Source organism: Hypanus sabinus, chromosome 2 (assembly GCF_030144855.1).
Source record: "Hypanus sabinus isolate sHypSab1 chromosome 2, sHypSab1.hap1, whole genome shotgun sequence".
Classification (NCBI taxonomy): domain Eukaryota; kingdom Metazoa; phylum Chordata; class Chondrichthyes; order Myliobatiformes; family Dasyatidae; genus Hypanus; species Hypanus sabinus.
Window position 1 is genome coordinate 148,765,749 of NC_082707.1, and position 224,614 is coordinate 148,990,362.

General features: G+C 40.1%; 6 protein-coding genes across 13 annotated transcripts; 2 read left to right on the top strand and 4 right to left on the bottom strand.

Moving 5' to 3' along the window:
- Positions 1 to 6,763: 6,763 nt before the first annotated feature.
- On the bottom strand, positions 6,764 to 72,436 carry prorp (protein only RNase P catalytic subunit). 5 transcript variants are annotated; one of them, XM_059956782.1, is made up of 8 exons: positions 72,154 to 72,434; positions 70,137 to 70,184; positions 65,412 to 65,544; positions 50,803 to 50,910; positions 15,226 to 15,374; positions 8,878 to 9,073; positions 7,023 to 7,167; positions 6,764 to 6,915 (listed from the first exon to the last, which is right to left on the bottom strand). In XM_059956782.1, the coding sequence occupies exons 3-7, from the start codon at positions 65,460 to 65,462 to the stop codon at positions 7,036 to 7,038; spliced, it is 636 nt and encodes a 211-aa protein (XP_059812765.1). In that variant the 5' UTR covers positions 65,463 to 65,544; positions 70,137 to 70,184; positions 72,154 to 72,434; the 3' UTR covers positions 6,764 to 6,915; positions 7,023 to 7,035. The 5 variants fall into 5 exon arrangements, with proteins under 5 accessions (XP_059812765.1, XP_059812746.1, XP_059812783.1 ...); XM_059956763.1 differs by having other exon boundaries at positions 71,223 to 72,320; XM_059956800.1 differs by lacking the exon at positions 65,412 to 65,544 and having other exon boundaries at positions 72,154 to 72,436.
- Positions 72,437 to 72,499: 63 nt separating this feature from the next.
- Positions 72,500 to 103,029, top strand: ppp2r3c (protein phosphatase 2, regulatory subunit B'', gamma). The gene is made up of 13 exons (XM_059956823.1): positions 72,500 to 72,678; positions 80,593 to 80,720; positions 80,993 to 81,097; positions 85,118 to 85,230; positions 85,587 to 85,684; positions 85,775 to 85,845; positions 85,953 to 86,085; positions 88,781 to 88,836; positions 88,929 to 89,004; positions 89,101 to 89,237; positions 91,361 to 91,498; positions 102,358 to 102,417; positions 102,830 to 103,029. Exons 1-13 carry the CDS (start codon positions 72,528 to 72,530, stop codon positions 103,016 to 103,018), a joined length of 1,455 nt encoding a protein of 484 aa, XP_059812806.1. The 5' UTR covers positions 72,500 to 72,527; the 3' UTR covers positions 103,019 to 103,029.
- Positions 103,030 to 103,106: 77 nt separating this feature from the next.
- fam177a1 (family with sequence similarity 177 member A1) lies at positions 103,107 to 113,990 on the bottom strand. Its single transcript, XM_059956835.1, has 5 exons — positions 113,613 to 113,990; positions 106,319 to 106,495; positions 106,166 to 106,232; positions 105,860 to 105,957; positions 103,107 to 103,604 (listed from the first exon to the last, which is right to left on the bottom strand). The coding sequence occupies exons 1-5, from the start codon at positions 113,694 to 113,696 to the stop codon at positions 103,404 to 103,406; spliced, it is 627 nt and encodes a 208-aa protein (XP_059812818.1). The 5' UTR covers positions 113,697 to 113,990; the 3' UTR covers positions 103,107 to 103,403.
- Positions 113,991 to 115,648: 1,658 nt separating this feature from the next.
- On the top strand, positions 115,649 to 125,479 carry LOC132385083 (F-box only protein 33). The gene is made up of 3 exons (XM_059956811.1): positions 115,649 to 116,479; positions 120,983 to 121,674; positions 122,403 to 125,479. Exons 1-3 carry the CDS (start codon positions 116,070 to 116,072, stop codon positions 122,672 to 122,674), a joined length of 1,374 nt encoding a protein of 457 aa, XP_059812794.1. The 5' UTR covers positions 115,649 to 116,069; the 3' UTR covers positions 122,675 to 125,479.
- Positions 125,480 to 125,621: 142 nt separating this feature from the next.
- mia2 (MIA SH3 domain ER export factor 2) lies at positions 125,622 to 193,874 on the bottom strand. Of its 4 annotated transcripts, none has more exons than XM_059956747.1 (28): positions 193,530 to 193,870; positions 189,602 to 189,735; positions 183,300 to 183,386; positions 179,010 to 182,865; positions 175,949 to 176,191; positions 175,766 to 175,869; positions 165,687 to 165,830; positions 165,511 to 165,532; positions 165,329 to 165,417; positions 158,707 to 158,784; positions 154,127 to 154,237; positions 153,934 to 154,005; positions 153,753 to 153,857; positions 152,854 to 152,976; positions 152,703 to 152,769; positions 151,374 to 151,429; positions 145,308 to 145,398; positions 141,598 to 141,736; positions 139,331 to 139,432; positions 139,193 to 139,253; positions 138,306 to 138,341; positions 136,922 to 136,989; positions 135,177 to 135,286; positions 134,805 to 134,936; positions 133,869 to 134,021; positions 128,731 to 128,816; positions 128,335 to 128,563; positions 125,622 to 126,106 (listed from the first exon to the last, which is right to left on the bottom strand). In XM_059956747.1, exons 1-28 carry the CDS (start codon positions 193,639 to 193,641, stop codon positions 125,946 to 125,948), a joined length of 6,771 nt encoding a protein of 2,256 aa, XP_059812730.1. In that variant the 5' UTR covers positions 193,642 to 193,870; the 3' UTR covers positions 125,622 to 125,945. The 4 variants fall into 4 exon arrangements, 2 of the variants coding, with proteins under 2 accessions (XP_059812730.1, XP_059812740.1); XM_059956757.1 differs by having other exon boundaries at positions 182,700 to 182,865; positions 193,530 to 193,864; XR_009509058.1 differs by lacking the exons at positions 125,622 to 126,106; positions 128,335 to 128,563 and having other exon boundaries at positions 134,843 to 134,936; positions 193,530 to 193,873.
- A 12,121-nt stretch (positions 193,875 to 205,995) lies between these two features.
- pnn (pinin, desmosome associated protein) lies at positions 205,996 to 222,314 on the bottom strand. The gene is made up of 9 exons (XM_059956845.1): positions 222,156 to 222,314; positions 219,954 to 220,025; positions 219,598 to 219,666; positions 215,357 to 215,429; positions 214,910 to 215,004; positions 211,197 to 211,272; positions 209,723 to 209,878; positions 209,501 to 209,639; positions 205,996 to 207,608 (listed from the first exon to the last, which is right to left on the bottom strand). The coding sequence occupies exons 1-9, from the start codon at positions 222,266 to 222,268 to the stop codon at positions 206,452 to 206,454; spliced, it is 1,950 nt and encodes a 649-aa protein (XP_059812828.1). The 5' UTR covers positions 222,269 to 222,314; the 3' UTR covers positions 205,996 to 206,451.
- Positions 222,315 to 224,614: the final 2,300 nt, after the last annotated feature.

The following is a 224,614-nucleotide window of genomic DNA, read 5'->3' on the forward strand; positions in this document are numbered from 1 at the left end:
AAAAGATTCGTAGGTTATGGGCTCCGAGCATGACAAGTGTGAATTCTTTAAACCAAGCATGACTTACTATGGTCACAATAAATACGCAAGTGTGTTGAGACAATTCAAGCAGCGCTGGAATCCCCAAGGCCACAGTACATGTCACAATCGCAGTCCTTTTTAGTACCTGTCAATTACTATAACAGGTTATAGTAAATCTGGCTATTGTGCTCCACCCCTCGAACTCATTACTGCAGATTGGAAAGAAACGGCAATGTGCAAAGCAGTGTGAGGAGGCAAAGGAAATGGCGATGTCAGACACACATTACGATCCAAACTGTCCAGTGAAGCTTGCCTGTGGCACCTTGCCTTGTGGCATAACTGCAGCCATGTCATGTCATGAGCGATGGAAGTGAATGCTCCCTAGACTTTAGATCACATTCCCTTACCGCTGCAGGGAAAAGTAATGCACAGATTGACTGAGAGTCCTTTAATCTGGTTTGTGGTATAAAACATTTCACCCAGTACCTGTATGGGAAAGAGTTTACTTTCATTTCTGATCATCAACCATCAGTGTCCATTTTCAATCTACAGATAGGCCATTTGACTAACAGCAGTACAAATGTGGGGATGTGCTCTGTTTCTTGGAGGACACAATTACAAGATTGAATTAAAGAGGATGACTAAATAAATCGTGGAAATACTGATGGATTCTCCCTTTTACCCTTGGAAAAGGAAATACCTGACAACTTCACAAAAGAAGACACTCCCGTTGACATTTTCTTCCGAATGCAAATCGAAAGTCTCTCTATTACAGCAGAGATGATCCAAAGGGAAATCAGAAAAGACCCCACACTGTCTCAAGTTTACATGATCACTCAAAATGGCTGGAATGTGCAGCAGAAATTCAATTTCTTCCATTTTTACCACCACCAGGATGAACTTGCCCTTGGTGGAGACTGCCTTACGTGGGGGTTGAGAGTTGTACTATACAAACTGAAAGTGAAGTGTTGGAGAAGCTACATGCCGGTCAAAATGAAAGGATTGGCTTGAAGCTTTGTCTGGTGGCTGGGGATGGATCAGCAGATTGAGCAGCTTCCTGTGCACTGTTTGGGATGGCAACATGTCCAGAAAATGCCAAGAACAACACTTCTCCATCCCTGGGAATGGCCTACATTGCCCTGGCAGAGGATTCATGTGGACTTTGCCAAACCATTTATGGGCACAAATTTCTAGGTAGCAGTGGATGCAGCTACAAAGTGGCCATATGTGTGTCCAATAGCCTCCACTACAACTTCTCAGCACAGTGGAGAGTACTGTTCTAACCCCTCTCCCCACCCTGGAGGCAACGATTGGAAGCCAAGATGAAACTACAGGGGAGGTCAACAGACTCACTGAGCTGCAGAAAGGTGGTAAGACCAAAGACTCATCTCAGCTACTAAGGAAACAAAGAGGTACATCCATAGCCAAAACTCTGGAAACTGCCAGGCAACAATTAACAGCTCTGGTTACTGGACTACAGAAGTACACTAAGGACGCAGAGGCCAAGCGAATAAATGCACTCTTCTCCAAAGAACCAGGAAAAATATTTGCACAGTTCCAGAGCAACAATTTGCCAGTACCTGAACCAACCAAAGCAGCAACTGAGCAAACATCTGCAATCTCCCACAGGAAGAAACTGTCACCATCACAGCAGTAGATGTCCAGCAATGGGTAGCAAGTATGGACACCACCTGGGCCTGACAAGATCCACACCTATTGGCTGAAGAAACTAACAGCGTTACATACACTGCTGGCAGCTCCAATGATCCAGCTGCTTGAAGCAGGCTCCCATCTTGGCAGGGAGCACAGTACTCACAAGGAGCAACACCATCCAGACGTTCACCTGCCTGTCAACAATAGGCATCATAGCCACCAAACTGAAGGAATATGTGTGCAAATTCCTGAGCCCTACACAGAGGGGGAGCGGTAATGGAACCAGAGGCTCCAGTACCAACTGCTGGTAGACAAAGCAGTCATGTAAAACCCCAAGACCAGGCAACCCAACCTCAGCTCAGCCTGGATCAACTACCAGAGAGCATACAGCTCAATGCTCCACACATGGATCCTGGAATGCCCGTTTCTGTACAAAGTCAACAAGACACTAAGGACCTTCATCAAGAACTCAATGGGCCATTGGAGAACAAAGCTAGTAGTTAACTCAAAGCCAGTAACACAATTGACCATCAGATGTGGAATATACTAAGTGATGCACTATCCCCACTGCTGTTCTGCACAGCCTTGAACCCCCTCAGCCAGATCATCTCACAGTGGATATGGGTACAAGAGTGGAGTGACCATCAGCCAACTCCTGTACATGGATGACATCCAGCTGTATGCCAGAGATGAAAGAGACATTGACTCTCTAATTCATCTGACAAGGGTATACAGCAGAGACATTGGGATGTAATTTGGACTGGAAAAGTGCAGCCGGGTGGTAGTGAAAAGACGCAAACTCATCAAGACTGAAGGAGTTGAGTTACCTGATGGCTACGTACCAGATGTACAGGATACCTACAAATACCTGGGGATCCTGCAGATGCATGGAGGCCACGATGAGGACACAAAGAAGGCTGTAACATCCTAGCACCTCTAAAGAGTGAGACAGGTCCTAAAAAGCCAGTTGAATGGGAAGAACAAGATCAGAGGCATCAGCACATTTGCCCTACCAGTCATCAGAAACCCAGCTGCAGCAGTGCATTGGCCAAGAAATGAACTGAAAGCTGCTGACACCAATACCCAGAAACCACTAAAAATACAGGGAGGATTCCATCCAAAGTCCAACGTTGATCAACTGTACCCCACCAGAATAAAGAAGGACAGGGACTTGGAAATGTGAAACACCCATGTGTATGTCAGGAAGATGGCCCCTAAGGGCAACCTGCTAGGGGAATACCTCAGACAGCAGGCACGGGACATGGAAATGGAAATGGGCGAAGCAGAGCCAGAGGACCAGAGGTCATTGCCAGATATCGGAGGTGCCCGACATAAGAAAGTCCTACCAATGGCTGCAAATGGCAGGGCTGAGGGACAGCACAGAACCCAGTGGGCTTTTGGGCATATTGGGCACAGTGGACACAGGGACTCATGGCTGCACAAGAACAAGGGCTGAGCACGTTAGCAATAGAAGCAGGGGTCTATCACACCAGACAAGAACCAAGATGCAGATTGTACAAGGAATACACTGAAACTATCCAGCACATAGTAGCAGGGTGCATGATGCAGGCAGGGACAGCATGCCAAGTTGCAGGAATTGTGTATGATTGGGCACAATTGAGTATGGAGTATGGACACTCCCATGTCCAAATGGGAACCACCCGAGAAGGTAGTGGAAAATGATAGGGCCGAATAAATAGTGATAAGCAGGTACTGGCCAACCAACCTGACGTACTAATACTGGACAAGGAACAGAAGAAAGCCATAGTAACAGACGTGGCAATCCAGGATGGAAGTAACACCAGGAAGAAAGAATATGAGAAGCTGGAGAAATACCAGGGCTTGAAAGAGCAGATAGAAAGGATGTGGAAGGTTAAAGCCAGAGTAATCCCGGGGGAGATGGGAGTAGTTGGAGCTGTGATACCTGGACTGGGAGCGTGGCTCCAACAAATCCCAGGAACAACATCTGACATCTCGGTGCAGAGAGCGCACTACTAGGAACAGCAAGGATACTGTGTAAAAGTCTCAAGTTCCCAGGCCTCTAGCAAGGGACCTTGGGTTGAGGGAAAATACACATAAGAGGTGAGAAAAAAATATGACTGGAGAGCAATATGTTACATATTTCAGTTCAGGGAAGAGTGCTGTTTGTTTAATACTTCAGTAACATTAAAGTAATATTGTAAACATATTGTTTCATTAAGCATTCTTTGTTGTTTACATAATTCATTACATATTATATGTAAAAGTATGTGATTCCATACTTTATTACGCCAAAACATCATACATTATGTGTGTGCCTTACTAAGGTAAAACAAAGTAGAGACGCTTATCCCTGGGCTTCTGTTTTTCTTTCAAATCGTTTTATATTTTGGAGTTACAAAACATAACAGTAAAGTTACTGGAGGGGATTCTGAGAGAGATCTATCTGCATTCAGAAAGGCAAGGACTGATAATGGCTTTTTGTATGGAAATCCAAGTCTCTTACGTTTAATTGAATTATTTTAATGTTTGAAGACACAGTTTTGACCAAATATGTCAGTAATTCCCCTCTCCCCATAGATGCTGCTCGAGCTGCTGAGTTTCTCTAGCAGATTGTTCTATGTTCCAGATTCCAGCATCAGCAACCACTTGTGTCTCCTGAATAAAGACAGAGACTATTTCAATAGGATGCCATCTGTATCAGAAAGTATCTGGAAATCTTTTAAGATTTCATACTCTAGATCGGTGGTTTCCAACTTGTGGTCCACAGACCCTTTGCTTAATGGTATTGGTCCATGGCATAAAAAAGATTCGGAACTCCTGCACTAGATAATCATCCAAAGTCAACATTAACTGTGATGATGGCCTATTTTAAAAAAGGTCTTAATTGCAGGACTGTGGGACAATTGATATTGATTGTTAGTCTATCACTACCTTCTGGATGAATGCAGTAACTACCTGTTTTAAGAAAGACTGAACCACAAATTTTCATTTTGTCCCTGGCCAAAGTCAATAAACACAAAGCTGTGGGGCCCCGATAATATACCTAGTCAGGTTTTGAAAGTCTGCCCTGCTAACTAAGGTGTTGACAGATTCCACACCTCTCTGGAAAAGCCTATTGTCTGCTCAGTCTTCAAGATGGTAACTATCATTCCAGTGCCAAAGAAGGTGACAGCAACCTGCCTAAATTAATTTTGTCCTGTGCCATTAACATCAAACATTATGAAATGCTTTGAACAGCTGGTTGTGTAGCACATTAAAAACCTACTTCCGGCATTGGATCGTTTTCAGTTCGCTTATCTCTCGAATCGGTCTACTAATAATGCAATAGCCTCTGCCCTGTCGCACCTGGAAAATGGGGTCTACTATGCCAAGCTGCTGTTTATTGACTTCAATTCAGCATTCAACCCCAGAAACTGCTGGAAAAACAGTCCTTGCTGGGTCCCAATATGTCCATCTGCAACTGGATCCTGAACTTCATAATAGAAAAGCCACAGTCAGTCCATGTGGGCAGCAATGTCTCTAGCCCCATTACGCTGAGCACTGGCATTCCCCAGAGCTGTGTGCTCAGCCCACTGCTGATGCATGTCTGTGTCGCAGGATCCAGCTCAAACAATGTCACCAAGTTTGCTGATGACACAACAGTGGTTGGCCTTATCAACAATGCTGATGAGTTGGACTACAGAGAGTAAGTGGAGTGTCTGGTTGGTTGGTGCGAGAAGAAAAACACAAGTCTGAACGTGAAGAAGACCAAAGAAATCATTGTGGTCTTCAGGAAGGTGCAGATGAACTATTCCCCAATGTGAATACATGGCTTCTCCATAGAGGGTTAAGTGCATCAAGTTCCTGCAAGTCTACATCACAGATGACCTCACTTGGTCCCTTAACTTTACCCCCAAACCTCCTGAACAAGAAGGCGCAGCGGCGTCTCCACTCCCCAAGGAAATTGAAGCAAGTGAGCACCCCCACCTCCCATTTTAACTGCATTTTACAAGAACACCATTAAGAGTGTCTTGACAAGTTGTACCTCCATTTGGTATGGAAGCATGCAAGCATCGGACCAGAAGTCCCTACAAAGAACTGTAAGAACAGGTGAGAGAATCAAAGGGGTGTCCTTTCCATCCACTGGGGACATTTATCAGGAGTGCTGCATATGTGGGGCCCTTAGTATTATTAAGGATCCCACCCATCCAACCAGCATCCTCTTTGACTTTCTACCATCAGGCAGGAGACTCCAAAGCATAAAAATGAGAACGATCAGGATGGGGGAACAGTTTCTTTCCTCAGGCCAGTAGGCTTTTGAACTCCCTGCCACATTGCATTCAAAGTGTCACTGGTTAATCTGTTCTGTACCTTCCAATATATAATTTATGCACTTTAGTTGCTTATTTTTATGTAATCCATCTGGTTTGGAGAAACATTGTCTCATTTGACGGTATACATGTATATAGTTAAGTGACAATAAACTTGACTTGACATGGTAATCTAACCAGTTCTCCTGATAAAAACTGTTAGGGCCTCTCCAGTTATAAACATATAAGATTATTATGGGGTTGGACACACTAGAGGCAGGAAACATGTTCCCGATGTTGGGGGAGTCCAGAACCAGAGGCCACAGTTTAAGAATAAGGAGTAGGCCATTTAGAATAGAGTTGAGGAAAAACTTTTTCACCCAGAGAGTTGTGGATCTATGGAATACTCTGCCTCAGAAGGCAGTGGAGGCCAATTCTCTGGATGCTTTCAAGAAAGAGTTAGGTAGAGCTCTTAAAGATAACGGAGTCAAGGAATATGGGGAGAAGGCAGGAACGGGGTACTGATTGTGGATGATCAGCCATGATCACATTGAATGGCGGTGCTGGCTCAAAGGGCCGAATAGCCTACTTCTGCACCTATTGTCTATAAGCACATCTTTACCCTGAAAATGTCTGCTAACCGAATGTTAAAGCTGATAAAAATTGAAAATTGTCGATATAAAATCTAACATTGAGTGTGAAAGGAAATTAGACAACTGTTTGAAAAAGAAGTGCTGAAGAAGATTAAACAGAAGTGAATTACTACAAAAATGACTACTCTGTGTGTGTGCGTAAAAACATCCAATTCATTGTTTGCAGAGATATTGTTTTATTTGATTTGATTAATGAGTGTATACAACAGTAAATAATAAACTCTAAATCAACTATTTATGTTCCAGAATGAACTCATCCAGAGTGATTTGCTAAGGATAACTGTAAGCCACTATGTTGACATGGTGCTGTTATATTTCTAGAAGAAAAAAATGGATAAGAAAAATCATTTCAATGTGGCCAAAGAAAATGTTCTAAATATAAACCAATTCTTTAAAAACTAAATCTACAAAATTCATGCAATACCTCCACCACTGTCTCAATTACACTTTTGAAGACACAACCATTTACGTGGAACTTCATAGGAGCTTCTCTCCACTCCTTTTTCTTCATATGGTATGTGCCAAGTATTTCTTGTTGACTGCACTATTGTGTCATAATTTGGTATGACCTATAGAGAAAAAACAAATGTTAAAAATTGTCAAGTAATGTTGAAACAAACTCAATATTATAAATTATAATAAGTATTTTTGGTAGGAAAATGTAAAGTTCATTCTTTTTATATGACAACATTTAATCAATATGCAAATACTTTATACAAGCAATCTGCACTTTATAAACTATTACCAGAAGTTTAGCAAACGTTCTTTAAAGATATTATTAGGCCAAATAACACAGAGATTTTGTATTTTTATCCTGTCAGTAGAATACAAACACAATAGTTTTTTAGTATTTTGAGCAAAGGGAAACTCTATGAAGTACATAATAAAATAGAAAAATTATTCAAAATGTAGAAAGTAATTATGACACACTTCTGTTCTTTCAGACAAAGCTCTACATGGGATGACATGGTCTGCAGTTTATGCAAGAGTATTAATCCAAAGCAGATTCAGAAGCGGATAGGCTGGGGAACTGCTGCATTTTCAATTTCCACAAGCGGTCGAATGTTGAAATACAGTTGGCAAAACTCAGAGCAGCCTGCAGATTTGGGACTTAAACAATTGTGGGAATCTCAAACTTGATAGCAGTTAAGTAATGTTGGCCACTTGGCCAGCAAATTCCAGCTGAGGATAACAATTTGAGGACTTTTTACATGTTTGGACTTAGGTTGATTACAGATTAAAATTTCAGGTTAATGATCTTCCATCATAAATGTAAAACATTAAATTTGAAGGCGTTATCAAAATACTTGAGTTACCAAACCTGCAACTCAGGACTGGGTTGTGCACTTATCCTTTCATCAGCTTCCATCAAATAAGGACAAGAGATACAGGTGTCAGGTTTCAGATTTAAGAGTATTCTGATCCATTTACTAACTTTTTTCATTAACTCTTTTCTCTCTGCATAGGCGATGCTCGATCTACTGAGTATTTTCCAAGACTTTATAGAACACAGAACAGGAACAGGCCCTTCAGCCCACAGTGTTCTGCCCAACTAAATTAATAATCAAATGCCCAGATAAACTAATGCATTCTCCTTGCACATTCATGTACTTATCTAACAGCCTCGTGAATGTCCCAATCTTATTTGCCTCTGCCATCATTCTAGACAGTGCGTTCTAGGCACCAAACATTCTGTGTGTAAAAAACTTGCCTTGCCAATCTTCTTTGAATTTACACCTTCTCATCTTTTGCCCTTTGATATTAGACATTTCAACCCTGGAAAAAAGATACTGGCTCTATGCCTCTCACAATCTTTTAAATCTGTGTTGATTCCCCATAAACTCTGCCACGCCGGAGACAACGATCCAAGTTTGTCCAATATCTCTTTATAGCACATGCCTTCTAATCCTGGCAACATCCTGGTAAGCCTCTCCAAAGCCTCAATATCCTTCCTCTAATGAGGACACAATACTCCAAATGTGGCCTAACTAGCTTTTAGCATTGTATTTCAAATTTTGTTTCTGTTCTATTTAGCTATGATCTTCAATTCAAATATCAATGAAAAACAAATTTTATGCATTCTCAAGATTAATATGAATCTCGGTTATTTTTCAAATTAATGTTGAAAATGCAAAACTTATTTTCAGAATATTGCCTTTTCGCATCAGAGCTCAATATACTGTATTACGTATTTTCCCTTGAAAGAATCATTTGCAGCCTACTATTGCCCAGTCTATGCAAGAAGATTTCTTCTAAATTATGTCAGTGTGTGCTCCCACCTCAAATTTCATCTTGTGCCCTGGATTATAACCCGACAGCACAAGCTGGTGTCCACGTTGCCACTTGAAGAACAGGCGCCGGGTGTTTTTGTCAGGCATACAAGCTTTATGATCCCTCATGAGGTCTCTACTAAGGAACTTACAATGATTGCCTGAAAGTATTGTTGCATATAAGAGAAAAGGGTCATCTTCTGATCTGGATGAAGAGAGAGCAGAACAAAACAAACCCTTATTAGGTCACATAGTATCCACATACACAAATACCTTTGCTGCAGCATATTCCACATTCCAAATAGGGGGAAAAAATGGAAATTTAGCTTCTGTTCAGTAATGGTCAATTTGAAAGTCAATTAGCTAGCCTTGTGGTCTTGCGTAATTTTTTTCTCCTCTCCCTGTGGTGTCTTAGAAGCAATTAATTAGATCAAAGCCATCAATTAAATCTCTCACATGCAATCTAGCTTTGTGGAATTGTTTTCAAAAGGTGATGGTTGTAGATTAGTGCTACATATAGTTCAGGATTTTGTGGATATTAGATCCACTTGTACAAAGCTAAGACACACGACTTTCATGTGTTAATCTAGAAAGCTGCACTGCTAGGTTGCTCAACGACAGGCAAATATGAGATGATTTAGAAAGGAAAGTTACTTTGTTACACATTTTAAATGTTGGTCTTTAATGAGCAACGTCAAGAAATTCAGGAAACATGCAGCCCCTTGATTCACACCTCTATTTGATTTCTGCAATTCTCTGAAGGGAAACGGTTTTGGATTCAATGAAAACAGAAATCAGCCCAATACGTACAGGATGTCTGCAAAGTATGTAAACCAGCAAAAAGATAGTAAGAGAGATACTATTTCAGCAGTATCAGCATGTTTTCACATTAAATAGGAGTTCTTCAGGTGGACAAGTATACTCTTTATCGATGTTTTACATACAGAACAAAAACAGGCCATTTAGCCTCACCAGTATTTATGCTCCATGTGAATCTACTCCCATTTTTCCTCATCTCCATCTATCAGCCTGGCCCTCTACATGCTTTCTGAGTCTTTTAGGCATCTATAGCGTTCACTTCAACAATTCCACCTGAGACGATGTCTGCCATTTATACCACTCATTGGGCAAAAAAGATCATTTAAATTCCCTATTAGATTTCATGGGGACTACAGTGCATTAATGGAACCTAGTTATGCCCTTCCACAAATAGAAACTCTCGATATACACTATCGAACTCTTTTATCATTTTAAAGATGTCTATTGGGTCACCCCACACCCTGCTTTTTTTGAAAGACCCAATAAAGCACAAAATTTGAACTGTTTGTACCAAATAATTATTTAAAACTCAGTGCTCACTTTTCCCCCAATAGAATACATAGATACAACATACAGTAGATTGCTGAATATTTTCAATCTCTATTATACCAGACAATGGGAAATAACTTCTGTAAAGCAGTGAGTAACTGGGAGGCTTCAGCGAGCGACCTTATTTCTAAAGCTAAATTCAGACAACCAAGGCATACTTAAATTTGCTAAAACAGCAGATACTTACCATTATGATTGAGACTACAGGATGGACATGTGAAAATAAATTCACTTTTCAATTTCTTTCTTTTGTTATTTTTTAAGTGGATGAGGGCAAGTAACATTACTGAATCAAAAGATACAGTCGGCTCTCCTTATCCGCAGGGGGATTGGTTCTGGGACCCCCCCCGCAGATACCAAAGAACACGGATGCTCATGTCCTTTATTTAACCTGTCCAAGTGCGGTGGTCTTTAGGACCCAGCGGAACCCCGGACTTTATTTATCATGTGTCGGTGCGGTGGACATTAGGACATGGCGGTGCAGCTCTGGATCCGCAGTGTTTCTGTTCACGAAAATAATCACGATTGAAAATAAGGTAGAAGTAAGAAGGTAGAAGTAAAGAAATAAGGTAGCGATCGGAAAGAAGTGAAACGCCATTGGTCATTGGAAAAGCATTAGGATACACTTGGTCAACAACTGAAACAATTTTAATGGAGCATGTGAAAGGTCCTGCCCCGATGAAAGCTACAATTATTACTAAGCAACGCAGTGGTTTAATTATTGAAATACATATGTTTCTTAAGTGTTTTATATGCATAGAAAGGTAAAATATGTACCATATACTAAGAAAAATGTTTGACTAACTGACGCTAAATAATACCAGATGTATTGACTTCCTGTTCTGACTTCAAATCCGACTTAAAGACGGACTCAGGTATGGAACTCATTCATAACCCGTGGACTGCCTGTACTTTTAAGTCATTTCTGTATTACTTATAATACCTAATACAATGTAAATGCTATGTAAATAGTTGTTATACTGTATTGTTTAGGGAATAATGACAAGAAAAAAATAGTCTGTACATGCTCAAACAACGAGTGCTGGAGAGAGAACTTCTGGGTTTTCCCGATCCGCAGTTGGTTGAATCCGCGCATATGGAATCCGCGGATAAGGAGACCCGACTGTATTTCTTAATGATACTATTAGAATATATTAATGGTTTAAAATTATTCAGTATATTAACTTAACGAAATGAACTAGTAATTATAAGAATTGATGTTGATAATAGGAACTTGAGGCAGGATTCCCAGAAGTTGGCAATTCAGAAGTCATGGAAAGGACTCAATTTTGAAAAACATAAAGATACGACAATTGATTGGAAAAGAACACTGGCAGGGATGACAGCAGAACAGCAATGGCTGGAATTTCTGGAAGCAATTCAGAAGGCACATGATATATACATCTCAAAGAGGAAATACCATAAATTCCGGTTTATAAACCGACCCGGAATATAAGACGACCTCATATTTTCAAGGTTTAAAAAATGACTTTTTCATGTTACCTTTGTATAAGCCGACCCCTTTTGTAGAGGTTTTTGATTTAACCAGAAAAGATCACAAGATCTCACATGCTGGTACTCAGCTTCACTGGATCCGGAACCTGGAAATTTTATGAACCAATACCTGCTAAGAAAACAGGCCTACACATTGTAGAGCGTCATAAGCGAATTCTTAATAAATAAATCAGGGAGCGAAGTTTTGGATTAGGCTCCCAATGGTAAAGAATCCTCTGAAATGTAACCTCTGTGAAACCATTTAGCGCCCATCGCAATCTTGTTAAAACATAACATGGAGTGGGGGGATCAGTACGTGTACTCAGTATTGGGTTTGCGACCACCACGTACAAAAGATTAAAATTAATGTGATACGATGCTGGATTCAAGCTGAAGGTTGTTGATTTTGCTAAAGGAACAAATAATTCTGCAGCTGCTAAGAAGTTTAGTGTAAATGAGAAACAAGTGAAAGAGTGGAGAAAGGCAGACGACATGCTGAGGGAAATGCCAAAGACGAAATGTGCAAACCGCAGGAAAACATGCCAGTGGCCAGAACTGGAAGAAAAAGTTTTAGAGTGGGTGAATCACCAGTGATCATCTGGGTACACTGTTATCAGAGAAATGATTCAAGTTCAAGCAATGAAATGGGCTGAAAAACACAGTGAGGTGTTACGTATCCCATAACAGGATAACTTACCAGCAAAGATAGAGAGGTCTGTTGAAGTCTGTTGTCACTATTTTCAAACGTTTTATTCGTAAAGGGACACAAAAGTAGGGGTAATACATATATTCAGATAGGGCACATTGTCAACACTCAATCTAAAGCGCGGGTATATTAATAATCATCATTATTAAGTGAGCTCTGCTGATGTCTAGGGGTTAATAGATTGTCCGTTGGAAATATAAAAGTCACTCAGAAGGCTGTTGGCCTCAGCCCTTTGAAAATCACTGGGTTTCACGTGGGGCGACCGAGAGAGAGAGATTGGGGGGAGAAGAGAAAGAACTTGCCAAGTCTCGATGAATCTTCCGTGAAATCGGGGGAGCGTTGGTTTCCTTATTCAAAGAAACAAATCATTCAAAGAATTCATGCATCCACAGTGGAATGAATTTGACTCAAAAACAGCTAATAAATATGACCTGTCTTCCGTGTATTCGTTTTTCCAACATTGGCATCCTCTGTATAAGCTGACCCCCTACTTTTAGGACCAAAATGTAGGGCCAAATTCTCAGCTTATACACCGGAATTTACGGTATTCTAAAGGAAAGATGACACAACCATGGTTAACAAGAGAAGTCAAAGCCAACATAAAAGCCAAAGATAAGGCACAAAACAGAGCAAAAATTAGTAGGAAGTTAGAGGATTGGGAAGCTTTTAAAAACCAACAGGATTCAACTAAAAAGAAGGTAAAGGAGGAACACTAACATAAGCTAGTCAATAATATTAAAGAGGACATCAAAAGTTTCTTCAGATACATAAAGTGTAAAAGAGAAATGAAAATGGATATTGGGCTTCTGGAAAACGATGCTGGAGAGGTAGTAATGGGGGACAACGAAATAGCAGTCGTACTGAATAAGTATCTTGCATCAGTCTTCACTGTGGAAGACACTAACAGTATGGTGGAAGCTCCAGGTGTCGGTGGGCATGAAGTGTGTGAAGTTACATTAATTAGACAGAAGGTTCTTGGGAAGCTGAAAGGTCTGAAGGTAGATAAGTCACCTGGACCAGATGGTGTACACTCCAGAGTTCTGAAAGAGGTGGCTGAAGAGATCATGGAGGCATTAGTAATGATCTTTCAAGAATAACTTGGTTCTGGAAGACTGGAAAATTGCAAATGTCACTCCACTCTTCAAGAAGGGAGAGAGGCAGAAGAAAGGAAACTATAGGCCAATTAGTCTGACCTTAATGGCTGGGAAGATGTTGGAGTCGATTATTAAGGATGCGGTCTCGGGATCCTTGGAGGCACATGATAAAACAGGTTGTAATTCCATGGTTTCCTCAACGGAAAATCTTCCCTGGAATTCTTTGAAGAAATACCAAGCAGGATAGACAAAGGAGAATTGGTTGATGTTGTGAATTTGGATTTTCAGAAGGCCTTTGACAAGGTGCCACACATGAGGCTTCTTAACAAGCTATGAGCCCTGGTATCATAGGAAAGATTCTGGCATGGATAAAGCAATGGCTGATTGGCAGGAGGTAAAGAGTGGGAATAAAGGGAGCCTTTTCTGGCTGGCTGCTGGTGACTGGAGGTGTTGCACAGGGGTCGGTGTTGGGACTGATTCTGTTTACATTTTATGTCAATGATTTGGACGATGGAATTGATTACTTTGTTGCAAAGTTTGCAGATGATATGCAGATAGGTGGAGGGGCAGGTAGTTTTGAGGAAGTAGAGAGGCTACAGATGGACTTAGACAGATTAGGAGAATGGGCAAAGAATGGCAGATGGTATACAGTGTCAGGAAGTGTAGGGCCATGCACTTTGGCAGAAGAAAGGGCTGCTACTTTCTAAATGGAGTGAAAATACAAAAATGCGAGGAACAAAGGGACTTGGGAGTCCTTGTGCAGGATCCTCTAAAGGTTAATTTGCAGGTTAATCTGTGATGAGGAAGGTAAATACAATGTTAACATTTATTTCAAGAGGACTAGAATATAAAAGCAAGGATGTAATGTTGAAACTTTATAAAGCACTGGTGAGGCCTTTCTCAGAGTATTGTGAGCAGGTTTGGGCCCGATTGTAGAAAGGATGTGCTGAAACTGGAGAGTTCATAGGAAGTTCATGAAAATGATTCCAGATTAAAGGGCTTGTCACATGAAGTGCGTTTGATGGCTCTGGGCCTGTATTCACAGGAATTCAGAAGAATAAGGGGTGACCGCATTGAAACCTATCAAATGGTGAAAGGCCTTGATAGAGTGGATGTGGAGAGCATGTTTCCTATGGTGAGAGAGTAAAAGACCAGAGGACACGGCCTCAGAATAGAGGGGTGTCCTTTTAGAATGGAGATGAGGGGGATTCTCTTCAGCCAGAGAGTGAAGATTCTGTGGAATACAGTGGATGGTAGCAGCAGAGGCCAAGTCTTTATGTATACTTCAGGCAGAGATTGATAGTTTCTTAATTGGTCAGGGCTATGGGGAGAGGGCAGAAGGTAGGGGCTAAGAGGAAAATTGGATCAGCCATAATGAAATGGTAGAGCAGACTCAATGGGCCAAATTGCCTAATTCTGCTCCTATATCTTATGGTCTTACAATTACTTCCAAACTATACTTACAAGAACAAAATCATTTGGCTCATTGCCCTGTACCAGCTGTCTGAAAGAGCTGAAAACATAGCCCCACTCCACAATGTTTTCTTGATAAGATAAGCATGATTAATCCAATAACCCTTCTTTACCTTTCTTTTAACTCTGGTATTGGAAATTATCCAATTCTTTATGCTAAGATGGGGTGATAGCTTTTTCTGGAATTTTCCTTTTTACTTATTACTTTAAAATTTAACTTACATATTTGAGGTAAAGAAGCAGTCAGCATATTTCTGTATGGCAGCCATATGGCCTTTGTCCCAGCTCCGCGTTCCTTTTAACATGTGCCTACGCCCAAGGACAAGGATACGCAAGTTTTGTCGGGCAAGATGAGAAACTACGTCAAAGAGCTGTTTGAAAAACATAGCAAATTAATCAAGTTATAGCTTCATATTTAATGTAAACATTCTACATTTGCATACAAATGTATATTTATGTTGTCTTTTGCTAAACAATGAATTATGATAGGGATCCTGTCGAAACATGACAATGGGCATTACAAAACTAACAAAGGCTGTAGTGTAATAAAAGTCAAGCTCCTTTACTGCTAACAGCATCAGTTCACACTCTTTTTCCTATTAAACCTTTACAGAAATCCTTCGTATATTTTTGGGAAAATCCCTGCTTGTGAAAAAAGGAAATAATCCAAATAAATGTAAGATATATTATTTTGTAACTGTCTCTTGTAGAAGACAACTACATTTCCAGATTTTTCAATGACTCCAAGTATAGGTAGTTAATCGGCAGTGAAACACTTCGAGGAATCTTGAAAGACACAATATGTCCCGATAGGAGGCAAGTGGGGAAATGGAGACCCATCTCCCGTTTTTCAGGAGAAAATTCAGATTTCTTTTTTAACTACTTGGGGTAAAAGAGGCACAACTGTGCAGGCGCGTGACCTCAGGGCACGGAAGCTTTAAAAAGGGAAGCAATCTTTGATTCACAGCAAGCAGGCTGCAGAATAAGTCGCCGTTTTTCGGGAGAAAATTCAGATTTTTTTTAACTACATGGGATAAAAGAGGCATGACTGCACAGGCATGTGACCTCAGAGAGCCGAAGGCTTGAAAAGAACACCGCCATATCCAGCAGGCAGCAGAGTGAGACAGCGCAGTGATACGGTGTTGGCTCAATGGGCTTAGGTGGAAACAGAAAGAGGCTTCCTGCGACCGTTGAGTCTTATAGTAAAGGGGGAAGTTACAGGTTTATTTATTTAGTAATAACAGTAGCATTAGAGGTATGGATCTAGGATTAGTGTTGTGCTTAGAGTGCCAGATGTAGGGACCTTGGAAATCTCCCAGCCTCCTCAAGGATTACATCTGCACCAGGTGCATTGAGATGAGGCTCCTTAAGGACCGTGTTAAGGATCTGGAGCTGCAACTTAGACAATAGACAAGAGGTGCAGGAGTAGGCCATTTGGCCCTTTGAGCCAGCACCGCCATTCATTGTGATCATGGCTGATCATCCACAATCAGTACCCTGTTCCTGCCTTCTCCCCATATCCCTTGACTCCATTATCTTTAAGAGCTCTATCTAACTCTTTCTTGAAAGCATCCAGAGAATTGGCCTCCACTGTCTTCTGAGGCAGAGCATTCCATAGATCCACAACTCTCTGGGTGAAAGAGTTTTTCCTGAACTCCGTTCTAAATGGCCTACCCCTTATTCTTTAACTGTGGCCTCTGGTTCTGGATTCCCCCAACATCGGGAACACATTTCCTGCCTCTAGCATGTCCAATCCCTTAATAATATATGTTTTAATCAGATTCCCTCTCATCCTTCTAAATTCCAGTGTATACAAACCCCGTCGCTCCAATCTTTCAACATATAACAGTTCCACTATCCTGGGAATCAACCTTATGAACCTGATGACCTTCAACTCATTAGGGAAAGTGAGGAGGTGATTGATAATACCTATTGAGAGATAGTGGACAGCACCTCCGTGACAGTCACCCTCAGAAATCGATATATTGTTTTAGATACTGTTGGAGAGGTTGACCTGACAGAGGAAGACCACAGCGAACGGCCCTCTGCCTAGTGCTGTGATCAAGAGAGCAAGGAGAAACGCAGTAGTTATAGGGGATTCCATAGTGAGGGGAACAGACAAGAGATTCTGTGAGCCGGACAAAGATACCTGGATGGTGTGTTGCCACCCTGGTGCCAGGGTACGGGCTGTCTCAGATCGAGTCCAGAGTATTCTGAGGAGAGAGGGCAAGCAACCAGAAGTCTTGGAACATGTTGATACCAATGACATAAACAGAAAAAGAGAGGAGGTCCTGAAGGAAGATTACTGGGAGCTAGGAAGAAAATTGGAAAGCCAGACCTCCAGAATAATAATCTCAGGATTACTGCCTGAGCAATGCGCTAATGAAGGTAAGAATAGCAGAATTAAGCAGATGAATGTGTGGCTAAGTAACTGGTGCAGGGGGCAGGGCTTCAAATTCTTGGATCATTAAGATCTATTTTGGGGGAGGTATTACTTATACGAGAATGATGGGTTACACCTGAACTCAAAGGGTACTAATATCCTGGTGGGATTGTTTAATATAGCTGTTAGGGAGGGTTTAAACTAAGTTGGCAGGGGGAAGGAAACCAGGGTGTTAAGGTTGAGGAAAAGGAAAATATAAATAAGTCAAAGATACTATGCAGCAAAAATGGCAAGAAGGACAGGCAGGTGAATAGACAGGATAACTTGCGGTGCGACAGAAATATAGCAAAATAGGTAACAGATACTGACCTAAATGTACTGTACTTAAATGCATGCAGCATTAGAAATAAAGTGGATGACCTTGTTGTACAGCTATAAAAGATATAACATTGTGGCTATCACCGAGTCATGGTTAAATGATGGATGTGATTGGGAGCTGAATGTCCAAGGATACACAGTGTATAGGAAAGATAGGAAGGTAGGTAAAGGGGTGGAGTGGCCCTGATGGTAACCAACGATATCAAATCACTAGAAAGAAGGGACATAGGATCAGAAGAGGTAGAACCCTTATGGGTCAGGTTAAGAAATAGCAAGGGTAAAAAGACACTAATAGCAGTGATATACAGGCCTCCAAACAGCAGCCGGGATGTGGACTGCAAGTTACAGCTGGAAATAGAAAAAGCGTTTCAGAAGGAAAATGTCAAGATAATTATGGGGGCTTTTAATATGAACGTGGATTGGGAAAGTCAGGAAGGTACTGGTTCTCAGGAGAGGGAGTTTGTAGAATGCCTACGGGATAGCTTTTTGGAGCAGCTTGTCCATAAGCCCACCAGGGGATCAGCTGTTTTGGACTGGGTGCTGTGTAATGAACCTGAGGCGATTAGGGAGCTAGAGGTAATGGAACCCCTTGGAAGTAGTGATCATAATATGATTCAGTTTCAAATTTGAAAAGGAGAAGCTGGTATCAGGTGTATTGATATTTTAGTGGAACAAAGGAAATTACAGTGGTCTGAGAGAGGAACTGGCCGAAGTTGATTGGAAAGGTGAGCTAGATGGAGGGATGGTAGAGCAGAATTGGATGAAATTCTTACAAGAAAAAAGGAAAGTGCAGGAAAAATATATTCCAAGAAAAAAGGAAGCAATGAATGGAAAAATGGCACAAATGTGGGTAATGAGAGAGGTTAGTTCTAAACTGGAAAAAGGCCAAATTTGAAGAAATGAGAAAGGATCTAAAAAGTGTAGATTGGGACAGGTTGTTCTCTGGCAAGGATGTGATTGGTAAATGGGAGGCCTTCAAAGGAAAAATTTTGAGAGTGCAGTTTGTATGTTCCTGTCAGGGTTAAAGACAAAATGTATAAGAATAAGGAACCTTGGTTCTCGAGGGATATTGGAACTCTGATAAAGAAGAGAGAGATGTATAACAAGTATAGGCAACAGGGAGGAAATAAGATGCTTGAGGAGTATAAAAAGAGTAAGAAAATACTTAAGAAAGAAATCAGGAGGGCTAAAAGAAGACATGAGGTTGCTTTGGCAGTCAGGGTGAAGGATAATCCTAAGAGCTTCTACAGTATGTCAAGAGCAAAAGGATAGTAAGGGATAAAATTGGTCCTCTTGAAGATCAAAGTGGTCGGCTATGTATGGAACCAAAAGAAATGGGGAGAGATATTAAATGGGTTTTTTGCTTCTGTATTTACTAAGGAAACTGGAATGGAGTCTATGGAAACAAGGCAAACAAGTAGGGAGGCCATGGAACTTATACAGATTAAAGAGGAGGAGGTGCTTGCTGTCTTGAGGCAAATCAGAATAGATAAATCCCCAGGACCTGACTGGATATTCCCTCAGACCTTGAAGGAGACTAGTGTTGAAATTGCAGGGGCCCTGGCAGAAATATTTAAAATGTCGATACCCACAGGTCAGGTGCCGGAGGATTAGAGGATAGCTCATGTAGTTCCATTGTTTAAAAAAGGCTCAAAAAGTAAGCCAGGAAATTATAGGTCGGTAAGTTTGACATCGGTAGTAGGTAAATTATTGGAAAGAATACTAAGAGATAGGATCTGCAAGTATTTGGATAGACAGGGACTTATTAGAAAAAGTCAGCATGGCTTTGTGCGTGGTAGGTCATGTTTAACCAATCTATTAGAGTTTTTCGAGGAAGTTACCTCGAAGGAAGGAAGGCAGTGGATGTTGTCTACATGAACTTCAGTAAGGCCTTTGACAAGGTCCCGCATGGGAGGTAAGTTAGGAAGATTCAGTCGCTAGGTATACATGGAGAGGTAGTAAATTGGATTAGACATTGGCTCAATGGAAGAAGCCACAGAGTGGTAGTGGAGGCCTGTAACTAGCGGTGTGCCACAGGGATCAGTGCTGGGTCCATTGTTATTTGTCATCTATATCAATGATCTGCATGATAATGTGGCAAATTGGATCAGCAAATTTGCTGATGGTACAAAGATTGGAGGCATAGTGGACAGTGAGGAAGGTTTTCAAAGCTTGCAGAGGGATTTGGACCAGTTGAAGGAATGGGCTGAAAAATGGCAGATGGAGTTTAATGCAGACAAGTGTGAGGTATTGCACTTTGGAAGATCAAACCAAGGTAGAACATACAAGGTAAATGGTAGGACACTGAGGAGTGCAGTAGAACAGAGGGATCTGGGAGTACAGATACATAATTCCCTAAAAGTGGCATCACAAGTAGATAGGGTAGTAAAGAGAGCTTTTGGTACATTGGCCTTTATAAATCAAAATATTGAGTATAAGAGTTGGAACGTAATGGTGAGATTGTATAAGACATTGTTGAGACCGAATTTGAAGTATCGTGTGCAGTTTTGGTCACCTAATTACAGGAAGGATATTAATAAGGTTGAAAGAGTGCAGAGAAGGTTTACAAGGATGTTGCCAGGACTTGAGAAACTGAGATACAGAGAAAGGTTGAATAGGTTAGGACTTTATTCACTGGAGAAGGATGAGAGGAGATTTGATAAAGGTATATAAAATTATGATGGGTATAGATCAGAGGTCGGCGACCTGCGGCTCTTTCATCTCTGTGATGCGGCTCCCCGTGGTTTGTTAGCTTTTGAAATGTAATTCGAAATTTGAAGATTATGGTGATCTTGTACAATCTGAAAACTTTGTGGAGACACCATTTCCTGGCACATCCAAACCGGCTCACAATTAGCCACCGTTCCGGCTAAGGGAGATAGCCTACGGGGGTTTGTGAGTACGTGTCTTTTGGAGCATCCGCGCCCACGGGGACGGGTTGAGGGAGGCTTTAAAGCAAGGCTGTTTAGTTCGAATAAAGTTACCTTTGACTGCAGTCTTTATTTTAGCGCTGCGTGTAGCACACCGCTACAACGTGTTTTTTTATCGCTATTAATATACATCACAACTGCCAATGCCTGACACCCGCCAGTGCGCGCTTTCTTTTAATTCTTCGATCCAAGGTAGGCTAACTATGGAGTAACCTTCAACCCAATGTCTTTTTTTCGGAGTTCAAAATGTTTTTGTTTTCTTTTCTGTGGGAAATGGGTCCATATTGGCTCTTTCAGTGGTAAACGTTGCCGACCCCTGGTATAGATAGAGTGAATGCAAGCAGGCTTTTTCCACTGAGGCTAGGGGAGGAAAAAAAACAGAGGTCATGGGTTAGGGGTGAAGGGGGAAAAGTTTAAGGGAACATTGGAGGGGGCTTCTTCATGCAGAGAGTGGTGGGAGTGTGGAATGAGCTGCCAGATAAAGTGGTGAATGAGGGTTCATTTTCGACATTTAAGAAAAACTTGGACAGGTATATGGATGAGAGGGGTTTGGAGGGATATGGCCCAGGTGCAGGTCAGGGTGACTAGGCAGAAAAATGGATTGGCACAGCCAAGAAGGGCCAAAAGGCCTGTTTCTGTGCTGTAATGTTCTATGGTTAAAGCTAAAATAAAAGCAAAAGAGACGGTGTACAAGGAAGCAAAAATTAGTGGGAAAACTGAGGACTGGATAATTTTTAAAAACTTACAGAAGGAAACTAAGAAAGTCATTAGGAAAGAAAAAATGAATTATGAAAGGAAGTTCGCAATTAACATAAAGGATACTAAGAGTTTTTTTAAATATATGAAGAGTAAAAGAGTGACACGGGTAAATATAGGACCGATTGAAAATGATGCAGGAGAAATTATAATGGGTAATAAAGAGATGGCAGAGGAACTAAATGAGTATTTTACATCAGTCCTCAGTGGAAGACATTAGCAATATACCTGATAGCCAGAGGTCTCAGGGAATAGAATTAGGTACTGTCAAGATTACTAGAGAGAAAGTGCTTAGGAAGCTAAATGGAGTAAGGATAGATAAGTCTCCCAGACCGGATGAGATGCACCCATGGGTTCTGAAGGAGGTGGCTTTGAAGATTGTGGAGCCATTGGAAATGATCTTCCAGGAATCAATACACTCTGGCATGGTTTCGGAGGGCTGGAAGGTTGCAAATGTAGTTCCGCTGTTTAAGAAAGGAGGGGGGCAGCAAAAAGAAAATCATAGGCCTATTACTCTGACATTGGTAGATGGAAAGTTATTGGAGTCAATCCTCAAGGATGAGGTTATGAAATACCTCGAGGTGCATGACAAGATAGGCCCAAGCCAGCATGGTTTCATGAAGGGAAGATCCTGCCTCACCAACCTATTGGAATTTTTTGAGGTAATCTCAAATAAGATTGACAAGGGAGAGGCTGTGGATATTGTGTATTTGGATTTTCAAAAGGCCTTTGATAAGGTGCTGCATAAGAGGCTGCTTAATAAGATGACAGCCCATGGAACTACAGGAAGGATATTGGAATGGGTGGAGCATTGGCTGATAGGCAGAAAGCAAAGGATGGGAATAAAGAGATCCTATTCTGGTTAGTTGCCGGTTACTAGTGATGTTCCGCAGGGGTCAGTGTTGGGGCCACTTCTTTTTACACTGTATATCGATGGTTTAGATTATGGATTAAATGGTTTTGTGGCTAAGTTTGCAGATGACACCAAGATAGGTGGAGGAGCAGGAAGTGTTGAAGAAACGTAAAGGTTGCAGAGAGACTTGGTCAGTCTAGGAGAGTGCATAAAGAAATGGCAGATGAGATACAATGTTGAGAAATGTACGGTTGTACATTTTGGAAGAAGAAATAATCGGGCTGATTACTATTTAGATGGGGAGAAAATTCAAAAATCAGAAGTGCAAAGGGACTTGGATGTCCTTGTACAGGATACCCTAAAGTTTAACCACCAGGTTGGATAGGCAGTAAGGAAAGCAAATGCTATATTGGCATTCATTTCAAGAGAAATAGTGTATAAGAGTAAGGAGGTGTTGATGAGGCTCTATGGGGCACTGGTGAGACCTCAATTGGAATACTGTGCACAGTTTTGTGCCCCCTATCTTAGAAGGGACGTACTGATGTTGGAGGGAGTTCAGAGAAGATTTACGAGGATGATTCCTGGAATGCAGGGGCTAACATATGAGGAGCATTTGTTGGCTCTTGGACTGCATTCATTAGAGTATAGAAGAATGAGAAAGGATCTCATAGAAACATTTTGAATGTTGAAAGGGTTGGGCAGAGGAGATGTGGAAAGGCTGTTTCCCTTGGTGGGTGAGTCCAGGACAAGAGGCCACAGTCTTAGAATTAGAGGGTACCCATTTAAAACAGAGATGAGGAGAAATTTTTTTAGCCAGAGGGTTGTGGATTTATGGAATTAGTTGCCACATACAGATGTGGAGGCCCGATCATTGAAGGTGTTTAAGGAGGAGATTGATAGGTATCTAATTAGTCAGGGTATCAAGGGATATGGGGAAAAAGCCAGAAATTGGAACTAGATGGGAGAATAGTTTAGCTCATGGTGGAGTGGCAGAGCAGACTTGATGGGCCGAATGGCCTACTTCTGCTCCTTTGTCTTGTGATCAAAATCTGCTAAGGAATTGGAAGAGTTTTTACATACAAGATTGATTTAAATAAATAGAAACTAAGTGAAATTAAAACACATTTAGACTCTGATAAATTAAAATATTACAATAAAGACTTCCCCTAGGTTACGAACACCTGACAGAAGTACTGCCTGCACGTTTGTTTGGGAGAACAGTGGAATAGATCTGTTGGCTGCTGTGGAGCTACAAGCGTCTCCGGTTGTGGTGGGGGGGGGGGGGGGGGGGAGGGGTGTGTGAACTTAATCTGGAGCTGCATTTCTAACCTGTGAACTGTCTGGGTTATGAACAATATATATGACTGGAACCCTGCAGTAACCTGAGGAGAATTTATAAAATATGAAAAAAGTCAGCTTAATTTACTTTTTCTACTCTAATCTACAGGGTAAATCAATGGGGTTGTTACTATTGCAACAGGGTAAATGTTGGCAAATAATCAAATATGATTAAAAAGAATGAGAACTCTTATGCTTCATTGTTATTTTGAAATCTAGAATTACTTGGTCCTTGGCTGAAGTTAAGAGGAGTATGTAACCAAATGCTCCAACTTCAGAATGATATGCTTTGATCATACTAACACCGAATGCTGGATTGTAGCATGACTGTGCTTTTGACATGATAATTTCTCCTCTTTCCATCATTAACTTGATTTTAAAAATACACCATAGTGTATTTTTATAATGGCAGGATGTATATGGGCACACGGGTAAGTCATGATGCTAATGCCAGGAACATTCTTGGAGTCCAAGTTTCTAGTACTGGATTCAGTCTAAATTGGCAGTGATAGCTTCGGCCTGCTCTGTGGTTCTCTGATGAACTCTTCAAGGAATACAACAGGGTTGCACAATCTTGAGCTGAAAAGCTCCCTGAATCTGTGCCAAGTTAAATTTGGTACAAGTATGACAGTCCCTGACACTAGTGTTTGGAGTAATGTTTTCACTACCTACTTTGTTTTCGTGTTTTTTCAAAATTAGTATATTGATATAGTTTTAAATTTAAAGGTCCCACTTAGTGGCGCAAAAATATCAGCACCTAACTCCTCAGCGAAGGTTCCAGAGTCTGAATCCAAGTCGGGTTGAGCGTTGAGCTAGCAACTCGGCCTCATAAAAACAAGAACACCTTCAAAAGATAACTCCACTGTCGAGTTAAGGGCTATTCTTCTTTAAATTTAAAGATACCATTATATTTACCTATATAATATTTTAAACTTTTATATAGCTGATTTTTGCAGAATGCCTGTCAAAGGCAGTCACAAAGATTCAATGGTCTTGATCACAATGACAGTGCGGAAAGTCTATGGAACTGGGCAGATGGGCCTCTGGTGCTCAAAAGGGTTCTGTGAATACAAATGGCTACCTGTGTTAAAACAACCCAGCGCTGCATTCAGTGCTGGGTTTCTAATGGAAATGGGCCTTTGACAAACAGCATGGTGTGGTGCAAGTAGGTAGCAATTTCTGGAGCAAAATAAGATCTGTTCCAATGACTCTTGAGACACACAATCACAAATACAACAGAGACTGAGAGAGGAGACATTTCTGCCTCTTCAATCTCTCTCTTGCATATTCCCATTTTGAAGTTTGCAGCTTGGCAACTTTCACTTCATATCCTCTTCACTTTGAATAAGCATACAGTCGGCCCTCCTTATTCACGGATTCAACCAACCGTGGATCAGGAAAACCCGCAAGTTCTGTCTCCAGCACTCGTTGCTTGAGCATGTACAGACTATTTTTTTCTTGTCATTATTCCCTAAACAATACAGTATAACAACTATTTACATAGCATTTACATTGTCTCAGGTATTATTAGTAATCTAGAAATGACTTAAAAGTATAGGCAGTCCCCGGGTTATGAATGAGTTCTATTCTTGAGTCTGTCTTTAAGTCAGAACAGGTACATCTGGTATTATTTAGTGTCAGTCAGTCAAACGTTCTTCCTTAGTATATAGTACGTATTTTACATTTCTTTGCATATAAAACACTTAAGAAACATATGTATTTCAATAAGTTAACCACTGCATTGCTTAGTAATAATTGTAGCTTTCATCGGGGCAGGGCCTTTCACATGCTCCATAAAAATTGTTCCGATCATTGTCTGACTGTAGCCTAATGCTTTTTCCAATGATTGATGGCGTTTCACCTCTTTCCGATCGCTTTATTACTTCTACCTTATTTTCAATCGCAATTGTGATTATTTTCAGAAACAGAAACAGTGCGGATTCAGAGCTGCACCACCAGGTCCTAATGTCCACCACACTGAGCATGTTAAATAAAGTCCGGGGTTCCACTGGGTCACTGATACATATTAAATAACGGACTTGAGCATCCACGAATTTTGGTATCCGCGGAGGGTCTCGGAACCAATCCCCCTCGGATAAGGAGGGCTGACCGTATTCTCTTTCTCCATGCTCTGCACTTTCCAAAGAACCAAAGTACAAGCTTGGAAATTGCTCTTCCCCAAGAAGTTAGAGACAGGAACTCATGTGTCACTACATAGTAGAGCTGCACAATCCCACCCTGCTTTGAGATGTGTAGATGCACATAAAATAATTACGGGGGGGGGGGGGGGGTGGTGCTAAAGGCTTTTACAGATACCAAGGAAGCCCTGGTCTCTGCACTTGCACTAAGATACCAGATGTGGCTCACCCCTTTCACCTGTACAGCAGCAGTGAGGGAGGGTATTATAACACAGTAGTGGTGCAGGACCATGAGGACACAAGAAGGCCAGTGGCATGATTCAATGAAACAGACACCCATTGCAGCAGGACTTCCCCACTGTGTGGGCAATGTGAGTCGTAGAGATGGGACAACTCATAATACACACAGAACTTCTGAATACAGGGAGGATGACAGCAGCCACCAACAGCAGAGGGCAGCTTTGGGAGCTGGTTCTCACCCCCAAAGACAAGTCAGTAATGATAGTTAGGGACACTGGAATGAATCCTGCAAGCACCATCCTAACAGGGGAGGTACACGACTGCCAAATGGAAATAGAGCAGGAAGATGATATTGGTGTGACGGGAACACCTCTGGAAGGGGAAGCAGAGGAAATTTTAAAAGATGGTTCTTGAAGGTACATAGACGGGAAGCCACAGACGGTGAGCTGTAGTAAAGGAAACAGGTGAAGAATTATCTTCAGGAGCACTGCCAGGGTGTTGCTCAGCACAGGTAGTAGAACTGGTGGCCCTGATAGAAGCACTGAGCTTCAGTAAAGGCAGACAAGTACTGTAAATATATATACACAGACAGCCAGTATGAATGATTAACTGATGGCATAGGCATGACAGGAATTTGTAACCTCAACAGGTATTCAACACAGGCACCTAATACAACAACTACTGGAAGGACTGAGTCTGTCAGCAGAGGCGGCAGTAGTTAAAGTAAAAGCTCACCAGGGAGGGGAGAGTGAGGAGCACAGAGGAAATGAGTGGGCAGACATCAGTGTGAAGACGGGATCACTGTAAGTCATCCCTACAATCGCCAAGGTCATTTTCCATAGTGAATACTGAAGCAAAGTATTCAGTAAGTACCTCTGCTATCTCCTCTGGTTCCATACACACTTTTCCACTGGCACACTTGACTGGTCCTATTCTCTCATGCCTTATCCTCTTCCTCCTTAAAAATGTCCTGGGCACTTTGTAGGCTGGTACCCAAGATGGAGCTGACTAAATTTATAACTCTCTGCAGTTTCTTTCAGTCCTGTGCAGTAGCACCCCACCCCCCTCAATACCAGACAGTGATGCAGCCTGTCAGAATGCTCTCCATGGTACATCTATGGAAGTTTTTGAGTGTATTTGTTGACATACCAAATCTCTTCAAACTCTGAGTGAAGTATAGTCATTGTTCTGCCTTCTGTATAACTGCATTGATATGTTGGGACCAGGTTAGGTCCTCAGAGATCTTGACACCCAGGAACTTGAAATGGCTCACTCTCTCCACTTCTGATCCCTCGATGAGGATTGGAATGTGTCTTACACTTGCTGAAGTCCACAATCAGCTCTTTCATCTTACTGATGTTGATTGCCAGGTTGTTGCCGTGACACCACTCCACTAGTTGGCATATCTCACTCCTGTACGCCCTCCTGTCACCATCTGAGATTCTACCAACAATGGTTGCATCATCAGCAAATTTATAGATGGTATATGAGCTATGCCTAGCCACACAGTCATGGGTATAGAGACAGCAGAACAGTGGACTAAGCACACACCCAAGGTGCACCAGTGTTGATTGTCAGTGAGGAGGAGATGTTATCACCAATCTGCATAGATTGTGGTCTTCGAGTTAGTAAGTTGAAGATCCAATTGCAGAGGGAGGTATATAGGCCCAGGTTCTGCAACTTCTCAATCAGGATTGTGGGAATAACGGTATTAAATGCTGAGCTATAGTCGATGAACAGCATTCTGACATAGGTGTTTGTATTGTCCAGGTGGTCTAAAGCCATGTGGAGAGCCATTGAGATTGCATCTGCCATTGACCTATTGTGGCAATAGGCAAATTGCAATGGGTCCAGGTCCTTGTTGAGGCAGGAGTTCAATCTAGTCATGACCAACCTCTCAAAGCATTTCATCACTGCAGATATGAGTGCTACTGGATGATAATCATTAAGGCAGCTCACATTATTCTTCTTAGGCACTGGTGTAAGTGTTGCCTTTTTGAAGCAAGTGGGAATTTCCACCCGTAGCAGTGAGAGGTAGCAGCGAGGTGGAGGCAGAAGGGAAGGAGTACTGGAGGAGAAAGAGAGCAAAGGGGGACCAGATAGGAGATGGACCCATGGGGAGAAAGGAGTCGCAGTGGCCCCACCATGTATTAGGCAGATAGTACTGAAATTATACCATAGGGTGATGTATCAAGGAAGGCAGAGCATTATAATGACCCTCCAGCAGGACTGGTGGTGGCCAGGGATGGGCAGGGATGTTGAAAATTTCTGCCGCCATTGTATCATTTGTGCCCAGCATAATGCTGCTAAGGGCATAAAGCTACAGCAAACCAGCCATGGCTGAAGCGACTCTGGGAAAAGGTGGGAGCAATGCTACTGTCTAGTAATTATGGATTACCACCCAGTGGGTAAAGGCTTTCCCAACAAGGGAGTGCATCGCCAGCACCGCTGCACGGATTCTAGAGCAGGAAATCCTTCCGAGGTGGCGAACTCCAGTCCAGGTGGACTTGGATCAGGAGCACATGTCACAGGGAAAGTGATGAAGGAAATATGCCGACTGTTAGGGATTCAACCATGGTTCCAAGTACCCTACCCCCTCACAGTTCAGGAATGGTAGAAAGGATGAACTGAACAATCAAGAATGCCTTAGCCAAAGCTATAGCCGAGACAGGAAAGGCATGGTTTGATGTATTACCAGGAATCCTAATAAGATAGTGAGCAATCCCCAAACTGCACACTGGGTCGCAGCCCCTACTGATGGGGTGAACAATGTGATTCCCTTATGGGGTAATTACAGGCTGTGGGGAGCCTGGGGCTTACAGGGATTGAATGACACAGTATGTGAAAGACCTTTGTAACCATCTTAAAGTGTTGACGGAGCGAACAAAACAACAGCAGTGAATCACTGATCAGGGAAAGCCAGAAGGAAATGAGATAGTCCTCCCACAGCCTGGTGACCAAGTCACGGTGAGGGTGCTGGCAGAAAAGGTAGGGTTTACTCCCAGGTGGATAGGATCACAGATGGTACTTCTAACAAGTGACAGCTGTGTCTGTGTGCAGACTCAGCGAGGCAGCCAGTGGAAACACTTGTCTCAGGGGTAAACTGTGTGACTCACCTTCCTGTTGGCCCCATAGACAGAGTGGGAGATCAAATGCACCCGGTAGCCATGTAATTTCAGAGAACCTAGGAGATGAACACCAGTCGGCCACACCAGACCTGACCACAGAAACGCACCCACAGCAAAATGCAAAGGCAGAAGACACCAAGAGCATGACAGAAACCCATGTAATGACGGCTGGTTGCTGAAGGTAGATGGTTAGTTGATTAACACAGAATAGAAAAGATATTGGAGTAAATAGATGGGGTAGGATTTAGGTTACATCAGAGACATCAGGTTCCACAACTTTGATGGCAAGGCAGGCAGAGGAAGATTGCACACGGCGTCTGAAGGCAGTCACCCCCAGCCTGAATGAGGACTGAATACAAATGAGCTGGGTCCTTTCAGCAGATGGGCCAGTGATCAACTGGACAGTTTGGAAGGGGGTGAAGTCCTTACAGTTATTCAAATAGAGACCACCCCAACCCCTTCCGTCAATGAGAGAGCCTGTGAGCCTGATGCACTTACCGTGCTGGTGTCCCAGGAAGAGTGAATTTTAGCTACCAAAGAATAAAGGGGTAAAGACAAGGAATGTGATTAAGCTGCAATCGGCCAGCAGCAGAGAAGGCAACAGACTTACGAACAAAGCTGTATTTCTAAAGACCATTGTTCAAATTTCTGGAACAATCTCTCTGTTTAGTACTTTGCAGGTAGCAATTAAGGATGATAGGGTAGATGTAGATACAGATGCATATAAAATAATGGGGGGTGGGGAGAATTCCAAGGCAGGGCATTTCTGCTGGCCTATTTAAATAGATCCTCCTTAAGGTCAACATTTCCTGGTACAAATTTATTTTTGTCCAGGAGGTTCATAAAGAGGGACTGTTAGAGCGATTTTTGGGTTTAGCACATTTAGTGGATTACTTCAGCCTTTAGATCAGAATATGGATTGTGGATTTGATTTTAGTGCAGCTCTGAACAATAGGTTACTAAAAGCCTTGAATCACAGACCAGACAGAACAGGACAGATGCGCTTAGCTGAATGTCTGCATATGCATGGCTCTAATTAACAGTCCACTGTACAGATGCGACAGTAATTAGCACTTGTTTTGGGTGTGATGGTGGGAAGATCCAGGCATTTTAAATGGTTACACATGTATAGTTCGAGGGGGCATTGTAAAAATGGAGTTGTTTGAATTGTCCTGAATTTTTTTTGATCTTTAGCATATAAAATGTGTGTAGTGCTGGGCAAAGGTAGACCTTCCCACCAAAAGCATCTCTGATGCTGCATCGTATTTTGTTGAATAAAGAGGCTGCTTCATACCTACCAGTACTTTTCTCCAATTACTTCCTTCATGCAACAGCAATTCAATTACCTGGAAATTCAATTGCATAAACTGTTCCCCTACCCATCTTCTCTTCCTGAACACCACAGAATGAAATGTGATAGCTAGCTCTGGGTTGCTTTACATTACTCCAGAAATTTGACTATACTTTTCAGTACACGCAGAGGAATGCAACATGATGCCTGTGCTTTAACAAGCCCTATACTCCAATACAACATTCCCTTTCAACCAGCACAGTTGGATTTTGACCATGTTGGCCCTAGGTCCTCTGCAATGCAGCTGACCTGTCCACCACTCACCAACCACAACCATAGATCCTACTAGCACTGATTCTGCCACTTTCTGATCTCCCTTGAACAGCAAATGATTTTGTAAGTCCCAAACCTTCCATTGAATGAAAAAAATCGATCAGTTTTGGAAAGAATAAGGAAATTCAACATTATAGATAAAGGGAAAGGGAATAGCGCTTGCAGTCAGCAGTCTCCAAGGACCCAAAAACCACTACTTATGATTCTATAGCAAATGGAATTGAACACTCACCATGAATGTAGTGGCCGGACTAAACTTGAATCAATAAAGGATGCTCGACAGTTGTAGCAAGGTTTAAATGCCATCATGTCTTATGAAGTCAATCAGGTGACATAGGCAACAACAGGGCTTCGCTTCCAGTTAAAGCTTTCCATGCTCACTTTGACTGTCAAAACATGGTGGAACCATCATGAGCTCCCACAGCTCCTAACGATCCTGTGATCTCAGTCTCTCTGGCCGATGTGTGAGCAGCCTTCAGGAGGGTGAACCCACGAAGAGCAGAGGGCCCAGACAGGATGTGTGGCCAAGTATTAAAGATTTGTGCCGATCAACTGGCTAGAGGGTTCACTGAGATCTTTAATTTCTCACTTCGGCAGTCTGAGGTACCCACCTGCTTCAAACAGACTTTGCTTGTGCCTAAGAGGAATGTGGTAACCTGCCTCAATGACTATTGTCCAGTAGCACTTACATACATAGTGATGAAGTGCTTTGGGAGGCTGGGGATGAAATCTGTCAACTCCTGCCTAAGGAGTCACTTAGATCCGCTCCAGTTTTGTCTACTGTCACAACAGGTCAACATCAGGCTGCTCTTTGTTAATGACAGCTCCACATTCAATACTATCATCCCCTCAAAACTGATCAATAAGCTCCTAGACAGAGGCCTCAATACCTCCTTGAGCAACCGGAACCTTGATTTCCTCAGTTGTAGACCCCAATCAATTTGAATTGGCAACAATATCTCCTCCACAATCTCCATCATCACAGGTGCATCACAAGGCTTAGCCCCCTGCTCTACTAATTTATACTAAGTGCAGCTCCAATGCCATATTTAAGTTTGCTGACATCATCATTGTCATTGGCCAAATCAGCATATAGGAGGGAGATTGAAAATCTGATTAGAGTGGTGCCACAACAAAAACCTCTCACTCAATGCCATCAAGATTAAGGAGCTGATTATTGTCTTCAGGAAGGAAATCAGATCCATGAGCCAATTCTCATCAGAGGATGAAAAGTGGAGAGGGTCAGAATCATTGAGCACCTCTACATGTGTTCTCTTCTCACTGTTGCCATCAGGAAAGTATAGGTGTCTCTGTATTCACACCATCAGGTTCAGGAACAGTTACTACCCCTGAACCATCAGGCTCTTGAACCAAAGGGGATAACTTCACTTGCCTCATCATTGAAATGTTGCCACAACCTATAGACTCACTTTGAAGGACTCTTCATCACATTTTCTCAATATTTATTGCTTATTCATTTATTATTATTTCTTTCTTTTTGTATTTGCCCAGTTTGTTGTCTTTTGCACACTGGTTGAACAACAAAGTTGGTGCAGTCTTTCACTGATTCTATTATGGTTATCATTCTATTACGGAATTGAGTATGCCTGCAAGAAAATGAATCTCAGGGTTGTATAGAGTGATAAGTATTTGATAATAAATTTACCGTAAACTCTGAACTTCTGAATACTATGGCGTGTTGACTTTTCTTTTTGATTGATATTATTTTATACGTGCCTACACAATTTTGAAGAAAAAATGTTGCCTGCTGCAACTTAAATACAACAGCTAATAAACAGTTGAATATCAGAAACTCTAAGGACTAAGCTTTTTACGTTACAAAACTCTAAACCATGAACCATAACATTTCCAGTATCAGATTTTTAGAATGTGGACACAGGTCATTTCTATTGCTTTTCACAAACATCAATTCTACTTAGCTAAAGCTGACTTTTGGGAAAAATCTTAACAAGTGCTCAAAATTTGCTGTTGGAAGTGTGTAGTCATTCTGATGAAACATTAGATTGTAATCCCATATATTGTGTCAGGTGGATGCAAAAGATTGTATGAAACAATTTTGAAGACAATAAGGGGAATTGTCCTTCGTCAATATTTCAATTAATTTCCTTACTTTAATATTCTCCAACCAACATTTCAAATAATGAGATTATTTGATCACCATCACATGGTTTATGATAGGGGTTTGTTCTAAGCAATTTATAAGAAGGACCACACATCAGAAGTATTCATTGACATTACTACACATTGGCATGGGCTGAATATAAACTTAATGCAAGTTTTCTTTATCTATTTTAATCCATAATCAAATTAAGCAAGCTTATGGGTCAGCTCACTAACATTTGTAGCTAGGCAAAGTGAAAAGTAGATATGTTTGCTTTCTCATTCATTCTAAGCACCACCCTCTTCCTCCATAGCACTCTCCACCACTCCACCATATTATTGTCCACATGTGACCATTTCCTTGACTAGAATGGTAGCATTTTACCACAATATATAAAATGCAATGGAACCCACTTATGGGTTATAATCTCATGATTTGTTTATAATAATCTCAAAATGTTAGAAAGTGCACATGATGAAACATTATATACAACCAAGATGATGCAAGACAAAAAATTCTTCCTGCAGTCATCATAAAATTGGAGCATGTATGTAAAAAGACAAAAGCAGAAAATGGTGGAATTTTAAAAAAAACACATCATGCAGCATCTATGGAAAGAGAATTAAGTTTTCAAGTTTATAATCTACTAGGAGCTACCAACACATTTTGTTTTTCTTTCAGATTTCCATCATCTGCAGTTTTAAAATTTTCATTTATATGGCAAATTAAAACAGCTACAACTTAAGTGGCTGATTAAACATCTCTTTTTAAAATGAACACCAAAATTGAAACATATAGCATTAAAAAAATCTACATTTTGCTCTTAACACCATCCCACACATGTAAAGTTGTTTGTCCTTCTCATAAACTTGGACTTTTTATCTTTGTCATTCTAGATAGTGAAAGCCCCCGATTAAAGGTGTGGGAAGCTATCAATATTTCAGTCAGCACAAGGTAACAATGAAACTGGTGCAATTTAAAATGAAAACTAAAGAAATTCAACCTAGTTTTATACAACAAATGTTATCAGTTTAAGGACTGTGCCATTTCTCTGTACAAAAGCACATGCTGTAAGAAAGGCCAGTGCTATTATTGCTAACCTCTTTTTTTAAAAAAAGAACATAAACGAGCACTTGATATGCTCTAACCTACAAGGCTATGAGACAAACTGGAAAGTGGGATTAGGTGAGACAGATGAATAGACCTGTTGAGCAGAACTGCCGCTTTCTGTGGAGTAAATCTCTACGATACACAGCACAGTTCGTTTCACTCATCTCCAGTAAACCTAAAAGAGCAACCTTTCTTCCCAAACATGTAATATCTTTCCTTCAGAGACATTAAATATACAATTAACAAAATCCATATTTGATTTAATAAAATTTTTTAAACATGGTAAAATAATTCAATGGAAAAAAGTACATCAGCAAAAAAATTCCCCCAAACTTTGAAAGATCCTGTGTGGGTGATAAATAAAACCTCCTGTGCTAATCTTTAGTTCCTGTGTTGGACTACTTTTATTGCATGTTAATACTTGCTTTAAAAACTGGTCAAAGCTGGAGATGGTGATATTTTGCATTCTGGAGACTCAAATATTTTACAAAAATTGATGTGACTTAATGTCATCAACACTTTCCAAAAATTCCAATGACGCAAAATTTGACAAGACAGCCAGTAACTCAAATATTGATGTATAATATATAATGAAACAAAGAAATGAAAAACATTTCAAAGCTTTAACTGATTACTGCAGTTTTTGAGACCTCAAATTAAACTGGAGCACTATGATTTTGTCCCTTGCCTAGTTGAGACATATCTGTGAGGTATGCAGATCCTTTAAAACTACAGAGTTGGTCAAATGGGGGTCCAATTAATTCAATCAAAAATTCTTAAAAGGGGGCTGCACCTGTAGAGTAACCCAATGCTGAGTTTTTAGTATATGGAGGATATGTTTTAAAAAAAGGTTAATCATCATTGCTATTCTCTTATTTTCCAGTTACAGTGTTAATTCCTGGTTACATTTTGGACTGTGTTGGAGATGTGGTCAATTTTTGTTATCATCTGCAAACTGTAGTTTATTATTTGCTGTACGTATAAGTAATTATCTTAAATATAACAGGGATCACGTGCTGTGTTGCAGTTCTCAGGACAAGGAAAAGCCTTCCAGTCACAAATACACTAAACCACCATTATCCTTTGTTTCTTGCCACTGAACTAATTTTGGATCCAATTTAAAATTCTCCCTTGCATCCCATGTGCTAGCACTAAAGTGATCACCAGCCATGTAAATTGATTCATTACTGTGATAAGGTACAGTGAAAAACTTGGCCTGCATACCGCCCATTCAGGTCAATTAATTTTAAAATGCTTTGTGGTAGTACACCCTATCCTCATTATATGCGTCTTCAGACTATGCAGATTCACAGTTATGCGAGGAGCACTGCTTTCCCGCCAATACAAGTCATGTGCGCACGCCTCACAGTCTCACTCACGCCAGTATCGCATTGGTTTTGGCAAGGTGTGGATTTGCAATCTTGTACTCTTAAACTTTTGTTGGTTTTACCTACAGTACAGTGATTTTGTGCTTGAAATATTTAACTGTGCCTCATAAGCATCTGATGTCATGTCCTGGGCCATCAGCCGAGCGGCAGAGAACTGCTTTAACACTTGAAAAAAAGTTGGAAATTATAAACAGCACAGCATCAGGTGAAGGTAACACAGCTCTGGGACACTACTGCCGGGAACAGAATCTTGCCTTTAAAGTTCTTTTGTTGCTTGACAATGCGCCAGCTCATCCTAAACATTTGGACAGCATTCATCCTAACATAACAGAGCGTTTCCTGCCGCCTAACACAACATCGCTGATTCAACCACTTGACCAAGGTGTGATCCACATTCAAGGTGTTTTTTTTTCCGGCGAACTATCTCTCAGATGCTGCAAGGAACAGACAATTTTGAAAATCCCGGGAGTTTACCAAGTGAGAGAATGGTGGAAGTCTGAACACTTGGCACAAATGGCGATGGACAGGGACCCAAGTTTAGAACGGAGTCAGCATTTCAGTTGTTCCCTGCCATCAACCCTTCTTCCCTACATGTAAATTTATGCTGAAAAACAAAATGCTGCCAAGCAAACAACTCTCACCACTTTCTTCAAACTGGTGTCATCTCCTGCTGCCGGGAGTTCTAAGAGTTCTGTAACTCTTAACCCCAGAAAGTCCCCCCTCACAGTCCTCGGCAGCCCTGTGTCCACCGTGGAGAACTTCAGGTTCCTGGGAACCACCATCTCTCAGGATCTGAAGTGGGAGCAGAACATCAGCTCCATCCTGAAGAAGGCCCAGCAGTGGATGTACTTCCTGTGGCTCTTGAGGAAATATGGTCTGCCTCAGGAATTGCTGCTGCAGTTCTATACTGCAGTCATTGAGTCTGTCCTGTGCACCTCCATCACTGTGTGGTTTGGAGCCGCCACCAAGCAGGATAGAACCAGACTACAGCGCACAGTGAGGACTGCCGAGCGCATCATTGGAGCCTCCCTGCCCTCTATTGTGGACCTGTACTCTTCCAGGTTGAAGAAGAGGGCGGGGAACATCATAAAGGACTCCTCCCATCCTGCGCACGGACTGTTTGAAATGCTTCTGTCTGGTAGGCGCTTCAGATCCTTCCAGACTAAGACTAATAGGCACTGGAGAAGTTTTTTCCCTACTGCGGTCACTTTGCTGAACAGTTAACTGCCGGTTAACTGTCGGCTAACTATTACTTGGATTGCACTACTTGTATGTATAATCTATATTTTCATTTATATTTATCATTATTATTGTTATGAACAGAGAGACAACATCTGCCGGAAGTAAATTCCTTGTATGTGCACAGGTACTTGGCGATTAAAGTCTGATTCTGATTCTGATTCTTCCTTCACCCCTTGCTGTGCTTGATATGATCCCGACACCACAACACCCACTCAACCCCCGGAGTGAAAACACCTACCACTGTTGGTGAGTACTGTACACCCTAGTATGTTAACTTTCTAAGATTTATTATGTTGAATATTACCTTAAATTGATTAAATATAATACAAATATTGCCTTGTGGTATTGCTTTTGTGTTGTATTGGTATGAAAATGTGAATAAATTACAGATAAAACATATTTAGGAAGCCCTCTGGAACACATCCCTATTTTCTCCATTGAAATAATTATTCACATTATGCGCCGACTGCAAGTATCCCCCGCATATAATGAGGATAGGGTGGACAAGGCAAAACATAAGAGTGCAGAATAAAGTATTACTCAGAAAGTCCAATACAAGTACAAAGACATAGCAAAGTAGATTATAAAGTCAAGTGTTCCTTTTGGTGCGAGCAGAATCATCTGCAGCTTAATGTGAAAAAGGCTAAGGAGCTGGTGGTGGACCTGAGGAGGGCTAAGGCACTGGTGACCCATTTCCATCCAAGGGGTCAGTGTGGACATGGTGGAGGATTACAAATACCTGGGGATACGAATGGACAATAAACTGGACTGGTCAAAGAACACTGAGGCTGTCTACAAGAAGGGTCAGAGCCATCTCTATTTCCTGAGGAGACTGAGGTCCTTTAACATCTGCCAGACGATGCTGAGGATGTTCTGCAAGGCTGTGGTGGCCAGTGCTGTCACGTTTGCTGTTGTGTGCTGGGGCAGCAGGCTGAGGGTAGCAGACACCAACAGAATCAACAAACTCATTCGTAAGGCCAGTGATGTTGTGGGGGTGGAACTGGACTCTCTGACGGTGGTGTCTGAAAAGAGGATGCTGTCCAAGTTGCATGCCATCTTGGACAATGACTCCCATCCACTCCATAATGTATTGGTTAGGCACAGGAGTACATTCAGCCAGAGACTCATTCCACCGAGATGTAACACTGAGTGTCATAGGAAGTCATTCCTACCTGTGGCCATCAAACTTTACAACTCCTCCCTCGGAGTGTCAGACATCCTGTGCCAATAGGCTGGTCCTGGACTTATTTCCACTAGACATTATTAACTTATTATTATTTAATTATTTATGGTTTTATATTGATATATTCCTTCACTATTCTTGGTTGGTGCAGCTGTAACGAAACCCAATTTCCCTCGGGATCAATAAAGTATGTCTGTCTGTCTGTCTGTATCAGTCTAGGGAACTGATCAATACAATAGAAAGCTGACATTGAGTCTGCTGGTATGTGCTCTGAAGTTTTTGTATCCTGCCCAGTGGGATGGGGAGAAGAGAGAACATCCGGATTGGTTAAAACCTTTGATTATGTTGACTGCTTTACTGAAACAGCAAAAAGTATAGACAGAGTCCACGGAGGTGAAGCTGGTTTCTGCAATGCATTCAGCTGTATCCGCAAGTCTGAAGTTCCTTGTGGTGATTAGCAGAGCTATCTATGGTGCACTGATAAAAGGTGGTGAGGGTCAATAAGGAAGGGACCAATTTCTTTAGCTTCCTGAGGAAGTAGAGGTGCTGGTGAGCTTTCTCTGCCATAGTGGCAATGTTGGACAAGCTATTGCTGATATTCACACTTAAGAACTTAAAGCTCTCAATCCTCTCAACTTTTGCACCATTGACGTAAACACGAGTACATCCACTGCCCTCCTTCCTGAAGTTGGTAACTGTTGCTTTTGTTTTGCTGACATTGTTGCCATGACACCAAGTCACAAGGTTCTTTAACTCATTCCACATGAATGCCTTACAAGAGCCTTGTTAAAATGCATCCAAATTACATTAAATGATAGACTCTTTTTGCCCAATGTTAACCTCTTAGAGGGATTCATATATTAGTCAGACATGCCATTCTTTTAATAAATTATTGCCAACTATATGATTAAACTGCAACTTTTTAAATGAAAGATCGATCCTGTCTTTAGAATGAATTCCAATTGTTTGTCACTACTGAAGTTAAAGTTCCTTCTTTTAATAGCCCAAGATATATTTTATCTAGGTATGTCAATTTATTCTTTAAAAGAAATCAAGAAACTGGTTAATATTTCTCTTTATGTACCATGGATTACATTTACACAGAATTGCTACAAGAAAGCAGCATCCATCATCAAAGACCCTCATGACCGCTCTTCTAGGAGGTGCAGAAGCCTAAGGTACCATACAACCAGGTTCAGGAAGAGTTATTACCCTACAGCCATCAAGCACCTTAAGTGGTGTGGACAACTTCATTCACCACTACTCAGAACCGATTCTAGGATCTTTAGACTCACTTACAAAGACCCTTTACAACCCATGATCTCAGCAATCGTTTTCTTTACAGTTTGTCTTTTTTGCAGATTGCACATTAGTGCTTGTCAATTTTCTTATCAGTAATGAGAATATCATCTCCAAAATTATGTTTTAGCTTCAAACTTAAAAGACAAGGTAATCCTAATGTCTTTGTCAAGACTAAGGATGAAGCATTAAATTTCACTAAATTTCACTGCCTGATATTACAGTTATGAAATATTAGTGCAGTGTGTGTGAATGTTACAAAGGGAAGGAACAACGATCTCTTGAGAATAATGTAAAATATATTAACAATAGAGATTATTTAATTGGCACAATTGCCATTACACCAACTGCTTTTGGTTCACTCTTAATTTCTATAATGCAATCTTTACAACGTATTTTTACACACCCACTGCTGGAATTCATAAGTGGGGAAACCAACACCTAATTCAATATTCTTTAATCATTAAAAGAATGGAAATACCACTCAAGCAATATAAAACCTTTGCACGAATGGTGATGGAATCAAATAAACAGAGTTAAGTACATTCTAAATATCCATACAGGAAAATTTGAAAAACAAGTCTTTCAAGGAGTTCAACCATCATTGCCATTGATTCTTGGTGAATTAAAAAAAAAATCAAGTTTATAAATTCTTTAGATAATTACAACTGAAAGCAGGTCTGTCAATCTCATTATTTCGCTAACTTAAAAGATTGGCCTTGCTGTTTTCTATAAAATAGTGTGAATTACTGACTAGTTACTATTACCCAACAGTAAAGCACCAAGCACTAAGTAACTAACCTGTGTATGAAAACCAGATAATCAGACTGAAGTCTTGAATTCAGGGTCTCAGAAAAAGAAAAGATGAAAATGACATGGCTTCCAGCCTGGGAAAGAATATGCGGAGTATAGAGGGGCCAGGAATGATATGTTCTCCAGATATCAGGAATTATTTACAGATTTCTTGATGAAAAACATATACATGTGTTTTGGATGCCCCCCATGGAGAAGTTTCAATTCTTCCATATCTCTAGTAAGCAATACAAGAAGCCAAAGGGTTGGAAAAGTGCTGAGTTCCTGGGTGTGGGTAAGGATGGAGAGCTATGTAGAGGGGAAAGTTTAGGATCACAAAATCATTTAAGCATGATGGAATCTTAAACTGGAGATGGGGGAACAATGTAACAGTAACCTTATTATTGACATGTGAATTTGACTAGACGTAGGTTAAGATCGGGCAGCAAAGGCTAGATGACACCAAATGTCGTTGGGTTTAAGAATGTTGACATCCCATTGTAACATATCTCTAACCAGATCAGGCTCCTTATCAGCTTCAATTTAAAATTCTCATCATGCTCAAATACCTTATGATCTTGACATTTCTTTCTGCATTCTGAATGCACAATCTGATTCAAAACAGATCTGGCAGCTCAAAAGTGAGAATCCATGAAATGTTATGGACCAGCAAATTTATATCCTATATTGAACTGTAACCTCTTGGCCTGGCATTGCCCTCACTATCATTGCAATCAGGCCAAGAAGTTAATCCTGGTTAATGTGAGGTGTAGAAGAGCATGGACTGTATCAGGCTGTGGTTACAAAAGGCCTCAAATTGTCCAAGTTCCAATCTGGGATTACATGATTTGTAAAGAACAAAAGACTGAAATATAATAAACTAAGCTCTCCCATGAACAGCAGATAGATTACAGCTCCTGTCTACAACATCCAGACTGGGTAATTAATCAGCTGATTGGAGACAGCTTCAAGGGCACACGTTAGGCCACAATGTGAGTGCATAAAGCAAGATGGAAGCATTTACAAACGTGTGCAGCTAGATGTGCTCTGTGGATGCTGCAATATGGGTTCTTCCCAAGACCCTCACCTAGCCAGCCTTCAGCAAATTCAATTGCTTCACATGCGATTAAAACTGAAAGAACATTTGATGCAGCAAAGCTTATGGGACCAGACAACATTCTGGCTGCAGTTCTTAAGAGCTATGCTCCAAAACTAGCTGTGCCTTTAGTCAAGCTGTTCCACTCTTTAAACTGTGGAAAAATACCAATGTATGTCCTGTTCACAGTATTCAGGACAATTCCAATCCAGTTGGTTAGTACACATTAGCTCACTTATTAATAAAATGATAACAATTATTGGCAACAATGCTACAAAATAGCATTTACTCACTAACAATTTGCTTATTGATTCTCAGTTTGAGTTTTCCAGGACTAATTGAATCCAAGCCTTATTGTAACCTTAGACCAAACACAGACCAAAAGAGCTAATTTCAGAAATGGGAGACAACAATGACTGAGCTTGACAAAGGCAGTATTTAGGAGAGTTTGCATCAAGGAGCCATATTGAGACCGAAGTGAATGAACATTGAGGGAAAACACCCAATGATTGGAATTGTACTCTGCATAAAAGATGGAGGTTCTGGATGCTTCAGGTCAATCATACCAGTCTCAGAACAGTGCTGCAACAGATCTTCAGGGATATGTCCCAACACTAAACTCATTAAAAAAGTGCAGAACTCAGCAGATCACACAGCATCCATTGAGGAAAAAGGTGTTCATACTATCAGGTTGCAAGCTACCCAAGTGGAATATGAAATGTTGGTTCTTCCAAACTGGAGTTTGGCCTCTCTGTGGCAATGGAGAAGGATAAGTTCAGACAGATTTGTCAGAAAGCCAATTCTGTCCATGATAGTAAAAACTCAACCAGCCAGCTACTGTGGCAGGTCAAAGGCCCAGTTCTCATATGGTGGAGAATCTCAAGGGCTTTTCATCATCTGCGAAGCACAGGTCAAGAGAGTTTGACATAGTACGCGATGCTCCGCTCACTCAAATCTTCCAGTTCCAGTAATATTCAAGCACCCACCATCATGTTTGCCTGCTTGGATATCCTAGCCTAAATATTTACTTTATTCTTCTCCAACACACTTTGTTGCAATGCACACCGTCCAGAAAATAAAATGCAGACAATAAACTGAATCTTAAGGCAAATTATCTAACAACCAAGAGTAGAGGAGTCAAGGAATGTGGCACAGACAGTTGTGTGTTTTCCTTTTGGCTGCTGAACTGAATGGAATGGTTTGTATGGTGTTATTAAAAGAAAGCATAATAAAGAGAAAAACAGTTTAAAAATGCAAATCAGTAACAGAAGAAAGGTTTTTGACCTGACACTCTTGTTCCCCCTCCCCAGATACTGCCCTATTTACATTTCCATTATTGTTTTTCCCCAAACACAATCCAGTGAGTTTATACTGTATATACATTGTGAGCACAATGCTGTGAGATAAGGTTGGAGAAATTGCTTCTTTTTTGAAGTTAAAACTATAGAATATGAGAAAGTCAGTAACAAATCTGCCAGGGAATATTGAAGAGTTTTCTTTATTCAAAGAAATCTAAGAAAATGAAATTCGCTCTTATACGGAACTCTAAAGCAAGTGGAATTGATGTTTATAATAATGGTAGAGATAAATAATATTAATGAAAGGCAAAGGTCAATAAATAGAGGAATGAAACAGAAGGATATCCTGATATGTTTGGTGAAGAAGAACGGGAGAAGACTTATGTGGACAGTGAAACAGATTGTTTAAAGTCTGAAATGTCTCTTTCTAATTTAGACACTCAACGCAAGTTAATCTGTGCAATTGTAGATCCATTAAGATGGACAATTGAAATGTGAGACAAGGCAATCAATGATGCTGGCAAAAATTGCAGGGAGATCAAGGAAGACCATAACTATATTTATAATAACAGAGAATTGTTGTTACTATATGTGATTCTTATTGAAGTTCAATACTATGAATAGATAAAAGCCTGACAGCCAAAATTTAAACACCAGACTAAAAGCACTGAAGATGTCAACAATGCATAGAGCTCTTAATAAGTTAATCAATTCTGAAGCACATGATAAATTTAAATTAATTGTGCAATAATGATTTTTTCCAACACAAGTTATTTTAAGCAGAGCGTACAAATTAGTTTTGTCAGAAGATACGGACTGCACGCCCAAATTTTTTCCCTCTCTGGATTTTCTAAGTCAAGATTCCCAAGCCCTGATAAAACAGTGAATCATCCCGTGCTTTCTGTCTATTACGCACTTTAAGTTCAAAAGGTGGGGTATTACCAAGGAAGTAACATGACTCATTCTAAATGTGCTAATAAAGGCTATTCCAAAGAGCATGTGACACATTTCAATGGTATAAAACAACACTGATTTGACAATAAACTAAACTAAATTAATAAAGAAATCGGTCACGGCTATGACAACTGAACATCCCCTTAGCTAATCATGTACAGTGGATTCTGGTTAATTGGGCCATCTGTTAATCAGGACAGCTGCTTATTTGGGACAACCCTTAAAGAGCAGAAACCAACTGAGAAAATGGCCAGGACACCCTTCACTTTTATGGGACACAATGCTGGTTAATTGGGGCCGGAAACTGTTACCAAACAGTTGCATGCACTTGAGTGGCTATTGGACACTAAACTATGCTTACAGCTAATAGCTTTTAAAATAGCATCAGTTCCACATGTTTGTGTTTAAAAAGCAGTGATTTTTGTCACTGATATTTGGTAAGAAATAAGCAGCAAGACAATTCAAAAATGCTTCACTCACTGTTGTTTCAAGCATTCAATACTTGGAGTTGCCAGAAATGGCTGGGTGTGAAAATGAAATGAAATACTACAACAAATTAGAAACTATGAAGTATTTGAAGGTATTGACAATCATCTTGAATGTTACAATGAAAATGAAGATTTGGAGGATGCAATTGCCAAAGCATTGTATGAAAGCAGTCCATTATCTGCACTAAAGAGTCTGCTCTGATTTTGTTCATTTACAGTAAATAAAAAGAAAGTGGTAGAGTACATAGGATGAACTCATGGGTTGGTAATTATTAGGAAATAATACACAGCTTTATAGTATTATAATAGTATTGGTAGTGTTCTAATTTGTTCTATATTTCACTTATATACATGATTTGTTACTGTTAAATTGTAGTTTGTCTTTTTTTAAAAATACCTTTTTGACTATTTCCATGAAACTTTGGCAAATTGGAGCAGCCACTTAATTGGACCAAAATATTCTGCTCCCAATGTGTCCAAATTAACTGCAATCCACCACACATGCAAAAAGTAACAGACATTTAAATTGGGAAAAAAAAATGGTATAATTGAGCAAACACGAGGGAATCTGCAGATGCTGGAAATTCAAACAACACACACAAAACAGGCCAGGCAGCATCTATAAGGACAAGCACTGTCGATGTTTCGGGCCGAGACCCTTCATCAGGACCTGCTTCTCCTTATAGATGCTGCCTGGCCTGCTGTGTTCCACCAGCATTTTGTACATGGTATAATTGAAATGATAGTACAACACAGGTACAAATAGGCCAGAAAACATCATGAATTGAATTAACTTCATTTCTTACATCCTTCAGATACACAAGTAAAAATCTTTATGTTACATCTCCGTCTAAATGTGCAATGTACAATTTATAGTAATTTGTAATAAATAGTATGTACAACAGGACAATCAATATAACATAGAAATACAATTGTATCAGTGTGAATTAATCAGTCTGATGGCCTGGTGGAAGAAGCTGTCCAGGAGCCTGTTGGTCCTGGCTTTAACACTGAGGTACCATTTTCTGGATGGTAGCAGTTGAAACAGTTTGTAGTTGGGGTGACTCAGGTCCCCAATGATCCTTCAGGCCTTTTTTTTTAATAAACACACCTGGCTCTGTATATGAATAGCGGGAAGTTCACATCTACAGATACGCTGGGCTGTCCGCACCACTCTCCGCAAAGCCCTGCGATTGAGGGAAGTACGGTTCCCATACCAGGTAGTAATGCAGCCAGTCAGAATGCTCAATTGTGGCCCTGTAGAAAGTCCTTAGGATTTGGGAAAAACTCTGTGTGATTCTCGGTGGCATGAATGCCGAGGAACTTAAAGCTGTTTCACCCTCTCAACCCCGATCCATTGATGTCTATAGGGGTTAGCCTGTCTCCATACCTCCTGTAATCTACAACCAGCTCCTTTGTTTCTGAGGGAGAGGTTGTTTTCTTGAAACCACTGTGTAAGAGAGACAACTTCTTCTCTGTAGACTGCCTCGTTATTGTTTGAGATAAGGCCAATCACTGTAGTATCATCAGCAAATTTAATTAGCAGATTGGATCTGTGGGTGGCAACACAGTCATGGGTATACAGAGTAAAGGAGGGGGCTTAGTACACAGCCCAAAGGGGCACCTGTGTTGAGGGACAGAGGGGCAGAAGTGAGGGAGCCCACTCTTACCACCTGCCAACGATCTCGTCAAGTCACTTTTTATTGTCATTTCAACCATAACTGCTGGTACAGTACACAGTAAAATCAAGACAACGTTTTTCAAGACCATGGTGCTACATGAATACAAAAACTACACTAGACCACAGACCTACCCAGGACTGCATAAAGTACACAGAACAGTGCAGGCATTACAATAAATAATAAACAAGACAATAGGCACAGCAGAGGTCAGTAGGTTGGTAGTCCGATGGCTTAGGGGAAAATCTGTTACATAAACAAACAGCTGAATGGCAGCGTCTGGGCTTCCATCCCTTTCTGTACTCCCGCTGAGTATTTCGTTGCCACAGATGTAGTCCAATTTAATTTAATCTGATAGGAAGTCCAGGATCCAGCTGCACAAGGCAGGGTCAAGGCTGAGGCCTCTGAGCTTCTTGTCAAGCCTGGAGGGAATTATGGTGTTGAATGCTGAACTGTAGTCCAAGAACAGCATTCTCACATAAGCATCCTTCTCCAGATGTGCATGGATGATGTGTAGAGCTGTGGCTATTGCGTTGTCTGTCAATTGGTTGTGTCAGTAGGTCAATTTTAAGGGGTCCAGTGTGGGTGGTAGCAAGCTGCAGATGTAATCCTTGACCAGCCTCTCAAAGCATTTGCTTATTATTGAGGCGAGTGTGACAGCACGCCAGTTGTTCAGACATGCTGCCTTGGTCTTTTTAGGTACAGGGACAATTGTGGATGTTTTGAAGCAGGAGGGTACTCTACACTGGGAGAGGGAGAGATTAAAAATGTCTGTAAACACACCTGCTAGTTGTGCCACGCACACTCTGAGTACCCGCCGTGGGATGCTGTCCAGTTCCACAACCTTGCGACTGTCCACTCACTGGAAACACCTGCATACTTCAGCCTCAGAGGTGATTGAGGTGCAGGTCACTTCGTCTGCTCTCCTCGGGGGCTCAGTGTTGGCGATATTGAATCGATTTAGCTCATCTGGGAGAAAGGCAGCAATGTTGGCAGCAACACTGTGCTTAGCCTTGAAGTCTGCCCTGGTGTGCAGACCTTGCCGTAAGCTGTGTGTGTTGTTGGAGAATTGTGTCTGGATCTTGTCCCGGTATTATTGTTTCACTGCCTTGATGACTTTGCGCAACGTAGCTGCATTTCTTGAGTTCCTGGTGGTTACCGGCGGCGTAAGCTCTGTCTCGCGTGGTGAGTGCTGCTCGCATGGAACTGTTGATCCAGGGTTTCTGGTTTGATTTCTGGAGGATGTCATCTTTGACAAACTTCCAGATGAAGCTCGCGACCCCATCCGTGAACTTGGAGACATCCTCATCATGAAAGACGTTCCAGTTGATGTCATCAAAACAGTCCTGTAGCATGGAGACCAATTGTCAGACCAACAATGCAAGGTTTTAACTATGGCCGCCTCTTGTTTCAGGTTCTGCCTGCATGTCGGCAGAAGCAAGATGGAAGAGTGATCTGACTTTTTTATGGAAGAGAGAGTAACAGTGGTCGAGTATGCTACCTCCCCGTGTGCTCACCTGGGGAAAGACTTCAAAAAGACTTTGGACAGTGATGCTCTATTGAAGTCACCGGCAACGATGAAGGCAGCCTCTGGAGGTAGTCTCTAGGGTGCTGATGGTCTCGTACAGTTCATTGGGAGCTGGGTCAGTATCCACCTGTGGCAGAATGTACACAGCTGTGATAATAACAGCTGTGATCTCCCTTGACCGCCAGAAAGGTCCACACAGCAGCACCAGACACTCCAGATCCGGGGAACAAAAGGATTTGAGGGCATGCATATTCTGAGGGTCGCACCAAGCATTGTTGACCATGAAGTACACCCCACCTCCTTTACTTTTCCCAGAGAGGGTTTTAGACCGGTCCGCCTGGAAAGATGTGATGGTGTGATCTGCTATCTCCTCCATCAGCCAGGTCTCCACAAAGCACAAAACATTACATTCCTTTGTTTCCCACTGGTAGGACAGTTTGCACAGCTTATTGTCCAGGGACTGAATGTTAGCCAGGAGTATGCTAGGGAGCGGTGGTCGATTAGCACCATCTCAACCTCACCAGGAGGCTGAGATATGTGACTTCTAATGATCCATGTCTTGAAAGATGCTGGAAAAAGTGTTGAGAGCATTCCCTTGATATAATTACTGCCTGATTTCTTTAGTCAAGTATGAAAGTGCCCATAACTTAAATATATTTTAAAGTACAGCAATTTAATTTACGCATTGTTTAAGATATGGATACTACAAGCAAGGCCAACATTTATCATCAATCCCCAACTTCCCTCAAGAAGGTAATGGTGAGCTGCCATACTTAAGCACTGTGGTTCCTTTCTAAAGGTATTCAAACAATGTTGTTGGTATCGAGTTCCAGGATTTGGATCTAACAATGATTAAGGAACGGGGATGTGTTTTCAAGTTGCATGAACATATCCACTATTCTTTCCTTCGTTGCTCTCTCTTCCACTGCACAACCGTCTCCTGCCATTCACAACTCTGCACGTGGCTGGAAAGCACAGGTTTAATTCATCCCATTGGTCAAACTGTCTATGCTGCTTAACAGACCTGTAACCTCTTGATGGAATTTCACTAGTCAACACCTCATTGTTAACTTCTCTGTAGTTCTTAACTGTCTAGCTTGCCCAATTAATATGGAATAGCATCCAAATTAAGAGTTGATTCAATAGACGATCGTTGGAAAGAGTACAACTCCATATAAAACCACACTGAATACAGCAACTGAAATTATCTGTTGAAGTATTTTTTCTTTATACAGTATAAATTAGACATATAGTATTTCCAGTCCATGCCGGTGGTGCAGTGGTACCAGTACGCAGATTTTGGAACAAGGTTCAAATCCGGCTGACTGCTTGCATGCTTTCCATCAGTGCTGGGTTGAGCATCGAGCCAGCAACTCAGCTGGCTCGATGAGTCAAACCAGACACAACGCAAGGTTGCCAGTTGATGTGCCAAGCAAGGTGTGGGGAGGAACTCTGTCCTTTACTTTATAGTATTTCCTATTCACCTTAGAGAACTGAACGTTGATGTCTGTTTTAACTGTAGTGGATGTCTATATTTATGTGCGCCTTTCTCAATTTGGTTAAAGAACTTAATGGAACAAACAACTACAGAGTGCAACTTTAACATAATACACCTTGTGAGATCATAATTTCAGATATAGTCATGTCCCCAAGATGAAAATTGGGTAATTAGTTTCACAAGTAACAAGTATCTCTGTTTTCAAGTAACTATACAAGATGAGTAGCCCAGGGCACTGCTCCTGGGAACTGGAAAATGCACAGAGCAATAACAGGGCAAAAGATAAATGGACTGCACAAGTTGTCAGTTCCTGTTTTAAAGTCACGCGGTCCTGTTTTGTTACCTTATTTATAGCTCCAGTGTAATGTCTCTTGTTCACATACATACATTATAGTAGATACTGATGTATATATGACCCATTACAATCATGTATTCCTGCTGTTAAGAATTTTGTATTTGCAGTTCTATTACAAAACATACATATTGGAGTTTATCAGGGAGAAGTGCACACAACATTTGATCAATACAAGATTTGCAATATAGTATATACAGATTATATTGTTAAATACCATTGATAAAATCAATGAAGTAGGCAAGTTTGCAGACAATACAGAAATAGGTGGAGGGGCAGGTAATGCTGAGGAAGCAGGGAGTCTGCAGAATGACTAAACAGATTAGGAAATTAGGCAAAGAATTGGCATATCAGAATTTAATATCACTGGCATATGTTGTGAAATGTGTTTGAAGTGGAATAAGTGTGGGGAAGTGAACAGTCATGCACTTTGGTAGAAGGAATACTGTGAAGGTGTAGACTACTTTCTAAATTCTGAAATCACAGGTGCAATTGGACTTGGGAGTCCTCAAGTAGGATTCCCTGAAGGTTAAACTTGCAGGTGGAGTCGGTGGTAAAGAAGCCAAATGCAATGTAAGCATTCATTTTGAGAGGACTAGAATATAAAAGCAAGGATGTAATGCTGAAGCTTTATAAGGTAACTGTCAGACTACATTTAAAGCATTGTGAGCATTTCTGGGACCCTTAGCTAAGAAAGGATGTGCTGGCATTGGAGAGTGTCCAGAGGAGGTTCATTTGAATCATCCTGGGAATGAAAGGGTTAATATATCAGGAGTGTCTGATGGCTCTGGACCTGTATTCACTGGAGTTTAGAAGGATTTGGGGGGGGGGGGGGGGGAGAGGAGATCACATTGCAATCTATCAAATATTGAAAGGTCTAGATAGAGGATGTTTCTTAATGTGGGGGGAGTCTAGGATCAGAAGCCACAGCCTCAGAATACAAGAGTGTGAATCTATGGAGACAGCTGTGGAAGCCAAGTCATTGGGTACATTTAAAATGGAGGTTGATAGGTTTTCGTGATGACATCAAAGATTAAAGGGAGAAGGCAGGAGAATGGGGTTGAGTCGACAATAAATCAGTCATGATGCAACGGTGGGGCAGACTTGAGGGGCCAAAAGGCCTAATTCTGCTCCCATGTCTTATGGTCTAAAGTAATGAAAAGGAGTAAAGCAAGGATGAAAAATCTGTTGGAGAAATAAAATATCTGCAGAGATTAAGAGTGTACAAGCATTTTATTATTTACTATATGTTGATTAGTGTCAGAACCTGAAAGTGAAATTTACTATTTATATTGACGCTGCTATTTCTAACTGAATGAACATGTAGACAGCATTGAATTTTACCTGTACCAGGTCAGAAGCTAAATGCAAAGCATTGAGCTCACCAGCTTCTGACTTCTAGCTCAGCTCTGGCTTCTGCATTTCAACACACAAGTGTGCCATCAGAAGCAAGGTGACCCACAAGGATTCTCCACGGAACTCCTACCCAGAGTCATGTGCATTTCTGTCCTTATCTCATAAGGGCAGTGCACTATGCCACTGCATGAAGCAGCTAAAAATATACATAAGTGTTGGCTGTGCTTAACTTGATGCTAATTGGTGCACCATGGTAGTGTAGCATAGTGGTTAGCAAAACGCTATTATCGCTTGGGGCGTTCTGGAGTTTGGAGTTCAATTCCGCACCGTTCTGTAAGTAGCTTCTGCACATCCGCCCCATGATTTTCTCCAGGTGCTCTGATTTCCTCCCACAGTCCGAAAATGTACCAGGTAGGTTAACTGGTTATTGTAAATTGTCCCATGATTAGGCTAGTGTTGATTGGGTTTGTGGGGATTGCTGCAGTTGGCAAGGCTCAAAGGGCCAGAAGAGCCTGCTCTGCACTACATTGCTAAATAAACTGAATATAAGAAATAAAGTTTTAACATAGTATACAAACATTTACATCAGCTTGCAGATAAAAATCAAATAAAGGGTGTTGTTAAATATTCTGTGTTGAATACTCACAATTCTGGACTGGATACCCTTAGCTGAGATGTTGGCAACATTTAATCCATCAATTACAACATCAAAAGGCAAACGATTCTTCATAAAGGACTGGAAATCTTGCAATTCCTAAACAAAAATTGAAAACATACATTGCGCTGGCAGAATATAAAATGTTGTTGTTGAGTAGCTCGCTGAGCTGGCTTATTAGCTTTCAGACGTTTTGGTACCTAAGTAGGCAACATCATCAGTGCAACTTCAAATGACATGTACAACATCCTCAACCTGAGCTACAAATCTTTTCCAACAAAGAATATAAAATCATTGTATACACAGGCAGACTATGGAAATATGTGGAATACTCTCCTATATCACCTCTTGCCTGAGAAGTGACTTGGATCCACTCCAGTTTGCTTACCATCACAACAGGTCAACAGTACATTCTATTTCATTGGTTCATCTGTACAGTGAAGATGCCTACCTCAGGATGCTCTTCATTGACTACAGCTCAGCATTCAATATTATCCCTTCAAAACTATCAATCAGCGTCAAGACTTTGGCCTTAATTTCTCTTTGTGCAAATAGATCCTGGATTTCTTCACTTGCAGACCCCAACCAGTTTGGATTGGTAAAACATCTCCTCCACAATCTCCATCAGCACAGGTACACCACAAGGCTGTGTGCTTAGCCCCCTGCTCTAGTCACTTTATACTTGTGACTGTGTGGCTAAGCACAGCTCCAGGGTCATGCTCAAGTCTGCCGAAGACATCACTGTCACTGGCTAAGTCAAAGGTGGTGACAAATCAGCATGTAGGAAACAGACAAAATCTGACTCAGTGGTGCTAAAACCACCTCTCACTCAAGGTCAGCAAGAGCTGATTATTGACTTCAGGAGGAGAAAACCATAGGTCCATGAGCCATTTCTCATCAGGGGTTAGAGTTAGGTGGAATCAGCAACTTTAAATTCCTCAGTACTATCACTTCAGAGAATCTGTTCTGGATCCAGCATGCAAGTTCCATTATGAAGAAAGCACAGCAATGCCTCTACTTCCTTAGAAGTTTGCAAAGGTTTGTCATGTCATCTAAACATTTGACAAAACTTCTATAGATGTGTGGAGGAGAGTATATTGACTGGTTGTGTCTTGGCCAGGTATCAAAACAGCAATTGTCTTGAATGTAAAAGCCTTTGAAACATTGTGGATATGGCCCAGTCCATCACTGATAAAGCCTTGCCCAACATTGATCACATCTACACACAGCAGGAAAGCACCACCCATCAAGGACCAGACGATGCTCTCTTCTCGCTGCTGCCATTAGGGATTAAGTTTTGTGGCTGCCTGTAAGCAGGCAAGTGTCAAGGTGTATAACTTATACATTCTTTGATAATAAATGTACTTTCAATCTTTGAAGGAGGTATGGGAGCCTCAGAACCTGCACTACCGGTTTCAAGAACAGTTATTACTCCTCAGCCATCAGGCTCTTGAACCAGGGGGGATAACTTCACTCGTCCCATCACTAAACCATTCCCTCAGTCTATGGCCCACTTTCAAGGACTGTTCATCTCATATCTCAATAATTATTTCTTATTTATTAATTATTATATTAATAGTATATTAATTATTATAATATTTGCACAGTTCATTGTCTTTTGCACATTGGCTGTTTGTCTGTCCTGTTGGGGACAGGCTTTCATTCCTTCTATTGTGTTTCCTGAACACCTGTAAGAAGATGAATCTCAGCGTTGAACATGGTGACCGAGGTACTTTGATAATAAATTTACTTTGAACTTTAGAATAACCCGTTAATGCACTTACAAATATCCATATACAAATCAGTATTAGTCCAATGAATATGTATCATTTTGTGCAGAGCTTATAAATAAAATTAGTCTGAGGAAGTTTTCAAAAATCCAGTGACACCAAGTCATTCAATTCTGACAGTTCATGATTTAATTGGGATAGGAAGCAGTTTTAGGAGTGGAGGGATTAAATCAGCCAGACTTCTACTTTTAGTAACCTTTCAATAGTGATTCAATTTTTCCTTTCAGTATTTTCTGAATGTGCCAGTTCCTCCAAGGCTACAGTTTAATGACTCCTTCATCTCCCAATAGACGTCATCATGGCTCATCCACTTTATTTTGTCTACATGCTCTGCAGGTTCTCTGTAATTGTAATATCATATTGTGTGTTTTGCTCCCCCCACTTTGTACTGTCTCAGTGAACTTACACACAGAATGATCTGTCTAGATGGCATGCAAGCAGGGGCTTTTCACTGCATCTCTTCACATGTAACAATGATAAACTGATTAGCAATCCAAATACTCTTGCCTACCTTATTCATATACTCATCTCAAAGAGGACTCCGCAACCAATTTAATCTTAGTACACATTATTGCTGAGACCCTTCCTTAACTGTGGCTTGTATAGAAATCTGCTGTAATAAGCATTTTGGAAAGAAATCATATTTGAACCTTTAAATTAATTTCATCTCTTTTTTAAATTCAGAAACTTTGAAATTGATTGCCAGCTGAAATGAACTACATTCATCACGCAAAATCTGCTGGGGTCAGCAGAAAAGCAATATAAATGCAACCATTACATCAAGCAAAACTAATGAAGTCACCTTTGTAGTTAAAAGTTTAGAAAAATAGAAATTCATAATAACTGTGGGTGTGAAGAAGTGATTGAAGCACTGTTAAACTAACATTTATACCAGGATTAATCCCACTGGAAATCTAGTTTCCTTTGCTTACATCAGCCTACGTCTCCAGTGACAATGTGCAGCTCCAAGCAAACATCTGAACATTTCCCAGTTCTCAAACTCAGAACACAACCCACTGAATTTATGCTGGAACATAAGAACAAGAACAGCAGCCCTCTTTCAAATGAGTGGAAGAGAGCAAATGTTGGAGGAAAAGGGTTAGCAATTGCTTCTTAAACTATTTATTTAAATCAGTTTCATGCTGGTTTAAAATAGATTTCATCCATGTGGATGTCTTTAAAGTGGCTCATGTATATAAAAAAATCATTTTATTCCCTCCCCCTCCCTGCAGAGACTTTTCGCATGTTACTGAATGTCAAAGAACCTCACAAGCATTCAATAGCTCCGATTACATTGAAAGGCTTGGAGCAAAGCTCACCAATTGTCAAACTGAGTCAGCAACTGCCTGGGCTGAGTGATCCCCTTTGTTGCAATGGGCCATCTCGAAGCGTTGGAAGCCAGCCTCTCAGCAGAAGACTTAGTTAGAGGAAGAGTGTTGTATTGATGAATGAAGCCAGCAAATTCAGAGCAATGGAAGACATATCTATTAAATGTTATTTACTTGCTTTTTGGAAAGCCAGTATCAGTAATTTTGAGCATAAAATCTACTGGACTGTTATAAAATCTACGTATTTGGTACCTCAATGTTCTTCAGAAATGTTAAGCTTTTGTGCTTACCCAGTGAGGCCCAAATATAACCCCATATTCATCAACATAGTTGTCTCTTAACTGCCCCCTGAAAAAGCCTAGCAATCGATTGGCAGTTTAGGACAAGCAATAAATAAACATTAACTGTAAATATAAACTGCACAGCACATCATAGACAAGTGCACTTCTAAGTTTTACACAAATATTCATCTGCAGTTGAGCATACAAGCTCAACCTTTTCCAGATAGTTTTTGTTTGGTATCTTGTGTAGCAAGCACAGTAGACATGTTATATGTCTAATGATGACTCTCCAGTGAGGTTTGGAATTGAGCAAAGGAAAAAAAAACAGACACCAATTTTCTGATTTTGATTTTGACATGCATTGAATATGTGAATGGATGCTAGATAGTGCTGTTTTATCTTATTATTAAATAATGGTGACCACTGTTATTCCCGCTACAGAATCTGGGGCAATGTGTTCCTTTCTATTTCCACTCAGTACCAGATCTTCTGTTGTCCAAATAAATTGTTGTCCTGTGATACAATTGCTCTTAATCCTTCCAGTTCATTACCTATATATAGCAATGCATTGCAAACACTATTTCCCCCCATTCTGCAATAATTCTGTTCTCTTTTGTCAAATTGATCTGCGGCTGCCTAGATTGAGTGAGCCTTGATATTGACGATGACCTTTCAGAGGGCAGTACCTGTAGCAAAGTCAGTAGCACCACACCCAGCTCTGAGGAAAAGGGAAAGATAAAGACAGGCAGAACAATAGTGACAGGGGCCTCAAGAGTAAGGTGCGTAGATAGGCGTTTCTGTGACTGCAAATGAGACTCAAAGATTATGTATTGCCTCTCTGGTGCCAGGGTGAAGGGTGTCTCGCAGTGACCACAGGACATTTTGAGAGGGGAAGGTGAGCAGCCATGTCCATGATCGGTACTACTGACATAGGCAGTAGCAGGGATGAGATACTGCAAAGTGATTTTAGAGAGCTAATTAGAAAGTTAAACAGCAGGACTTCCAGAGCTATATTCTCAGGATTATTGCTTATGAAATGAGAAATTGATACATGGTGCAGTTCAACACGTGGCTAAGGAGCTGAAGCAGGAAGGGCTTCGATACATGGATCAACGGGCTCTCTTCCTTAGCAGGTGTGACCAGTACAAGGCAAATTGCACCTGAACAGACATGGAAGCAACACCCTCGCTGCCAAGTTTGGTAGTGCTCCTCAGGAGGGTTTAAATGAGTGTGGTAGGGAGATGGGAACCATAGTGGCATGGAAACAGGTGGTAGGATTGAAAGCAAGAAAAAAAATGGTACGACAAATAAAACTGTGAGGAAGGACAGCAAGGGCCAGGCTAATAAATGTGTAGGACTGATGGGCTGAAATGTGTTTCTTTCAAAACTAGTATTATAGGAAAGGATGATGAAAGAGGAGCCTGGATCAGTCTACGTAATTACAATGAGGTTGAAATAGACACATCTGGTTGCCTGATAACAGGACTGGCTGCTCAATGTTCCCGAGTCTTGCTGTTTTTAGGGGTGTGGGGGGTTGCACTATTTATAGGGAAGAATAACACAGCAGTACTCCAGTGACATAGTGGAGGGCTTATCCACAGAGGCAATTTGGATGGAGCTCAAACAGAACAGATACAATTACACTGATAGGATATTATAGGTCTCCCAATAGGTGGAGGAAGATATAGATAGATAGATAGATACTTTATTCATCCCCAAGGGGAAATTCAACATTTTTCCAGTGTCCCATACACTTATTGTAGCAAAACTAACTACATACAGTATTTAACTCAGTATAAATATGATATGCATCTAAAATCACCCTCCCAAAAAGCATTAATAAATAGCTTTTAAAAAGTTCTTAAATAGTTTACTAAACTGCATTGAGTGGTAACTTAAGCTGAAAGATGCAGATGCAACAGGGTTGTGATAGTAGGGATATTAACTTCCCCAGTTTTAATTGGACTTCACTTAACACAACAAACTTACAAGGGGGTGGATTTCTTTAATGGATCCAATAAAGGTTTTTGCAACAGTATGTGGAGAGTTCAACTAGAGGAGAGGACATACAAGACCTAGTTTTGAGGTGTTTTTTATTAAAAAAAAAGAGACCAGCTGATCAGTATTCCGGATGTTCCAGTAAGAAGGTAGCACAAGTATGGCAAGGGAACTTCAAATGACCTGGAAGGACAAAATTTAATCAGGAAGAAAAATGGAAGCATACCCAAGGTTCAGGAAACTAAGATCAGACTTGGCCCAGGTGGAATGTAAAGATAGTAGGGAAATTCTCAAGCAGTCAATTGAGAAGGCCGAGAGGCCATGAAGTATTTTGGTGAGCAAGATCAAGGAGAATCCCAAAGCACTTTATACTTACATTAACAGAGAAGGAGAGGAAGGTCCACTCTGAAGGATGAAGGAAGGAATTTGTATTTGGAGTCAGAGTTTGTAACCAAGGTACTAAATGAGCAATATGTTGATATTTGTCAAGAAGGAATTGGAGGATAGTGAAAAAGAGAGGGGCATGCTAATGAGCTGGGATAGTTTGAAATTAAGGAGGGGGCAGAGGCGAATCTTCAGTAGTAGAACTATTTCAATTGGAACTGATACTGAGGAATAGGGTTTGATCTTCAAAGATTAGCTTTATTTATCACATGTACAGCAAAACATAGTGAAATGTGTTGTTTGTATCAAAGTAAGGATTGTACTGGGCAGCCTGCAAATGTCGCCACATTCTGGTGCCAGCACTGCATGCTCACAATCACTCACCCCAAGCGTCTGTCTTTGGACTGAGGAAGAAAGCAGGTGCACGGATGGAAGCCCATGAGGTCATGAGGAAAATGTACTAACGCCTTACAATTTTCAGAATTGTCCTGATGTACACAGATGACCTACTAACAAGTGAGCTTTTAAGCTAATAGCGGGAATTGAACCCTTGTTGGTGATTGCTGGCACTATAATAGTGTTATGCCAACCACTATGCTACTGTGCCACCCTGAGATCATACTCTGGTTTTAACCACATCAGATTCATACCCCTCCTTAAAATTCACTGTGCCTTAGCCTGGAATGCTGACGGTACTTTTCATGTAGTAGATGCTGCCTGACTTTTGAGTTTCTGCAGCATTTTGTGTGTTTTAAGATTTCTAGCATCTTTTGTCTCCTTCCTACTTCTGACAAAGGACTTCAGCCTGAAATGGTAGTTGTTTTCCTTCCTACAGCTGCAAGAATAGAAGGGCCAGTGTTAGAGTAATATAATTTGAGATTCATGCCAATGCAAAGCCAGAAAACTACAGCTATTGGAAACCCAAAACAGAAAAGCCAAATATGCTGGAAGCACTTGGCATGTAAGACAAAATCTGTGGAGAGAGAAACAGAGTTAGCATTTCAAGTGTACGGTCATTCATCAGAACTTGTCTTTGATCTGAAATGTTAATAGTTTCTGTTCTTACAGATGCTACCTGACCAGTTGCTTGCAGTATTTTCAGTTACTCAATACCTCTGCAAAAGGAATTAAATAGATTAGAACAATTATCAGAATTGTCCTGATGTACACAGATGACCTGCTAACAAGTGAGCTTTTAAGGAATCATTTAACTTTTTGAAAGTTTTTGTAAAATGTTAAAAGAAACCACAGATTAACAGTTAGTCTAGATTTTTAATCTACCACTGCGCTTCATGTTCTTGGTAATTAAATCTAGATTTTTAGTACTTCTTGACAATTAATTAATTTGCTAGTAACTGACAGTAAACTGAGGGGTGGTAATTAGCAAGATTGGATTTGTCCATCTTTTGGGGGGGTGGTGTCCTTAGTATGAAAGCAGGATTTTTCCCCTGAAGGACTGTTGTTACTCCTATCAATAGCCTTGAGCAGATGCACACAAAATAGGTAAGTAGCCTTGTCCTTGATGTCAATTTTCCCATTAAATACCACACTCTGCATTGTAGTTCTGCTGTTCAACTCAGTGAACATGCTCAGTATAAGTGCTATAATACCATTCTTAGAGGAGTATTTTGAAATCCCCAACTATAGTAGACTCTCAGTTTTACATGTCCAAAATGAAGGATTATAAATTTACCTGAGAGAGGCAGCAGATACCAATTAGGTAGTTTATCCCCCCTCTTTATGGCTTAATTATAATTTCCATAGGGTTCAGAATCAATATTAAAGACACCCAGAACCACCCCTTAACTGCAAACCACTTTGGTGCATTAGATCTACCACTGAACCATTATACAATCAGGGGTAATGATGGAGGAGTCTGGGATTATCAGCTAGCCAATATTGATCAGTAAAGACTGATACAAAATACTTATTCAGTTTTTCCACCATTTCCTTGTTGCCCATTACTACCCGCCCAGCATCATTTTCCAGTGCTCCAATACCTACTCTCGCCTCTTTTGTACACATTATCTCTGCTGAAACTTTTGGTACCCTCTTTAATATTATTGGTTAGCTTACCTTCATATTCCATCTTTTCCTTCTTTATGAATTTTTAGTTGCTTTCTGGTTTTTAAAAGCTTCCCAATTCTCTAATTTCCCACTAATTTTTGCTCTATTATTTGCCCCCTCTTTAGCGTTTATGTTGGCTTTGATTTCTTGTCAGCCACGGTTGTGGCATCCTGGCTTTAGAATACTTCTTCCTCTTTGGGATGTGTATATCCTTGTGCCTTCCAAATTGCTCCCAGAATTTCCAGCCGTTGCTGCTCTGCTGTCATCCCTGCTAGTGTTCTTTTCCAAGCTCCTCTCTCGTGTCTCTGTAATTCCCTTTACACCACTGTAATACTGATACATCTGACTTCAGCTTCTCCTCAAATTGCAGGGTGAATTTTATCATATTATGATCATTTTTCCCCAAACATCCTCTAATCAATTCCACTTTCTAATCAATTCTGGTTCATTGCACGATACCTAATCCATAATAGCTGATCCCCTTGTGAGCTCAACCACAAGCTGCTCTAAAAAGCCCTCTCATAGGCATTCTAGAAATTCACCCTCTTGGGAGCCAGCACCAACTTGATTTCCCCAGTCTACCTGTGTATTGAAATCCCACATGATTGTTGTAACATTGCCCTTTTGGCATGAATTTTCTATCTTCCATTGTAATTTGTAGACCACATCTTTACTACTGTTAACACATCGATACCATCTGTATACAACTCCCATCAGGGTCTTTTTACCCTTGCAGTTCCTTAGCTCTACCCACAACAATTCAACACATTCTGACCCTGTGTCACCTCTTTCTAATGATTTGATTTCATATATAACCAACACAGCCACGCCACCCCCTCTTGCCTTACTGCCTGATTCTTGAATCGCTGCTATTCTCTATAGTAATTTTGGGAAAATAACCTCTTCTTGTAGAGCGTATAACAGCATTAAAGGAACCTAATTTTCCCTTGAAAATATTATGGTGGACTTCTAGTTCCGTTTTCCTCCATTTTCTCTCTGCTATTCTACATGATCTCAAGTTTGTGGACAGAATTGTTTAACCATGACGACATTTTACCAAGTGATTACTTTTTAACCCTCAGTGAAGCCACTGTTTTTAATATACTTATCAAGCTGAAAAAAAAAATCAATGATTTCATTCACTGTGCAGGTCATTTAAACCAAGCAACTCAGCAAATTCAAGTAGTGTTGCAGCATCAAGAAACCAGCTTTTTAAAACTGATTTATTTGGTGGTCTTGGATATGACAGGAGGGCATCAAAAAGTACACAAAAATCAGAGATTGTGATATCAGACAGAGAAACATTAATAATATTTAACTCTTTTGTCATTAAGTCAAATCATTTCCAAGTCGATGAGTGGGCTCAGTGACACACTGGGTAAAATCTAGGCCGTCTAGTAACCTCATGAATTCAGCTGCCAGAGTTCGCATTTGAGAGATCATTGATGTGAATATTGGAATCACCAGCAATGTTGTAGTTCAATGTAACAGAGGATGAGAATTCCAGGAGAAAGCAGGCATTGGATTTCTTCTTCTTAAACCCATCAGCCCTACTAGAGCAATTTTTTGAGGATGTGACTGAACACATTGATGAAGGAAGAGCAGTAGGTGTAGTGTATATGGATTTCAGCAAGACATTTGATAAGGTACCCCATGCAAGCCTTATTGAGAAAGGAAGGAGGCAAGGGATCTAAGGGGACTTTGCTTTGTGGATCCAGAACTGGCTTGCTCACTCAAGGCAAAGAGTGGTTGTAGACAGGTCATATCCGGAATGGAGGCTGGTGACCAGTGGTGTGCCTCAGGGATCTGTTCTGGAATCCTGCTCTTTGTGATTTTTATAAGTGACCTCGATGAAGAAGTGGAGGGATGGGTTAGTAAATTTGCTGATGACACCAAGGCTGAGTGAGCTGTGGATAGTGTAGAGGGCTGTCAGAGGTTAGAGTGGAACATTGACAGGATGCAAAACTGGGCTGAGAAGTGACAGATGGAGTTCAACCCAGATAAATGTGAGGTGGCTCATTTTGGTAGGTCAAATATGATGACAGATTATAGTATTAATGGTAAGATTCTTGGCAGTGTGGAGGATCAGAGGGATCTTGGGGTCTGAGTCCATAGGACACTCAAAGCTGCTGTACAGGATGACTCCGTGGTTAAGAAAGCATATGGGGCATTGGACTTCATCAATCGTGGGACTGAGTTTAGGAGCCGAGAGGAAATGTTGCAGCTATATAGGACCCTGGTCAGACCCTATTTGGAGTATTGTGCTCAACTCTGGTCACCTCACTACAGGAAGGACATGGAAACCATAGAAAGGGTGCAGAGGAGATTTACAAGGATGTTACCTGGATTGGGGAGCGTGCCTTATGAGAATAGGTTGAGTGAACTCAGTCTTTTTTCCTTGGAGTGAAAGAGGATGAGAAGTGATCTGATAAGAGGTGTATAAGATGATGAGAGGCATTGATCATGTGGATAGTCAGCTTTTTCCCCAGGGCTGAAATGGCTAACATGAGAGGGCACAGTTTTAAGGTACAAAGGAGATGTCAGGGGTAAGTGTTCTTGTTGTTTTTTAAAAAAAAACACAGTTTGGTGAATGCGTGGAATAGGCTGCCGGCAATGGTGGTGGAGGCGGATATGATAGGGTCCTTTAAGAGACTCCTGGAGAGGTACATGGAGCGTAGAAGAAGAGGGCTATGGGTAACCCTAGGTAATTTCTAAGATAAGGACATATTGGCACAGCTTTGTGGACCAAAAGGCCTGTATTGTGCTGCAGGCTTTCTATGTTTCTCTGGGCAGCCGACAGCAGCACGTCAGAGTCCTCTGTCCTGCGCCGGCAAAAGGTTGATCAGCCCCATGGATTCCATTCTCAGCAAACAACTTCATACATCTTCAAGGCAAAGATCCTTTCTCTCCCAGGAATGAGGTCTTTGCAAGCTTCTGTTTGCATTTTGGTAGCTCTTGAGTTTTTAAGTGAAGCAGTTTCTAGCCCAATGCCCAACCCTCCTCCTTTGGCAGTCAAATTTGGGACCATCCATGACAGAGTAGCATTGGATTTAGGAGAATGATAAATAATAATGCAGAGGACAGGATCCATACCACAAATTTTAAACATATGTACCTCAAAACAGAGGGAAGATTGAACTTAAGTTGCTTTTTGCCCATCACCTCGTCCGCCAGGTATGCTGAAACTGTCAAAGTCAGGGAGGCTAATATTGCTGTGGATCTGTTTTGGCGTGAAGGCCATACAGTAGTCCTTGAAAACAATTGTAAATCAGATGTTTTTATGACAATCCTTATTCCACAATAATTAATTATAATTCCCATCTAGTTCTCTAATTCAGTATTGTAATAACCACAATATTAATGTTTCCACTTTCTGAAGACAACAAAAAAATTCCAAGCTAGATACCCACATAAAAAACGGGTTGCTTAAGCTCCCTCTTGCTTGTAATCAAGTTTGTGATGCTCCTTTGACAAAAGTGCCACCTTCTGGCTAAAATCAAGAAGACAAAGGAGCTCTGAAGTCTCCAGTTTAGACAAACAAAGATGTTTTAAAAAAAACAAACCACTTGAATTACTTAGGTTTTCTTTAATATATTGTACTGATGTGAACTTTTACTCTTTGTCTGTCAAGTAATTCTTCATCCTTATTGTGAGATGAGGAACCCCATATTGATGTCCAGTCTGTCAATTTAACCATTTCCTCTCAAATCAGGATATGAGGTTACCACACGCAAGAAAAAAAATTGTCAAATATACACTAATGTTCACTGGTTGGGGGTTTTTGTGGCTGTACACTGAGTGACTTAGAGGGAAGATTAAATCCAAGGACATGCTGTAGAGTCAGTGATGAGCTATGTGCACTGATGCATCCCACTGTTACTTCCACCGAGGAAAATGCTCCACTGGCTTTTATCTGGATGTTTTTTGTACCCACAAGAATGATGACTGTTGTTTCCCCGTGTGACTGATGGGACTTGAACAATTTTATTACTGTACATTCTCAAACTAAAAGCCGTGGATTAACCAGGAGGTACGTTGTCTGCTGAAGGCTAGATCTGTGGCGTTCATGTCTGGCAACCCAGGCCTGCACCAGAAAACCAGGTATGATTTGCGGCGGGCTATTTCAAGAGCGAAGAGACAATTTCGAATGAGGTTGGAGGTGACATCGGATGCATGGGAACTCTGGCAGGGTCTGCAGGATATTACTTCCTACAAAGCGAAACCCAATAGCATGAATGGCAGCGATACTTCACTACCGGATAAACTCACCAGCTTCTATGCACGCTTTAAAAGGGAGAACACAACTACAGCTGTGAAAATCCCTGCTGCACCTGATGACCCTGTGATCTGTCTCAGAGGCTGATGTTAGGATGTCTTTAAAGAGAGTGAACCCTCGCAAGGTGGAAGGTCTTGATGGAGTACCTGGTAAGGCTCTGAAAACCTGTGCCAACCAACTAGTGGGAGTATTCAAGGACATTTTCAACCTCTCACTGCTACTGGCAGAAGTTCCCACTTACTTCAAAAAGGCAACAATTATACCAGTGCCCAAGAAGAATAATGTGAGCTGCTTTAATGACTATCCCTGGTAGCACTCACATCGACAGTGATGAAATGCTTTGAGAGGTTGGTCATGACTGGACTGAACTCCCACCTCAGCAAGGACTTGGGCCCACTGCAATTTGCCTATCGCCCAATTGTCAACTGCAGACACAATCTCCATGGCTCTCCACATGGCTTTTGACCAACTGGACAATACAAACACCTACGTCAGGATGCTGTACATCGACTACAGCTCAGCATTTAATACCATTACTCCCACAATCCTGATTGAGAAGTTGCCGAACTTGGGCCTCTGTACCTCCCTTTGCGGCTAGATACTTGACTTCCAAACCGGAAGACCACAATCTGTGCAGGTTGGTGATAACATCTCTGCCTCACTGATGAACAACACTGGTGCACCTCAGGGGTGTGGGCTTAGCCCACTACTCTACTCTCTGAATACACATGACTGTGTAGCTAGGCACAGCTCAAATACCATCTGTAAATTTGCTGACGATACAACCATTGTTGGTGGAATCTCAGGTGGTGACGAGAGGGTGTACAGGAGTGAGATATGCCAACCGGTGGAGTGGAGTCATAGCAATAACCTGGCACTCAGCTTCAGTAAGACAAAAGAGCTGATTGTGGACTGCAGGAAGGGTAAGACGAAGGAACACATACCAATCCTCATAGAGGGATCAGAAGTGGAGAGAGTGAGCAGTTTCAAGTTCCTGGGTGTCAAGATCTCTGAAAATCTAACCTGGTCTCAACGTATTGATGCAGTTATAAAGAAGGCAAGACAGTGACTATACATTAGGAGTTTGAAGAGATTTGGCACATCAACCAATACACTCAAAAACTTCTATATCTGTACCATGGAGAGCATTCTGACAGGCTGCATCACTGTCTGGTATGGGGGCGGGGGGGGGGGGGGGGGGCTACTGCACAGGACCAAAAGAAGTGGCAGAGGGTTGTAAATCTAGTCAGCTCCATCTTGGGTACTAGCCTACAAAGTACGCAGGACATCTTCAAGGAGCGGTGTCTTAGAAAGGCAGTGTCCATTATTAAGGACCTCCAGCACCCAGGGCATGCCCTTTTACTCACTGTTACCATCAGGAAGGAGATACAGAAGCCTGAAGACACACACACAGCGATTCAGGAACAGCTTCGTCCCCTCTGCCATCCAATTCCTTAATGGACATTGAACCCATGAATACTACCTCACTTTTTAAAAAAATCTACATATTTCTGATTTTTGCAGGTTTTTTAATCTATTCAATATATGTATACTGCAACAGATTTGCTTATTTATTATTATTTTTATTTTATTTTTTTCTCTTTTTTATGTTGTGTATTGCATTGAACTGCTGCTGCTAAGTTAACAAGTTTCATGTCACATGCCGGTGATAGTAAACCTGATAGTGATTTTGCCTGGTTCGTGAAAGGGCAATTTAGCATTGTCCATCACTTTTTCTAATCAAGGGAGATGAAATGAAAACAAAAATCAGATGGAGAAAAGTCTGCAAGTACTGGTAGCCACTTTACCTGCAACATAGCAAAATTCTTCAGCAGAATATTGAAATCTACAGTTATAGTGTCTTCCGGCAATACTCTTTCATACCATTGTGTGTGGAAATCCCGGTCTTTCCCATGTGAATACAAGGAAATTGAGAATTTTCCTGCTTGCCTGCCCGAAGTTCCAAACTTGCTAAGAACTATTTTATTGCTTATTCATTCACTGCACAAAATGCTAATATCCTGATGGGATAAAGAATTCCCAGTGAGGCCAATTCTTTATTTGTGTTGATATGATCTTCCCACAATGAGCAAAACAACTGCAAGGGAGTTTCACCTCCATACTCCATTCATTTACTTTTTCTATTTCCTTAAATCTCAATCTTATGCTTCAAATAGTAAGTTTGACCACCAGTAACATGTAGAATACGTTCTAAACAGCTGAAAGAGTTGAGTATATATTATCTGCATGCCACTTTTGTAGTCAGAGCTTATTGGACCCTCTCAAATGATTTGCTTCATACACGCCTGGTTGCAGCATGAAACCGCACTGAATAGGAGTGAAATAAGGCTTTGGTTAGGCAATTTCCAAAAGGAAATCTTGACAGCAGTAGTCAGCAATGATTATTTTAGTTATTGTTTTCAAATATAGATAAACAGTTTGTAGGATTCCACATTATATTATCAGCACTGCTTACCGCAGGAGTTGTCTTCCTAAAAACATCTTTTCCTTGTATGACATCATTCATCACATGTTCTTTTAAAACACTGTACTCGTCTTCATTTAGCTGAATGGTCTCCAGCAACGTGTTGCATATATGGCATTTCCCACTGTTATAAAATGTTTCAATTGATTAGTTATAAATGCTGGTGGAACGTGTATTTACAATCATTACTCTAATTCTGCCACTTTTACTGCACATTGTGGGAAAACTAATTTTTCCAAATAGGCAACACATCAATTGGTGCTACATAGATATTTATAAAATATCATGCCACACCAGATCACTTGCTCTATTAAACAGCTGGTAAAGACTACAAACAAAAATTGGGTTATATTGCACTGCATACACACTATTTCAATGACCTTCAACTGGAGATTCAACTATCTTTTCACCATGCACAGTGGTATTCTTGCACAAGATGAAGCATTTGAGGAAAATAACCATATAAATGTGAAATGCATGCCCTCTTCCATGTCAGTTGAGTAAAGAACATGCACCGGCTTCCAGAAGCTCTTTTATGAAATTTCATTGAGCAGCTTCTCAGTAGAGTTTTGATTACAAGCCAAGTATGATGCAGAATGGTGGAGATTCAAATATCTCCCTGATGTTACACAAAAAATGTAAATGCTGAAATAATGTACCATCATAAAATGCCTGTACAACACCTGTAGAGGGAGAAATAGCTCAAACATTTTCATCAGATCCAAAAAAGCATGTTTTAAGTTGCAGATAGCATGCAGAGAGGCTTCTGCAGGATAAAATCAGGCTAGGTTAAAGCATACAATTGTACAGATAGAATTTAATTTACAGGAAAAGCAAGAATGAAAGGGAGAAGTGTATTTTTTTTTTAAATGGCTAGAGATCGAGAGTTAGTAAATATTCAGGCTTACTCCACCCTCCGAAATGATTTACTTTGTCCAGGCCTAGTTGCAGCATGAGGCCTCACTGATTAGGAGTAAAATAAGGCTTTAGAGTGAAGTACATGCATATCCTTGTACGTACATCCCTTCAAGCTAACAGGGGGCATGTTAAAAGCATTGTAATATCATTGCAATAGAAGAGTCAGGTTAGCTTACATAACGCCCTAATGAGGCCGCAACTGGAAAGATGCCTATAGGTCTGACCTCCTCGCCGAAGGAAGGATACACTACATCAGAAAGTTCAGCAGATTGACTCTAGTGATGGGTGCTGTTATCCTCTGGGAGAGAGATTAGGCTGTCTAGAAAGTTTAGAGAACTGTGAGGACCTCATACTGAAAAACTCAGAACTCTTGCAGGACTGAATGAGGTAGGTCAATTGATGTTGTTTCCTTTAGCTGAGCTCACAAGGTCCAAGGGTCAGTGTCAAAGAAGGTTTGGCTATTCAGGACTGAGATGTGATGTGAAGAAATTTATTCATGAAAGAAAGGTAGAGGATTTTTGCAAATCTCTCTAAGGTGGTTTTGAAGTTTGCAAGTTTCTGAAACATTCAAGATAGAGAACAATTCTGAATCAACAAAATAGTCTAGACTACATCTGAGAAACCAAACATATAACTTGCAATCACTTTGCAGAATGCCTCTTTTCCATGCACCTGGATAATCTGGAGTGGTGCCTCTCACTTTATTTTTCTATCCAACTCTGATCTTCTGGTCATTTGCTTATAACACTGATTCAACAAAATCCAATGTGAGCTCAAATAAAAACACCTTATCTTCCACTATGTACATTATAGGCCTTCAGACTCAACTTTGATCTAAATAAATTTCAGATAATTAACCTTTCCATTTGCTTTAGGAACCGGTCAATTCTGATGAAAGGTTATCAACCTGCAATGTCAACTCTACTCTTCTATCCACAGATGCTGCCTGACCTGCTCTGTATTTACTGGCATCATAGTCCCTATCCTTACATCTCCACTAGATGCATCAGCCACAACTAACAATTAATATTCTCTTAAATAGCAGCAGAACCGCTGTGTGTTTAAAAACTTTTTTATTCTTATCCAACCTTTGCAACTAAAAACATTGTATAATAATGAAAGGCAATTCATCTGACTTGTTAACATCATTTGTCTCTTCACAGATAATGGAATTACATGTTTCATGGATTCAGAAAACAGACATTCAGTCTGTTGGGGGAACTCAGAGGGTCAAGCAGCATCTCGGGGATGTGGGTTGGGAAGAATTGTTGATATTTTGGGTCAAAATTAGATAAACAGGACATTTAGCTAATCCTTTGTGATAGTTTGCTGTTTCTATATTGATTACCATATTTGACTTGACAAGACCAACCACATGATCACATGTAACTTACTCAAGATAAACTGGACCATTTCAAGGATGTGCAGTCTCTATAAAAATCAAAGTTAATTCGTCCATATTTCACATTACACTGATTTTGAAAATAATTTTCTCATATTTTTCTCTTCCTGTTTCTTTTATTATTCTAATACTTTACTTGTTTCAAAGTCTTGAGTGCCAAATTACTAAGTGAATCTTAATACAAGCAAGAGCCAGGATTGCCCTTGGCAATAAGCTATCGATAGCAATGAGGTTTCACTCCCAGATGAAATCAATGCCTTTTGTGCTTACTTTCACTGTCAGAATATGGAGGCACCTTCACAAACACTCACAGCACCCGATGAGCCTGTGATCTCAGTCTCTGAGGCTGATATGAGAGAATCCTTCAGGAAGGTGATTCCATGAAAAGCATCTGGCTCAGGTGACTTGAGTACGGAGGATCTGTGTTAATCAACTGGCTGGAGGTCTCGTGGATATCTCCAACCTCTCACTTCAGCAGTCTAAATTACCCACCTGCTTCAAGCGGGCATCAGTCATACCTGTGCCCAGTAAGAACGTAGTTACTTGCCTCGATGTTTATCATGCAGTAGAAGTTACACTGACTGTGATGAACAGGGTGGTTGGTCATGAAGCGCATCAGCTCCTCCTTGAGGAATGATCTGGATCTGCTCCAATTTGCAAACTGTCACAACAGGCATCTACCGTTGACCATTTCATTGGCTCTTTACTCAGCTTTGGAGCACACTGACACGACAGTGCCTCTACTTTCTTATAGGTTTGCGTAGATCTGGCATGTCACCAAACACTTTGACAAACTTTTAAAGATGCAGGATGGACAGTATCCCAACTGGTTATATCATGGTGGTATGGAAACACTGATGCTTAGGACAGAAAGGGTACAGAAAGGGTACAGAAAGTAGTGGATGCAGCTCAGACCACCACAGGCACTGAGTACATTTACAAGAGAGCGCTGCCACAAGAAAGCAACAACCAAAGACCCACATCATCCGAGCCATACCTTCTTATTGCTACTATCACTGGGTAGTAGATACAGAAGCCATAGTTACCAGTTTTACCCTACAAGCCTCAGGCTCCTGAACTGGCATGGATAATTGCATTCACCTCTGTTCTGAGCTGATTCTACAAACTCACTTTTAGGACTTTTTACAACTCATATTCTCAGTACTTTTTTTCTTTGCAGTTCGTTTTCTTTATGCACATTGTTTATCAGTCTTTGTTTATATATAGTTCTTACATAAAATTCTATTGTTTCTTTATTTCTCTTGTTTATGCCTGCAAGAAAATGAATCTCAACATAGTACATGTTTAAAATGTGTTTAAAGGAAAATGCGCAAAATAACACAATCCAAACTTGTCCCTAATCCTTAAATCACACAGACTTTTTAAAGAATGACTTTAGCAATCCATAGCAGTTATTTCCTTTAATATTGATTGCAATCTTATATCAGGGGCATGTGATAATGTTACACATTGAAATAGTGATCGTCATCCAAGTTGCAGTCCTACAATAAGAAACAGTTCGAACTTTAAAATAATTAAACTAATTTTAAAGTCTTTGCAACTTAAGATTGCTTCGGGCTTTTACAGAATCAATTGAAGTCGAAGGTTTAGCTGATATTCTTGGCAATTAAACTGTGAATGATGTCTTCACTGAAAAATTTTAAAATCAAGCCAAACTACCTTTAAAAACATTTCAATGACATGAATACACATGCACAAAAATGCAAGACTATGTGGAGTCCAGGGGATGTTCAACATGAAATGTCCACAATTCTGATTTGTACTTGAATCCAAATTAGACTCTGTAGTATTGATGATGATAAATAATAATAATAAATAGAGCAAAGACCAACTTCCACTCTATCATCTATTTAAGAAATAAAATAATTTTAACTTAATGTATTAATGTGCAAAAAGAACACCGAACAAGATAACATGAATGAAAAATGTACTGAATAGAGACACTGCATTACATTATTCTGCACCAATAGTTCTAAAGTTACACTTTGTAGACTATTTTTAAATTATGCTATAAAAGGGAAATTTACTCCTTTGTTGAGTCCATAGACAACAGGTTGTAAATCAGAACAAAATACATTCAAATGCTAAAAAATTGTTTTTAAAAGCCATCATGCTTTGTTTATAGACAGCAAAGAGGTGTTTAGTTCTGTACATAAAAATGATTTCATTAAACCATGAAGTACACATAATTTTCAGCATCCACACTCGGCTCCACCAAATTCCTTTCACGAACTCCAGCCAAGATCAAATAATACAACTTATTATCAGGAATAAAATTTGGGCCAGGATTTTACAAAATAAGTTTACTTCTTTATTGTATAAAGTAGATATATAAAAATAACCAATGGTAAGGAATTTGAATTATAAGAACATACCTGTGTGCAATAGTTGCTTTGTGTCCTACCCATCTCTTACCTGGAAGACTGAAATTACAACAAAAACATAATAAATAAGAGTTATAATAAATGAAAAAACCATTTAAAGTTTGCTGTTGTAAAAAGGTTCATTCCAAATAATGCTCAAAATGTTTTACCGTATTCCCAAATTCGAGTACTCACATAGGCTACATTATGATAATGAACACTGTAGTCATTTCAGGATACTGGGGTCATGTCTTATGATCAAATAAGAGACAGTGCAAGGATTTGAATTTACAAGTCATTCTGTGGTGATCACTATGAAAGCATATACAAATGTCCATAGTTTTAAATACAGCCAACTTCCAATCTTGATATTATCATTCTGTATTTGTTGAATATATGCAAAGTTTCATCAATATCATGTTGAAGCTATGTTATATCAGTATAAGTGATCCAACTAACTTTGAAAATTACAGATGATCTTCTCTCAAAGCTATCACAGAATCACAAGATGTGATTGTATGTACCTGCACAACTAAAGTAATTGGTCCAATTAGTAAAAGAAAAACTATGGATGCTTTCCATAAGAAAATGTGCAATAATTTAAACTCGCAGTTTATTCTATATGACATCTCCATTTAAATAAAAAGGTCCTAAGAATAAGGAGAAGCTGGTTATGTAGTGGCATCAGCACTGGACTTCAAGGCAGACGGTCCTGAGTTCAAACCCAGCCAGGTCCCAACCTGGGCAACAGCAGTATCTGCGTAGAAGGAAGGCCTGGCAATCTACTTCTGTATCTTGTCATGTAAACCCTATGGTCCATGAAGTCACGAAGAGTCAGAATCAACGACCGAACAACAAGACTAAGAATAAAAGTCAAGCAAATAATGTTAAATGGTGCTAATTTGTGATAGAAAGTGACCATAAAAAAACAGTAGGAATTGCAGACTGGGTCGCAAGAGTTTTTCTGTGCAAAGACCAAGAGCTTGTTACATTGAAACAAGTTCCACATAGGAACTGTACCTAACCCACAGCACTATAAAATAACAAGGATAAATCAAATTTGTTATTAAACCTCAAAAAGCAGGTTATTGTTTTTACCTCTCAAACCATGACTGGATACTCTGCATTAAACTTTCTCCAGGATATATCTGATTGTCTCTCAGATACGAAAGGATATTCAACATCATATTTTCATAACGTTCATCACAAGGTGATTTACCACAATCAAAAAATGCCTGTAACGTATCTTCATTTGGTCTTAGGTTTAGGTCTTCCATCTCTTTAAGTAAACTCCAAGCAGTTTCTACTTCCTTGTGCTGAAGTGCAGAAATAATAATATCACCATAATTTCTTGGTGATGGGTTAATCATCTTTTTGATTGAATCCAAAAATATCATGGCTTCCTTCCAACGATCAGTCTTGCTAAAACCATTGATGAAGAGGCTGTAAGCTCCAGTATCCAATGTCTCAAATTTTGTTTTCATAATGCCATACAAATCTAGCACCTCATTTAGATGATTCCCTTTGACACACAGAGCTAAATATTTCAAAAGAAGTTCATAGTCAACTGTACCAGTTTCTTTTGTCACATAAACTAAAAGTGACTTAGCTATGTCAATATTTGCATGATTAGACAGGAGCTTTTCCATCATGCTTACTTCAAAACGGGTTTTGTTGTTCATTTCAGCTTTCATTTTCTTCCATTCGTCAATACTCAAAGGTTTCATTGGTACTCGCGTTTTTGCTGAGTTAACTATCTTTGGAACATCAATCAGTTTGTTACCAATTTTTCTTTTTGCTAACCCGGCTCTTTTTCTGGCAGCCCCTGCAGTAAATAAAGAAAACAAAGTACCAGTCGCACCTCCGCTAACTTTCTCTTGCTGAGTACTTGGTGAAATCTTCTTGGTGCCATCATCCTGTCTACTCGCACCTAACATTAAAAATCTCAAAGGGGTGCAGGACCACGGAGCAAAGGAACATGGCAAAAGCCCCGACACACCTTGAGCTCTGATCACAGAGGTAAACGTACATTTTAAGTGGGAAGCCAAAGTCCCTGGGCGCCAAGGCAACATACTAAGCACGTCTCCTTGACCTCAAGACCGTGGTCGGCTGAAAACCATGCTCTCCCGGGCGAAACGATGCGATTCACTGATAATTCTCCACCAGCCAGCCGGTCAGGTGTAGCCGGTGTCAGCGTGGCACACTGACTGTTTAAAAAGCAATGGACCACAGGTAACAGTACTGGACACTGAAACCCCGCCGACAACCATTCACGTTTCCAAGTACTGCACACACTCACGTCTATCACCGCCACATCTTTATGACGACAGCAAGCCGCCGCTGAGCATTGGTTGTCTGGAGAAGGTCTTAGGGTCAGAGGTGAGAGTGGAAGCCATTCAACCAATGAGGTTGACGGACGGCGAATCCGGCAGCAGCGCCATGGAGGCGGTTGAGGGCCAGGCCGCGTCCCCGGACCCGATCCCCATCCCCTTTCCGACTCTGGATTGGAAACAGACCTTAAAGAATCGATTGAGAGCTGTGCCTTCTCAGAAACGTAAGTTGTCCACGCTTAGTGAACATAAAGTCCACACAGGCACTCATCTCCTCATTAGGATTTCGGGGTTTTCATTTTCAATTATGTAAATAAAGAAGCGAGGTTTCACCGTTAATTGTGCTGCTGATAACATTGTCGTCTGATTGTAAGTCGCTTAGTTACGGTAAACTATTTTTTGAATTGCAGTAGTTGCTGAAGGCATATATATATATATCTAGGATTGAACTCATGAACACATTCGGATGCTGGAAACCTAAAACAAAAATGTAAAAAATTTGAAAATCTTATTTTTGGTAATCGGTTTAATTCCGAAGTAGCACAAAAAGCAATTCGCTCTACTTTTACTTACTCTTTGGAAGATTTTTTCAGCTGTCACGTTGGTTTTCTCAACAACACATAACATGCTGGAGGAACTCTTGACAGCATCTATGGAGGCGAATGAAACAATCGACATTGTGGGTCGGGACCCTTCATCAGGACTGGAAAGGAAGGGGACGGAAGACCGAATAAGGAATTGGGGATAGGGGAAGGAGGGCAAAGAGGCAGGCGACAGTTAAGACTAGGTGAGTGGGGAGGGGGATGAAATAACAAGCTGGGAGATGATAGGTAGAAGAGCTGAAGGTGTCTTAATAGGAGAGGACAATTAACTATGGAATATAGGGAAGGAGGAGGGGAACCAGAGGGAGCTAATGGGCAGGTGAGAAGAGAAACGATAAGATGGAAACCAGAATGGGGAATGGAAAAAAAGAGAGGAGGAGGTAGTAATTACCAGAAGTTAGAGAAATCAATGTTTTTAAATGTACAATTATTACTCATCCCTTGTCTCCATTTTCTGGTAATTGCTTCCTTCTCCCCATTTCCCATGCTGGTTAGTAAGGCCATTGATGTTGTGGGGGTGGAACTGATAGTGGTGTCTGAAAAGAGGATGCTGTCCAAGTTGCATGCCATCTTGGACAATGACTCCCATCCAGAACATTATGTACTGGTTAGGCACAGGAGTACATTCAGCCAGAGACTCATTCCACCGAGATGTAACACTGAGTGTCATAGGAAGTCATTCCTGCCTGTGGCCATCAAACTTTGCAACTCCTCCCTTGGAGTGTCAGACACCCTGAGCCAATAGGCTCGTCCTGGACTTATTTCCGCTTGGCATAATTAACTTATTATTATTTAATTATTTGTGGTTTTATATTGCTATATTTTTACACTATTCTTGGTGCGGCTGTAATGAAACCCAATTTCCCTCGGGATCAATAAAGTATGTCTGTCTGGTTACCTTCTCACCTATACATCACCTCTGGTTCACTTCTTTATTCCATGGTCCACTATCTTCCCCTATTAGATTCCTTTTCCCTCAGCCTTTAACCTCATTCACTTTTGCCCTCCCAGCTTCTTACTTCATCCCTCATTTTCTCCCCCCCCCCAACCCACCCATCTTCTATCTCACCAAGCCTCGCATAATACCTGCCAGCTTGTACTTCACACCCCAACACCACCACCTTCATATTCTGGTCTCTGGTCTCTGCCCCCTTCCTTTCCAGTCCTGATGAAGACTTGCAGCCCAAAACATCAACTCTTTATTCTCCTCTGTAGATGTTGCCTGACTTGCTGCGTTCCTCCAGCATTTTGTGTGTGTTACTCAAGATTTCCATATCTGTAGAATCTCTTGTTTCTCTTTCTCCTTTGTTTTGAAATTACCTTCAATTGTCTATTAAAATCACTTTTAATGTTCCATGAAACTTGTTCTGCTACTCTTTATGGTAATGTTTTCCATGTTGCTTGTTGAGACAGCACAGAGTAGCCCTTTGAGCTGTGCCACCCAGCAATCCTAGCCTAATCACAGGACAATTTGCAATGACCAATTAACCTATTAACTGGTACATTTGTGGCCTGTGGGAGGAAACCGGAGCACCCAGCTGAAACCTGCACAGTCATGGGACAAAAGTACAAACTCCTTACAAACAGTGGTGGGAATTGAACCTTTATCACTGGTACTGTAAACCATTGCGCTAACTACTATGCTGCCGTGCTGGCTGTAATTATTAATGTAAGCCTCAGCATCTTATTTTAAATGTATATCCTCTACATGATAAACCATGTCCCAGCAGAGAGTTTTTGCTTTATTTGAGCTAAGCTCTTTACGACTTTAAACATTTCTATTAATTTTTTTCTCAACAATTTTGTACAAAATACCTATTTGGATCCCCCAGGTATAAAAGACTAAGTGCTTGTAAATGGGATTAATATAGATGGGAATTTAATCATTAATGTTCAAAATTTAAAGTAAGTTTATTATCAAATTACATATGTGTCACCATACACTACCTTGAGATTCCTTAGCTGCAGCCATTTAGAGAAAAATACAGTACAATATAATTTATGAAATACTAAAGACTGACAAACAACCAATGTGCAAAAGAAGACAAACTGTGAAAATAATTATGAAAGTAGATAAGTAATACTGAGAATATGAATTATAGAGTCTTTGAAAATTAGTGTATAGGTTGTGGAATCAGTTCAGCATTGAGGAGCCTGGTGGTGTGGTTCTGTCTAAGGTTCTGGTACCTCCTACCCAAAGGTAGTAGCAGAAGGGAGCATGGCCTGGACAATGGGGTCCTTGATGATGGATGTTGCTTTCTTGTGCCAACACTGCTTGTAAATGTGCTCAGAGATGGCAAGGACTTTGTCTGTGATGGACTGGGCTGTATCCATCACTATTTATGGACTTTTCCCTCCTTGGGCATTGGTGTTTCCATTCCAGGCCATGATGCGCTCCACTGTGCATCTATAGAAGTTTGTCAAAGTTTTGGATGACGTGCTGAATCAATGCAAACTTCTAAGAAAGTAGAGACACTGCCATGCCTTCTTTGTGATGGTACTTGCGTGCTGGTTCCAGGACAGATTCTGTAATTCGGTAACACCAAGGAATTTAAAGTTACGGACCCTCTCCGATTTGATCCACTGATGAGAACTGGCTCATGACCTCTGGCAGCTTGTTCCTGAAGTCAATGATAAGCTCTTTGGTTTTGCTGACACTGAGTGAGAGGTTGTTGTTGTGGTACCGTTCAACCAGATTTTCATTGTCCCTCCTACAGTGGTGCTATACAGTTTGTGAACCCTGTAGAATTTTCTCAATTTCTGCATAAATATGACCTAAAATGTGATCAGATCTTCATACAAGTCCTAAAACTAGATAAAGAGAACCCAATTAAATAAATTAACACAAAAATACATTATACTTGTTCATTTATTTATTGAGAAAAAGATTCTGTATTACATGTATTTGTTGGAAAATGTATGTGAACCTTTGCTTTCAGTAACTGATGTGACCCCCTTGTACAGCAATAACTTTAACCAAACTTTTCCAGTAACTGTTGATCAGTCCTGCACATCAGCTTGAGGGATTTTAGGCTATTTCTCTTTTTTTAAAAAACTGCTTCAACTCTGGGATGTTGGTGGGCTTCCATTCATGGACTGGCCCTTCCACAACATTTCTATAGGATTAAGGTCAGAACTTTGACAACCATTCCAAAATGAATTTTCTTCTTTTGAAACCATTTTGTTGTTGATGTACTCTTGTCTTTTGAATCACTGTTTTGTTGCATTATCGAACTTTTATTAAGTTTCAGGTGACAGACTGTTACCCTGACATTCTCCTGTAAATTGTTTCCATACAATTTTGAATTCATTCTTTCCTCAACAATTGCAAGCTGTCTAGGCTCTGAGGCAGCAAAGCAGCCCCAAACCATGATGCTCCTTCCATCATGCTTCACAATTGGGATGAGGTTTTGGTGTTGGTGTGCAGTGTCCTTTTTCTTCCAAACATAACAATGTGCATTTCTACCAAAGAGCTCAACACTTGTCTCATCTGTCCTCAGAACAGTGTCCCAGAAGCATTGTAGAACATCCAGGTGGTCTTTTGCAAACTTGAGACATGCCGCAATATTTTTTGGAGAGCTGTCATCTCCTTCAGCATTGCACGTTAGCTTGATGCCCAATCCGAGGGAGAGTAACAACTGTACTGAGTTTCCTCTGTTCATAGACAATTTTTTTTACTGTGGACTGATGAACACTCAGGTCTTTACAAATGCTTTTGTAGCCTTTTCCAGCTTCGTGCATCTCTGGAATTCTTCTAATGTCCTCTGAAATTTGTTTTGATTGAGGCATCGTGCACATAAACAGATTTTTCTTGAGAAGCGCAGGCTTTGTCAGTAACCTGACTTTGTGTACCTTTTTTTAATAAAGGAAAGGGCACCTCTACAACCCACACCTCCAATCTCATCTCATTGATTGGAACACCTGACTCCAAATAGCTTTTATAGAAGGTATTATCTCAGAGATACACATACTTATCCAACAAATACATGTAATATTGGGTATTTTTTTTCATTATGTTAATGAACAAGTGTAATGTTTTTAGTGTCATTTACTTAATTGGGTTCTCTTTATCTAGTTTTAGACGTGTGAAGATCTGATCACATTTTAGGTCATATTTATGCAGAAATTGAGAAAATTCTACAGAGTTCACAAACTTTCTAGCACCATTGTATATGTCGTTTCATCACCACTTTTGATTCAGCCAACAGCAGTGGCGTTGAGATCAAACATAAATATGGCATGGTGGGTGAAGGTTTATCCTACCCAAGATTCACAAACATGGCAGTCTGGGTAGGGCCGTTGTCCCTACTTGTTCCTGCCCCACTGAACTTGTGTCCGCATACTCCATTCAATCCCCCTTGGTTCAGTCCCTTTCCACCTGCATCCCCAATGTTTCATATGTACCTGATTTCCTCAACAACTGGCCCAAACCACCTGATTTTCACCATAGATGTCCAGTCCTTAAACACTTATATCCCCCATTTGGAAGGCCTTAGAACTCTCTGCTTCTTTCTCAACAAAAGACTCAGCCAGTTCCCTTCTACCACCACTCTCCTCCATCTGGCAGAACTGGTCTTCACCCTCTTTCAGCTCCTTCATCTTTCTCCAAACTCAAGCTATGCCTGTCTTTTCATTGGCTATCTAGAATAGTTCATGTACCAAGCCTTCCCTGGTAATGCCTTCCATCTCTCCTTGTGCTGCCTTGATGACTACATTGGTGCTGCTTCATACACCCATGTTGACTGATCCCATCAATTTCATCAACTTTACCAACTTGCACTTTGCCCTTATATTGACAGTTCATTTCTGACATCTTCCTCCCTTTTCTCAATTTCTCTGTCTTCATCTCTGGAGACAAACTGCCTATGGACATATTTTATAAACCTACCGATTTCTATGGCTATTTTGACTATACCTCTTTCCACCCTATCTCCTGTAAAATTGCCATTTCCTTTTCTTAGTTCCTTCGTTTCTGCCACATCTGTTCCCTTTTTTTGCAGTTTTTCTTTCCAGTATATCAGAGATATCCTCCTTTTTTAAAGAATGGTGCTTTTCTCCTTCCACCATTGATGTTGCCCTCACCCAAATCTCCTCTATTTCTCGGACAGTCGTGTTCACCCCACCCACTTAATAGTGATAGAGTTCCTTTTGTCCTTTCCTACCACCCCATGAGCCTCCACATCCAACGCATCATTCTCCACAACTTTTGCCATCTTGAACAGGATCTTACCACCAAACTCATCTTTTCCTCACCCCCACTCTGCTTTCTGCAGGGTTTGCTCCCTCCATAATTCCCTTGTCCATTGGTCCCTCCCCACTAATCTCCCTCCTAGCACTAATCTCACTGCAGACGACAGAAATGCTGCATGTGCCCATTCCCCTCCTCCCTTACCTTCATTCAGGCCCCAGACAGTCCTTTCAGCTGAGGCAACACTTTACCTGCAAATCTCATGGACTTGTTTCTAGAATCCGGTGTTTCTGATGTGGCCACCTTGACACTGGTGAGACTCGACGTATATTGAGGGATGGCTCTGTCAAGCACCTCTGCTTCCTCTGCCAAAAATGGAATATCCCGGTGGCCAACCCCAGATTCCTGATTTCTATCCCCATTACTGTTCCGACATGTCAATTCAAGGCCTCCTCTTCTGCCATGATGAGACCACTCTTGGGAAGGAGGTGCAACTCCTCATATTTTGTCTAGCTGGTTTCTAACCTGATGGCCTTAAGATTTATTTATTTCTCCTTCTGGTAGTAATTTTTTTCTCCCCTTTCCCTCTTGTATTCCTCACTCTGGCTTCTTACTTCTTTTCCCCGCCTGCCTGTCACCTTTCCCCTAGTGCCCCTCTTTCTTCCCTTTCTTCCATGGTCTGCTCTCTTCTCATGAGATTCCTTCATCTTCAGCCCACCCATCTGGCTTCATTTAAAGACCTTCCTGTTAGTCCTGCTTCCCCTCCCCTCACCATTTATTCTGGCATCTTCACCCTTCCTTTCCAGTCCTGAAGAAGGGTGTCCGTCTGAAATATCGACAATTTATTCATTTCCATTGATGCTGTCTGACCTGCTGAGTTCCTCCAGCATTTTGAGTGTGTTGCTCAGGACTTGTTTTTGTGCTGCATGACTCGTGTGATTCTTATTTCCTCCAGTCACTCAACTGGTGATATATAATGATTTGCATGTCTTTCCTTTCTGTATTGTCATATCTGTATTTAGAAATACAAAATCTATGTGTTCTTCTTCATAACTTGTCCTTCCACTTTTAAAAATATTCTTTGGGAAATCTCAGATAATATTGTTCCTAAGTTCCCTTTAAAATTGTATCATTTTGCTTATGTTGCATTACTGCATTCTTTCCTCCCTGCTTCTGTCAGATTCCTTCTGCTATGTGTGTTTGCAAAATAAATCTTTTTCCCCCCCATGATATCTGCACCTATTCCCCTTGTTGTTAACTCCATTTCAGGGTTTTGCTGACTTCAAAATGGTGTCCTTTATATCTGATTCCAGGCCATTAATATATATTAAAATGAGCAGTAGTCCTAATACCACCTCCTTATGGGTCATAACTATTATTGAATCCAAAATGAAAATCAGCCATTCTGCTTTCTGATTTAGAGCTCATTATGTATACATGTTATATTCCTCTTCACTTCCTTTTGGCTTCAATTTTGCTTCTAGGTAGTAGTTTCTCAAAAGATATTTGAAAAGTCCATATACATTGCATCAGACTTTCTATTTTCATAACTGTAAATTGCACAACTTTCATTAGAATTTAACATGCAAGTTTCAGAAAACACTCATTATTATTTGAAATTGGACCATCCTGTCAACATTCGTAATGCCTCTGAAGCTTTGTTGAGTTTAATCTTGTTTACTCTTACAGTGTCGTGCATAGATATTAGCTGCGCTATGATAGAAGTACTCTTTAAGCATAAACTCAGAGAATATTGGTAGTCTGAGGGGAGCAGTTAACACCATTACCATGTTTGTGCTCAGTACTGAAACCATTCCGGTTTCTCCCATTAAATTTCTCCATTTTTAAATGGCTGATAAGTCTGAAATGTTGCTGATCCTGGAAAAAAAATAGAAATTCCAAACGAGAAAATCTGAAGATGCTGGAAATCCGAGCAAAAATTGTTTTCTTTTAACCGTACTAAGTAGAAACTCATAGAATAAACAGTGCAAGTATCAGTCCAGTAGCCTACAAGCTGATTATATAAGCAGCAAGATAATACAGTACAATAATATTGCATGTATACAAAACATGCAATTTTCCTATTTTTATAGTGTGGTTACTTATCAAAACAAGTCACTTGACCTGATTCTTTCATATTCACATTGGGCTGTGAGGAAGAATAGAATTTTGAGAAAGGTTTGAATGTACTTGGCAGAAGAAAATAAGTGAAAAAATATTCATTACATATGTCCAGCCATTTGGATACTTATAATAACTGAATAATACATGTAGAACAGCTTGTTGATAATGGTCACAATATTCTTACTGAAGAAAGTGTTATTATTTTATTTGTTTTAATGAAATAGCCAAAAAGACAGATGAAGAACTAAAGGATAATGAGATGGAACTATTTACTAAATATTACGTGGAATGGAGAGGAGACAGGAAAATGGCCAATTTATCTTACCAAAGCATCCCAAGATTTTATTATAGGGTAAGTAATTTCTATTTCCAGCTTGCACAGTTTTCTCTATATAAAAGCTGCAGAATTGCAATATATATTTTCAAATATCTGTGTAATCATTGAAATAGTATAATTTTATTTTTAAATTTAGGTTCAAATGTTTTACTGTAATTAGAGTAATTTCTTGTATTTTAATAACTGATTTTGGATAATAATGTAATTTCCTTTCTGCTTTTCATAATCGTGACTGTTTTGCTGATAAACTAACAAGATTTCCAAACTCTCTTTCAATGCTCTGTAAGCTTCCAGCAGAAGATGAAATTTTGTTACAGAAGTTAAGAGAAGAATCCAGAGCAGTATTTCTTCAAAGAAAGAGCAGAGAATTATTAGATAATGAAGAGCTACAGGTATGAAAAACCTTTACTTTTATGAGTCTGTGATTGATGATACCATTGTTGGGGAATGTACCATAATGTGTAATTAATATTTGATACCTACCTCATTGGCATGCTTATTCATGAGCATGTGATTCACAAACAAGAAAGTAAATGCAAGAGCTTGTTACAGCTTTGCTTTTCATGAGCTAAGTAATGTAACTGATAGTGTATCTGAACAGCAAAAAAAGCGTATGTTAAAAAGGAGGCCAATAGATCTTTATTAAATGCATCTTAAAGTTTTGTTAACCGAAATCTCATAGCAGTTAGCATGACACTATTACAACTTGCAGTGTCAGAGTTTAGAGTTCAATTTCGATGTCATCTAAATATGTCCTCCTGTGGAGTGCGTGGAATTTCTCCAGGTACTCCAGTTTCCTCCCACTGTCCAAAGATGTACCAGTTGGTAGGTTAATTGGTCATTCTAAATTGTCCCGTGATTATGCTAGGGTTAAATCGGGAGATGCTGGGCAGCCTGGCTTAAAGGACCTGAAGGGCCTATTCTGCACTGTATCTAAATAAATAAATGATTGCGGTTTCCTGTTTGGTTTTATTATGACCTGTGCGCTATAAGTGATAGAAAGGCTTTGGGATGTCAGGGATATACTCTCTTTTGGTCACTCATTTTTTAGCCATGTTATTTAGTGTATGGTCCAGTTAAGACTCTCAGATTTTTAATGGGAAAACTTGGCAATGGTCAAAGCAAATGTTTAAATTCTTTTTTGATGTAGTTGTCTGCTACTGTTGTGATGCAAATATAGTGTGCTAATTATCCGGTTGTGCCTGAAGGTATCTATGTCTCATGTATGGGTGTGGATTATTTACTTTCTTGGAGAGTCAATTAATAGAATATGGTTCAATCTTCAAAAAAAAGCCCAGCTCTGACCTTATGAAGAAACATTCATGCACAAATGTTTGAAGTTTAATCTTGCTCTTTGTTTTGAGAACTTGCATTGATAGATAAAGATATTTAGATGCCTTGGAGAAAATCAAACCCTTTGCACAGTAGGTTGATATTATTTTTGATGGAAACCATGGATATGTTTGTAGCTTTAATCAATTGCTCTATTAGGATCGAAAATTAATTTGTAGCACCAACATTAGCAAAATATACAATCAAATCCCTTTTTAAAATAACACTGGTTTTATTGACAACATATTGAATACAGCCTTGCACTTTCAAAAATCTTTGTAAAGTAAATCTTTGTTCAGCCCTCCTTATCCGCAAATTCTGCATCCGCGAGTTCAACCAACTGCGAATCGCGAAAACCTGGAAGTGCTCTTCCAGCACTTGTTGTTCAAGTATGTACAGACTTTTTTTTCTTGTCATTATTCCCTAAACAATGCAGTATAACAACTATTTTACTTAGCATTTACATTGTATTAGGTACTATAAGTAATCTAGAGATGATTTAAAGTATACGGGAGGATGTGCATAGGTTATCGTGGATCGGGATCGAAAAGAATCGGAAGTTCTCTTACTAAGTAAGTCGGAAGAGGTACATCTGGTATTATTTAGTGTCAGTTAGTCAAATGTTTGTCTTAGTATATAGTATATATTTTACCTTTCTATTCATATAAAACACTTAAGAACGTATGTTTCAGTGCCAGGCTCGGGAACGGAAGTTTCCGAGTTCAATCTAGTGACAGACCGCTCCCAAGTGCGCTTTCTATCGTGCCAGGTTGATGTGGAGGATCAAAAACCCAAAACCCCAAAATCCAATAATTAAACCACTGCGTTGCTTAGTAATAATTGTAGCTTTCATCGGGGCAGAGCCTTTCTCACTTTATCCTTTAAAATTGTTCTGATCATTAACCGACATAGCCTAACGCTTTTCCAGTGACCAATGACGTTTCACCTCTTTCCGATTGCTTTATTATTTCCACTTTATTTTCAATCGTGATTATTTTCATGAACAGAAACACCACGGATTCAGAGCTCTGCCGCTGGGTCCTAATGTGTACCGCACTGATACAGGCTAAATAAGGTTTGGGGTTCCGCAGGGTCCTAAGGTCCACCATATAAAGCCAGATTGAATAAGGGACTTGAGAATCTGTGAATTTTGGTATCCGCGAGGGGTCCCGGAACCAATCCTCCGCAGATAAGGAGGGCCGACTGTATACTGTTCACAGGAAAAGCAGAAATTACACACAGCATAACTCTACCATTATATTCAAAGATATGTACAAAGTGAAAATGAAACTTGTTTAATTGCCTCCAGATAATATGTAAGTAACAGAACAAAAGCACAGTAATTCTGCCCCCATCCTTCTGGCACTGCGATCATCCCTCCTTTCCTGTTCTCCCCACCCAGTTCAAAAATGAATTTATGAGTTCAAGTTTGAATTATTTTTCATTTTGGCTTCTTGTTGTGTGAGGACCAGGGTCAATGTCAGCTATGCCTTTCTTTCCTCTGTATTTTCCTCACAGTTCTAGAATTTAAACAGACAGTCTGGTCTCAAATTCAAGTTTATTGACTTTATGACAGTTTATGACAGGTACATTGAAAAACTTCCATGCAGCAGCGTCACAGGCACATAACACCTATACACAGGGTTCGCGAGAAAAAAATAATTAAACATAAATTATGCTCAGAACAAAAGAAGTCCACTTTAGTGCAAAGAGTTCAAAGTGCTCATAGTGTTGCTAAACTGCAGCTGGTTGTGTCAAGAGTCAAATGGTTGAAGGGAAGTAGCTGTTCTTGAACCTGGTGGTGTATAACCTTAGACTTCTGTATCTCCTGACTGATGGTAGCTACAAAAACATGGCATGGCCTGGATGGTGGGGATCTTTGATCAATGTTGTCTTCTTGAGGTGGTATCCAGTAGATACCATCAGTGGTGGGGAAGCATGTGCCCATGATTCATTGGGCTGAGTCCACTACTCTTAGTAGCTTCTTGTGTTCCTATATGTTTGAGTTGCCATACCAAACCACAATGAAACCAGTCAGGACACTTTCAGCAGTACATCTGTAGAAGTTACTTATTTTTGTTTATTTAGAGAGAGATTGCGCAGAATAGGCCCTTCTGGCTCTTTGAGCAGTGCCACCAGCAGCCCCTGATTTAACCCTCGCCTAATCACGGGACAATTTACAATGACCAGTTAACCTGCAAACTGGTACATCTTTGGACTGTAGGAAGAAACTGGAGCACCCAGCGGAAACCCACATGTGCCCTGGGGAGGAAGTACAGACTCCTCACAGATGACATTCAAAACTGAAATCTGAACTCAGATGCCCTGAGCTGTATTAGCGTCACACTAACTGCAATGCTACTGAGGTACCCTGTTCGAGTGTTTGGTGACAAGTCGAACCTTCTTAACCTCCGAAAAAAGAAAAGATGTTAGTGCTTTCCTTCTAGTTGCATTGGTGTGCTGGGCCTAGGACAAGTCATCTGGTATGTTAATTTCCAGGAATTGAAAGATATTGACTCACTCCGCTGTTGATCTCTCGTTATAGACTGGCACATGGTTGGCCTCTTTCCCCTTCTTGAAGTCAAAAATCAGCTCTTTAGTTTTGCTGGCATTGAGCGAGAGGTTATTGTTATGGCACTATGTAATCAGGTACCCTATCTTGCTCTAGTAAGCTGACTCATTGCCTTCTCTGATTCATCCAACAACAGTGGTGTCATGGTCAAATTTGAAGATGGCATTGGAGTTGTGCTTAGCCATGTGACATGGTAGTTTGAGCCTAGATAATTTAGACTAGATATCACAAAAGGATGGCATTCTTGGTAAATTGCTAAAGTATTTGGCTTTCTAGTCATGGTTTGCAAATAGTAGCTCTAACAGAATCTATAGTTTAATTTGCTGACAGAAATATAACACAAATATTTTGGATTGCAGAAGTTTGTGGTTCTGCTAATGCATGTCAGATTTCTTTTGGATTAACAACACAATGCCAAAGCCAGTGTTCAATCTGTGTTCCAGGTTCCGTAACAAATACTTTGAATCTGAAATAGTTGAGTTTATTCTTGTTTAATTTTGTTTTGTAGAGTCTGTGGTTTCACCTTGACAAACATCAAACCCCTCCTTTGCTAGGAGAGGAAGCAATGATAAATTATGAAAATTTTCTGCAGGTCAAAGAAAAGGCAGGACAGAAATGCAAGTAAGTGTCTTGTGTATATCTTTTGAGCTACTGTAAAACAAAGGAATTCAGAGTATTTAATTAAAATAATTTGTAACTTTGTAATACTTTGTAACTTGACCTAGCTTAAATTAAATCAAAGTAATTCTTAGTTGAATAAAGCTGCTACTTCAGTTGAAGTACCCTGCACAACTGAAAACTCTCAAAAAGTGGTTGGTGTCTTGCTACTTGCTTCAGTGGTCCGAAGTTATGTTTATGTGTAGAATTATCCAGCTTCATCATACGAAGTTAAAATGGAAGCATATACTTTAAATGTTACTCTAATGGCATTTTAATTTATTCGAGCTTTTGTATTGCATTTTAATGAATTCCAACAGACAGTTCTTCGCAGCTAAGATATTTGCAAAACTTTTGCACAATGATCCATATGGGAGGATTTCCATCATGCAGTTCTTCAATTACGTCATGCGAAAAGGTAATAGAATTATAAGCTATAAATTTACATTCATCTCTATTTTAACTGAATATTCAGTTATTTATAACATACTAAAACTTTGCATTTTAGTTTGGCTGCATCAAACAAGAATAGGTCTCAGTTTGTATGACGTAGCAGGTCAAGGATATCTTCGTGAATCCGTAAGTATCATATCTGCTCAGACTTGATGGTTAAATTAAAATGATTCCCCTTTAATGCTATATGTTGTGTCTATAAAAAGTTAACACCTACTAAATTATACCATCAGGACTTGGAAAATTACATTTTGGAGCTGATTCCAACTTTACCACAGCTTGATGGCTTAGAGAAGTCCTTCTATTCATTCTATGTGTGCACAGCTGTTAGAAAATTTTTCTTCTTTCTTGATCCACTCAGAACAGGCGAGTTATATGCTACTATATATTTCATTATATTCAGATGTTTTTGTTATTTTTGTATATCTATTGTAGATTACGTGAGCAATTATGGTAATTAGCACTGTCACTATGATTGGCCAACGTATTTATTTTTGTCCACGTGCTGCTAAGATGGTGTTAAACAGTTGCACTATCCAATAGATTCATAATATTCTCAGACTGGGATTCATGTACATAAGCTTTTGGCTGAAACATGATAAGTAGGAGTAAGAATAGGCCACTTCATCCTTCAAGTTTCCTTCACCATTTAACAATGACAAGGCTGATAGTCAACATCAGCTCTATCTTTGTATATGCACTGTCCCAGTTCCTTGATTTTGTTTCGTATCCAGAAATCCATCCATCCATTGTTTTGAATAAACTCAAGGTCTGAGCCCTTGCCTTTTAAGGGATTCTCCTTTTGCCAGTCCAATACAGTCTCCATCTAATTTTGACACTATAATTTCCAGATACCTTGACTATGGTCAGCTGGAAGTACTGAATAGATAATCCTTCTCATACAGCATGTAGTGCTGACCTCAATTCTTTAAACCCACCCATAATAAAAAAAAGATACATAATGATTACCTTTACTGCCAAACAAACAGCAACGTTTATGCTTTATAATCTGAGAGCTGTGCGATATTTTCACAAGAATCATGTCATGTTGTTTGGCGCCAGCTAGATGATTGCAAGAATACATGACATTGCTTTGAAATCCTCACAGACCTGGTGTTCACATTAGTATTTGGCATTAGAGTTTACTGGATACTTTCCCCTTACCTGTCAAAAGTGCAACACCTCACACTTTCCAGGATTAAACATTTCTCAGCGCATATTGCTGCTGATCTGTATCCCGCTGACAACTTTTTTCAATATCCGCAGCTCCGCCATTTTTTCTGTTCATCTGCAGGCTTACAAATCATGCCATCTAATACTCATTTAGTACTCAAGACCATAAGACAGAGAAGCAGAATTAGGCCATTCAGCCCATTGAGTCTGCTCTCCATTCCATCATGGCTGATCCCAGATCCCACTCAACCTCAAACAACTGCCCTCTTGCCATTGATGCCCTTACCAATCAGGAAACGATCGACTTCTGCTTTAAATATACGCATGGACTTGGCCTCCACCTCAGTCTGTGGCAGAGCATTCCACAGATTTACTGCTCTGGCTAAAAAAACTTCCTCCTTACCTCTGTCCTAAAGGGTCACACTTCAATTCTGAGGCTGTGCCCTCTAATTCTGGATTCCCCCACCACAGGAAGCATCCTCTTCACATCCACCCTATCTAGTCCTTTCAACATTCGGTAGGTTTCAATGAGATCTTCCCCCCCCCCCCCCCATTCTTCTGAATTCCCATGAGTACAGGCCCAAAGCCACCAAATGTTCCTCATATACTAACCTCTTCATTCCCAGAATCATCCTCGTGAACCTCCTCTGGATTTTCTCCAATGACAACAGATTCTGAGATATCGGGCCTAAAACTGTTGGCAATACTCTTAAGTGCAGCCCAACTAGTGTCTTATAAAGGCTCAGCATTATCTCCTGACTTTAAATTCTATTCCCCCTGAAATAAATGCCAACATTACATTTTCCTTCTTTACCACAATCTCAACCTGTAAGTTAACCTTCTGGGAGTCTTGCATGAGGACTCCTCTTCTCCACCTCTGATGTTTGAACTTTCATCCCATTTGGATAATAGTCCGCACTATTGTTCCTTTTACCAAAATACATTATCATACATTTCCCAACGCTGTATTCTGTCTGCCACTTTTTTGCCCATTCTGCTAATTTGTCTTAAGTCCTACTGCAATTGCATTGCTTCCTCAGCACTACCTACCTCTCCACTTGGTAACATCTGCAAATTTTGCCACAAAGCCATAAATTCCATTATCTAAATAATGTGAAAAGTAGCGGTCCCAGTACTTTATTTACATCCTCTGGCTCTAGGTATAAATTCACTCCTTTATCCTTGTGGTATTTGATGGATAGAATTGATCGGAACTGAAATTGCAGTAAGTTGGTGTCTGATTCAAACCCTTTAACTTTAGATTATTTTTATGTACAGTATTGTGCAAAAGTCTTAGGCACATGCTGAGACTATGCACATATGCGTAGCTAAGACTTTTGGACATTATTGTATCTGTCAAAGTGGAGCAGACAGCAAGTTTGTAAATCTGATATAGGAGCAAAGGATGTTGGGAATGGCAAGGGTGGAGCACTATGGGAGGGTCATGAGGGACAGTTGACATAGGAGTGCCAGAGGTAGGGTGTGGACCGGGTGCAGACACACCTAGCCCTCAGGCACCAGGCGAGGTCATTTGATTCCAAACAATTGTTTTATTGATTGTTATAGAATGTCTCTCTGGTGCTTCTCACTCCCTCCTTTTTCCCAAACATGATTCCCCTCTCCATGTCCCCTTCCCACTCTCAGTTCACAGTAGAGACCCATATCAGAATCAGGTTTATCATCACTCACGTGTCATGATTTTTTTTTATTCGGCAGCAGCAGTACAGTGCAATATATAATATTACTACAGTGCTGTGCAGATGTTTTGGGTGCCCTAGCTATCTATCTATTTATCTATATATATATGCACCTAACTCTTTTGCATGGTACTGTATGTAAGCTGATACAATTGTTCAATACAAAACTGTCTTATTTAATATCCTTCTAGGCAAGATAAAAATCCAAGATATTTTGGCCTGCAGCTTTCTGGATGATCTGTTGGAGGTAAAACATCAATAAAAATTTAATATCAAATCTAATTTATTTATATAATTTAAAGATTGTGACTGCTTTTGCCTTGGTGCTTTTACTTGTAGCTCAGGGATGAGGAGCTGTCCAAAGAAAGTCAAGAATCAAACTGGTTTTCTGCTCCTTCTGCATTGAGAGTGTATGGTATGTGTTGGATGTATACATGAACTTTATATTCGTAATAAGTGGGTTATAATCTTGTAATCACGTTTTTCTAATATAATTTTGTTTACATCTTAGGACAATACTTAAATCTAGATAAAGATCACAATGGAATGCTCAGCAAAGAAGAACTGTCACGTTACGGTACTGGAACTCTTACAGGAGTGTTTTTGGATCGGGTCTTTCAGGAGTGTCTAACCTACGAAGGAGAAATGGTAACTATTTACAAATTCAACCTGTAACTGTTTATTTTAGTTGGTATTTTTCCTTTCATGATGAAATGGAATCCCATCATCGCATCCATCACAAAATATTAACTTCTATTGTAATAAATAATAGTTGTATGACTTGCGAACACTTCGTAGATTATTAATGCTGGATGTAGCAGATTCAGAATTAAATGTGCTATTTTGATGTACTTACCCTAGTTTGTGCATAAACCCACTGTAATTCTGATAGTATACTTTAAAAATATTAAGCTCTTTAATGTTTTAGCTCCAGTAAGAATGTCTGATTACTATTAGAAGACAAATATCTTGTATCAAACAGTTATTATCTAATGTGACAAGGTATATTGTGTATTAAAACTCCAGTGTTTGTCATATATGGTTATTGTTATGCTGGTTTTTTTTCCCTACTCATTTATTATGGGTTAAAGGAAGCCATGGTCCTTTTCTGGATCTCGCTTTCCCTTCATATGCCCATTTTTCATCTCAGGGTGATCTTTACAGCCAACACCTATTGACTCTCACCGCTTTCTGATTGTACTTCAGAAAGCACCACCTATATATTCCCCTTCAAATCACCAGTCCTTCATCTTCTCTGAACATAACATCTGAGTCTCCTAGCCTTAAAGCACTGCTGGATGCCTTCACCAGAAGGATTGCAGCTGGTGAGTCATGATCATCTTTTCAAAGGCAGTTAGGGATGAGCATGAGCAACAAATGCTGCCCTTGCCAGTGACACCAGTCCTGAGAAATTAATAAATTAAAGGAGGTTCATTCTTCACATTCAATAGATAATGCTCTATCATTTTACCAACAGTCACAGAGTAACACAACATGAAAATGGCCCTTCGGACCTTCTCGTCCATGCTAGTCATAGTGGCACCAAACTATTCCCACTTGCCCACATTTGACTCGACTTTCTAACACCCTCCTATTTTTATACTTTTCCACATGTCTTAGAAATGTTATTATCGTACCAGTCTCCACTCATTCCATTATACGCAGTACCCACTATATGAAGAAGTTGCCCCTCAGGACCCTTTGAAGTCTTTCACCTCTCACCTTAAACCTATGCCCTGTAACTTTGAGTCCTGGAAAAAGATTGTGTGTTCACTTTAACTATATCGTTCTTGATCTTGTACACCTCTATATGACCATCCTTCAATCTTCTGCGTTCCTAGTTTGATGCCACCACCAAATATACTTCTCTCACTCTTTTCAGCATTCTAAAGTAGTTGTTCCTACGGTAACACCTTGGCCCACTCCTCAGTCGCTACCATCATTTGGCTTCCTTTCTTGCCACTGTGTAGGGTCCCAAATGTGCTTTCCAGGTGAAATAACTTATTTGTTGTACTTTGCATTTCATACACTGTCATCCCTGCTCGTGTTGCAGAACATCCATTCAGTTGGCAAACTTGACTGAATTTCCTGGTGCCTGTCACTTTTCCACTAGCATTTCTTTCCTTGGCTTCCTCTTTCTCTCAGGCAAAAAGTAAGGTTGAGGAACAACGTATCAACTTCTTGTTTAACTAACTTCATTGTCTTATGATTTCAGCACACTCAAAGCATGATCATTGCTTTCTTTAGATAGCAGCATTTAGTAAAGATTCTTATGCACAGTTACATTTCCTCTAGGCTCTTCTTTCTTGTTTTTGTAATTTATTATTTCCTATTGTCATATTTCTTGTTCTCTCCCCATCCTGCTTCACTACATTTTGTGTCAAATTAAAACTTGTTAGGGAATTAACTTTCTTCAATACCAGTGAAGTATCAATTGAAATACTTTCTGACTGAATGTTTCCACAATTTCAGTATACGTTTCAGATTTCCAGTCATCACATTCCTTTTCTCTTTTGCTTTTGGTTATTGTTTCTTGTTAGGCTTGTTGGTCAGTTGTCATTTTAAAATGTTAGTATTCTTACTGAAACTACAGAGAAGGAAAATGTCTTTGCTCAGTAAGTAAAAAGGGAAATGAAAATTATGCGTGAGAGAAATTGACTAATTTTTGTTTACCATATTAATACCATGCTTAATATTTATGTGTAATATATCTTTGCGAATCATAGGTTAGATAGATGTCACGTTGACTTTTTTTTTGCATTTTTTCCCAGGATTACAAGACTTACCTAGATTTCGTTCTTGCTTTGGAGAATCGAAAGGAACCTGCTGCACTCCAGTATATCTTTAAGTTATTAGACATGGAAAATAAAGGATACCTAAATGTTTTTTCCCTCAATTTTTTTTTCAGAGTAAGTGTTGAGATTGGTTTAAGTTTAACAAATGCTCTAGATAATACTGTTCACCATGGAACCACATGAATCATTTGCCATCAATGGTCTATCATATGGGACTTTTCATTCTACTACTTGGCCTTCCCACCTCCCAAGTTCTCAAAGATGAATTAGTGTCTCATCCCCAAGTTATTTAATCATTAGATTACAATAAAACTCACTCCAGTAATGTATTATTCAACTGTTCAGAATTCCTGCAGTTCTGAAATCTGGCCCCTCACTGGGTGATGTTTCTCATGCTCTCTTTCAACTCACTTGGACCCCATTTCCTGCACTCCCATTGAACTTAGTTGGCTCATCAGAAAAGTTATAAATATATTAGTCAGAAGTTTAATAAAAAGATGTGTGTTGCGATGTTAATAGGGAATAACATCCAGTAGTACAAAAATTCTGCTAGTCTTGCACCACCAATCTTCTGAGCATGCCAGCTTTATATATTCTTTAGTGTGATATATTGTTAACTCTAATTTAGTTAAGATTGTTTTCACTATATATATAGTAATACCTAAATCTGTTTACACAGTACGCATCCATTATTTTCACCATTAAATAATTTAAACATTGTGTCACTAAGTAATAAAAGCAAGTAGATCATGGTAAAGAAGGCATATGGTAACGGTTGCCTTCATCGCTAAGGCATAAATCATAAGAGTCAAGAAGATATGATGCAGTTGCTTGAAAGTTTGGTTAGGCTGCACTTGGATTAGTGTGTGCATTTCTGGTCATCCCATTACAGGAAGGATGCAGAGGATTCAGAAGAGGTTTACTGGGCCAATAAAAAGAAGCAAAGTTTAAGCAGAGTAGCCATTGTTGCAGTGGTCAGGCTTTAGCTCCACAGGCCTGGGTGAGAACAGGCCCAGGCCAGAGCCTGAGTTTGAGAAGTTAGAGGTATAACAAGTGTAGGCAGGATGATAGTAGAATGCTCTTCCTGTGAGATGTGGGCTTTCAGAGTACCTAATGGCCTCGCTGATGATTATATCTGCGGGAAGTTCACCCAACATCAGGATGTCTCGGAATGGGTATAGAAGATTCTCAAGAAGGAGGATGAGCAGCCAGGGGTTGTGTTGCATATTGGCACCAATGACATACTGTAGGTAGAGATGGGGAAGAGGTCCTGCACAGTGAGTATAGGGAGTTGGAGAAGTGGCTGAAGCTGTGGGTTACTCTTACTCCCAGTACCACAAACTAGTGAGTGCAGGAATAGGATGATAGTACAGATGAATAAGTGGCTGAGGAAGTAGTGCAGGAGGCAGGGTTTCAGATTTCTGTATCATTGGTATCTGGGGAAAGTGTGACCTGTACAAAAAGGATGAATATGGGGAGGAGGGTGCAATATCTTTGCAGGTAGGTTTGTTAGAGCTGTTGAGGAGAATTTAAACTAAGTTTTCAGAAGGATAGGAACCAGAGTGATAGGGCTGATGATGGGGCAATCGGTATACAACGAGATTGTGAGGAAGGCCAGGCAGATGGCAGGGCAAAGTTCCTGTCAATGGCATGAGCAGAAGTGTAAAATGGGGGCAAAATTGAAAAGGTGATGAATAGAGTACTGAAGATATATTAGATAGCATGCTGTTTATGGTATAAGGTAGATGATCATGTAGAGCACAGGGATTGACAGATATGATGTTGTGGGCCTGCTGAAGGACTTGGCTCTAAACATTGACTACATTTTTCTATAGATGTTGCCTGGCCTACTGAGTTCCCCCAGCATTTTGCACGTGTTGTTTGATGTTGCAGGCATCACTGAATCGTGGCTGAAAAAATAGTTGGGAACTTAACATCCAAGGATACACCTTGTATTGAAAGGTAGGCAGAGGGGGTGGAGTGGCTCTGTTGGTAAAAATTGAAATCAAATCCTTAGAAAAAGGTGACATAGTATGTGGGATCCTTGTGTGTAGAGTTAAGAAACTGCAAGGGAGAATTGACCCTGATGGGAGTTATATACAAGCCTCCAAACAGTAGCCAGGATGTAGGATATAAATATCAATGGGAAATAGAAAAGGCATGTAATAAGTTAACGATAGTCATGGGGGATTTCAATATGCAAGTAAATTGGGAAAATCAGGTTGGTGCTGGATCCCAAGAGAGGGAATTTTTAGAACAGCCTGTGGTTGAGCCCACTTGGGGAAAGCCAATTCTGGATTGGATGTTGTGTAATGAATCAGATTTGTTTAAGGAAAAGAAATTCATTGAAAGCAGCGATGATAATATGTTAGAATTTACCCTGCAGGCTGTGAAGGAGAAGCTAAAATCAGATGTATCAATATTTCAATGGAGTAAAGGGAATTACAGAGGCATGAGAGAGGAGCTGGTCAAAGTTGATTGGAAGGGGACACTAGTAGAGATGATGGCAGAACAACAATGGATGGCGTTTCTGAGGGCAATTCAGAAGGTGCAGAATAAATACAACCCAAAGATGAAGTATTCTAAAGAGAGGATGAAGCAACTGTGGTTGACAAGGAAAGTCAAAGATAGCATAATTCAAAAGAGATGGCATATACAATAGCAAAAACAGTGGAGAGTTAGAGGATTGGGAAGCTTTTAAAAACTAACAGAAGGCAACTAAAAAACCAGAAGGAGAGAAAAGATGAGATATGAAGGTAAGCTAGCCAATAGTATTAAAGAGAATACTAACGGTTATTTTCAGATATATAAAGAGTAAAAGAGAGTCGAGAGTGAATCACCAGAAAATGATGCTGGAGAGGATGTAATGGAGGACAAAGGAATAGCGAATGTACGTCACAAGTATTGTGTTTTAACCTTCACTGTGGAAGACACTAACAGAATGCCAGAAGTTTGAGAGCATCATGGGACAGAAGTGACGGTTGTTGCTAAGTGTTTGGGAAGCTGAAATGTCCGAAGGGAGATGTCACCTAGACCAGATAGACTATATTCAGGGTTCTGAAAGGGGTGGCTGAAGAGATTGTGGAGGCATTAATAATGATCTTTCAAAAATCAGTAAATTCTGGAGTGGTTTCGGAGGACTGGAAAATTGCAAATGTCAGCCCACTCTTTAAAAAGGAAAATAGGCAGAAGAAATAAAATTATAGGCCAGTTAGCCTGACATCAGTGATTGGAATGATGTTGGAGTCCATTATTAAGGATGAGGTTTCACGGTACTTAGAAGTGCATGGTAAAATAGACTATAGACAGCATGGTTTCCTTGAGAGGAAATCTTGCTTGACAATCTGTCATAATTCTTTGAGGAAATAACTGGCACAATAGTCAAAGGAGTGTCAGTGGATATTGTATACTTGGATTTTTAGAAGGCCGCTTAACAAGATAAGAGCCCAGGATGTTATAGGAAATATACTAGCATCAATAGAAGATCGGCTGACTGGCAGGAGGCAAAGAGTTGTAATAAAGGGGGCCTATTTTGGCTGGCTGCCAGTGACTAGTGGCGTTCGCCACAGGTCACCTTCTTTCCATATTGAATGGCAATGATTTGCATGATGAAAATAATGAATTTGTGGCCAAGTTTGCAGACAACACAAAGATAGGTGGAGGGACAGGCAGTGTTGAGAAAGCAGGGAGTCTACAGAAAGACTTGCACAGATTGGGAGAACGAGCAATGAAGTGGCAGATAGAATATTGTGTAGGGAAGTGTATGGTCATGCACTTTGGTAAAAAGAATAAAGGTGTGGGCTATTTTCTAACTGGGGAGAAAATTCAAAAATCAAAGTTGCAAAGGGACTTGGGAATCCTCGTTCCAAGTTCCCTAAAGGTTAACTTGCAAGTTGAATCAGTGGTAAGGAAGGCAAATGTAATGTTAACATTTATTTCAAGAGGACTAAAATATAAGAGCAAGGATATGAAGCTGACCCTTTATAAGGTATTGGTCAGACCACACTTGGGGCATTGTGAGCAGAGGAGGTTCATCTGATTGATTCAAGAAATGAAAGGGTTAATGTATGAGGAATGCTTGATAGCTCTGGATTTGTACTTATTGGAGCTCAGAAGAATGGGGTAGATTAATTGAAACCTATCGAATATTGAAAGGCCTACATAGAGTGGATGTTGAGAGGATGTTTCCTAAAGTGGGTGAGTCTTTGGGTTAGTCTAAGACCATAAATCACAGCCTCAGAATAGAGGGGCATCTATAGCAGAGGTGAGAAGCAATCACTTTAGCTAGATGGTAAATCTAGAATTTGTCACAGACAGCTGTGGAGACCAAGTCATTGAGTATACTTAATGCAGAGCTTGATAGGTTCTTGGTTAATCAGGGTGTCAAAGTTTATGGAGAGAAGGCAGAAGAATGGGTTTGAAAGGAATAATAAATCAGCCATGATGAAATGTTGGAGCAGACTTGATAGGCTAAGTGATCTAATTATGCTCCTATGTTTTATATTCTCGTTAGTAAGGAGAGATTGGACAAACATATCATTTTCTCTGGCGTTTTAGAGGCTGAGAGGAAACCCGATAGAAGTTTATAACATTATGAGAGGCACAGAGAGAGTCATTCCGGGGTAGAAATGTCAAATGTTTGAAGACATAATTTTAAGGTTAGGGGAATATTTCAGAAATGTGCGGGGTAGGTTTTTTTTTTACAGAGTGATAGTATCTGGAATGTGCTTCTGGGGATGCTGGTGGTGATGGAGATGATAGTGGCATTCAAGAGACTTTTAGATAAGCACAAGAATATGGATGGAGTGGAGGGATATGGATCAGGTATAAACTGAAGGAATTAGCTTAATTGACACCATGTACTGCACAGGTTTTGTACACCAAAGGACCTGTTTATATTATAAAATGCTGTAATCTCTGAATTAAAAGCCAATTGTTCAGTGTACATTTTAAACATGTGCACAGAATGATGTTGCATTAGATATTCCAAGATTTTGATCAAGCAAGAGAGAGAGAACAGAATTTCATTTTCAAGTCAGGATGATGGAAACCTCTGCAGACTTTACATTAGAGTGCGGGGGTCTTTTGCTTCTGAAGGTGCAGACCTTTGTAAAGTTACCCACTTGTTAATTGAAAAGCAAAAAACTGCAGTTGCTGTAAACCTAAAATGAAATCAAAACACTGGGGATATTCAGAACATTAGGCAGTACTTTTGCAGTGGAAACAGGACATTGAAATGTTTTCCATTAATGCCTTTGATGGGCACAGTGTTTTGAGAGCTAAGTTGTAAAATAGTGGACCTGTTGATCTGAAACAACATGGTGGTATTACTGCACAAAGCTCCCATCTTTTGAAAATGGCCTCTCCAGAATGATTGTAATGATTACAAATACTGATGTGTCATTAACAGATGTATCAGCTAATAGTAGATTGGTGAGGACTAAAACCTGCTGGAGCCCAGCTGTACGTATTGGGTTTGGGTCAGGTGCAGTATATATTCCAGTGAATGCTTAGGTTCAGGCTGGGCCAAGCCAGCTCGGCTCACTCCTTTATGCTGATCAGGCTGATTTGTTTAGTACCACCACAAGAGTTACATTCTTACCTTAAGGTGCAGGAGCAGAATTAGGCCATTCAGCCCATCTAGTCAGCTCTGCCATTTCATCGTGGCTGATCTAATTTATCTCTCAGCCCCAATCTCCTGCCTTCTACCTGTATCCCTTCATGCTCTGACCAATTAAGAATCTATCAACCCCTGCCTTAAATATACATAAAGAGTTGCCTCCACAGCTGCCTGTGGCAAAGAATTTCGGATTCTCCACTCTCTGGCTAAAGAAATTCCTCTTCATCTCCATTCTAAAAGGACAACTCTCTCTATTCTGAGGCTCTGTCCTCTAGTCTTAGACTCTCCCACCATAGGAAACATCTTCTGCACATCCACTCTATCAAGGCCCTTCATCATTCAATAGGTTTCAATGAGGTCACCCCTCATTCTTCTGCATTCTATTGAATACAGGCCCAGGGTCATCAAACACTCTTCATATGACAAGCTATTCAATGCTGGAATCATTTTTGTGAACCGCCTTTGAATCCTCTCCAGTTTCAGCACATCCTATCTAAGGGGCCCAAACATGCTCATAATATTCCAAGTGAGGCCTCACCGGTGTTTTATAAAGTTTCAACATTACATCTTTGCTTTTATATTCTAGTCCTCTTGAAATGAATGCTAACATCACATTTGTCTTCCTCACCACAATCTCAACCTGCAAATTAAACTTTAGGGAATCCTGCACAAGGACTCCCAAGTCCCTTTGAACCCAGTTTTTTGTATTTTCTCTCCATTTAGAAAATAGTCAACCCTTTTATTTCTTCTACCATTTACTTCCTGACACTGTATACCATCTGCCATTTTTTTGCCCTTTCTCCTAGTCTAAGTCCTTCTGTAGCCTCTCTACTTCCTCAAAACTACCTGCATCACCACCTATCTTCATATCTTCTGCAAACTGTACAACAAAGCCATCAATTTCATCATCTAAATCATTGACATATAAAGTAAAAAGAATCCGTCCCAACACAGAGCCCTGTGGCTCTCTTTATTCCCACTCTTTGCCTCACCAAGACTTTAACCATGCTTGAATCTTTCCCGTAATACTATGGACTCATAATTTGTTAGACAGCCTCATGTGGCACCTTGTCAAAGGCCTTCTGAAAATTCAAGTACACAACATCAACCAATTCTCCTTCTTCTGTCCTGCTTGTTACCTCTTCAGAGTTCCAATGAATTTGTTATGCAAGATTTTTCCTGAGGAAACCATGCTGACTACTGCTTTATCATGAGCCTCCAAGTCCCTTGAGACATTATTCCTGAATAATTGACTCCAACACCTTCCCAACCATTGAGATCAGTCTAACTGGCCTATAGTTTTCTTTCTTCTGCCTCTCTCCCATCTTGAAGAGTGGAGCAACATTCACAATTTTCCTGTCTTCTGGAACCAGTCCAGAATCTAGTGATTCTTGAAAGATCATTACTAATGCCTCCACGATCTCTTCAGCCACCTCTTTCAAAACTCTGGGGTGTACACCATCTGGTCTAAGTGACTTATCTACCTTCAAACCTTTCAGTTTCCCAAGAACCTTCACTCTCATTATGGTAACTTCACACACTTCATGTCCCCGACACCTGGAACTTCCACCATACTGCTAGTGTCTTCCACAGTAAAGACTGATATATAGAAACATAGAAAATAGGTGCAGGAGTGGGCCATTCGGCCCTTCAAGCCTGCACCACCATTCAGTATGATCATGGTTGATCATCCAACTCAGAACCCTGTACCTGCTTTCTCTCCATACCCCCTGATCCCTTTAGCCACAAGGGCCATATCTAACTTCCTCTTAAATATAGCCAATGAACCAGCCTCAGCTGTTTCCTGTGGCAGAGAATTCCACAGATTCACCGCTCTCTGTGTGAAGAAGTTTTTCCTCATCTCAGTCCTAAATGGCTTCCCCTTTATCCTTAAACTGTGACCCCTCATTCTGGACATCCCCAACATCGGGAACAATCTTCCTGCATCTGACCTGTCCAATTCCTTTAGAATTTTATACGTTTCAATAAGATCCCCCCCTCAATCTTCTAAATTCCAGTGAATATAAGCCTAGTCGATCCAGTCTTTCTTCATATGAAAGTCCTGCCATCCCAGGAATCAATCTGGTGAACCTTCTTTGTACTCCTTCTATGGCAAGAATGTCTTTCCTCAGATTAGGGGACAAAAACTGCACACAATACTCTAGGTGCGGTCTTACCAAGGCCTTGTACAACTGCAGTAGAACCTCCCTGCTCCTGTACTCAAATCCTTTTGCTATGAATGCCAACATATCATTTGCCTTTTTCACCGCCTGCTGTACCTGCATACCCACCTTCAATGACTGGTGTACAATGACACCCAGGTCTCGTTGCACCTCCCCTTTTCCTAATCGGCCACCATTCAGATAATAATCTGTTTTCCTGTTCTTGCAACCAAAGTGGATAACCTCACATTTATCCACATTAAATTGCATCTGCCATGAATTTGCCCACTCACCTAACCTAACCATCCTCTTAGCATCCTCCTCACAGCTAACACCGCCGCCCAGCTTCATGTCATCCGCAAACTTGGAGATGCTGCATTTAGTTCCCTCGACTAAATCATTAATATATATTGTAAACAACTGGGGTCCCAGCACTGAGCCTTGCGGTACCCCACTAGTCACTGCCTGCCATTCTGAAAATGTCCCGCTTACTCCCACTCTTTGCTTCCTGTCTGCCAACCAATTCTCTATCCACATCAATACCATACCCCCAATACCATGTGCTTTAAGTTTGCACACTAACCTCCTGTGTGGGACCTTGTCAAAAACCTTTTGAAAATCTAAATATACCACATCCACTGGCTCTCCCCTATCCACTCTACTAGTTACATCTTCAAAAAATTCTATAAGATTTGTCAGACATAATTTTCCTTTCACAAATCCATGCTGACTTTGTCAGATGATTTCACCTCTTTCCAAATGTGCTGTTATCACATCTTTGATAAACTGACTCTAGCTTTCCCACTACCACTTACCGGTCTATAATTCCTTGGTTTTTCTCTTCCAACTTTTTTAAAAAGTGGGGTTACATTCGCCACCCTCCAATCCTCGGGAACTAATCCAGAATCTAAGGAGTTTTGAAAAATTATCACTAATGCATCCACTATTTCTTGGGCTACTTCCTTAAGCACTCTAGGATGCAGACCATCTGGTCCTGGGGATTTATCTGCCTTTAATCCCTTCAAATTACCTAACACCACTTCCCTACTAACATGTATTTCCCTCAGTTCCTCCATCTCTGTGTGGAATATGCTCCATATGCTGTGCTGAATATGCTGAATATTCCTCCATATGCTGTGTGGAATGAGCTTCCTGTAGAAGTAGTAGAGGCCAGTTCAGTTGTGTCATTTAAGGTAAAATTGGATAGGTATATGGACAGGAAAGGAGTGGAGGGTTATGGGCTGAGTGCGGGTAGGTGGGACTAGGTGAGATTAAGGGTTCGGCACGGACTAGGAGGGCTAAGATGGCCTGTTTCCGTGCTGTGATTGTTATATGGTTATATGGTTATATCTCACTAGACCCTCGGTCCCTTACTATTTCCGGAAGATTATTTATGTCCTCCTTAGTGAAGACAGAACCAAAGTAGTTGTTTAATTGGTCTGCCATGTCCTTGTTTCCCATGATCAATTCACCTGTTTCTGACTGTAGGGGACCCACATATGTTTTGACCGATCTTTTTCTTTTCACATATCTGTAAAAGCTTTTACAGTCAGTTTTTATGTTCCCTGCCAGCTTTCTCTCATAATCTTTTTTCCCTTTCCTAATTAAGCCCTTTGTCCTCCTCTGCTGGTCTCTGAATTTCTCCCAGTCCTCAGGTGTGCCGCTTTTTTTTTGCTAATTTGTGTTTCTTCTTTGGATTTGATACTATCCCTAATTTCCCTTGTCAGCCACGGGTGCATTACCTTCCCTGGTTTATTCTTTTGCCAAACTGGGATAACAATTGTTGTAGTTCATCCATGCAATCTTTAAATGCTTGCCATTGCATATCCACCGTCAACCCTTTCAGTATCATTTGCCAGTCTATCTTAGCTAATTCACGTCTCATACCTTCGAAGTTACCCTTCTTTAAGTTCAGAACCTTTGTTTCTGAATTAACTATGTCACTCTCCATCTTAATGAAGAATTCCACCATATTCCACTATATTGTTGTATATTATGATACAAAATACTTTTTCCTTTGGTCCACTAATTGTCCCCCATTACTGTTGAGCATCTTTTTCCATCTGTCTGATATCCACACTCACCTCTCTTTTACTCTTTATGTATCTGAAGAAACTTTTGATATCCTATATTCTCGATGAATTTTTTTTTCATCCTCAAACAGATCAATAGCTTGTTTGAGATTGTTGTATTTAAGATGTGGATATAGTTATGTAATTTGGCTGAGGTCCAATTGACTATGGTCAGGCTTTTTTTGAACAACCCATAAAGGTAAAGAGCCATCTGCTGCAGCCTCATTCTGACAGCAACATCCTTCAGGGTTTGGCCAGATTCTCTGGGTACCAAACCATCCTCAGTGATGGAATATGAAATCTCCACCCAATGTCCGTTATTTTATTGGCTTCTCTAAGTAGTGCCTCATAAAGGGAGGTGAGAATCAGCAAAAGAATTCATTGTTATTCAACCTGTTAATATATAACTTTGAGTAAGGCTAATATTGAGAATTTCCAATAATCAAGACTCCACTGTGATGATGCTGAAAGGTGCTTGAGATATTGTCTCATAGACATAATTATGAATGAATGTAAGCTGGAGACTTTGGCACCAGGTTCAATTTATCAACAAGGGATGCTTTGCAGAATAATGCCTTGAAAAATTGCATAAAAGGCTATCTACTTTTTAATGATTTAATGGCCATGTAGTAACAGGTGGGCCAAACGTTAGTGTGAAGCTGAAATCACATACAAGGCAGATTTGTTCCCTCCCTGACATTAGCAAAGCTCTTCAGTTTTCATGCAAATTAATATTCCTTGGGCACTTTTGCTGAGCTTTTTTATTTCAAGATTTCTTTTAAATTCTGAAACTCTTCTAGTGGAATTTGAACCTGAAGGATTAGTCCAGGTCTCTAGAGAAAAAGTTCAGTAATATTAACCTTTTAACAGAATAAGTTATTTTAATATTTGCGTGTACGTGTTCTCTACTTATCTGTATAGTACCTTAAGCTGGGATGCTTGATGTCAACTACTAAGTTTGAAGTGTCTTGTTAAGATTTCATTTTTGAAAGGACCTCTAAATAAATGTTCATTACATGTTTGCAAACCTAAACACTGACATAGATTTTAGCAAAAGCATTTAGCTGATTTATTTGCAATTGAAATGAAGCTAATGTTATTTGTTTTGTATTCATACAGGCTATCCAGGAGCAAATGAAGCTTCACGGGCAGGAACCAGTTTCTTTTCAGGATGTTAAGGTATATTTATAACTGAGTAGTGATATTGATGATAAATAATACAAAAGCACAACTATTTTGATCTACATAATAGGTGGAGACAGGAATAAATTGTTTCTCATAAATCAAAAGCAGTGATTGGGAGTACCAAATGTTTGTCCAGCGACTTCCCTTTCAAATTGTTGGTATTCCTATTGCTCTACAAAGACCTATGCTGTTAACATACAGCTTTAAATTGCACATCCACAATCTAACTGTAAAAAGGTATAAGAACCTGCAATTATGCCTCATTTTGTAGAAATGAGCCAACTTTGGGAGCTCTGGAAGCCCCAATTCAGCCGTTACACCTTGGTAAAATAAGAAACTTTAGGCTTGTTTACTGTAATTAATGTTCGATCTAAAAAATTCTCTATAAACATTTTTAATTTTGCAGGATGAAATCTTTGACATGGTTAAGCCTAAAGATCCATATAAAATCACCCTTCAAGATTTAATAAGCAGTGGGCAAGGTGACACTGTCAGCAGCATTCTAATTGATCTAAATGGATTTTGGACTTATGAAAACCGAGAAGTTCTGGTTGCAAATGACAACGATGGTGGTGCTGATCTGGAAGATTCATGATTTTGTGCATAGCTTGTTTCTTTCCCCCCCTCAGTTGTAATTGATAAGTATTTGTACTGAGTTTTTAAAATTGTACATAGTGTAACAATAGTTTGCGTAAAATTTTATTAAAGTTTTGTAATTTACAAAAGTGGATAGACAATTTATTTATAAAGAACAAAAACTACAAATAAATAATGTAATTATATAGATTAAACAATAAACACTTGATGTGCGGTATTATAATAGCAGATTCATGACGGCAGGTCAAATTAGGTGAAAAGTGAATGACTTTAACAAGGCACAGCTGCATTTTAATCAGTGAATTAAGGCCTGTTTTTTTGGGAGGGGAGGAGAGGAGTGCTGAACTTGAGTGCCTGTTTAACCTCCTTTTGTAGAGCTTCCTCTAAGAAGGGATAGGATCATGTTTGGTTTCCGTTATCGGTGTAGGATCATTTTCTATTTCAAAACTGACATTTACAAATGATGCATTAACTGCTGGCAAACCCTCATGTGAACTGGCTACATCCTGCTGCTTCTCCATTTGTTCTTGGAAATTCTTTTCAGCCTCTTCTGACATTTTATTTTCTTCTTCCTCCTCCTCCTCCTGCAACATTTACAGTTTCAAATATTAGCAGTCTTACTTAGGCAAACTGGCAATTAAGTTTAATTCAATAAAATTCCTTTACTTAATTTTTTTTTACAATAAATTGTTTTATCTAATGCCAATTCTCTATGGTTTCCTGCTCTGCAACAATTCACCAACCAGGTACAGGTATCGATTTTAACTAATGTTTTGATGACAAACTTTTCCACCTTCATCAAGGATGATGTCTGGGCATGTCTAGGATGATGGTGTGTATATATACCCTGTTATCCGTCAGTCTTCATCCAATCAGTTTTCTGCTGCCCCACCTTGTTTACAACCGAATTCTAGTTTTTACCTAGAGTGAGACCTTCGTCTTTGTTAAAATTCCTTTTCTCTAGTTTTATTTCAATGGCTTCCTTCATGGCCTGGATCAACACATTGATGTCACATGGAGGCTTGCATGCTTCAAGGACTCCACCAGGCAATGATGCCAACTCAGGGCCACCCATGTTGGAACAACTGTGGACGAGATGCCAGACAAAAATTGATCCAACCCCGGCTCCCAAACTGACAGACTTGCATCGGCCCCTACCGGGCCCCACTTCATCATGACAATGAGACGTGTGAAGAGAAAAACACCTGCCACACAAAACAACAACAATTTCAATGGCTTCCTTCACCACGCAGTCTCAAAAGCCATTGGCGTGGCACAGTAGTTTTGAGCTGTCAAAGTCAATCCTATGGTCGTTGTGAATGCGATGTTCTTCTATCAATTTCTCTAGGTAACCCAAATGGCTATACCTCCTGTGCTCCTTAGAACATAGAAATCACAGCACATTACAGGCCCTTCGGCCCACAAAATTGTGCTGACCACATAACCTACTCTAGAAACTGCCTAGGATTTCCCTACCATATAGCCCTCTGTTTTTCTAGGCTTCATGTATCTTTATGTACCTTTACTCCTTGATGTGAGTTTCCGTGTGCCCCGTCTGACCAATATGCACTGCCCTGCATTCACAGAGATGCTAGCCACCCTAAGTCCTAGGTCATCTTTGACCTGCTTAAACTGTGATTTGAGCTTCCTTATGGATTACCAGGATCCTGAAGAATTACTGGATTAATATCCACAAACCCATAAGGAAGCTCAAATTACAGTTTATGTAGGTCAAAGTAATGAGTATTGGAGGACAATTACTTGATGTGAATATAGAGCTTCCATGGTATAGAATTGCACAGGAATAAGTAAAAGTAGGATTCCACTCTGGACAACTTGCTTGAACTTTTGGTTTAAGTTGACTTTTTTTCCAAAATTATGTTTGATATCTGTGTTTTAAACCTTAGCTCTTTGCTATATCAAAGAAATAGAAATATCTGAAAATTTGATAATAGTTTGCAAACTATCTTGAGCCTCTTAGATATGAATTTTGAATTTCAAAGTTTAAAATATACTGTCAGTATCTTAGATTTGAAATGCTTCACATAGAAACATTTTAGAAAGAAGAACTTGTTAAGTATCTTCTTAGAATCTATATTTTGTACTGCTGCTTGATCAATGATTACGTCTTGCTCTTCCCCATTTGCTATATAATTACTCCTGGTATCATCCACCCCCCCAAAGCCCTCTCACCACCCCATGATGATCATGGCTTTACCTACGTAACTAACTGAGTCTCTTTGCAAATCAATAGGACTTTGCAGTTATGTCAGGAGTCCCTAAGTTGTAACGATCTGTATGCAGTACTTTTCCCAACTGACATCGGTTCCAAAAGATCTGTAGCGAGGGAATGTGACATTGCAGCAACTGCCTGCTGTTTGCATATAATTTCTGCTCATTCAAATAACCATGTAGATGTGACACAGATAAACCTTGTCCATTGATTTCAATAAAGAGAAATGGTTATGAGCACTATATTGGTATTTTTAGATGTAAATATTAAAATTTAAATTGTGACAGATCGTCATACAGTCGTTGATGGTGCATAAGTTAAGGGACAAACCTAAGGTGGCTATTGTATTTTCCTTCCTCCTCTTCAAGTCATGAATGATCCCCTGGAGGCATGATCTAAAGCTTCCTTTTCTCTGCATCGTGTAAACTTTCCAAAGCACTAAATACAAATTCTGAGGCTATATATGGGAAATTACAGATCGTCTTTGTTGTCTCCAATTAGTTTAAGGAGTTCAAACGTGCATACTTTTTTCCACAAACACCTCTAAAGTGAGATTTGAGACAAATTACACATTCTTTACTAAATAATAGCATGCAATTTGCTTACCTCCTTCTTTATTCTATAGTACTCATCGATAGCATACTGGTATTTTGGTGCATTTATACCAAAAAGGGAAGCTAATTTTTCTCCTAAGAAGTCGCACACTATTCAAAAACAAAATAACAAAATTGGTTAATGAATGTTCAGTTTTATCATTAAGTCAGATTTTGTTTGTTTTCTGGTTGATTTTATTTAATTGTTTACTCTTTATTCTGTCAACTAATTAAACTCCTGCATCTAATCACAGAATCATCATCCAATCCAGACAAAAGACTATTGTAGTTAATGATACTACCTAAATACCGTGCTTACCAGATAGTGTTCCTGTTGCAAATCTTAGCATGTAGAACCACAGAAATGGGCCCCATGGAAGTTTGCTCTAGGAAAAAAAAAGTTTAATACGTTATACCTGGACACTTATATTGCCAGGATTTGCAAATAACTTTATAGTAATTTTAATCTTACCACATCAATCGTAGGTAACAAATCTCTCTTATCTTCTTCCTGTTCTTCTTCATCTGTGCTGTACTCCTCCATAGTTTCGCCACTTGCAAAGTGAATGATTCTCCGAGGAATCTTTTGTTTCCTTGTGTTCACGTCTCCAAGTTCTATATTTTCAAAAGATTTTCCACTTGCTTGCAGCTTTTAAGAAATAAACCATTTAGATGAATCACAAAAGAATAAATTTGACAGTGTTAATTCGTAGTAGATGTTGCCTCATCCTGAACATTGAAGTGCATGCTGACAGAAATTCAAATAAAAACTGGCAGAGGAAGTAGGAGCATTGTACTGCTCTACTCACTTGGATCCATGACATACGGTAAACAGACACTGTCTGTCCAGTTTCAGCATAAGTTGAAAAGTCACTCTCCAGTTGCTTATATTTTCTTTGGAAAGGAAATTCAAGATACTGGATTTTGGCATTACTGAGATCAACTATATTAAGCTAGTACTTTCATCCTATATTTACATAGGTCAAAGATATTGGACAGGCTGGGTTAAACTATGAACATTGGTCCATCATGTACACTCTTGAAATATGAAAGCTCCTTGTTTGATACAGCAACTTGGATGTAAAGAATCTATTACAGTAAATCAGCTGGTTTTCCACAATGTTTTCCACAACTATTATCAGATGTACTCTCAAGTATCATGGTATGTATGTGTTTTTAAAGGAGTGTGCTACTCAGAATTTAACTAAGTGATTTTAAATTCTAATTTTAAAATCTGAATATAACAATTCCTTTGTAGCAAGATTAAAATCATTTCTGATTATCTCTATCATTGTTCCTGTTGATGCCAGGAAATATTTGTTCAGTCATCTTGTCCCAGAATTAGTTTTGAGATTTCCTTTTATCAGGATATCCTTGAAGGGCTCAAGAGTTACTTTATAATCATTTTAATCCAGAGCCAGAGGGAAGGGATTTGAAAAAAGACAATTCTCAAAGAGTCAATCTTGAATCATCTCTGAACTGAAGTTTCCCACAAGCTGAACCATGAAAAGGAAATCAGTCCTCATTGAGGGGTCAGTGGTAGACAGGGTGAGCAGTGTCACATTCCAGGGCATCAATCTTTCAGAGGATCTATCCTGGGCCCAACACACTGATGCAATCACAACAAAGCCAAGCCAGTAGCTTTACTTTGTTAAGACTTTAAGTAGATTAGGTATTTATCACTAAGGACCCCCACCATTCAGGACATGCCCTCTTCTTGAAGGGGAAAAAGACCACAAAGCTGAACACCCAGAGTCAACAATTCAGGAACAGCTTCCTTCTCTCCACTATCAGATTTCTGAATGGTATATGATCACTAACTTCCTATTTATTTGTGTAATTTATAATAATTGTCTTTGCACTGTACTGCTGCTGCAAAATAACAAACTCCACGTCATCTCAGTCGATGATAATAAATCTGATTCTGACCTTTCCCAAGGCAACAGGGAACAGAAATAGCTCACAAGAAATAATATTGCATTGTTTTCACACAGCCAACTCAGTACTATTGTATTCTCATGATACACTAACTGGACATGTCCAATACTAAGACATATCCCTCATCTCACTTCTGTTCAGCACTCTACTGTGCACAAACCAATTGCGTCACACACACAAAAAAGAACAAGCATAGTCTCGAATTGCACTAGGACAACTTTCCTATTCTTTGTTTTGCGCTACAAGATATTTTACTTAAGTGGGGTGGGCAGGATCATCTCAATTTTGTTTTGCACCTCTGACAATGCAGTGCTCCATAGTATTCAGGTCTCTGTAAAATAATTTAAAACCATGATGTTCAAACTTGGAGGACAGAATGTTAGCACTGAACTGAAGGTGAAACCTTAAGGTGCAATTGTTGGGGGCCTATAAAAAGGGAAAAGTAATAAACATCCAGTGTAGTAGAGATTCAGTCCAATGGATGCTTCAAGGCAGAGATTTCGAGACTGTTCCTTGTGCAGTTTACACACCAGTTTTCAATAGCAAGTGGGACCTGTCAGGACTTGTCTGCAGAGCAGAATAACTTAGCAAGGACCAATAAAAAGAAGTGAGGTGTAAGCAGAGCGGCCATTGTTGGAGTGGGCCAGGGTTAGAGTGGAAGGCTTTGGCTCAATAGGCTCTGACTAAGATTTTTGTTTATTAGTATATAGTGCATTAAGAATAGATCCAGGGTTAATGATATGTTCTTTGTGTGAGATGTGGGAACACTGGGAGACCCCCAGTCTCCCTGATAACTACATCTGCATTAAGTGCTTAGAGCTACAGCTCCTTATATACCACATTAAGGAACTGGAGGTGCGAAGCTGGATGGCCTTCGGCTCATATGGGAAAATGAGGCGCTGATAGATAGAAGTTAAAGGGAGGTAATCACTCTCAAACTGTAGGAGACAGGTAGCTGGGTGCTGACTGTGTCACGTGCCAGTGAGGGTAAGAATGGGATGATCTGGCAGAAGAATGTGTGGCTGAGGAATTGTTGCAGAGATCAAGGATTTAGATTTCTGGATCATTGGGGTCTCTTCTGGGGAAGGTATGACCATTAACTTGGTATAGTCATTAACTTGTGTCACAAATGCATCTTATTACTTGTGAATTTACTAGTGGTAATATTACCCAATGTGTTGTGTGTGTGAGTTATATGTACGGTGTTGTGCACCTTGGTCCAGAGGAACATCGTTTCATTTGAATGTATACATGTATGTAGTTGAATGACAATAAACTCGAACTTGAACAAAAAGGACGAGTTATAATCAAGCTCAAGGGGCACCAATATCCTTATGGGCAAGTTTGCTAAAGCTGTTGGGAAAGGTTTAAATGAATTTGGCGGGGGAATGGGAACTGGACTGATAAGGCTATAGATGGGGCAGTTGGTTTACACAAAGCAACATGTAGTGAGACTGTGAGGAAGGACAGGTAGATGATAAGGCAAATATGTAGTCAGTTCAATTGAAGTGTAACATGGGGGAAAATTGAAAATGGTGATGAAAACAGGGCTGAAGGTTTTGTATTGGAATGCTCCCAGTATGTGGAATAAGGTAAAGGCTTGTGTAGCGCAGTTAGGGATCGGTAAATATGATGTGGGCATCACTGAGTCATGGCTGAAGGAAGATCATGGTTGAGAACTTAACATCCAAGGACACACGTTGTATCAAAAGGATAGGCAGATAAGCAGATGGGATGGAGTGGCTCTGCTGGTTAAAAAATGAAATCAAATCCTTAGAAAGCAGTGACATGTCGAATCCTTGTGAGTAGAATTAAGGAACTAAAGGGGTAAAGAGACCCTGATGGGAGTTATACACAGGCATCTGAACAGTAACCAGGATGTGGGCTACAAATTACAACAGGATATAGAAAAGGCAGATAAAAAGGGCAATGTTATATTAGTCATGGGAGAATTTCAAAATGCGGGTAGATGGCTTTTTAGAGCAACTTCTGTTTGAGCTCACTAGAGAAAATGCTATGGGTGTTGTGTAATGAATCAGATTTGTCTAGGGAGCTTAAGGTAAAGAAATCCTTAGGAGACAGAGATCATAATATGACAGAATTCACACAGCACTTTGAGAGGGAGAAGCTAAAGTCATGTACATTAGTATCACAGTGAAGTGAAGGGGAGATGGCCAAAGCTGATTAAAAGGGGACACTAGCAGGGGTGATGGCAGAACAGCAACGGCAGGAGATTCTGGGAGCAACTTGGAAGGCACAGGATATACACATCCCAAAGATGAAGCCATATTCCACAGGGAGGATGACACAATCGTAGCTGATAAGATAGGTCAAAGACAACATAAAAAGCAAAATTATTGGTAAGTTAGAGAATTGGGAAGCTTTTAAAAATCAACAGAAGACAACTAAAAAAGCCATACGGAGAGAAAAGATTAACTATAAAGGTAAGCTAATCAATGGTATAAAAGAGGACACAATAAGCTTTTTCAGATATATAAAGGGTAAAAGGGAGGTGAGAGTGAATATTGGATGACTGGAAAATGATGCTGGAGAAGTAGTAAAGGGAGACAAAGAAATGATGGACAAAGTAAATAAGTATTTTGTCTTACTCTTCACAGTGAAAGATACCAGAAGCCTGATAAAATTTGAGAGTGTTGGGGAGCAGAAGTGAGTTTAGTACCTATTACTAAGAAGAAGGTGCTTGGGAAGCACGAAGGTCTGAAGTTAGATATTGTTTTTCCACAGATGCTGTCCGACCTGCTGAGTTCCTCCAGCTTATTGTACGTAAAGGTAGATATTGTTGGGAGGAGGCGATCTACCTGGACCAGATGAAATACACCCTAGGGTTCTAAAAATTGGTGGCTGAAGAGATTGCGAAGGCATTAGTAGCAATCTTTCAAGAATCACTATATTCTGGAATGGTTCTGGAGGAATGGAACATTGCCAATGCCACTTCACTATTTAAGAAGGGAGGGAGGCAGAAGAACAGAAATGATATGCCAGTTAACCTGACTTCAGTGGTTGGGAAGATGTTGGAGTCCATTAGTAAGGATGAGATTTCAAGGTACTTGGAGGCACATAATAAAACAGGCCAGAGTCAGCACGGCTTCCTCGAGGGGAAATCTTGCTGACAAATCTGTTGGAATTCTTTGAGGAAATAATAGGTAGGATAGATAGGCAAATGAGAGTCAGTGGATGTTGCTTATCTGGATTTTCAGAAGGCTTTTGACAAAGTACCGCACATGAGACTGCTCAACAAGATAACAGCCTATGTTATTACAGGAAAGATACTGGCATAGATAGAAGAATGGCTGACTGGCAGCAGGAAAAGAGCGCGAGAAAAGGAGGTCTTTCCTAGTTTGCTGCCGGTGACTAGTGGTATTCTGCAGGGGTTGGTGTTACTTTGAAATTTGAAAGGCATTGGTCAGAATGCACTTGGAGTACTGTGAGCAGGTTCGGGCCCTTTATCTAAGAAAAGATGTACTCATATTGGAAAGGCTTCAGAGGAGGATGATAGCGGGATTGAAAGGGTTATCATATGAGTAGCGTTTGATGAGAAGTTCATTGTTGTCCTCAAAAATCTGTTCTGAAATTGATGGAGGCTTAGTTATATACCAAAGAAATTAGATGCTGATTCTGTATAGGCAGCCTTACTCTCAGATACCCTGAAGTAGCAACCTTTGTCACAAAGGACCTTGGAGATTCCATACCTGGAATATTATATACAGGGCTTGTTTCCCACCTGAAGGAAGACTAAACTTGCAATTGAAGCAAGAAAGATTTACCAGATCGATTGTTAGGGTGAGGATGTCTCCTGTGAGGAGAGACGTACTAGATTGAATAGACTGAGTGGTAAACTCTATCGAGTTTTGAAAAATGGTACAAAGCATATAGAATTATTCACAGTATTACCAAAGCTATACATCTAAGAACCAGAGATCACAAACTCTAAAGAAGAACTGAGGCCAGTGGAAATTTCTACACCTAGAGGTTAGTGAATCTTTGGAATTGTTTAACAGTGGAGGATCACAGAAATAATAATAGGTATCTTGATATTAAATGATTCAGAAAATAGGATTTAGCCCAGGCAATGAGCTAACCATCACAATTGCAGAGCAAATGCAATGCCAAGTGGTCTGCTTTATTTTGCTCTTAATCCTACCTACTTTCCATAAACTTGCCATTCTGAGCATTCCTGTCAGTTTACATTCTTTTCCAAACGTTAGTCATTCTTATATCTTAAGAATGTGAATTCTTGTTCCTCTGATTCATTTTTGATGGGATGTTACTTTTTATTCCTAATTATCTATCATAAAATTATTACAAAATTCACAGTTGCCCCTAATCATGGCTCAACCAATTCTTCATTTCCTGCTCTGCCCTTCTGGAGCAGGAGCAGATCAGAGATTATTCTGATGGGGCAGTGGCCAATTTCAGCCTATTAACGCCGTGTGTTCCCAGAGGGTTTATCAGTGATTTCCAGCAATGCTGGTAAGACAGTGGCCACCTCCTAGTCTGGCTGGACAGTAAAAGACAGTAATATGCTGGAAATCCAAAACAAAACTGAAAGAGCTGGAATCACTCAACAAATCAAGACAGAATGGTGAACCTATCTTGGTCAGAATTGTGAAAGAGAAATACAAATTGGTTTTCATCAAGATGGGGAGACATGTAGAACAAATGAAATATCTCTAATGGGGGCAAGTCAAGTAGCTTAAAGGGAATGGTTACCAGCACACTAAGCTCATTTCTCTATGCAATGGTGAGGCTGTGGGATATGTCCCACACGCTGGACTATATGAACAGAATTAAGAAAAGCTGAACTAACATGAAATGGCTAGTGTTGAAGCAGAGTAAAAGAACGAATGAACTACTTAAAATTGTAGAACAACAACACACACAAAATGCTGGTGGAACACAGCAGGCCAGGAGACAGTACTGTCGACAGCGCTTCTCTCCTACAGATGCTGCCTGGTCTGCTGTGTTCTACCAGCATTTTGTGTGTGTTGTTTGAATTTCCAGCATCTGCAGATTTCCTCCTGTTTGCTCTTAAAATTGTAGAATTCAATATGCAATCCTGACGGAAGAGAAGGTGTTGTTCCTCAAGCTTGCCTTTGAACCCATAGCAATGCAGGAGCCCAGAGGACCAAAGGTCAGAGTGGCCAGAAGGTAGAGGTAGACAGCCAGTATCTTTTTTTTCCCCCGGGGGTTGAAATGCCTAATACCAGAGGGTGTACATTAAAGGTGAGAGGGGCAAGTGTTTCTACACAGAGAGTGGTAGATGCCTGGAATATGTAGCCTAGGGTGGTGGCGGCGGCAAATACCATATGGACGTTAAATAGGCGCATGAACGTACAGGAAATGGATAATCTGTAGACAGTGGGGATTAATTAGGCTGAGCATTTCATTGCTAATTTATTTAATTTAGCACAACATTGTGGGCTGAAGGGCCTATTCTTGTGCTGTACTGTTCTATGTTCAGATCATGGAGTTACAAAGTGAGTGATGCTGCGAAATGCTGAAACTGGATGGGAGGGAGCTATTGCCCATTTAGGAACGATTGACGACCATCTACTTTATGTGACATACATAATGGCAAAGAGTTACGGACAAGGATGAATCGCAGCCGCTCCCGAGGAGGGAATAGGCGACGGTTCCCGGCCGCTCCCGGTGGGAAACCCGGAGACACTCCCGGCGGCTGCTGGAAATACCGCCAGCCATTATCGGCCGCTCCTGCCGACCGGGCCCGCCTTCGCCGCCCGCCCGCCCACTGCGGTTCTCCGGTTATGTGGGAACCCGCCTGTTCAGCACCGAGCCCCCTTCCTCACCTTCTCCGCGTCCATACTGCCCCCTGTAAGCAGCACGTTGCCGGGGCTGAGGTAGAGGCCGAGACCGGGCAGCTTCTCCGCCATTTGCTGCTGTTAGCGGTGACGAACGGTTCAGCAGCCAGAGTTCGCTGGGTGGCCAGGCGGCGGCGGCAGTGGTGCGCTACCCGCTCAGACATAGACAATGGGCCTGTGTCTGCAGGTGGGATTAGATTAGTCAACCCTGTCTACACCGAATGCCATGCTTTGGACTCGAAGAAATCGAGTGAATTGCTTCGTCTGCGAGCACTGTTTGGATGCTTGGAAACTGGGAAGGACGGAGATGAAAGATAGGATTTGCATGGGCAGTGGGCACTTAGTGACTGAGGACAATATTCGGTTCGGAAGTCTGCTACTTCCAACCAAATCGAACAAATTAGTTCGCCATCGCATTGAGAATAGCCATCGAGACAATGTGTTTAAAGGGATCTCATTGCTCTCTGTGCCTGTATTAAGACATACAAATCTCTCATACACGAGAAGTTGTCCATTCCCGTCTTTAAAGAGAGGTCGGTGAGGAGAAGTGATGAAAAAGTTTCCGAGAATGCTGAAATCTTTTTGATTAGAGTTGAAGAACATTAAGCAGGAAATTATATTCCAATCCACTGTTGTGGCCTGTTTCAATGGACACGAAGCTCCATTCGGGTACAAATCCAACCTGCATTAAATATTCAAATCTTTTGTACATAATATTTGTTCATCTACTTTCAAGGAAGCACTGAGACAGACTGGCTCTATACAGTTATGCTACAGGCCAATCATGACGTAATAATGAAGCACTCTCAAAGCTGAATGGGGAAGGGGGAAGTCCAGTGGTATGAACTTGGGCGACTGTGAACATGTCCTTTTGAATGAGGCGAAAACTAGGTCGTGATATATTGAATCTCTCTTGGACGAGAGAGATAGCAGTACAAGTGAGGGTATTCTTGAAATAGTAAATTCAGAAACTAAAAGATACATGTCAAAACTTCAGAGAAACCAACTCACCGTAGAGGGAATACGATAGAAATAGACCGAGAATGAAGGGGTGGTGCTATGAAGACAGTCTAGTTGGCCCAGAACCCAGCCACCCTTCGGGAACGTTGTTTTATTTAGTTGTGACAATAACAATGAACAAATTTTGAACTATTAATATTCAGCACTAGGAGTAGATTCAGTGGACTTCAGAATGATGAAAGATGTTCTCACTAAAATATTAGAACATTCTTCAGGAAACGGTCTGAAAAATTATTTTTCTCTGACTGAGGATTCGAAAGGCTCACATTGCCAGCAGAAGGGATTGGTCATTAATTGGAAGCCGAAGAAACTGCAGATGCTGGAAATCTGAAACAGAAGTAACCGCGGCTGGAAACACTCAGCAGGTTAGCCAGTATGTGCGTTGGCATTGGCTTGTTATTGTCACATGTACCAAGATACAGTGAAAAGCTTCTCTTGAATACTGTTTATACAGATCAAATAATTATAGTGCATTGTGCAGGTAAAACAATACTTAATAAAGTGTAAAAGCTACGGGAAAAGTGCAGTGTAGGTAGTCGAGAAAGTGCAAGATCATAACGAGGTAGATCGTGAGGCTGAGTCCCATTTTATCGTATGAGTTCCGTTCAAGGAGCTGTTAACAGTGGGATAGAAGCTGTTCTTGAGCCGGGAGGAACAGTAGGGCCGTGATCTTGAAGGGCTTCTGCTCTTTTCTTTCAGCATTTTGTATGTGTTAATCTGAATTTCCAGCGTCTACAGACTTTCTGCTGTTTATGTCTGAAGCCAGGTGGTGTGTACACTTCTGTGTCTATTTTGTGTGGGAAGAAAAACATTTGAGGTCCAAGGTCCTTGGCCGTTTGAGATTAGAAGGGAGGAGAATGGGCAGCGGGCGCCGGGGGCAGGCGGGGCGAATTTTGCCCCCAGACCCCGTTTCCCCCTCCTCCCACAAGCTGATGTCATATCACGTGATGGTCGCGCAGAATTTTGTAAACAGGCTTGTGGCTCCGAAATGAGCTGAAAACGCGGGGGGATCCTGAGATTAGCAGATCAGAGTAACCGAGTCTTTAGAGCTTCCAGATAACTTTATCCCAGAATTGGTAAAGAAGTTGAGAGTAACATTTATACTATGTAAATTAACAGGGTTTTCCACTGTGGTTTCTGAGGTGTCTGTGGTAGGCTGTGTTCGCCCCCCCCCCGCCGCCCCTGCTTTGCCGCGTCCCCGCCTCACTTCCGGTGCGAGGCCCCGAGCCGGGACTGGAAGTGGAAGCGATGAGATAGCGGTGGCGGCGCTGAGGGCGTGAAGTTAGCGAGTGGCCGGGAGCCACCGGGGGGCGGAGGCGACCGATAGAGTGAGCTGTAACTGCGCTGCGCGGCCCAGAACCAACCGCTGTGGGAGGCGACGGAGTGAGGGGCGGGCGGCCGGGGCGGCAGGCCGGGAGCCGGGCGATGGCGTTGTGCGGGGCCGTGGCGGCGGCGGCGGCCCTGCCGTGCGAAGTCATCGTGCACATCTTCTCCTTCCTGCCCCCCTGGGACCGTTTGCGGGCCTCGTCCGTCTGCTCCAAGTGGCGCGAGTGCCTCTTCTACCCTTCGCTGTGGCCGGAGCTGCGGCTCCGCCTACGCGGCTCGGCCGCCGAGCGCTGCCGCCTCGACTTCCTCATGAAGAAGTGCGGCTCGTTCGTGCGGGAGCTGCGGGTGGAGTTCGAGAGTGGCGGCGCGGGCCGCCCCGACCCCCTCAGGAGTTACATGGACGAGGTTGTCTGCGTGTTGAAGAGCGTGAGGAGTAACCGCAACCTGCAGAAACTCAGCGTCTTCGGCGACATATACCTGCAGGAGCCTGACGACAAGCACTCGCACGAGTAGGTGTCCGGCAGGGGAGAGAGCGGGAGGCAGGGGTCCCACACGGGCCTGTTGGTTTGGAAGCCGTGCCGTGTTCATGTCGCACCACGTCTTGTTTGTCTCCCTCACTGTCTCTTCCTTCCCCGAGTGATTGATGTGTCGTGGTTTTGGTCTCTGCGTTGTTTCTCAGTATCCACAAGCCCTTTATGAGTAAGGGAAGCAGAGAATTGCAGCCGATTCTATTAGTGTGTTTGTTTACAGGCATTTTTGCCACTTCCTCCAAAATATTGATTGTTACACCTTTAAAAATAACATGTTACGTGAGTCTTCGGTGCGCTTGGGAAACAATTGGCTTTGTAGGTCCGCCTGTCCTGGGCCCTGCGAACTTTGCTCAGGGCAATTTCTGTCCTATCTTCACATAATATTAATGGATATTTAATTGATTAAAATACCTGTTTTCCTCCACCCCGTCGTGCTGAGACTTGGCTAGTTTATTTTGCCAACTATTGTCTTGGTTTGTGCCTGTTTTACTGGCTGGTATTGTAGCATGGAGGAAATCATTTAGCAAGTAGCGGAACTTCCACAGGTGCTGCCTGACCTGCTGAGTTCCTCCAGCGTTTCGTTTGTTGTTTTGGATTTCCAGCATCTGCAGACCTTTTCGTGTTTGTGTTTTAAACTTTAAAATCCATAAAATCTTAACTTTATCATTAATACTGATAGTAACATGAAGAGCCTCGACAAATAGTCATAGAAAAGTATGGTACAGAGTACTGGCCTTTCGGCCCATCTAGTCCATGCCAAACCATTTAAACTGCCTTCTCTCATTGACCTGCACCCTGACTATAGCCCTCCATGCTCCCTACCATCCATGCACCTATCCAAACTTACCTTGAACACATAAATTGAGCTCGTGTGCACCATTTGCTCTGGCAGCTCTCATGGCCCTCTGAGTAAAAAGTTTCCCCTCTGTTTCCTTAAACTTTTCACCTTTCACCTTTAACCCATAATCTCTAGTTGTAGCCCCACCCAACCTATATACCCTTCATAATTTTGTATACCTCTTTCAAATCTTACCTCAGACTTCTAAATTCCAAGGAATAAATTGCTGATCTATTCAATCTTTCCTTATAACTCAGATCCTCCTGTCCTGCAAAATCCTTGTGAATTTTCACTATACTATTTTCAACCTTATTTACAACTATCATGCAGGCAGGTGACCAAAACTGCCTACATTACTCAAAATTGGGCTTTGCCCAATGTCTTGTATAACTTCAACATAACATCCTGTATGTGGTACTTTGATTTATGAAGGCCAGTGTGCAAAAGCTGTCCCTACAATCCTATCTATCTGTGTCTCCACTTTCAATGAATTATCGACCTGCATTCCTACGTCCCTTTGTTCTACTACGTCTCAATCTCCAGGTTTATCCATTTCCCAAAAAAAGGTACAATAAGCAGTCCAGGGAATTCCCCCCCCCCCCCCCCCCCACATATCTTGACATTTTTGACTTATCCATTGGGTCAGGCTTTAAAGAAGACTCGTACAACAGAATAGCTGAAAAACTCAGTGAAGAGCAATGCAAATAATTACTTCTGCATCTCTGGGTTGTGAAAATGAGATGAGCAAGCTTTATTCCTGAGGATGCTGGAATTGAAGCTAAGGTTCAAATTTTGCTTTCTGTTTGTTAACAGTTGCTTTAAGGCTGTACTGAATGCATATTACTTTGAGTTAGATTATTGCTATCTATAAATCTGGCACTTTGTAGTGGTAGACAAGTAGTGTTGATTACGAATCTTAAAAATTTTACATTTATGTCCTGTGAGTTCTAAGGTCTTTATAGGATCAACTGTTTTGTAGCACACGTAGTGTATTTAGGCAAAGTCAAACTACACATACAGTGTCATAGTTAGGGAAGTAGTAATTCTACTAGTAAACCCCAGTGAAAGATGCAGACATGTTGACCATAATTATCTTGCTAATTAATACAGCAATCAATATTCCTTATGAGCTATGTAAAATTGGAACCATTTAAGGAACTCTTTGATTCTGCAACTTACAAAATTCTTTATTTTTTTTGCTTGAGTTTTTATTTTATTGTAGAAAACTGCTGGGTTGCATTAGATTTGAAATTTTTTTTGTCAATGACAAGAGAGTCTCGTGTCTCTTGTATAACTTTTATATTTGCCCTTTTATTTTTCTGTCTTTTTAATGTTTGTGATTTCTCTTCCAGTTTCATTTTCTTTTATTTCTATTTCTTTAGATTGCTACTTAAAAGTCTGGGCAGATTATTTTTACCCCAGTCTGCATCCATTGGTTCTTCAATATGCTAAGGAATATTTTCTGCTGGTCCAGACAATTTATAGATTAAAAAAATATATAGGTCTCATATCAGTGGAATTGTTGCCCTTTTGTTAAAGGTAAGGTTTGCTAGGGTATATTGCACTTTTAGGGGTTTAATACTGAAACTTGATGTATTAAAAATGGAAGTTAGCCTCTACCTCTACATGAAAGTGAGATTTGATAATTAAATTCCAATTATATTTTAATGTGATTGTCATGAGACCCAGTACCTGATATAAAGGAATCAAATATCAAAACATATTTCTTTTGGTAGAAGGAACACAAAAAGACAACTGATGCTATATATGATTAGAAAATGCTACCTCTAAAATAGCTTGCAGATCAAAAGTACAGAATTCTCAGTTTTCAGTAAAGCTTATCTGTCAATATAAAATGAAGACCTACAGTTGATATTACACATTATAAATCTCCATCTCTCAGCAAACTGATAGGATTTGTGGCTATGGCTGCTATGTAAATTGATTAAGTGGTTGCTGCATGTTGCAGAGCTGATCCTCCATTGTGTCATTTGTGTCTGTGTCTGCTTGTTGCTAGGATAGGTGTGTGTGATGTAGCTCATTGACATGTCTACAGCTTTACTGCAGTAAGTGGTCATGCTGAAGGAAGTATGAATAATAACTATGCAGTAATGTTGTGGCTTGAGATCTGAGCAAAATCTGTTAAACTCAGGAAAACTGTCCTTAGATGATCTGATTCTGCATTAATTTTGCTTCCCAAGTTGTGTTTCTGCTTTCAGTGTTTCTTGGAGGTTTTTGAATTTGTTTGGGCCTTTGAAATTCTGAGCTGAGTTAGACATTTATGGAGGAGCTTGCAAAATAACAAAAGCATCAGAGCACCAATAAACTGCAGAATAGTGTGACTTTCACATTTACCTTGGAACAGTTCCGTCTGTGAGTGGAAGAAAAACCTTTAAAAAAAAAATTGCTGTCTGTCTCTTCTGTTTAACAAGTATGTTGTCTTAATTTTGAAACTTATTAAGTGCTTTTTGGCAGTGAATTGACACTGTTCATGTCAATGTTTGTAAAATTATTTTGATGTTTCAACCTTGTAATTATCATCAGCATGACTGGTAAGTACAATTCTGTGGATTAAACACGTTCATGGAACATGACAGCTGACATAATAGTCAAAATCACAAATGTTTTCTTAATAAATAATGAATGTTAAATTAGAAAAGCATCCTGCAACATACTTGTTTGATGAAACACTTTAAATAACTGAGGGAGGCAATATAATTTTGAATAACTATACTTTGCCACCATCTCGTGTGCAGCATTGATACTGCAGTGAGAAGGAGAATGCAACCGGCCCAGATATTTTGTATTTTGCTTGAAGGTGCGCTTTTGGTGCAGTTTCTACACTCTGGAGTGCTGAGTCATAAGTGTTGTTCTTTTCATCAAACCAACATTCCAAAAATTGCTATCATCCCCAAAATGTTAACTAGCATGCAGAATACAGAGAATAGTAATTGAAGAACCCATCCTGCAGGGGATGTTAATGTAACCTGAAAAACAAATGCCTTGAGTTGAATCATTTTTCCGTAGCTTTAAACCAGTGGATCTGTTTTTTTTAGGAAAGTGATTAAGTGGAAGCTGATTACTATATATGGCCTAAGAAAGTTCGAAGTTCATATGTGGCATAAAGTTCAAACCCCAGAAATCCACGACTTAAATGTGTAAAGAAATAATGAAAAAAAAAATTAAATAACTGCAGATGCTGGAAAACAGAAATTTAAAAAGAACTGTTTGAGATGCTCAGGTCAGGTAGCATCTAGAGACAGGATCAGTTAATTTTTGATCAGAGTTGGAGTTCAAACATGCTTTAACTTGCAGAAACATGGGGAGGGGCAGAGGGTACAAAGGGACTGAGCTAATGGAGTAACTGTATTTTAATCATTGAAACTGTAGTTGGTTCTGACAATAAAGGTGAAATCTAAAGTATAACTGGGAATTTTTGTGAGGAAAGGAGGATCAGGAAAAAGTGCAAATTTCAATTGACAGCCAAGGATGGATTTTTCTTGTTTCATTCTTGTAGCTCTGATTCAATATGCATCCTGTTCCCAACAAACTGGTGCATAGCTGAAGGATTTTAAGGGCTTTTGTCTTAAATGAATTACTGATGTTTAGAAATGTAGCAAATGTAATACTTTTGTTTATTACAGAATCCAACAATTGATTGAAGAGGTATTGGGAAATTCCAAACATCTGAAATGGCTCTCCCTTGGTTTTATGCTGGAGGTAGTAACTCCCACAACACTAGCAGCCTTGCCTCAGTCCAGTGCCAACTGCATTGAACATCTGAGTCTCCTGGATACCCATTTTATTAATAAAACCCCAATTATTGAGGCAGTTGAGTTGGAGCGCTTTCTTAACCTGCGATCACTTGCATTGGATTTCTGCGATTTTACTGCTGAAGTAACACGAGTACTCGCCAACAGCAACCATGTGCCTTTGCATAGGTTGTCTCTTGTAATACATCATCTCTCGATGTCCAACATACACGTTTTAGATAACATGCCACAAGATGCAGATTGGAAGGTGCTTACCAGGCACTGTGCAAATCTTCATGTTTACATCATGGCCTTTAATGTCAGGAATGACATTTTGCTTAGAATTCTGAAGCCAAGCATACCTTTAGGGAGAATTCACTTTGACAGCTCAACTAATGGTGTTTCAGGTGCCGTGGTAGATCTCATATCCAGGCAGTATGACAAATCCCTTACCCACTTCCTCCTAATAAAGGATGCAGAGCAAGGCATTAATGGTTTTCCAGATCTCAGCGACAACCGCAATGAAGACCCTTTGGTGCTTTTGGCATGGAAGTGTACAAAGCTTTCTCACCTTTCAATCCATGGTAAGTAGTGGGTTGATTTGTGCTTATTTCTTTGTATTAATGTTGGTCTTGGTGCAATAATTTTTGACTTGTGTTTCTCTTATTGAGTATTTATTCTTCAGTAATAGAAAGCAACAAACTTTACAGAAAAATAAACTTGTGTATAGATTGAATTATAAAGCAATGCAAAATCAGATATTTATAGGAGAAATAATGTTGGCTGAAGAGCCTTTCCATGCTGTACCGTTCCATGAAATTGTCAAGATTTCTAGAGCAGTTAATCATTAAAATGAAATTAATTTTCTGGCCAATGAATTTACGTTGGAACTAATTTTTGTACTGAATATTAAATTTGTGAAATATGTTTTAGAAGATTATGCTTCCATGTTGAACTGGTTTCTTGGGAAAATGGCACCAGTGTTATAATTTTAGATAGCAACTTTATGGTGATCGTCATGGTGCTGCATTGTGGATTGCTTGGTGATGTGTTTTAACCTTAGTAGCATATTAAATTCTTTGTACAGTATTTGGATATAAGGTGGCTTTGAGATATTTCTGTTCTTGAAAATTAGGCTTCACAAACATGCAGACACTATTCATGCATGAAGATCTTTAGTGTGAAAATTAGATTGTAATTCTGGAGTCCATAATTAATATAATAGCCAAGTTTGTGTGAATTTTGTAAAACTGATTTTTGTGTAAACAATGTTCTTGAGTCCATAATTTTTTATTTTTTTTCCCCAATCCAGGTTATGCAGTTTGGGCGCATAATCTTATTGCTATAGCTCGGCTCCGTGGACCAGAGCTGCAAGTCCTGGAGGTGACTGAGGAAAGCATTAATTTTGATGAAGATGCGATGGCTGACCTGGATGGAGATCCTGTGCAGAATCTCATTGAAGAAGTGTCCATAGGCTTAGGAAAGCGGTGGCACCCAGTAATGAAAAATGAAACCCTTTACGTTTTCAGTGAGACCACTCGTTATTTTTACAAAGAGATGCAGCGCTTCAGTGAAGGCATTTAGCATTTCAAAACTTGTGTATTAGAGGGCCCTGCATTTTTCAGTAATAAGTTAACATTTACATGTGCTGTTAATTAGTATTAGTAAAAAATATATACACTTGTTTATCCTGCTTAACCTGTAAATGTAGTTGGTATTGGTTTAGAAGTAGATGTGGCAAGAGTCACTGGATTTTCTCTGTCAGCGCCTGTGTCAACTGCCAAAGAAAACAGAATGAAGAAGTGCCCACATGCTGGCAGGGGCAGGCCAATGGCTGGTCAGCCAGAACCTACGAGTTTAAAAGGTCGAATTTTCGACCTGTGGTACACAGCTGTGCTGTGGCTCAGTCAACAACTTTCAGCTCTTAAATGAACGTGCACCTGGTTCACTGTGAATAGTGAATACAAAAAAAAATCAGTTCTAACAAAGCTATGAGCTGCTGCTATGATTTTTGAGAACATTCCACTAGGATAACTTTTAAAATCTTGTTAAAGCAAGAGGCTTTAAAAGCCGCAATGTTCAGGGCAACCGCGGGTACAGTCGTGGTCTCTGTGAGACTAGCACCTGACCCCAGTTTTAAGTGGTACGAATGTTGTGCATTTAATGTAAAGGACAGCCAGTATTACTCAGTGTGGCCATCATGCTGCCCAGCAGTGCTGTGACCTGGCTGCTTTGTATAAGCTTGTAAAACAAATTTACTGTATGCAACATATGTCAAGATTCTATTTATGAAGAAAGTGTGAGTGGTGATTGTTTCAAATGGTTTTACCATCTTGTCAAAGATGATGCGTTTTGACAGGTGTGCATTATGTTGCGTGTCTCCAGTGATTAATGCACTTACCATGCGGATTTTATATGTACATCTGTAGAGTGGATCCACTGGTGCAATGTATGAAAATGCCAGATGTGGTGAGATTTTATCATTGAATGAGATCATATGAAATACTGACAGAAAATGTGAGGAAAGCAGTTGAATGTTAAATTAATGTTTAAAGTTGTGTTGACTGCTGATTGTTTTAATCTATCAATAAAGCATTCAAATGTCTTATTTACGTAATGTTTAGTGCTAAAGTTTTGGGAATTTACAATGACGTTTTAAGCTTTATCATGTGTAGGCTTTGCCAGAAGTTGCATGTACTGACAGTAACTACATTGATTGGTTTAAAAGTCTAAACTAGTTTACATACACTCTGAATACTGTATTAGTATTTGCAGTAAAGTGTGGTTACAAACTTTATCACTGATTTTTGCTCCTACCATACTACCTAAATGTTTAGTACTTCAAATATGAAATTGCAGTGATCTTATGAGGTTTCGTTACCATAATGATTCTACAGTACTTTCCCAATAACCATCATGATGTGGAAAAGGTTTAAATATAATTAGAAGAACTGGGCCCTTGGACTTGTTTGAAGATCTTTCCACAATGTTTTTAAAACTTGTTTGCTTCATGGTATGCATTTCTATATAATGGAATGTTCTGGCTAGGCAAAATTGTTTGATGGCAGTAACTGAGGAATGTGCTGTGCGGATAGTATAGAAGTAGTGACTTGTATACTTGCCTGTTAAGAATAGAAATACTAGGAATGTGTGGTAAGTGAGACATTGAGGATACTAGTTCCATTATTATAGAATGGTATATTCTTGGGATGTATGCAGAAGGCAGTTGTCTTCTGTTTAGTGCCACTTAAATTGGGTTGGTTGGATTTTCATATTTTTGGTAGGAACTTGAGGCCAAATACAATCAACAAACCAGCTAGTTACACTTCTAATTAATGTTTGCTAGACTTTATCATGGTGTAAGGGTTGGATATTGCAAAATCAGTCATTTGATCATTTACCACTGTTTCCAAATAGATGTGGTATGATGACATTTTTATTGGAATTTGAGGTCCTTCAGCTCTTGGATAACTTGTATTTAGCAAGGGATGCCTCACCAATGTTGATGCAATAAGGTTTAGATTCTGTAGTTCGGGGTTTCCCAACCTCTATTTTATACCATGCCCTGCTCAAATTGATGGAAGAGAAAATATTCAAGGCCAGTGTAGCCAAGAATAGTGGCCATGTTACATGGACCACTGCTGTTCAGGGATTTTGAATTGTTTGTCCATTGTTTCTCTCATTGCTTATTTCAAATGCCCAATGCAATTTGATGAAAATCATTTGGTTTTCTCAAAATAGTCATTCCAATGCAGTTAAACAGTAGTACAGTTATGCCTTAGACAATATTTCATGATTTGCTAATAACAAACAGAACCATTATTATCATTCCATCTTGATCCCAAATTCCATCAGTTAGCGTTAGCCTGAAATTTATGCAAATCATTACTAGGATTGTTCCATTTATTTGAGCTGTCTTTAGTGAGCTGCTGCTTGGATTTGACCATTTTTGCTTTATCTTTTTGAAGTAGATGGGTGAGTGGTGGTAACTAAATACAATATTCTACCATTGTTTTCTTTGGCTATCTCCTTGTAGTGAAATATGAAGTACTTGCTTTTCACTAAAAGTGGCATCTTGAAGCAGACCAAGTTTTATCACCATGTCTAAGGGCTGATTTCATTGTAAGGATCACTGTTATATCTTCCCCCTCCCCCCCAAAGAGGTGCTAGAACAATTAATGATCCAAACTGACCAATTTAATGCCCAAGAACTAAGTGGATAGGGATATAAAGTGGATGTGGAAAAACAACTTGTAAAGTCCCATAACCATTTACCTTCATTCCTATGTACGTGAAGTTGTATGCAAAAAAATGCACATCAAAAGTTCATTGTTTAAATCAACCTTGTTTTTATTTTCAGTATGTTACAATAAACATTTTTACATTCTATATGTTCTTCAAACATTCCTTTTATCTTAGGCCAATGAATCTGCATTTACATTGGTGGAACTAGTATTAGTACCACCTTGGACATGCACATGAATGACATTAATTAAAATTCCAACAATTCAAATAATTGTTTTGCCATTCAAGTTAAGCATTTACAAATTCCTTGCCTAAAATGGTCTGGATAAAAACAATGCTCTCAACTAAAACCAGTGCATGGCAAAAACCCTGTAGTATTGCACAATAAAAAGCTTAAATTCTATGCAAGACTCCTGAGGTGTACAATTCTAATCAAACAGCACTTTCAGAAAATGTGTGCCTTTATGCAAAGTGTAAGGTTACCACCAATATTAAAGTTTTCACCAATTATAGCAAACATCAACAAAAAAAATGCAATATTGTAACCTACACTTTACATCCTAATGCACTTGATAAGTCAGAGAGCCATTGATTCAGTTTTATCAACCAATTATTTATCTTGTGAAGATGGATGTTCAGTTGAGGAAAACCTGGGTAGAGGAAGCCGTGAAGGAAGAAGGCCGCCAGCAATACCTGGAACTGGTCTGGGTGGTAGGAAAGTTGGCCGAGGTGGTGGGAAATTACTCACATAAGGTCGTAATGGATCTCTTACTAAAATAAAGAATAAAACAAGTTTTTCTTGTAATTTTAGTTATAACTCTTGGCCAAATAACTAGCAGCAACACCTAGACAATCTATCTTAAGTACCTCAGGCTCCAGCAACTAGGAGTGAACAGATTGGCCTCCTGTATGGAAAAGGCAGTCAATCTCCTGCAAAAGCTTTGACATCATAAAAGCTGAAATCTACAATGTATGTGAACAAAGTGTTTTTTTAAAGTTGAGTTGACAAAATTCCTAATAAATGCTTTAATATTAATTAAAAGGTATCTACCTTCCATCAGAAATAAACCCATTTAGGCATGCTGATGTTATTGAAATTGCCAACTGGTGATATTTCCCCACGTTGAAAGTAGAAGCTTCACAAGGGCTTCAGATACATGCAAACACCAAATATTCTTCCAAGTTGCACTGCACTTGACTTCAAAATGTTGTTGCCTCATCACCACCAGGTCTAAATCCCAGAACACCCTCCCTAACAGCACAGTGGGAGTATGTTCACTAGAAAGGCTACAATGGTTAAGATGGAGTTCATCTTCTGCATAAAATCAGACTTTGACAGATTGCAATAAATGAAAAATATATTAAAAATAACTTCTGTTGAGAGGTGTTCTTTCCAAGTATATCAACTCAACTCTAAAAGAGGGTGGTCACTCTTGCAAATAATAAATAAGTGGGGGTAGTAGACACAGATCCATAAGGGAGCTGGATGAATGTACCACCTACTTTTTAATTCAATCGTAATTAAGAGTTGTCTTGCTACGTGCAGGCATGAACTACTAGTACTGTGAATGGAACTAGAATTAACATGTCTAAGCAACACAAAAAAATTAACATATCTACTTCAGACTTTATGGAGGAAAAGTTATTGCTAAGACAACTGGAGATGAATGAAAGTGGATTATTGCCCCAACGTCCTACATTAACATTGGACTAATGCAAGGTCAGACTTCAGCAGATGAGAATTTATTCCTAAATTAATCTTACGCTTATCTCATGGAACTGTCTATGCTTAAACCAAGGCCATAATAACTGCAGCCACATGGCAGAACACAAGCGGAGCATCAGTGAGCAAACTGAGTTGTCTGAGAGTACCGTTGACTGCACTTAACTACAGTTGCAGAAGGGTAAACTAACATGACTAGCAATTTATCCTAATTTTTGAGACAGGACATGATGCAACAATTTTCCACATACCCAAATAGATTTCTGCATTATGTTGTACTGGAACAGTTTCATAACAGGTTGTGGATTCATTGGATCATATTTTTCTTATACAATGTTTTTGTTGATCAGACATTGCTTAGAGTGCTTACTGAGCTGCTGTCTTTTTTTGAATCTATACCATTTGCAAAAAGTTAATCCCAAAAAATACCTTTGTACGTGTCCTCAATTTGAGTACTGTGCACTCTTACCAATATTATCACATACAGATGCAGCTGATAAGCAAGAAATATGGTGGTTTCTAGTCCTGTATTATCTCTCTGCTACCAAAGGAAGTCTGCAGCAAACAGTTAATGTCTTACAGGAATTGGGCTGGTTTTATCAGTGGTGATCCTGCTACTGACGAGTGCAGTGAACACTGAAGGTGTTCAGCCAAAGCACATTCTAAAAGTTGTTACCACACTAAATGTTTCTAAATGGTGCTCAACATGGAAGGAAAATGATTTCATCAGCTGAGAAAGACCGGTGGTGATCAACAAACTGGCTAAAGTCCATCTTTGACATGATGGCCTTTGACATAGTGGATGTCCCCTGACATCAGGAGTTGCAGTGTCAATATTGAGAAATTTCATCTTGACTGTATACTGCTGGTGGAAATACTATCTTCAAGCAGATGCTCTACTGATGAGCAGTGAAGTTACAGCCTGTGGCAGATTGCCAGGAAATTTTGTCCGCTTCTAAATTTCAAAGACAAAGGACTTGTCCACACAATAGATCCAGAATCAATCCCAGTTTATATTAACCATAACTCAAGGACTAAAGGAGGAAAAGGTAGCTGCTGACTGCATCTTTTCGTGGCTGGGAAATGCGTAGAAAACTATTGATTTGTATATAATGGTATGTGTTTGCCAATCAAATATCATCTACAAAGAACGGTTGCTTCCACCCTAATACATGCTCCTTTACCTTTCTACACGACTTTTCAAATACAAAATATTGTGCAAATGATTTCACTACATACATAGCAGTTGATTGGATAAATAAATGTATATACTTACTTCCCATGGAAGGATGAGGCGGCAAACCAAAAGCTCTTAGCGGTAAACGTTCCGGAGGACCATACATTCCAACACGTGGAGGTAGTGGATGTCCCCTGAGTGGAACATGACCTCTTAGATCAACAGGTAATGAGGGAACGTGGCTAGGATAGACAAGTGGAAAACCAGGTCGAATTCCAAATTCAGCTTCCACAGGAAGAGACTGGTTTAGAGATACATTTAGTGAGTCCTGCACAGAAGTCATACATGGTTACTACTCCAATATAAAGTCTCAAATCAAATCAAAGCATAGAGGTTCCAATAACTCTGAAGCTCATTGTGAACAAATGCTCTAATGGTATGCAAGCATAATAATCTGTGCAGAAATAAGACACAAGAAGAATGGACCACACTTACACAATCTTGGGCCTGGCTTTCTGAAGCAAAATTTGAAGTTTGCATGCTGTTTTCTAGTTTGGGGCGCCCATCTTCACATATCAAAGCTGAAGGTGAAATTGAGTTACAAATATATCAGATAATTTTAGAGTCATAGAACACAATAGCATAGAAACAGGCCATTTGGCCCATTCAGTGTGGTGATATGCATAGTGCCATTGGCCTGCACCTGGAGTATAGGCCACCATACCCCACCCATCAGCTCGTTCCACACTTGCACTATTCTCCAAGTGAAGAAATTCCCCTTAAATATTTCATCTTTCGCCCTTAAACTATGACCACAAGTTCTAGTGTCATGTAACTGCAGTAAAAAAAACCAGCTTGTATTTATAAAATGCTGGTGGAACACAGCAGGCCAGGCAGCATCAATAAGGAGAAGCACTGTTGACGTTTCGGGCCAAGGCCCTTCGTCAGGACTAACTGAAAGAAAAGATTTGAAAGTAGTGGGGGGGAGGGGGAAATGCGAAATGATAGAAGACCAGAAGGGATGGGATGAAGCTAAGAGCTGGAAAGGTGATTGGCGAAAGTGATACAGAGCCGGAGAAGGGAAAGAATCATGGGACAGGAGGCCTCGGGAGAAAGAAGAGGGGTGGGGAGGGAAGAACCAGAGGGAGATGGAGAACAGGCAGAGAGAGAGAGAAAAAAACTAAATATGTCAGGGGTGGGGTAAGAAGGGGAGGAAGGGTCTGTGCATGTTGTTTGAATTTCCAGCATCTGCAGACTTCCTCGAGCTTGCACTTATCCCATCTATACCCTCTCAAATTTTATATCTCTATCAAATATTCCCTCATTTTCCTATGCTCCAGGAAATAAGTCAAATTCTATTAAATCTTTCCTAATAACTGAGATCTTCAAGTCCAGGGTCATCCCTGTAAGTTTTCTTTACACTCTCAATCTTATTGATATCTCTCCTGTACATAGATGACCAGGATTGCACACAATACTCTATATTTGACCTGACCAACATCTTATAAATACTAGATCCTGCAGATGCTGGAAATCCAGATCAACACACACAAAGTGCAGGCGAAACTCAGCAAGTCATGCAGAAACAGTTGAAGTTTTGGGCCAAGACCCTTCATTAGGGCCTAATGATGGCTCTCAGGCCAAAACATGGACTGTTCATTTATTTCCATAGATGCTCCTCCACCTGCTGTATTCTGCCACCATTTTGTGTGTATTGTTCACTAACAGCTTACATAACTTTAACATAACCTCCCAACTCTTGTATTCAAGTCCTCTGATTTATGAAGGCCAATGTGCCAAAAGCTCTCTTTACAAGCTTATTGACCTGTGATGCCACCTTCACGGAATTAATGGATCTTCCAAGCATCTTAAAACTGTGCCCTCTCATGTTAGTCATTTCAGCCCTGAGAAAAAGCCTCTGACTATCCACATGATCAATGCCTCTCATCTTCTTATACACCTCTATCAGGTCACCTCTCATCCTCTGTCACTCCAAGGAGAAAAGGCCAAGTCCACTCAACCTAATCTCGTAAGGCATGCTCCCCAATCCAGGCAACATCCTTGTAAATCTGTGCACCCTTTATATAGTTTCCACATCCTTCCTGTACTGAGCTGACCAGAATTGAACACAGTACTCCAAGTGGGCTCTGACCATGGTCTGAGACAGCTGTAACATTACCTGTTGGTTCTTGAACTCAATCCCATGGTTGATGAAGGCCAATACACCATATGCCTTCCTAACCAACTTGTGCAGCAGCTTTGTGAACACGGACCCCAAGATCCCTCTGATCCTCCACACTACCAAGAACCTTACTATATTCTGCCATCATATTTGACCTACCAAAATGAACCAGCTCACACTTGTCTGGATTGAACTTCATCTGTCACTTCTCAGCCCAGTTTTGCATCCTATCGATGTCCCACTGTAACTTCTGACAGCCCCCCACACTATCCACAACACCCCCAACCTTTGTGTTATCAGCAAAAATTTTTAACCTATCCCTCCACTTCCACATCCAGGTCATTTATAAAAATCACAAAGAGAAGGGCTCCCAGAACACATCCCCAAGGCACACCACCGGTCACCAATCTCCAGGTAGAATATGACCTTTCTATAACCACTCTTTGCCTTCTGTGAGCAAGCCAGTTCTGGATCCACAAAGCAAGGTCCCCTTAGATCCCATGCCTCCTTACTTTCTCAATAAGCCTTGCATGGGGTACCTTGTCAAATGCCTTGCTGAAATCCATATACACTACGTCTACTGCTCTACCTTCATCAATGTGTTTAGACGCATCTTCAAAAAATTCAATCTGGCTCGTAAGGCACAACCTGCCTTTGACAAAGCCATGCTGACTATTCCTAATCATATTATGCCTCTCGAAATGGTCATTAATCCTGCCTCTCAAGATCTTCTCCATCAACTTACCAACCAATGAAGTAAGACTCACTGGTCTATAATTTCCTGGGCTATCTCTACTCCCTTTCTTGGATAAAGGAACAACATCTGCAACCTTCCAATCCCCAGAACCTCTCCCGTCCCCACTGATGATGCAAAGATCATCGCCAGAGGCTCCAAAATCTCCTCCCTCTCTTCCCACAGCTACAGGCTACCTGGGGTATATTTTGTCCAGTCCCAGTGACTTATCTAATTTAATGCTTTCCAAAAGCTCCAGCATATCCTCTTTAAGGTCTATATACTCAAGCTTTTCAGTCTGCTGTAAGTCATCCCTACAATTGCCAAAGTCCTTTTCTGGAATGAATACTGAAGCCAAGTATTCATAAAGTACCTCTGCTACCTCCTCCGGTTCCATATACATTTTTCCACTGTCATACTTGATTGGTCCTATTCTTTCACGTCTTATCCTCTTGCTCTTCACATACTTGTAAAATGCCTTGGGGTTTTCCTTAATCCTGCTCACCAAGGCCTTCTCATGGCCCTTCTGGCTCTCTTAATTTCATTCTTAAGCTCCTTCCTGATAGCCTTATAATTTTCTAGATCTTTATTATTAGCTAGTTTTTTTAACCTTTTGTAAGCTTTTCTTTTCTTCTTGACTAGATTTTCAACAGCCTTTGTACACCACAGTTCCTGTACCATACCAGCCTTTCCCTGTCTCATTGGAACATACCTATGCAAAACGCTACACAACTATCCCCTGAACATTTCTGCTGTACATTTCTCTGAGAACATCTGTTCCCAATTTATTCTTCCAAGTTCCTGCCCGATAGCTTTATATTTCCCCTTTTCCAATTAAATGCTTTCCTAACTTGTCTGTACCTATCTCTTTCCAATGCTATGATAAAGGAGATAGAGTTGTGATCACTATCTCCAAAATGCTCTCCCACTGAGAGACCTGACACCTGACCAAGTTTATTTCCCAGTACCAGATCAAGTACAGCCTCTCCTCTTGTAGGCTTATCGACATATTGTGTCCAGAAACCTTCCTGAACACACCAAACAACTCCACCCTATCTAAACCCCTTGCTTTAAGGAGATGCCAATCAATATTGGGGAAATTAAAATCTCCCACCACGACAACCCTGTCATTATTGCATCTTTCCAGAATCTGTCTCCCTATCTGCTCCTCGATGACCCTGCTACTATTAGGTGGTCTATAAAAAACACCTGGTAGAGTTACTGATCCCTTCCACTTCCATCCACATAGACTCGGTAGACAATCCCTCCATCACTTCCTCCTTTTCTGCAGCCGTGACACTATCTCTATACCATCTTCGAAGGGCTTGGAGGAATGTATTTCTACAAATGTATAGGAGAAGACATTTGGAATATTGTGTCTAGGTTTGATATCCTTAAACAACAAAGGAGATATTTACTCTTGATGCAGTAAAAGTTTTCTAGACTGAGATGACAGGACTGTATGAGGAAAAGTTTTGACTGACAAAGGCAGTGTTCATTAGACTTTAAAAGAATGAGAGAATGTTTCATTGCAATATTCAAAATTCTGACATGGCTTGATCGGCTGATACTGAAAGCACAGGCGTAGATATGAAATGGGCATCTAGAATCAGAACTCAAAAGTATCAAGGTACAATATGCGGTATGACATTTAGGAATGAGAAATTTTTCATTCAGTGGAACTCTGTATCACAGAAGACTGAAGACCAATGGCAGACTATATTTAAAAAGGAGGTAGACACATTTCTAGACACAATGGGCAGGAATATAGCAATGCCACAGACGAATTGATATGATTATACTGAAAGACAAACTTGAAGGACCAAATGTTCTACAGCTGTTCAGATTTTTCAATGCTTCTATGTTTCTATATATGAAACAGGTCACAAATGGTAAGTCATTTTCTTCACCCAACAGGGGAAAAAAAAACACTGAAATCTAGTTGTAACTTCGAAAAACTCCAAATTCAGAAATATTTTGTGCATCAAAAAATATGACTAACAATTCTAGAACAAGTTGACCTTTACAAAAGTAACATTTTCTTCCATGAATAGGCATTTTTTTTCAGCTAATTTTTCTCATAAGTTTGTCTTCATTGGTTTACTTAAAAGGATCCTGTAACTTTGAGTCTACCATGGACCAATGCAATAGTAGGTCTTTTTAAATAGTAAATTAGGTCATTCAAATCTATTTCAGACCATTAATGACATTTATTCATTGAGATTTATCAAAATTTAAAAGTTAATCATAATTCTATTTTCTTTCTACAAATTTTGAAAACATGAAAATCTTGCTGATTTTCTCACTTATGTATTTGTTTTGTGAGAATTACAAATGCAGTGTTACACTGTACCTGTTCTGGCTAAAAAAAGAGATTCAGTTGGTCCACAAAGCTTCCTTGCATTTGCATGATAACCTCTAGAGGAGTTCCCAACTTTAATCGAGAGGTCAGTGGACCCCAGGTTGAGAACCGCTGCTCTATGCAATGCCTGAGAACAGGGAGATAAAGGATCTACAAATCTACATTGTAGATGTACAGGAATGTGAAATGCACGCAGTTGGACAAAGTCTATGGTCAAGCATGTCTTCAAAATCTTAATTCCCTTAAAATATACACAGGACTAGACATTGCCATTTATTAAAAATTATATTCAAGTAATCCCAGTCACAGAACCTATATACCCACAGTAGATGGATATTTTATAGATTCTTTCATACCTGGTGATGTTCTGCACAGCTTACGATCTCTTTCCCACACAGGGGACAGTGAACCACTGTCTGACTGTGGGCCATGCTGATCAGACATTCGGTCAGAAACAGAATCTGTATTTTCATTAGTTGTGCGATCCAGATGGATTGATGGACCCCTCGCTACGGACAAACAATACACCAAATGAATTACACAAGGTAATCCTTTGATATATAAAGTAAATACTACATGTAGAACATTTTGTTCTTAGTACACAACCTAAGCTAATTATACCTTGCTGACAGGAGTATGCTTACATTACTGCTGAGAATATAAATAAAATCCGATTACTATATAACTATTCAGCAATTCTGTAATTTTACTATCACAGACATCCCAGAAAGAGGATATTTGATGCATTGTGTCCATAACCTCTGAGAAGAGGCCCATATGTCCATCATATCAAAGATGTGGTCATTCAGAATTTTACATTGAATGTAAAGAGGAATTGCCTTGGTCACCCTTTTAGGCAGTAGGTTCCAGATTTTTACCATCTCTCTTGGTGACACTATCTTTCTTCAACCCTACTCTAATATTTCTAACATTACCTCACATTCTTTCCAAATGCATTTTGTGTTTTTAATTGGTTAAGTAAACTTGTTTTATAATTTTTGATTTGATTTCTTTGTACAAAAGTGGCATACTTCCCGGTTATTGCGCCTAGAACTTAAAGAGAAACAGATCCTTCTTTGCCAATCTATCATAATTTTATACAATAATCAAATTTCCCCTCAGCACCCTCTGTTCTAGAGAAAATAACACCAGCCTAGCTAATTTTTTCTCTTAATTAAAAATGAAGATCTGGCAAAAGTCTTATAAATCTCTTGGATAGTATGCGTCACTCTGGCTATGACTTAACTAGTATGAAAAATATTTCAAACAGACTATTTTGCTAAATACTTTACTTTTAGACTCTGGTTTCCCAGGAAACAAAGGTGAAAACCTTAAGGGCCCATCTAGTAATGGAGGTGATAGAAAGCCCACAGGTTCGGAGCCAGGTCGACCCACTGGAGAAGGACCATATGGAGAACTTCTTCCTATAATAATGAAGTTAAAAAAAAAAAATCACAAAACAGCTCTAACTTTTGATTTTAAAATCAAACAACTACTTTTAAAAACTTATATGACTGATGTAAATGACAACTGGGCTGATTGTTAGATAAATTAAGTCTCATTATGCCAACAACCAAAGGATGTGCACCAACCAAAATCTCTGCTATTTGATAAGATTGAAGTAAATTTACTGCGGTACACAGAGTATCCAGAAGAATGCATACCTCGGTATGGTGGGCCAAGCGCAGAAGCACTTAATGCTGCTGTTCCAGATACTTCAATTACAAGTGGATCCTTCAAAGCAATATCCATTTTGAATTCTACTTCAGTTATTCTGTAAAGATAATACATAATTTGCCGCTCAAAATTAGCACAGGAAAGGACTTCTATCCTGCTGAAAAGATAACCACTCCTTATTTACAGAAGTTACTGCAATATCAAGAAAAATGTGGGTATGACTTAGATGAAGATCATTTCATCTATATATTTTTTTCTCCTTTTTTTCTTTTTTCTTTTTTTTCCTTATTAGTTATTAGGTTGTTAGATTAGTTTTTCCAGCATAAATTAATTTTTTTTTCTTTTTCTCTTTTCTGTTTTTTTTAATATATTATGATATACCTAGTTTTGCTTTGTTTATGTGTTACTTGTATCGTCCGTGATTTGTGAAGACTCATTTATATTGTAACTATTGCTTATGTATCCTTTCATGTTCAGTTTAAATTTGTATGTTTGTAATTCCATTATCTATGTATTAATCTTATTATGTTGATATTAATAATAATAAAAAGATTGGAAAAGAAAAGATAGATGAAGATCAGACCATGTTTTATGAGTAATTAATGCAGAAAACCAAATAATTTTAAAAGGTTTACAGACTTTTACTTGCAACTGTAGTTGTTCAAACCAAGCATTATAATAGGGAAGAAATGTGATCTAAGTCACTTTGACCATGGAATGATTGTTGATGCCAGGTGGGGTGCTTTGAATATCAGAAACTGCTGATCTCTTGGGATTTTCACACACAACATTCTCCAGAGTTTACAGAGAATGGTGCAAAAAAAAAACCATTCAGTTCTGCAGGCAAAAATGCCTTGTTGATGAGAGGGGTCATAGAAGTGGATGGGCTACATAAGCAGACGACTATGAACCAGACGACCAGACAACCTAATAAAGTGGCCACTGAATGTACATTCTGGAGTACTGCCCACCGAGCATACATTTCACTTATTGCTCTTCTGAACTGTTATTTAACCAGAGCTTCAAATTATATTTTAAGGCCTAATGCATCCAGTTTCTGGTCCTACATGCCTACTCTGGCAACTTGGAATAACTTGCAGAAAAGATTTCTTCGACCACATCTTATTTAGAGAGTTACTTCAGCTGCTGGTTAGCAACAAGAAATACACTGGAATCTCAGGCAGGACAAGTGTCAAGAATGCTTCAAATCTGCAGACCTGCAATACAGCTGAAAGGGCAGAGAACTGGGCAGATCTTTCAATATTTAATACATTTAGAAGAAACTTTGACAAAATGCAGGCTACAAACAAGAGGGATGAATTATTATTTTTCCCCAAAAGTTTAATAATGTCCTTTACAAAGGAGTATTAATATATTTACAGCACAGTAACAGGACAAGTTGAATTTAACTAATTCAATGGATAGAGATTATACTTCTATGCTCTTTCCACCATCCTACTGATTATCAGGAAGAAAAAAATCCAACCATTGTGGATATCTTCAAATCAATCCTAAACTCAATAGTGTTTAAATATTTTAGTTACTTATCATCACTCCCTGCATGAACTTTGGTAAAACAGCATGCCTTAACATTTTTATATTGGAAAAAAAACTCTTGATGTAGCAGAAATGTCTATAGTCTGAGTTTTTTAAAATTATAATACTCAGTTCAAAATTGTTGTCACCGAGTTCAAAGGGATTAAAGGAGTTCATTTAACAGCTGGAAGCTTACTTTTGTCGAAGGTGAACATTCTCTCTTTTAGCATTGCCAAGTTCTCGTTCAGCCTCACGAGCAGACAGCTACAATTAAAAATTTTGTATATCAGTTACAAATACGGATATGATGTACATCAGCCTCAGAAGACAGTAGTAGCAATTCATTAATGCCACATTCCAGGAATTAGTTTACAGCAAGTTCAGGGATTGCTTCTTTTCACCTGATTCAGTGAACAATGATTTCATATTTTATTAACTTTTTTCCCCCAGTGTCTCTAATACCAGGTGCTTTACACTTGCATCAGGGGCTGGCTATTATCTGAATATGAATAAATTGATGGTCAGTTAATAGCCTTGGGCTTTTATATGTGCAATAATACATTTGCACAGGTATGTGCCTTCAGACACCCTCTCCACTGAGCCACCCACCAGGCTAAGCTAGTAATTACACTGTAAATATTGAATAAAATTGAACAGGAATTTGTGACTAAGGCATTTTACCAAGGTCATGCATAGTAACTTGGCCTAAAATTATTTAAATAGATACATCAGAAATATAAATGATAAGCCATTGCATTTTTGCATTTTAGAACATAGAACACAGAATTGTACAGCACAGGAACAAGTCTTTCAGCCCAGAATGTTGTGCTGAACTAAATCAATTAGTAATCAAATGGCCAACTAAACTAATCCTTTATGCCTACACAATGTCCATATCCCTCCATCTTCCTCACACTCATCTGCTTATCTGAATATCTCCGAAAAGTCACTATTATATCTGCTTCTACCACCACCCCGAGCAGCACATTCTAGGTACGCACCACTCTGTGTATAACAAAACTACCCCTCACACATTCCTTTTAAAATTACCCTCTCTCAACTTACATGCATACCCTCTGGTATTAGACATTTCAACCTTGGGGACAAAGATACTGTCTGTCAGCTCTATCTATGCCTCTCATAATCTTGTAATCCTTTACCAGCTCTTCCCCCCCACCCCCAGCCTCCACCGTTTCAGAGAAAGCAGGTCAAGTATGTCTTGTGATAGCACACGCCCTCTAATCGAGGCAGCATCTTGGTGAACCTCTTCTGCACCTCTCCAAAGCCTCAACGTCCTTCCTATAATGAGGTTACCAGAACTGTGTACCAGATGTGGCCTAATTACGAGTTGTATAAATCTGCAACATATCTTCCTAACTTTTGAGCTCAATGTCTTGACAAATAAAAGCAAGCAGGCCAGTAACCACCTTATCAACCTGTGTAGCCACTTTCAGGGAGCTATGAATTTGGACCCCAAGATCTCTCTGCTCATCAACACTGTTACAGGCCAGACCCTTAACAGTGTACTGGCTCTTTAGACCTACCAAGGTGCAACACTTCGTTTTGTCTCTGAAACTCACCCAATTATCGTGTGCTTTCTTCTCATGGGATACAATCTAAAAATACAGAAAAAAATTATTTAATCAATTTACCACTCACAGAATATGGACATCACTTGTTAAGGTTCATCTATTTATTAGGTGGTTATTAATTAATCACATTTTGTTTGATTTCCAGCTGCTTGAGAATGCCAACTGTTCTCAGCAATATATCAGTGCATTAAATGTGGCTTCTACAACAATCAAGTAATGGCCATATAGCAAATTCATATTCCAATTACATTTGGTTAATTATCTGAATTTAAACTCTGGTGTGTTTGGTTTGAAGTGATACCTTCCATCAATTAGTCTGAACCTCATGATTGCTAATCTGGTAACATAAGCCTTTTGCTCTATACCCAGTCTGTGTATAGTCTGTGTCTATTCAAAATAGCAAAAGAATGGACTGACCAGTGAACCACCCAAATTCATATGCCTGCCCGTGGGTTATGCCGTATTTTCCAACATAGTCCCTGGCACGATCTTCTGCAGGAAACTGAATGGCTGGCTCCCAGGATAGTGCAGGTTCTGAACATGCTAACAGCTCAGCCACCAGAATGGCTTTCACAAAGACTAGGGTCATCGGCATTCACAAACATTCAAAGAGTCACAAAGTCTGTTAAAAGCGTTTGAACAATTATTTACTATTAAGAATAACAGACAAAAAATATCTTACAGAACAACTCTGGTAGAGTAAGAACAGCTTTACTTTCAGATGAAAGCTTTAAGGAAGTACTTATACATAACTAAACACAGCAAATGCTGAACATCATGTGCTGAGAAAGAAAGAATTAACATTTCAGGTGGAAAATACTTTATATTGGGTTTATTAAGAAATAAGCATTGAGAAACAATTTTATTTTACATACTTGATTTTTATATGACTGCATAGTTTTAGTTAACTCTTCTTCAAGATCTTTAGCACGTTGCCTGCAAAGAAAGAAAACAATAATAGTATCTCAATTCAAAGTGTGCATTTTAACTAAGAAACAGACACCAATCGTTACCTATAAATAGTGAGCTCTTCATTTGCTTGATTAATCTTTTCATCAACTTCAGAAAGTTTCTCTTCTTTCTGCAAACGCTGGTGCTCTTCCAGAGTTAGATTTCTGCAGACAGAACAATCAAAATACAAAATTACGACTTAACTAACTGGTATATAATAGCAACAGAAGGACTGATGAAATGATAAGTTTGTTGGCCAGAAAGGAATTAGATCCACAAAGCAACTATGGATCCACAAAGCACCAAAAGTCTGTGTTTTGTCATGTGATTGAAATGAAGGCTGCCTTTCTGTGACACTTCGTGCGGCCACCAAGTTCTGAACTGATTTGTGAATTGACTCTTGCTCAGGATAGCTTAATCAAAAAATTGGAAGTGAACATCGAGGTTCTTGCCATTGATCTGCTAAATCAGAAATAATTTTCAAATAAGAAATTATTTATATGGTTAGGTAGGACTGGCAGGCTTAGGGAAAGAACAGTTGGTGACCTGAAGTAACCCGAGTCCAGTGTTTGGGGGATCAGGTTTTAACTGGTCTGTCTCAGAGAAAACAAAGAAAGTTACATGAGTATGTACATGAAAGTTACATGAGTTACAAGTCTGGTGGAAAAGCAATAAAGAAATATGCTTGTAACCTTGGGCCATATCCAATTAGATGCTGACACAGGCTAGCCAGATGAACCAGAGCCAATAAAATTGAAACAACAATTCAGTAAGAATGGAAAATTTCCAGAGTATTAGCAGCAAAAACTCTGGTGACCAACCACTGTACAGATTACGTGGGGATTGAAAGGAACACCTGGCCTGTGTAAACTCGTATTGTCATGTATGACTTTTACTATTACTGCTCAAGGAGGGTCAAAGGAACATAATGAGTGTGTGCACAGATACTTAAGCTTTGTATGACTTGCAAGTTTGTTTCTAACCAAAGCAATAAATATATTTCTCATTTAAATCAGATTCTCTTTGTGGCTAATCAATTACTATTGTTGAAGGTGAACACCTACCTATAATATGTTAAAGTCATCAGTCTGTTAAAATCCTATAACCAGTTATACAAGGAATTTTCAGTGGGGATTTAGAGAAGTTTCAGAGGGAGAAATCATTCAATAATTCCCTCCATCTCAGCAGAAAGTCAAGAGTAATACAGCACAGAAACAGTCCTTTCTGATCACAACATCCTCCCTGCTAGTCTCAGTGGTCCTTTGTCCCATGACACTCCAATCCCTTCCCCTCCACGTACTTATCTTAAATGCTGCAATTGTACCTGCTTTGACCACATCCTCTGGCAGCTAACTCACTATGCTGTGTTTAAAGAAGTTAACTCTCCGGTCTCTATTAAACCCCTCCGACTTATCTGTGCCCTCTAGTTTTGGATGCTGCAACTTGGAGGAAAGGCTATGACTGTCCACCTTATCCACACCCCTCATGATTTTATGAACTTCTGTGAGGTCACCTCTCATTCTTGTACGCTCCAAGGAATAAAGATCCAGTGTGGCCAACCTTCACTTATAACTCAGGCCCCCTCATCCAGGCAGCATCCCTGTAAATCTTTTCTGCATTCTCTCCAGCCTGAGCATGTCTCTCCCATAATTAGGTGACCAAGACTGTACACTAAACACAATGCCCCTTCACTGATGCCCTGACTAACGAAGGCCAGCATGATCAATGCCTTCAACACTGTCCATTTTCAGTGAGTGAACTGTGCACTTCTGCAAAGGTGCCCCTGTTCCACAACACTCATCGGTGCCCTGCCGTTCACTGTAGAGGTCCTGCACTTGCTTGAATGTTTCCTGCAACAGCAGCTGTGATTAGTGGCTGATTAAATAGGAAGCTCAAAAGATTAAAATTAGAGAAATTCAATGGCATAAAAATGAATGAGAAATCAATGACCCAACTGGGCATTTCTGCTCTTTTCAATACAAAATTAAAATAGTTAAAAAATAATTATGATTATACACATCTTTAATATTTTAACTATGAATACATTATTACTTTAACAAATAAGTTGTGTGTGGGCTGTTATTACAGTTTAGAATGAAGTAATTTTAAATGTTTTCCTCTTATTATCCTTAGTCACAACCCATCTGAGCTGCTCATCAGGAAAACACTGGCATTTAAACTGCTCCTGTCCACAGTGAAGCCGAGCTTTAAACAGTGCTGCATTGTAATACCAACAGACGCTAAACGTGCTGTGACTCTACCCCATTACCAATTATGTATTTTTCCTATAGGATTCATTTTCTTTCAAAAGTCATCCATGCTTTAGTACCTTTGTAGCTCCATTTCCTTCTCATGGTACAATTCTGTCATGATCTTTAACTTTTGCTGAATGGTTTTATATTCTGTCTCAAACTGAGTTTTCATACATTGTGCTGAAGTATGTTCCAACTGAAGTTTCTCAATGCGCTCTACCAAATGAAACAAAAACGTATTTATAAATTCATTGCAAGTTGTGAAATATTTTACTTTGGAACATAAGAAACATGAGAAAGTAGTACTCAAATTGGTCCCTTGAGCCTGCTCTGTCATTCAAAAATATCATGACCAAATGGCATTCTTCATATACTGTCTCTTTTGTCATTCAAATGAATGCATTTGGTATGAATCTATTACTGTCACATATACCAAGATACTTTGAGGTTCTGCTTGTGTGCTATTCAAACAGATCATGTTATACATAAATATAGCAAGATAGCAAAAAGAAACCAAAGTGCAATGCAACTATACAGTACAAGTAAAATGCCAAAGTTACAATAAGGTAGATTAGGAGATCAAGCCTGCATTCTTTAGCTTGTGAGAGCTCCATTCATGCAACTGTTAAGAGTGGTTTAGAAGCTGTCCTTGACTGGCAAAACACTTCCACAGCCCTCTGCAGTGGAGAACTTCTAAGATCCGTAATCTCTTGAGAGAAAAATTCTCTGCCCCAGCTATGTTAAGCATGAGCACCACAGCAGCACCTCATCTCTTGACTTGGCTCTCAAAAGCCCTCAATAACAAACTGAACAATTCCACATAACCAGCTTTCTCAATCGATATCAAAACAGGCTAATTCTAATGAAAGGCATCTTTTTTTTCTCTCCACTGCTACTGCCCAATCTGCTGGGTAGTTCCAGCATCCCTTATAATTTCAATTTTCTTTGCTCTCATTTATTTCCCTCTACCTACAGCTCTTCCAGATAGTTGGGCATGCTTGACTTCTAAGTTTCCTAGTTCTGACGAAGTTGTCATCATACTGAATGTAAACTTTTTTCTCCATAGATCCTGCTGATATGCTGAATATTTATACTGTTTTTTTCTTTTATTTCGGATTTCCAGCACCTCAGGTTTTGCTTTTGCACATCAAGTCTAGGCACATTTTTGATTGAGCTCTACTGGATTGGTGAGAACACAGTTGCAGTGAGTATTATCAGCTGTTCTATTTGCCCAGCTTTAGGAAGAATGTCTACTTTCTCTGGAGGGCAAGAAGTTGACGGATGTATATAAAATCGTGAGCTGATATGCATAAAGTGTATGGTCCCAGTAGGAGAGTTTAAATCTAGATGGCATAGTATGGGTATGGGTAAAAGGGGACCTGATGGGCAAATTTCCCCCCCACAAAGATGGTGCTGAGTATATGGAGTACTCAGAAAAGGAAGTGGTAGAAGTAGGTACATGTACAACCTTTTAAGAGACACTTAGACAAGTACAACTAGATAAGAAAACTTGAGGGATATTTATTGTATTTCTCATACTATCAAAACATAATCTTGACCAGTTTTTCCCATCAATCTTAACATTCAAATCAGATTCCCATTTTTGTCTTGATTTATGAATTCCTAATTTAATTATTTGCTTTTGAATCAAATTATACATACAAGATGTAAATTTTTTAATTCTTCCTTTCTGAATCAATATTTCTATTTCACTAGATTTCGGCATCAACATTGTTTGTCCCAGCTTTTCTAGTAAATAGGCTCTTAATTGAAAATAACAGAAAAGAGAGTTATTTGATATTTTATATTTATTTTTTAATTGATCAAATGACATCAATATAACTCCTTCGAAACAATCACCTATATATTTAATCCCCTTTTGGAACCAATTATGTGAAAGTTTATTGTCCATTGTAAAAGGAATAAGCCTATAAGCAATATAATTTTTTACATCAATTATATATAACACCACAGAAAATAAATAGATTAAATTCATATATGTCTGACCAATGTTTTCGATGTAATCAAGAAATTGGTACCTTTTTACATTCTACTTGGTCTTGTTTTAAAATTCAACCATTTTGGATAAATTTAAGACTTTTATTGGAACAAATTACTGGAGTACAACTTCCACATAGTCCACTATTATTTTTATTAGGAGACATCGAAGGGACAATACCGAAACTTAAATTGAATATGTATCAGGAAAAATTTATAAAAAATTGCATTGGCAGTAGCCAAAAAAGTTATCGCAGTTAGTTGGAAATCTGATTTATATTTAACTATGGATCGTTGGAATAATGAAATACATAGTTGTATTCCATTTGAAAAAATTACATATAATTTAAGAAATGAATATGATATATTTTTGAAAATTTGGCTCCCATACTTACAAAAGATGGGATTAAATACATCGGTCCTTTGAAGATAAAATTATAGTAATTGGGGAAAGTAAAAAATAAATATCAAAATTATTTTGAACTCCATGGAGCATGTGGGGATCCTCTGATATCCAAGCAATCTTGCTCTTCTTTCTTTAGATAAGGGTTAAGGGGAGGGGGGAGGGTTAATATTATCTTTCTTACTATTTACTATTACATTTATTCTTTGTAATTTCTAAAATTTAATAAATAAATATTTTTTAAAAAAGAAGAAATGTTGAGGGATATAGGCTCTACACAGGCAAACGGGACTAGCTGACACAGGTATCTTGATTAGCATGGAGAAGCTGGACCGAAGTGTCTGTTTCTGTGCTGTACTATGTACAATATAAATTTTTTTAAATGCCTAGGCAGCTTAAGCAAGATTGAGCTCAATAATTAGAGGAAAGGAGGATCAATGTACACTGAGTATTTATTTTTCGGTTCATTCAGACAGCGACTTGAGATTTGCTAACAGAAAGATGGAAACATATCTGAAAATGTACCTACGCATCAATCTGCAAGATTACCAGTGGAAAACAGAAGTGTGAGTCAAAACAAATTGCTCCTTTTTTAGCCTGTACGTCCAATATGGGCCAAAAAGCTTCTTTTGAGTGATATAAATTTATTTGATTCTAAAATTCTTGTTGAATGGCAAATATGCTCCATTTTCTTTTTACCAAGGCAATCAACTATTTTGTCAAGGAGGTACTTAACATTTCTCAAACATGCCTTCCCTTTAACAAATACAGAAACAGAAAATAATACACTGATGAAGAGCTAATCTGCTTTGCTGTCACATCCTTCCTGTCCTGTGGTAACCAGAATCATGCAACATAATCTAGATGTGACCTAATTAGTGGCAAAATTAAGGTACAACAGAAAGCATGACTATTGTTCAAATGTCTTCTACCAAGGTCGGTACTCATTTCTGATTTCCAGCATCAACAATACTTTACTATTTAACAAATCTATACTGGATGACAAACTGGAAATCTACAATTATAATGAGCTCTGGACTACAGTGGAGAAATACAGAATCTTCAGAAAGTTAGATATTCTGATAGAGATTTCTGTATCCTTTCTCATTCATGTTTACCCTGCAATCTTATCGATAATTTGGAACTTGTAAGGTCACCAGATGAGTCAAATATCGGTGTGCTACACAAACTACCAGTCACCCTAAGTCAACAAGGATCATTATATAGCACTGAAGACTTCAAAAGTGTCTGTATTAAATTGAGGAAATGTGATTATCCACAAATACATTAGTTGCAAGATATTAAGCATCCCAAGAAACACTGCTGGCATACAGCACAGCATTAAGCTCCACTAAATAGGAGTACTAAAATCTTTTTTATAATTACCCATCAGTTCTTGCTTTGCTTTGACTTCATCTGACAATTTGCTGTGAATCTGATTTCTTTCCTCTTCCACTGACTTCAAGCTGGCATTTAGCTAAAGAAAAATAAAAGGTATTAAATCAAGATTTAAAAGCATAGCATTGGATTTTTATATTAGAGATGGACTTCCAGTTTTAAGTTATAAATTTCAGATTATTACTTATCATCACTCAAATTTACAGTGTTATTTACAATGCTTGTCAAGATCACTGGTACAGAGGTTGATGCTGGGGATAATTTTCAAGATGTACTGGGACATCACATTACTGTATCACTGCTCCATAGCAACTTAATGTACTACTTCTCCTGGTTCTGAAAATACCTGATTTATCCTCAACTTCGTACTAAAGATGAACCTCTAATCCTAAATACGGTAAAACTTATGCAAATACTGAATACTTATATTTGTTGTTGCTGTCCCACTCAACAAATGGAATACTGGAGCCTCAGATGAAATGTTGCTATGAGGTCTGTCCTCTCAATGTATTGAAAGTTGAAAGGAGATGTGCATGCAGCAATGGGTGGTTTACATGCAGCAATGGGTGCCTGAAACATACTGGCTTGGCTGGTGTTTAAGAAACAATTAAACACAGAACATGCAGGGAATGGACGGATATGGATCATGTGCCGGTAGATAGGATTAGTTTAATGTGGCTTCATAGTCAGCAAAGACAATGAGGGCCAAAGGATCTGTTCCTGTGCTGTGTTCAAATTTTTTTACAAAGTAAATAAATACTTGGGAGAGTAATAACTCTATCAAGGAGCTAGCACAGCATAATGGGTAAATATTCCCCTCTTCAGTGCTGTATCATTCCACAATTTGGTGTATAACAATGACATATCTGACAGGTCAGCAAGCTAACTGACCATAAAAATATTCGTTCATTCTTGCTCCTTTCAGTCCCGAGCCTGTGTACCGTTCATTCGGATCATGGCTGATACGTACTTCCACTCTAATCGCACATCCTGTGATTGCAACAAAACTCCATCAATCTCAGTTTTGGAATTTTTAATAGATCTAGTCTTAACAGACTTTTGAAGCCTAAGCTGTCTATTTCTATTAAAAAAAAGTGTTTTCTAATATGATTAATGAATGTCCTAATTCTAAGGCCATCCTCTTGTTCTGGACTACCCCAAGCGAGGAAAACAGGTTCTTAATGCCCCAAATAGATCAACCCTCCCCCTCCCCCATCTTCTATTGGGCAACTTTCCCTTAAATAAACTTAATAGGATAGAATCAGATAAGATCTTGCAAATCAACACCAGGTATACATGGGCATGATGATGTCTGTTATAACCCGTGACTTTACAGCCTAATGCAAACATCACTATCATTAGTAACAATCTAACCTGGCTTTAAAGAACATAATAAAGCCACATGAAGAGAGCCTGAACAAGTGGTCAGCAGTGGTCAAAATCTATTAGCACAACACATTAGTGAAGAGGTGCTTCAGAACTTGCTGAAGTAACATTTACCTGACAACCGAACACTGACCACAGACACAAGATATTCTGCAGATGCTAGAAATCTTGAGCCGCACACACAAAATGCTGGAGGAATTCTGCAAGTCTATGGAAGGGAATTAACAGTTGACATTTCGAGCTGAGGCCCATCATCAGGACAGGGAAAGAACAGGGCAGAAGCTGGAAAAAAGGTGTGGAGGAGAGGATGGAGTCCAGCTTTCAGATGACATCTGAGATCAGGTGAGGGGGAAGGTTTGTGGGCAGGGGGTGAGAATTAAGTAAGAAGCTGGGAGCAGATAGGTAGAAGAGGTAAAAGGACTGAAGGAAAAGGAATCTAATGGGAGAGTACAGTGGATCATGGCAAAAGGAAGGGGGGGGGGGAGCCAGAGGGAGGTAATGGCAGGTGAGGAGAAGAGAAGGGTGAGAGTGTAACCAGGACAGGGAATAGAGAATGAGAGAAGAGGGGTGGGGGGGGGGGGGGAACTTGCAGAAATCCATGTTCATACTGTCAGATTGGAGACTACTCAAACAGAATGAGGTGTTGCTCCTCCAACCCGAGTTTAGCCTCATTATAGCAGCAGAGGAGCTCATGGACAGATGTGTCAAAATAGAAAGTTGAATTGAAATAGGTAGCCACCAGGAGGTCTTGCCTTTTGCAGCAGACAGAGCAACTAAAAACCAACCAGCTACGCTCTATCAACAAGGGGAATGCAATCACTTAATTCCCATGTTAACAGTCCATTCTCAATCAACGCAATGGTAGACATCACCAACTATGCCATCAAGCTGCATTTACAAATAACTTATTCATTAACACTCAGCTCACCCCGTTCCATCAGATCTCAGCCCTGTTGCAGAAAAAAACAAACTGAATTGCAGTACAAGCTGATGTCAACAGGGCAACAACTGAACACCAAGCAGGCTAATTAAATTGTTATCTGTCTTGTCCATACTGCACCAACTGCCGCCACCGGGCTATAAACGTGCAGGAGCAGTGTGTGGTTAAGTGCCTTGCTCAAGGACACAGCCGCTGCCTGGGCTGAGGCTCAAACTAACAACCTTCAGATGGCCAGCCCAAAGCCTTAACAACTTGGCCACGCGCCAATGAGGATCAAGGGAAAATTTCACTGCAAAGATCATTGAGACCATATCATCATTCCAGGATACTGCTACATGGGTTCATTAGCCTCCCACACCTGAAACCACCACAGTGGGCTTCACAGCTGAACAGGTGAGAAGGCAGCTGAAACATCTCCACCCAAGCAAGGCTGCAAGCCCGGATGGTGTCAGCCCCAGGGTGCTGAAAACCTGTGCCCCCCAGCTATGTGGAGTACTTCACCATGTCTTCAACCTGAGCCTGAGACTCCAGAGGGTTCCTGTGCTGTGGAAGACGTCCTGCCTCGTTTCTGTACCGAAGACGCCGCAAACCAGTGGCTCCAATGACTATAGACCGGTGGCATTGACCTCCCATATCATGAAGACCCTGGAGAGACTTGTTCTAGAGCAGCTCCGGTCTATGGTTAGGCCACACTTAGACCCCCTCCAGTTCGCCTATCAGCCCCGACTAGGAGTTGAGTATGCCATCGTCTACGCCTACCTGGACAAGCCGGTGAGCACTGTGAGGGTCATGTTTTTTGACTTCTCCAGTGCGTTCGACACCATCCGCCCTGCTGGGTGAGAAGCTGACAGTGATGCAGGTGGATACTTCCCTGGTGTTATGGATTATTGACTACCTGACTGGCAGACCACAGTACGTGCGCTTGCAACAGTGTGTCAGACAGAGTGGTCAGCAGCACTGGGGCTCCACAGGGAACTGTCCTGTTTCCCTTTCTCTTTACCATCTACACCTCGGACTTCAGCTACTGCACAGTCTTGCCATCTTCAGAAGTTTTCTGATGACTCTGCCATAATTGGATGCATCAGCAAGGGAGATGAGGTTGAGTACAGGGCTGCGGTGGGAAACTTCGTCACATGGTGTGAAAAGAATCATCTGCAGCTTAATGTGAAAAAGACTAAGGAGCTGGTGGTGGACCTGAGGAGGGCTAAGGCACTGGTGACTCCTTTTTCCATCCAAGGGGTCAGTGTGGACATAGTGGAGGATTACAAATACCTGGGGATATGAATGGACAATAAACTGGACTGGTTAAAGAACACTGAGGCTGTCTACAAGAAGGGTCAGAGCCGTCTCTATTTCCTGAGGAGACTGAGGTCCTTTAACATCTGCCGGACGATGCTGAGGATGCTCTACGAGGCTGTGGTGGCCAGTGCTACCATTTTTGCTGTTGTGTGCTGGGCAGCAGGCTGAGGGTAGCAGACACCAACAGAATCAACAAACTTATTCGTAAGGCCAGTGATGATGTTGGGGTGGAACTGGACTCTCTGACAGTGGTATCTGAAAAGAGGATGCTGTCTAAGTTGCATGCCATCTTGGACAATGACTCCCATCCACTCCATAATGTACTGGTTAGGCACAGGAGTACATTCAGCCAGAGACTCATTCCACCAAGATGTAACACTGAGCGTCATAGGAAGTCATTCCTGCTTGTGGCCATCAAACTTTACAACTCCTCCTTCGGAGTGTCAGGCACCCTGAGGCTGGTCCTGGACTTAATTCCACTTGGCATGATTAACTTATTATTATTTAATTATTTATGGTCTTATTTTGCTATATTTCTTCACTATTTGGTTGGTGCGGCTGTAACAAAACCCAATTTCCCTTGGGATCAATAAAGTGTTTCTGTCTGTCTAATAGAGTTTCCTGGCTCCTTTCACTCCTATCCACAATTAACATTTAACAGTGTGATTCCATTCACAACTCTGCAAATAATGAAAACATATGAGACTACAGGTTCTGGGATTTGGAGCCCAAAAAATGCTGCTGGCTGAACTCAGCAGGTCAGACAGCATCTCTACAGAGAAACGGACAGTTGAAAGGTCATGATTCCATCCAGACTACCCATTGCTACATCAAATAATGAACTAGACTGTGGCTGCATGCAAAATGCTTTGATATGTGGTGGGAACCATTTGTACAGTTTAATAGGTTATGACCTATTCCATGACTAAATTAATCACCTACAATGGATATTACATTATTTTAGTTGAAATCCCACCAATAGGACTAGTGATCGCAATAAATCATAGAAAAATATTCACAAATAAATCATGTAACTGCAAGAATAGGTTAAAGTCTGGTCATCCTAGGAAAGGCGAGTCACTTCCTTATAAGCAATGCCTTCTTGACACTTAAAAAGTTGTTTTGTAAGTGTGATAGTATACATTGCATTACCCTACTCCAATAGAACTGCAAGAACAACCTCAACCTTGACATCATTCAAAACAAAGCAATCTGCATAGGCACTCCATCCACACCTAATTAAGCTTTCCTTTTCAAAACCAGAACCACGTGTCCCATCTATCAGCATTAAAGTATTTGTACTAATTCATTTGGTATCTCCTAACCCCGCAAACTCTATACTTAAAAGGTCTAAAGGAGCAAGCACATGGAAACATGATCTCCAAGTTACACTGCATTGTGACGTAGAAGTATGACCAGCAATTGAACTAGTACCAATCTCCACATGGTTGCAAAGTGAAAATATCTTTGTCATGCAGAATGTAGTTCAAGACCCTGGGGAGATGTCTATGCAGATACAAAATACAACACAAGCTTGGACAGGGATAAGCAGTAAATGTGGGCTCGTCTCCAAGGCCAATAGCTACTTTGAGATCAGTTGTCCAGAATTAAACAAGATCTTCACAAATGTATAACAAAGTCCCACTATCCCATCTGTATACCATTTTCATTTAGATATCGGTTCCTTTCTGTTAGCCTTTTGAAAAATGTTCGTACCTGTCTACTGGTTTTAAGGGACATACATCAAATGACTACAAAAAAAAAAATCACAATTTCTATTAGGTTACTGACTTCAGAAACTCAAGAAGTTCTGCTGGAAATCTTGAGCAACACACACAAAATGCTGGAGGAACTCAGCATATCAGCCAACATCCATGGAGGGGAATAAACATTCAACATTTCAGACCAAGACCCTTCATGAGAGACACTGAAGGGTCTTGGCCTGAACCATCAACTATTGAACCACTATATGAACCATCTCTCTATAAGTGCTGCATGGATTGCTGTACCTCTCCAGCATTCGGTGTGTGCTCAATAACCCAATTTAAAATCATTCACAGAACACTGAACATATTTCACTGCATGAAACTCTATCTGCTATAACTTCACATCTCCTTTGGTTCAGCTTCACTTCTGTCTGTGAAGAACTAGGGAGGGGCAGGGGTGTGATCTACTCTATGTTAAGTAAAAGGGAAATAAAAGTGCCCTGTCATGTTGAACATTTTTTTTTCCCCCAGTTAATACATATTTGGCACTGGTGAGGAACAAAATAATTTGAATAATTTTCAAGTACTGTCAATAACAGCTCAGTCACTTCATGTAATACAAGCACCATTAAATGGAACTTTAAAAAATGCCCCAAATTTTCTTTTTATAAACTAAGAAAGCAAATGCTAGGGCACAGACATAAACTACACCATGTGACATACCTTCGCAACATTGATCAATTTTTCAATTTTTTGCTTCTGTCCTTCTTCTGATATTTCTGATATATTAAAAACAAAACTTTTAGACAAACTTCTTCAGACTCTAAAACTTAAAATATTTAAGAGAAATGGAGATCAACACTAAGCTTCTTGAAAATAATGAAGTCATAATATAGAAAGCATAGGTGGAAGGTATAAGTAAGCACTAGCTTCACAAAAATTACATTTTCCACATCTTTCTAATTATAACTTAGGATAATATTCAAAAAGTTATTTCTTATCTTAAGATGCTACCCTCAAAATCTCTCTTATCCATTTCAAGATGTCTCAAAGCACTTTACAATTAAGTAACTACTTTCGAAGGACTTCACTATGGTAATACACACAGGACCTAAGTAGGAAGAAACTTGAAAACATCGTGAAATTATTAGAGAAATCACTTGTTCTCTCGATTTTTAAAAAATATTATAAGCACTAGTTTACCTATCAGCATGCTGTCCCATCCAACAAAACAGAAGGTAGATAAACTAGTGAAGTGGTAACCATAATTCTAAAAATTGTGCAAGGCATAACTATTCAGTTGTTTTGAATACTTTTGAAATGTCTATTTCCTCAAATAAAAAAGCAGACTGTTACATGATATATGAAATATCTGTACTGAGATGATCATCTGCAAAGACTTGGCATAGTATCTACATTACAGTGCCCCGAAATTCTAAAACTAAAACACAGGGCTTAAAGGTTAGAGCTGATAATCCAGACTGACATTCCTTTGCAAGAAACATGATAAATTAAAGCTTCATTAATAGTTCAACAAGCATTAAAGATCAGAAAGTATTTTTCACATTGTAACCAATATTTCTCTAATAACTGAAAAACAAATCAATAGAAATACTCAAGTTGGGCATCATTGGCATTTACTGACTAAATGCTGCTTGCAGTAAGTATTACGGAACAAGTATGTATATCTGGTAATTTCAGAATGTCCATCAGCTTGTCAATTTAAATTAAATATTATTCTGCAAGCAAATGATTCCACAAGAAATATGCACCTCCAGCATGTGTGCTTCTTTTTCTGGCCTTAATGGGTTGTTGGACATACTCTACAAACCTGATTCTGTGATGCACAGATCTAGAACTATGCCCAGGATCTGATCACCTGCTATACTTCATTTACATTTCCAAACATTCACCAAATCCAAACATCTTAGCTATTCAGGTGAGGTCTGAGTAAAAAAGTTCAAAAACATTTTTTTTTAATCATAAGACATTGATTCACTTCCTTAATGCTTCTTGTTTAGTTTTTAATGTGTAATTTATCTAAGTTATTACCTTCTGCAAGATTATCTCCTTCGGCTACATTCCACAATTTCATCTTTAGAAGGCAATCTGTCAGAGACTGAGAGAAAAGGGCTTTAATGTGAATATTTTAGCACATGGGTAGATCTGCAGTATCATTTGATATCATTGGAACAAATCTCACCTTCACTTCATTTTCTTTACATGTAAGAACTTCCCTTATATCATTCTGTGATTTTATACCTAATTTAATATGCTCAGTAAGCTCATTATAACGTTCATTCCAACCTTCGGATTCTTGCAACAGCTACAAACAGAAAAGTCACAATTAGGCTAATGAATTGAACAAGTATTATCTTTACCAAAACACTAAGATTACATTCAAAGCATTTCTTCTCATTAAAATTACTAAGACTATTTTAAAGAGTAAAAGTCAATGTAGTTAAAAAAAATATACACAAGTTTAAGTTGATTCACTAATCCAACACATTTTCTCAATAAATTCTGAGATCAGCTGAGAGACCCTGCAAGTGTGTAAAATTTGACCATGCAACAGTGTGCAAAATCAATGGAGGCTGTTCAGAAAAGCAGTGAAACAAGTAAACTGATTTTTTTAATTCAAAGACAGGTGCAGTGGATTAATAAGTCACAGGTTAGTGCCCATGATCTACATAAATTAAGATATAAGAGGACTTGTGGCTTGAAGAATGGAGAGGAAGGGATGTTACCAAATATATTCTCAACGTCTTTAAGGCGTTAACTGTTGCCAAATTAGGAAGGGTAAAGGCTGAATTGATTGCTATTCTGCAGATAGTACCATTTATAGTTCTAGATGGCCCAAAAATGATGAAAAATCCTGAATGGGAAGACAATGAAAAGATTTCAATCAAGTCAAAATAAAGTAATTCTTTATTTTCCTTAAACTCATTAACATTTCATAGTCATTAGACTATCACTTGCAATTTCTCAATGCTACTATGCACTTATATCTTCAAGTGTCATTCAGAGGAAAAGAGCTCAAAAGGTAGCTTTGATTCAGTGCAGGATTTGATACAAAGGTTTGGTGAAAAATATCAGTCATACCTGTTCTTGGCTTTGTACGAGATGATAATTCTCCTCTTTTGCAGCTTGAAAAGATTCCTGGTGTTTTGCATCTTTAGTCTGAATTCCTTTTAATTCCTTTTTAGCCTTAAAATACAAAGAGGAATTTAAGTGTTTCTTCTGCCACACTACATTAGTGTTCTATCACTTCTTGTATCCTCACCTCTTCTATTTGCATCTTTAGATTTTGAGCTTCATTTTCCAGCGCATTTAAATTTTCTTGAAGTTCTGTAATCTGCATGTAAGAAAAGTACAACCAAGTCTGCACAAAATCGACATTTGTACTGCTTGTCATATATCATTTTAAACACCAGTTTAACCAATACTCAGTTAAAACAAGTTTTATTATCACATACCAGATTACTTTGTTGAGATCTTGTTTGCTTTTCTGCTTCTAAATCCTGTGTGAACTGATCAATCGTTTGTCTAAGAGTATTATTTGATTTATCCAATTTAGCATAAGAGTCCTAAGCAAAAAAAATTATGAAATTGATCTCAAATACATTACCATTAAATACAAACACCGCACATCAAAAATATTTAATCCTAAAACCCTATTTGATTGCCCTTTCTTGCTATCAAAAACAAAAAATGTCTTTCAATTGAAACTAGATCAAAAAACTATTTGGCAGGTTGCAATCATTGCAAGAGGTCGCTTGTCGGTGAGGCTGCGCAAAGTTTAAAAAGAGGAATGCTCCTGAGGGATGTGGGATTGCAGGTTACTTAATGATCTCCCTGAAGACTACATCAGCAGGAAGTACACCCAACATCAACTCTTGACTGACAAGGTCAAGGAAATGGAGTTGGATGTACTCAGGGCCATCTGGGAGGCTGAAACTTTTACTGAGATGGTCACACACACCAAGTGCAAGCTTCAGATAGTAGACGGGTGACTAACAGGAGAAGTAATGGAAGTAAGCAGTTAGTAAACAAAAACTCCTAAACAAGAAAACTCCTCTGGATACTGCTGGGGGGGATTGGATACTGCTGGGGGGGATTACCTATCAGGGCACAACAGCAGCAGCCAGGCTAGTGACACTGTGGCCAGCTCTGAGGCTCAGCAAGGAAGGATAAATCAGGCAGAAGGATAGTGATAGGAGACTTGTAATTAGGGGCACAGACAGTAGATTCTGTGGCCATGAAAGATTAGACAGGTACTACAGTCCAGTATGTCCCAGAGTGGTAACAAAAGATTCTCAAGAGGGAAGGTGTCATGGGGTACACTGGCACAAATGACATGGGTAGAAAGGGGGAAGAGGTCCTGTGCAATAAATACAAGGAGTTAGTTAGGGAAGAGGCTGAAGAGCAGGACCTCTGGGTTACTCCCAGCACCATGTGGCAGGAATAGGATGACAATACAGTTAAATGAGGACGTGGCACGGAGTGAGGTTTTAGATTTCTAGATAATTGGGATGTCTTCTGGGGGGAAAAATGGATGGGTTACACCTGAACCGGGGGGGGGGGGGGCAGGGGGGAAACAGGGAGGGAACAATATCCTGCAAGTTTGTGGGAGCTGTTAGTGAGGGTTTAAACTAATTTGGCGGACAGATGAGTACTGGAGTGATAGAGCTGACAATGGGACAATTGGTATACAAGTCAGTGCATTGTGTAGTGAGACAGTGAGGAATGACAGGTTGATGATAGGGCACAATTGCAGTCAGTGCGATGAGTTGAAGAGTAACATGGGGGCAAAGAGTGATGAATACAGGACTAATGGTGTTATATTTGAATCATATGGTAGATGATCTTATAGCACAGTTAGAGATTGGCCGATATGACATTATGGACATCACTGAGTTATTGTTGGAACAGAATCATAGTTGTGAGCTTAATATCTAAGACTATACCTTGTATTAAAAGGACAGGCAAGTAGGCAGGGGATGAGGTGGCAAAAATGAAATCAAATCTTTTGAAAGAAGTGACAGTGGACGAGAAGATATAGAATCCTTGTGGATAGAGTTAAGAAACAGCAAGGATAAAAAGACCCCAATGGCCTCTGAAAATTTGCCAGCATGTGGGACATAAATGACAACGAGAAATAGAAAAGATATACAATAAGGGCAATGCTTTGATAGTCATGGAGGATTTCAATAAGCATGATAGATTGGAAAAATCAGATTGGTGCTGGATCCCAAGAGAGGAAATTTATAGAATGCCTACAAGGGAATGACTATTCAGAGCAGCTTGTGGTTAAGCCCAATAGGGGGAAAGGCAATTCTGGATTTTGTGTAGTGTAATGAACCAGATTTCATTAGGGAGTTTAAGGTAAAGCAATCTTTAAGAGAAAGTGATCATAATAAGACAGAATTCACCCTGCAGTTTGAGGGTGCAGTTGTTATTAATGAGGAAAAGGTGCTTGGAAAGGAGAAAGATCTGAAGATAAAAGTCATCTGGACCAGATGGACTAGACACCATGGTTCTGAACGAGTGAGCTGAATAGATTATGGGGGCATTAGTAATGATCTTTCATGAAACACAGGATTCTGGAATGGTTCTGGAAGACTGGAAATTGCAAATTTCACTCCATCCTTTAAGGGGAGGGGTAGAAGAAAGGAAATCATAGGTCAGGTAGCCTGACTTCAATGATTGGGAAGACGTTGGGAGTCCATAATTAAGGATGAGGTTTTGGGGTGTTGGAGGACAAAGTTGGTAGGGTTTCCTTGAGAGGAAATCTTGCCTGACAAATCTGTTGGAATTCTTCTGAGGAAATAACAGACCGGATAGACAAAGGAGAGTCAATGGATGTTGTTTACTTGGATTTTCAGAAGACCTTTGACAAGGTGCTACACTTTAAGTTGCTTAAGAAATTAAGAGCTCATGGTAAGATGCCGGCATGGATAATAGGTTGGCAGACTGGCAGGAGGCAAAAGTGGGAATAAAGGGAGCACAGTCCGGTTGGCTGCCAGTGACTAGTGGTGTACTGCAGGAGCTGGTTTTGGGATCGCTTCTTTTCATGTTATGTGTCAATGATTTGGATTACAGAATTGATGGCTTTGTTGCCAAGTTTTTGAATGGTACAGAGGAGCAGGTAGTGTTAAGGAAGCAAGAGTCTGCAGAAGGACTTGGACAGATTAGAAGAAAGGGCAAAGAAGTGACAGATGGAAAACAGCACAGGAAAGTGTATGGTCATGCACGTTGGTAAAGGAATAAAGCGTAGACTATTTTCTAAATGGGAAAATTTTCAGAAATCAGAGGTGCAAAGGGACTTGGGAATCCTTGTGCAGGATTCCCTAAAGGTTAACTTCCAAGTTGAGTTGGTGGTAAGGAAGGCAAATGCAATGTTAGCATTCATTTTGAGAGGACTAAAATATAAAAGCAAGGACGTAATGTTTAAGCTTTATAAGGCATTGGTCAGACCAAGCAGTAACCAAAATTGTTTAATATTGATTCAGGATTCTTTTAGACCAAAAGACCATAAAAAATAGGAGCAGAATTTGGCTTAGAAGAATTAGGGGGAAAATCACACTGTAACTATCAAATATTTAAAGGCCTAGATAAAATGCATGTGGAGAGGATGTTTCCTGTAGTGGGTGAAACCAGGACCAGAGGACACAGCCTCAGAATAGAGAGACACCCATTTAGAACAGAGATGAGAAGGAATTTCTTTTCCCAAAGAGTGATGAATCTGTGGAATTCCTTGCCACAGATGACTGTGGATGTCATTGAGCATATTTAAAGCGGATGATAATGGGTTCTTGATTAGACAGGGTGCCAAAGGTTATAGGAAGAAGGCAGGAGAATGGGGTTGAGAGGGACAATAAATCAGCCATGATGGAATGACGGAGCAGATTTGATGGACTGAATGGCCTAACTGTTCCTATGTTTTATGGTCTTATGGTCTAAAAGAATCCTGGATCAATATTAAACAATTTTGCTTATTTCAATTTGTTAGTTCTTAATATAAATAAGCAGACACAAACCTGGTCAAATTCTAGTTTATACAATGAATAAGATAAACATTTAAAATCACAAACAGGAAGCAGTGATCTTAAGAATTACGAGTTAAATTTCAACAAATATGATATTTGTGATTTTCAAATTATTTAAACCATAAACTTTTCATAGTAAGCTCTCTTAACATCCTTTCCTCTGAATATTAATAAGAGATCAATTTAAGAAATAAAGGAAGAAGCTTGGTTCATCAATAGTTAAATAACAAAGCAAATCAAAGGAAACTTTTGTTTTTAAAATGTGAAAATGCTCCAAATTAAATGGCGAATGGGAGATCTCAAACTATCTTGAATAAATTCTTTCATGACATACAATGAAGATGACAGTTGGAATGGTGGTGAGAAAACTCTAACTTGGATTGGTGATTCTAAAAGATACGGCTTGCAAAGCTGTACTTAAATCAAAGTACTCATGCTACAGTCTGTACTTTATATGCTGTGTCATATGACGTAGACAATCACGGTCTTTCCATGACCGTAAATTTTCTTGGGGAATTTTTCTACAGAAGAGTGCTGCCACTGCTTTTTTTTGCGCAGCTTCTTTACAAGACACTATGTTCGCGTAGGTTTTCTCCCGATGCCATGGTTTCTTCCCATAGTCCACAGGCGTATCAGTTGATAATTTAATTGGTCATTGTAAATTGTCTTACGATTAGGCTAGGGTTAAATCAGGCATTGATGGGCAGTGCAGCTCGAAGGACTGGAAGGGCCTATTCTGCACTTTATCTCAATAAACAAACAAAAATATTTGTGTCTGTGTGTTATAGCTCTGTCAGAAACATCTATCCACTTCTAATCTGAGGACCTGCCAGTTTTACAATGATAATCATTCTCTATTATTAATCACAGAAAATGTAATCAGAAAAGATCATAAAAGTACTCCCTTAAAAAATCCACTTCCAGAAATATTTGGGTCACAGCCAAAAACACAACCATCTGGCAACCTTAAAATATGTTTCCAGGAACTTATTTAACAGTATTTTTACCTGAAGATGTAAAGTCTTTGTTTCTGTTGATTGTTTTAAGCTGGCAGCATCCTTCACAGAAACTTCAAATTCATTGTACTAAAAACAGAAGGCCAATTATGTAAACTTAGGTAAAATAAATTACTCAGGTTGATCTTACTTTACTATAACTATAAATAAAAATTGGAAACTAAACTCCGATAAAATGATTGAGGTAAAGTTGCAGAAACACTTCAGTTATATGTAACTTTAAAAAGGACACCTCATAATTTTCTTTGTCATTAGTACTGCAGTAATACTACTTTTAAATAAAAATAAATAAGTTTTAAATGTGTTTATACCATTACAGGACCTAACCTGCATTTTCACAGTGCTCTGAATACACATTCAGTAAAGCACTATGATGCTCTAGTGTTGCATTGTGCATGTAGTTTGCAATACGGAGCAGAAGATCAACCATATTAAGACAACCCATCTCTCAAAATATGAATTAGACGAACTCAAACTTTCTGGTGAGAAGGCACTTCATTATAGAACCAGCCAATGCTAAAGACATGAAGCTGCTTGGAAATTTAAAGTATCTAAAGAACAGATTGTGCTATAGCTCATCAAGTTACCAAGTTCTCACTGAAAAACATCTATGCAGAGCATTGACCCAGTGTTCATTGATCCATATATTCCTATGACAGGTATTGCACAGGACTCCTTGACCTACTGAGTTATTCTAATATATTCCTTACAGATTTATGGGGAGCAATCTGATAAGGCTAGGCTTGTCTTCCTTGGAGTGAAGAAAATTGAAGGGCGATCTGATTGAAGTATGCAAGATTGTGATAGGCACAGATGGGGTACTATAATGAGACTTACCCTGCCTTTTCATAGTTGATCCAATTCTACTAGGGACCTAAATGCACATTCAGTAAAGCACTGCACTTTAGTGTTGCATTATGTACGTAGTGTGCAATACAGAGCAAAAGATCATTATCTGGTGGTCGGGGTAATATAAAGAAGGGGGCACAATTTTAAGATGAGGTAGGAGATTTAAAGAAGATTCAAGTATTCTCTTTACACACAACAACCACTGATCCTCTTCTGTCTATCCTTGTTGTTTGTTCAAAGAATTCAAACAGATTTGTCAGGCAAGATTTTCCTTTAAGGACAGTATGCTGACTTCAGCCTATTTTGCCTCCAAGTACCCCAAAAACACATCCTTAACAATCAACTCTAACATCATTCCAACCAATGAGGTCAGGCTAACTGGTCTATGATTTCCCTTCTGCTGTCTTCCCTTCTTAAAGAGTGGAGTGACATTTGCAATTTTCCAGTCCCCTGTGACCATTCCGGAATCTAGTGATTCTTGAAAGATCATTACTAATACCTCCACAATCTCTTCAGCTACCTCTTTCAGAACCCTGGGGTGTAGTCCATGTTGTCCATGTGACTTACCTACATGGAAAGCTTTCAGTTTCCCTAGCACAGGGGTAGACAACCTACAGCCCACGGGCCAGATCCGGCCTGCGAAGGTATTTTGACCGGCCAGCAAGCAAATATTGGGATACTATGCTTATCCGGCCCACGAGCGATTTTTCCTTATACTGAGCGTTTCACGCGACCACACTGATGGACATACATGGTGTCTTGTTACACTGGCCCCAGGTTCCGTTTTGTTTCAAACCAAACACTGGTATATACGAATGACGGGAAGGCAGACTACCTTATTAATATGTATTAGATACTCTCCAGGCACGCGCAGGTTTTCAGATGGGATCATTCAAATTTGTAAACAGAAAGAGCGTCAATGTGTTTTAACAAGAAATCCATGCTAAATATCCAGATATTTACATGCGCTATGAGATTTATTGAATAAATCATGTTTCGAAATAAAATTGGAGAAAAAAACTTCAGTGGCGATGAATGCAAAATGCAGGAAAGTAGACACTGAGTGCTGAAATTTCCAATACACTTGTACATTAGATTACTTCTTCATCAAGCAAGCTGGGAAACCAGTTTGTCTCATTTGCCTAGAAAATGTTGCTGTGAAGAAGGTGGCAAGTATCAGGAAACATTACGATACCCACCATAGTGAAAATTTTAACAAGTTTACTGGGCAAGTAAGGAAAGATGAAGTTGAGCAAATGAAGGCTAGTTTCGGAAAACAAACGTCATTTTTTGCCAAGAAAAGCAGAGAAAATGAAGGAAATACCCATGCCAGCTATGAAGTCTCAAAACGTATTGCAGAAAAGATGAAGCCTTTTACAAATGGAGAGTTTGTCAAAGAATGTTTACTGATAGTGGTGGATATTGTTGGTCCTGAAAAGAAATCTTTATTTGCATCTATCAGCCTGTCAGCAAGAACGATCACATGGTGAGTTAAAGAAAGGTCAGATGATGTTAAAAGTTGTTTAAGGGATGCCTGCAACGAGTTGCAATTTTTATCAATTGTGCTCGATGAGAGCACAGACCTGAGAGACACTGCTCAACTAGCAGTGTTTGTACGAGGAGTGGCCTCAACTTTTCAAATTTTGGAAGAGTTTATTCAATTAATTCCTATGAAGGACATGGTTACTGAAGCAGACATTTTTGTTCAAAATGATGTCAGAAATGAAACTTAATGTGTCGGAGCTAATTGGCATCACAACTGATGGGGTACCAGCAATGGTGGGACAGAAAAAAAAAGGCATCATCGCATTGCTGCAAAGACAAATGGAAAACTTTGGAATCGCACAGGAAGTGGTTAAAATGCATCGCATTACCCATCAAGAGGCATTATGTGCCAAGTGTTTGAAATTAAAGGACGTTATGGACATTGTTGTGAAGGCAGTGAATCTGATCTTATCTCATGGATTGAATCATCGCCAGTTTCAGCAGTTTTTTCGGATATGGAAGCAGAATATGGGGACCTGGCTTATTTCTGCAACGTACGCTGGCTTTGCTGAGGGTCAATGCTGGAAAGAGTATTTGCATTGCATGAAGAGGTGGCAATATTCCTTGAAAGCAAAAATGAGGATGCTTCACATTTTCGTGATCTTGATTGGCTTGCAACCTTGGCATTTCTTGTGGACATTACACCTCATTTAAATAACTTGAATTTACAACTTCAAGGAAAAAAAATCAGCTTATACATGAGATGTATGGTCATATTGTGGCCTTTGAAAGAAAGCTGCAATTGTGGGAGTACCAGCTTCAAAAAGGAAATTGGGCACATTTTCCACACTTTTGAAACAAAGCAAAGCACAAGATCCAGGCATTTTTATGAATATGGTCCAAGAATTGAGAAAAGAGTTTTCATCTGGTTTTTCTGATTTTCGTTTGCATGCAGATGAGTTCAAGCTGTTTGCTACTCCATTTGATGTGGAAGTCGACACTGCATCAGAAATTTTTCAAATGGGATTAATTGAGATGCAATGTGACGACATTGAGATCGAGAATTCATTCTGAAGATGTGTCAGTGCTTGACTTCTATAGAAAATATATTCATCCAAGTGGGAAGTATCCCAACTTAGGGGACCATGCAAAAATGATGGCATCATTGTTTGGCAGCACTTATCTGTGTGAGCAATTATTTTCAAAAATGAAGCACAGCAAGAACCGTTTGAGAACAAGATTGACTGATGCCCATCTGGATAATGTCTTGCTCTTGACATCAACAAGCCAGACACCCAATATTGAGAAGCTTTCAAGCAACAAAAAGCATCAAGTTTCACACTGAGTTATCAACTGTTTGCGTTAAAATTTTCTTTTTTAATATACTTAATTTACCACCACTCAATGCATATTGTTCATACGTTTTATGTTTAGATCCTCCGTGTCCTCTTAATAGATTCAAAAGATGCCGTTGATTGAAATAAATCCACCATTTCGTTTCCCATTAGTACCTTACTGATGTCATTTTCCAGCAGTCTGATATCTACTCTCACTTTTCTTACTCTTTATATATCTGAAAAAACATTTTGTATTCTCTTTTCTATTATTAGGTAGTCTACCTTCATAGTTACCGTAAATTCCGGACTATAAGTCGCTACTTTTTTCCCACGCTTTGAACACCGCGGCAACACTGCGGCCTATACTACAGTGCGGCTAATGCATGTTTTTTTTTCATGCCGCCAAAAACATTTTGCCTCGTAACAGTAGACCAATAAAATTGATGAGTATTTCACAGAAGTCCAATGAAATTGTACGATAAATCAAGCGCACTTTCACAATTAAATTATTGTAAATCAGTCATTTGTACTCACCCTCATCAACATGGAAAACACTCGAAGAAAAGCATATGATGCAGCTTTTAAGTTAAAGGCGATCAATCTGGCGGTTGAAGAAGGAAATCGAGCTGCTGCACATAATCTTGGCATAAATGAATCGATGGTGAGATGGTGGAGATGCCAGCGTGAAGAACTGAGTCAATGCAAAAAGACGACAAAAGCTTTCAGAGGTAATCATAGCAGATGGCCCGAACTTGAAAACTTTCTTGAAGACTGGGTTAACACACAGAGAGCAGGTGGCCGCGGTGTTTCCACCGTGCAGATCAGACTCAAGGCTAAAGCAATCGCCACCAAAATGAAAATCGAAGATTTTAGAGGTGGGCCATCGTGGTGTTTTAGATTTATGAGACGAAAAGGCCAGTCCGTCAGGGTACGCACGACTCTGTCAGCAGCTCCCTCCCGACCACGAGGAAAAACTTGCTAACTTCCGCACATTCACTCAAACAAAGATAGTGGAGAATTCCATCGGGCCAGATGATATCATAAATATGGATGAAGTACCTTTGACGTTTGACCTGCCTCTCACTCGGACTGTTAATAAAAAAGGTGACTCGTCCATCACACTGAAAACAAGTGGCCATAAGAGAACGCATTTTACTTGTGTTCTGAGCTGCACAGCATCCGGACTAAAGTTTCCACCGATGGTGATTTTTAAGCGGCTGACAATGCCAAAGGAAAAATTCCCAAAAGAAATCATGGTGAAAGTCAATAAGAAAGGTTGGATGATGGAGAGTCTAATGAAGGATTGGCTGAGAGAGTGCTACGCCAAGCGACCAGGGGGATTTTTTCACAGAAAAAAATGGCGCTGCGCGTTAAGTGGGAGGCTTGGATGACGAGTGGCGAGAAATCCTTTACCAAAACAGGACGCATGCGAAGAGCATCTTTAACTCAAGTCTGCCAGTGGATCCTAAATGCGTGGAGCCGTGTCACAACATCCACCATCACCAACGGGTTTCGAAAGGCTGGACTGCTGCGTGATGAAGAGGACCGTGTGCGCTCAAATGAGAGCGACAACAAAGAGACTGAAGTGAGTGACGAGATCCTAAGGTTGTTCAATTCGGACACTGAAGAAGAGGATTTTGATGGTTTTAGTGCGCAGGAGGAAGATGAAGAAGGCGATCAATAACTTTTCCTGGTAGGCTGCAGTATATATATTTTTTTTACCAGTCGTTAGGAGATATTGGAATGTTGTTCGTGCACTGTTCAGTAAAAAAGTATATGCAACGTAATTTGTGTGCTACCGATGTGTATGTATATTTAAAAGTAGCTGTGTTACAGGCACTGTTTGAAAAAAAGCATTTGCAATATGTATTTGTTTATGTTACCATACGGATTTAATTAAAAGTTAAAAAATCCTCACGTGTAATATCTTTCTGTGTAAATATCTCATATTACAATGTGGGACACCTGCGGCTTAAAATCCGGTGCAGCTTGTACAAGTACAAAATTGATCTTCTTTCTAAAATTAGAGCGTGCGGCTTTTAATCAGGTGCGCTCTGTAGTCCAGAATCCACGGTAATCTTTTCTCTCCTTATGGCTTTTTAGATGCCTTCTGTTGGTTTTTAAAAGTTCCCAACCCTCTAACTTCCCACTAATTCTTGCTATATTAAATGCCCTCTCTTTTGCACTTATGCTGTCTCTGACTTCCCTCATCAGCCAAGGTTGCCTCATCTTCCTTTTAGAATACCTCATCTTTGGCTTATATCTATCCTGCACCTTCCAAATTGATCCCAGAAATTCCAGCCATCGCTGTTCTGCACTTATCCCTGATAACTTCCCCTTCCAATCAATTTTGGTCAGCTGGTTGGTGCAGTCATACACAATTACCACACTGATACAACATTTGGACAAGTCGCTTAAATAGGTAAGGTGAAAGCAGGTGAACAGCATTAGTGTGAATGGTCAAAAATGTGGATGTGGACACTGTGGGCCAAAATGCTTGTGTGCATACTGATTCATAGTTGGTGCTTTCAATATTGAACTTATTCTCCAAAAAAATGAGCATTAAAATAATTTTTCTGACTGCTTGCTTGATTAGTTCCTGTCTGATTTATTATTAATTATCTTCTCTGCGCAAATGACTATGTGAATTAACTTCTTCTATTGTCACTTTTGAAGACTGCTTGGTCTGATCGACATAATTCAATTTCCAAAGATGACTAACATGGGATTTCCCTAATTAATATTCAAGTGAGCATAGGATGTGCACTCTGTTCTGGGAGTATAAGCAACAAACGCAAACATAAAGATGCTACATTTGTTAATTTTGCTTCTAATAGTCTCATCAAACATACACTGAAGTTATACCACACAACAAGAGTGACAATTCGAATATTGTAACGAATAACATAAGAGCAAAAATCAAGAGCAATTGTTGCACTTACCTTTTGTTTACAACTACTCAGTGTTTCAAGAATTTTGCATTTCTCATCAAACAGTTGGGAAACTTTTTCTGCAAGTTGTTTCTCTCTCCCTAAAAGATTAAAATTTGGAAAACTTAAAGAATGGACTAATCAGATTAAATTATCTGGATAAAGATATTGCTTGCAAACACCCAGTGACTTACCCATATACCTTCTGCTTTTCACCTAAAGAGCAAGCAACATAGAAGCAGTTATTTTACCATTTGAATGTCCGTTTAAAAAAAAATTTAAGACTCTCTACTGATTCATGATACTTAATGTTATATTGAGCAATCCAACTATTGTGAAATAAGTAATCGCTACATATGAATATACCTACTGCCTGACAAGTCCTGTAGATGAACAGCAATGCAGTGATAATCCCCAGCAGAACCGAAATCAGGAACAACTCAGTGCAGGGACCAGGAAAGTCTGATGAAGCTCCTAAATCTTCAGATAACGTATCCATCACTGTCTGATATGTCTGCAAGTAAAATATTGCCATCATTATCCTAGCAGGGTCATCACCATATGTACTGATATATCTAGCGATAATGAGTGCGTCAGGAAGAACAACAGAGATTTTCAATCTTTCTTAAATTGGTGAAAATTGCTACCACAAGAGGCAGCCAGGCTAAGAAAAAGTGTGTATATTATTGATGAACTTTGGAACATAAGATTAACTATTTCAGTACCTGTCCTATGTCCTCTACTGCTGAACTCTCACACAAGCCTCAGTCACTACTACTACTACAACTCTGTTGACCTATTGGTCATCTACGTTCCTACATGATTTCAGGTTAAACAATGTCTTCATTGCAAAGTACTTGTTTTTAAATCCCATTATGGTCTCACATTTCCCTATATACCTATTCTCCTCCCATCCTAAAGCACCAATTCTAGTCACTCAAGAATGAAACCAGTCTTAACTTTCTCCACCCACCACCACCTTCATTCACCAAATTTCCACTGATGTTATAGTGGAGAGCAGTCTGACAGGTTGCATCAGTTTGGTTTGGAGTCTGAAACTGACAGGATTACCAGAGACTGCAGAGGGTTAGCCAGTTTCATCACAGACACAACACTCTGTTATCACAGACATCTTCAAGAGGCAGTGCCTCAAGAAGGGCACATCCATCACTGAAGAGCCTCACATGCCCTCTTTGTGTTACTACCAGTGGGGAGGTGGTACAGGAGCCTGAAGACCAACCCTCAACATTTTAAGAAAAACTTCTTCCCTCTGCCAACATTTTTCTGATCTGTCCATGAACCCATGAATATTACCTCATTATTCATCTTTTGCACTATTTATTTTATAACAGTTTTTGTCTTGCACTGTACTGCTTAGAAAAACAATTATTATGTTTTAATGATAATATTGTTTATTTACTCTATCTATGCCTCTCAGTCTTATAAACCCCTCAGATCTCCACTCAGCCTCAGAGAAAACAACCCAAGTTTGTCACCTCTCATGATAGCACAAACCCTTTAAACCAGGTAACATTCTGGTACAGCTCTCTGGACCCTCTCCAAAGCCTCCACATCCTTCCTATAGTGGGGTAACCAGAACTGTACACAATACACCAGATGTGGCCTAACCAGTTTTATAAAACTGTAACATAACCTCCTGACTTTTGACCTCAATGCCTCGACTAATAACAGCAAGCACGCTAACACCTGCTCGAGAGTACTCTGCTCATCAACACTGTCTCTCCACATTTGACCAACCAAGGTGCAAAACTTCACATTTAGCTGGGTTAAACTCTATCTGCCATTTCTCCATCCATATCTGCAACCAATCTACATCCCATTGTATTCTTCACCTGTCATCTACATTGTCCATAACACCAATCTTTGTATCATCTGCAAACTTACTAGCTCGCCCTACATCACAGCCAGCAGAGGTCCCAGTACACATCCCTGCGGAACACCACTAATTACAGAACTCCCGTTCGCATAATACCCTTCGACCACCACCCTGTCTTCTTTGGGCAATCCAGATCTGAATTCAAGCAGCCAATTCCCCATGGATTCCATGCACATTAATCTTCTGGATGAGGCTCCTGTGAGGGACCTTGTCAAATATCTTACTGAAATCCATACAAACAACATTCACAGCTCTAACTTCACCCTTGTCACCTCGTAAAAAAGTTGGTAAGATATGACTTCCCCATACTGGCTCTCCCTAATTAGAGCATGGATTTTCAAAGCTCATAAATCCTTTCCCTAAGAATTCTCTTCAGTAACTTCCCTACTACTGATATAAGACTTACAGCTCTTTAGTTTCCAGAATTATCCCTGGTTCCCTTCTTGAATAATGGAATAATAAGCTCCTCATTAGTCCTTCAGGGACTCGCACATGGCTAGAGAGGGCACAAAGATATTGACCAAGGCTCCAACAATCTCTTCTCTTTTCTCTCTCAAAACCTGGAGTATATCTCATTAGGCCCTGGGGACTTGTCCAATTTAATGCTCTTGAAGAGACCTAACACTACCTCCTCCTTTATCTCAAAATGCCCTAGCACATCAATACACTCAGCACTGATCTCCCTGTCATCAACATGGTCTCATTGATAAATACTGATGTAAAGTACTTATTGAAGAGTTCACCCACATCCTCCACCTATAATCAAATGTTCCTCCCTTTATTTTTGAGTGGTCCTACCTTCTCCCCAGTTATCCTCTTGCTCTTGATGTATGTATAGAATGCCTTGGGATTCTCTTTAATCCAACTTGCCAAGGGCTTTTCATGGCCCCTCCTGGCTTTCCTAATTCCTTTCCTGAGTTCTTTTCTGGCTCTGTTTGATTCTAGCTTCCTAAGCTTTACATTTCATTTTTCTTGTTGACTACATTTATCATCTCTCTCAACATCCAAGGTTCTCTTATGTTGCAATCCTTGTCCTTGCATCTGACTGGAACATACCTTTCCTGTACACTGTGCAGATGGTCCTTAAACACCCTCCACATGTCAGATGTGGACTTGGGGTTATAGTAAAGAACAGCACAGGAAAAGGCCCTTCTACCCATTTAGTCCATGCTGAACCACTTAAACTGCCTTCTCCTATCAACCTCCACTGGGACCATAGCCCTCCACGTACCTATCTAAACTTTGCTTTAGTATTGAAAGCGAGCTCACATGCAGCACTTGTGCTGGCAGCTCATCTCACACTCTCATGATCCTCTGAGTGAAGGAGTTTCCCTTCTTGTTCCCCTTAAACTTTTCAACTTTCACCCTTAACCTTGACCTCTCTTTGTATTCCCACCCAACCTCAGTGGAAAAAAACCTACTCGCATTTACCCTATGTATACCCTTCAATTTTTCAAACCTCTATCAAATCTCACATCAATCTTCTATGTTCCAAGGAGTAGAGTCCTAATTTATTTAATCTTTACTTATAGCTCAGGTCTTCCAGTGCCAGCAACCAACTTGTAAATGTTCTCTGCATTCATTCAACCTTACTTACATCTTTCCAGTAGGTAGGTGACCAAAACTGCACACACTACTCCAAATTAGGCCTCATCAACATCTTATACAACTTCAACATAACATCCCAAATGCTGTAAATATTTAATTTACGAAGGCCAATTTGTCAAATGTTTTCTTTACAACCCTATCTACCTGTGACGTCACTTTTAATGAATTATGGACCCATACTCCCAGATCCCTTTTTTCTACCGCATTCCTCAGTGTTCTACCATTCACTATATGAGACCTGCCCTGGATGGTCCTACTTAAGTGCAAAACCTCACACTTGTCTGCATTAAATTCCATCTGCCATTTCTCAGCCCATCTTTACAGATGGTCCAGATCCTGCTGCAAGTTCAATTAGTCATCCTCGCTGTCCACCACTCCAACAATCCTGGTTTCATCTACAAATCTGCTGATCCGATTAATCACATTATCATCCAGATCACCAATACAGATGACAAACAACAATGGACCCAGCACCGATCCTTCCAGCACTCGGCTAGTCACAGGCCTCCAACCCAATGTTTAATTCAATTTACTACTTCATCTTGAAAATCGAGCGACTGAACCTTCTTGAGCAACTGCCCATGTGGGACCTTCCCAAATGCCTTGCTAAAGACCATGCAGACAACATCCACTGCCTTGCTTTATCAACGTTTCAGATAACTTCCTCAAAAAACTCTATATGATTGGTTGAACACAACCTACCACACACAAAACCATGCTGATTATCCATAATTAGTCCACATCTATCCAAACACTCTCCCTAAGAGTGCCTTCCAGGAACATTCCCACTACTGACGTCAGGCTCACCAGCCTGTGATTTCCCGGTTCATTTTTACAGCCTTTCTTAAACAGCAGAACAAGATTAGCTATCCTCAAATCCTCCGTTTGCTAACAGTCAGGTAAAACACCTCGGTGAGTTGCAATGCTAAAAGTGCAGTATTGTTAAATAGCAGCATATGTTGATGAAGTTAGATAAGGAAAGGAGTCTGCTGATAGATATAACTTAAAACTAGTGTCATGCTGGAAACAACTTTCATTTCTTCTCTAGAAACATATCCATTTTAAATTTGGAGACGTGTCATGGTGGATCTTTTGGACCAGATTATCAATTTCCCTGCTGTAATACAACATAATGCAACATTACCATGGCAATGGGGGGCGCAGTCTACAGCTAGAAGAAATGGCACAGTCAACAGGAGCAAAAGAGATGTCAACAAACAGAAGTGTCCGACTTGGTAATAAATGGGCGAGACGAGTGCAGGACGATGTGGGTAAGGAGAGGGGGAGGTCGGTGACAAGAGGGCGGGGAAGAGATGATTGAGTGGAGGAAGAGGAGGATGGAGAGAGACAGGACCGGGACGGAGGTGAGGGGTGAGGGGTTGGTGGAATCAACTACTTGCCGGCCGGGAGAGCGATGTTGTTAAGAAATCCTGGGCCATCACCGGCAATCGGCTCTTCAGCAGCCACGGGCAGTCGGCACCCTGCGGCAAATCGCAGAGGGACCTGAACCGTCCGCCCCTCTCCGGACTCCCGAGGCTCAGTCGGGGCGACGTGGAGCTACCGGTTGCGTCGGACCCACCGCCATCTTCACAGCGCTGGCTGTGCTTCCGGGTCGAAAGGCACGGTCCGCAGCAGCTGCCTTCCGGTCAGCCGGGCCCGGAGCCCAGGCGGCATCAGCTGGACGGGCAGCAAGGACGGCCAGTGTGCCGAGTAGCATGGAGTGGGCATCGGGGATGGATGGGTGGGTCACCGGGGTTGCCGGCGTACAGAGTTTGGAGAAGTAGGGGACGGGGGTTGGGCGAAGGGAAGGCACCACTTTCTGTGGAGAACTAGGTTACTCGGCCACCTTTAACCTCATTCCTACTGTCAGCGAAGTGAAATAAAGCGAACAGTAGCACTGCCCCTTTCACAACCTCCCCCGCAGACAATTAGAAACAAATGCATTCAAAGCTGTGGAGAAACTGTCCAGCACGGACGGAGCACACAAACAGCAACGGTGTGAATACATCTAATGCCAGCCCAGATTATGTTCTCAAGTGTCTGGAGCGGAACTTGAACCCGTGACATTTCGGTTAAAGTCAAGTGTGTTTCCCTGTTTATCTGACAGCAAGTAACACAAGCACCTCAGTTCTATCAAAGTACATATATGTTCCACATAAAACCCTGAGATTAATTTTCTTGCGGGCAATCACAGTAAGTAAAATAAACACAATGAAAGACCGCACCCAACATGACACAACCAACGTGCAAAAGACAACAAACTGCAAATATATAAAAAAAATAATAATACTAAGTAAGCAAGAAACATCCTGAACATAAAATGAGGAATCCTTGAAAGTGAGTCATACGTTGTGGGAACAGTTCAGTGATGGGGCGAGTGAAGTTAACCGCTCTGGTTCAAGAGCCTGATGGTTGAGGGGTAATAACTGTGCCTGAACCTGGTGGTAAGATCCCGGAGATTCACGTATCTTCCAACTGAAGGCAGCTGCGAGAAGACAGCATGTCCTGGGTGGTAAGGGTTCTCAATGATGCATGCTGAGCCAAGGCAATAAACTTCTGCATCCTTTTAGTACATTGCTTAACTTTGAGATGTCAAAGCTAGTTGAAAATCCTTTTAAAATGTTTTTAGTATTGCAGCATAAGAAATGTTGCAGCCAAATTGCAAACAATAAACTCCTATACTGTATATAGTGCGTGTGTGTATATGTAAATTTTAAAAAATGGTGTTCTCTTTTTCTAAATGTTGACTGAAGGACAGTTATTTGTTGGGACATCTGGGGTTAATTTCTGTGTCCTCCTTTGAAAAAGTGCCAAGCTTAATATTATGTCCAGATGAGGTCAAGTGGCCTCTCCTCAGCTTCACATTTCATCTCAAATGACAGTGATTTCCTGAGTTCTGTAATGGACTATCATTCCAGCACTGTGCCTGGAGCAGTATGTTGAATGCACAATTATCAACGCAGACACTAAGCCAAAGAAGGGAAGTTTGTAACTATCCTTTGAAATCTCTACATTTTTCCTACATTTTTGTACAAAACCAGTTTTAATGGTGTCACCATTCATGGCTATGGCTATAACGACAGAAGCTCCAAGGCTGCAATGCTCTCAGCCACATTACTGTTCTTCTGTATTAAATTTTTACATGAACAAAGGGAGTTGGACGATGTCATAGGGAAAACTTTGGGAAGTGTGTCTGTGGAATTGAAGACTGACAAGAAACAGTGAAATGTTAACCTTTCAGAAATGAAGCTGAAAACAAGATCTGAATTGGTCTCAACTTCGGTATACCACTTGAGGCATGGTAAGTGGTGTGAAGAGTAGCAAATCGAAGGCGCAATTAACCAAGGAATACATGACAGTAAATGAGCAGAATGACAAAAGAGTACGCAGAGAAGGGTGATTAAAAAATGCGCCGCGAAAACGTGAAGAAGTGCGTGTGGTGAACGATGTATACCTGTCTGGACACACCCCTCTGCTGACTGCCCCTGTGGCTCCTCCCACAGACCCCTGTATAAAGGCAATTGGAGCACGGCTCCACCCTCAGTCTCCGGATGTCTTGCTCCTTTTTTCCTGCTAATAAAAGCCTATCGTTCACTTCCTGTCTCCGAGAGTTAATGATGGTGCATCAGTGCGGATTGTTAAACCGACACACCAGGAGGGTGTGGACAGGCTGAGCAGAGATGTTGAAGAGAACAAACTACCAGAGCACCAGAGCTGCTGACAGCAAGTCCATCTGCAGGAGTTCCAGCAAAGCCGAGGCCGAGAGCTGCTAATGCGGACCTCGAAGGAACATGGAGAGAGTGGAGTTCACACGGACAGGGTGGGGTTCACACGGACAGGGTGAGGGACACGGACAGGGTGGGGTTCACACGGACAGGGTGAGGGACACGGACAGGGTGGGGTTCACACGGACAGGGTCGGGTTCACACGGACAGGGTCGGGTTCACACGGACAGGGTGGAGTTCACACGGACAGGGTGGAGTTCACACGGACAGGGTGGAGTTCACACGGACGGTGAGGGACATGGACAGGGTGGGGTTCACACGGACAGGGTGAGGGACACGGACAGGGTGGGGTTCACACGGACAGGGTGAGGGACACGGACAGAGTGGAGTTCACACGGATGGTGAGGGACACGGACAGGGTGGGGTTCACACGGACAGGGTGGGGTTCACACGGACAGGGTGAGGGACACGGACAGGGTGAGGGACACGGACAGGGTGGGGTTCACACGGACAGGGTGGGGTTCACACGGACAGGGTGGGGTTCACACGGACAGGGTGAGGGACACGGACAGGGTGAGGGACACGGACAGGGTGAGGGACACGGACAGGGTGAGGGACACGGACAGGGTGAGGGACACGGACAGGGTGGGGTTCACACGGACAGGGTGGGGTTCACACGGATGGTGAGGGACACGGACAGGGTGGGGTTCACACGGACAGGGTGGGGTTCACACGGACAGGGTGGGGTTCACACGGACAGGGTGGGGTTCACACGGACAGGGTGAGGGACACGGACAGGGTGAGGGACACGGACAGGGTGAGGGACACGGACAGGGTGAGGGACACGGACAGGGTGGGGTTCACACGGACAGGGTGGGGTTCACACGGACAGGGTGGGGGACACGGACAGGGTGAGGGACACGGACAGGGTGAGGGACACGGACAGGGTGAGGGACACGGACAGGGTGAGGGACACGGACAGGGTGGGGTTCACACGGACAGGGTGGGGTGGACACGGACAGGGTGGGGTGGACACGGACAGGGTGGGGTGGACACGGACAGGGTGGGGTGGACACGGACAGGGTGGGGTGGACACGGACAGGGTGAGGGACACGGACAGGGTGGGGTTCACACGGACAGGGTGGGGTTCACACGGACGGTGAGGGACACGGACAGGGTGGGGTTCACACGGACGGTGAGGGACACGGACAGGGTGGGGTTCACACGGACAGGGTGAGGGACACGGACAGGGTGAGGGACACGGACAGGGTGGGGTTCACACGGACAGGGTGGGGTTCACACGGACAGGGTGGGGTTCACACGGACAGGGTGAGGGACACGGACAGGGTGAGGGACACGGACAGGGTGAGGGACACGGACAGGGTGGGGTTCACACGGACAGGGTGGGGTTCACACGGACAGGGTGGGGTTCACACGGACAGGGTGGGGTTCACACGGACAGGGTGAGGGACACGGACAGGGTGAGGGACACGGACAGGGTGAGGGACACGGACAGGCTGGGGTTCACACGGACAGGGTGAGGGACACGGACAGGGTGGGGTTCACACGGACAGGGTGAGGGACACGGACAGGGTGGGGTTCACACGGACGGTGAGGGACACGGACAGGGTGAGGGTCACGGACAGGGTGAGGGACACGGACAGGGTGAGGGACACGGACAGGGTGGGGTTCACTCGGACAGGGTGGGGTTCACTCGGACAGGGTGGGGTTCACACGGACAGGGTGGGGTTCACACGGACAGGGTGGGGTTCACACGGACAGGGTGAGGGACACGGACAGGGTGAGGGACACGGACAGGGTGAGGGACACGGACAGGGTGAGGGACACGGACAGGGTGGGGTTCACACGGACAGGGTGGGGTTCACACGGACAGGGTGGGGTTCACACGGACAGGGTGAGGGACACGGACAGGGTGAGGGACACGGACAGGGTGAGGGACACGGACAGGGTGGGGTTCACACGGACAGGGTGGGGTTCACACGGACAGGGTGAGGGACACGGACAGGGTGAGGGACACGGACAGGGTGAGGGACACGGACAGGGTGGGGTTCACACGGACAGGGTGGAGTTCACACGGACAGGGTGAGGGACACGGACAGGGTGAGGGACACGGACAGGGTGAGGGACACGGACAGGGTGAGGGACACGGACAGGGTGGGGTTCACACTGACAGGGTGGGGTTCACACGGACAGGGTGAGGGACACGGACAGGGTGGAGTTCACACGGACAGGGTGGAGTTCACACGGACAGGGTGGGGTTCACACGGACAGGGTGGGGTTCACACGGACAGGGTGGGGTTCACACGGACAGGGTGGGGTTCACACGGACTGTGAGGGACACGGACAGGGTGGGGTTCACACGGACGGTGAGGGACACAGACAGGGTGGGGTTCATGTGTACTCACGAAGGACACAGACAGGGTAGAGTTCAAACGTAATCCCTTTTTCTTTTTACTAACACAGAACCTTTTACAATTTGCCTTTTTGTTCCTTGTAAGTTTACCTACCATATCCTATTTTCATTCTGTCAATCAATTCTTAATTGATTGTTGATTAATTCTAAACAGCTACTATTTTGAATTCTTTATACAAGTTCACCTTGAATATAATGTTGTCCTTAAGTCCTTTTATTCATCTGGCAAGTTGGTGCAGTCTTTTTTGCTAGTCTTAATATTGTGGATAGATCGCAAATGGAAAGCCAGGAGAGTGCTGAGAGGATTTGTCAAAATATAAAAAGGCAAATAAATGTGTCAGCAAATAGAGGGGGAAATACAGGTACAGGTTATCTTGTCAATTAGGTGGAGGTGTTATGGGGGGGGGGGTGTTTCTCATGACGGAGTGTATAAAGCGTCAGGAGCTGATGTTTGGGTTAGATAATAGTACCTCCACCAGGAGCATGCTGTTCCCTCAGAAAGGTTGGAGCCTATTAATCGTCTGAAGAATCTGCTGACAGGGTCTATCCTAGAATATCATAAATGTCCACCTGACTGAGTTACTGTTGCCAACTGACTTACACTCAGGTATAGGTCACACGATAGAAGGAAATGGACAGACAGAAAAGTGAAAACAGGAAGCAAAGCTGAAAAGTAACATTCAGCACATTAAAATACATTCATCCAACTAGAATAAAGTGCAGCGGAGACCTTGTACAAGTTGTTGCAATATTTTTTCTAGTTCACAGTATAAAATAATACTTACATTTTGGATGAAATTATCAACGATTATCAAGAAGTTTTGTGCATTGAGCTCAAAGACTCTGCTTAATTTATGGGCAGCTGCCTCATCAAAACTTGTTTCATATTCTGTTAAGAAAATGAGAAATGAGAAATATTGCTTTTAGACTTTACTGAGAACACTAATACTTTTGCACTTCCTACTCACCAATGTCATTGTCAGTTGGTGTTCCAACTTCTGGATCATCAAATACTGATGGTTCTTTAGCTTCACTTAAGTGTGTGGGTCTCGCTTTCTCTTCAGTCTGGTAGTTGCTAGTTTCCCCATTGTCCGTGGTCCCACTCTGCTCCTGCAGAAACTTGCTCATTTGAACAGTTTCTTCAAGAATTTCTGCATTTTGCTCATTGCTTATAACTTGAGTGTTTGAAATGTCACCTGAACTGAAAGCATCTGCAAAATAAAAGATTAAATTTTTTACTGCCTCTAGTTATTTGCAAAGATGCAGTCAGACGCTTAACTGAATCTGAACTAAAAGTTGATAGTGAAAATTCTGGGGAGTATTGTCCAGGTATTCCTGTGCAACACCACACAATCCGATATGGTGATGTTGAATTAAAAGTAAACACTGCTTTTATTCAACAACCAGTAGATGAACAATGACTAAAAAGTGCAAATATATTTTTAAGTGAAAGTGGATCACCATGCATAATCTTACAACTGTTACAGCTTATCATCCTGAACCATTGAACATAACTTCTGAGGTTTTAAGATTTACTGCGTATTGCTTTCACTGTTTTTGTTTGTTGTATTTTCCCTTTGCAACTTTTATTTTGTTACTACAGGCTCCCTTAGGAAGTTCAGTAAGGAGATACATATAGAGAAGGCATTCAGCCTCAAGAGCACGTTTTGCCATTCAACTTTAGCCAGGTTGCTATAAGATACAAGTTGTGCACTGGCTTGATGACGTGCACAATTTGTCTGCATCATCAGAATTTCAGCACCGATGCTGGAGACTTTAGAGCAGGGGCTCCCTAACATGGACTCTTACCATTAACTGACCCAGGTTAGGAGACCTGCTTTAAAGGAGTTTCCACTGTACATGGCCCATGACCTCTTACCTAACTGCCTATAAAATGATGCTGATAGATACACTTTGATACCAAAACACAAATAATTAAGAAACCACCTTTATATCCTGTAGATCCTATATTATCTATAAGGTTGTTAGCTACAAGCTAAACAAAGATTATGCAAGATCACTACAGATGAAGCAAGAATACCTCTGCACATCATCTTCTATTTTCTCTCTGCCTATCCTTCCCTTCTCCACCACTGTTTTTTTTTAAATCTCTCAACTTTTCTCTTTGTTATGACCTGAAACGCTTGATTTTCTCACCACGTTACCCAACCCATTGTTAATGTTTTATTTCAGGTTTCTAGTAACTGCAGTATTATACATTTTGGCAATCTACCTCTGGATTCTTAGCAGCTTCACTGCCCAACTACCCACATAACGATGGGGCTTTTCCTGACCTGCCTTCTGCTCTAATAGGAAAGAAATTGCCCTCTGCTTGTCCTTTTTGTAGAGACATGGCCAGAAACAGTGCACATCAAACATGAAGCCAGGTCTTACTGTTGCACATCTCTGTTCCAATGCTTCTTCTGAACGTGCAATGCTCCTCAAACTTAAATTTCCTAAATATTTGAAATGCTAAATACTCTGATTCTTTAATAAGATGTCCATCTCCTTCTCTGAGTTTAGATGTACAAACGTTTGCAAAATAAAAACTTCATTTTCTATTGCTAGACTTGGCTGGGTTAGCAGAGAGTAACTGAGTCGGCAAGGAAGACATTTGTTGTCTTCAGACCTCCACAGTGTAGGGGAAACTTTCCAAGTCTCTTTATTTGAATCAACATGTAGGTATCACACAAGTGGCTGAGATACAAGAACAGGATTATATTTAGCTGCGATTATCTTGTATTTGACCACCTTCATTCATAGTTTGGGCTCTTAAGTGTGTTATGTGGAACCATAGTCAGCAGGAGTCACAATGTCAGACTGAAAAAACACATTAAATTCAATGCCACTATCTCTATTAATTATGATTCTTGAACAAATGACACAAGTTGCACACCAGCCATGTACAGTGTTCTTTACCAGCAAACTGGCAACTGAATTAATTAGAGAATGCCTGATATGAAAGATTGGGAAAAATAATCACTATTGTGTGACAAGGGGTCTTTCAATCCTGGGATATTAAAAATAAAACACATTGTTTTACCTCATCTGGAACCGATATTAGTTCTTGACTTTAAACGATTAGCCATCGGAAATGGGGATTCAAAATACAAATCAAAATAAGATTTAAAAAGAGTGGCTGTTCTCATCTTTTTTAAAAAAAAGCAGAAAATATACTATTCTCATGAAGTCAATTCTCAATACTTTTGACCGCATTTTAATCAGAAATTTGAGGTGCATTTTCATTTTGGAAGTTGAATTGTCTTGTAACTTTTGCACCACTTCTATACTTTCACGATGTTCCCTGCATTCACCCTTCATTCTTGTCATATTTGAGGTCTTTTGTTAGACACCTCTTTAAAATTGGTTATATTATGCAGAATATCATTTAAATATTTACCTAAAACTCCAATAATCTGGAATCCAATTGTTCAGAGATCATTCTGGTTTGGAATCTGGTTTTGTTTTCTATAATTATTTTAAAAATCACTGGAGCCTCTTCCACATGCTTTCTTTAAACTCAGCACAGTCCTGATTTCTGCACTTGCTTTGGACTTATTACAGTCTCATTTCTCATATTCCCTATAAACTAAAGGGGACTCTGGCCCAACTCATACTTTAAGCTCAACAGGTTCCCATTTCTTGCATTTCCTATAAAGGTACCCTGTATTAAACTACTGTGTGAAATTTTAATAACAATATATCCAAATGCCCAAAGGATCAAATTAAGGTCAGTCACCACCAAAGTCCCGAGGTAGCAGACTATTGGAGTTTTATTGTAATTTTGTTTTCATTACTTTGACACTCAAGAGTTTTGCAACTGCATGAGCCTGACTTCCTGAAAATATCTTTCCCAAAAAATGTAAAAATCAAGTGCTTTCTCAAAAATTTGAGATCATTATGGAGGTGAGTACTATCAGCAAATATACATTTGACTCTGAACTTCTTAAGATTAACTTTTGCTTAAGCTACAAGTGACCTATTCACTGGAATGTAGAAGCATTAGCCTGGTAGTCACTGATTCTATACCTTTTGATGTCACTGATTCTTCTTCAGCACCACTTTCATCTTTACATGTAGAAGTGGTCCCAAGCACATTTTCACTGCTGGCCTCTGGTCTGGTATGAACTTCTTCAATCGGTTTAATTGAGTCTTTCCTTTTGCGAGCTGAGGTCGTTATCAGCTGTTCAGAATTGCTTTGCGCTTCATCCTTCTGTAAGTTTGCAGAAAACGATTCACTGGATAACCGTGTTGTTTTCTCATTACCCAGAAAATTGTTTTCAGCGTAGTCTTGATTTATTTGATATTCTGTTTCTTTGACAACATGCTGGGATTTAATTTTAGTATCAGTGTCTTGATGTTTACTAGAGTGTGGTGTATGTTGATTCACATTGCCAGAAGGTAATGAATTGAAAAGTTCTACCATTGCTTCAGTTTCCAGAGAACTATGTACCTTATTACTATTTTCAGTATTTGTAGTGGTCCCACTGTTGGCAGGTGCAGTTGTGTCTTCCTCTGATGAATCTACCGTGGAATTTAAAGCAACAAGTTGATTTTCTGATTCTAAATATAACCCTTCATCTTCCATACTATTTTGTTGATAAGAAGAGTTTCCTTGGTTCAGGGTTTTGTCATCATATGAAAGGGTGTTCCCTTCAGGTTGTGAATTTGATAAAGGATGTGATAAAGTTTGTTCCTTTTCGTGAATGTTGTTTTTGATATTCAACGTTTCCTTTACCAGAACTTTGCTTTCATCCGACATATGTATCAAAGCATCTGTCTGGACTAAGTCTTCATTAACGTGCACATTTTCAGTAGAAGTATCTTCCTCATGTTTTGAAGTAGCAGGCCATTGAAGTTCTGACTTAGAAGTTGCTTGCTGTGCTTGCAAACCATCTTCATCATGCATTTTCAGTGAAAAGGGTTTTTCAGCAACTGAAACAAGCTCAGTAGTTGCTGATTTTAAAAGCTGAGGTTCCTTCATGACAGGTTCTTCTACATTCTGACATTCACTATAATCTGAAGTATCCTGACTGGATTCAGTATCTAATGTCAAGGATTGGTGCTGTAAGGCATTTTGGTCTCCAGTTGGATTTTCCTTTGATAGATCCCTAGTATGATATGAAACCTGCTGCATAGATTGTAATTGCCATGTTTCATCACTGACATTTGTAGCTATGACCCCTTCATCATCCCTGTTTAGTTGTGACACTTCTTGTTTTTTAACCTTCTCAGACAACGAATTGTAATGGTCTGAAGTTTGCTCTTCTGCTGAGGTAAAATGTGTAACTTGTACAGAGGCTTCTTCATTATATAATTCATTCTGTGAAGATGGGCTAACTTGACTAGAGGAAGAAATTTCACTGAGTTTTAAACTGAGGGTTTGCTGTTCATTATCAGTTTGTTTCTGGGATAAAAGCTTGTTGTTACCTGAATCACCAAGTTCTTCAAATTGTAAGGCTGGGTTAACATCTTTCTCTTGTGAGGTTAATGGCTTATTTTGTAACTGTTCCTCTAGCTGATGCTGATCACCGTCTGAAACAGGGTTCTCTTTCAAGTCTGGATTTACTATCTGTTCTTGTGAGAACTTTTTTCCATTCTGCAACTTATTTATTGAGGTACCATCAGTGGCATTTGAAGTCTGTTGCTCTGATTTCAGTCTGGACGCTAAATTATCTTGTGGAAGATCATGTTCAACTTGCAATTTACCCCACACTGAGCGATCTGCATTATCTGCCTCTGTAAGAAATGTAGTTTCTGAATGTGGATCGTCATTAGGTAGCCATTTAGAATGCATTGTTAAACTTTGTTCTTCTTCAGACAAACTTTCTGGAGCTAAAGGGTCATGTTTACTCATGACGGCAATCTTTTGCTCTTCTGAGTTTAGACCCTGGTTGTGTGCATCCTCCTGTTCACCATGTAGTTTTTCTCCAGAATATACATTTTCATATGGCAGAGTCTTTGTATCATCTGAAAGATGTTGTTTAATTTCTGAAATATGTATCAGATGTTCTTGCAAACTTTGATCTTTATGGATGCTTTCCTGTGTCGATGGTTTACTAGGATACAGGAAATCAAAATCTTGTGGTTCCTGAACACCTTGTGATTTTGATGCTTTGCCATCAAGGTTGTTTTTTAACCCATTTATAGGAAGTGTTGATTGAGTGTGTTCACTTTTTGTTTCCCTATATTCCTCCTCAGATTGTGGCAAGCTATCAGGCTGACAGTTGGCATCATTCTCCACCATGTTCAGACATTGTTTTGGTGACTGAACTGTGTCATCATTTATTAATGAATCAGTAATTGATTTCAATGTGGAAGAACTCTCTTCAGATTTGGTATCCATTGTGTTTTCTTTCTTATCCCTAACAGTACATAAACTCTTCTCTTCTAGAGGGTTGGAAGCAGAACAATCTTCACTGTTTTTATTAAACATTAATATATCTTTTAAACCAAAGGTACCCCTTTGTGATTTTGATCTATCAACATCTAATGTAGTTTTTTTGCTATTTTCAATAATGGTTTCTTTAGTTTCATCCAGTAAGGTGGAGATCTCATCTTCATTTCCTTGACTAAAGCCTAACATCTTACTTAAACTAGAGTGAGACCATTGTGAGTTTGATTTTCCTTTTCCTTCTGGAGCCTTTTCATTTCCGTTAATATTTTGTGCTTCTTCTGAAGGTCTGAATGTCTGACCCCCATTGTCACCGCCAAAGCTGAAGACATTACTTACTGCATTCAAATCAACCCACCAATATTCTGACTGATCATTATCATTTCTACTTTCTTCCCTGGTGACTTCTGTTTCTCCCGACACATCTGAATTCTGAGCATCATTGATTTGCCCAAACCAGGACTTGTCACTTAAACCAAACAGTGACTGAACATTACTCATTAAGCTCTGATCACCCTTGTCAATATTTTCTGATTGACTATGTTTTGGCCTTGAATGATCTGCTGCTGAATGCTCAGATATTTTGTTTCCTGGCTTAGTTACTGAAGGTTTACTTAGGTCTGTTGAGTCATCAGCAAGATAACTATTTTCATGCTTATTATTTTCACCTTCCTTTGAAGATAAAATATCTTCTGATAAATCACTGTTGAAAGTTAACAGTTTTGACAAACCCCCAATCCAACCTGACATTCCAGAATCAAGGATTCCTTTAGCCTCATAATACATATTTGTATCCCCCCCTTCTGACAATACAGAGTCCTCGTCATTGTCTAATGGAATTTTCCGACTTTTAAAAGAGTTTTGCTGTATAGACGGGTCATTTGGTTCCACAGCCTGTTCATCCTTCTTAGCTTCCAAACCAAACCACCCACTAATTCTAGATCCAATCCAATCAGATTCCTCTTGCACAACTTCAGAGACTTCATTATTTTCCATTGTAATAGGGTTATCGTCACTGATTTCCTGCCCTGGAAGTTCATCTTTTTCTGCACTAATATGTTCGTTCTGCACAGAGCCGGGAAAAGTGAACAAGTCAAATTCATTATTATCTGTGTGCCTGGAGCCACTCTCATCATTTAATTGATTCTGATGATTAACTGGTGAAAGAATTTCATTTATTTGTACATTCTCATCAGGTGCTAGACTTTTTTGAAGTTGCTCTTTACCAGAGTTCATTTCTAGTTTTGTAGTATGGTGTGTTCTTTGAATCTGCCTTTTACGAATATTGATTATGTTGTCCACAGGTTCAGTTTTGGCAGAATTACCTTCATCAACCTGGTTGTATTTATTAAACTTAGTTCCATGTTCTAATGTGGCTTCTGTTTCTTCTGAATTTGAGAAAGCATTTTCTCCATATTCATTAATCACAAAATCATTTTCTTCATCATCTATGAGATAATTTTCTTCATTAAGACAAAGGAAATCATTATCCTGAAAGAACAAATGTTAAGTGTTTAGTTTGCATTTCCCATACAGAATACTTTGATAACTTTTTGGTAGTCAACAATTCTGTGAGAGATTATCTTAAATCAAGAGCTGCTTTTGTGTGGGAATTATGTTACTTAGGAGCAACAGACTCACCATGGGATAACCTCACACAATCAATCGGTGTAGCTATACCATGGGTAATAACTCACTAGTACTCTGCTCCACATCAAACCTTCTCTCACTAGTAATAGATAAATAGATCCAAATTTTCCCATTTTTCAAAGCTTTGTAGCACAGTTAATACACAGTATATTACATATGATATATACTGTAATATTAACAATGCTGGAGTATTTTCAAAATGTATATTTTAATTTTTAAAATATTTTAAGAAATTATATTTATATATTAAACACAATTATTTGAATTAAACTTACCTGGGTTGGTAGCTCTAATTCATTTGATGTTATGACATCATCAACTTTAACTGCATCTTTTGGAAAATATCCGAATTGTTTCCCTATCTGAAACAGAATTAACAGCATTACAAGAGATCTTGGGAGCCATTGAAAGAGGATCATATAAAGGTCTTCATGCTTTGTGGCTGCATTGTGGGTAGACTGAAGGAACTGCAAGGGTAAAAAGACCCTGACGTGATTTATATACGGGCATCCGAACAGTAGCCAATATGTGGGCTATGAATTACAAGGGGAGATAGAAATTGCATGTCGAAAGGATAATGTTACAATATTTAAGGGGTGATTTCAATATGCAGATAAGATTGGGAAAATCAGGTTGGTGCTAATTTTGGATACCAAGAGAGAGAATTTTAGAATGCCCATGAGGTAGCCTTTTACAGCAGCTTGTGGTTGAGCCCACAAGGGGATCAGCTATTCCAGATCGGGTCTTGTGACATTTGTTGTGTAACTGGATTTGATTAGGGAGCTTAAGGTAAAGCAGCACTTGGGAGACAGTGAATGTAATATCATGGAATTCACCCTGGAATCTGAGAGGCGGAAGCTAAAGTCAGATGTATCAGTATTACAGAGGAGTCCTGAGATCCTGTTGTATTCCACGTTGGACTGAGACACGGATTTCTCCTTGCACGCCGGATACAGCGGTCGGACATGAAGGTTTCTCAGTTTACAGAATGGACTGAATTGCTGATTCAGAGAAGGCAAAAGGAGGTGGTGTGTGTTTCATGATCAACTCTCACTGGTGCTTTGTCGAACTCATGTTGCCCCGACTTGGAACATCTAATGGTCAAATAGTATCCATTCTATTTACCCGGGGAGTTCTTACCCGCGAACCTGACCTCAGTGTACGTAACACCAGTGGCCAACTGTAATCAAGCACTTAGGACACTGCAGGACACCATCTCTGAACAAAAAACAGCCCATCCCGATGTGTTTCAAATCATAGTCAGAGACTTCAACCAGACTTGTTTGAAGAAAACCCTGCCCCGTTACTATCAGCATATAACCTGTAGCACCAGAGGTCCCAACATACTGAATCACTGTTCTACTAGGATAAGGAATGCCTACCATTCCATGGCCAGACAATATTTTGGTAAATTGGATTGGTTGTCCTTCTGCCTACGTACAGACAGAGGCGAAAGATCAAAGCTCCAGAGATGAGGACAGCAAAAGGTTGCTGTGGGAGGCAGAGGAGCAGCAATGGGATTGCCATGTTCAAGGACTCATCAGGGATCTGAATGAATGCACCATGGTTGTAATGGACTTTATTAAACAGCTGTAGATGAGTGTGTCCCCATAACATCATTCAGAGTCTTCCCCAATCAGAAGCCCAGGATGAACCACAAGATCCAAAATCTGCTGAGAGGCAGATCAGAGGCACTCAAGTCTGGTGACCAAGAAAGTTATAAGAGGTCCAGAAAGCCATCTCATGGGCAAAGTGGAAACTCTGGACCTACTTGAATCAATGAAGGATGTTTGATAGTTGAGGCAGGGATTGAATACCATCACCTCTTATAAAGTTAAATCAAGCTATATAGGAGATAGTAGAACCACATCACCATATAACAATTACAGCACGGAAATAGGCCATCTCGGCCCTTCTAGTCCGTGCCGAACACTTACTCTCACCTAGTCCCACCTACCTGCACTCAGCCCATAACCCTCCATTCCTTTCCTGTCTAGACCTATCCAATTTTACTTTAAATGACAATATCGAACCTGCCTCTACCACTTCTACTGGAAGCTTGTTTCATACAGCTACCACTCTCCGAGTAAAGAAGTTCCCCATCGTGTTACCCTTAAACTTTTGCCCCTTAACTCTCAACTCATGTCCTGTTTGAATCTCCCCTACTCTCAATGGAAAAAGCCTATCCACGTCAACTCTATCTATACCCCTCATAATTTTAAGTACCTCTATCAAGTCCCCCCCTCAACCTTCTACGCTCCAAAGAATAAAGATCTAACTTGTTCAATCCTTCCCTGTAACTTAGGTGCTGAAACCCAGGTAACATTCTAGTAAATCTTCTCTGTACTCTCTCTATTTTGTTGACATCTTTCCTATAATTCGGTGACCAGAACTGTACACAATACTCCAAATTCAGCCTTACCAATGCCTTGTACAATTTTAACATTACATCCCAACTCCTATACTCAATGCTCTGATTTATAAAGGCCAGCATACCAAAAGCTTTCTTCAGCACCCTATCCACATGAGATTCCACCTTCAGGGAACTATGCACCATTATTCCTAGATCACTCTGTTCTACTGCATTCTTCAATGTCCTACCATTTACCATGTATGTCCTATTTTGATTAGTCCTAACAAAATGTAGCACCTAACACTTAGCAATATTAAACTTCATCTTCCATCTTTCACCCCACTATTCTAACTGGCCTAAATCTCTCTCCAAGCTTTGAAAACCTACTTCATTATCCACAACACCACCTATCTTAGTATCATCTGCATACTTACTAATCCAATTTACCACCCCATCATTCAGATCATTAATGTATATGACAAACAACATTGGACCCAGTACAGATCCCTGAGGCACACCACTAGTCACTGACCTCCAACCTGACAAACTTCACTTCCAGATGAGCTCCATGTCTTCTATGCTCGCTTTGACCATCAAAACATGGAGGAACCATCACAAACCCCCACATCCCCCACTGATCCTGTGATTTCAGTCTCTGAGGCTGACGTGTGAGCAGCCTTCAAGAGGGTGAACCACAAAAAACATTTGGCCCAGATGGGATACGTGGCCAAGTACTAAAAACCTGTGCTGATAAACTGGCCAGAGTGTTCACTGAGATCTTCAACCTCTCACTTCAGCAGTGTGAGACACGCAGTTGCTTCAAGCAGGCTTCAATTTATACTGGTGCTCAAGAACATGGTAACTTGCCTCAATGACCATCACCCATTAGCATTTACTTCCACATTGATGAAATATTTTAACAGGTTGGTGATGAAACATATGAACTCCTGCCTGAGAGCAAATTAGATCCGCTCCAATTTGCCTACTGGAGCAACAGGTCCCCAACAGATGCCATCCCATTGGCTCTTCACTCAAACCCAGAACATCTGGACAGCAAAGCTACATCCATCAGGATGCTATTTATTGACGACAGTTCGGCATTCAATACCATCGTCCCCATCAAAACTAATCAGTAAGCTTCAAGACCTTGGTCTCAATACCTCCTTGTGCAATTGGATCCTGGATTTCCTCACTTGCAGACCCCAGTCAGTTGGGATTGGCAACAATATCTCCCCTGCAATCTCCATACACATGGACTGTGCGCTTAGTCCTTTAATCTTCTAGCTTTATACTTAAGACTTTGTGACTAAGCACAACTCCAAAGTGGTCTCGGCCCAAATCATTGACTGTACTCTTTTCCATAGATACTGCCTGGCCTGCTGAGTTCCTCTGGCATTTATTATTATTAATTCCTGTTCTTGTATTTGCATAGTTTATTGTCTTCAGATGAACATCTAGTTCGGGCTGTCATTCAGCGATTCTGTTATGGTTATTATTCTATAGATTTATTGAGTATGCCCACAAGAAAATTAATCAGCATAGTATAAGTTGACATATGCACTTTGATAATAAATTTACATTGAATTTTGAACTTTAAAGGGAATTACAGAGGCATGAACGAGGAGTTGGCTAAAATTGATTGGAGGAGGACACAAGCAGGGGTGATGACAGAGCCGCAATGCTGGAGTGTCTGGGAGCAACATAGAAAGCACAGGGTAGATACATACCAAAGAGGACTAAATATTCTAAAGGGAGGATGTGACAATCATGGCAAGACAGGTCAAAGCCAACATAAAAGCAAAAGCGAGGCATATAATAGAACAAAAATTAATGAGGCATTAGAGATTGGGAAGCTTTTAAAAAGAACAGAAGGCAACTAAAAAAGCCAGAACAAGTGAAAAGATGAACTATGAAGATAAGCTGGTCAATAATATAAAAGAGGATTCCAAAGGTTTTCTCAGATATATAAAGAGGCCAGAGTAGATGTCAGACCTCTGGAAAATAATGCTGGAGAGATAGTAGAGGGAGCCAAGGCAGATGAACTGAGTAAGTATTTTGCATCTATCTTCACTGTGGAAAACACCAGCAGTATGCTCGACGTTCCATAGTGTCAGCGGGCAGAGGTGAGTGCAGTTGCTATTACTAGGGAGAAGGTGTTTGGGAAACTGAAAGGTTCGAAGGTAGGTAGATCACCTGCACCATATGGACTACACCCAAGGGTTCTGAAAGAGGTGGCTGAAGAGATTGTGGAGGCATTAGCAATGATCTTTCAAGATTCACTAGATTCTGGCATGGTTCTGCAGGACTGGAAAACTGCAAATGTCACTCCAGTCGTCAAGCAGGGAGGGAGGCAAGGGAGAAAATTATAGGCAAGTTAGCCTGACCTCAGTGGTCCGGAAGTCATTGGAGTTGATTGTAAAGGATGCGGGCTTTGGGGTACTTGGAGGCACATGATAAAATGGGCCAAAGTCAGCTTTCCACAAGGGAAAATCTTGACAAATCTGTTGGAATCCTTTGAGGAAATAACAAGCTTGATTGACAAACGGAGAATTGGATGTTGTGTACTTAGACTTTCAAAAGGCCTTTAACAAGGTGCTACACCTGAGACTGCTTAGAAAATATGAGCCCATAGTGTTACAGGAACAATACTAGCATGGACGGAGTATTGGCTGATTGGCAGGCCAACAGTGGGAATAAGGGGAGCCTTTATAATTAGCTGCTGGCGACAAATGGTGTTCCATAGGGTTCCGATGGAGACCACATCTTTTTATGTTGTATGTCAATGATTTGGATGATAAAATTGATGGCTTTTGGCAGATGTTATGAAGGTAGGTGCAGAGGCAGTGTTGAAGAAGAAGGTGTCTGCAGAATAACTTAGACTATGAGAAGGGGCAGAGAAGAGGCAGATGAAATACAGTGTCAGAAATTGTATGGTCATGCATTTTGGTAGAAGAAATAAAAGTGTAGTCTATTTTCTAAACAGGGAGAAAATTTAAAAATCCAAGCTGCAAAGGGACTTACTTGGGAGTCCTTGTGCAAGATTCCCTAAAGGTTAATCTACAGGTTGAGTTGGTGGTGATGAAGGCAAATGTGATATTAGCATTCATTAAAAGCAAATATGTAATGTTGAGGCTTTGTAAAGCACTTTGAGTAGCGTGAGCAGTTTTGGGCCCCTATCTGAGAGAGGGTGTGCTGACATTGGAGAGGATTCAAAGGAGGTTCATAAAAATGATTCTGGCTAAAACATTGACTGTACTTTTTAATCCATAGATGCTGCATGACTCCAGCATTTTGTGTGTGTTGCAGTAAATAATCTCCAGTTTTGAAAATATTATATTTTAGGTCCATTGAATAGATACTCAATCACAGAAATAAATTTTGCAGGGTGTCGCATTCTTCAATAATAGCAGATTTTACATAGAAGCCTAAGCACAGTAAAATCTGATAATTCAGAATCTGATTGTTTGGAGGTACTGATGGTTTGGCAACTGTCCAGAATGAGAGCTAGGGCTCCAGAGTTCAAGCATGGTGTACAACTGGAGCCCCAGTCCAGACTGTGAAAAGGATGAACGGCCAGAAGCAGGCCTGAGGTCCCGAATATCAGGGGTCAGAACCATGGGTGTGCTTGCAGCCAGACCAAATTCCAGAGTGCTTGAATACTTCTGGCTCCCTTTAAAGTCACTGGAAAAGTCATCATAACATTGTGTTGCATGTTAAAAAGGATTAAATGAATGTGTGTTTGGGAATTAACAGGAGTAACAACCAATACTCTGGAAAACGTGCAGTCTTATAAACATTGCTTCCAATTGTGGCCTCTGGCATTCACCCCTCTGCCTCTACCTCCACTGTTGGTAGCTGTGCTTTCTGCCGTGACATTTCTTTACACGCTGATCTACATCTCATTCTATCTCTTTTACAATACTTTTAGCCACCCATACTAATATTCAGCTTGTTTTCATTATCCATTATTTGTTTTCATCCATTTATCATTCTGTGTGATATATAGAGTGGTTTTGAAATGTTAATCGTAAATTTATGATGGAACACACAAAGGCTGATTACGTATCTGTAGAACGTTGCAAAGAAAGAACGTGATATACTTCCTACATCTATCAAGTGGACAACCAAGAAGGAACACAGAATTGATTTGATCGGTTATATTAATAAGCAAAAAAAAAAATTGTACGCAATATATTCAAGAAAAAAATATCAAAAAATACTTACACTTCCAGCCCATAAGTCATTTCTTTTCCCAGTCAATTTAAGATAAACAAATATGGAATCTCCATGCTTAAAAGTAAGGAATCTACAGTCACGACCTGTGTAATCCGACATAGCTGTTACTCTACTCAGATGTCCTGCATAAATATCAAGGGTAACTTGGTTAAAGCTTACAAAAAATGAAGGAAAATAAATTCAATTCAAATAATACTGAAAGTATAAGCTATCCGCTCAACAAATGATATAAATTATTAGATAGGACAATTTGTCCTTGTACATGCTTTGACATAATCCAAAGAATCAGTTTGTTTTGCCTTATTAATCTGGAAAGGATAGCTGAATCCACAAAGCAATCAGAATCTTTGAAATAATTTGCATAAGATACAAGTGGGTCAACAATCTGAATGAATGAATTAAAATAAGTTTCAAGGTTTTTCATGAAAGAATGGGTACAAAGAGAAATAAACAACTGTGCATTCTGGTCATCTGAAATAAAAACAGAAAATACTTGAAACACTAATCGAGTCAGCAGTATCAATGGAAAGAGGCCTGAGACATAAAATTATTGTCTTTGGCCTGAGACATAAAATTATTGTTTCCAGCATTTGCTATTTTTATTTTTGATGGACATAAACAACAGCAAATACCATAAAAAGTAATAACACAAAAAATTGTCGCCATACTGACAATCCAATATGTATAATAATTGAACAATCCACAAATGAAACAGGTTATTGAATTCTGAGAGAAGGTCAAGTTCAAAATATAATTCTCCAGGGAAATCATACATAGATAGCAAATCAGAAATAAAATAACCATCGATTAGCTTTATTTGTGACACGTACATCAAAACATAGAGAAAAACATACAGGTGCTTGAGAAACTGAAAGGTCTGCAGGTAGATAAGTCACCTGAACCAGTTGGACTACACCCCAGGGTTCTGAAAGAGGTGGCAGAAGAGACTGTGGAGGCATTAGTAATGATCTTTCTAGAATCAATGGATACTGACATGGTTCCAGAGGATTGGGAAATTGCAAATGTCATTTTACCCTTCAAGGAGGGAAAGAGGCAGTAGAAAGGAAGTTATAGGCCAGATAGTCTGACATCAGTGGCTGAGAAGGTGTCAAAACCAATTGTTAAGGATGTGGTTTTGGGGTACTTGGAGGCACACAATAAAACAGGCCAAAGTCAGCATGGTTCCCTTAAGGGGAAATCTCCAACAATACACACAAAATACTGGAGGAACTCAGCAGGCCAGGCAACATCTATGGAACAGTTGACATTTTGGGCTGAAACTCTTCGGATTTCCAGCATCTGCAGATTTTCTCTTGTCTGTAATCTTCCCTGCTGGAATTTTTAGAAGAAATAACAAGTAGGATAAATGAAAGAGAAGTGGTGGATGTTGGGTACTTAGACTTTCAGAAGGCCTTTGACAAAGTACCACACACAAGGCTGCTTAACAGGAGCCCATGGTATTACAGGAAAGATACCAGCATGGATAGAGCATGGGCTGATAGACAGGAGGCAAAGAGTGGGAATAAAATGGGCCTTTTCTGGTTGGCTGTCAGCGACTAGTGGTGTTCCACAGGGGTCTGTGTTGGACCACTACTTTTTACACATATGCCAATGATCTGGATTCAAAGATTTGAAGTATATCTATTATCAAAGAATGTATAAATGATACACCTTGAGATTTGTTTGCTTATGAGCAGCCACAAAGCAAGAAACCCAAATAACCCAATTTAAAAAAAGGATCATCGTTACTGCACTAATGATGGCTTTGTGGATGATATGAAAATAGGAGAAGGAGCAGGTAGTATTGGGGAAGCAGAGAGACTACAGAAGGACTTTGACAGATTAATAGAAGGGGCAAAGAAGTGGCAGATGGAATACACTGTTGGGAATTGTATGGTCATGCACTTTGGTAGAAGAAATAAAAGTGTGGACTATTTTCTAAAAGGAGAGAAAATTCTAAAATTTGAGGTGCAAAGGGACTTAGGAGTCCTCGTGCAAGATTCCCTAAAGGTTAATTTGCAAGATGAGTTGGTGGTGAGGAAGGCAAATGCAATGTTAGCATTTATTTCCAAGAGGATTAAACATAGAAGCATAGAAAACCTACAGCACAATACAGGCCCTTCGGCCCACAAAGTTGTGCTGAACATGTCGCTACCTCAGAAATTACTAGGCTTACCCATAGCCCTCTATTTTTCTGAGCTCCTTGTACCTATCCAAAAGTCTGTTAAAAGACCCTGTCGTATCTGTCTCCACCACCGTTGCCAGCAGCCCATTCCACACACTCACAACCCTCTGAGTAAAAAACTTACCCCGACATCTCCTCTGTACCTACTTCCCAGCACCTTAGACCTGCGTCCTCTTGTGACAACCATTTCAGCCCTGGGAAAATGCCTCTGACTATCCACATGATCAATGCCTCTCGTCATCTTATACACCTCTATCAGGTCACCTCTCATCCTCCAACACTCCAAGGAGAAAAGGCTGAGTTCACTCAACCTATTCTCATAAAGCATGCTCCCCACTCCAGGTAACATCCTTGTAAATCTCCTCTGCACCCTTTCTATAGTTTCCACTTTCTTCCTGCAGTGAGGTGACCAGAACTGAGCACAGTGCTCCAAGTGGGGTCTGACCAGGGTCCTATATAGCAGCAACATTACCTCTCAGCTCCTAAATTCAATTCCAATATAAAACAAGGATATAATGTTAAGGCTTTGTCAAGTGCCGTTGAGGCCTCACTGAAAGTATGTGCAGTTTTGGGCCCCTCATCTAAGAAAAGACACGTTAACAGTGGAGAGAGCTCAAAGGAGGTTCACGAAAATGATTCTGGGATTGAAAGGCTGATCATATGAAGAACATTTGATGGCTCTGGGCCTCTACTCACTGGAATTCAGAAGAATAGGGGGAGTTCTCATCAAAACCTATCAAATGTTGAAAAGCCTCAATAGAGTAGGTTTGGAGAGGATGTTTCCTATGATTGGGGAGTCCAAGAGCAGAAGAACACAACCTCAGAATAGAGGGATGTCCATTTAGAACAGAGGTGAGGGGGAATTTCTTTCATGGTGAATCTGCAGAATTCTTTGCCACAGGCAGTTGTGCAGGCCTAGTCACTGGGCATACTTAAGACAGAGGTTGATTGATTACTCAGGCCAAGAATGGATACAGGGAGAAGGTGGAAGATGGGGCTGAGAGGGAAATGGATCAGCCATGATGAAATGGCAGAGCAGACTTGATGGACAGTGGCAGGAATTTAATACCAATCTAACAGCTTGTGCTTAATGGCATTATGCTAACCGCTGTGCTCCCACCCTACTACCCTTCTCCCCCACTGTGAGGTGTATGTGTGTCTCTCTCTCTTCCCATTCAGGAACTTCAGTGGAACCTAGTTAAACACAAAATCAGGGCTAACACAGCAAGAAATAGTCTAAGGAGTTTCACCTCCACTGAAAGGCTACTCAAGGAAATTAATTCCCAGAGAATAAATACCATGTTCAGTTTTGGTCATTAAAATAATAGGATCTGGGCATGACATGCATTAACATGCGCCTAATCTCTGGAGTCAGGGAAACATTTAAATATCACATTAAGTTTCAAGCCTAAAAAAGTAATAAAAATGCTTGTAGTACAGAAAAACAATCACTTCAAGCAAAACCATGAGTATAGAACAAGGCAACACATATTCAAACAGTAAAAGAACAAATCTCAGATTGATATCAGTCCAGTGAGTAACTGCCATGGAATGTCATGTCTGGGCTAAAGACAGAAATCTTCAAATCATTTGGGAAAACAGCGTGACATAGTGTGAAGCTCTTAAAACCATCTTAATATGTCACGACTGGGCGCATAATATCATTAATCTCAATCACTCCCGAAATCAAGATGCTTTCCTTAGTGTTTAAAACTGTACTACATCACTTACTTTCACATTGAGGATCCCCGCACAGTTTAAAGTCAGACAGTTTGGAAATCATGAAGCATGGAATCAGCTGCAGGAACAGAAGTGAAGTGCTCAGGGCTGCGCCAGGCGCCATGTTGGCCTGCACTTCCAACGTATCTTCTCCAGTTTGGGCAGTCAGATGCTGAGATGGAAATAAGGAATGAACGTTTTTTTTCCCCACAGCCAACTAATAAATACCGACCCTCTCCCCACAAAATAAACAAACCCAAGTCCCGTTTCCCTTTGAAAAGCTACAGTTATTATTCTAAAAGAAAGCTACGACGTGTCCTTTGACTGTGGGGCACAGTGGGGCGTTTAATGATTAACTCCGTACAAAAAAAAAAGGCGACTTGCCTGGGTAAATCATCAAACCTCAACCGTTTGGGAGCCATCTGTAACGAGGAACATTGCTTGCGAATTGCTCAGCCTAGCAACGTTAAGGAACTTAGATTAGTTATAACAGCTGAAAGATAATTGTCAGAATTATTGACTTATAATGCTTCATTTCTATCACTTCACGTGACTAAATTTATTGGGTTATTTCGCCTGCTGGTTGAAAGGTGACAACGTTGTGAGAATTATTACAGATGCGTAGCTTTCTGTGACTCTAGCCGTACTCGGATTCAGATCTAACAAGGATTTATTAGAGGAGGCAACAAGTCAACTGACAGATGGTCATCGTGGCACAGATACTAATCGGTGAGCTGTTCAAAGCTTACGTTGACTTGTTTGCCTTGCACATTATGTCCGAATAAGGTAACCAGCCCCACCTAAAACTTGACCACATCGAAAGCAGTGTCATTCAATGCCCTCCGTTGCTTTCCACCCGTTATCCCAATGAAAACTGTCGGGTCTAGTTTCTCTGGCTTGGTAAATCGGATATTGGAGACAGCAAGCTTCGGAAACTTTTAAACCCACTGACAAGGTCTGACCGTCTGTCAAAGCAAGAAGCTTGACTTGACTCCTGGTTTAATCGTTGAGTCTGAATCTCGGCTAGCTTCCCCGCCCCGAGATAACACTAGCATTCAAGATTAATTTAATTTCAATCATTTGTACCTTTTCAGTTGTTGATTAACAGGATTGTTTTAAAGAGGCTCTCATTCAGAGTACAATATTCAAACAAAGGCGATGTGCTTACTATGTATCTGAACATGCAGTAAGATACAGCTATTTAATATTGACGTCTTAGTGCTAAATTCCATTCTTCACAGTTGAGAATGTTATTTTTCAATTGGACTTTCGCCTTTTGTATGGCTGAGCCAATCAGAGAACTGGTGGAACACCGGAGCTTCTTTGCTAATTATCAAAGGGCAGGGCAAAGTTCCAAGCCATCAGTGCATTACTTAACAAGTCAGCGCCACGAAATCTACGGCACCCATCTTCACAATTTTTTTCTCTGGAAGGGAAACGGGCGAATAAAGACTCCATGTTTGGGTTTTGACATTTTTCCTGATCTAAGTAGTGTCTTTTAAACATCACACTGTCAACTACCATTGATTCTTGAATGCTCAATTAAATTCAAAGTTCACAGTAAATTTATTATCAAAGTACATATATGTCACAATTTTCAGCCCTGAGATAAACGTTATTGCGGGCACACTCAATAAATCAATAACAGAATAACAGCCGTCTTAGAATCAGTGAAAGCCTACACCAACTTGAGTGTTCAACCAGTGTGCCTAAAAACAACAAACTGTGCAAATACAATAATAATAATAATAATAATAATAGTAAGTAATAAATATCGATAACATTAGATGAAGAGTCCTTGAAAGTGAGTCCATAGGTTTTGAGAACATTTCAGTGATGGGGCACTGAAATAAAGTTGAGTAAAGTTATCCCCTTTGGTTCAGAGGTTGAGGGGTTAACTAGTTAACTATTCCTGAACCTGGTGGAGTGAAACCTGAAGCTCCTGGTGGCAGCAGCGACAAGAGAGTTTGATCTGGGTGGTGGTGTTCCCTAATGATGGGTGCTGCTTTCCTGTGACAATGCTTTGTGTCAATGTGCTCATTGATGGGGGGAAGCTTTACCCATGATGGACTGGGCCGCATCCACTACCTTTGTAGGGTTTTCCATGCCAGGCTGTGATGCAGCCACCACACGTACATAGAAGTTTGTCAGTTTTAGATGGCATGCAAAATCTTCACAAATTCCCACTGTTAATTCCAGCTTTGAGTCTTTAAAGGTTTCAAAGGTTCATTACAAGGTACCATTAAGTTAATAGGCCTGTATTAATGAAATGATGGTGCAGATAAAAAAGGAAGACACAGAAGCGGAAAATATGTATTGTAATAACCGATGCTGTGGGTACCTGAAGTTGTAACTGCCAAGGTAATGCCCAAACTCTGAGAAGTGTGATTGGTCAAAGTAGCATTACTAGGAATAATGTTTCTCTTCTTGCATATTTCTCTGTTTTTAAGATTAAAAACACAATGAACACTGAACTAAATAAATAAAGGAACACATGCCATTTATTGAGATGAAGCTTAACTTTTCAGACAAGAAAAAAAACATTATATTTTTCAGTCCATTATATTCTGAATAATTTATTCAGAAGAATTATCATTCCCAGACATAAAATTAGTGTTCAATCCAGGGAGGTTGCTACATTGTGAATTCCATGAAACAGAATTTCATGAGGGCCATGAAAATCATACTAAACCCCATTTTACAAAGCATTAGACTGGTTTGTAAGAACGTTATTGCTAAATTTCAACGGATTACCTGACCTTTCATTCCAGTGATAAAGCTGAACTCATCTGTGGAAAATACTAATTCCAAATGACAACCATTTGGAATTTCTGTGTGTAATAGATCAGGAGAAATCCTAATACCACTGTTATTTTCATTGCAGAGAAGTATGATAATGTTGCTGACATTAGCACTGCAAAATCTGGGTTTAGAATTCTGACTGCTTTAGGATCTCACCCAGACAGGAATAGTTTCAATCTAGACATGCATTACACTACTCTAGTTGAACAGATGTAGCATTAAGTAAGTGCTGCCTTACTAATACTTAAAGTATTAAAGTAGTGTAAATATGTATTTTTTGGAAAAAACATGTATTTTCTTTGTGGCCACCCAGATAAAGATTGTTGAACATTCCATCTCTACTCCTGGGAACCTTCCTGTCTTTTGGAAAGCACAATAATAACTGTCTTGTAAATAATTAATTGCTAGAACAGTACTTGGAGCATCATGAAAATGTAGTTTTGTTCAGTTGTCAGTGTGATGGTACAGGGTACTTGTACAGCAACATAGAAATGTTTTGAAAGAATGCACTTTTTATGATGAGACAATATGTTTATGTGATTTCAATTCATTTTACTGTGGTGTATGCAAAGTGACATTTATGTATAAACTCTTGGAGAAATAATCAACTATTAAACCACCAATGGAAATGAAACGTAAATAGTCTTATTAAATGACACACAAAGCACTGAGCTGTCTTTTCATAAATATATTTTAATGCAGTTTTAGAGAAGCTTAACATTTTTATTCTCATTAATTATGCACACAGTTTTTGTTTAGATTAATCATTAACAAGCACAATAATAACCAGTCAAAGGCATGTATTAAAGTGTTGTTAAATTTGGTAAACGTTTTCAAAATAAGTTTTATCAGCATCAACAAATTATTTAATTTAGCAGTTGCACCTCAAGGATGTGTGTACTGTTCCACTGTCCCTGTACTTATGACTGCGTAGCTAAGCACAGCTCAAACACTGTCTATAAATCTGCCGAAGACGGAACTGTTGTTCGCAGAATCTCAGATGGTGACGAGGACACACACAGGAGTTGAGTAGATCAGCTAGCCGAGTGACATTGCAACAACTTTGCACTCAACGTCAGTAAGACTAAGGAACTGATTGTGAACTTCAGGAAGTGGAATTCGGGAAAACATGCTCCAGTCCTTATGAAGGAGTCATCAGTAGAAAGGGTGAGCAGCTTCAGGTTCCTGGATATCAATCTGAAGATCACTCCAGGGCCCAACATATTGATGCAGTTCTGAGGAAGGTACACCAGTGGCTATACTTAATTAGGAAATTGAGGGGATTTAGTTTGTCACCCAAGACTCTAGCCAATTTCTACTGATGTATGGTGGGGAACATTGTAGCTATCTGGTATGGAGGGGCCACTAAACAGGATCAGAAGAAGCTGCGGAGTTGCTGACTCAGCTAGCTCCATCGTGGGCACTACCCACCATCAAGAATATCTTTGATTGGCAGTGCCTCAAGTATGAGGCATACATCCATCATCAAGGATGCTCACCATCCAGTACATGTAGGGCACAGTTAGCGCAGTGAGAATGGCTTCAGGATCTGTATTGTGTATTTCGTATGAGATGTGGGAATTCTGGGAGACCTCTAGCCTCTCAGATAACCACATCTGCACTAGGTGCACTGAGCTGCAGCTCCTCAGAGAATGTAAGGAAATGGAGCTGTGTTTTGATGACCTTCAGCTGATACTGGAGAATGAGGAGGTGATAGGAGCTACAGGGAGGTAGTCCCTCCTACATTGCAGGAGGACAGGTAACTGGGTGACTGTCAGGAGAAGGGAGGGAAATGGGCAGACAGTGCAGAGTACCCTCGTGGCTCTTCCCCTCAATAAGAAGTATACCACTTTGGATAATGTTGAAGGGGACTGCTGAAAGGAGTTGCAGCAACGGGGTCTCTGGCACTGAGTCTGGGGCTGAAGAGGATTGCAGTGCTGATAGGAGATTCCATAGTTAGAGGAACAGAGATGAAATTGTGTGGGTGTGATAGAGACGCCCAGATGGTATGTTTCCTCCCAGGTGCCTGAGTCAGGGATGTTTTGGATTGGATTCACAGCATTCTAAAGGGGGAGGGGGATTAGCCATATGTCTTGGTACATATTAGTACCAATGGCAGAGGTAGGGAAGGTGTAGAGGTCCTGAAGAGAGATTTTAGGGAACTAGGTAGAAAGCTGAAAAACAGGACCTCTGGGGTAGTAATCTCTGGATTGCTGCCCGTGCCATTTCCCAGTGAGGGTAAGAATGGGATGATTTGGCAGATGAATGTGTGGCTGAGGAACTAGCGCAGGGCAGGGGTTCAGGATTTTGGATTGTGATTGCTTCTGGTGAAAGTGCAATCTGTACAAAAGGAGAGGTGGTTTACCAATATCCTTGCAGACAGGTTTGCTAGAGCTGTTTGGGAGGGTTTAAACTAATTTGGCAGGGGGATAGATGCTGGAGTGATAGTGCTGAGGATGAAGTAGTTGGTTTACAAACAGAGACTGTGTATATTAAGACTGATGGCAAGGAGAGGCTGATGGTAGGACAAAATTGCAGTCAACAGGATGAGTTGCAATGTAAAAGGTGGACAAAATTGGAAAGAGTGAATACAGGACTGAAGGTGTTATACTTGAATGTGCACAGTATATGGAATAAAGTAGATGAACTTGTAGGACAGTTACAGATTGGCACGTATGATGTGGTGGGCATCACTGAATTTTGTCTGAAAGAAGATTACAGCTGGGAGCTTAATGTTCAAGGATACCCATTGTATAGAAAGGACAGACAGATAGGTGGCGGAGAGGGGCGGGTTCTATTGGTAAAAGTGAAAGCAAATCATTAGAAAGAGGTGACATAGGGTTGGAAGGTGCTGAATTGTTATGGGTCGAGTTAAGGAATGGCAAAATTAAAAAGACCCTGATGGGAGTTATATACAGACCTGAACAGTAGTAAGGATGTGGTCTACAAATTACAATGGGAGATAGAAAATGCATGTCAAAAGGGCAATGTTACAATAGTCATGGGGGATTCTATTTTGCAGGTAGATTGGGAAAATCAGTTTGGTGACAGATCCAAAGAGGGGGAATTTCTAGAATGCATATGAGATTGCTTTTTAGAGCAGCTTGTGGTTGAGTCCACAAGTAGATCAGATATCTGGATTGGATGTTGTGCAATGAACCACAATTAATTGGAGAGTTTAAGGTAAAGTGTAAGGTTAAAGTAAGGTGTTGGGAGCCAGCAGGTTTACAAGTAGATGATGGGTGTAATATGAATGCAAGCAAGGACAAGCCAATGATTGGGTACAAATGCAGACAAAGCAAAGAGTTAGATTGCAGTACAGAGGCAACATTCAAAAGGGCAAGGAATGCAGGTCTGAAGGTGCTGTATTTAAGTGCACAGAGAATTTGAAATAAGGTGGACAAACTCATGGTGCAATTAGAGATTGGTTGGTATGATGCTGCAATCACTGAGTCGTGGCTGAAAGAAGGCCGTAGTTGGGAGCTTAACATCAAAGGATGTACTTTGTATCAAAAGGACAGGCAGGAAGGCATAGGCAGTGGTGTGGCTCTGTTGGTAAGAGAAGGAATTACATCTTTAGAAAGAGGTGACATAGGATCAGAGAATATTGAATCTTTGTGTGTGGAGTTAAGAAACTGCAAGGGTTAAAAACCATTATGGTAATCATACATAGGCCTCCAAATTGTAGCCAAGATGTGGGGTTGAGATCGCAAAGGGGGCTGCAAAAGGTATGTAATAAGGGTAAGGTCACAATTGTGACAGGGGACTTCAATATGCAAGGCGATTGGGAAAATCAGGTTGGTGTCAAATCACAAGAGAGGGAATTTGTTGAATTCCTATGAGACGGCTTTTTAGAGCGGCTTCATGCTTGAGCCTACTTGGGGAAAGGCAATCTTGGATTGGGTGTTGTGTCATAAACCAGATTTTATTAGGGGGCGTAATGTAAAGGAACCCTTAGGAAGCAGTGATTGAATTCATATTGCAATTTGAGAGGGAGAAGCATAAGCCAGATGCATCAGTTTTGCAATGGAATAAAGGGAATTACAGAGATGTGAGAGAGGAGTTTGCCCAGGTGGATTGGAGGAGGATACTGGTGGGGCTGACGGCAGAGCAGAAATGGCTTAAGTTTCTGGGAATAGCTCACAAGGCACAGGATACCTCCCACAGAAGAAGTTATTCTCAAATGCCAAGGGTAGGCAACTGTGGCTGACAAGGGAAGTTAAGGACTGCATAAGAGCAAGGGAAAGAGCATATAAGGTAGCAAAAGTGAGTGGAAGTTGGATGGCTGGGAAGCTTTTAAAATCCAACAAAAGGCAAATAAAAAAGCTATGAGAAAAGATGAAATATGAGAGCAAACTAGCCAATAATTTAAAGTGAGATACTAAAGGCTTTTTTCAGTTATATAAAGAGTAAAAGGGAGATGAGAGTTGTTATTGCACCACTGGGAAAAGATGCTGGTGAGATGGGGGACAAAGAAATTGCAGATGATCTTAACCTGGCACTTTTCATCAGTCTTCACTCTGGAAGACAGTAGGTGTATGCCAGAGGTCAGTGAGTGTCAGGGAGCGGGAATCAGTACCATTGCTATTACAAAGGAAAAAGGGCTATGCAAATTCAAAGGTCTTAAGGTGAATAAATCACCTGGACCAGATGTACTACATCCTAGAGTCCTGAGAGAGGTTGCTGAAGAGATAATAGATGCATTGGTCATGACCTTTCAAGAATCACTTGATTCTGGCATGGTCCCGGAGGACTGGAAGACTGCAAAAGTCGCTCCACTGTTTAAGAAGGGAGGAAGGCAAAAGAAAGGAAATTACAAGCCAGTTAACCTAGCCTCAGTGGTTGGGAAAGTATTGGAGTCTATTATGAAGGGTGAGTATCATTACTTGGAGACTAATGATAGAATAAGTCAAAGTCAGCATGGTTTCTTAAAAGGGAAATCTTGACTGACAATCTCTTATTCTTCGAGGAAGTAACAAGCAGGGTGGACAAAGGAGAGGCAGTGGATGTCATTTACCTGAATTTTCAGAAGGCATTTGATAAGGTGCCACACATGAGGCTGCTTAAAAAGATAAAATCTCATGGCTTTACTGGAAAGATACTGGTATTCTGATCGGCTGCTAGTGACTAGCAGTGTTCCTCAGGGGACTGCTACTATTCACATTGTCAGTGATTTGGATAATGGAATTGATAGCTCGGGGACAAAATTTGTGGTGTTACAAAGACAGGTGGAGGGGTAGGTAGTACTGAGGAAACAATCCAATTGCAGCAGGACTTAGCTAATTTGGAAAAATGGGCAAAAAGTTGCAGATGGAATAGTGTTGGGAAATGTGTGATAATGCACTTTGGTAAAAGGAACAATAGTGCAGACTATTATCTAAATGGGGTGAAGGTCCAAACCTCAGAGGTGCAGAGGGACTTAAGGGTCCTCGTGCAAGACTCCCAGAAGGTTAATTTACAAGTTGGGTCTGTGGGTAAAGAAGGCAAATGCAAAGTTGGCATTTATTTAAATTGGAATAGAATATAAAGGCAAAGAGATAACGCTGAGTCTTTATAAGATACTAGTCAGGCTGCACTGGAGTATTGTCAACAGTTTTGGGCCCCACGTCTCAGAAAGGATGTGTTGTCATTGGAGAGTCCAGAGGTGGTTCACAAGGATGATTCCAGGAATTAATGAGCTAGCATATGAGGAACGTTTGGCAGCTTCGGACCTGTACTCATTGGAATTTAGAAGAATGTTGGGGGGGGGGGGGGCTGGATCTCATTGAAACTACCATATGTTGAAAGAACGAGTTAGGGTGGATGTGGAGAGAATGTTTCCTACAGTGGGAGTATCCAGAACCAGAGGCCACAACCTCAAAATTAAGGGATGACCTTTTAGAACAAAGGTAAGGAGGAATTCTTTTAGCCAGAGAGTAGTGAATCTGTGGAATGTTTTGTCACAGACTGTGGTGGAGTTGATAGTTTCCTGATTGGCCAGGGCATCAAAGGATATGGTGAGTAGGCAAGTGTATGGGGTTGAGTGGGATCTGGGATCAGCCATGATGTAATGATGGAACAGACTCAATGGGCTGAATGGCCTAATTCTACTCCTATGTCTTATGGTCTTCTGGTAAATGACCCTTAGTGCCCTTTGATCATAATACTCACCCTGCAAATTGAGAAGGAGATGCTAAAGTTCAATATGTCACCATTATGGTGGAGTGAGGGTTATTACAGAGGCATGACAGAGGAGCTGGCCAAAATTAATTGGAATAGAACACTGGCAGGAATGACAGCAGAGTAGCAACAGCCAAATTTCTGGAAGAAAGTTGGAAGGCGCAGGATATATACATCCCAAAGAGAAAGAAGCATTCTAAAGGCAGGATGACACAACTGTGGCTGACAGGTGAAGACAAAACCACCATAAAAGCTAAAGAGAGGGCATATAACCTGGTTTGGAATGCTGCCATTTTCTTCAGTTGTTGGCATGATGTGCTTTTCCCTCTTTACACAGTAGTTACGGTCTTTCTTTTTTTAATTGGGTTCTTCAGGTTTCTTGTTTTGTGGCTGCCTGTGAAACAGATGTATATTCGCTCTTTGATAATAAATATACCTTGAATAGAACATAAATTAGTGGCAAGTTAGAGGATTAGGAAGCTTTTAAAAACCAACAGAAGGTAACTAAAAAAAACATGAAGAAGAAAGAAGTGGAATATGAAGGTAAACAAGGAAATAATATTGAAGAAAATGCTAAAATTTTCTTCAGATACATTGACGTGTAAAAGAGAGGTGAGTGTAGATATTGGACTGCTGGAAGATGCTGAAGAGGTGGTAATGGGAGGCAAGGAAATAGACAAACTGAATAAGTATTTTACATCAGTCTTCACTGTGGAAGACACTAACAGTGTGTTGAATGTTCGAGAGTATCAGGGGGCAGAAGTGTGTGAAATTGCCATTTCTAGGGAGAAAGTTTTTGGGAAACTTAATGGTCTGAAGATAGTCAAGTCAGCTGGACTAGTTGGTGTACACCACAGGGTTCTGAAAGAGGTCGCTGAAGAGATTGTGGAGGCATTAGTAAAGATCTTTTAAGAATCAATGGATTCTGGCATGGTTCCACATGAATGGAAAATTGCAAATGTCATTCAACTTTTCAAACGGGGGAGAGGCAGAAGAAAGAAAATTATAGGCCAATTAGTCTGACCTCAGTTGGGTAGATGTTGGATTTGATTGTTAAATATGTTGTTTTGGAGGACTTGGAGGCACATGATAAGATTGGCCACAGCTAGTATGACCTTGCCTGGCCTGACAAAGCTATTGGGATTCTTTGAAGAAATAACAGGATAGACAAAGGAGAATCGGTGGATGTTGCGTATTTGGGTTTTCAGGCCCTTGATACGATGCCACACACGAGGCTGCTTAACAAGTTGACAGCCCATGGTATTACAGGAAAGATACTAGCATGGGCGGAAAATTGACTGATTGGCAGGAGGCAGAGTAGGAATAAAGGGAGCCTTTTCTGGTTGGCTGCCGGTGACTAGTGATGTTCCGCAAGGGTCCGCTTCTTTTTGTTATACGTCAATAACTTGGATGAAGGAATCGAGGCTTTGAGGCCAAGTATACAGATGATACAAAGAATTTTTTAAAATATTTATTGCAACTTAGTAATTTTTTATGTAAGTGATAATACACCGGATTCAGATACACAAATGTTATTTATTTTTGTATGATCCTAAACAGTATCTAATAATTTTCTTGTACACTTCCTATCACTAAGTTACTGTATCTTTGTAAACTATCCTGGATTTTTTGCACGTAACACGAGTAACTTGTAGTTCAAAGTTGATATTATCAAAGTATGTACACTATATACAACCTTCAGATTTGTTTCCTTACAGGCATTGAAATTGCAATAATTAATAAAACAATGTCAAATCTGTTATGTGATTTAAGTATCTTTTTGGGTCTACCCTGCTTGTTTTTAAGTTTAGTAGGGTAGGAAAGTATTATATACTGTCTGAGGATAAAAATACCTAAAGCTGCTGCAAATCTGAAATAGTTTTTTTTAATGAAGGATTCCAGACCGAGTGAAGTCTAGTGTTTAATTTTTTCTTTTGTTAATGATCCTGAAAATTAACATCGTTTGTCCTGTGATAGTAGCATGATGGTTTAATCATGTGCTAAGTATGTGAGATCTGTATACAGGAATTGCAGACAAGTCGGTGAGTGTCATTTTCAAAGCAAGAACTTTCTCCACAATGCTAAGTATTTTTAATAAGATTTCCTGATCTTCAGTTTTTGATCAATAGTTCACTAGTTCCACACTTCTATCCAGAGGTCTGGGCACTGAAAACTAACCCTATACCCGGGGAAAAAAAAAATTCTCCAACATACTTAAGTAAATGCTACCAAAATACAGCCATCTATTTTTGTTGCAATGCCCATAAGGAAGTTAACTTTTGGCAGACTTGGCACCATAATGCAACTAACAGCTACTTCCTGTTCCAACTCGCCTTGCCCATTTGATCACGATATCTTGTAGAAGTTTGCAAAGGAAACAGCATCTGTGATCAGAGTAGGCAGCACAAGCAACTACATATGTCCTTTACCAGTAAGAAAGAAGATAAAAATTAAGCATATAAAGATTGAGATTTCCATTTGATTGCATTGTGGGAATCCCAACACCCACTAATTTATGGCTGCCTTGTAACAATTCCTTAGCTCATGCTATTAATATTCTAGAGAAATACTCTATTTCCAGCTTTGTAGCAAGCTAATATTTTGTTGTTTATTTTGCTTGCTGAAAGTAAAAAAAACTTACAATAGGCAAATTAACAAAATTTCAATTTTCCTGAGACTATTCATTGACAGCAACATGGCAATTTAAACGGAAATATTAGTGTTCCTGCATACAAGGTTCAAATGATTTGCATGTACAAAAACAAATTGCACTGAACTTGTGCTGGGTTACTTTTGGCCATCTAAGTACCTCCCCACTGAATGCAATCTTGATGACAAATTCATCTCATATGGGTTGTGAAACAGATCATTTGGCTTTCTGATCACAAAGCTGAGCTTAACCAATTTATAAAATTGTATAAGAACGTAAGCAGAAGATAAAATCTTGGGAACAATTCCAGCCAATTCCCTGACACTCTTATTGTAGGGAATGGAACCCTAGGAATAGTTTTTTTCTTGCAGGGGGGCAGAATTGAAACTAAATTTGAGATTAAAATTTTACATTAATAGAGCCTGTTTTAATACTGCAAGCTGCTGGAACTCACTTGTATCCAAGCCATGCCTTCCCCTTGAAGGATATAGTATATGCCAAATCCCCACTTACCTTTCTTCAATATACTTCAAACTGTAAAAGGGAGCTTGATCATAACTGCACGATTCTACAGATGCTGGAAATCTTGAGCAACAAACACAAAATGCTGGAGGAATTCTGAAGTTCTGGCAGAAGAGCTCGATGTTTTTTCCAGAATGCATAAAGAACTGAATTAATTGCTGATAGTTTCTACCCTGCTCTCATTTTCAGATGATCCTCTTTTGATTCTTTCCTTCCTTGACCATTTTAAGGGATAGGTTTGCAAATGATATCCATCACAGCCCACAGCATTTACAGAGCAAGTTTTTGTGAATCGAGCCATATTTTGTAGAAAACTTTAATATAAAGACAAAGAGTTTTCAACAATTTTTAAATTTACATTTAATTCTACAGAAAGGAACTGTATAGTACATACTCAATGACAACCATCTTTACGCTAAGAACAATACTTATATTTTGCCCCCTATAACTTCAACTGTACAAAGGAGGCATCAGTGGTTGAATACAACAAATTTAAAAAACACTGAAAAGGGAAGAAGGCTAATCCTTCCAGCAAGATTGGTACAATATTTTCCATACAATGTCATCTTCTGAAACACACTTTAATTGTAATTGGAGAAACATGTGCATACAAAACATTGTAAAAGTACAGGGATTAATGGTAATTTTGTGTCATGGTTTTCAAATAAAAGTACTATACATCAAGCAAGACTTAAGGCGGCTTCATCTCCAGCTGAAAGAAAATATTCCGTCTACCAGGTACATTGTACACATCAAGCAATACTTTGCCTTCCTAAAGTCATTTCTTTTTCAGTCAGGTGATTAGTGCTTTTTATCTTTTCTGTCCAATTTATGATCTCTGTCAGTCCGCGACGACCTTTTGCCTGAACGACTTTCTGATATAGACCTCTTTCTATCTAACCTTGAACTCTTTTCCCGTGAGCCTTTTAAATCTTTGCTACTGGTTTTCGATGACTTACGATCTTTATCTGCACTTGAAATACCTCTACGTTTTTGATCTGAGCTCCTCCTGCGCTTCCTGTCCCTGCTGTGACCCCGACTCCGGCTTCGACTCCGGCTCTCGCTACTGCTGCTGCTGCTAGTGCTGCTGTCTCTGCTGCTGCTACCACTGCTGCTGCTTGTGCTGGAGCTGCTCCTACTACTGCTGCCACTGCTTGAGCTGCTGCCACTGCTGGTGGTGCTTGAACTACTGCCAGAGCTGGAACTACTGCTGCTCCGACTCCTACTCTTACTCTGAGCCTTCTCACGACCTCTGCTTTTGCTCCTACTGCTACTTTTACTCCTGCTTCTCTTTGGTGACACCCTAACTGGTTCTACCTGCAATTCTACAGCTTGAGTAGCGGCAGGATTCTCTTGCTCCGGCTCATGCCTGACCGAACTTTCAAGTTCGGATTGAGGCCCTGGTTCAGATCCTAGTTTGTGCTCCGGTTCAGGTACAATCTCAGGCTCTGGCTCAGGCTGAGGTTCAGGCTCTGGCTCCATCTCAGGCTCCGGCTCCGGGTCCGGCTCAGGCTCCGGGTCCTTACAAACCTCTTCTACCCTCTCCTCTCTACCCTCATCTACTTCCTCCACCATATCCTGATCATTCTCTGTATTCTGGCTTGCTTCCTTACCATCAACAGGCACACTTTCTGGCTGACTGTTGCTTTCCCCTTCCTCTATTTCTTCCTCTTCTTCAGCTTCCTCTTCCTGTTGCTTTTCTTGTTGCTTCCCTGAATCACACTTATCTGTACCTACTTCCATTTCCTCTTCTGCTGCCTCCATTTCTACATCATTGTTCTGGTTACCCAATTCCTCCATCTCCTCATGATGAGCCACCTTACCCTCCTGTTCCACGTTTTGTTGTTCTTCATTCTGCAACTCTCGCTGTTCTTTTTCCTTCAATGACTGACGTCTAGGTCTAACTTCCATTCTGTTAATCTGATCTGCAAACTCCAGGCGCCTGTGTTCGAAAATACCTGCAGATTTAAAAACAAATACCTGCTAATACATACAAATTAAAATATTTGCTTTCAATGATAAAAGTAAGACCATATTAGAACAGCGAGGCACAAAAGGATGAATTCAGTGGAGGCCTTTACATCAGAAACATTATTTGCACTCTATGCACAAGATCTACACTCTAGAAACCAACAACTTTTCTACTGTCGTAGTAATTCCTCCCGAGTTACTCAATAGCCTGAAAAATGCAAAACTTACAGGGAAATGATCAGACAGGAGCTCTAGAAACCAACACAAAGCTGCAAAAGCAAACCCCCAGTTCATTTTGTATTTACCCATTTATGTAAACAAATACTACTAATCCAAGACAAATTATTAATCTGGTTTGGATAAGTGAAGATCAGGACATTCTTGGCTCCAGCAATTCATGTGAATTTAATCGCTATATACTCAAGATTGGGTGAATTTACCAACTTAAGACTTTAAAAATTAATTGGGAAGTAGTAATTTTAACCAATAGTCTTAACTTCTGACCACACAGGTGGAAAATCTCATTCAAAACGCTTCTCAGGATGTTAACTGAGCATCATGCCAATCCCCTCCAACATCAATCAAATGCAACGATTTAACACTTGAAAATGAGCAATGTGACACCAAAGACAAAGCAAGCACTTATCTTTGGAGGAAGATGATTTAAAAGTACCAGAAAACATCAAACTCTGGTCTAAACTGGGAGACCAGTGTATCGAGCACATGCACTAAACCCACCAAAAGCAGCATTTCCTGGTGCCAATCATCTTAATTCCTATCCCATTCACAGGTGTTGGGCTCACAGCTTCTTCTGCCACAATGAGATCACTCACAGGGTGGAGTAGTAACACCTCATATTCTGTCTAGATAGCTTCCAACCTACTGGCATGAACATTGGCTTCACCTTCTGTTAATTATTTTTCTCCTCCACCACCCCCATTCCTCTTCCTCCTATTTTCACCTCTGGCCTCTTCTCCTCACCTGCTTATCACTTCTCCCTGATGTCCCACCACCCCCACCCCACCATTTTCATCCTCCCATGGTCCACTCTCCTCTCCTATTAGATTCCTTCTTCTCCAGCCCTTTACCTTTCCCTGTACTGTACACCTGACACCTGTACTTTGGTGACATCATGCACAATAAATTATTGTGGCTCTCAAATCTGTTCAGTGTGTAAGATTGTAGTCAATCCTCAACCTCATTCACTTTCCCACCCAACTGTTATATTGCTTGATCCTTCAAGTACCTCAACAATTAAAATAAAAACTAAAATTGCTGATATACCTGACTGAATAACAGTTGCATTTTAATACAGTTTTCTCCACATTCCCAAGTATCCTGTAATTTTTGCTATAGTTTTAGATTTTTCAGTCCAAAGAATCAGTCTCTCAGCACCTACATCACAACGGTGTCAACATTCATTTTTCTGAATAATGACAAAAAACCAGGCTCAAGCTCTCAACATGTCATTGTGTCTGACACATCAATCTAGCAAATTAATTCTGCTCCAAAAATATAATCATTGGGTTACAGAGACCAAAGCACATAAGACACATTGGATGTTGTCTTGCAAAGGCTTCCACACAGACATGGTGAGTTAAAAAAATGAATCCACCTTTGTTTTGCCCTGCTTGATTAATACAAATCCTGCCTCTTAAAACTCTACCAGTTGCTCTAACACTCCAAATCTATTCTTAATCTCCTTGATTAGGCACAAATGAATGCTTCTCTGGAACGTTTATTCTCAATGAGGATACAATGCAAAGCTTGGTTTTGCTATTACTAAAATAAGCTTTCTATTAAACAAGCAAAATTATGTAATATAACCCTGCATATGAAATGTGATTGACTGTGATTTTAGTACCATGAAAATACATACCATTCATCTTCCTCTGGGAATCATCCAAAAGCTTTTGAGTAGCTGGGCAATGTTTGCCAGGAATGTAGAACAGATGAGGCTTTGTCTTGGTTCTTATGTATTTGATTATTTTTAAGTTATGTTCATTCCATACATCTTGCTGTTAGAGAAAACAAACAAATGTTAAAGTGTATATACTACAAAATTCATAAAATTTTTGATTCAGATAAAATATCTTCCTACCAACTGAGCTAGTTCCACTTTTTGTTCCAGAAGTCTTAGTTCAGTTTGCTTAGCACGACGTTCCTCGAATAATTCTCTTCTCTCATTTTCTACTTGTTTACGTTCTTCTTCGGCTTGCACTTCAAGCTTCTGTTCTATTTCCTGACGTCTTTTTTGCTGTAGATTGAATAAGAAAAATATAAAACCAAAAATAAAATCCCCTACTTCTTTCCAGTCACACCAAGATAACTGCTAAGATTAATTCTTTGGTGATGTGCACTTCAACGTCTATGAATTCACTAGTTTCTCAATTGTTACCAATGCAAAAGTAGAATAAACATTCAGTATTCAATAGACTTCAAATTAATATTATGATAGTTACTAAACTTCAACATAACTGAACACCAACAGTTGTTATTGCCAAAGTCTCAGCAATGAGTGTGGCTGCTTATCCATTGTATTAGCATACTGAAATTCTTAAACTGTGAGATGAGGCACAGATGAAGCTGAATTTATGATACAGAACAATACCAGGAATGCAAACCAGTAAAATTTAAAAGGAATAATCTGTGACAATAACAGAAAAAGGTTATTGATTATATAGCTGTACAGAATAAATTTAAGTGAACTTACATGTCCTCTTGGATAATGAGCTGCAAACTAAGAAACAATAAACTAATTGAGGTGTGTACAGTGAACTATTATACAGCCTTGGGTTACCATTGGACAGAGGAACAACTTAGGCATGACATTTATCCAGTACATTTTAAAATATTCAGTTTACTTGAATGGATGAAATATATTTCAGCATCCACACATTTTCTATTTGTCTAAGACATTATGCATCAATGCATTTATCAACATAGTTAAGATTTGTCCTTTCTTCTGAGAGGGTTAAAATACATTATCAGGCTTTGCAATTAAATTGTTAGTTATGATTGTTGTTATAAATCAAAAATATGAGGGTGTTCAGTAAAATGACTAATGCTGAAGTTCAGTGCATCATTATCTGTTGCTGGATCTTTCTGTGCAGGGGATGACCCAGGTCATGTTAGTCTGAAAGGACAATTTAAAGCTATCGACACAACTTTTTGTGCTTTGTTTTGAAAGGTGCTGAACAGCTGTTTTAATTGCATTGGCTTCGCTATTTAAACTAATAGACTGATGTCACAAAAAGGTTGGATGTTTCGATCAGGGTGAATAAGGTACTACTGTTTCTTAACCATACACAACTAGCAGTCCTAAAGAGCTCCAATTCCACTTTCCTTAAAACAGCTTTGCCAAGAGGAGACAACGATATATGATATTGGAATGGAGCACAGGAGCTAATTTTGAGTATCAGTATTTTAAAATTAAAAAAGGAACAAGGGCGTTAAAGTGTGCATATATTGGAAATATAGAAAACTGTATGCAATATAAAAGATGAAGCCTTTGTAATCACAATGCAATAATCAGGCCTCAAAGAAAATTCAGCAAATAATAAAGAAAAAAGTACCCTCTCTGTTGCAACATTAGATTCCTGCTTGAACTTTTGCAAAGTACCCATCAGCAGGCCAAACATCCGCCGATTCCTATTTAAGTAAAATGGAACAATTAGATACTTTGTAATCAGTGCCTTGACATTGACCAATCAAAATACCAGGAGAGGATCAAATTGCTGGACTGTAATCTCAAAATAGTAGAGCAGCGTTACAAGGAATAAAGTATATTTACCACTAGGTGCCCCTTTAAAACAGATTAGCTTACTAATAATACCCAGCAGTTAAAAGTAAGCTGCCTTTCAAAGTACACTGGCAAATCCATATGGCACACATGAATTCACAAGTCAGGAAGGACATGTGTGTGCCTCATTTGTAATTTCTCACATGCAATCAATACTTAAGAGCAAGTCACTTTTTAAAAAAAAAACAACAGCATTTACAGAAATAGAAAATCCCCAATTTTATCATTTCCATTACTTATCTTGCCTCACTTCTCCATCTGTGACATTATTCTGATGAGGCTTGCTTAAATGTAATACCCCACAGAATATTAATGTTACTGATTGCATCACAGCTTGGTAAGGAGGCTCCATCACTGGCACAACCTTCCTCACCATTGAAGAAATCTTCAAAAGGTAGTGCCCCAAGTAGGTGGCATTCATCACAAGGGACACTCATCATCTAGCGCACGCCTTCTCATTGCTACCATTGGTGAGGATATAAAGGAGCCTGAAGACCCAAACTCTATGAATCAAACAGCTTCTTGCTCTCTGCCACTAGATTTCTGAAAGGTGTATGAATTGTTTTTTTTGCAGTACTGTATTTTATTTGATAGTTTATAGTAAGCTTATGTCCTTGCACTGCACTGCTGTCAAACAACAAATTTCATGTCATTAGACAGTGATAATAAAATAATTACAGATTTAGTTCTCTTCACCAGTGTGCTGTGGTCACCACAATGTTCATTAAAAAGATAATACTATAATTTATGATCATTGTCTTTTTTAATATTTCAACTGAATTTGAAGGGTGCAAAGTATATAGAAACATAGAAAGCCTACAGCACAATACAAGGCCTTCAGCCCACGATGCTGTACCGAACACGTACTTACTTTAGAAATTACCTAGGCTCATAGCCCTCTATTTAATGAAACAGAAAAATCCATATGATTACTGTTTTCAAATTAGAAATTTAATAATGAGAAAATAAACAGCTTGAAATTTCAAGTACAGAATTGCAGTCTTATTAAACATCAAACTATTATGGGAAAATAGGCTAAATGTATCAGAAAACTAGATTAAATGTTGCAAGATGAGCAATGGCCAACATTTCAGCTGAGGCTTAATGGCTTAAAAGCAGATAACTAGTGGAAGAATTGATTTTGGTTTTCCTGAATTTATGAAGATCCAACTGAACAAGTCAGATTCTGTTCCTTCCAAATAGCAACTGAAAATACTGAACTATACATTAACTAGCTCAATGTCAATATTATAAGTTACTTCAAACAGGCACAAAAATCATAATAGAACAGAACAATGATGTTGATTTATGAAGAGAAGCAGTGTATGTAATGCTAGAACTAGCAGATTTAGACTATTGTAAAATACTCATCACAAAATTAGATCATTGGATTACATTTAATACACAAGCACATATGAGAAATGATTGATAAGGAAAAAATTAGATCATAATCAGGGTTTCAGGCTCATAAGCTACCTTGTGCCCTACAAGGGTCAGTGTTAAGACCTCAGTTATTTATGCTCTATACCCATGGGGCAGGGAACTCAGTTTGACTTTTAAACTAAGCTAAAAAAGTAATAAGCATGACTTTAAAGTGATGTGGACAAGCTATGAGGTAGGAAGAATGTAGTAGATGAATATGCATAAATGTAAAGTTTTCTTTGGTTAGTACGAAAGGAGAAAATAAATGTTTCCAATACGTACTTAAAATGGTGATCACAATGAAATCCAATTAAGAGACTCAAAAGAGTAGAGGTTGGAGGTGGTTTTCCTTTGTTGAGAACTTCAAAACTAGGAAGTTGCAGACTTAGACTGAGTCAGATTTTTCAAACCGATAGGAGTGACTTCACCAAAAGGATTGATAATCATTATAACTCTTGTATACGTATCTCAACTTTAACTTAATCAGTGATATAGGCTTATGCAGGAAAGAGTGGGTCAGCCATTATCTGACCTTAAACTCAAAACACTAGGTGGAATTCATGTTCTTATTAAGAGGCCCATCAACAATACAAAACATAAGTAAATAGCTTTAAAGGGGTGCCTTAAAAACAAAAGCACGCTCACAGAAGGAAAATAGAACAATTCTAAACCAGTACAACTGCATAGGCCTTAGAACAGGTAAAAGGCTACCAAAAAAAGAAACCCTTCCCCGAGGTTATCAATGATTTGCATTGTGTGCTCTTGAAAGTGCTCTATTATGCTATACATACTTAGTAATAAAATCTTGTGTTAAAAGTTCCTGTCGCATCTCAGGCGGCAACTTTGCTGTCTCTAACGTTTTAGCACAAGATTTTTCCTCCAGTAATAAAATCTTGTGCTGAAACCAGCTAGAGTATTAGTGCCTATAAAACAACTTACATTAGCAAGTGATTAATAAATGCAAAAGATGTGCCAATGATGCAAGATGGTGGCGTGACACAGCTTGCAGTGGCCACTCCGGAACTGATTATCTGTTATTTGTGAAGTGGGTGCCGTGCACAATCATAATCGATTGAAAACAGACAAGGAAGCATGGAGAAACATCGGGAAATTCCAGGAAGACCTTCTTCGTTGCTGCTGCTCCAAGGTCCGAGAATCTGCTGGGAAGAACAGGCCCCCAGTCCTCGGGGTTGCGTTGCTGATGGCCGTTAGCGGGGCCGTCTTAATACGCTCGGCAGAAGCTGTGCCGGAGGGGATGGTTGTCGGCTTGGAGGTTCGACGGACTCCGATCACTTTCGGTGTGTGCTGCGTCTGCGAGGCTGGCTTCGACGGAGCTTCCATTGCGTGCTGTGTCTGCGAGGCTGAGTCAGGCGTTGCCTTGGAAGTCCATAGCGGGGGTATTCCCTTCTGCCGCTGGCATGGGATGGCGAGTCTGTCGGGATACTGGAGACTTGTGGAAACTGTGGTGATTTCTTTTGAACTTACAGTCCTTTAACATCTTAGACTTTTTACTGTGCCCAGTTTTTTTTTAATGAATTATGCTATTGTTTGCACTGTTGTAACTATATGTTGTAATTATGTGGTTTTGTGCAGGTCTTGTAGCTTTAGTTTTTGTCTGGTGGATTTGGAGCTCCTTCCGGGAAACGCGCTAGACGGTAGCGTGATATTAATACGCAGCAGCCTCTCCGGACTCTGCATTGGGGATTGCCAAACGTTACGTGGATTTTCTGGTGTAGTCCGTTTTTCATATGCTTTTGTGACATCATTCTGGGGGAACGTTCTCATTTTTTAACTGCATAGCATTTGTGGTTTCTGAATGACAATAATCTGAATTTGCAAGGTGAAAATAACATTTTCATTCAGCCATATTTCACAAATGATACTTACATTAAAAACAACAGACCGTAAATTCAACCTTTCAGGCCACATCTTTTTTTCTTAAAAACAATTTTCATTAATAAACGAAATTTAAAGTTAAATCACTGTTAGTGCAATTCCACTCCCCCAACAGTTAACCAAATACAAGTGAGTTCTCAAAGGGAATATAATATTTGAAAAGCATACCTTTCTTTGCCCTTCTCATCCATTGTTTGATCTTGAATAAGGTCTCGGCGTGTCCTTTCTTTGGAGGTAGCAACAACTGAAGACTGCAACGCTGGCTGTGAAGAATAAATATTTTATTTCAGTACAAATTTATTCCTGCTTTTAATAATATGATGACAATACACAAATACATTCCCACATTGAGAAGAACCATCCAAGCACTTTATTAAAAAAAGGTAGCCATTAGGCTGATTAGAGGTATTTAAGAAATTTCATTCAGTTCCCAATGATTATTCACAATATACTTTCTCAAAGACTGTTTACTGCCCCAAAAGCATATAGCTCAGCTGCAGTGCCCTATTCCCATGGTGAAGTGAAAAGTTAATGGATCATCATAACTTGCATTCCATTTCTAATTTGGCAATGCAATTAACAATAAAACAGGAATGGTATTTATATCTACAATACCTTTTTTGTATCTTCATCATCCTCTGCGTCACTGTCTTGACGTGACTCTCTTCTTGAACGACGATCTCCCAGCCTTTTTATGAAAAAATATAGCATTTAACAACTGTGCAGCTGCAAGTCAAATTCCTAAAAGTATATACTTCTTTCAGGCTGTTTTAAATTTAACAGCAAGATTCTCTTTAAGCCAGGGTTCCCAAGCTTTTTATGCTATGGACCCCTACTAATAACTGAGGGGCCCATGGACCCCAGGTTGGGAACCCTTGCTTTAAGCTAACTGTTTGTGAGTTCCTCTATACACCTAATTTTGGTCAGACTCTTATGCACACTGCCTAAAATTTCTCAACCTCTAAGTTATCAGTAAAAAAGCTATTCCTAATTTGCATTCTTCCACCTGCAGGGATTATACCCGCCTCCTTTTGAATGCTTGTGGAGAAGTAGTGAACACAAATTCATTCTTTCAACTCCAGAAGCAGTAAAGTTTGTACTGAAGTTGAAGACCTAGAAGTATGAATTTCCACAATCAGACAAGTAATGGCTTGATCCCAAATTCACTACTGTCAGTTGTTCAAGTATAGCTAAGTAGACACCTGATATGAAACTATGCAAAAGTCTTCGAGACACCCTAGATTTTTTTTATATAAATTTTGCTTTAGATGTTTAATTTTGTCTTCTGTATTAGTGTATCAGTAAAAAAGAGCAAATTTTAGATTTCAGGTGCTAATGATCAATGACATGAGTTGAATGAACTAAACTGATTAACTGAAACAGGAACAGGTACAGATGTAATCAAACTGGGCAAAGGACAACCAAACTAAAAGGCAAGGGTGTGGCAGATGTGATATACCTTCAAATCATAATTTCTTACACCATGGCACGAGCGATCACAGCAAAAAGACACAATGTGGTCACCCTACATTGGCAAGGTCTCTTCCAAGCAGAAATTTCATTGCAGACAGAAGCTTCAAGATCTGCTGTCCAAGCTCTTCTGAAGAAGTATGAATAACTGGGCAAGATTGAGGACCAGAATCACAGTGGTCGGCCACGGAGACTGAGAGATGAGGGACACATTCCTCTACAGTCTGGAGAAGTTTTCTCAGAAGTGACCGTTATGGGAGGATTGCTGCCAAAAAGCCATTCCTCTGAAGTGGAAACAAAACCATGTGACTCACCTACACACAAATATGCAAGGACTGGGGTGCTGAACAATAGCAGCAAGCGCTCTGGACTGACAAGTCAAAATATGAAATTTTTGCCTCAAACAGGAAATAGTTTGTCCATAGAACTGGAGAGCACTTACATGGATGAGTGTCTGCAGCTAACAGTTCCCTGCAGAATTGGGGCTGTACTTCTGCAAATGGAGTTAATGATCAGCTCAGAATTAATGGGAATCCTCAATGCTGAGATGTATAAGCAGATTCTCATCTATCACATAATACCATCTGATCGGTCCCAACTTCATTTTGCAGCAGGCCAAAGTCAAAAATCTACCTTTAATGAAAGGAAGAACAAAGAGATCGGCACCAAGCTATATGACCTCCACAAAGCCCTGATCTCAACCTCATTGAGGCCATCTGGGCTTACCTGGAGACAGAAGCAAGCGAGACAGCCACAGTCTGCAGAACTGCAGCAAGTTTTCTAAGATGCCTGGAACAACCTACCAGCCGATTTTCTTATATAACTGCACGACAATGTACCCAAGAGAATTGAAGCTGTTTTAAAGAAAAGGTGGGCACACCAAATATTGATGTGACTTGTGTTTTTTTACTGCTTACTACTCTATAATTTTTTTTTGCAATTTAGAAACTTTTAATTTCATTATTTTTGAGAGCATCTTCACTTTATAGATTTTTAAAATATTGACTTGCACAGTATAGTACTTATCAGTTATATACACTTCAGCCTACTTATTGTGGCAGTGCAGAACAAGTCATAGAACCTCTGCAAACAAAATTTCTGGAAGCTAAGTGTCCTGAGAAATTCATGTAGCAGATGGTCTGAATGTTATTGAATACAATAAACAAACTCTGAATATATTTCTGGAAGTCACAGATGAGGAAGAAACAGTGAAGAAAAAAATAGCAGTAAGTATCCATGGTAGGAAGCTGCCCGTCAAACCTGCATGGCGTTAGGAATGCATGATAGGTACCTCCACATTAGATAGAAACCAGGGTAGGTATCCAAGTGCTTGAGCTCTTAGAAATGGAAAGTGATTGACCTACAATATAGATCACATGGGAATCATGGCAAAAAAAGATTCTACTTCAGTTCCTGCGGAGAATTTCGGGAACTAGGATTTGGCAGGAGCTTAAGAGGGAGGAGCCACATACTCATGAAGCATTGAGAACAGCTCTGTAAGAAATTGTATTGATGACATAGTCCAAATTTTTTTAAACAGAATTGGGTGACTATTATTGGAGTATAAAAATATTGTGGAGTGTAAAACTTGTATCATTTGCTGTGTAACCAAAACTATGTAGTCAGTTTGCTATGCATGTACTCAATTTAGAATGAAATCTTAGGAATGTAGAAGACAATGGTGTGTTAATGAGAGGTAGCTAAGAGTTGTAGATTAGGACATGATTAAGCCAATTGATAGGAATAATAGGGACATGATGTATGTGTATTACAATTATAGATCGATTACATATGCTAATGCAACTGGACCAGGAGATTGCTATAAAAAATGTTCGAGGATGGGTGGGCAATCAGCGACTAGCTCAATGACTGTCTCAGCTTTGATTTGCAAATTAAAGTTTAACCCTTCTTGAAGAATCTTCTGCGTCTCTTGGTCATTTGCGAGGCACGAAAAACCACAACACTATCCCAGTGGAGTGATTAAAGTGATTTGGACAAAACTCTTCTAACATGGCAGAGAAAGTAAAATATAATAAAGCAGAACAGACTGCTTACAAGTGAAAATTAACATAGGAAGAGAAAGAAAACAATTTAGATCAGAATGCAAGTATAGGTAACAAAAGTCTAGAAGAGGTAACATTAGTAAAATGAGATGCAGTTTGTTATAAAGATTATATTTAGAGAAGTGTATAGTTTTTCCAATGAGTCACATAAAACTCCAGACCTATATCAGGTTTGACTCAAATACTACTAACAACTGGAAAAATACCTGCACGGATGGGCACAAAACCCCAGTACAGCTGCAAATTCTAATATAGAATAACTCTAAGGTTAAGCAATGAGACAATAGAAGCCAGGACATTCAAAATAAAAAGTAACCCATGTAAGAATGTAAAAGCATTTATCACAATAAGCTAAAACCATTTAGCCAAACAGAAAACTATATAATGATTATCACAGCAACAACTGAATCAAAAATGACAACTAAAGTTTCTAACAGCTGAAAATGCAGACTCAATCCAAGCTCTGACTCAAAATAGCTCAGAGCCCAAAAGATGTCTTGGGCTTCACAATGGACACATCTTTGATATTATCAAAAGATGGGAGCAAGGAAGATTAAGATATGCCGCCAGCTATAAAGAGTCAGGCACACATCTAATTGCTGTACACCAGCCACTTACTCTAAGCAGTTACATTTACTAATATTTCCTTGTTCTAGCCACTTGATTAAACCAACTAGTACTAATATTTTCAAAACTAATTTAAAAGATTTATTTGTCAATTATGGCTCACTACATTTTGCAGTTACAAAGACATCTTAAGATTGGTATTAAACTAGAAAAATTGAACTCAAGGTGCACTGTAGAAGAACCTCGTGTCTGCATTTACTGCATTAATGCTATCTGAATAAGAACAGAAGCTCCATTCATAATGCAGCATCATCACTATGGATCTGCAGAAAACTCACTCAAATCAGGACAAAATATTATTATCTTCCATTGGAAGAGTTTCAGACCACAGGGCAGAGCCTCAAAACAAAAAGGTGTCCCTTTATAACAGACATGAGGACAAATTTATTTAGGCAGAGGGTGGTGAACCTGTGGAATTCGTTGCTACATCAAATCATTGGGTATATTTAAAGTAGAGATTGATAGATTTTAGATTTCATGGAGAAGACAAAAGAATACGTTTGAGAAGGAAAATCAGCCATGACTGAATGGCCGAGTAGACTGGTTGAGCTGAATGTTCTAATTCTGCTTCTATGTATAATAGTCTCTACACACCAAACCAGTCATTGGACAAAATGGTCATTCTAACTCCACCTGTAAGCCAGAGAAAGCATGTCCAGTTTTAGGCTAAAGAAACCATTTTGCAAGTGCTCTTACCTGTTGATTGCTCCATCCAAATCTCTCTGTTTAGCTGGGGGTCCTCCTCCGCTATCCGAGAGTCCACGTCTAAATAAATGGAACAGTCAAGTCAACCAAGAGGCTTCTTTACTAGAGAAGATAAACAATCTTTTCCTCCTTCACTTTGAGTGCATTAAGTGACAACTTATTGTCACAAAATGTACAGCAGCAGGATATAAAAGTAACAAGCAGAATCAGGACTCCTTCCTTAATCTGCTTTTATATTGTTTTCTGATTTACACAAACTAAATACAAAATTTCCGATGAATGCAGGATGTAGCAAATGATTGCACATCACTAGTAAAAGAAACATTGAAAAAGAATTTTAATCTTACCTAAGTAATCCAATCCCACGCCCCCTACCTCCACCAGGTCCTGTGATGGATAAACGTCTAGCTTGGCCAGGCCTAGTTAAGAACAAGTTTTGATTAACATGTGATTAGCTGCATTTTATCAAGTAGACTTCTCGGTACAGTAATTTCAGAAGTATATTTCTGTAACTTCTCGCTAATATCTATGATTGTTGATGCAAGTAAATCACTTTACTTTCTTAAAAAAAATTAAATACAGACACATTTATGACATTGTACAGAACAGAAACATGCCTTACTGTCCCAATTTCTTCATGACGATCAATGGCTTATGATAAAATAGCAGGCACCTATTTTAGCTGATCTAAGTTTCCCATTTTTATATCCCATAATCCCACTCTTTGTCCATTCTGCTGAAGAGTCTTGGCCCAAAATGTTGACTGGACTTTTTTTTCCATAGATGCTGCCTGCGTTTCTCCAGCATTTTGTGTGTGTGCGTGTTGCTTGGATTTCCAGCATTTGCAGATTTTCTCATTTGTGATCCCACTCCTTCTATAATTTCTTATGGAATAAACTATCATTAATTCTACCAACACTAACAAAATTAATACTTATTTCAGCAGGATGTGTACAAATTTTCATGATGACTTTTCCTTTCACCTATTTTCAAATCCCTTCAGTCTGTATTGGAGTATAAAGTTGCATTGTTTGCTGTGTAGCCAAAACTATGTAGTCAGCTTTGTATTTGCTATGTATGTATCCAATTTAGTAGGAGAATGAAATCTCTGTATGTCTCTGTACTATTGAACACATCAGTAACTTAAGAATGTAGCCAAATAAGAAGATAATGGTGTGTTAATGAGAGGCTAGCTAAGAGGTAACTGTGGCCAGGGATGAGGCCCAAAAAGCAGATTAGAACATGATTAAGTTCATGGGTAGAAACAATAGTGGGAAGTCAGGAGCTGATGTTATGGTGATACACAACTGTAGACTGAGTGGATATATTAATGCAACTAAACCAGGAGATTGCTATAAAAAAAATGCTATGCACAAGGGTCAGTGGGCAATCAGCGACTAGCTCACTGTCTCAGCTTTGATTTGCAAATTAAAGTTTAATACTTGAAGAATCTTCTACGTCTCCTGGTCGTTTGTGGGGCACAAGAAGCCATGACATCTGGAGCCTATTCTGGTCAAAATCACCGATGAAATAAATAATTGCAATGCATCAAACTTATTTTATAAGCGAGTCCTAAAATACAACAGAAATAATTCACCATGTTTCAGAATTCATTCCCAATGCCTACTTTACCAAACGTCAAGAGCTCTTCCACAATCCCAGCTAAGAGTATGAGACCAGTTTTGACATTAACACCCAGATGCAGCTTCAACACCATCACCAGACCTTGTTATCAATACCGCAGAGTAACCACCTGGCTCAATATCGTGGATAAGCCCAATGGCTTTTGATAAAATAGCAGGCAAGCCACCTCTTCTATATTTTTGACACTTCAATCTAATTTCATTTCATTACTGAGACTGAGAACACTAACTTAAGGAATGTTTTGACTCCATGCACTCTGCAAAATAAATCCATTATTTTTGACAACTAAATTGAAATTCCAAGTTTGCATTTAAGTTAGAACAAAAGTAATTCAGCTTAAAATCAACATATACACTATTCTGCCCGCAAATGGAATGTTCTTTGCCCGCATAAGGTTGTCAGTTGGGGACCAGTAAACTAAATCGGTGGCGGGGGGGGGGGGGGTAAAGAAGAGACATGAATTCTAGTCGTTATGAGCGAAAGCAGGGTCGATTTGTCTCTTTTCAATTATGTAACTCCTATTAATGGAAAGAATGGCAAAGAGTTGGTGCTTATTTTATTGCTGTAGGGATTCACGGCCCAGATAGCTGTTATTTGTCCCGTGGAATCAGGTAGCATAGACGTGGGGAAGGAGTTAGGTTGGGGGGGTACTGGAAACAGTAGGGTCCAGGCCGAGGAACACGGTTTCATGTGAGGCTGCACATGGCGGGCTGACGGCCACCTGAGTATCACTAGGTTCCCACTCGTTGCGATACTGCCACGACCGCCTGGTCCTGATCCCAGTCCCCTGTCGGACACCAACAGTGGCCGCAGCTGCTCACAGGCCGCGCAGCCAACGCGCGGGAGCATGGTTCCCGCTCTTACCCCCTGACGGCGGCCGGGCCGCAGCTGGCACGCATCATTACCTAAGGTCGTTTGGGTCCCGGCCCGTCAGCTTGCGAATGTTCTCGTCCACATTCTTCAAACTTTCCTTGGCTTTTTCCAGTTGATCCTGCAAACTTCTCACCGCCACCGCCATCTTTTCTATCGCGGCCCTACGCCGAGCACTCTGGGATCAGGCCAGGCTCCGCCTCGATGTCACCTGACCATGCCGGACGTCAGAGTGATTGACGCCTCAATAAACCAATCAAGCGCAGATAGCACCTGGCGAGCGAGCAACCCTGGCGACCAGTTTCTAACTCAGTGAAGGTAGCGGTCAGGGCAGGGATTAGTTCAAATGCAGTAGTGACGGTCGTCTCTGCCCTGAGGGACCATGATAGTTTAACACGGAGGACTTAATAAGTAGTTACTAAAACACAGAAACTATAGAGTGATCGAGTCTACGTGGAACCACAGTCAAATTACACCACGCAAGGAAGCCATTCGGCTCATTAAAATTCCCAGGCTGTAACTCAAAAATATAGCCAGTTCCGGATTTCTCCCCCTCCCCAGAGTCTTGCAGATTCTTTAAACCGCTTATATCTAATTCACTTTGAGCATTACGTATGCATTCTTGCGAAGAACAGTGCATTTGTATCTGCTTCTACCACCCCTAACGACGCATTCAAGGCCCCAAACATTACTTGTGTAGGAGACTTTTTCTCATGTCATTTTAGATCTTTTGTTCTATGTCTGATCTTGACTTGATTCCCTTCAGCAAAATGATCGCTTTCTCTTTACTAAGCTGGTTTAAAACTAGTTCAAAGATTGATGTAAATGTTATTATCAAAGTACATATATGTCACCATATACAAACCTAAGATTCACTTTCTCGTGGGCATACTCAAAAAATCTGTAGAATAATAACTAATACATGGTCAATGCTAGATCCATCAGAGTGCAGAAGACAACCAACTGTGCAAATGCAAGTATAAATAAATATCAATAAATAACAAGAACTCGAAATAGAGTCCTTAAAAGTGAGATTATTGGTTGTGGGAACATTTCAATGATGGGGAAAGTGAAGTTGAGTGTAGTTATCCCCTTTTGTTCAAGAGCCTGATGGCTACGTGGCGGGGCAGGTAGTAACTGTTCTTGAACCTCGTAGTGCAAGTTCTGAGGCTCTTGTCTATCAGATTCCCCTAGGTTTACTCTTTTCCATAAAGAATGATACCAATTGACTAGATTTATTAAAGTAAATATTGACATGCACCCACCCTAAGACTAAAAAATTTTGCATAAGAATGTCATTTTGAATTTGGAATCAGAATCAGGTTTATTGTCACCAGCATGTGACATGAAATTTGTTAACTTAGCAGCAGCAGTTCAATGCAATACATAAACTAAAAGAGAAAAAAAAACAAATAAAATAAAAATAAACAAGTAAATCAATTACACATATTGAATAGATTTTAAAAAACGTGCAAAAACAGAAGTACTGCATATTTTAAAAAAAGTGAGGTGGTGTCCAAAGATTCAATGTCCATTTAGGAATCGGATGGAAGAAGGGAGTAAGCTGTTCCTGAATCACTGAGTGTGTGCCTTCAGGCTTCTGTACCTCCTACCTAACGGTAACAGTGAGAAAAGAGCATACCCTGGGTGCTGGAGGTCCTTAATAATGGATGCTGCCTTTCTGAGACACCACTCCCTAAAGATGCCCTGGGTACTTTGTAGGCTAGTGCCCAAGATGGAGCTGACTAGATTTACAACCTTCTGCAGCTTCTTTTGGTCCTGCGCAGTAGCGTCTCCATACCAGACAGTGATGCAGCCTGTCAGAATGCTGTCCATGGTACAACTATAGAAGTTTTTGAGTGTCTTTGTTGACATGCCAAATCTCTTCAAACTCCTAATAGAGTATAGCCGCTGTCTTGCTTTCTTTACATCGATGTGTTGAGATCAGGTTAGATCCTCAGAGATCATGACACCTAGGAACTTGAAGCTGCTCACTCTCTCCATTTCTGATCCCTCTATGAGGATTGGTATGTGCTCCTTTGTCTTACCCTTCCTGAAGTCCACAATCAGCTCTTTCGTTTTACTGACGGTGAGTGCCAGGTTGTTGCTGTGGCACGATTCCACTAGAATCGAGGCATACTCCATTTGTGGGAAAACCAGTGTCCTATAAAGAAGCTAACTAAGACTTTCTTGCTCTTATATTTGTCCAGGATTTGGTGTGCTTTGTTTAACCAATCGCTTTTGGTTTATATTGCATTTTCATGTCTAACAAAAATAAATGTATGTATGTATGGAATAAGGGAGAATTGAAGCTTTGGTTCAAGATGCTAAATGAAATAAAGTCAGAACCGAATGACTTTGTGGTGCTGGCTCAGAGGGCCGAATGGCCTACTCCTGCACCTATTGTCTATTGACTTCTCTGCGGTATATTTTGTTATTCAACAAACTCAGACCAGAATGCACTCAGGAATTGGTGAAGAATTCACCATCCTGC

Coding starts and splice junctions, on each gene's coding strand:
- ppp2r3c (XM_059956823.1), top strand. CDS start 72,528: ATGAGGTTGACGGACGGCGAATCCGGCAGCAGCGCCATGGAGGCGGTT. Junction 89,238..91,360: donor TAACCTACGAAGGAGAAATG/GTAACTATTTAC, acceptor ATTTTTTCCCAG/GATTACAAGACTTACCTAGA. Junction 91,499..102,357: donor CCCTCAATTTTTTTTTCAGA/GTAAGTGTTGAG, acceptor GTATTCATACAG/GCTATCCAGGAGCAAATGAA.
- LOC132385083 (XM_059956811.1), top strand. CDS start 116,070: ATGGCGTTGTGCGGGGCCGTGGCGGCGGCGGCGGCCCTGCCGTGCGAA. Junction 116,480..120,982: donor GACGACAAGCACTCGCACGA/GTAGGTGTCCGG, acceptor TGTTTATTACAG/AATCCAACAATTGATTGAAG. Junction 121,675..122,402: donor TTCTCACCTTTCAATCCATG/GTAAGTAGTGGG, acceptor TCCCCAATCCAG/GTTATGCAGTTTGGGCGCAT.
- mia2 (XM_059956747.1), bottom strand. CDS start 193,641: ATGGCGCCTGGCGCAGCCCTGAGCACTTCACTTCTGTTCCTGCAGCTG. Junction 141,737..145,307: donor AGCAAAGCAAGAACTGATGG/GTAATTATAAAA, acceptor TTCATTTGGTAG/AGCGCATTGAGAAACTTCAG. Junction 128,817..133,868: donor GCTGTGCAGAACATCACCAG/GTATGAAAGAAT, acceptor TTTCACCTTCAG/CTTTGATATGTGAAGATGGG.
- pnn (XM_059956845.1), bottom strand. CDS start 222,268: ATGGCGGTGGCGGTGAGAAGTTTGCAGGATCAACTGGAAAAAGCCAAG. Junction 215,005..215,356: donor ATGATGAAGATACAAAAAAG/GTATTGTAGATA, acceptor TATTCTTCACAG/CCAGCGTTGCAGTCTTCAGT. Junction 211,273..214,909: donor GATGAGAAGGGCAAAGAAAG/GTATGCTTTTCA, acceptor TTACTTAAATAG/GAATCGGCGGATGTTTGGCC.
- prorp (XM_059956763.1), bottom strand. CDS start 72,196: ATGTTGCCTTGGCGCCCAGGGACTTTGGCTTCCCACTTAAAATGTACG. Junction 65,545..70,136: donor AAAGCAACTATTGCACACAG/GTATGTTCTTAT, acceptor ATTTTATAACAG/TGGGAAATGCCATATATGCA. Junction 9,074..15,225: donor TGCTTCTTTACCTCAAATAT/GTAAGTTAAATT, acceptor CTCTTCATCCAG/ATCAGAAGATGACCCTTTTC.
- fam177a1 (XM_059956835.1), bottom strand. CDS start 113,696: ATGGCGGAGAAGCTGCCCGGTCTCGGCCTCTACCTCAGCCCCGGCAAC. Junction 106,496..113,612: donor GCAGTATGGACGCGGAGAAG/GTGAGGAAGGGG, acceptor ATTTCTTAAAAG/CTGCAAGCAAGTGGAAAATC. Junction 106,233..106,318: donor TGTTACCTACGATTGATGTG/GTAAGATTAAAA, acceptor TTTTTTTCCTAG/AGCAAACTTCCATGGGGCCC.